We start from the raw sequence: 272,869 nt of genomic DNA on the forward strand, positions 1-272,869 counted from the left end.
ACAAGCAAGCACACCTCATGCATACAACTGCCAACACTAGCATCTTGGGCTGCCCGAGATGCTGGGCAGTCATGTGTGCATGAGGTATGCTCGCTTGTGTGTATGAATGGTGTGTGTTTCTCTTTTGCTGATGAAGGCTGTGGCCGAAAGCTTTATGTAAGTGTCTTAATTGTGGCTGATTGCAACTTAATGTGTCTTCTTTATGATAAGTAGCAATATATCTTTTCTGCATTGTTTGATATTCCTACATGGTGTTTCCATTGTTTGATTCTGTATATAAATTATGCACACACAAAACTCAGTAAATAGGATATATCATTGCATCATGCATTAGCTTCCTTCAGAAGAATAAATATTTTGTATCCTACTTATGTAGCACTTCAAGCATGTTCCAATAACATGTAAATACATGACTATGTTCACCTTTACTAACTTTAAGAGCCTTACATTATAGCATGTCAAAGAGTAGGAGTTTGACTACCTGTTTTCAAAGGAAATTTCATGCCTATTACAAATATATGTAAAATTATGACATAAAATTGACATATTATGAGCCCACAAAACTGTATCACCACCCTTTAAACAATTCAACGTACTTGCAGTTAGTTGATTACAATGAATGTGGCACAAAGATTGTGTTCTGCAGTCTGCGAGTACTAGTCAGGGTATACATATGATACAGATAATGGAAAAAAACTTGAAAATGTGTATTTCATTTTCCAGTGATTAATAGTCATAATCCTTTATTTTTACACCAACCACTGCAAACCTAGAGACAAGACCGGAACTGTTACCAAAGAATTTGTTTCAATTTAAAGTTCTAAAAATGTCACTTAACGTTTTCAAAAATATGTTATTTCACTGATTAACTGATATAACTACATCTGCACTATGCAAAAGGCTAAATAATTGTCACTGAAGAAATGCACTTAGTATTTAATGGAACTGAAAAAATCTTTGCAGTATAATGCCTTTTGTCTAGGTTTGCTGTAGTTCTATCATTGTTACACTTTTCTAAAACTGATGTTGAACGCAACTAAACCTAACTTCAAATACACACATTATGTTCTTCAACATTTAACTATTTTTTCCTTTAGGTTCTATGCAATAAAGGGTCTGTGTGTATTTTCTGATTGCGCGTCTTTGTTACGGCAATATCAATATTTTATTGACAACATGTATATGCAGTATAAAATTACAAATGTTCTAAAAATACAATAACACTTTCCAGCAGGTTTATACTATGGTATCTTCAAAATTACTTCTAAAAAAATACAGGTGCAAGCTTTTGTGTACTTGCAAAAAGGCAAATATGTACAGGAGACCACAGCTTATAAGCTTCACGGTGTAATAATCTGCAGGTCTTCTGCTACCCTGCTTCTTTTTGACAGTGATACCTTTGCAGTTATCAAAGTCATCATTTGTAGGAAAAGTGCAAATTGCAAAGGAAGTTTACTTCTTCTTCAGTGACTCAAGATAAAGCTCGAGTCCCTTTTGCACTTTAGGATCATTTACAAATGTCAAGAACTGATTTAAGTCTGATTCTTTGTTCTTCACTAGCCAATTAATTGTTTCTGCTCTGTACTGAACCTTGGTCACGCTTCGTGCCACAGCTGAAAAATGCAAAAATCAAATTACTAATAGTACATTGAATACTCAGAATACATCTTCATTAAAACAATATTTAATAACTTCGTTAAGTGTGAGAAGCATCAGACTACTATTAATAGCAAAATAAAACTGAAAAATCTTCATAGTTAGTCATGCAACATATTTCTTAAAAAAATAGGATTATAGCTATAAATCATACAGTATAAGGTAATGGAATGATCATAGCCCTCTATTAAATGTGGTTTACACTACATTTCTTTGTAAAAATATTTTTATTTTAATTTTTCAGTTCAACTTTATGTCTACAGGAGAAACTCATCCCCTTACTTGAATTGTGAAGCGAAATGCTGGTAAATTATGTTATTCTATTTTCATGCCTTATGCATGTGTCTCCTCAACATGAATCCCCACTGTCATAAAAAATAATTATGTATTTTCAATTGGAGACTCAAAATTATGATTATTTGCACCCTTATGTGTTTAAATTGCAAACATAATTAAAATGAATACAAGAATGTATTAGTTGAAGCGATCAGTAGAAGAAAGAGCTAACACTCAATTTACCAATGGTTAATCTGATCACTGTATCTGTTGTGTTAACAAATGCATCACATGCTGGTAACAAGCAGTTCTATATATACTGTATAAATTGCTTTGTCTTATGTATTGTTTTCTTATCTTTGAATTTAATGAAACACAAAACAAGCAGTAATGCAAAATACTTCTCATGTGGGTTAGCACTTACTTCTGCTGACAGTTCAATTCAGTCCGGCTATTACTGGAGCAGTATCTGGTATTTTAAGTTTGAAATCATTTAAAAAGTAATGAAATTACAATTTTAAAATTGTTGAATCCATAGCAACTCTTACTTTCTCACCACTTGTTCTCTCTCTTATTTGCACTCCTCCTCTAATACCAGAAATTTGGGTGATAATGGAGAACACTGTGTTCCTGCTCTACCCCTACCGACTCCTTTGGTCAGCTTGCTTGCCTGTTCATGTCCCATGTAATTATAGAAGGAAATTGTTCTGCTATGCTTTACACAGAAAGGAGAACATAATTAAAATATCAAGTCAACATATTTTTAAATTTAGCGTTACAAATAGCCTTCCGGACACAATTAGGGCAAAAAATAACAATGTTCAAAACAATTTCCTTCCTGGGATTTGCCAGAGCAAATAAATGTAACAACTACCCATGATCATCAATTGAGATATGGTAAGGAGTCATCAACCCCCCCCCCCCCCCCCCCCCAAAGAAAGAAAAGGAAGAACAAAAACTGTCCAATAATGCAATAGGACATATTGTTTATTAAACAATGCATATCCTACAAGAATTGTCAGTCAGATATGTCAGGAACATTCATAGAGAGTAATAATCAGTTAAAAATAAATTACCTGTTGTAGAACATTGAGTTACACAACTTATCAATGTTTATATGTTATCTATAACTTACTGCATTCAGTAAGAGCAAGTGGTTGTAATATTTTAAATACAATAGCAGTGACGGTATGTCTTTCAATAAATGGCTTGCTAGATTTACTGGTGAAGTAATGTTGTAAAGAAATGTAATGAACATGAAAGTGGCAAGCATTATAGTTGGCACTAATTGATAGCACCAATGACAAGAGGGAATACAGAAATGGGGTCCGAATATATCTGATGAAGTAGTGGGAAATACACTTACACTACATGATGTGCATGGTTGCAGGAGAACTATCTAGGATAAGCAGTGATGATCTTGGCCTGAGGAAATGAGTGTAGAAGGATCCTTGTCAACATGGGGCAGCATATATACACCAGACATGTTGCACAGTACAAGAATGCTGTGATAAACATCAACATCATACATGGCTACGCCAATCAGAGAAGTCAGCAATTGCAGAACACTGTCTGAATACAGGACTTCGCATGATTTATGAAAAGATGGAAGTTTTATTTCTGTCGTCATCTTTCTGGGATTTCAGCATTAAGGAAGCAATATATATCCATACAGCTGATAATCTCATCAACAGAGATGTGGGATTTCAACTAAGCATAGTCTGCTGAAACCCTGCATTGGTTGCTATCAATCACAACAAGACTTTTCAGTAACAGACCCATCATAATGTTGGTATAGTACGTTTTTTAGTAATGACTGGCCGCACTAATAGTAAAAATAGCATACAGTGTACGTGCAGGGGGGCCACTCTGCGATTTTCAGCAGAGGGTATTTGAGTATGGTGCTGTCTATCTGCAAATCATTTTGCATGCATTATTTCTGTGCCTGCGCATTCTTATGCGAGTGTTGTATGTACAGGGGCGTTGACGTGCGGGTACCGTCAGTTGTATCCTACCACCAGCAAGGTTAAATTACCTGATGATGTCGGACAGTTGCTCCGAGTAAACATTGTGGAATTTGCACATGTCATCTGGCACCAAACCCATGTACATGATGTTATTTCAGAGAATGGAGTCAAATTTACAAAAAATTTGGCCGTATGAGCCTAGTTATCAGATGATGTTGCAGCCCCTTTGGCATGGATGCCTGTCCTAGTTTGGTTGAGAAGGGTGTTATAAAGCTGTCGTACACTCTCCTGAGGCAACCTGGCCCACAACTGTTTTAACTGGTCCTTGATGTCTTAGATACTGGTACTGAGATGGAGCTGACTTCTGAGCTGGTCCTACACATGTTCTATGGGAAGATATCCATTGCCAGCAATATCTGCAGGAGTAAGGCAACATCACACAGACAGTTTACAGATACACATACAATGTGTAGATGAAAATTGTCCTGTTGAAAAATGGCACCATGATACGGTCACATGAGAGGTAACACAAAAGGACATAGGCTGTCCATGATGACTGTCAGAGTTCCCCCAGTCACTGCCAGCCACGATCTGTAGTCATTCCCGATGGCTCCCTACACCAATGAGGCCAGGAGTAACACCGCTATGCCTCTCCAAAACATTGGAAGGATGGGACCTTTTCGCATGTTGCCAACATACTCGCCAATGGTGGTCATCCAGGGTACTGCAGACTGCTGAACACAATGCAGTGCCATTCCTCAGCAGTTGATTTTTCCCAGTTATGGCACCACTCCAAATACAGCTGTCTGTGGTGTTGTGTTAACACCATCCTATGCATGGTTGTGTTCTCTAGTGTGACTGCTGCTAGTTTCCAGCCAATGCTTGGGATGACACAGTATGCTGCAGGGAGTTAATTACTCGTTCTTGGATGGCAACTATAAATGTGAAGGCGTTACGATGTGCTTAGAGCACAACATGGTACAATATGTTGCCAAGGTTGTTTCAAGTATGCTGCAGATGCTAGGATGCCCCTACACATTCTTGATACAGTCCGAATATCTACCCATGCAATTTTCATGCTTTTGGAGCCCTGAAGAAAGACATTTGGGGCCATCGATTTGCTTCAGATGAAGATGTGCATGGTTGGGTACAATCACGTTTTCCATAGGCAACTGCAAACATGAAGGCACTGACCAGCTTGTCTCACAGTGGGATAAATGTATCAGTTATGCCAATTACTTTGGAAATAATAAACAGTGTACTTACTTTTATCCATATGTCTGATTCTCATTTTACTGCCCCTTATACATATACACATCGTATTCTACCACTTATCAGGGCTTCTGCTCATGCCATTTGTGTATGGAGTGCAGGAAGAATGACCGCTTAACCCTCGAGTGGGCATGCCTATGTATAAACTGTACCAACCACAAAAAACATTGCTTTTCCCTGTTCCATTGCTGATTTACAATTGTGGGCCCGTACCTATTCCTTCATTATTGCTTCAGCTAAACAGTGATAAGCTGTGTTGCCCTATGTCCAAGTGAGCAGCAATAACATAAAATAGGCAGTGAACTACACGAGAAAAAAATTATTGTCCTTCAAAGAAAATGCCCCAGATTTCAAGCTAATAGCTCAATCCCACAAGGAGGCACTTGTTTACAAGATAAATAGTAATAGAATAAGCATTTAGCTGGAATCTGTTGGAAACGCATTGTTTAATGTCATCATTATTGTGGGGTAACACTTGTACGCAGCAACAGTATGATGTAATAAAAGTTTATTTTATTATCATTTAATTAAACAGTGATTTAGCTCATATTAGTTTATTTTATCATTGTTTAACTAAACTAAGATCAAACTGTGAATTTGCTCATGCATGTTTACCTTCGTAACAGACACCTATTCTTTACACATGTACAAAGTATGCCGCATGCCTGTTTTATGAAAATCGGAGTGTTGGCTCGAGTGTTAACTGTCTCGTCTTGTCTTTTCTTTACAGTCCCTATTGCACAATACATACGGTGATGTAGTATATTCCTAGATTCCTTACTTTTACACTGTTTCTTGAAATTTTTACAGTAGGCTTTCGTGGGATAGTTGCACCTGCCAATTCAGCTTTTTCAACATCTCTCTGATGCTCTCCAACGGGTCAAACAAACCTGTGACTATATCTCTGCTCTTCTTTGTAGACTTTCAATAGCCCTGCTCCCATATACTTGAGCAATATTCTAGGATGTGTTAAACAAGTGTTTCGAATGTAATCCACAATGCAGATGGACTGAATTTTCCCAGTATCTTGCACATGAATCAAAGTCTGTCCCTTTGCTTTACCTATGACTCAACTTATTTGATCATTCTATTTCATGTCCGACACCTGTGTATTTTTGCAAGTTGACTGATTCCAATTGTGCTCCTTGATACTTTAGTCATAAGACACTATGTCCCCAACCCCCTTCTTCTTCTTCTTCTTCTTCTTCTTCTTCCTCGAAGTGCAAAATTTTACATTTCTAAATATTTAAACTGGATTGCCAAACTATGCACCACTTTGAAATATTACGAAGTTACAACTAAATATTTGGACAGCTTTTTTATCTCTCAGAGCATATCATACATGACTGCATCATCTGTGAAACGTCTGAGGATACTGTTAATATTGTCTAGCAGATTGTTAATATACAACATGAATAGTGAGGGGCCCAACACACTTCTCTGGAACATGCCTCACGCTACTTCTATATCTGTCGATGACACTCTATTCAAGATGACGTGCTGGATCTTCCCTATCACAAAATTCTCAATCCAAACATAAATTTTATTCGATACCTCACATTACTGTAGTTTCATTAATAAATGCCTTTGTGGTACCGAGTTAAATGCTTTTTGGAATTCAACAAATAACTTGGTCTGTGGCTTCCAGGATGAGAAGTGAAAAAAAGTGCAAGCTTCATTTCAAATTGCTAATGTTTTCGGAATTCATGCAGGTTGGCACAGGTCATTCTGTTTGACGTATTTCATTACACATAACAAATATAAAGTAGTAATAGATAGTACGAGGGCTACCCAGAAAGTAACAAATGTTTTTAAATAAAAATAATTAATAATATGGAAAAAAAATTATTATATGCATTTTAAAGGTACACTTTTAATCTATTTTTCCAAATAACTCCCTTTCAAAGTGAGGCAATTAATATATCGTTGCACAAATTTTTCAATACCATCTCTGTAGAAATCTGCCAGCAGTGATTGCAATCACTGGTTTATAATGATACACAGTGCAATGTCAGTATCAAAGCATTGTTGAGTGAGACATGTCTTCAATGCTGAGAAGAGGTGATAGTCACTCAGTGCCAAATCTGGACTGATGGTGGATGATCAAATATCTCCCATCCAATACCCTGTAGGAGCTCTCAGATATGATTGGCTCTGTGTGGAAGTGCATTGTCGTGAAAAAATAAAACTTTTGCACTATGTTTTCCCTGGCATTTGTTTAGCATTGGCCATCTTAACTTTTTCAGTGTTTGACAATACCTCTCCAAGCTAACTGTTGAGTCACGTTCAAGGAAATAAACAAGAATAACTCCTTTTGAGTCCCAAAATACAGCTGCCGCAATATTTCTTCAGACAGCATTTGCAAACACTTTCTTGGTTTCTTGGGAGAATTTGTATGTCCCCATTCCATTGACTGTGTTTTTGTTTCACACTTGACATGCTTTTCCCAAGTCTGACCCCTACTCACGATACTATCGATAACTTTGTTACATTTTTCTTGTAATCTTCAAGGAAGACCAGTGCTGCAGCCAATTTCTGTTTTTTGTAAGTCTTTTCTTTTCTGGATAGTCCTCATATTACACAAGATGAACAAAATGTTGTATTAGAGAAGTACTGGCATCTTGCAACACTCCAAGATATGCTACACAACAAACAATAAATGTAAGACAAGTAAAAAGTGCTAATGAGTCCCAAATGCAAAATTTTTATGTCAGTAAACTTTTTGACGTATCACTATCGCATTTTCAATGAACTACTTACGTGAAATTTTGGCAAATTGTCCTATAAATTTTTCTGCTTTTCCAATGGCATCTTTAGCATCTGAGGCGACTTCATCTATAAGACCAATCTTTAATGCCTCTTCTGTGGTGAACATTTTTCCCAGAGTCAAAGCCATTTCTGCATCACGATGTTTAACAACATTTCTAAATGATAACTGAAACCTTTAAAATTGATGTGCAGTGTGAGCCACTATGTCATAAAAATTGGTAGAAATTATAACAGTGGTCTTAACTATAAGCACATTCTCATTTAGAAGTTAGAAAAACAATTAACCATTGAATTTTCCAATTTAAGATTGAAATTTTCTTTCTTAATTTTTTTAGAAGGGGAAGAAGGGTAAACAGATTGTGCCAGGGGAGGAGGGAGAAGTAAATAAGCAGGAGCAAGGAATGTGAGCAGGAGGGAGAAGTAAACAGGAGCAACACATGTGATGAGCTGGATTTACAACAGCCAACAGCTGAGTTAAAAGTGCTCAAAATTTTTAATTCTCAGCAGTTTTGGTTATAACAGGTGGAAAGGTAGTAGCAATAGCATATTAAATGGCATCCAGTACACACAGCATACACAAATTTGTTTTGTGAATGTGTAGGTAACAAAAGTATTTCAATCTCTTTAATATCTATTACAAGAAATAATGAAAGAATAAAGTATGGGTCAGTTTTGCGTATCTAATTGTTGACAAATAAGTAGATGACCCATCCACTGTGGTTAGTTACTTACATGTTCCATAGATCATTTGAATGATTCTTTTATTGAAATGTGGAAAGAGTCAGTTTACAGTATGTGTGTACATAATTAGTATTAACATTAATGAACAAATTTTTAAGTCTTGCTCATGCAACTACACTTAAAACATTCTTACAGGCCACCAATGTTTAAGCAGAAATTCATCGATGGAATAGTAGTTGGCAAGGAAAAATGATTTTAAGTTACATTTAAAAGTTGTTTTTCTACTTTCAGATATTTATTAGGCAATTGATGGATCACAGTAAAATCAATTTGGGTAAAAGTTTATGGAAGGAAAGACACAAGGAATGTTAAAGTCAAACACTGCATCAACAACAGTCATTAGAGACATGTTATATGTAAAGCGCACTCATATCTTTGGTCAAGGAATCATCCTGGCATGAGCCTGGAATGGATTAAGGAATCCACAACCACCTGGAAAGGATAGATTACTACTCAACTGGCGACTGATGACCTCAGAAGTTAAGTCGCATAGTGCTCAGAGCCATTTGAACTACTCAATACATAGCACTGGAGGACATGAGCTGTAGATAGGCGCAATGAAAAGAATACAGTATATGTCCAGCTTTATAACTATGTCCTCCATCGGAATTAAAAAACACTTACACTTTCATAATTGTTTCACAAATAAAACTGTCTTTTTTTGCTGTGACTGTAATTTATTTTTCCCAGATGCGTTTTGCCTTTTTCTTACTCTAAGGCAGATATAGTTTTGTTATTTTTAGATTATCAAACAGTTCACATCACATGTTTCATGTAAATAATTAATTACTTAAAGTCTGTTGCCACATATTTACATAAAAAATGTGATGTTAACTGTGAGGACGCCTTAGAGTAAGAAAATGGCAAAATGTGCCTGGAAAATATATATTACAGTTGCGGGGGGGGGGGGGGGGGGGGAAGGTGGTTTTATTTACAAAACAAATATTTCTGTGCTTGCTGCGGAGGATGGCCATGCAAACAAACTTATACTTTCACACACAGTCATCTGTGAGTATAAGGCCTTAACTCCTGGAGATGACAGTGGCCATGTGTATGTGTATGTGTATGTGACTTGTGTGAGTGTGTAAGAGTGTTCTCATTATTATGAAGGATGTGGTCTGAAAACTTATCATTTCTAGCATTCTTTTCATTACGCCTGTCTGTGACTTAGTGTGTTCAAGTTAACTGCATTCTTTCCTGGACTTTCCACTGTTTGGGTTTTAAGGAAAACACAATTAAATTTACGTGTAGAACTACCTACTGTATGCACGAGAAGCACAATTGTTAAGTATGTTAGCCGCAGTATGTTTGATAAATTACTTATGATAGACTGTACTTCGTTCTCAGCTATAAAAGTGTGGCAAAAGATTTTGTAAATCTTTTATGTTGCTACATGTCTTTGAGTAATGAATACTACTGAGATGGTGACTGTCTAATGTGAAAAGGAAGCAGTATGTGAACTCTGTTCGTCATAATAGACGCTGATTATTGCCAGTGACTGTACCTAAAGAAAATACCACACGTAACAAACAGTGATCTTAGCTTTCAAAGTATATAATATACTTATTGTAAATTACATTTACAAAAACGCCATGTGACACGTTTAAAACATTTTAGTTGACATTCTGCTTATTCCTGAAAAAGAAGGAAATTTAAACACTACTCTTACCAAATAAGTTCCAGTGTTCCAACCTTTTCACCATCTCAAATGATCAGGTACAATATGAAACAACACAGAAAATAATGGAAATTTTTTTCACTCTTGTCCACATAAGGGAATTACTGTTTTCCTCCTCAAAGCAAAAAGAAAGTAGTTGAAATGTGGCACTCAACCAGTTATGTAAGGTATACCACAAACTGTAATTTCCTCTTCCCCGAGATTCCCATGTGCCACTGAGGAATGCCCTACTTTTATTTAAACAATGGAAAATTCAGGATACAATAATGATAATATTATGAAAAGGATACATTGCTACTCATCATATAGAGGAGAATTGTGAATTGAGCAGGTGGGAGCTCTTCCTGAAATATATATCCTGCATTCCTGTAATCCCCCCTGGCCTCAGCCTTCACTAGTCCCTGTCCTTCACATACCTTTCCCTTTCCCTGCTCCCACTCAAGTGCTACACAGCCTTCTGCTCCACCAATGCACCCACTAGTCTTCTTCCCCTTCTCTACTTCTCTCCTTCCGCCATCCTTCCCTCAAGACTCCCAACTGCAAACATACCCATTATGTCCCCTGCATACTCGCTCAAGCAGCACTACACCTTCCCCCATCCATACCCTGCTATTCCAGTCACTCCCCAATCCCGTCTTCACCTTACACCCCCCCCCCCCCCCCCCATTTCCCACAGATTGCTTCTCCCATTGGGCCCAGATGTTGTATGCAGTCCGGCCCCAGTGGCCAGAGATAGTGGCCATTCATGTGTGTGCGAGTTGTGTGTGTGTGTGTGTGTGTGTTTGTTTTCGTGTGTGTTTTCTACTTTAGGAGAAGGCCTTTTGGCCTAAAGCTCAAGTGTGTAGCAGTCTTTTGTTGTGGCTGCCTGACTCGATGTCTCCTCTATACAGCAAGAAGCAATCTATCCTTTTCTAATATTGTCACTATTTTTATTTAATTAATTCATCAGGTTATGTGTCATCACGTGAGCCAAAGCTAGTTTATCATAGACCAAGTCCCTAAAAAAAAATTCCACACACATTTATCCAACTTCTCTCAGTCTGTGTAACTTGGCAGAAGTCAACAGCAGTGGTAGTAGAGGTAATTGCAATATCAAAACTGTGAGTATGGACTGGCACTCAAACCCAGATCCTTGTCTTCCACAAACAGCCAATAATGCACGAGACGTCCTCTCAATTCCAATTCAGCCAGTATTTTTTCCTACTTTCCAAGCTTCACCAAAGTTCTACTGCATACATTGTAATATTAGCATTACTGGAAATAATAGTTTCATGTGGCATTACAGTGTGATGTAAGTCTATCCACTGGTGTGCCATTTCAGTGACTCATGTGTCACCTTCCTGTAAAACAGGATACAGCAAAGAAATGGCATAGTTACAGCCCAGGTGATTTTTTTTCCCTGATAAATTCATTCCTTCTGCCATCGAATAAACAATTTACTGAAATGTACTTTATGTTAGTCTGGTACAAGAACCCAAAACTTTGCCTTTCAGGGCAGTGCTTTTACTGACAGCTCTTCTTACATATTCATATGGGAATATGGCTATATGCTGAGCATTTAGAAGTGTTTCTTTTTTTTTATTTCTGTTTTTAAAATACAGATGTGAATTAGTAATTCCAACACAATAGGTGGCAGCACTGTGCATCCCTTTTGTGGCAAAGACAATTTTAATGTGGAATAACTAATGTCATTTTTTCTTCTGCTATTGTAATTATCTACAGCATTGTTCTTTTTGAAATACAGTAGATTATTTACAACCAAATTTGTTGGGAAATAAATATACTTTGAGGCATAAGTCAAAAAGCCTACCTAGACAGATGTCTACAAGATGATCACTGGTAAGCACCACATTTATTCTTACAGCTTGTTTTTCAGTAAAGAGCACTTTCTTTAGAACATAATTCAATTAAAATACACAAATATGTCAATTTATTGCTTTCTCTCTACCCAAGATTTGCAATTACTGGAAGTGAAAATGTGGCTGAACCAAGTTGCTTCGGGGGTCCCAAAAAGGCATTTTTGCTAGTTTAAATTCTCATCTATACGGAACCTAAAATTTTTGAAGTTACCACCCTGTTTAATACCCCATCACCACGTGTTACACCTATCATAGGTGTCATACTGTACCCCGGTACTGCAGAGCTGAATATGTTGTATCTTTTTGAAATTTAAAGAAAGAGTATTTGCTGAAAACCACTCAATAATACTTTTAAGAACATGATTTGCCATTTCTTCTGTTGCTATATGTATGTTTTGATCGATTACAATACTAGCATCATCTGTGAAAACAACAAGTTCTGCTTTAGGCAGAAAGCTCTTTATATATATGAGAAATAAACGTGAACCTAAGATTGATCCTTACAGAACCCCATAATCTTTCTAGTCATAAGAATTTTGCCTGCTTACATTAGATGAATATTAAGTCACTGCTATGAATCTCGTAATGTGTGAAAACTAAGATCGGCACATAAAGAGTTGACTGTATAAATGTCATTTTGACCTTAGTTCGGCAACTGAATTCAGTTCAACAATCCATTCTGTTGTGGAACAATAATCTTAGATTAGTAGAATGAGGCTCAGTGTTGATCTAAATTAGCAAAAAACATGCTTGGTAACACTGCTAAAATCAGCTATTGAGAATATTATCACACTTCAACCACAGATATTAACTGTGCCTTGCAGATACACAGCATATATCACTGAAGATTGAGGAAAATAAGCAGAAAAGGGTGTCCCTTTCAAACACCTGCACCATCAAAAAATATTTATTGCTGAAAATCTTAGTGGACCAGTAAAAAAAAACCTGCAGTAAGTTAAGTGTGACAGCAATGCATTATGTGCTTTGAACTGAAAATAACATCTAATTACAGGCAGATGTGTAACATGTGAGCCAGGAACACTATAAAACCTGCAGTATCAGATTTGTGTCCAAGGAAAGAAAATGTTCTTGATGTGAACCATCAGTTTTACAAAAGACTGCAGTGCCTACAGTATGAACGTAAAATAAAAGTACACTACATGCTTGCAGAACATGAAATAAAAATGGTAACATTGAAAGTAAATACAGAAATTAAAGAACTGCAACTAAAAACAGGAAAAGAGCAATCACTCACCTATAATGGACTGATGAGAGGAACACAGGCATCTGTAATGGAAAACGGTACTCACACTAGCTTGTGGGCTTTTACTTTTCCCAGCATAAGTACACACATTGACACACACACACAACCATACAACCCACAGCTACACTCTCACAGCTGCTGGTTTTTGAATGTATGTACTTTAGCAAGAAAAAGAGCATGTGCTTGAAAGCTAGTGTGAATACTTCTTTCTGTTGTCCATCTGTCACAGGTGAGTGGATGCTTTTGCCCATTTTAATATAAAAAGAAAAATAAGATTTCCAAACTGAAACCATGTAAATTTATCCCAATTTTTAACTGTTTTTTTCTGAAAATAAATTGTTATAAATGCCACCTTAATTGCATTGCAACTCCTATTAGTTTCATTTTTTGTAGGTACTGGAATTTCTTTGTAGTCTGTTCCCCTAACAAATACAGTGTCGTCTATTTCAGGATCCTAAATGTAAACAGCGTTGCATTTTGGAGATTAACAAACATTTCCAAATGGGAAAAGTAGTAAGTGCAGGGGAGGGGAGGGGAAAGAGTACCGAAGATCCTCCGACAGTACTCTAGAACGCAAACACTGTGTCACTGAAACAATTGTCGACTGAATGCTGTTTGTTAAATATCACTTTGCTGACTGACTTACATATGCATACAACTATTTCTGTTCATCAATGGGCATGAAGTTGCCATGTCAGTTCAAGCATGTGATCCATAGTTAAAAATTGAATACGAATTATGTAGTTACTGCTAATTGAGCCTACAAAGGATTTTTGTACTAAGTGTTCAACCATTACAGGCAGTTATTAACTTAACTGTTAACTGAAAATATTTTGAATTTCCCTTTTCTACTCTGCTGCTGTCTCTCTGCAAACTGCCTTTAAATTAATCATATTAATTAGAGTCATCTCCAAGAATTGTTATGAGGTCTGTTATTATCTGCACTCATATAGATGATACTTTGCTTAATTTAACATTTGGTGTGGTCTTCAGTCCGAAAATTGTGTGAATGGTATCATCTAACATTACAGATAATTTTTAATTTCAGTTGTGTAGGAGTAGGCTGCGTTAATAACAACTTTTCAACCTGGATCTGTGCAAAAGAAAGACATTGTTTTTTAGCATCATTAGGTTGTGAACTGCTCATTGCAGCTGAACTTAGCCTGATCTGTGAAATTTCATCAATCAAAGATGGCACTAGTTCATAGCTATATAATTTGAGTAACTTGCATATACTGCAGATTTCTGTAGTTCAGCTTGATCCAGTTTCATTTTCTGTACTAATCCAAGCACAACTACTTTCTAAAATCAGTCCTAAGCCTACGTCTTATAAAGTAGTAGAGAACAACACTCACAATTAGAGTTCCAATTCAAAATCCATGTCCAGCAAGTGAGGTAAATGTTGTATTTGAGGATCTGCTTACAGAGGCTTCAACAACAAGATACGAACTGCTGATCCACCCGCCAAGCCAGGTATTTATTTCCTGTAACAGGCCAACAGCCATCCCTATGTGATATGCTTCCCACAGCCCCTAGAGTCACGGCATCTGAATGTAAAACTGCCTGCAACCCAGATAATATCACTGCCACACTCTGAGACAGAGTCCTATTGCTAGAAAATGGGCCTCTTTTCTACTTTACAGACTTTGCAAAAGCAAACCTGCACACCTTACAGGAATAAAAGATAACATGGAGAAATAGCTTAGCCACAACCTAGAGGTACTGTTTCCCATATGAAATGCTGCTGTGAAATTTCCTGGAAGGTTAAACTGTGTGCTGGACTAGGACTCTAGCTATTCATGGCCAATGTTCTTAAACCTGAGCTACCCATATACTATTCATGATCCACCCCCACTGGTACTGGATCGAAGTCCTAATCCAATGCACAGTTTTTATCTGCCAGGAAGTTTAAAAACAGTGCACTCTCACTAAAAGGTTCACTCTGAAATTAATTACTCATACAATAACTTGCTGCTTTGCAACTCCAGAAATACACACTCAACAGTACAAGACATTCTCCTCCACTATCAGGTAAATGCAAGAAAGGTGATGGGACAATGCACTAAGCATGTTCCTGTAAGCAACAATAGGTTTTGCAATAGCTTTCTTGAGTTACAATGTAGAACAGCTTCCAGCAAAAATAAGCCTCATTCCCTTGACATTGCAAAACAAAAACAAAATCCTGGATATACTATGTGACTTTGCCAATTAGATGGACTTTAAGCTTCTTTATAAACCGTGCCTTGTATGCTGTAGTGCTTTAGTGATTGCACACAGCTCTCCATTCCGAACGTAAATCCCAAAGTTACTATCAGAAAAAATAACTGAGCTACTGATAATGTACTCTTGATTTCACCCGTCAGTGTAAATATTTGTAAGGCTTTGATGTCCGTATAAGACTAGGACAACATGCTTATTAAATGTACTGCTGCACTCAAATTCAGAATCAACCTGGGGTTCTGTAGCAGCCTAGGTGGATAATTATTCCAATCTAGTGTTAAAATCTTCACAGCTGTCAAATCAACATTTGCAAGACAATTCTCCGCTAAAATTCCAAAAGGCCTTACTGCCAGCCTAGTTTGAAAAGAAACTGGTAAATGCGACAAGTGCCACAATCCAAAATTAGATCGTCACTTGCATCAATAACCAACTCCTGGAAAGGATTGTTCAGTGTGTTAATGATGCCACAGGTTTCATGGTTCTTTCAGATTATGCTGCTGACACTAATGAAATAGAGCAATTCTCTCTTTGTGTCCATTATATTTCCCTGGATCTTAAGATTCGTGAAGATACCCTACAATTTGTTCCAGTATTTAATGTGACTGGCAAAGGATTAGCTGGATCTATAATTGAAAAGTTGGTAAAACTTTGTGTTTATGTGTTTTTTTTTTTTCATGAGGACAGGCCTATGACGGTGCTGCATCCACGTCGGGAAAAACCCGTGGAGCTCATGCATTTATACAACAGAACTACCCTTTAGCTGCATGTTTCTACTGTGCAGTCCATAATTTCATTTTGGTAGTCACTGACACATGCAACATGCCACTTAACAGGAATTCACTAGGAACACTGGAAATGGTACATAATTTCTTTGGGCCATGGCCTGAGCATTTTCGCAACACACAAGACTTCTACATCTACATCTACGTGATTAATCTGCAATTCACAATTGGCAGAGGGTTCATTGACTCTGATTGCTCTTATTTTATTATTATGATATATGTAGGCTCCAACAGAGTTGGTGATTGACATAAATGAGATGTTCCTTCCTCACTGAAAAATGTCTGTTTTAACGGTCACCACCCAAATTCGTTTATCATATCTGTTCCACACACTACCTTATTTCATGATCAGACAAAGCAAGCCACCCTTTTTGCACTTTTTCTATGTCCTCCATCAATCTTATCTGATGCAGATCCCACACCACACAGCAGCACTCTGGAAGAGAGAGGAAAAGCGTGGTGTAAGCAGTCTCTTTAGTAGACCTGTTGCACTTTCTAAGTTCCTGCTGATAAATTGCGATCTTTGGTTTGTTTTCTCTACAATATTATTTATGTGATTGTTCCAATTCAAGTTACTTGTAATTATAATCCTTAAATTGAATTTACAGCCTTTAGATTTGTGTTTTTTATCGTGTAACCGAAATTGACTTCACTCTCCTCATTATTTAGTCAACTGCCACTTTTTGCACCATACAGATATCTTGTTCAAATTGTTTTGCAATTTGTTTCGATCATCTGATGACTTTATAAGATGGTAAATGACAGCATCATCTGCAAAAAATCTAAGGAAGCTGCTCAGATTGCCTCATAAATTGTTGATGTAGATCAGGAACAGCAGAGGGCCTATAACACTTCTTTGGGGAACTCCACATATTAATTCAGTTTTACGCCATGAGTTTCCGTCAATTACTGTGAAATACAATCTTTCTGACAGGAAATCGTGTGTGTGTGTGTGTGTGTGTGTGTGTGTGTGTGTTTTCTGTAGCCCACTATATAGAAGGATTTATAGGATGAATCAATAAATTCTAAATTCACTCTTAAAAGAGAAACTTGTTTTCCTCCAGCAACATCAGTCTTTGAGCTTAGAACATGTTCTAGGATCCTGAAATAGTTAGAAGTCACCTGTATTGGTCTGTAATTCTGACTTTTTACCCTTGTTGTAAACAGGGCCTACTTGCACTCTTTTCAGTTACATGAACTATTCATTACACAAGATATCTGACAAATAGGACCTAGGAAAGGTACTAATTCCACAACATGTTCAGTGTAAAATCTAACTGGAATTCAGTCAGGGCCTGTCCTTTGCTTGCTTTAAGGGATCTTAACTGATTTTCAATATCTGGGGTACTAATATCTATTACTCTCATTTTTTAGACTTAGCAGCGGTCAGACATTGCTATGGTAGTATCCTCTTTCATGAACACATTTTTAAATAAAATAAAATTGTATGGTTCCAGACACCCTTGCAAGTCTCAAACATCTATGGTGTGTATATGCAGACTGAAGCAACAAATGAAAATCTGTAGTGAGGCTGGGATTTGAACCCAGGTCTCCTACTCACTAGGCAGATGCGCCAACCACTATGCCATGCTGGCACAGTGGCTTGTGCAAAAGCCAGATTTGGACCCAGATCTCCCGCTCACTAGGCACAGGCACTAACTGCTACACCATCCTGACACAGTGGTTTGCGCAAAGCCACTGTGCCAGTGTGGCATAGTGGTCAGCACATCTATTGGGCACTTTGAATCCCTGCCTTTGTACAAATTTTCATTCATTGCTTCAGCCTGCATATACACAACATTTTCAAACGTGAAATTTAAAAGTTTAACAATATTAGGAATAGGATAGACTGCTACTCACCGTAAGGATGACATGTTGAGTTGCACACAGGCACAACAAAAAGACTGTTACACATTTAACTTTCAGCCAAAGCCTACTTCACAAAAGAAAATACACACACATTCACACAAGTTCTGTTCAACATGACAGTTGCATTTTGGTCGATGCTGCCAGATATGGCAGTCACGTGACGAAGCAAGCTGGGATCTTTTTATTTCCTCTCTTGTTTTGCCATCTGCCTCCTTAAATTCATTTTATTTTCATTTTTGCCTAATTACCATTAATATACATGAGTATAATCTGCATTTTCACAAAAGAGAAAGGTTGGCCCTCAGTCATAAAGAATATAGCAACAGATCTAATTTTGGGCTTAGTTTTTGTGTCATCAATTTCCTAATTTATTTTGACTATTCCTGGTTAATACTTTTGTTATAGGGTGAAATCAGTAATTGTTTTGTGACTTAGATTCTATTGTTGACATAACCAAATATAAATTCCATAATAATTATAAACATTTGGAAGAACTACTACCAGGATTCTTAAATTATTTATTTGGCTCTATTCGAAAACATCTTAGCAAAGCCAGCCCTTAATTATTTCTAAAATATTTACCAGGTTTGTTAAAAGTATTGTTTTTATAAATATAACTGTTAATTTCATCATTTAAACAAATAATTCAGCCTAACCCTTGTAGTAGAAGAAACTGTTAAAAAGAAGAAATTTTTCTATTCATCCAGTTAATTGAATGAGTTATGTTTTAATTGTAATTTCTGTAAATTAAACATCAAACAATGTACAGTTTCAGTACCTATTATTGTGAGGATATATAAAGGCCTGAGTTTTGGTCTTGAGTCAGTCAGCCCACAGCCAATTTTCAGATGAGAAACCTGTATTGGTCAGGTCAACAACAATGCATCAGCTTAATCATGAAATAAATGTAACACAAATAGGCCATGTGTTAAAATAATGACAGTGTATGTTCAATAGTGCCACATGTACCATATTATTCTGCAAGAACTGTGTGGTTAGGTTTTTACTGCTCATATATGTTCAAAGCTAAACTATTGTAGCAGTATGCTGATGTTTGCCTGCAAAATACTAATGAGCCTTATCAAAAGTTAATAAATAGTGAACTGGCCATATTAACTGTATAACACTGTGAACAGTGAAAGTTATGAACTGTGAAATGCAACTGTCAGCTACATCATTTACAGTAGACAGTGTTGAAATTCCAACCCCCCCCCCCCCATTTTCCAGCAAGCATAACAACGCAGTACGTCGATATTGAGGACTATCAACGAAGAAATAAAGCAGGCAAATGTCACAATGTGTGCGTGAGATGTGCTTGATTGTGTGAATACAAGTGCATGTGTGTATGTTTTCTTTTCTTTTTTTCCTTTTTTCATTGTGTCTGTCTATTACTAAAAGTGTCATCTTTATGATGAGTAGCTATTTGTCCTTTCCCTAATATTGCTGATATCCTAACCTGGAGTTTCCATTGTTTGAGTTTGAAATTTCTACTTTCTGTCTGCTATCTTCAGTTTCAAAACCACACAGACCCACAAGAAACTGAATAGAAAGTTTAGATCTATTCATTGACTTCGCCCATGTCCAGAACTTCGTAGAATTTTCTGGTAAATCTTTCACCAGGATTGAATGAAAATTATTGTAGTGTTCCACATGACCTTTGTTATGGAAGCTAGAGCTGCTGTTAACTTATCTATCAGTATTCCTGCAGTCTCTCTTGCAGCAAGAATGTATTGACACAATCGGACAGTTCAAAACAAAACTAATTTTTTTTTTATTAAATAAAAGTTATTACGCAGTAATGGACTATCTGAATTAAAACATGTAGTCTAATTAAAGTAGCCTCCATTGTAATACACGAGGAAATCAAAAATTGTATAAGAAAATTACAAATTACACAAGGATATAAAACTAATTTAAGATACCTCAAAAATGTGTGTAAATACAAATTTTATGTGTATAATTGTAGGTATATTGTATTGTATATGATTTTGCTGACGAAATCCACACAATGTAAATTGTTACATGGATTAATAAAGAAATCAATCAATCAAAAAACCTCCTAACCGTACCATAAAACCAGAGTGAGTTCCACTTGAAACATTTTTATCCAGATCACATTTTATAATGTATTTTAGCCATACACACAGCCTTGGAATGCTCTTATCCAGAGCACAATTTGTGACATATTTCAGCTGTAACTGTAACTGTTCTGTCTTTACCAGATTTGAACTAAATATTCTCCTTTCATGTTTACAACATTGCTTACTGCTGATAACATATACACAGTTTACCCAGTCAATATTGGGGAGGTTAAAGTCATCTGTTGCTACTGTAACTATATGCTTGGGGCATTTCCATCTGTGTGGTTTTAGGCTATCTTTTACTGACTCTACAACCTATGTATGTAAATATGGTAGTCAGTAGAAACGTATCTGATTACTAATCAAAGTCCATCAACCCTAGTTACTCTTGTCCATCTTAGTTCATGGTGAGACTCATTTTTGACCTCAATAGACCTAATGCTCTTGCTAATTCTAGTTCTCTTGTGATGCACCCATTCCTTGCATCAAGTCAGTCAATGATACAGTAAATATTTTTCAAGTTTCTGTTGCACAATGACTTTATTAACTTGTTATTTACACACAAGTTTCATTTCGACTATTATGCTATTTTCAAGTGATCATTTTAGATATTATAGTATAGTGTCCTGAAGTGTTTTGCTGAGATTATTTCTCAGTTTCTGTGCTGTTGGGATAAGAGTTACCTATGTAGCACACTTTTGTATTTGCACCTATAGTTGTTTGATAGGAAAACTTACTCTACCAACATATTTGCATTTACATGTAAACATATATGCAGCATAAACTTGGAAAGTGTACACTAGGTTATTCATCACTTCTGTTAGTCTCTATACACTCCTCTTCCTGGAGAGTTCCAATACACATGCCATGTGTCGTTGAAAATTTCCTTCCTCTCTGCCTCGAGGTTCAGTTATATTCTCAGTTCCTCATATGATGTGGAGACGACTGTTTTGTACAAGAGATGAGAGCCCTGGGACTGTACTAGAAACACACTAACAATTGACAACTAATATTTTGAGATTCTCACTCTCCAGATTTGTTATCTGGTTTGCTAAAATAAGTGTTTTGTCTGATGTTGGTTTTTGTACTGGCAGTTTCAGAGGTTCATCTAATTTAAAAGGAATTAAATGCATTGCACACGTTCCACCAAATCTGATCTGCACTGTACACCACAAATTGCCACCAAAGTGGCAATTCGTGGTGTACAGTGCAGATCAGACTTTTCCAGTTTCTAGTGTGCAGTGTAAATTGGAGAATCTACAACCAATCTTGTGACAGAAGTGATAAAGTCTTGGTTTATATTCTCCACTCAACTCCAGACCAGAGGGCCCCAGCCAGTCATCAGAAAGATGCTGCAAATCTGTAGCTGTGCTGGGACTTTATGAGTGAGACTAGCTATCATCACCACTTCTGTCACTGGTGCCCTTGTGTTACGGGTTGGTTTCAGATATATTCGGTACAAGTGAATAATACATTTGAAATCAAATCACTGCTCAAATTACACAATAGCAATTTCTTAAATACATTGTACTCTGCTCCAAGTATACTCATTTTTCTATTTTCAGTGAATGTGCAGCAGATGGTCAATCTATGATTAAAGTTAACATTTACTTGCAGACACTCATCCAAAAGTGCAATAGTGACTACGAAATAAACTTACCATGTGGGTGCAACAATTCCAAGTTGTGTTTCATTTAACCCAATAGTGAATTTTGGTCCAACCATCACACGATATTCACAACTTACTGACAACAAGCAACCACCAGCTGGGCTATGACCCTAGAAAATAAATAATCAGTATACATGAAGAGAAATTTTCTATTTTGTAATTGATGATACTTAAAGGAAAAATTTAGTAATTTGATACACAAAGTACCAGATAGTGAAGTCTCTTTCAAATTTTAGTTTCACTAGACGGTGAATCAATATTTCCAAGGCTTTACTGAAAACTCATTACTGATCCAAGTATTAAATAGGCTGAAATAACCAATTTTGCATTACAGATCAGTAGGAAGGCAATAGGAGTTATTCTTTCTTTACTTCTATTTTCACATAATTCTTTTCTTCACTTACATCTACCAGCAAAATTGTGTTACATGACCAACAGACACAGAACCCACAGAGTGGCAAACATGGACTTGCAATGAAAAAACCTCATAAATAAAATAAATTTAGTGTGACACAAGATCCAAATCACCAAGTGATTATCACAAATGATTTCAGAGTTCTGGGGAAGAGAGAGAGAGAGAGAGAGAGAGAGAGAGAGAGAGAGAGAGAGAGAGAGAGCAGATAGCAGCAGGCCACCACAATGAGATTTAATGGTAATAGGCTGAATATTTGTAGTGCAACATTTCAGTACATTTTGTTGTTGCCAAGTGTGAAGTAAAATGAGCAAATGATTATTACTTCAGTACGGATAACAGAACAGGAAGGCACACAATGCCTGACACTTTATTGTGGACAAAGAAGAGTTTTGACTACAGGGTACCTGCACCAGAGGAAAAAATAAATTTGTTCCAAGAATTGTGGCACAGCATGTTCCCTAAAATTTTAAAACTGATGCTTTGTCTGAGAAACTGCTTTCTATGAGCAAGTTGCTAGTTTTAAATGGGTCCAAAAGTTCTGCTGCATTTAATATGGCCATTAAAGATAAAATTCCATAATATGGGAAAGTATTCACATGATCTGTCAGTCAGTGTAACCAAGACTGCCTGAAGCAGCACAGTCAAAGATGCTGTCAAATGATCAGTAGCCTTCTGTTAAATGACACAGGGGATACACGAGCAAGTATCAACAAGTGCTAATTTTCAATTGGTTAAAATTTTTATAATAGCAGGACACTGAAGGCAGTAAGCAAGTGTTCAGATAGTCTCCTGCAAAGCAACATTCATACAACTAATAAATAATATGATACATGAAAGATGTATAAGCAGTCAGGGGATAATGAACTGTTATAATGAGCTTCAAGAGTACTCTAATCTTGATTTCTAATGTAATGCTGTGTGAATGAATCAGGGCACAGAACACAGCCCTTGTCATGAACAAAAGATTATGTATCAGTGTAATTGCAGCAATTTATGTGGTGCAGTGCAGAGTCGCTATAAGAGTTAGCAAGTATCTTTCCAGAGCAACATTATGAATCTTGTGGATGGCTATGAGGTTAATATAAGATGTACTGAGAAACAGCAAGGTAAGTGTTAATACCATATCACATAATGGGAGATCTGCTCCATTTGTGCCACCAAAATTGTCTCATGAATGGAGAAACTATTATAGATTTCATTGGCCACATTCTTTTTTTCCCTTCAAATCATTACCGCAGGTGATGAGACTTTGTCCTGTTACTTCTATCTGAATTATGGTGAGTAATCATCATAGCTATAGGCACAATCTGTATCAGTTCAGGCAGAGGGGTTACCCTCATAATCTCTGATGTTATTGAATTTAGCATATGTTAAAATTCAAGAGTAAGTGAGAAACACAATTTTTTTTTGTTTCCTCCAAAAAAAGTTCCTGCCCCGAGATTTGGCCTCCAAAGATGACACTGCAAACACCATTTTGAAGATGTGAATTTCGGAATTTTTTTAAAAATGCTGTATCTCCGTAACAGTTCTAGATATTTTGTTAGAGTTTTTTTATTTGAAAGATAACTGCTGTATGATTACAATGGTATCCTCTGTTTGGATATCTGTCAAAGTTCTTTTACTGTCACCTTTTGAATTTTTTCAATAATTTACAGATTTTTTTTTTTTCAGATATGCTTATCCAGAAAAGTTAGATCTTTTTTCTGTTGATTAGTACCATGTAGTACTATATTCTCTGTAAAGGAGAGCTTAGAGCTTCCACTTTTAAGTTGGGCAGGTTTTATTTTTAAAAAATAATTTTTTTTAGCTTTCAAGTGTAATGTATGTTTTCACTGAAGTTTTTTCTTACTAATTTCTTTATTACAATATTTAGTTCTATTTTCTTTGTTGCAGTTATTTCTTATCACTTTCTTTGTTTCATTTGCTTCTTTTCACTTTCATTGTTGCAGATATTTCCAACACTTTGTTGTAGTTTCTTGTTTCTTTGTCATGGTTGTTCATTGCACGTTTTTGTATTTTAGTCATTCAGCGCTAATTTGTTTACTGAAGAGGCTTCTAAGAAATCTGAGACCATCCAATGAGTTCTGTACCTTCGTGAGGAATTTGCCAGTTGGCACAGTTGCGATGTGTTTCGTGAAAAGGACTGCTTGAAACGTCTTCTGAATGGAGCCACAGGAGAGTGATGTGTGCTGACTATTTGCATATCCATAAAAGAGTGATATATGAGGCGGAAAAAAAGACTTTGTTCAGGTTGGGAATAAGTGTTCTAATTTGAATACTCTGTTTCAAAGTGAAGATGTTTCCAGTGACGACTTTTTGTGTTCTAAATGTGCAGTAGCCACCAGAAAGATCGTGGGAGGCGCACATCGGCACGGCGTGTCACGGACGGTAGTTGCCGCAAGCAGTCCCGTCCACCAGAGGGCACGCGAGAATTCGGCTGCGACCTCTGCCGGCGGAACAACAACAACAACAACAACAACAACAACAACTCAGGCAGCACGGGCCGTGCCTAGCCAGTTCACATCGGGCATGCATAGGAGACAGTTCCCGATCTACGCTATGTGAAGTGCGACGGAAAGGTTATTGTGTTATTACACAATGTTTTGACAGAATAACAAGAACGATAGTACCTGAATAAGGTGAAGCCTCCCATGGTGCAGATGATGCAGATTTTGCATCTATAGAGGAAGAATTAAATATCCTGAATCAGTCAACTATAGAGGTAGGTGTTACTCCTGTTAAGAAACTGTGGTCAGTGGAGTCGAGTCATAAGATCTATGCATCAAGAAAGTGCAGAGAAATTACTAAAGCTATGCATGAATACACTAAAGCAAAACTGACCAAACTCTTCAAAGTAGAAATTCCATCTTCAGAAGAAAATGAACAAAAGCCTTCTTGCACCTCTTGCCAGGAATTTTTCACAAATATCAATTCAGCTGTTGAATATTGTGCAATCCTACAGTGAAAAGGTATAAGTTTTAACTATTATTCCAGAGACATTTTCAAAGAAAACAATTTTGAACCACTTTCCATCAGTATCAAAGCGCAAGGTTAAGAAATGTGAGGTCTGTAGAAGGATTCTTTGGAAGTCCAGATCCCTATTAGGGTCATCCTGTAGAAGCAGCTCAAGTTCAAATAGTGCATTCATTTTTCTGGAAGATAAATAGGACTGTTCTCACCAGAGTGCCAACAAAAAAGACACTATAACTGTAACAGTTGAAGGTCAAAAAGTCGTGAAAGTGAAGAGGTACATGACTCGCAGTATTAAAGAAACTTTTGCAATTTATTAGAACAACTATACAACTTCACATATTGGAAGATCAAAATTATATGCACTACGACCTAAGTGGGTAGTTCCACACCCACCTAGAGATGTGTCTTTATGTGTGTGCTGCACAAATTTTGAGCTTTGTGTGGTAGCTTTGAAAAACTTAACTGGAGCACGTGTCATATGACACCTTGGTTGGGCATGTGTAGTCATCAGTAGTCTGTGACATAAAGCGAGAGACTTGTTTGTTTTAAGAATGTGATGACTGCCCTGGAAAGGCAGGACTATCTTTACAGTCAATTGGCCTGGAAGACGTAGCAGATAACTCTGCAGAAATTACATATGCAACATGGGAGGAAAATAAACTAATTAAGAAAACTGTTGCCTTTGACAGTTTCATTGATGAGCTTGGTAAATGTGAAAGCAGTACCATACCAGCACCTGAAGAAATTACACATTGCAGAAGTGAAAGGGTGTGTACAGGTTTAAGAACTATGTTTAGTGCTTCATTGTGATGTTGTTGAGAACTGGTCTGTAATTCTCTAACAAGAAGTACAAGGGTATCATTGGAGTAAGGACCAGGTTTCAATTTTTACAGGAGCAACATAGTTTCAAAGCAAGACCACGACCACACGTGTTGCAGTTATTCTTCAACTGCAAACAGGAGCAGAGTAGTTCATTATTTCTGATGGTGCTCATAGTCATTTTAAAAATTGTTACCAGCTGTTTGAATTGGGTAAGTCACTTGTGCCAACTGACTGAGTAAACAGTGCTACTGGCTTGAAGTACTATGCTACGAAACATAATCTTTCCAGACCAAATACAGCTGCAATTCAGAATGCTGAGGGTTTTATGAGAGTTGTGAAATCTTACACATCCACAGCCCTCATTCTTCTGTCCAAAGAGGAAATTGAAAAATTCTGTGAGCAGAAAAAAGGTCCAAACAAAGTACTCCTATGAAAGGAACATTTTTGGACTCAAAGTGAGGGGCAAACTCATATTGCACGCACTTTAAAGAGCAAGAAAGAAGAAGAAATTTCACTCGTGTGTGTGTGTGTGTGTGTGTGTGTGTGTGTGTGTGTGTGACTGGTGGATTGCAGAGAATATGTGGTGAACTTTATGATACCACATGGACCAGCTGCTGGATATAGGTTTCCAGCTGAAGGACAGCAACAACACCATCAGTGCTCACTTCCTGTTCACAATGTTTTGAAGACTAAGTGCTCCAGTACCTACTAGTTCAACAGGAATACATCACTGTATCAAAGAAAGATACTGAATCAGTGGAACACATTTTTTGTTCACTGACTGGCTAATTTCAGCACAAAACAGAGTGCACAGAAGTTGAATAAATTGAAACCTTTAAGTCTTTGGACCTGTCACATACATACATTTTGGAACTGTTTAAAATGCTTGGAAAGTGAGTCTCTTACTCATCTTTCAAAACTAAAATTATGTTAAATACGGCTAGGTTTTGATTTTTATGAGCCTGTTATGTGCTAATAAAACAGGTTTCACATATGGTAAAAATTTCAACTGTTTATAAAACCTGTTCAACCTAAAAGTGGAAGCTCTCCTTTTCAGGGAATGTAAAGCTATATGGTACTAATCAACAAAAAAAGGATCAAAATTTTATGGATTGGCATTTGGAAAAAAAATCCATAAATTATAAAAATGTTCAGAATGCTATAGTAAAATAACTTTGACAGATAAGTCCAAATGGAGGATTTCTTTGTAATCATAAAGCAATTATCATTCAAATAAAAAAAAACCACCAAAATATCTAGAACTGTTCCATTTTAAAATTTTTTCCAAAATTCACATCTTCAAAATGGTATTTGCAGTGTCATCTTTTGAGGGTTGTATGTCTAAGCAGAAATTTGTTTGAGGAAAACAAAAAAATACGTGTTTCTTACTAAGTCCTTCATTTTAACATATGCTAAAATCAATAACATCCGAGACTATGAAGGTAAGATTTTTTCCTAGCCTGCCTGAATTGATATGGACTATGCCTATATTATATATTTCAAATGACATCAAAAAGCATGTTACATCAATCTGAAGTTTTTAATTTTGTGTTTAAAAATCATTCACTCATGAGGACATATAGATATACCACTGTCTGACTGCTACACAAACTCTCAAGTAGAGAAGATACAAATAGGCACCCCTGCTGTTGAAAAGCAACTGAAAGAGTTGAAGACAAATAAATCCTAATTTGGTTTCGAAACCTAATTTGGTTTTACAGAGAGTAGCTCTTTGGCACTGGTCCCTTACTCAACTTGCATTTGTCACAAAGCTCTCTCGCAGTGCAAAGTCCTTAGTGTCTCAATAAAAGTGCAGGCGACTCCCATATATTCTAAACGTAAAAAAAAAAAAAGAGACACACAAATTACAGACCAACATCCTTAATTTCAGTTTGCTGCAGAGTTCTTGAGCATATCCTAAGTTCAAATATAATGAATTTCCTTGAGAGAGAAAAAGCTAGTTTCCACAAATCAACACAGATTTAGAAGGCGTCTTCACATGAAACTCATCTTGCCCCTTGGTCGCATGATAAACTGCAAACCACAGATGAAGGACAGCCAGATTCCATCTTGAAACTTCCATGCAGATTGAAACTGTGTGCAGGACCGAGACTCGAACTCAGGACCTTTGCCTTTTGCACGCAATTTCTCTATCATACTTGTAGAGCACTTGCCCACGAAAGGCAAAGGTCCCGAGTACAAGTCTCGGTCTGGCACACAGTTTTAATCTGCCAGGAAGTTTCATATCAGCGCACACTCCACTGCAGAGTGAAAGTCTCATTCTGGAGATTCCATCTTGCCAGATGTGGCCTGAGCTCCCAGTTGGTGCACATCGACAGCACAGAAAGATATGTATACAGCTTCTTTTCTGTGTCTACTTCGTAGATTCTTACTTAAATTGTGTGTGAGTTTTGTATAGGAGGTGTAATTTCGAGTTTTAGTTACTGTAATCGTAAATTCAGGCAGATTGTAGCGCAGTCGTTAGGCATTTGTACAGGTTAGTTCATACATTCTTTGCGTGTTTCCCTTGCGTTATCTAGGCACGGACTCGTGTTTCAGTAACTGTTGTTCAACATCGATTAGAATGGACAGGGACTGTGATTGCTGTGTTCGGATGAGGGCTGAGTTGGCATCCCTTCACTCACAGCTGCAGGCGGCACTGACTTCGGTTGCGCAGCTTGAGGCTGTTGCCAATGGGCACCACTGTGGGGAGCCGGACTTGGGTATCACGGGGATGTTAACCTCGTTCCGTCTGTCCCCAGATCGGTCTGCCGCTGTGGTTGCCCCAGTTACTGCCTGCAGTGGGGCTGAGCCCTCGCCTGTGGTTGATTGGGAGGTCGTTCCAAGGCGTGGCAGGCAGCGAAAGACGTCTCCTGAGGCCGACCAGAAAGCCTCCCCGGTGCGTCTGACAAACAAGTTTCAGTTACTGTCTCTGGCTGAGACAGATGCAGCTGCCTGCCCTGTTTCAGAGGATGATTCTCTGCCTTCAAGGTCCGGGCAATCGCAGAGGGTGGGTTTATTGGTAGTTGGGAGCTCCAATGTTAGGTGCGTAATGGGGCCCCTTAGGGATATGGCGGCTAAGGAGAGGAAGAAATCCAGTGTGCACTCTGTGTGCATTCCGGGTGGAGTCATTCCTGATGTGGAAAGGGTCCTTCCGGATGTCATGAAGAGCACAGGGTGCAGCCAGCTGCAGGTGGTGGCACACGTTGGCACTAATGACGTGTGTCGCTTTGGATCTGAGGAAATTCTCTCTGGAGTCCAGCGGCTATCTGATTTGGTGAAGGCTGCCGGTCTTGCTTACGAGATGAAGGCAGAGCTCACCATCTGCAGCATCGTTGACGGAACCGATTGCGGACCTTTGGTGCAGAGCCAGGTGGAGGGTCTGAATCAGAGGCTCAGACGGTTTTGCGGCTGTGTTGGCTGCAGATTCCTTGACTTGCGCCATAGGGTGGTGGGGTTTCGAGTTCTGCTGAATAGGTCAGGAGTTCACTACACTCAGCTGGTGGCTACACAGGTAGCAGAGGCTGTGTGGCGTGGATGGGCGGTTTTTTAGGTTAGACGGTCTCGGGAAAGTACAGGGTGGGCTGCAATCTCAAAGGGCGCATGGCAAATACAGGACGTGCTTGGATCAAGGAACAGTCGGAATTGTAGTTGTAAATTGTTGTAGTTGTGATGGGAAAGTCCCTGAGTTTCAAGCGCTAATAGAAAGCACAGAAGCTGAAATCGTTATAGGTACAGAAAGCTGGCTAAAGTCTGAAATAAGTTCCGCAGAATTTTTTACAAAGTCTCAGACGGTGTTCAGGAAAGATAGATTAGGCAGAATTGGTGGTGGAGTGTTTATCTTGTAGTGAAGTCGAAGTAGATACTCCGTGCGAATTAGTATGGGTGGAGGTTATACTTAACAGCTGAACTAAGTTAATAATTGGCTGCTCCTACCGACCCCCAGACTCCGATGATATAGTTGCTGAACAGTTCAGAGAAAATTTGAGTCTCGTAACAAATAAATACCCCACTCATATGGTTATAGTTGGTGGGGACTTCAACCTCCCTCGATATGTTGGCAAAAATACTTGTTCAAAACCGGTGGTAGGCAGAAAACATTCCAAGATTGTCCTAAATGCTTTCTCTGAAAATTATTTTGAGCAGTTAGTCCACGAACCCACGCAAATTGTAAATGGTTGCGAAAACACACTTGACCTCTTAGCCACAAACAATCTAGAGCTAATAGAGAGCATCACGACTGATACAGGGATTAGTGATCACAAGGTCGTTGTAGCTAGGCTCAATACCGTTTCTTCCAAATCCACCAGAAACAAACGCAAAATAATTTCATTTAAAAAAGCGGATAAAGTGTCACTAGAAGCCTTCCTAAGAGACAATCTCCATTCCTTCCGAACTGACTATGCAAATGTAGACGAGATGTGGCTCAAATACAAAGATACAGTAGCAACAGCAATTGAGAAATTCATACCTCATAAATTGGTAAGAGATGGAACTGATCCCCCATGGTACACAAAACAGGTCCGAACGCTGTTGCAGAGGCAACGGAAAAAGCATGTGAAGTTCAGAAGAACGCGAAATCCTGAAGATTGGCTAAAATTTACAGACGCGTGAAATTTGGCACGGACTTCAATGCGAGATGCCTTTAATAGGTTCCACAACGAAACATTGTCTCGAAATTTGGTAGAAAATCTGAAGAAATTCTGGTCGTATGTAAAGTACACAAGCGGCAAGACGCAGTCAATACCTTCGCTGTGCAGTGCCGATGGTACTGTTACCGGCGACTGTGCCGCTAAAGCGGAGTTATTGAACGCAGTTTTCCGAAATTCCTTCACTAGGGAAGACAAATGGAATATTCCAGAATTTGAAACATGAACAGCTGCTAGCATGAGTTTCTTAGAAGTAGATACCTTAGGGGTTGCAAAGCAACTCAAATCGCTTGATACGGGCAAGTCTTCAGGTCCAGATTGTATACAGATTAGGTTCCTTTCAGATTACGCTGATACAATAGCTCCCTACTTAGCAATCATATACAACCGCTCGCTCACCAATAGATCTGTACCTACAGATTGGAAAATTGTGCAGGTCACACCAGTGTTTAAGAAGGGTAGTAGGAGTAATCCATCGAACTACAGGCCTATATCATTGACGTCGGTTTGCAGTAGGGTTTTGGAGCATATAGTGTATTCAAACATTATGAATCACCTCGAAGGGAATGATCTATTGATACGTAATCAGCATGGTTTCAGAAAACATCGTTCTTCTGCAACACAGCTAGCTCTTTATTCGCACGAAGTAATGGCCGCTATCGACAGGGGATCTCAAGTTGATTCCGTATTTCTAGATTTCTGGAAAGCTTTTGACACTGTTCCTCACAAGTGACTTCTAATCAAGCTGCGGGCCTATGGGGTATCGTCTCAGTTGTGCAACTGGATTCGTGATTTCCTGTCAAGAAGGTAGCAGTTCATAGTAATAGACGGCAAATCATCGAGTAAAACTAAGGTGATATCAGGTGTTCCCCAGGGAAGCGTCCTGGGACCTCTGCTGTTCCTGATCTATATAAATGACCTGGGTGACAATCTGAGCAGTTCTCTTAGTTTGTTCGCAGATGATGCTGTAATTTACTGTCTAGTTAGGTCATCCGAAGACCAGTATCAGTTGCAAAGCGATTTAGAAAAGATTGCTGTATGGTATGGCAGTTGGCAGGTGGCAGTTGACACAAAATAACGAAAAATGTGAGGTGATCCACATGAGTTCCAAAAGAAATCCATTGGAATTAGATTACTCGATAAATAGTACAATTCTCAAGGCTGTCGATTCAACTAAGTACCTGGGTGTTAAAATTACGAACAACTTCAGTTGGAAAGACCACATAGATAATATTGTGGGGAAGGCGTGCCAAAGGTTGCGTTTCATTGGCAGGACACTTAGAAGATGCAACAAGTCCACTAAAGAGACAGCTTACACTACACTCGTTCGTCCTCTGTTAGAATATTTCTGCGCGGTGTGGGATCCTTACCAGGTGGGATTGACGGAGGACATCGAAAGGGTGCAAAAAAAGGGCAGTTCGTTCTGTATTATCACGAAATTTCAGTCGCCAACTTTCTCTTCCGAATGCGAAAATACTTTGTTGAGCGCAACCTACATAGGTAGGAATGATCATCAAAATAAAATAAGAGAAAACAGAGCTCGAACAGAAAGGTTTAGGTGTTCGTTTTTTCCTGCGCACTGTTCGGGAGTGGAATGGTAGAGAGATTGTATGATTGTGGTTCGATGAACCCTCTGCCAAGCACTTAAATGTGAATTGCAGAGTAGTCATGTAGATGTAGATGTAGATCTCTAGAAATCTGTCTGACAGTGCCACACTGCACACTTAAAGCCCACACATACTGAACAGACTTTCAGATATATAACTCATACTTTTTAAGAAGTTGGACTGTGTCTCCCTGAATGACAAGGGTTCATCAGAGACAAAGGTACAATCATAAAAGCCCTAGGGAACTATGATGGAACTGTCTTGTTCTCTTAAGTATAAAAACGATACAACATAAAGAGTGAGCTTCACCCTGTAACTGCCTGTTAACAACACTGTAGTGTACAGCACAGTATCATTGCCAAGTGACTGCTGGAGGGTACAGGATGACTTGGACAGAATTTCTGTACATTGTGATGAATGGAAGTTAGCTCTAAATAAGAGAAAATTTAAGTTAACGCACATGAGTAGGAAAACAAACCTGTAATATGCGCACACAGTATTAATATTGTGCTGCTTAACACGATTAGGTCAATTAAATATATAGGCGTAATGTTGGAAAGCAACATTAAATGGAACAAGTGCATAAGGTTGGTTGTAACGAAGGCAAATGGGTGACTTTAGGTTATTGAGAGAATTGTGGGAAAGTATAGCTCCATTTATAATCTAGAACACATACAGAGCATCTTTAAGTACTGTTAGACTGTTTTGGATCTCCAGCAGGTCAGCTTAAAAGAGGACATTGAAGAAACTCAGAGATGCTGCTAGGTTTGTTGTCAGTGAATTAGATCAATGTGCGAATATTACAGAAATGCTCCATGAACTCAACTAGGAATACCTGGAGGGAATAAGATTTTTTTTCTTTGTGAAACATTATTAACGAAGTTTAGAGAACTGGCATTTGCCACAGACTGCAGAATGATTCTACTGCACTCAATATACATAATGCATAAGGACCATGAAAATAAGATAAATTATGGTCTGAATGGAATCATCTTTTCCTTCTTTCTATTGGAAGTGGAACCGGAAAGGGTAATAGTGGCACAAGGTAATCCCATCATGCAATGTATGGTACCCTGAGGAGTATTCCTGTAGATGTCAATGCTAAACAATATTTCAATTGTGTCCAAAAGAGGTCTTAACTAACAGCTTCTAGAAGCTTTATAGACATTGCCAAAGTGCATAATGAGTGATGGAGATTACACTGAAGATGAATAGAGATATCTTATGCTTTATAATATGACTCAACTTTTGTTCCTCCTTCCACACACCTTTCACTAATACCACATCTCATTATCATTCTTTGTTACTCTTTCTTTATTGTTACCTGTTCATTGCTTTTCAGTTGTCTGGATGAAGACTAGTTGGACAAACAGAGAGAGATTTCATCAAATGTGAAGTAGTACTGGAGCCTGTCCAGTAACATTTTAAGTAGTATGAATTCATATTTCATTGTATGAATTTGTGACTGCAATATACGAGTTGGGATATTGGTAAGCAACTTTCCACAAGACTGGGGAAACCACTTGAAAAGGTACTTTTACAAATTGTTGCAGATAGACATCTCATCTCTTTTAGGTTACTTCTATCAAGCAAATCACACTACCTTCCTGTGTGTATAAGAGAAATAGCAATATGTACATGTAAGCCTGGGTTTTTACATTTAAAAAAACACTGTAATCACAGCTCCAACAAGAAGTAAAAATTTAGAACAGAAAAGGCTGTACTATTATCATGATAATTTTGAACAAAATAAAATTACATAGTTGTTTGTTTTTAAAAGAATGGGAAAAAATGTGTTGGGTTATGAAAAATAATAGTATATCATACTAACATTTATAGCAGCAACAGTTGGGTACGGAGTACTATAAAGTTTCAGCCACATGTCTTGCAGTGCCATCCAGAATGCTCTCACTCTATCTGCTTTTGGCCTGTACATTTCCATAATATCCAAACCAGCACTGAAAACTGTGGGGAAAGCCTAAAAACCAACACAGATTAAAGCCTTAAAATTTTATTTGTACATAACATATATGAGTACTTTATGAACAAAGACAATTAAGTTGCCACAGGTACAAAATTAAAGCTATGATAAGAACTACTCAGAATGCATGAATGTATAAGTAATTCCTGATTTTGCAGAAAATTTTATACAATTCTCAGATACAGTGCAACAGATATCTTCCCATTTGTAAACATTATCTTTTATCACACTCAATGGATGTAAATAATGTAATACATTCCAAAAACATTAATAGCCACCATGGAACTTGTTATCAGCCTGCTATTGCAAACCACAAGTAATACAACAAACTGCTAGTTTTGAATATCCTGTAAGTAGAAAATCTACTTTTCAAGTTGCTTCCTACTCTAAGAAAATGGCAGCTCTGCATCAGTTTGTTTGTAAATGTGATTGTAACATTTTTCACGATCAATGGATATGTCATGACAAATAATGGTCTTCTGCATTTATGATATTTTATTTATTTAATACGTTATATTAGTTACTCCATACATTAATCACTCTAGTACAAAACACTCCATTCATTAACCACTCTAGTACAAAACAATCACTGTAAACAACAGCCTTCTTTACACAATTTATTTCATTTGCAAAATGTAATTTGGACATTTACTTTTAAATTAAAATGTAATGTGTAAAATAATTTCCCCAAATAGAACAAAAGAATTTGTGAAAGTACAAAGGGAGTTCAAAAAGTTTTGCACAGTTGTCTCTAATTTTTTTTATTTTTTGCAGGAGGAGAATGAAATTTTTTCTGAACACACTTGGAACATTTAGCTATAAGTTGGTATATAAAAGTAGATGTCAGGTCATGACAACGGTCGGTGACAGTTCCTCTTCAAGACCGGCGATGACTCTGCCACATCGATTCACAGGAAGTTGCTCCCTGTTTAGAGGAAGGACACTGTGGATCGCAGCAGTATCCAGCGGTGGTTGCAGAGGTTTAAAGAAGAGGATTTCTCTGTACTGGACAATCCACAATGTCGTAGACCATCGACGGCAGTGAGTGATGTGAATAAGGAGACTACTGATCAAATCATCCAAAATGACAGATATGAGACAACATGACAGCTTGCTGAAATGACTTCTTTGTCATTGGGTAGTTTTGGTATCACTGGTACAGAAAAACCTGTGCACATTGGGTGCCTAGATTATTGACAAGAGAAATGAAAACAATGAGGAAGAATGTGTGCGAGAGTCTCGTGAAGACCTTTACTGAAGAATGGAAACAGTGTTTTGACGGCGTCATTACGCTGGATGAAAATATGATTGTTTTTGGCCGAACCTAAGAGCAAAACCCAATCCATGGAGTGGCATCAACCGGGTTCCCCTCAGAAGAAGAAACCAAGACTTTCACGAACAGCAGGCCGAAAGGTGATAGCCTCCTTCTTCTGGGATCAGTGTGGTGTCATTTTCATTGACATTTTGGAACCTGGCTCCACAATTAACTGGGACCATTACTGTTTGTCACTGGACAAGACCCACAGACCACAGCTTCAGCGTCAGCTCATCAGACTACACCATGACAATGCCAAACCCCATACAGCCCTTATGACACAGGAGAAAATCAGGGAAATGGGTTGGAAAATTGTTCTTCATCCTCCCTACAGTCTGGACTTGGTTCAGTCTGATTTTTACCTCTGAAGGCCCACCTGCACGGTAAAACATTTGATAGTGAGAAAGACCTTATTTCCTGTGTCAAGCAATGGTATAAAAGTCAATCCCCAGAATTTTACCAAAGTGCATTTACATCATGAAAAGAATGTTGGGCTAGATGCGTAACAGCTGATGGAGGCTACATTGAGTAGGCTCAATGTTCCAAGCATATTCACAAAAAATTTCATTCTTCTCCTGCAAAAAAGAATAAATAAATAAATAAATAAAAAATAAATATTAGAGACGACTGTGCAAAACTTTCTGAATGCACTTTGTATTACCTCAGAACACAAACTGATATGACTAAATTATAAAGCAACCAGGCAGCTAGCTGGTGTCACAAAGTGAGAAAAGGGGCCCCTATACACAGCAGTTTATCAACAATGTGATTGCGTATCATTCACTGTCATTGAAATGAGTATCTCACATTGGATTAAAAACAATAGAGCATTCATGTCAATTGAAACAACATAAGGTGCAATTTACTAAATAAATACATTATTATTTCATGAGGAAGGATTGCATCAAGATTCAAAGACATCAACAAATGCACTGGTAGAATTGTCAAAGTGCTGTCACTCCAAGCACATGATTTTGTAATCTGGAAAAAGTAAAACGCTTCCAGAATACTCTGAAGAGCGTAGTTGGCTCAATTGTGGTCAAGTTATAGAAAGTGAATTGATATCCCTCTTGAACCCATGTGGAATGCAACAAAGGAATTTCCTTATTTGTAATGTTCTGACCTCCTTCTACAAGCTGATCTTTATATAAAAGTACAGTGATATTGTGGTAATGGGTAGCTATAATTTTGTTAGTGGAGACCTAACTAACTTTCTTTGAGCCTGAATTTTTCTGCAAACTAAAAAGCAGATTTTTATGCAAAATAATGAACAAAACTTGGTTGTGGCCTGGTGCAACATCATCAATTTCAGTGGAAGTTATTCCAATTCTCAAATCAACAAAGGGTAATTATATAAAATATTATTTTTGGAGTTAAACTTCCAAATGCCTCTATGTCAATATGACATTAGAGGAAAACTGAAAGTAGCAGTAATATCAGTGTAATGTTCTACAGACACATGGCACTGTCTATGTTTTGCTGCAGAGCAGCAATGGTCGATCACCGTTTTTATATAAATCCTGGTAATGACTTCAATATGTTTGAGGGACTTGTTATTTGTCATTCCGAATTCTTGAACTACAGCAATTTTCTTGTGCTACCTTCAATAATAAAGCATTATTCACTACAAAGTTCATTGTGTGTTGAAGCGATTGTCACCGGTTTTTAAATTCTGACACTCTTAGCTTCCAATTTTGCCTGAGAGAAATGGAATGGATAGACTTGATTGCAGTCACATCTTAGACACTGTCCTTTAGTTTGAAGATTGCCAACAAGATTATGTGTAGCATCCAATGAGCTTATTGAGGATTTAATTTAGCATCCTTTCATCAAGAGCTCTTGAAACTAAACCCTTTCTGGAAAGAAATTGCTGGAATGAGGATGTTTGGCTGCTTTCCATAGAACAGTAGTGATGAACAAAACTATATACCAGCAGTGAAGGGACCAAAAGTGCTCTTAAAAATACATGTATTATGAGCATTAAAATCTTGAAAAGGAGAGCTGTAAGTAGAACTGTCCATGAAGGAAACTAATAACCTCAATTAGCAGATGGTCCTGATGATATGCATGTACATAAACTGCCATCTATATTACTGAACCATCAAAACTGTCTTCAAATCCAGTTGCAGGCTGCAAGAAATTGATTTTCTGAGTTTCATGTAATCAGTGACTGAATTTAAAAATTTAAAATATTTTCGTAATTTACTCATTAAGAGGTACAATCTTGTGTTAAAGGTTCACCACAATACGTAAAGTATTACACACAAAATAATCATACAAAATAGTTTATCGCTTCCTATATATTCTTTGTTCATGCGGTAAAACTTCAGCAACAGTCACAAAATTTTAATTTATGACCTCTTTATTACTAACTTAATTCACAATACAATTTGCAGACAGTATACAGATGTACCACTGTGTGTACCTTTAAAAGTATATTGTCATATGACATGTAGTTCAGAAGATTTGATATCATAAACAATGAGATGCGTGAAAAACTAGCTTTTCTTAAAAACGGGGGGGCAAACTACCCAAACTCTTTTCAAGAGATTATATCATTAAACTGTAATTTAAGAAACTGCTTTTATAATTTACTTTTGCTACAATCGTGTCTAAAATAAACAGTTGGACACTATGCACTGTTTGCCAAAAAGGACTTACAAGAACATACAAAGAGGTCATTCCATGTCAAATTCTCTAATTTCGGAACTTTTCCCTGCTTGACAGTCATGGATTTTGGTGAAATTTGATTTGAACATTCACGCATCTGCAATGAACACTGGGGAAGTTTAACATTTTTATGAGCAATACTGGCTGAGATATAGTCATCTGTTTAACTCTGTGCATAAATTGTGCATGAGCAAGCGTGATTTTCCTGTGACAGCTTTTAAATCTTGGGCAATAGTTTGTTGAAGGAAATGAAATTTGGCCATATTGTACAACTTTATGCATTGTCTTAAGAATAAAATGAAAAGAATTTTATGAGTGATGTTCGATGAGAAAATTTTAGGCAAAAATCACCCAAAAAATATCAAAGTTTGTCTTCATATATCTCAAAGACTTAAGATATGACGACGGTGAATTTGGAATGTAGTAACTTGACAAAACAAGATTTTCAAATATAAATTTTCACTTTCGTACCACTTTCCAACAGTTAATAAATTAAGTGCAAAGTTGAAGATTTTGCAAAAATGGTCAAAAAGGTGGTATTTTCACATGAGTCTGAAAAAAAAAGTGTTCTATAAAACTCTCCAAACTGGGCTCATTAGGAAGGCCATAGTTTTGAACCACAAAGCAAAGTGTAGTTTATTATCCAACATGGTCCAACAATGCTACATAAATTGAATCGAAGTTTCAAACAAAAATCACAGAACAAAAAAATGTGAACTTAAAATGCTTATATCTTGTAGAGTTAACGAATGTAGAACATGAAACTTAATATGCACTAGCTCATGGCAGAAGGATGCGGAATATAAAATTTCATACACCTGTTATTTTCTAATAATTTACAAATCTGTCAAAAAGATGATGACTTTTTCAAACAGTGAAAATGTGACTCCTCTTTTACAAATACCATTTTCTATTAAAGCTCCAAAACAAGTTTTGTGCAAGACAATGTGTTTGAAGCTCCCCGACCCCCCTCAGGACAGTGGGTTTAATTTCTAACATGTGCTATCAATGCTACATAAATTGCGGCAAAGTAGCTGGAAAAATCATACTGTGAATAAAGTTTTGGCTTTGGCTCTTACAGCTCATTAATTAAAGGCATGTTAAATATGAAACTTTGGACACAACAACCAAGCAACATAAGGTTTTCTAACACAAAACATCGTCATTCACATACTGCTTTCCAAATTCCTACAAAATCAGTTTATTATATCCAACATAATTGATACACGGAATTTAAACTGGAAACATGTTTCTTGATAGAACTGTGTTGAATGTGCCCAGTTTTGAGTCTTTAGTTAAATATTAACAACAACACAAAAAATATTTCTACAAAGTATCTTCCAAAATGAATCAATTAACATTACAGATATTAAATACTTCTTCAGAAAATTTACTGTGGTAACAACAGCTATTCTTGAACACTATACTAGACAACACAGTCTTACAAAATGTCAGTGATTGGAACACAAATAATCAAGTGCTTGCTGGATGAGATTACTGGTACAACAAAAGTTAAAGTTCCGACTATGGAACACATTCATCGTGAACGCCAAGTCCGTGTCTAGCACGAGTAGTGAAAAAGTTAATGTTCCTGGCTACAATCCCGAAATGATGACAAAGCCTAGATGCACCAAGCTAGCAGAGTCCAGTCCCCAGGGGCGTGACGGCGTGGCTGAAGAGCGGCGGTTGACGGTGACAGCGGCGGCTGATCTGGTGAAGATAATTTGTTCTACGCTGGTGATGTCATTGCCCCCCAGGAAAGCTTAAACCCTCGATGTGTAGAGTACTACATCTTTGTGACTGGCTGGGTTGCGGACTTAGATTTTGGTACATCCACCGGTGTTGCCCCCTGATGGACTACTTGCTAACCTCTTGGCCCTGCCCAACTTCGAGTGGAGCTGAGGGTGTTTGAATTTTGTGGCCAACAGAATCTGGCCATTGGCATTCCATAGTAGATGTGCCACAGTACAGTTCAAAAATATTTTCTGTAAGTGGAATTCAATTTGCAGCCAGAAAATTTATTTCCCACAACTGATTTCAAAACTAATCACAGTTGGAAGAACATGTTTTCAAGTGCACAGAAAATCATGTTTGAGTTCGTAATGTGCACTAACAATACTTGAAAATGACTGACAAATTTGAGGGAATGTAACATTGCAACAGGCTACATTGCTGCAACCAGTTGTCCATATTTCATTGCATGTAATTCCTATTTTTAAATTGACTAGTAATATCTCACTATATTATGTTGGTCATGGTGAGATTGTCACTACCCATTCACGAACATGAAGTGGGAACCCCAACACCACTGGGGTCATGCATTATCAGCCATGGGTGGGTTTCTTCATCCCAGTTGCCAAGCCTGTAATTTGGTTCCCCATTTTAGGTTCCAAAGAACTATGAAATTATTAATTTGTTGTTCAAGATGCTGCTCAGGTGTTTCACTGGGAAAATTTGCAAGCTTTCAGAGCTTATTATGATAATGGGGGGTATGTTGTAAACTGTTTGTTGTTGCATTATTTCAGATCACTTGCAACATGTGTTTATTTGAACATTCATTGACTTTTTGTCGACTCAAACAAAGATCACAAAAATCTATTACTACACTGATGCCTCAGCTGCACAATATAAAAATTATAAGAATTTTTTCAATCTGTGTAGCCACAAAAATGACTTCAAAATTGATACGGAATAGAACATTTTTGGCACCAGCCACAGGAAAGCACTTAAGCTCGGAACGCATCAGCACAGTGTATAACAACACTGTACTATGTTGCCAGAGTATCTAGTGCAACCGTGCTCATGTCTGACATTCACAGAGTTGTTACCTGACTGTTACAACATCTGTATGTACGATAATGGATGGTTGATCAGCAACATTGTTATGCACTTCAAGAACAAAATGATACACTGATAAAATCTGTGTGTCCTCAAGGCCTGGCTCATTCATTTTATTGCCCCGAAAGACAGGATACTTGTTGGGTACCATAGCAACACCTCATTTCAAAACTCTTTTCCTTCAATATCATCATCTAGCTAACAGTATGAAGTTTCAGAAAATGAACAGCAGAAAGTGGCTCAAAAATACTGAGAAATGTAAACTGCAGTGTTGAGAAGTTATAAATAAAAACTGACATTACTTTTTGCTTGCCACCTATGGGAGGTACTGCTACATATTTGGATGTCAGAGATAAGGTACTAAACAAATGGCTTTATAAGCAGACAAGTACCACAGCAAGGCTTTGGAATGCAAATTAAGAAACCAAATTACAGATTTGGGAACCTGGCTGAAGAAAACCACTCACGGTTGATCAGCAACATTGTTATGCACTTCAAGAACAAAATGATAAAATCTGTGTGTCCTCAAGGCCTGGCTCATTCATTTTATTGCCCCGAAAGACAGGATACTTGTTGGGTACCATAGCAACACCTCAGTATTGCATAGGGTTGTTGGCTGCTCATCATCTTAAACCATGGACCAACACAATAAAGTGAGATATTGTCTATCAATTTAAAGACAGAAATCACATGCAACGAAAGACAGACCACAGGTTGCTGCAATGTAGCCTGTTGCTGTGGTACATTCCCTCAAATGTGTCCACCAGTTTCACAGGTATTGTTAGTGCACACTGGAGAATCAAATGTGATTTTTTGGATGCTTGAAAACATAGTCTTCCAACTGTGATTAGCTTGAAATCAATCATGGAAAACAGTTGCTCTAAAAACAAGTCGAATGTGATCTATTTCTGTGATTTTTATGGAAATCAATTTTGAACTGCTTTCGTAAGACTTTGGCAAGCAGTATGTGAATGATATTCTCTATTGGGAAACCTTATGTTGCTTGGTTGATGTGTCCACATTTCATGTTTATCACGCCTTTAATCAATAAGGTATAAGAAGCCAAAGTTAAAAATTATTCACAGTGTGATTTTTCTGGATACTTTGCCTCAATTTATGTAGCATTGCTAGCTCATGTTGGAAATTATACCCACTGTTCTGGGTTGGGAGCACTTAAAATGTTTTGAATGACACTGGTTTTCATACTTTAATAGAAAATGCTATTGGTAAAAGACATGTCACATATATTCTATTTTCACTATTTCACAAAAATCATCATCATTTCGACGAATTTATAAGTTATTGGACAATAGTAGATGAATGAAATTTTGTATTGCACATCCTTGTGCTACTTAAGCTATTGTGTCCTAAATTTCATTTTGGCATGCGTTATGTACTCTATGAGATATAAGAATCCAAAGTTCACATTTTTTTCTTGCCATGACTTCTGCACCCAATTTTGATTCAAATTATCTAGCACTGTTAACCCACATTGGATAATCAAATACACTTTGTTTTTCAGTTCAAACCATGGTCTTTCTGATGAGCCCAAATTGGAGAGAATTATAGAACACTTCTTGGCAAAATCATGTAAAAAATACCACATATTTCACCTTTTTACAAAGTCTTCAAATTTGCACTTAATTTATTTAGTATTGGAAAATGGTACATAAATAAAAAATTATATTTCAAAATTTTGTGTTAATGCCTGAGATATAACAGCTCATATTCATCAGAAATTCATATTCACTTTGCACAGTCATGCATGGAGTCCAACAAATGACTACATCTCTGCCAGTATTGCTTTGACAAATGTTAAACTTCACCAATATTCATTGGGGACATGTGCAAATGTTCACATACAATTTGAAAGAAATCTGAGATGGTCAAGCAGGGAGGCCTAGGTGAGTTGACAAGGGATTACCCAAAGGGATCATCACTTTTTTAGTTTACTATTTCTGATTTTCAGATTTTCATAAATCGTTGTGTGAATAATCCAAATCTAATAAAACCAACATAATTACGGTTTTGTGTCTTCAATCATTAAGGTTTTACGTGCTTAACATATGTATTTAACACATTAACTCCGTCGTTTAGTATATGACACTTGAAGTTTGCTTTATAATGGAAGTTCAGTTCTTTAAATAGCAGGGAAGGGGGGAGGTATTACTAATAGTTTTCAGAATTGCTGAGTCACAGTACATAATTATTTAAAACTAGATAATACTCGTGTAATTGAAGCTTCATGGAGAGGATGAAAATGACACAGTGAAAAGCAAACTTTTAACACCTTATAAGAGGCATTTGACCTCAAAATATTAACATTTATAGGCAGTGCACCTGAAGCTAATAAAACATTAGTCATGCTACATAACTACACTCTTCTACTTCACAATGACATTCAAGTTTCAGGAAAGTTTATATTAAGGTAAATATTACTTGCAACATTAAAAATTTCTACATGCATGCAAAATGGCTCATCTGTACTATAAACAAAATATATTTGTGTCCAATCAGCAGAAAACTGTTGAAACTTACTGAAGTGAGAATCATGCCTCTCGATTTATTTTTCTCTAGAGACTCTAAAGTGCTAGTCAGTTCTTGGATCAGTTCTAAATTCAAGCCATTCACCGGAGGCCTCCCCATTGTGACAGTGGCAACACCTGTAACAATTATGTAATAATAATCTACTTCTGCAAACTCTATGTTCTGCAGGTATCTTCTTACATTTCCTTTTCAGATTGCCCCAATCTTCATATAATATAGTATTGAATTTCAACGGAGGGAAAGAACACAAAATATTTTAGTCCTTATAATAAAATGTCATTTCAAGAAACTATGCATTAAAACTGACAAACACATTAAAACCAGAAAATAATAACATTTTGAGGAACTCTACGGTCATACATCATGTGACACTGCTCATCTCATCTCTCTCTGCAATTCCACACAACAGTCCTTCACAACAAATTCAGTTCACTGTACCAATTTGATGAGATAACCAGATCACTTAATAAAAAAAAGGAACAATGCAACACAACAAGCTGTTCTCTACTGTGTGAAAATCTGTAATACTCTACTGTGTGAAAATCTGTAATATAGAGGTAAAAAACGTGTGATGAGCTTTTTGACAATTTTGGAAAATATCATATACCAAAAAATCATGGATTTGCTCCTCAAATCATTTCTGGAGAAGCTAACAGAGAGTCTTAACACTTAAAATTAGTCACCTAGTTCTGTAAAACAATGTTCAGAATTAAATTTCACAGTTTTACGATATGAGATAATATACCAGTACAAGATTATCAGAGTTGCTGATACCTGTAAAGTATTTCAGCAGGTTTTCAGTATACGAGTTATTCACAGATTTTTTTCCATGTATGTTACTAATCAGACATTAATAGCAACAAATTTAACATACGATTACAGAACGAGTTTGTTGACAAAACTATATACGGAAGTTAGACAAAAAGACTCTCCAGAGATATACAATTATCCTTGGCAATATAAGGGTTAGTACACTTGTCTTTGTCGATCCTTGGCAATATAAGGGGTAGTACACTTGTCTTTGTCACCAAAATCATGGTTATACAGTTGTCTTGGTCACCAAAATAAATTTGTTTCTTTATCATTTGATGACACGTTTCAGGAGAACTCCATCATCAGATCTGTTAAAATTCATAAAACGTTTTTTGTCATTTTCTACTCTTTCTACTTTGGGCAGTGAGGGTGTTACCCAATGGAGTAGGAAGTGACTAGATACTTTGTGTCTATAACATTTAGAAAAATTACACTAACTTCACTGTTATCCCCAGAGATGTGTAGCAGGAATGTCCTTGTTTATAAGTAATATGTCAGAAGAGACCTGGGACTGACAGTGATGCTGTTAGCTCAGTTGCAGCTAGTTTGGGCTGAGTTTAATCTCTTACAAAACAGAAAATGCAAGAACCAATCTGACATTTTTGCTACATTTGTGGTAAAGTTACAACATCAGAAATAAAAAAAAAAAAATAGCCCTATTCATTATAACATATCTCCCATACTTGCATGTTATGCTTGCAACACACACACACACACACACACACACACACACACACTGCAAAACAGCACTGAAAGTTTGTAATGCTGGACAAAAAGAAAAAGAAAGTAAATGTAGTTGGATTTTGGTGCACTTACAGTTTGGAGGAAAGATAAGGACTGTATTACTGACTAATCTATTGATGGCAAGCTGAAATGATAAGTTACTTTGAAAAGTAATCATTATCAGTTATGATGCTCCTTTTCTTAACTGAATTAAAATACAAGATCTCTTTTCTGTCTTAAATTTTAAATATTTGTCAGGTACAAACTTAAAAAAAGGGTCCTCACATCACGTATATAGATATGCCACGTGAAATGAAGCCAGTGGTTCATAAACTAGGAATCTTAAATTTTCAAAAAACACATAACTTCAGTAACTGATGATGAGCGAACAAGGCAGTGACTTCAGTGAGATATAAGAAAACACTTCAAAAACAAGTCAGATCAACACCCTAGATTGTTATTTCCAGAAATAACGCTCCAGTGGTAACAAAATTGTGGAGAGTAGCTTCTGACAATATTTCACAAAAGACTGCTAACACTTCCTTGCTTTATTACCACAATGCCACTTCTCTTATTGAAGCTTAGAGTATCACATATAATTCTACAGAATTGTACCTCTTTATTAACTCTTCAAATACAAGGTTAAAGCTATTCTACTGCACAACAATAACATCAGCACCTCTGTTCTAATAGTGGCAATTATTTAAAAACATTCCAGATTTGCTATCTTCTTTCAGATATGAGCAATACAACAGAATTATTGGTGAAGATGTGAAGGTGTGGCTGTTCCACTTCATTATTATAACAGTGTAATTTCTTGCACTCCTTTTAGGAGTAAATGCACTGAGAAATGAGCACAAGAGCTGCAAGAAACTTATGGTGGCATCAGTAAAAAGTGCAGCTATGCATTTCACACAATATTTTTATTGATCACATATGATGCATCAATTCTTTATTAACTTTAACCAATGGAAAATCTGGGACATGTTGCTGCTCACCAAACAGATGAGCTTGGTTAGTGTGGTTAGTGCGGATACAGAAGAGGTGTGGGATGGGGGGGGGGGGGGGGATAACAGGGAAAGAGTGGGCTGTCTGTAGAAGTAAGCAGCAAAGACAGGACAGTGTGCTCCTAGGTGCAGCTTCAGGGGCTTTGATGAGTTGTAGACAAAGGAGAAGAAAGAAGGAGAGAAGAAAAGAGGACAGATCAGGGGAACACAAAATATGTTGCAGAGAGAGTTCTCACCTGTGCAATTCATAGAAGTTGGTATTTGTGGGAAGAGTCCAGATGGCACAGGCTGTGACTCAATTGTTGAAGTAAAGCACATCGTGTTGGGTGGTATGCTCAGCAAAAGGGTGGTTGTACATGTGGACAGATAGCCTGTTAGCGGTCACACCCATGTACGTGGGCCACGGAATGTTTCACCATACTGAGATATTCTTTAACAATAATACAGAAACTGAATATACATGTGTTGGAATATACTTTGTCTACTCTTCCACAGAATCGCTTTGACATTAACACACTTGTTGTACCTTGGAACCAGTTCACGTTTACCCTATTTGACCAGGTCATGACAGCGCCCTTCAGGTTTTCAACAAATGTGAGCGTTTATGAGCAAGATGCTCCTTCAGTTTTGGAAACAGGAAAAGTCTGACCAATCCAGGACCAGACTGTAGGGAGGATGATTTAAGCTGTCCCACCAAAAATCCTCATGTAACAAGGCTTGTGTCTGCCAAACAGTATGTGGAGGTTGACTGCCATGCAACAACAATTCTACACAAGAGCTTGCCTCTTCGGTGGTACTGCATAGCCCAACAAAGACATTTGAGGGTAGCACAGTATGTATTACTACTGATTGTTGTATTGCAGGGCATGGAATCAACAAGTAGGATCCCTTCACTGTCCCAGAAAATAGAAGCCACCAGTTTTTGAGTTGATGCAGTTTGTTTGAATTTGTGTGGCTTCTGTTGCAACTGAGGATGACGCCACTCCACAGACTGTTGCTTCCTTGTATGTGTGTTATGAGAAACCCATGCTTCACCCTATCTAACAGTCTAGTCAATAAAGGTGTGGCCATAATGCTCAAAGAATGCTAATGCAGCACCCATTCTCATAGCTTTCTGGTCACCCATGAGTGTGCATGGGGCCCACCGTGTTCAGATTTTTGTAGTACCTTAAGTGCTGAGTAACAACTTTATGCCAACTGAACCAGACACGTCCTGATGTTCCCACATGTCACTAATCATGAACTGTCAATTCCCTAAAAAGATGTGACCCACCTTTTGTTTCAGTGTACCTGTGATTTTTGAGGCATCCCTGATCTCTCTTCCTCACGAACATCTTTCTCCTATTCTTAAACATAAAGCACCACTTTCAGACACTGGCTACATTCATTATACCTTCACCATAAATGGTGAAGGTAACAAGTCTGCAGTGAATGCCACAGGGTCTAACATTTTCCACCTGCAGTAAACAAACATCATCTTACACCTCACAGTCGGCGAGATTCACAATTGGCTCACCCATGGTCACAGCTGTCTCTGGACTTGCCACAGGACAAGGTGCGACTTATAACTACACACAGCAACTGTCCGCATCACACCAAACACCAGAAACTGATGAGCGCCTGCCACAAGACAGATGCATTGACTGTAAGCATAAACATTCCTTACTTTTTGGATGGGCCTCAGAGAATGCCACACAGCAGTTGTAGCTATGTCATTAGATCACATGGCTGCTTTCACAGACAGTCCAGCCTTTGATGTGTTAGGAGATTCCTGTGACAGGACTAGGTTAAATGGTATGGGAAGATGTGTAGGGTAGATCTTGCATCTACATGTACTGCAGAGGTAGAGTTATGTGATAATCTGTTACTGAACATAGTGAGGAAGGTAATTTTGGTTTGAGAAGGCATCAGTAAAAGATGTGATGGCCATAGGCGACAAGACTGTACTGAAGGTACTTCTTGGTGTGGAACTGGTGTCAGCCGTAGAAGTGGAGTTGTTGTCTGGCTGGTACTCATCCTCAGTCCAGATTATGAAGATCTTATCAATAAATATGAATCATGTGAGGGGTTTTGGATTGTGGGTGGGGAGTAAGGATTCTTTTAGAGGGACCATGAGTAGGTTGGCATAGGATGGTACCACTTGGGTGCAGATGACTGTTCTGTGGAATTTGTTTGTAGGTGATGCCTTCAAAGGAAAAATGATTGTGGGCTAGGTTATAGTTTGTCATGGTGACCAGGAAGAAGGTTATAGGTTTGTTCTAATAGACTTTCCCTGCAATCCATTACAAGATTAATGTTTGACTTTAAATTACTTTATTAGGTTCAAAACTTCAGTCCCAGTTGCTAGGATGAATGTAATGGTATGATTTATTCATGGATTTGTTTCACCAATTCATCTGCTACAGTTACAAAAAATCTACTGAAGGTGTTTGCCATTTCTAGAGAATCCACATCACTTTTATCATCTTGCAGTGGGCAATGCTCGCTCTCGCTTTCTCTCTCCCTCCACTTTGTCACTCTTCCGCTCACTCCATTTATGAAGGGTGATATGTCTATTGAATAATTTTTCCTTTTCTCAGTAGCTGTCTTACTGCAGAAGGCTTTTATTTCTCTGATCAATCAGCAGTAGTCTTTCTTTTGGATTTTGTATAGAGTATTATGTGCTGAAGTTTTTTTCTTTCTTTCAAGTCATAATACAATTTTAATTTATTTTTTGGATGGGTTACCTCTCCAGACATCCAGATTTACTTTTTTTGGTACTTATTTACAGGCTATGTAACAATATGATGATAATTAAATAAAGAGCAAAAAGCTGGTCCCGTTTGGTATTTGTATCACTCTCCACATACGCTGACCAGCCAGAATATTATGATCACCTCCCTAATAGCTGGGATGTCCACCTTTGGCATGAACAATAGTGGAGACGTGGCATGGCGTGTAATCAGTGACACCTTGGAAGGTTGCTGGAGGGAGCTGACACCACATGTGCACACATATCACCCTGTGGGAGGGGGAGGGGGGATGGATGTGTTTGATTGGGTTCAGTTCTGGCGAGTTGGAGGGCCAGCAGATCAACTGGAATTCAACGCTGTTTCCTCGAACCACGCCAACACACTTCTGGCCTTGTGACAAGGCACACTATCTTGCTGAAAATGCAGCTGTTGTCAGGGTACATGATTGTCATGAAGAGGTTTATGTTGTCTGCAACCAGTGTATGATACTCCTAGGCCACAATGGTGCCTTGCACAAATGCTCGAACTCCACTGGACTCGTGGATGCTCATGTGAATGTTCCCCAGAGCATTACGGGGCTGCTGCCAGCTTGTCCTCATCCCACAGTACAAGTGTCAAGGAGCCGTTCCCCTGGAAGATGACAGTCAGCCTCCCATCAGCATGGTGAAGAAGGTACCAGGATTCATCAGACCATGCAATGCTATGCCACTGCATCAACGTCCAGTGTTGATAGACATGTACCCATTTCAGTCATAGTTAACGATGTCGTCATGTTAACAATGGCACATGCATGGGTTGCTGGTTTCAGAGGATCATCGTTAGGAATTTTCGGTGCATTGTGTGTTTAGAAACACTTATATTCTACCCAGTATTAAAGTCTAATGTTATTTCTACCACTGTTTGCCGCCTGTCCTGTTTCACCGGTCTGCCTATGTTTTGTGTGTGTGTGTGTGTGTGTGTGTGTGTGTGTGTGTGTGTGTGTGTCTAAAAGTCATTCCTCACCAGGAGATGTTGCTATCGCTTGGACAGGTTTACATCGATAGGTGGTTGGTGGTCATAAAGTTCTGGCTGATCTGTGTACACTGCTTCCCTCTTCTCCATCACTGATATATTTTTTAATAGAATGAAATTTTGTGATTTACCTTGCCTTTTTTGCTCTCATGTTTTCTGTTCAGTTCCCTCAGTCTTTTTGTTACTATCATGACTGAAAAATGACCTTCTAGTCTGGAGTTTATTATCTGAGTGTCACAGTAGCATAAACATATATTTATTAGTATGAGATCAATAGTAATTTCACTACACTCAGTTACTATGATGCTCATTTATTTTTATCATTAGGATATATGTATGCAGTAAATTCAGTAGTATCTTTATGTTCTTTGTATTTTTTGAAGGCTTTTGTTCTCTAAATCATCAAAATATTGGAGAGACATAGGCAGTCAAGAAACTAAATATGAAAAGAGTCTACTAAGATAGGCAAATAACAGACTCATGAACTGTGTGTGGATTAAATTTTAAGTAATCAAAATAACACAACTTATATCTGGAATTTTTCATCGGTGGATTACCGCATTTACCACATAAGTGACCTAAAATTTTACTCAGATTATCAGTTGAGAGAAAGTGAGTTTGCATGGAACTATTTCCTTTTTATTAACAACAATGTTTTATAACCCCCCCCCCCCCCAAAAAAAAATAAATAAATAAATAAAATCATTCTGTGATTCTTCATCAGTTTATCTGTGACCAGCCCCACAACAATTTACTAATCCACTCCGTGATGACTAGTTACTGCCAAAGAATCTCATGTTGTTTACATTTAACATTAGTATTAACTAATATGGATACCTTACAAAAATAAGATATTTATTATTGCATAAACGGCAAACTCTGTGCCTAGGTATAGCTACTCAAAAAGATTTTGGAGATAATGCTGAGAGATGGTTTGAGGAACAATAGAATAAGAAAGTGTGATCTGGCGCTGAGTCATAGTAACATGTTGTTCTTCACTGTTATGCAAAGTACTATTTTGGCATCAAGATGGCAATTGCAGCTTATATTGCAGCATATATAAACTTGTCACTTATTACTAGAATTGTTCCCTCACCCGTTTTGTCGTTGACAGCAACGGAAACTAAACTTTCTTTCGATGAGTATTCTCTCCTGCCACTTGAAACAGTTTCGGCTGGTGCCAGAAATTTGCCGCAACTTTGGGAACGACAAAAGCTGCGTAGCTGCAATAGACTTCGCGGAGAAACCATTTTCATTGCTAGAATATGAAAAACATACTTTTAGGAATGACCATCCAGACAATGTTTATTTTCATATTGCAACGTATTGCCCATACTATATAAGAAAACACGTGAGAAACTGAAATATATTTGTTTTTGATACCGGTACCTTTGATCACGTATCATAAGCGCCGGTACAACTGTTTAAAATTATGGGTATTTCAACAAGTGCCCCCACAGCTTTCAGTCTTTATCGTAAATATGATAGAACGGCGTCTTATAAGGATAAATAAAAGTCCCAGATATTGCATTCTTATCTTTTAAGTCGGTGATATGCGCAAAGCGTACCTGTTAGCAAGGTTCTGCGTCTCACAAACGATGAGATAGGACAATGAAACGATGTTGTACCCGTATTCCTAATGAGAATCAACTATCAAATCCACTATTTCGTGTCTTCTTGCTATTAACGAGATGCATAAGACAGACGCTATCTGAACTTTTCTATCTTGGTCATAACACTTTGCCCCTCGTTCAAGGTTCATGCTTTAAACTTATCCTTCCAGGTTTTTTCGGGGACAGTAAACCGAAAGACTCGATTATATTAATGAACAAAAAGTATTCAGGAACTTATGTTCTATATATCGAGAGTATTTGTATTCGAAATATAAATATCACAAGTTAGACTGTGGTTAACAAGGTTATAAGTAGCAAAGTGTTTCATAAATTACTGCCATAACGCCATAAGTATGGAAATGAACGCAGAGTAATATATAGAAATGCAGAATTTTTTAGTTTGCATTAATTTGTAGATATAAATTCCCTAAAATGCATTACAGGATATCGGCACTGTTGGAAGAAGGAGCATGTATGTTGGCGACGCCGACTGATGTGACGTAAAAGCGCAGACTTTAGTAAAAGCGGTAATTTCAAACATAAGCCGGAATAATCGTTCGTCGCAGAAGACGGGTGCGTTGTAAGTCTTTTATTTTGTGTATCAGTTTTTCCTCCAACGCAATTTTTGCATTTCTGAGGTATATAAAATTTCGTTCATTATTGGAGCAAGCAATTCATAGTGTTCATAATTCTTTTATGTCGCTGTGTTATCGTACTTTTTCTATACCAAGTTAAACACTCGACTTTTCTTTACCATTCTGATTAGATTTCAGTTTTCAGATAACGTTCGTTATAGATATGATACTTAGTCTATGGGTGATTTTGCAGCTGAAAAAATTGTTGCTTTGATGGAGAGAATATGAGAGTGAGGTTTACAAAGCAGGCGCGCGCGTATACGTTATAGTTCACATTACGTGATGTGTTTCCTACAAATTTTTGAGAACATATTTAATGGGAATATTTCTGCCCCAGTTTCTTATTTTATAAAAACTCTTATCTATCGGCGCAAAATCAATATTTTTTTTGTTCATCATCCATGTGATTGCGGTATTTTTATTTATTGTTAGTGCTCTTTATTTGATTTGTCATGAATAGACGAAATGAAAAAAAAAATAATAATTTCACGTAAAAACAATATATACACCTTTGTATAATATTGAACCATAAACAGTATAAACTGTATGAACTTCGTTAAAATACATGTGCAATAAATGCATTTTTAAAATCATATTTGCTCATGTAAATGCACACTGCATATTTGTAAACCATAAGAATGTGTAATTTATATAAAATATTTTTGCTCATCCAGAAACATACATTTGGGATACAATGAACTACAGCAAAGAACACAAATATCGATCATAACCCAACATATAATTTCTTTCTCATTCTCCATGCTAATTCATGTATTAATCTTAAATCACTACATAAGTATTATCCTGGACAAATAAATTACAATACATCTCCATTCACACTGCATCACATTCTGGTCTTCATTCAATGTTCCATTTGAAAAAAACTGCTCAAATATCCAATCATATCTCAATAAAATTTCAGAATATGCAGAAACTGAATCAGAGCACAATAACATTTCAGCATATGCAGGAACTGAGAACTTGTTTTACATCTCAGAAATGTAAAGTGGTGCACTTAAAAAATCCAGAGAATAAATATTCTTTGACCTCAACATCAATGATTGACTATTGGAGTCACTCAAATTGTACAAATACCTGTCTGCAACCATTTGTAGGGATATGAAATGTGATGATCACATAAGACCAACCATAGCTGATGTAGGTGGCAGATCTTAACTCATTGGCAGGATACTGGGAAAATACAGTCAGTCTGCAAGAGAGACCGACTACAGAATGCTTGTGCATCCCATGTTAGAATATTGTTCAAGTATGTGTGTGACTCATATCAAGTAGGATTACCAATGGATACTGAAGGCAAACAAAGAAGGACAACATGAATGGTCACAGGTTTGTTTGACTCTTGGGGGAGTCTCTTGGAAATGTTGAGAATTCTGAATTGGCAGAAGCTTGAAGATAAATGCCAATTATCCTACAAAAGCTTACTTAAAAACTATTGAGAAACAATATTAAGTAAAGAAACTACAGATATTCTTCATTGTCCTATGCATTACTCCTGCAAGGACCTTGAAGACAAGCTTAGACTAATTATAGCATACAAAGAGGCATTAAATCAGTCATTCCCAGCAATCTGTACACGATTGGAATGGAAAGAAACCCAAATATTGGTACCATGCTACTTACCCTTTGTCATCCACTTCACAGTGATTTGTAGTGTAATTGTAGATGTATGTTTCACTATCCCATTATGTATCACTTATGTTTGTGGATTCTTGTGTTTCCAGCAGTACCAGAAACAAGGTCAACGTTCAGAAAAACAGTTTGGTTCATAAGCAATGTCATATGAGAGGTACAGCAGACAGTGCAGTTCATGGTAGAATTTTGTGTGTTTCTTTCCTTGTAATATTATTAGGTAGTATTCAGCTTTCATATTGGATGTATCATTATTCCAGAATGCTGCATGGACTAGGTACATATGAGAATTATTTTAATGTATTCTCAGTTTCATATTCTTTTCATATACTCCCTACAGAGCCTTCACAGTGCTGGAGCTTTCTGAACAAGACTTAAACATCATCTAGTGAATTTTCTTGTATTATTACTATACAATTTTATTTTCAGTCCCAATTCTGAACTTATACAGCAGATGTTGAAAATTTGTAGCATGCTGTGGACCCTTGAATGTAAACTGCTGATACTTCACCACTATATGACTAATTTAAACAAATTATATTCAATTTACTTTCATTCCCATTGATCTGTAGTGAGGAGGTCCTCTAGAATGTAGAACATGTCAGGAAAACAATGATACTTATCAAATATTTACCACTAAAACAAATAGGCTAATGTTCCTTCCACAGGTCTCAAGTGGAATGATCGTCTTTTTTTTTTCTTAATGTATACTATATGAAAGGATCATTTTACAACACTCATTTACTAAGATCACATTAATGCACTGAATTTAAAATTTTAAAAAAATGTTTTTTTTATTTATTTCAATGAACACATTACTGCACTGAAATGGTGCTCAATGGAGTAGGAGTTGACCACCAATAAACCCTTTAGGCTTCACTTAAACTGAATTTTGGTGACTGTTAAGCTTTTTATGGCTGCTGGCAAGTTCTAGAAAATGTGTGTTCCTGAATAACGCACACCTTTTTGTACAAGAGTAAGTGACTTCAAATTCTTGTGAAGATTATTCGTATTTCTAGTATTGATTCCATGAACTGAGCTATTGGTTTGAAAAAGTGATATATTTTTAAGGGTAAATTTCATTAAAGAATAAATATATAGGGAAGCATTAGTTCCCTAAACAGGCCTCTGCAGGATGTTCTTGAGTTCACACCACATATAACTCTTAGAGCATGTTTTTGTGCCCAAGAAACTTTAGCTTGGCTGGATGGATTACCCCAAAACATAATCCCATATGACATTATGGAGTGAATGTAAGCACAGTATGCCAGCTTTTTCATTTTTACATCCCCTATGTCTGACAGAATTCGCACTGCAATTAGAGATTTGTTTAGACGCTTCAGCAGTTCTATGATGTGCTCCTCCCAGTTGAATTTATTATCAAGATGTAATCCCAAGAATTTAACACTATCCACTTCTAACTGCTTGTCATCATATGTTAGGCATATACTTGTGGGACACCCCTTACAAGTTCTGAGCTGCATGTAGTGTGTTTTTTCGAAGTTTAGTGACAAAGAATTGGCTACGAACCAGTGATTAATGTCCACAAATATTTCATTAGCTGATCTTTCTGAGACTACACTTGATTTGCTATTTATTGCAATGTTTGTATCATTGGAAACAAAACAAGCATGGCATCTGGTTATGTTACTGATGAAAGGTCATTGATAGACACAAGAAAAAGTAAGGGCCCTAAGATGGAACCTTGTGGATTCCCACATGTAATTAGTTCCCAGTTGGATGATGCCTGATAGCTTAATACATGTCTCTTTCCTAATAACACCCTTTGTTTTCTGCCAGAGATATAAGATTTTAACCATTCTGCAGCATTTCCTGTTACACCATAATATTCTAATTTACTTAAAAGGATATTGTGATTTACACAGTCAAATGTCTTTGATTGATGATAAAATGTACCAGTTGCCTGCAACACTTTTTCTAATGAATTAAGTATTTTTCACTGTAAGTGTAGATAGCCTTCTCAATATAAGAACCCTTTAGAAGACCGAACTGCAACTTTGACAGTATGTTATTTGTAATAAGATGGTTACAAAGCTGATTGTACATTACCTCTTCTAAAATTTTTGAGAATGCTGGCAAAAGTGAAATTCGACAGAAATTTGATGCTATTTCTTTATCACCCTTCTTAAACAGTGGCTTAACTTCAGCATATTTCAGCCATTCAGGAAATATTCCACTGATAAATGACGGGTTATACAGATAGCCTATTATGTCACTTAACTCAGAATCACATTCTTTAATTAACTTTTTTGTTGATATTTCATCATACCCACTAGATGTTTTTGATTTTAAAGATTTTGTGATGGACATTACTTCTGCCGGGGTAGTGAGAGTCAACTTCATATTATGGAAATTACTGAAATGTCTCGTCTGAGGTATCCCATGGCAGCAGCTACAGAACCTGACAAGCCCATCTTTTCAGTAACAGTTTTAAAATGTTTGTTAAAAAGTTCTGTGACACTATACATATCTGTCACCAATGTATCATTTACTCTTGATGCTATTTGCCCCTCTTCATGTCTGGTTATACATGTCTCCTCCTTCACTATGTTCCATATTGTTTTTATTTTGTTATCGGATATGACTATTTTTTCCTCGCAATATGTTTGCTTTGATGTCCATATTACAGTCTTTAATATTTTTAGTATTTTTAGTAATGTGCTATAGCATCAGCATCAGAACTGTTTTGGATTGAGAGAGAAATTTTCTTTTTGTTTTACAAGATACCTCTATTCCTTGAGTAATCCATGGCTTCTTTGCAGACTTTGCTCTAACCTTGGTTAGTTTTGGGGGAAAACAGTGTTCAAATAAGGTAAGCACTTTATTAGAAAAAGTGTTATATTTTTCATTCATGCCATGAGCACTGTAAACATCACTCCAGTGAATGTTTCTGAGGAAAGTTCTAAAATAATCAATTTTTGGCTTATTGATTACCCTCTTGAGTTCAGATTTAACAGATTTTATATCCTGTTCACTACTAACACTTAACAGAAGGAACTGCATGTCATGGTCTGAGAGGCCATTGGCTATTGGTTTTGTAATAAAATTTCTTTCATTGGACTTTTCTATAAAGATATTATCAATGGCTGTTTGTGAGCAATCGGCTACCCTAGTTGCGAATTTTACCCAATCAAGGATACAGAAGATTCTACAAATGGTTCACGTCTGCTGTATATGTTTGAAATTGGACCTGACAGCGAAATTTGTATAATAACTGACAATTGTCCTGATCTGCCAGCCTCAAACAAATTATTTTCTGTTTGCTAACAACTTAGATACTTGTTTCTTCTCTTTGTATTTTGATCATGCACATCTGTATTTCTTAATGAATTACATTTTTTTTTACAAGAATTAGTCTTTGATGTTGGTATTTGAGGCTACTGTCAACACATTAAGTTCCTTAAATTGATGCAGTGAGATTATCTTAAGGGCAGTCCACGAATAAGGCTGCACCTGGTACCTCCTTCTTGTAGATTTGGTATTATATTTGTATGGACATTTGTAATGTTGCCAAACACTGATTAGATTGGATAAGATATACTTTTCCTTCCATCAATCCATAGTGAGGAAATCCACAAAGATGTAGAACATATTATAAAAGAAGAATGTATAATACATATAAAAAAAAAAAACAAGAGAGATACGCTGCTCCCATGACCCTAAGTGCAATGATCCCATGGATATGGGGTAAATAAAAAGACTGAAACATATATTCATTTAAGAAGTAATACCAATCTTGTCACAAATGTGTAAATGAATATACACTTAAGTGCATAATTCTTCAGTCATTGTAGTCACACATGACCAAATAGAAAGCAGTTTACAACACATATTTACATTGATCACATTACTGAACTGAAGATGTGCAGAAGTGAGTTTTGCACTCACATTATTCGATATTATTAATATACATTCAAATGACTCTATTAAGAAATTCATTAACAGCGTACAAGGAGTTGGCCACCAACAAATTCATTAGGTTCCTCTGAAGCTGAACTTTAAAAAGTTAAATTTTCTGTGGTTGCTGGCAAGTTTTTGAAGACATGTGTTTCTACATAATGGATATCTTTCTGGACCAAAGCAAGTGATTTTAAATGTTTGTACAGGTTATTCTTATTTCTAGTGCTGATTCCATGAACTGAGCTGTTGGTGTTATCTATGACAAATTTCATTAAGGAGTAAATACAGAGTGTTCCATTTACCTGGTGACCACCTGTGCAGTGCAGTAGATGCCAGGCAGCAAGCGCTCTGTTACCCAGCAATCAGATGCCGTGTCACTCGTCTACTGCTGCGGTCTGATGTGACTACGTTTAAAACATAAGCAAATAAATTTTGTGCTCATACATGTCACACAAGGAGGTGTTTGAACTGCCTGCCATTATTTTCCATGCATTTCTGACATCTACTCAAGAAATTATTAATCACACAACGTAATTCTCTCTGACATAGTGAATTAATTGGTTCACAGATATGATCTTTTAGTTCCTCTATTGTGTGAGGATATGTTGTGTACATTTTGTCCTTCAGCGCACTCCACAAATAAAAACCATGCAGAGTTAAATCAGGACTTCTAGCAGGCAAGATGTTGTTACTAATCACTCTTTCATTGAGCACATTGTGAATTGTGTATAAATAAATATTGGCTGTGTGAACCCTTGCAGAATCCTGGTGAAAAAATGTCAAACTTCATTTTCTTTCACTCATTTCATTAAAAAAAGGTCGCAAAATGTTTTGCAGATATCTTTCACTTGTGACTGTGTCATTAAAAAAATTGGGCCTATTATTTTGTCACACTAATGACACACCACACCCCTATTTTCTGATTGTGAAGGGGTTCCTCATGAAACACAACAGGTCTATCTGCACTCCAGTGTCAACAGTTTTGGGAATTAATATACCCATGTAAATGGAACCAAGCCTCATGTGAAAACGGAATGAAGCAAGTATCCATTTCACCATAGTGCACTTGTTTTAAAACCCATTCGCAAAACTTAGCCCTGTGCACAGGGATCCATTTGACCGGCAGTGCGGCTTCTGTGGCTAGCCTGCCATACTCCGGGCAGGCAGTCATCAGATAAATGGAACACCCTGTATATTAGGAAGCAGCGTTAGTGTGCTCAGTTTCTTGGAGAGGCCCCTGTATGATATTCTTGAGTTTACACCACAAATAAATTATGTCACATTCTTTTGAAGTCAGAAAATTTCTGCTTTGCTTCATGAGTCACTTCAGAAAATGATCCTATTTGACATGTGTCACTTTATGTCTGACATCTTACACATCACAAATAAAGATTTCTTCAGGTGTTTCAGCAGTTTTGTGATATGCTCCACCCAAATGATTACACTTCTCCCAACTGACATTGTTAGGTAAAGCAGTCATCAGTCCAAATTATAATCCCAAGAATTTAACACTGACTACTTCTTCTGTCTGCTAGTTGTCATATTTTAGATATATATATATTGAGAGGATATCTCTTTCACGTTCTGAATTGCATATAGTGTGTCTTTTTAAAGTTTAATGAGGAAAACTTTGCTCTTTCTGTAATTATGTTTAGCTATTTAATGCAATATTTGCATCATCTGCCTACAACACAAGCTTAGCACTTGATAATACTGTATTACTAATGAAAAGCCATTATTACACACAAGAAAAACTAAGGAGCCTAAGACGGAATCTTGTGGGATCTTGAAATTCATTGAATAAATCTAAAGAAATATTTTACAGTGGCAGCCACAGAACAGCACTTTACGAAAATGGGCCTCAGTACGCAGGTATGAAACTAACTAATACACTCCCTAGTGCAGTCATGGCTCTTCCTACAATTAATCTGAAACATCAGCTTAAGAAATTTTTAGTAAAACACCCTTTCTACACATTAGAAGAGTATCATACTTATATGAAGAACAACAAATGCTTTGTGAAATTATGTGAATAGAAATCAGTAAACATCTTATTGTAATTTTGTTGTAAATTAATGACATATTCAGAAGAATAAGTCTTGTGTATTGTACAAATAACTTTAATCATTAGTGTTTCTTTGTACATGTGCAGTGTACCATTTGATGTTGAATAAAGCTATTATTATCATAATTATAAACAGTTTTCTACCAGAAATAATGTAACATTAAAATCATTTGCATTGACTGTTGATTATCTAGACATTGACCAACAGAATGATAGCTTGACCAAACTGTTATTTGCATGCATGTACCTCCCTCCTCCGGTTCTTACCCGCCCCCCCCCCCCCGCCCCCCTCTTCCGCATCCCCTTCCCCTCCCCCCCAAATCACAGAAATACCAAGTTATTGACAATAGTAACTGTTTGTGCTCTGTTACAATCACAAGTGTGTCAACTTTGCCACCTAAAGTAAACTTGCGTATAAAATGCTTAAACGTAAAAGTGTTGTCCTTTCTTTGAGAAATAAATACAAGATTAATAAAATGTTAGAGAAAGGTGAATCTGCAACCAAGTTATATAATAAGTATAAGATTGGTAAGTCAAAAATTATGAATATAAAAAGTACTGCATGAACTAAATGAGATAAGTGCAAGCTACAATCTGACTATGTCTATAAATAAAACTAAAACCATGGCCTGTTATGGTATTCACCCAGTATGAACAAAAATAGTCCTCAATAATAAACTGATAGAACAAGTAGCCCATTTCAAGTACCTACGATGTGACATACCATATGATCAAGACATGAATATACTTATACAAAAAATATAGAAAGAAAAGGCAATTTAATGTAAAGGAAATTTTGGTGGGACATCAAATTTTAAAGCATGTGTGGGCTGATTAAAATGCTGTAAGACAAGATATGGCATTTGTGAGCTTCAAGTACAAGGAGAAAAATTGTCTGCTGATTCTTCAGCAGTCGATTCTTTCAAAATCAAACTAAGGGATATATTGAAGGAAGAGGTTTATGCTCTCAAAAACGTTTACAATGCTGATGAAACTGCAATTAGAAAACTTTACCAATAAATCTCTTGCTTTATGTCATGAATTAGCAGCACTTCATCCTAAAGCAAGTGAGGATCATATGACTGCTTTAGCTTGTGCTAATGTTACCAGTAGCCACTGCCAGCCTATGCTCATCACTGATAAAAGCAAGAAACTATTGTTTCCAACATGTTCATATGCCTGTGATACCTGTTGTTCATGCAGCACAAAAGAGTACCTGAATGGATAACATGAGTTTGATTGAGTGTTTATGGACATTTTTCTACCCTTTGTAAAAGCTCACTAGTTAAAAGAATGCCAAAAGGGAGAAAATGTTACTTCTCCATGACAATGCACCAGCTCATCCATCAAGTGATTTTATATGAAAAGGACGAATCCATAAATGTGATGTTTCTTCCAACTAATGTAACCTCATTTTTACAGCCCATGGATCAAGACATTATTGAGACTTTCAAATGGTATTACAGTAATGAACTATTACATAAATTATTGTTAGAAAGACTAGAGGAGGGACAAGAAAGTCTGTCAAGAAATCACAAACATATTGATTTGAAAATTGTGTCCTACATGTTCAGAGCAGGAAAATTGTGTCCTACATGTTCAGAGCAGCATGGGATAGCGAAAATGAGCAGAGTTTGAAACAAGCTTGGAATAAAATTTTGGGAGTGACAGCAAGTTCACGAAGTCTATTTGAAAAAGACAAACAGAATGATATATCCAAATGATCAGTATGCTAAAAGAACTAAATTACCATGAATGTGATGAAAAAGACATTCAAGAATGGGTGATGTCAGTTGCCCAGAACCCCGTGGTCAGGGGAAACTACTGGACAGAACAAGAAGGGAAGACTGATCATTGGAGACTGGACCAAATCAGATTTTAAAATGTGAGAACCTAAAGGCAGAAGATAGGATATAAGCAAGACAGAGATTGCTGACAAAACATCATGCAAACGTGTTATATGTGGTAGAGGTGGGGGAGAATAAACAGGTCAGAAGATAAAAGATATAGAAAATAAAGAAAGGAATAGTTAATGAGAAGAAATGCTGAGACTGAAGAAATTAATGTAAATTAAATTCAGACCCAAGCACATGTGTAATGCCACTTTCCAACTGCAGAATTCTAAGAAACTGGTGTCTGGGGGAAGAATCCAAATGGCACTAGTGGTGAAACATGCACTGAGGTCATGACTGTCATGTTATAGAACATGCTCTGCAACAGGATATTGTGTTTTACCAGTATACAGTCTTTGTTGATGGCCATTTATCCTAACTGATAACTTGGCAGTAGTCATACCAATGTAAAAGGTTAAATAGTGTTTACATAACAGCTGGTACACAACATGGGTTGTTTCATGAGTGGCTCTCCCTTTCATAGTGTATGAGGTCTGATAAAAAATATGGTGAATAATTTTATTATAATGAAAATTATAAGCTTACATGAAATTTGATTTAATCTCCTTCAGTGTACTGTCCTTGGATAGCAATGCACTTATCCCAATGCTGAAGTCAGCTGCTCTCTTATGGCCCTCTCAAAGTCAAGAATGGTGTCAAAATCTTTTCCTTTAAGCACAGGTTTTATTTCTGGGAATAGTGAGAAATGGCATGGTGTGACAAGGTGTACAAACTTTGCTTCCACTGTTTTTTCCCGAACATTTGAGGCTTTAGTAAAACAAATTGATTACACATGTATCATTTGAAGCATTTTCCATCACTGGCTACTACTTTCTCCCATCTTTCGGGCAGTGTATGAATCCCACACTAAAAAAAAAAATTGTTCATCTTTTGAAGTGATCCACAAATTGATCCAATTTGTGATTTCTTCATGAGATCGGAAGTGTTGGTCAGCCAGGCCATGTGCCATTGATCTAAACAGGTGATAGAGGGAGCAATGTCTGGAGAATATGGCGAGTGGGATAGGACTTCCCATTTTAATATTTCCAAGTACGTTTTGACCTCTTTTGCAACGTGGAGTCAAGCGTTGTTGTGCTGCAAAATCACTTTATCATGCCTCTTGCTGTATTGCGGCCATTTGTCTTTTAATGCTCTGCTCAAACACATTAACTACGTTCAATAATGAGCACCTGTGATTATTTCACCTGGTTTTAACACCTCATAGTACACGACACCGAGCTGGTCCCACCTAATGCAGAGCATGATCTTGGAGCCGTGAATATTTGGTTTGGCCGTCAACATAGAAGCATGGCCAGGATATCCCCATGATTTTTTGCATTTAGGGTTATCGTAATGAACCCATTTTTCATCCTTGGTCACAATGCGATGCAGAAATCCCTTCCATTTTTGCCTCTGAAGCAACTGGTCACAAACACTGCTGAAAATCTCTTGGTTTGAGCTCACACGGGACCCAAGTTCCTTCTTCCTGAATCATGCCCGTAGCCATGGGATGTTTTGAAATGGCTTGCTGTGTCACTCCCACTAATTGTGCCAATTCTTCTTGAGTTTGACGTGAGTCTTCACTCAGCAATGTCTCCAATTCTGCATCTTTGAAAACATTCTCTGACATGTTCTTCCTCTAATAGCATACTTACCATACGTACCTGAGAGCATTTGATGAGACTCAGCCGCTGTTTTCTTCATACTGAAACAAAACAGTAGCACCTCCTGCAAATGATGAGAATTAGGCTCGTAAACTGACATTTTCAATCAAGAACAACTTTACAATGCAGACACAAATTGACTAATATTTTAATGACGTTATGTTGACCGAGGTCCAAGCCAACTGCCTGACTTCTGCGATCTGTTTCTTTCGACCGCTACTTACCATTGTCGCCAGCTATTGGCAAATGGCAGAAGCAAAGTTGTACACCTTGTAATTTGGTGAGTAAGATGGATGTGGACGGACAGGTACACTTTTTCTCGCATTCGGGAGGACGATGGTTCAATCCCGTCTCCAGCCATCCTGATTTAGGTTTTCCGTAATTTCCCTAAATCGTTTCAGGCAAATGCTGGGATGGTTCCTTTGAAAGGGCACGGCCGATTTCCTTCCCAATCCTTCCCTAACCCGAGCTTGTGCTCCGTCTCTAATGACCTCGTTGTCGACGGGACGTTCAACACTAACCACCACCACCACACTTTTTCTCACTAAAAACTCATGAAGCATAAGTGAGGTATGGCACAGTGCATTGTCATGATGAAGAAGGGAGCCAATGGCCCATTTTTCTGGTCTCTTTCTTTGTACATAGTTTGACAAATATTGGAGTACACCTTTGTAAAACTTGAGATTTACAGTTGTTCTGCATGGAATTATCTCTGATCACACTATAACCTCAACACAGGAGGGAAAAAAACCAATGAACATGACTTTGACATTTTATTTTGACTGCCATGCCTTTTTAAAGCAAGGATATTCACTGGTTTTCCATTGGGAACTCAGAATTTTCATCTCAGGGTCATATCCAGTGACTCAAGTTTCATATCCAGTCACAATTTTGCACATGAAATCTGGATCTGAATGAAGATGATCCTTCATCTCTATGTAAACTACACACGATTTTCCTTCTGTTCATTTCTCAAAAGTCTGGGAACAAATTTTGCACTCACTCATCTCACTTGAAAATTATCAATTAAAATTAATTGCATGGACTCATACAAGATGCTAATTCCTTTGGTAAGCCCTTGAATAATTATATGCTTGTTTGAATGAACAATTTTTGCCATTTTTTACATATTTTCTTCTGTTTTCGAAGTTCATAGACATTCTGGGCATACTCATCTTCTACCAATTCATTTCCACTTTTAAATCACTCACAACACTTGTTAACACTCTTCAGAGGTACAGAATTATTTGTCAAATATCAGTTTCAACATTTCATGAGTTTCTCTAATACTTTTTTGCAACTTAAAATGGAACTAAATGTTCACGCATTGTTTGAAATCCATAATGTATGACAGACACAGTAAACACAGCCTCACTCTAATGTCAGAACATGTTCTAATTTACCATTCCCTATTTCAGTGGATCACGCTATTGGACAAATTACATCAAGTGGTTCTAGCATCAGCAGCTAGTGCTAAAAGAATACATTCACTGTAGTTTTTAATCACACCTCGCATGTTTTGCCAGTTACAGGGCTGGTATAGGTGGTGAGAGAGGGTGCGTGAGGCAAGTCTTACAATGGATATGGTCACAGGGCAGGAACAATAGGGTAGGGTAGGGAAATGGGTGCAGAAAGAGCAGAGGATCTGACAAGAATATTGCGGATATTTGTGGTGGCGGTGGGGGGGGCTTACTGAGAAGCTATTCCAGGCGTGGTGAGAAAAATGTCAGACAAAATGGACCTCATTTCAAGGCATGATTTTAGAAAACCACAGCCTTGTCAAAGTAGCTGATTAATACATTCAAGACCATGATAATACTGAGTGACAAGAGGTATACTACTAAGCTGTGTTTTTGGAGGGATCAGCTGTATCAGGATTGGATATGATGGCCTGGGAAATCTGATTTTGAACTAGTGTGGTGGGGTAATTATGTCCAGTGAATGCTGAGGTGAGAATGGTGATGTATTGCTGTCAAGATTCTGCATCTGAACAAATTTGTTTGCTTCAAATGCCAAGGCTGTATGGGAGGGAGCGTTTGACATGGAAACAATGGCAGCTGTCAAAGTGTGAGTACCATTGTTTATTAGTAGCTTTAATCTGAACAGAAGTGTTTAGCCAACCCTCGGTGAGGATGAGGTCATCATGAATAAAAGTGGCATGGGATTTGGATTAGGATCATGTGCAATTTGACTGGGCAAATGTATTTAGAGATTCCAAAAAATTTCGCAGGAGGACATCACCATGAGTCTCTAGGGCAAAGGTGTTATCAATATATCTAAACCAAACCAGGAGCTGAAGGCTTATGGATCCCAGGAAAATCCCCTTCAAGAAATCTACAAAAATATTGGCATAGGAAGGAGCCATCCTGGATCCCATGTCCATGCCCCTGATCTGTTTGTATGTCTGCCCATCAAAGGTAAAGTAGTTGTTGGGAAGTATAAAGTCAGTTAAGGTGAGTGGAAACAGGTGGGCACTGGTTGAGATAATGTTCATCAGCAGATAGACCATTTAATGGGGGATGTTGGTATAGACAGAGGTGGTATCAATGGTGACAATCAAGGTACGTGATGGGAGTGGGACAAGCACAGATTTCAGATGATCTAGGAAATAGTCCCCCATGAACCATGGACCTTGCCGTTGGTGGGGAGGCTTGCGTGCCTCAACGATACAGATAGCCGTACGATAGGCGCAACCACAATGGAGGGGTATCTGTTGAGAGGCCAGACAAACGTGTGGATCCTGAAGAGGGGCAGCAGCCTTTTCAGTAGTTGCAGGGGCAACAGTCTGGATGATTGACTGATCTGGCCTTGCAACACTAACCAAAATGGCCTTGCTGTTCTGGTACTGCGAACGGCTGAAAGCAAGGGGAAACTACAGCCATAATTTTTCCCGAGGGCATGCAGCTTTACTGTATGATTAAATGATGATGGCATCCTCTTGGGTAAAATATTCCGGAGGTAAAATAGTCCCCCATTCGGATCTCCGGGCGGGGACTACTCAACAGGACGTTGTTATCAGGAGAAAGAAAACTGGCGTTCTATGGATCGGAGCGTGGAATGTCAGATCCCTTAATTGAGCAGGTAGGTTAGAAAATTTGAAAAGGGAAATGGATAGGTTAAAGTTAGATATAGTGGGAATTAGTGAAGTTCGGTGGCAGGAGGAACAGGACTTCTGGTCAGGTGATTCCAGGGTTATAAATACAAAATCAAATAGGGGTAATGCAGGAGTAGGTTTAATAATGAATAAGAAAATAGGAGTACGGGTAAGCTACTACAAACAGCAGAGTGAACGCATTATTGTGGCCAAGATAGACACAAAGCCCACGCCTACTATGGTAGTACAAGTTTATATGCCAACTAGCACTGTCAGGTAGTGAAGGGAGACGAAAATTTAATAGTCATGGGTGACTGGAATTCAAGAGTAGAAAAGGGAGAGAAGGAAACATAGTAGGTGAATATGGATTGGGGCTAAGAAATGAAAGAGGAAGCCACCTGGTAGAATTTTGCGCAGAGCATAACTTAATCATAGCTAACACTTGGTTTAAGAATCATGAAAGAAGGTTGTATACATGGAAGAATCCTGGAGATACTAAAAGGTATCAGATAGATTATATAATGGTAAGACAGAGATTTAGGAACCAGGTTTTAAATTGTAAGACATTTCCAGGGGCAGATATGGACTCTGACCACAATCTGTTGGTTATGAACTGTAGATTAAAACTGAAGAAACTGCAAAAAGGTGGGAATTTAAGGACATGGTACTTGGATAAACTGAAAGAACCAGAGGTTGTACAGAGTTTCAGGGAGAGCATAAGAGAACAATTGACAGGAATGAGGGAAAGAAATACAGTAGAAGAAGAATGGATAGCTTTGAGGGATGAAATAGTGAAGGCAGCAGAGGATCAAATAGGTAAAAAGACGAGGGCTAGTAGAAACCCTTGGGTAACAGAAGAAATATTGAAAGTAATTGGTGAAAGAAGAAAATATAAAACTGCAGTAAATGAAGCAGGCAAAAAGGAATACAAACGTCTCAAAAGTGATATCGACAGGAAGTGCAAAATGGCTAAGCAGGGATGGCTAGAGGACAAATGTAAGGATGTAGAGGCTTATCTCACTAGGGGTAAGATAGATACTTCCTACAGGAAAATTAAAGAGACCTTTAGAGAAAGGAGAACCACTTGCATGAATATCAAGAGCTCAGATGGAAACCCAGTTCTAAGCAAAGAAGGGAAAGCAGAAAGGTGGAAGGGGTATATAGAGAGTCTATGTACTTGAGGACAATACTATGGAAATGGAAGAGGATGTAGATGAAGATGAAATGGGAGATATGATACTGCGTGAAGAGTTTGACGGAGCACTGAAAGACCTGAGTCAAAACAAGGCCCCGGGAGTAGACAACATTCCATTAGAACTATTGACAGCCTTGGGAGAGCCAGTCCTGACAAAACTCTACCATCTGATGTATGAGACAGATGAAATACCCTCAGACTTCAAGAAGAATATAATAATTCCAATCCCAAAGAAAGCAGGTGTTGACAGATGTGAAAATTACTGAACTATCAGTTTAATAAGTCACAGCTGCAAAATACTAACGCGAATTCTGTACAGACGAATGGAAAAACTGATAGAAGCCGACCTCGGGGAAGATCAGTTTGGATTCCGTAGAAATGTTGGAACATGTGAGGCAATACTGACCCTACGACTTATCTTAGAAGAAAGATTAAGGAAAGGCAAACCTACGTTTCTAGCATTTGTAGACTTAGAGAAAGCTTTTGACAATGTTGACTGGAATATTCTCTTTCAAATTCTGAAGGTGGCAGGGGTAAAATACAGGGAGCGAAAGGCTAATTACAATTTGTACAGAAAGCAGATGGCAGTTATAAGAGTCGAGGGACATGAAAGGGAAGCAGTGGTTGGAAAGGGAGTGAGACAGGGTTGTAGCCTATCCCCGATGTTATTCAATCTGTATATTGAGCAAGCAATAAAGGAAACAAAAGAAATGTTCGGAGTAGGTATTAAAATCCATAGAGAAGAAATAAAAACTTTGAGGTTTGCCGAGACAGCAAAGGACTTGGAAGAGCAGTTGAACGGAATGGACAGTGTCTTGAAAGGAGGGTATAAGATGAACATCAACAAAAGCAAAATGAGGATAATGGAATGTAGTCGAATTAAGTCGGGTGATGCTGAAGGAATTAGATTAGGAAATGAGACACTTAAAGTAGTAAAGGAGTTTTGCTATTTGGGGAGCAAAATAACTGATGATGGTCGAAGTAGAGAGGATATAAAATGTAGACTGGCAATGGCAAGGAAAGCGTTTCTGAAGAAGAAAAATTTGTTAGCATCGAGTATAGATTTAAATGTCAGGAAGTCGTTTCTGAAAGTATTTGAATGGAGTGTAGCCATGTATGGAAGTGAAACGTGGACGATAAGTAGTTTAGACAAGAAGAGAATAGAAGCTTTCGAAATGTGGTGCTACAGAAGAATGCTGGAGATTAGATGGGTAGATCATATAACTAATGAGGAGGTAGTGAATAGAATTGGGGAGAAGAGGAGCTTGTGGCACAACTTGACTAGAAGAAGGGATCGGTTGGTAGGACATGTTCTGAGACATCGAGGGATCACCAATTTAGTATTGGAGGGCAGCGTGGAGGGTAAAAATCGTAGAGGGAAACCAAGAGCTGAATACACTAAGCAGATTCAGAAGTAAGTAGGCTGCAGTAGGTACTGGGAGATGAAGAAGCTTGCACAGGAGAGCATGGAGAGCTGCATCAAACCAGTCTCAGGACTGAAGACCACAACAGCAACACAGGAAATTGTTTGTGTCTTTAATATAGGAGGGAAGTCTTTCTGCAGAAGGACACAGGTGTTGACCAACTAAGCCAGATATGCATTCAGTGTATGCTTTGAAGCCGGCAACTATGAGATGGCCAGAGTGATTGGGTTTGTCGAATTTGGGAAGAAGTTTGTGATGTAGCAAGCTGGGATCTTTTTACTTCCTCTCTTGTTTTGCCATTGGCGTCCTTAAAATTCGTTTTTTCATTTTTGACTAATTACTGTTAACATACGTGAGTATAATCTGCATTTCCATAAAAGAGAAAAGTTGGCCCTCAGTATTAAAGAATATACCACCAGATCTCATTTCGTACTTAGTTTTATGTATGTCATCAATTTTCTAATTTATTTTGACTATTTCTAGTTAATACTTTTGTTGTAGGGTGAAATCAGTAATTGTTTCATAACTTAAATCCTGTTGTTGACCTATAAACAAATATAAACTCTGTAATAATTATAAACATTTGAAGGAACAACTAATAGCATTCTTTAAGTATTTATTTGGCTCTGTTCGGAAACATGTTGTTAAAGCCAACCATTAATTAATTCTATAGTAATTATGGGGTTTGTCAAAAGTATTGTTTGTATATCTGTTAATTTCATCATTTAAACAAATAATTCGGCTTAACCCTCATGGTAGAAGAAACTGTCAAAAAGAAGAAATTTTTCTATATATTCAGTTAACTGAATGGGTTATGTTTTAATTGTAATTTCTGTAATTTAAACATCAAACAATGTATAGTTTCAGTACCTATTATTGTGAGGATGTATAAAGGCCCGAATTTTGGTCTTGAGTCAGTCAGTCCATAGCTGAGTTTCAGATGAGGAACCAATCTTGGTTAGATCAACAACAATGTAACTGTGAAATAAGTGTAGCACAAATAGGCCATGTGTGAAGACAATGACAGTGTCTGTTCAATACATATCATATTATTCTGCAAGAACTATGTGGTTTGGTTTTTACTGCTCATACATATTCAACAGTAAACTATTGTAGCAATATACTGATGTTTGCCTGCAACCTATTAATGATGCTTATCAAAATCTGCCAATTGTTAACTGGCCATATAACTGTGTATTATTAGGGGTGTGGGGTGGGGGGGTGTGGGGGGGGGGGGGAGGGGGGTTGTGAACAGTGAAAGTAAAGAACTGTGAAATGGAGCTGTGCACCTGTCGGCTATATTATTTACGGTAATCAGTGTTGTACTTCCACCCCCCACCCCCCACCCCCCTCCATTTTTCAGCCAGTACCACAATGCAGTACATCAACACCAAGGACTATCAACAAGATAATAAAGCAGGTGAACTCCACGTTGTCTGAGTGGTGTAAGAAGTTCTGTGAATTGAGGTGTTAGTCCGTTGAGGGGCCTGAGGTTTCAAGGAGTGATTAAGGTCAGTTTGTATCACTTGGCAGATGCCAAACGTAGAGGTGCCAGACAACTGGTGTAGACTCTCACTTACCTGCTCCTGTTGATCAAGTAGCACAGTGGTAGATCCCTTGTCCACTGGGAGGATAATGATGGAGTAAATAGTTATTAGGGAATGTTAAGGGACTGTCTGTAATTTTGTAAGTCCATTATTTTACCCTTCTCACACAGGTGTAGCTGCTCTTTTTCCCGGTCACTTGGGACTAAGCCCTGTGTGTGAGAGTCACAATAACTGCAAGCTAAATAAGGGCCAGTATCAAAGAACACTCTCCGTAAAATTGAACTGGGATTCTGTCCACACCTTGTGACTTATTTGTTTTCAACTCTTTCAGTTGCTTCTCAAGGTTGGTAATAGCTATTTCTATCCTCTCCGTATTGGAATCTGTGTGACAGTGAAGTAATGGTATATCTTTGTGATCTTTTTGCATGAATGACTCTTTTAAATCTGAAATTTAAAACTTCATTTTTCCTTTTGTTTTAACCTACAGCCAAATTAGACTAGTTGAGTGACGGGATAGAAGCATTCGACCCACATACTGATTTTCTGTAGGATTAGAATTTTCTTGGGTTCTTGGCAAAATCTTCTGCTGAGATATGATGGTGGAAGTTGTTGTAAGTTTTGTGCACCAATTTTTTTTATATACACTTGAATTTCTTCTAACATTTGCCTGTTGACATTTCCATGTTCTTTTTTGAACTAAAAGTGCAACAACCTTTGCTTCTGAGCATTTTCTGAATTTTGTTGTTAAACAACAGTGGGTCTTTTCCATCCTTAATCAACTTACTCAGCACATACTTCTCCAGAGGATGATTTACAATCGGTTTAAACTTTGCCCATAATTCCCCAATGTCCATCATATTGGAACAAAATGATACCCATTCATTAAGTAACAACTGCTTATCTCCTCTTCACAACATAAAACTTGTCTAGCCTTTTGGATGGTTTTATTAACTTTCATAACCACTGTCACTATGATGACATCACGATCACTAATCCTTGTCTCTATACTGACAATGTTGATAAGATCAGGCCTGTTTGTAGCTACCAGGTCTAAAATATTTCCATTGCTTGTGAGCTGTCAAACTAGCTGCTCAAGGCAATTTTTGGAAAATGTGTTCAGAGCTACTTTACAAGATTGTCTGTCTGTACCACCTGCAATGAATCCATAGATGTCCCAGACTATACACAGCTAGTTAAAGTTGCCTCCAACTAATACTGCATGATCAGGGTATTTCCACACCAGTGAGCATAAAGTTTCTTTGAATGATTCTATCACTCTTACAGCAGAATTGAGCGGCTGGTAAATACATCTGATTATTAAGTTGAGTCCACCTAGGGCAATTACTCGCTTTCAGGCAACTTTGGTTTTTTTTTCTTTTTTTTGCAACATACACTACGCCTTCTGTGGCATCAATTCTGCCTTTTCAATATACTTTTTATGCCTCACTAAATCAGAGCTTTCTTGTTTGGGTTCATCGAGATCTATGTTCTGAGTAAAATTTGAGTGTAACGGTTTCCCCTCAAAGGAATTAAATGCAAGAACTTCATTACATATACTTTGGAAATTTACTGTTAAAATTTAGACTTTCAAAGTGTCTTTACTTTGCATGCAGTCTGATTTCACTCTTTGTGGACCAACTGATGAGCATTCATCAGAGGACCACAAACTATCACCTAGCCTGAAAAGCTCCATATGCACTACACAAATACTCTGCTATCCAAGTAGCTACTTTCACTGTGTAGTGCACTGCTGATGTATCAAGGACAGTCCTACAGTTCTCCACCCCACAAACAGGTCCATAAATCTGCAGCAAAGAATGTCAAAGAATCAACGGAGCATTTTGTTGAGATCCTCTGCTCGGCTTCAAAACAAAGGACTGTGATCAACTCTGCAAGCAATGCTGCTAGTTGTGAGCTCTGTTTGCATCCCCATGAGTGAGGCCAGCAGCCTTTACCTCTTCTACCAGCTGCCTGTACAAACTGAAGCTGGCCTCAGAACCCGATTTGAGCAACAACTTGCAGACTACTGCACTCTGCACCCTTGATAACCACAGACAGGGCCTCATCCACATTTCAGATGAGGCAGCTTGGCACATGTACCAAACACACCCTGGACTTTTATCCTGCCCTAAGGGGCTCCAGAACTTGCCTACCATTGTAGCTCCTGATAACTAGCAAACAATTTCCCCTGTGCCTGTGCTTGCTCATGCTCTGTTGAAGGAGTGGTCACTTGTCCACTCACAGGTTGTGTGGTTGGGGCCATATGACCAGTCCCTGCATTGACTCTCCAGCTTGAGTGACTGAACTTGTTACAACTTGCCACTCACTCTGCACTGAGTGTGGCTACCCCATGTTGGGTACCTTATATCATGCCTCAGCTGCAGAGCCCTTGGGAAAAACAAGCAACTCCTGAGGTGTCACTTGCAACATACATTTCTCTGCCATTGTTACACTCCAAGAGCACTTAATTGACCTCAACGAAGAGTGTTTTCAGTGATACATGAATTTTGACCAGCATCTTCTTTTTAATTTCTCACTAATTCCATTTCCCTTTAAAAGTCCTTTGCCACAAAACTAGCTTTACATAGAGGTACACTCACCTCTCACTTCACTTGCCTGTATTAAGAACATGAATTTTAAAGTCAATGACAGCACTATTTTTTGTTAGCCAGTCTAACACTAAGATTATTGGGGAGTTCATGTGTTGTGTATTCAATAACATGTGTACAATGTCCTATTCCTTTGATCTAGAAAATGGGGACTCTCTGCTTCTTCTAGTCCTCTACCCCATAATACTCTTGTGAACAATTTTGCTTCCTGAATCCAAAATGAATCCTAAATCCTCCACTTCTACTACCACTTTAATTACTGCCCTTTTACATAGTTCCTCTTCCAACAATGCTCCTCCTGTAATAATTCTCTGAGCTCATTGCCCATGATATTAGTTGACTGTCAGTCACCTTTTGTGGAGCTGCCACTTTTCTGTAATAATGCCAATTTACTGCTCATACTCTTCCTGTTTTTCATTATTGGAAACATCCCATCTACCTCTGTTGTTGGTACAGATCCCATATATGCCTTTGTCTTCCCTCCTTGCCAAATCTTTAAATTGAGATTCATCTACATGACAATAGTGACTATATTTATTTTGTAATTCCCTCCCAGAAATTTTGCTTGTGACAATTTTCCTCCTTCATAAGCTAACAGGAAATTTCTTATTTTGTAATAGATATGTCTGCTGCAAATGATCTAAGAATGCATTAGCTTTTCTCAATTGCCTACCAATGTTCTTTCCCTGTATCAACATTGGTATCATGTTGAAAAATACATGTGACGTGCATGTCATTAATGTTGTTGTTGTGGTCTTCAGTCCTGAGACTGGTTTGATGCAGCTCTCCATGCTACTCTATCCTGTGATGTCATTAATAGCTGAATCTAAACATTTACCTTTCTTTGGGACAGCTTATGATGTCCTCTGCTTTTACTGTATATATTGGACTCAATGATTAATATCTATGTGTCGCTCTCTACTGCAAGTTGTTTTGGCAACATATGTTATGGTTTTATCATGCATGGGCATTCTAGTTTCCTCTGGACTTCATTCAGGCCAAAATTTTCTCTGGAAATCTTTTCAAAAGGTTTTCAGGCTTTGAAATTATCTGTATGGACTATGCTCCTCAACTGATCCGCATCACTTTCCAGAGGTGTAACAGGGAACACTCCTCTTATTCTGCAGCTCAAAAGTCCTTTAATCCTCGAGTGGTTGAGCCCTTTTTGTGACACAAGTGGGCTCGCAGCACACTTTGTACACATGTAAAGAATAGCTGTCTTTATGTTATCAAGATAAACATGTATGAGCAAAATCACAGTTTAATCTTAGTTTGATTCAACAATGTTATAATAAATTTACATTATATGAGATAAATCACTGTTAAATTAAAAAATAGTGAATTAAACATTCATTATATCTCTCTGTTGCTGCATACATGTGTTACACCTCAGTAATGACCTTCTTGAAGCTGTAAAGAGTGCAGCTGTGTCAGATCCCAGTCAACTGCATGTTCAATTACTAATTATCTCATAGACAACTGCCTCATTAAGAGAGTGTGTTGCTAGTTGGTAATCTGTGTCATTTTCTTGCAAGGACTGTAATTTTTTCTCACATAGTGTGTTGTTAATTTTATGTTATGGCTGTTGTGACAACACAGCTTATCTCTGAGTTAACTGAAGGAATAGGTATGGGTTCATCACTGTAAAACAACAGTGGAACGGCACAAGACAATGCTATTTGTGGTTGGTGCAATTTATACACAGGCACACCCACTTGAGGGTGAAAAATACTACACTATGTTTGAATATAATAGAGGGAAACATTCCACGTGGGAAAAATATATCTAAAAACACAGATGATGTGACTTACCGAACGAAAGTGCTGGCAGGTCGATAGACACACAAACAAACACAAACATACACACAAAATTCAAGCTTTCGCAACAAACTGTTGCCTCATCAGGAAAGAGGGAAGGAGAGGGAAAGATGAAAGGATGTGGGTTTTAAGGGAGAGGGTAAGGAGTCATTCCAATCCCAGGAGCGGAAAGACTTACCTTAGGGGGAAAAAAGGAAAAAAGGACAGGTATACACTCGCACACACACACACACATATCCATCCGCACATACACAGGCTTGTGTCTGTGTATGTGCGGATGGATATGTGTGTGTGTGCGAGTGTATACCTGTCCTTTTTTCCTTTTTTCCCCCTAAGGTAAGTCTTTCCGCTCCTGGGATTGGAATGACTCCTTACCCTCTCCCTTAAAACCCACATCCTTTCGTCTTTCCCTCTCCTTCCCTCTTTCCTGATGAGGCAACAGTTTGTTGCGAAAGCTTGAATTTTGTGTGTATGTTTATGTTTGTTTGTGTGTCTATCGACCTGCCAGCACTTTTGTTCAGTAAGTCACATCATCTGTTCTTTTAGATATACTACACTATGTGTCTTATAAATAATTTAGGAGTAAAGGAGATCACTCACCAACTAGCATAAGCATTGAGTCATTGACAGCTGTACACAGAAGAGAAAGGAAATTGGTATCTTTTGGAATAAATCCTTTGTTGAGCTGGAGAACAAATACACACAAACATGCACACACATAGACACACTTCTGCCCCTAATTGTGCTGGGTGGATTGTGTGCCCAACTGGCACCAATGGCTTTCAGAACAAGCTTTACCACTAGCATCTATGCTGAACTATTCCTAAACTGCCCATGCATGATAAAACCATAACGGATGTTGCCAAAACAACTTGCAGTAGAGGGCGACACATAGATATTAAGTTTATTCCAGAGTATTGGAGTAAGTGTCCATCCTGGTTCATAAGGAGACCTAGGATAAATCTGAAAGTATTTGTGTACAAGTTGAATATAGCAGATTATATCTATCAGGATACATAACTCTGTATTTTAAACAAGCACTGAAATGAAACAATGGTTTATGCAGATGACTCCAAGCAAGGGGACTTAGTTGGCAGTTACACTTTTTTCCCAGACAACATCCTTAAGATTCTTCTCCCAGCAGAATTCAGCATGTCCAGTCTTGAGTTATATAATCCTGATGACTTTCATACTGATTAGTTGTGCCTATACAAAGATTTCCCTTACCTGCTGCCTCCCCCAATTTGCCTTGCAGACTATCCAGAGCATGTACCTAGCAGAAGATTCAGTCCAGGACATCCAAGCTACCCCCTTTCCATACAGAAGAAGGACAAGGAGATGTTGTTTTGATGGGTACTGGTGCGCATCTGAATTTGTGGTAATGAGATCAATGATACAGCACACAAGCAGGCTTCTGATGTGACATTACGCAAGGTCAGTCTGCAGTTAATTATGCAAAAGATGAGGACAGTTATTGGTACACGGAAAAGAGAGTGAAAAGAAATGAGAAAATAATACTTGGACAGTGAAAGTAATCATGGCATGCTTTGTAATCCCCCTTCCCTTATCAACAGTTTAGTTTGCGGTGATCAGACATGAGTAAGAAATGGTTAACAGAGATAACATGCTTCATTGCAAAACTGATCATGTTGCCTAAAGTGAAAATGTATCTCTTTACTTTACAAGTGTTAAAGTTCTTCAAATTTAGTTGGAAAATGAAGCTCTTGCAAGCGTAACAGATCATACCATTTTTGCTTTGTTTATTAATTCGTAAGTAACCCACTTCCTAACAATGCCTAGACCCAACTGTGCTCATTTTAACATTTAAATATATCATTGGTAGAGCACTTGGCCACAAAAGACAAAGGTCCCAAATTCGAGTCTTGGTCGGGGACACAGTTTTAATCTTCCAGGAAGTTTCATATCAGTGCACACTCTGCTGCAGAGTGAAAATCTCATTCAGTTAAATTTTAGTTCCACTTTCACAGTGAAGTTTGCCATTGCTGTATTGCTTACTCAAATTAATCTATTGTATTACATATGTCCGCAGTAGCCTTTACAACTGTTCATATAATAATATGTTCTACCAGCAGATGTTACTAAGAATGACGATACTGTTTTGACCACAGATTTCATTTGTAATTACCCACACCCTCTTTGAATAAATTGAATAATTACTCACTGTTGTCCTATAAATTAAAGGAAAACCTCCCATATTTCATTATGTTAGCAAACTGTTCAAATAATATTTTGGTGTGACTTACCTACACATGAAATTTCCATGTGGAACCTGAACAGTATCACCCTCTACACATTTTGGCACTTGACTGGTAGTGGTTGGCCATTACTAAATGTAACAGCAGGACAAGGTGCACTCGGCTCCAAAAGTTCTAGAGAGGTATCCCCTACAACTTTCTTCATCCAGCCTCTGAGATGAGACATCATTATAGCTCACCTTCTTGTAGAACACTGGCCTTCAGTCTAGGCTTCCTCTTTCATCATGATGAGCCTCCAGATAGCAGTGCATGTAGCATCATTATAGAAATGTGTCGTATTTGAATTGAATGCTATTTGTTTGCTGGTAAGAGTACATTAAATGTTTTACCGGAGATATGCCCTCCTAGAGATGTGCCCTCTGTTTTAAGCGATAACTGGACAAGTTTGGTATGAGTTTTAAAATTTTATGAGGAATTAGGACCCAACCTTAAATTTTATATTATAGGACAGGCAGCTATGTGTATCTGGGTAAACATTTTTGTATCTTATATCCAGCAAGTCTTCAATTCAGAAGGTAGTATTTTATGTCATGACTACCAAAATTTTATTAAACTGTGAGGATATGTTCTTGAGCATGTGTGATGACACACATACACACACACACACACACACACACACACACACACACACACACACAACCATATATATTTTTATTCTTTGTTTTAGTATACCTATTTTTAAAATCATAATTTTAAGAACTAAAAGTAGTCTTTTATGCATTATTGTCAATCTGTCCAATATAATTTAAACGTGAAGCAACACTGTTCCAGGAAGTGGGAAGGAGCTGCAGGGATCAGCTCTTCTCACAGGTTTGATCCACGTGGGTGGCCCATCAAGCTCTACAATTGTGTTCAGATTCACACACATTCTGAAAGAAGCTGCTAAGATATTTCTATAGAACATTATCACAGTAACATTTTAAGGAAAGACTTCTTTGATCAGTTCACTTACTGCATACAGTCATATTTTGCAAGAGCTTAAATAACAATGCTCTAAAGCATCCTAAAACCAACATCATCAACACCTGATAATGGTCAGTAAGCTCTGAAATGAATTATCAAGGCAGAAGTTATGTATCTTTGGCAGATTTCCTGAACTTTTATGGAACAATCAATATAACAGCAAAATTTTAAATGGCATAACATTAATTTTATTTGCATGTTGTGAGAATTCCTAGTGAACCTACTCCTCATTCTGAAAAGGTAATTCTGGCGGCAGGGTGTGTTGTTAAACTGGGAAAAACAGGCCTCTGAAGATCTGGGTTAAAACTTCGTGGTTGCTTCCAATGTAAAATATTAATCAATATGGATCAAAGACAAACACCAAAACAGGCCACTGTTATTGTTAATCTCAAAAATCTATATTCTAGAAATTTTTCTCCTATTCTTTGGCTGCCTAGTGATAAATAACACGTTTCCTACTTCTGTGATTAAAATTTCATTTTTTAGTATTCTAAATAAAACTTCTAGTAATCCAGACATATTACAGTGAATATAAGTGTTGCATACATATAACCTTACCACCCTAACACCAGTTTCATGAAGTCATACTATAATGGTAAAAATAATATAACAAACAGCAAGTTTAATTTCATTTTACAATTGTTTAAATTGCTAATGTTCGTTTATCAAAATATTTATTTTATGTCATATCTACAGAAATGGACAAGGGAGATCAAGTAGTAGCATCAGAATACTCTGATGTGGATGAAGAAGAGAGTTTCTTTCAGGATGTTGATGTTCTGCAGGAGCATGGAATTGTAAGTACATGAAAGTGAAATGGACTCTCTCTCTCTCTCTCTCTCTCTCTCTCTCTCTCTCTCTCTCTCTCTCTCTCTCTCTGTGTGTGTGTGTGTGTGTGTGTGTGTGTGTGTGTGTGTGTGTGTGTGTGTTTTATACTGTTCTGTTGATTTAAACCATAGTAGTCCTAGGATTTCCCAGAATTTTCAGCAGCAAGTCACATGATGTAACTCTAATGTTTTTCAGTGTACGTCACATATGATAAACTAGCTTAGAACCCACTGCTTGGCTTGCATACACTGTATGGCAAGCAGAGACTTTTTTGTTTTTATTTAATCAAATTTTTATGTTCTTCATAAATTGCAACACCTTCTAAGACTTTCACATTAATTAAGGCCATAGAAGCATCATCTTTTCAGAGTGCACTTCTGACCAAAAGTGATTCTGATAGCTGGAGTCCAAAGTTTTTATTAATCATGCCTTTTGCATTATTGTAGAGATATTTCCATAGAAATACCAATTTTCATAAATTCAGCTTTAAAATTTTTTAATATAACGAAATAGTTTCTTAAAAATTTTCATCTCCTATTGCACTTCCTTAGCAGTTGAATTTTCAGAAACACTGAGAAACATGTTTTTTTTATTTCTAAGGAAAAATTCGAATACCAGTTGTCACAGATGTAGCCTTAAATATCTTTTAGTAGTTCTTTAGTAATTATTTATTTTAAAAAAAATGTTTTACTCCCTTAGTGGTTGAATTTCCAAAAATGCTGAAAACCTTATCTATTATTTTCGGACTGAGAAACCAAATACCAGTTTCTGTAGCTCTAGCTTCAAAATACCCTTAATGGCAACATACTTTCAAAAAGCCTTTCATCCCCTATTTCACCCTGTTAGGAGTGGAATTTTGGACAATCCATTCTTAAATGATGCCTACAATATAAGTCCCACTTACTATACAAACTACAAGTTTCTGTCCTTACCAGTTTGGTCTGGGTGATGATAAGTCAGTGAATCATACTGACCCAATTTCACCCCCTTAGGGGTTGAATTTCTGAAAACAGTGACATACATATGCTTTATTTCTAACAAAGAAGCAAAATATAAATTTTCATAGATTTAGTTTCAAAAATTATCGCACAATGAAATATTACCATAAAAAGTTTCATCCCCTGTTTTACCCCTATCGGGATTTAATTTCCAAAAATAGTGAAACACATATTTTTTATTTCTAACTGAGAAGCTAAATTTATATTTTCATAGATATAGCTTTAAAACTGCTTTCATAATAAAATATTTTCACAAACAATCTCATTCCTACTTTACCCCCTTAGAGGTTCAATTTCCAAAAACACTAAAACACATATTTTCTTAATCTGTAACCAAGGAGTCAAATACTAAAGTTCATAGATGTAGCTCTAAAAATACATTAATAATTCTTTAATACTGATACATTTTCAAAAAATGGTTTCACCCTCTATTTCACCCCCACAGAATTAAAAAAAAAAAAAAATTCTTCCCCTATTACACCTCCTTAGGGTTGAAATTTCAAAAAATCCCTTCATAAATGACGCCTATAGCATAAGATCCACATCTTCTCAAAATTTCAAGTTTCTGTCCTAAGCAGTTTGGGCTGGGTGATGGTCAGTTAGTCAATCAGGACACTGCCTTTTTTATACAGAGATTATCAGGTTGTGGGAAGTGCAATTCTCAACAACCAAGAAGTCAAACATATTGTGTGTTATACCTTTTGTTTTATTATGTTTTGTATCTTCTTTGTACTACTGTCTAGCTGCAAAAATGTGGCTGTGTTGTGCTCTTTTGATGGGAAGTAATTTGTCGTAAATAAAGAAGTATTCAGTAAAGTGCATACTGCATACACGTGTCGCCTATGGTAGAGACCCCAGTGTGATCCATCGTGGAATTTCTTTTTTATTCTGAGCTATAATTATGCTCCAACATTATGATGATGCCACCTACCACCATCAAGACAGAAGATCAAGAATTGCCAGCAACTGGTTCTTTCCTACAGTCTCCTACGGTTCCTAAATTACATACTGCTTCTTCCAGTGTCACTTCAAGGGATAATATAAATCTACTGCTTGTTGGCCTACAAGCCCGCAATTATAGCTGGCACAAGTGGATACCACTTTTCAACTGCGCAACATTACTTCAGGTGTGGACCAATTTGCCATTGTAATTTCACAGATTGACTCAAATATTATTGAGCAAGTGGAGGATATTCTGCCTCATCATTCTTTTGCAGTGTTAAGAGAAACTATTTTGCAGTGTTTCCTTGTGTCCCCAAAATATTGTTTATAAAAGACTGTGGGCAGTAATTTTGGTGCTTGTGAATCCCCTTCACAGCTACTACACTTGCTTTGTGCTTTGGTGAATCCAGGACTCCTTCCAGAACAGTTGATGGTTATGTTGTCTCCTGCGGGCTGTTCACAGAGTTTTGTCCACATTTAATTAATTAATTAATTTATTTATTTATTTATATTTCTTGTTCCGTAGATCCAGTTAGTGAGTCAGTCACAAGGATATGGAACGTGTCTAATTGTACAGGTTTCAATTTAAAGTTACAATAAATACAAGGGCAATTCAATGCCAAATTGTACATAGTTTAAGTAAGACATACTATAAATACAGTAACAGATACAATGTCAGCTAGATAACATAACAACCATTTAACAGAAATAGGAGTTTCAAATAAAGGTAAAGATAAGAGCACAAGGCCTACAAGAGTAAATACAGGTACAGCCAATTTGTTGTTACAAAAAGTGTGCTAATGCCCAAATGCACAATAAGATCAATTGAACTACTTCTAGACACAATAAGTTTAGTGATGGTATACATTTTCTTTCAGATATTCATCCACAGTAGAATAAGATTTCTCTGTCAGATAATCTTTGAGAACTTGTTTAAATTTTGGCAGTTCTGTATAAACACTTTTGATATGTAGTGGCCGGCCGAAGTGGCCGTGCGGTTAAAGGCGCTGCAGTCTGGAACCGCAAGACCGCTACGGTCGCAGGTTCGAATCCTGCCTCGGGCATGGATGTTTGTGATGTCCTTAGGTTTAACTAGTTCTAAGTTCTAGGGGACTAATGACCTCACCAGTTGAGTCCCATAGTGCTCAGAGCCATTTTTGATATGTAGTGGTAGAGCATTGAACAGCTTAATGCTGGAGTAGTAAACTCCTTTTTGTACCAGAGTGAGACGTTTCATTTCGAAATGTAGATTGTTTTTGTTTCTGGTGTTATAACCATGGAATTTACTGTTGTCTTGGCAGATAGAATAATTGTTGCACACAAAGGTCAGCAAGGAAAAAATATACTGTGAGGCAGTTGTTAGGATACCTATCTTCTGAAACAAGTGCCTGCAAGAGTGTCTTTGATGGACCCCGCGCATTATTCTGATCACTTTTTTTTTTATGGTGAAAACTTTTTTTGCAAGTGGTTGGTTCCCCCAGAATATGATAGCATATGACATTAATGAGTGGAAGTAGCCAAAGTAGGCAACCTTAATGGTGTCAGCTTCAGCCACTGTAGAAATTACCCGTAACACAAATGTTGCCGAGCTAAGTTTTTTACATAGATGAAGAATGTGAACTGACCAATTACATTTACTGTCTATGTGAGCACCCAGGAATTTTGTATCTTCAACTTTCTGTATTGGTTGATCTCTACATTTTATGTTAATTTCATCGGGATTACTTTGTGATGTATGGAACCTCATATAATGAGTTTTATCTGCATTGAGTGAGAGACCATTTGAGGAGAACCAATTTAAGATGTCATTAATAACAGTATTTGTAGTTTGTTCAAGATCATGATCAATCAAATCTTCAATTAGAATTGTGGTATCATCGGCAAACAGGGTAAATTTGCTGTTTGTCTCAGAACAAAGAGGAAGATCATTAATAAAAATGAGGAAAAGCAGTGGGCCCAACACGGAGCCTTGAGACACACCACACGTTATCGTGCCCCATTCAGACGAGGCAGGTTCTCCAGAAGAGCCATTTAGCATTACAGTCTGCTTCCGATCCTGTAGATATGATTGTAGCCACAAGCCAACAGTACTGCCTAAACCATAGTATTCTGCCTTTTTCAAAAGAATTTGGTGGTTTACACAGTCAAAGGCTTTCGTAAGATCACAAAAAATACCCACTGGAGACATTTTTTTGTTAATGGCTTTCAAAACTTGGTTGCTGAAAGAGAATATTGCCTGTTCAGTACAAAGACTGGCACGAAAACCAGACTGATTTTTGCTTAAGATACTGTGGAAGTTGAGATGGTCTACAATCCTCCTGTGCATGAGTTTTTCTAGAATTTTCGAGAAGGTAGTTAATAGGGATATTGGGTGATAGTTTGTAACAATGCTTTTATCACCTTTTTTAAAGAGAGGAATCACTACAGCCAACTTTAGTCTGTCAGGGACAATCCTATCTTGTAGGGATGCATTGTATATGTTGCATAAGACGGGACTAACAAATTTATAACAGTGTTTCAGTATTTTACTAGAAATATTGTCCACACCAGCAGAATTTTTATTTTTTAATGATCTAATTACTCTTATGGCTTCGCTTACAGCAACTGGAGGTAAGGATAACTGTGGGATTCTGTTGCTAATAGCTTTCTGTAGGAGGGACAATGATTCTTCCATAGAACCATTACAGCCTGTCTTCTCTGCTGCTCTCAAAAAGTGGTTATTAAATATTTCTGCAACCAACTCAGGTTTCTTTATGATACTGTCCCCTGTTTTAATCTCTACCTGAGACATGTTCCCTGTTGTCCTGCCAGTTTCCCTCTTTATTACGTTCCATATAGTTTTAATTTTATTTTCTGAGCTTTCAATTTCTGATTTTATGCACATAATTTTAGATTTATTTATAACCTTCTCGAGAATGCTACAGTAAAGTTTGTAGTGTTGTCATTTCTTTGGATCATTACAAGTCCTGAGAGAACTGTATAACATCCTCTTTGTTCTACAAGATGTTATTATCCCTGTAGTGATCCAAGACTTCTTGGCATTGCCTATATGACTATTTCTAACAACTTTTTGGGAAAGATGGACTCAAATACAGACATGAATTCATTTAAAAATGAATTGTACTTTTTGTTTACATCAGTTTCCCTATAAACTGGGCTCCAATCTATCTCTTTTAGGCTGTCATTGAATTTTTTAAGGCCCTGTTCATTTATTATCCTAAAAGACTTCCAAGAATGCTCGGAACTGTTGCACACACTGATGTAATTGAGCCTAAGCAATTGACCACCATGATCAGAAAGGCCAATGATTGGATGTACAGTGATCTCATTGCATTTAGACTTATCTATAAATATATTATCTATCAGACTTTTACTGTTAACAGTAACCCTAGTTGGGAAATCTACTATTGCCATCAGATTATAAGACTCCATTAAATGTACTAAATCAGCTTTACTATTGCCCTCATTTAGGAAATCAACATTAAAGTCACCAGTAATTATCAAGTTCTTGGACTTTGAGTACAGTATGGATAATAAAGAATCTAAGTGCTTAAGAAATACATTCAAATTCCCTGAGGGAGATCTATACAGTGCTAACACTACAGCCGTGAAGTCATTTACAGTAATCTCAACACCACATACTTCAATTTGATGCTCTATACAATGGCTCTTTAAATCTAATGCATTGTAAGATATGTTGTTTTTTACATAAATTACCATTCCACCTTTTTCCATGATGGTTCTAGAGTAATGCGTTGCCTGACAGTAACCACTTAGCTGTAACCTTTCAATATCTTTCACATGATGTTCACTAAAACATAATACATCAGTATCTTTTATTCCTTGTGGTTCCTCTAACAGAACAGTAATGTCATTTACTTTATTACCAAATCCTCCCACATTTTGGTGAAAAATCGTCATTTCTTTGGAATTACAGACAGATGTAAACTTTTGCCTAAAAAATTATCTGTAGCTACAGACACAGTACGTTCATTACTAACAATTTCCTGAAACATTTGAGTTTGAAACCGAGTCTGACTTGATGGCTGAGCCATTTAAGTGCGATTGGTTCCAACTTTGGGGTACATTTGTGGACTTCTTCCAATATTTTTGTTTTTAAGAGGGTACCTAATGCTTTTTTTTCCTGATCTGTTCAGGTGCATACCGTGTCTTGTAAATAATTCTCATCCAAAACTGCTTGTATCTACAACACAAGTATTGTTAAAATGCTTACACAACTTTGCTAACTTAGAGTTCGTTTGTGAGATAGCCTCATTTACACAGGACTGTGAGATTAAGTCATGTCTCTTTGGAATGTTCACAACAAATACTTTAGACGGATGAAGCGCCGATATTTTCTTCCTGAGCGACTGTATGACATCATTCCCTTCATTGCAGGCAACGTTGTTTGAGCCACCTATTAAGATCACACACTCGTTTTTTACTTTTTCAGGATCACAACCCGCTACAACTTCTTGAAGTTTAGCACCTGGCTTCACAATTCCACAAACATCGGCAGCATTAAAACTGCTTTTCACTATATCAGCCATGCCTCTACCATGACTATCAGCGAAAATGTGGAGACGATTTGTTGATGTTTCGCTCACAGCAGACTGGATCACACCGCTGCCACTTTCATTGCTGTTAACTGAACGTTGTGGCTTTGGAAGATCAAACCTAACCTTTTTCCGATAGTTTATCAGTACACTCTTCATACGATTGTTTTCACTTTCTGTGAGACTATTACTAGAACAAAGTACATCAAAATTGTTTACATTCTCGAACCTCGAAACATTTGCTGTAGACGAAGTTTTAGTGCCGATTGTTTGACGCTTGTTGTGTACTACCTTCCATTCTGATGATTTATCAGCGTCATTTTGCGCCAATGTAGCCATGTTCTGGCGAAAGTTTTTGCTCTTCTGTCTGTCTTGAAGCAATGGATCCATGTTTCGCTTCGACTTCAGTTCCGTATTTTCTGACTTCAGGCTGTCGATTTCTATTCTTAGACTGCTGATTACACATTGTAAACTAGCAATACGCTCATTATACTTTACTAATTCACTTTTGCACCTTACACACGAATTTTTAACGGCTTCACTGTAACTTATTTTTGGAGTAAAATCGCGCATATCTACACACACCGCCATCTTGTTCATGTGGTTGAATATGCTTTAAAGGCAGACACTGTGGCACTTGCATGGGATAAATGGTTAATTCATGTGCAGCAATTGATGAGATTATGGACCCTGATCCTGAACTGTGCACATCCAGCATGCCAAGTTATGTTTCACGTGCTGGGCAGTTGGCTGCACAACCACCATAGCCATCTACGGAGCAAACCCTCACTGAACTGGCAAGACTCAATGCCAAGCTGGTAGATGGCAGCCCAAGGAGCATATGGTGCACTGATGAGTGGCTTACATGGCAACATCAGATCTGTTATATGGAATTTATTGGCCAATACCCTGCTGATATCAGCCACATCTGCGGATCTGATAACCCTGTTGTGCATTCCTTATCATACAGCTGTGCTCCTTTGACATATATTGATTGGGCAGCTATTGCAAAACATCAAGATCCTTATGCATTTTTATAACAATGTCAGCTTGATCTTGCATCCATTAGTGAAACCTGGATGTGTTCCAGTACAGGGTTCCCAGTCTCATCCATGGTGTGATACTTCTCGGAATGTTTTGTACCCATTTATTCCATTACAGTGATCGCACACCATCTGTAATGTTCTGCACCTGTTGTCACATCCTAGCATCAATGCTTCTGCTATGTTTGTGGCCTCCAAAGTGGTGTTGCTGGGAATGCAGAAAGATTGCTGGTACTGGGCACCATGTCAGAAAAACAAAATCAGTTGTAACGCTTCCTCTCCCATAGATGCAATCCCCACCCATACAGGTTGTTTTCCCCATATTCACATTGAGGCAGTAGATCATCACACTTGCTTGGAGGGGTTTTGTTATGTTGCACCTCGATTGACAGGTTTACGAGGTGCACAGAGGTGTGCCCAGTGTCTGACGTTTCTGCTTGCGCCATTGACTGAGCTATCATCTCCACATGCTTTGGTCAGTCCAGTATTCTTACAGCAATTACATCTGACAAACACCATCAATTTGATTCCCAATTATTTAATGAATTGCTATGTAAGAAAGGTTGCAAACACCTGCAAACTACAAGCTAGCATCCCTGTAGCAATGAGATGGTAGAGTGTATGGACTGCATTCTGAAGGGTGCCTTGGGATGCCACAGAGGGGCATGGACAGTTGCCTTGCCTACAGTTTTGTTGGGACTTTATACCGTGCTAAAGGAGGATATCAGGCATTCTTCAGTGCAATTGGTCTATGGCGAAGCTTTGAAGATGCCAGGTGAATTTTTTGCTTCATCCCTTTTCAGTATCTGGGGAACGGATCAGTATAGCCAATTTCTGCATTAGCTGCAGGTTGCGGTGCACTTTCAACACCCTCCTCCCCCATTGCATTGTAATTCTTGACCATTCTTTTCCCAAAAGACCTCTTCCCTTGCCCTCAGGTATGGATTAGCGATGACATAGTCAGGTCCCCATTGACTCCTATTTATTTAGGACCATTCACTGTGATTTTATGTGGCATCATGACCTTCATAATTGATAAAAATGGAAAACATGCACAGTCTCAGTTGACGACCCGAAACCAGTGTTAACTGAGTTACCACGTCTCCCCCCAACCCTCATGGCATGTGAACCCCTAGCCAATCCTCCTCAGCCTCTCATGGCAGATATCACTCCCCCTCCAGTGCCTGAGATATGTTCTTGCAGATATATCAGATGCATCTACCCTGAGGTATGGGACACTCCAGGTTCCAATATGACAGTGTCTCATTTGTTTGAGCATAGCTCTTTAAAATTTGGGGGGGGGGGGGGGGGGGGGTCTAGAAAGCCTTCATCTCCTGTTTCACCTCCTTAGGGTTGAAACTTCGAAAACTCCATCCTTAAATTGCACCTACAGTTTAAGATCCAGAACTCCAAATTTCAAGTTTCTGTCCTTAGCAGTTTGGTCTTGGTGATGGTCAGCCAGTCAGTCAGGACATTGCCTTTTATATACAGAGATTATCAGGTTGTGGCAAGTGCAATACCCAACAACCAAGAAGTGGAACATTATATTGTGTGTTATATCTTTTGTATCTTCTTTGTACTACTGTCTAGCTTTGTACCCTTTTATAGGGAAGTAAATTGTGGCAAATAAAGAATGGTTTGTTAAAGTGCATAATGTGTACACTTTTCACCTATAAGGCAAAAAGCCAGATCACGGTGGCTGGCATGGACAGTATTTCGAAATCAGACTGATCGGTCATAAGCAGGAATGCTGATGGACAGTTGATAAAAACTCCAACCGACGTTCAAACTTTATGCATTTCTGTCATTATTTGGTCAGTGAGCTAAGAATCCTTCATGGACTAACATTAGATCTACCATAGAAATATTCACTTTCTCAGAATGAGCCACATAAAACTGTAATACTGTATTTCTCCAACCTGCAAATTCCCCAAGCATGGTATTTACATGTTCTCTCAGCACTTGTATACAGATTAAACACAACATGATCTCTTGGAGTAGAAGAAAATACTGCTGATGCGCATCAACAGGAACTTACTGCAGCAAAAATATTTGTTCACAATTTGGAGACAGTCATAAAATCTCTCACAGTGAAAATATCTAGTGACGGTACCGGTACTGAAAATAAGAACCTGTTGCATTGTGTCGAAAGTGCCTTCACATATGAAACAATACCAGCAAGTGTTTACAATGGCTGTGTTTACCAAAAATAGCTCTGAAGTGATTTCAGATGATAAATGTACCTGTACGATAATTCAAACATTGAGAAAACCGAGTTATTCTTTAGATACTGTGAATATTCCCACGAAAGTGCCGCAAGTACACAGAAATTATACGAAATTGAATAACAAGGATAGTACGTTTCCCTGTGGCAACATGAAGTGCCATGACATAAGTTATAAAGACAGAAAAGTGTTAGTTCTAGCTGATAGCCATGGTTAAAATATTTCTAAGACACTTAGTGGAATGAACATAAATGTAACATCTTTCGCAAAACCAGATGCACCTATGTATGAAGTAACAAAGGACTACAGTAAACTATTGGAGACACTCACAAAAAATGATGTTATTGTCTTAAGAGGACGTTCTAATGATGTGTACCATAATAATGCTAAACAGGCTGTCAGAGAAACAGTGAAAGCCCTAAACAATTTACGAAATGTAAACTTGATCCTCTCAAGCATACCAACAAGACATGACTTAATTCCTACATCATGTGTCAACATAGAAATCGAAAACACCAATAGGAAACTACAGAAAATTGCTAAAGTATTTCCTAATGCATCTTTTCCCGAATGTCATTCCCATGAAAGGGATCATTATACTAGGCATGGCATGCAATTAAACAACAAGGGAAAGCGATTTATGTGTCATCAAATTAGAGAACATAGTAGTAACATCACTAAGGGAAACAAGTCACAGACTGCCCTAGAAATAGGAATACCAGGACATCCAGGTGCTGAAAATGTAAAGGAGAAAAATAACTTGTCAGTTGGTGTACAAATTGAAATGCAAGATCCATCCAAAACACTCTCCTACGCTGACGTTGTGATCTCACCTACAAGATTAACATCATCTGAAGAAGAAAAAGATGTGACATCTACAGGAAAAACAGAAATTCCTCATGCAGTAAATGGGAAGAAATCTTCATCATGCAATCCAAATAAAAGGTTGTTGGACAGAAGAAATGCTGAGTCTCCCTCACATCTCAAAGATTTTTTATGTGTGGGCCCGAAGAAAGAGAAGGGACAACAGTAGGTAGTGTCAAGTGTCTCCTCCCTCCTGTCTCAACACAGACTCCAGTGGATTCTCAGTCAGGCAACAACAGCACTAATAAAATAAAAAAGCAGGAAGAAGGCATCTCTTTCTTCCATCAAAATATAAGATGCTTCTTAAACAAAACAGATCAACTTCTTATTAACATGAATGAAAAGGATTGTATAAATAATGCTCAGATTTTGTGCTTAACTGAGCACCATGTTACTGATAAATGAGCCTTGCCATCTATAGTAAGCTATAGTTTAGTAACATACTACTGTAGGGAAAGTAAATACAAGGGTGGAGTAGCAATTTATGTTAAGGATAGTATAGCATACAAAGCTATAAATATTAAGAAATATTGTATGGAACAACAATTTAAGGCATGTGCAACAGAAATAATAACTAAATTCTACACAATAATAGTGTTGGCCTCCCCCCCCCCCCCCCATGAAACATGGACCTTGCCATTGGTGGGGAGGCTTGCGTGCCTCAGCGATACAGATGGCCGTACCGTAGGTGCAACCACAACGGAGGGGTATCTGTTGAGAGGCCAGACAAACGTATGGTTCCTGAAGAGGGGCAGCAGCCTTTTCAGTAGTTGCAGGGCCAACAGTCTGGATGATTGACTGACCTGGCTTTGTAACAATAACCAAAACGGCCTTGCTGTGCTGGTACTGCGAACGGCTGAAAGCAAGGGGAAACTACAGCCGTAATTATTACCGAGGGCATGCAGCGTTACTGTATGGTTAAATGATGATGGCGTCCTCTTGGGTAAAATATTCCGGAGGTAAAATAGTCCCCCATTCGGATCTCCGGGCGGGGACTACTCAAGAGGACGTTGTTATCAGGAGAAAGAAAACTGGCGTTCTACGGATCGGAGCGTGGAATGTCAGATCCCTTAATCGGGCAGGTAGGTTAGAAAATTTAAAAAGGGAAATGGATAGGTTAAAGTTAGATCTAGTGGGAATTAGTGAAGTTCGGTGGCAGGAGGAACAAGACTTTTGGTCAGGTGATTCCAGGGTTATAAATACAAAATCAAATAGGGGTAATGCAGGAGTAGGTTTAATAATGAATAAAAAAATAGGAGTGCGGGTTAGCTACTACAAACAGCATAGTGAACGCATTATTGTGGCCAGGATAGACACAAAGCCCATGCCTACTACAGTAGTACAAGTTTATATGCCAACTAACTCTGCAGATGATGAAGAAATTGATGAAATGTATGACGAGATAAAAGAAATTATTCAGGTAATGAAGGGAGACGAAAATTTAATAGTCATGGGTGACTGGAATTCGTCAGTAGGAAAAGGGAGAGAAGGAAACACAGTAGGTGAATATGGATTGGGGGGAAGAAATGAAATAGGAAGCCGCCTTGTAGAATTTTGCACAGAGCATAACCTAATCATAGCTAACACTTGGTTCAAGAATCATAAAAGAAGGTTGTATACCTGGAAGAATCCTGGAGATACTAAAAGGTATCAGATAGATTATATAATGGTAAGACAGAGATTTAGGAACCAGATTTTAAATTGTAAGACATTTCCAGGGGCAGATGTGGATTCTGACCACAATCTATTGGTTATGATCTGCAGATTGAAACTGAAGAAACTGCAAAAAGGTGGGAATTTAAGGAGATGGGACCTGGATAAACTGAAAGAACCAGAGGTTGTAGAGAGTTTGAGGGAGAGCATAAGGGAACAATTGACAGGAATGGGGGAAAGAAATACAGTAGAAGAAGAATGGGTAGCTCTGAGGGATGAAGTAGTGAAGGCAGCAGAGGATCAAGTAGGTAAAAAGACGAGGGCTAATAGAAATCCTTGGGTAACAGAAGAAATATTGAATTTAATTGATGAAAGGAGAAAATATAAAAATGCAGTAAATGAAGCAGGCAAAAAGGAATACAAACGTCTCAAAAATGAAATCGACAGGAAGTGCAAAATGGCTAAGCAGGGATGGCTAGAGGACAAATGTAAGGATGTAGAGGCTTGTCTCACTAGGGGTAAGATAGATACTGCCTACAGGAAAATTAAAGAGACCTTTGGAGAGAATAGAACCACTAGTATGAATATCAAGAGCTCAGATGGCAACCCAGTTCTAAGCAAAGAAGGGAAGGCAGAAAGGTGGAAGGAGTATACAGAGGGTTTATACAAGGGCGATGTACTTGAGGACAATATTATGGAAATGGAAGAGGATGTAGATGAAGATGATATGGGAGATACGATACTGCGTGAAGAGTTTGACAGAGCACTGAAAGACCTGAGTCGAAATAAGGCCCCAGGAGTAGACAACATTCCATTAGAACTACTGATGGCCTTGGGAGAGCCAGTCATGACAAAACTCTACCATCTGGTGAGCAAGATGTATGAGACAGGCGAAATACCCTCAGACTGCAAGAAGAATCTAATAATTCCAATCCCAAAGAAAGCAGGTGTTGACAGATGTGAAAATTACCGAACTATCAGTTTAATAAGTCACAGCTGCAAAATACTAACGCGAATTCTTTACAGACGAATGGAAAAACTGGTAGAAGCGGACCTCGGGGAAGATCAGTTTGGATTCCGTAGAAATGTTGGAACACGTGAGGCAATACTAACCTTACAACTTATCTTAGAAGAAAGATTAAGAAAAGGCAAACCTACGTTTCTAGCATTTGTAGACTTAGAGAAAGTTTTTGACAATGTTAACTGGAATACTCTCTTTCAAATTCTGAAGGTGGCAGGGGTAAAATACAGGGAGCGAAAGGCTATTTACAATTTGTACAGAAACCAGATGGCAGTTGTAAGAGTCGAGGGGCATGAAATGGAAGCAGTGATTGGGAAAGGAGTGAGACAGGGTTGTAGCCTCTCCCCGATGTTATTCAATCTGTATATTGAGCAAGCAGTAAAGGAAACAAAAGAAAAATTCGGAGTAGGCATTAAAATTCATGGAGAAGAAGTAAAAACTTTGAGGTTCGCCGATGACATTGTAATTCTGTCAGAGACAGCAAATGACTTGGAAGAGCAGTTGAACGGAATGGACAGAGTTTTGAAAGGAGGATATAAGATGAACATCAACAAAAGCAAAACGAGGATAATGGAATGTAGTCAAATTAATCGGGTGATGCTGAGGGAATTAGATTAGGAAATGAGACACTTAAAGTAGTAAAGGAGTTTTGCTATTTAGGGAGTAAAATAACTGATGATGGTCGAAGTAGAGAGGATATAAAATGTAGACTGGCAATGGCAAGGAAATCGTTTCTGAAGAAGAGAAATTTGTTAACATCGAGTATAGATTTAAGTGTCAGGAAGTCGTTTCTGAAAGTGTTTGTATGGAGTGTAGCCATGTATGGAAGTGAAACATGGACGATAACTAGTGTGGACAAGAAGAGAATAGAAGCTTTCGAAATGTGGTGCTACACAAGAATGCTGAAGATAAGGTGGGTAGATCACGTAACTAATGAGGAGGTATTGAATAGGATTGGGGAGAAGAGAAGTTTGTGGCACAACTTGACTAGAAGAAGGGATCGGTTGGTAGGACATGTTTTGAGGCATCAAGGGATGACAAATTTAGCATTGGAGGGCAGCGTGGAGGGTAAAAATCATAGAGGGAGACCAAGAGATGAATACACTAAGCAGATTCAGAAGGATGTAGGTTGCAGTAGGTACTGCGAGATGAAGAAACTTGCACAGGATAGAGTAGCATGGAGAGCTGCATCAAACCAGTCTCAGGACTGAAGACCACAACAACAACAACAACAATAGTGTTGGCTGTCTACAGCGCACCTTCAGGTGATATAAAAACTTTTCTACATATAATGGAACTCCTGCTATCAGGGTTACTTGCAAAAGCAAAGGATATTGTAGTTTTAGGTGATGTCAATATAAACTTTATGACAGAAAATAAGAATAAAATTGACTTTGAGATTGTGATGAGCTTATGTAATCTGATATCGGTAATAAATTTCCCAACAAGAATTATATCTGAGTCCCAGACTGATAGATAACATTTTTTTAGACGTAAATAAAAACACCAGAATTATACTGTCAGGCAGGTTATAAGTGGGCTTTCAGATCATGATGGACAAATTCTCACTCTTTATTATGTTAATCTGTTCAAAAAATAATTTCCTCAATGGAAATTCATAAGAGTAATGAACAAAGAGGCAAAAGAAACTTTCAACCATAGGTTGCAGCAAATGGATTGGTCTTTAGTATGTAGCCATGATAATGTTGATACTAAATTTAACTCTTTTATAAATGAATTCTGTTCTCTTTTAGAAGAAATAGTTCCAAAGAAATGGGTCAGAAACAGTGCTTCCAATTCTGTAAGTAGGCCTTGGATTGCAAAAGGTATAAAACAGTCATATAAAACCAAAAGGGAAACTTAGGCTGCAATAAGATTATCTAAAGATGTACAAAAATGGGAACACTATAGATTATACTGTAAAGAATGTAATACAGAAATCAAATGCCCTTTATAATGAAAAGAAAATAGATAATTCTAATAATAAAATAAAAACAATTTGGAGCATTGTAGAAAAAGAAACAGGAAGAGATACGACAAGCAAAGAAGATGTAAATAAAATCAGATATGAAGGTACCCTAGTATATACCCCCAAAAGTGTGGCTGAGATTTTTAATAAACACTTCCTATCAGTAACCCAACAGATTGGTTGCAAGCCGAATGTTAATGAAGCTGTAACTCTTTATCAAACTGTATATTCAAACACAATTTCAGAAATGCACCTTAATCCTGTCACTGTAGATGAAATTCAAAAAATCATCATGTCACTAAAAAGTAAGAACTCTGAAGCAGTTGATAATATTTCTAGTAATTTATTGAAATATTCTTGTGTGTGGAGAAGGGACATTCTCTGTCATATTTTCAATGTTTCCCTTCAGAAAGGTGTTGTTCCGAGTAGGCTTAAGTATGTCATTGTGAAGCCCCTGTACAAAAAGGGAGAGAAAACTGAACTAACTATCGACCTATCTCTTTGCTGACAGCTTTCTCTAAAATTCTAAAACAGCTAATACATGTAAGAATTACTGATCATCTCATTAAGAATGGAGTTCTCAGCAAGAACAAATTTGGCTTTCAAAAGGGTCGTTCAACAGAAGATGCAATCTATGCACTTGCAAATGGAGTCCTAGAAACCCTTAATGAAAAAATGCTAGCACTTGGTGTCTTCTGTGATTAGTGTAAAGCATTTTACTGTGTTGATCACCAGATTCTCTTGCAAAAAGCAAAATTAGTAGAAATAAGTGGTGTTGCAGGGAATTGCCTACAGTCGTATCTCCAAGACAGAAAACAAAAAATTGTCTCGAATAGCTCAGGTGGAGTAGGGTGATGTTTCTTCACATTCTGAATGGAGTTCCATTACCTGTGGAGTACCTCAGAGCTCAATTCTTGGGCCATTATTATTCCTGATTTTTGTAAATGATCTACCAACATGTACAAGCCTATCATGTAAATTTACATTATTTGCTGATGATACCACAATTTTTATGAGCAGTAGAACAGATAGTAATCTTGAGGAATCCATTAATCACATACTTTCAGATGTGGTAAATTGATTCAAGGTGAATGGTCTCTCATTAAATTCCAGTAAGACCAGCTTTATTCGGTTCTGTACAAAAACAGAAAAAGAGAGAGAGATAAGCGTGACATGTGGTAATCAGTCAATAGAAAGAATGGAAACAACAAAATTTCTTGGCATGCACATTGACAAGAAAATGATCTGGTCTTCGCATATTATAGATCTCTGTAAGAGGCTTAGCTCTGCTATGTATGCTTTATGGGTTGTCACTACATGTGTTGAACCTAACACTGCAAAAGTGGCATACTATGGCTATTTTCACTCACTTGTTGAATACGGCATTATTTTTTGGGGCAACCAGCCATTAGCAAGGAAAGTGTTCATTGCTCAGAAGCGAGCTTTAAGAGTTATATGTGGATTGCGCCTGAGAGACTCATGTAGAAATAGCTTTAGAAAACTTAAAATATACACAACTACATGCCAATATAGTTTTTCTCTCATGTGTTTTGTCTGTAAAAATATAGAGATATTTCAACCAAATAGTAATTATCATGGGCATAAGACATGGGGGAAGAATGACATACACAGCAAGCATAGAAATTTGAGCTTGGCACAAAAGGGGTCCACTACACTGGTACAAAACTCCCGAAATAAAGACAGAGATTCATAACAAGAGTAAGTTTAAGAAAGCACTAAAAATATTTCTGCTAGAAAAAGCTTTTTACAGTCTAGATGAATTTTTAAATAAATAAACTGTAAAATTTTAATATTATATAATACAAGTTGACATAACACCACTAAGAATGTTATTTAACTTGAGCTCTGTATCTGGGTGTGCTCTGTATCCGTTTTTCTGTAGTGCTTTAATGAGTCTAAGAAAATATGTATCATCATTTTTGTGTATTGCTGCTTAAAGAATTTATTGTATAAATTTTTATATAATTATGTACTCAAATGTCTGTATATGCTATAAGATTATCATATTGTATTTGTAAAAAGCACTCATTCCATGTCCTTGTGAACCCAACACAATTGGACCTATGAAACACCAAATCAAATCAAAGCAAATCAAATCAATTCACACTAGTTTAAGTACCTTTACCATGGTAATTTCAGATGTCACCTCTAGTTCCATAGTGAAATCATAATCATAATAACATTATTTCTATCATTGAGATCTTCACTCTAGAGCCAAAGATGCTTAGCTCAAAAATAGTGATAACAATATGGTGAGGAAAGCCTGTTGCAGTGTACTTCTTCAGTTGCTTCAGATGAAAGTTGTGCAGCTAATTATTCTTCAGTGCCAATTAAATCCATGACTGGTGTAGGTCTTGGATGGGTGCAAAGTTGCGCCATTTCTTCAGGAGTTACACAGCAACATCGTGAAGTTGTATGGTTGTGAGAGTGATGATTGCCATTGTAATCTCCGCCCCCCCCCCCCCCCCCCCCCGTTGCCCCTTTCCTTCCTTCTTTCATCTGTTGTCCACATTAAATAATGTCCAGTCGAAGTAATTAATAAGCAAAGTCTTTTATGAAGATTTGAGAGGAGAAAATATTACAGTAAACTTTCAAGTTTACTTAGCTTGTCATGTTGAGATGGCTCCAGTTCTTCTTGTCTAGGGGCCTGATTCTTGAACCTGAAAATCTAACATCAGGGCCTCACTGTTGGTTTGAACTAAATAACTGGAAGAGTGTTTTTCCAGAAATTTTTACGTAAATATATTTTCCACTGATTTTCTCACATTCTAGTATATCATACAGTATTTTGACAATAACAAAGCCGAAATTACATTGTTTGCACCTATTACACGAAAATACATCTGATCACATCTTGGGCAAGCTTACAGCTCTCACACTCTGTGGAAACAACAATATTCCAAAGGGTTTACAATTTTCTTAATAAATGAATTCCTACTACTTTTCGGTACATTATTTATTTCAATTACTATTTCATAAATGAATCCAGAAATAAACATAGTAAACAGTGGTGGATTGTGTAATTAATAACAGAACTTTTAAATGTGCAAATAATTCACAATTTCAAATGTTTCTAAATAAAATTTTAACTGTACATTCAGAACTAGTACTTATCAATTATCACATCGAAACTACAGTATTTTATAAAGTATTTCCTTTTCATAAATTTAGCTTAAAATATAACACACTGTGTATAAAATTATATGAAAGTTTTCAGAAAAGCAACAGATAATATTGACCTGTCCAAAATTCGAAAAATAATACTGGAGTCGACAACTACTGTTGAGGAATAGTAATGGTAGAGGAGTATGTCCCATTACAACATCCCCTCACATAATATGGAAACAATGTGTTTACAATATTTTGTAATCTAGTATAAGGTTTGCCAGACGTTGCACAAAGTGAGTCCAAAAGATAGAATACATATTGTCAAAGTTAAATTCCAAAATTACCAGAAAATTTTAGGTTGTATGATCATCACTTCCCTATGAACATAAGTATAGGTTAGCCTACAAAAACTGCAAAAGGTATAAAAGAAAATACATAGTATCTGACAAATTTCTGATTACAACAAACAGTTTGCCTATAGTCCGAATAAGTGTGAAACCTGAGTAGTGAAATCACAAAATTAACATAGAGCGACAATTTCCAAAATTATGGAAAATGCTCACATGAAATTGCTCTAACACATCTAGCTTCATACAGAATGGCCTAATTTAGTGTAATCTTTAAGTTTCTTTCAGCATTGCAATGAATGAGGTTTAAGTGTCTGTTAATGTTACATAAAAATGAATAATAAAATATTATAGATAATGTTACCATAATAACCTGGTGTAAATGAACATAATACAAAAGTGAAACATTGTTGCTACAAACATAATAAATGCCACAAGTGTAAGCATTTTAACCATCACAAAGAAGAATTCAGATGTAAAGAAGTATCTGATACATAACATATTAACTACAAGAATATTGATTACACCAGTTTATAGGTCTCATTAACCAGTATACTTAAGACTGAATGACCTCTATGAGTGTGAGTAACAGGCTGTTAATTAAGAATGAAGTTATGCCAGAAACACTGTTTCAAATCAGCAACTTAAGAGACAAGTACAGTTTTAGTGCAATTAAGGTTTAAATTAATGTGTTATAGAACATAATTACAATGATCCCAGTTTTCACATTTGTGTGTTGAACATAACAAATCATCAGTCATAGAACATCAACCTTTCACAGCATTATACCCAAGTCAAACAAGATTTAAGGTTACATAATGTATTGAGAAGTTAATCCCCCTACTTGAAAAAAACTGGCATTTATGTGGAATAACACTGTCCACACACTGACTTCTTTCTGAACAAATAGTTCCTTGAAATTTATTAAAATACAAAAAATTTGCATGTAGGATAATTTATTGGCTAACAATTTACAAATTTCAGTCACAAAACTGATGTAGTTGACAGATGATTGAATACATTACCCAGCACCTATGATCTCTTGAAAGTAAACTAGACCAAGAAGGATCCACCCACATCTTTCTGTTTCCTCCATAGATTTCTCACCACACACTCCAATGGATAGGTAACCTCCTGTATAACTTTTACATCAAATCCTGAAACATTGTTTTATGTACTAAGTATGCTGTTCAGTACCTCCCTCACATCACATGGCATATGTTTTGCCTATCTATATCGAAAAAAAATAAGTATTCAGGGTTTGCATCAGAATGGATTAAAAGTGTTCACACATATGCTACATTAATAAATAGAGCTAAATGCAATTAAGAAGGAACTAGTAAAGTAATATACACATATATGCTAAATATATCTCAAAGTAACATTTGCTTCATAATTATCACATTAAAAGAAATTATGTACACAAGCAAGACAAGTTGGACTAAACTGATGCAGCATCTGACAAATGCCTACAAAATCAGGTATGGACCATATTCCATGACGTATTGACATAAGAATTCTGTGTTTAACATGTGTTTGGTTTGCACATATAAAATTTTTCAAGATAATATTCCTAATATTTACGGTACACATCAATAAAATGAGTGTTCACTCAATTTACCACAACGCCCATGACTTTACCCAAAAGAATTCCTGACAATTAAATTAAACTACTTTCTGCAGAGTACACAAGACTAATAATAATAATATTTAACACTAATAGCATTCTAAAATCAGAAATCTGTCACTAGATATTTAGTGGCATTGTCACATTTCAAAATTGTAAAAGGATCTATCCATTTAGTCACATGGCAAACATGTATCCAAATCTAAAACACAAATCTATTACATAACTGAATTATATAGTTGTATGGACCTACTCAATCAATAGATAAGACAGAAATTTAGAAATAACATCATCTACTACATTCCTGACAAAGGAGAAAGAAAAAATTTAGATACTGCGTAATCCAAGCAACTTCTTATATTTATGATACACATCCAATTAGGATGTGGATTTTTGGGAATTTCAACTAGTTCTATATAAATATCAAAGAATTTCTTTATCTCAGATGTCAACACTTTAGACTTCTTTTTGGCTTTCACCAACACAAGATCTCCTATCTCAAACCTGGGAAATCTGCCTTTACCATCATGTCTCTGCTTTCTCCTATCTCACTGCTTTTTCACCATCTTCCTGACACGCTCTTCTCTCTCTTGCGGTAACAGAATTTTACATGGTGGAAACTCAACGTTATCAGAAATAAAGTTAGCTGGTCTGTGATCAGACATGATTCCAAATGGTGAAAAGCCTGTTGAAGAATGTTGTAAGCTGTTCATAATATCCTCAAAATCACTGACATTGTCTATCCAGTTGGTATGATTCTTACTACAATGTGTTCTAAACAGTCTTCCAATTTCTCTCTTATATCCTCCTGCAGGATTACTTGACGAATAGTACACAGAGATTAGAATATGCCTTATTTTTGTATGGTCAACAAAGTCTTTCCATGCTTGTGATGTCAACCATTGTCAGATAAAATCATTTTAGAAATACCCACCTGATAAAAACATCTGTTTTCAAACTTAGAAATGATTTCCAGAATGAGATTTTCACTCTGCAGCGGAGTGTGCGCGATATGAAACTTCCTGGAAGATTAAAACTGTGTGCCCGACCGAGACTCGAACTCGGGACCTTTGCCTTTCGCGGGCAAGTGCTCTACCATCTGAGCTACCGAAGCACGACTCACACCCGGTACTCACAGCATTACTTCTGCCAGTATCTCGTCTCCTACCTTCCAAACTTTACAGAAGCTCTTCTGCATATTGATAGCTTTCCTAAGAGGAAACAGCCTTGTGAACTTCGAAAATACATCAACCACTACAAAAAATAACAAAATACATTCTTAGACTTATGCAAAGGTCCATAGATGTCCACAGATCTAAGGTCTAGATTACTATAAGGCAGCATGTTTTGGATTTGACCTCTACTTGTTTAGTTACTTGCCTTCCCTCTTTGACATCTTTCATAGCTGGCATTCTTCTTGACTCTCCTTCCTAGGTTATAAAAATAGATGTTTTCCTGGATCTTTTGTGTACATTGGTTGATCCACAATGACCAAAACTCCCATTGTATGAGTAATTAAAGTATCAACACATTGTTCTGGCAACATAGTTTCTAATCATTTGAGTCAGTCTTATGTCTCCTGAGTAAAATACTTTTGTGTGTCTTATAATATTGTTCAGTCTTTTCTCTTCCTTTCTTACCCAACATGCTCTTAACCAATTTCCAGTTTTGATTATGATTTTGATACCTGCAGATGTCTTTGCAAATTTTCCTCTTTCACACCTCTCAGGTACACAATTTTAAACTCTTTTTCTCCTCCTCCAAAGTTGTTGGATGAGTCACTCCCTAAAGGTAGCCTAGACAAAGCATCAGCAACTACATTGCCCATGCCTTTAATGTATCTGATTTCATAACTGAACTGCTGTAAAAACAAGGCCCAATGAGTAATTTTGTTATGGTACAGCTTACACTCCTGGAAGTAACATAATGCTTTGTGATAAGTATAGATGATGATTTTGTGACTTAGTAAATAATCTTTAAACTTGTCAAATGCCCAATGTACAGCCAAAAGTTCTTTCTCAGTTACAGTGCATGTCTTTTCATGCTTCTGTAATACTCTACTAGCAAATGCAAGTGATCTATGTTCAATAACACCTTCGACTTCAACCTCCTCAAATAAATGAGCACTACTGTCTGTCATAATACAAACAGGAAGAGACAAATCCTGTCTGAATAGTATCTGACTTTGACACATCTGTCCTTTGACAATAACATCAAGTTTCTCTTTGTCAGATGCAATTCCTCTCTCAGATATAACATGTCCTAAAAATTTTACTTCTTCCATGCCAAATTTACACTTACCTATTTTCAAAGTCATACCTCCTGATTCCAATTTTGAAAACTCAGGTACCGTGCGCCGCGGAATTTGAATCCCCACCAGACGTCATGGACGTCAAAGAACCCTGGAGGTCTCTGCACCAGCTGTGGCAACGCGCGCCTCCTGAACCGCATATAGTGTGAGGGCGCCACAGTGGAACACATGATTCCAGCGGCCAATAGAGGCACCCCTGATAGAGTATTTAAGCACCTGCCTCTCGCCCAGCCAGTGAGTCTAATCGTTGCGTGAATCTTTGACATATCGCTTTGACAGCAAACAGCATGTTTACCGTTCTTTGTTTTCATTACTAGTGGACGTCTTGGACTGATTTGGTTGTCTCTGTCACTCCGTTGCTTCTTGTGTGTTGTTTTCGTAAGGTCTCTCTCCATCATACATTGTTGTTTCATGTCTGTCCTTTCTGTTCATTTGTTTGTTCACGGGCTGCTCTCCATTTGGTCCCATTGAGCTTTCTCAGCCACCCCGTGACCAGAACAGTCACGATTACAACAGGTTACAAAATCTTTGGTGATGAGGTAAATGGTGGTAGTTGCTAGCATGGAGGCAAAGTTGGCCTGTCTTCTGGAGCAACAGCAGCAGCTCATGTAGCAGCAGCAGCTCCAGTTAGACATCTTACAACAGTTGCTGCATTTGCTAACGGACAAAGTCGATGCCCAGGACATGTTACCACAACAGCTTCTGAGTCCTCACGTGTCCAATGCTTTCCCATGTCTGCTGTCGTTTCCATACTTTAATGACGCTAAAGAGGACTGGGAAACCTCCATTGGCTGAAACAACATTTCATGGCTTTTCAAGTCACAGATGACTCCTTGCAGCACTCATTGTTTTGGTCTTGGTCCTCCCCAGACATGTTCTTTCTTCAGGCACCGTTGTCCAATCCGGTGGCTCTCTCTTTCCAGGAGATATGCCTTTTATTGACAAACTATTATTCCCAATGCTACCATGTGGTTGCCTCTCGGCTGGGGTTCCACCAGTGCCAGCCTGGTCATTCATATCATTCCTGGATCATGGACTTGCAAGGTCTCAGCCGTCGATGCGATTTTATGTGCACCAATCATTTTACGTGCACCAATCAGTAGTGTAAGGCTTCATTTGCGGACTCCCTGATCCGGGATGTGGTGGTTCAGCTGGCTCCTGATCCTGAGGTCCGTACTGCGGCATTGAAACTTGACAACCCCTCCTTGAAAGAGATTCTCCGCATTGCCCACTCCTTTGAAGTTGCTCAAGTGGCTAACAAGCATCTTATGGCGCAACTGCAGGTGGCGGTGATCACAGTGTCACGGCAGGTTCTGCCCTCGCGATGTCGACGTGGCCAAGCCAACGTCTCTATGGCATCAGCAACTTCGGTTGCCCCTCGTCGCCAGTTGCGTGGCCCAATTCCATTTTGCCCACAGTGCTTTACTGCACATTTGTGAGCTGATTGTCCCCACTGCTGGAAAATGTGCATGCTGTGTAACAAGGGGGGCCTTCTGATCAGTTTGTCATAGTCACTCGACTCACTCCAGTCCTGCTCCTCCTGGGCCTCAAGATACAGTCCATGCTCTACAATCGGTCATCCCACACGATGACCTGTCAGTGCAGAAGCTTCTCCTCACGCTCCGCATTTTCACTGAGGATGTCAGTTTTCAGATCGACACTGGGGCCACCGTCTCCCTGATTAATATGGTGACATATACCCGGCTGGACTCTCCTGAGTTTTCACCTCCCTCTCTCTATTTGGTCACCTATGGAGACTGTTCCATTCCCCTTTGTGGGCAGTTTGTCGTCCAGGCGATGTACAAGCATGTTCCCTGGCTCCTTACCCTCTTTGTCGTCGACCATCTGTCGGCTTCTAATATTTTTGGCCTGGACGCATTTAAACTTTTTGGCTTTTCAATATCTAATGAAGTTAAAGTCGTTTCCACAGCTGTTTCTTTCAGTATTTGGACGATCTGTACTCCGCTTTTGCGTCATTGTTTGCAATGGATCTTGGATGTGCTTCGGTTTTCAGGTGCACATCATCCTATGGCCGGATGCACAGCCTCATTTTTTCCAGATCCGTCTCCTTCCAGTGGCCTTATGGCCGGCAGTCAAGCAGGAACTTAATTTGCTCCAGGCCACTGGCATTCTGGAGCCTGTAACTTACAGTGCCTGAGCAATGCCATTGGTGGTCATACAGAAACTCAATGGGTCCCTTCGGCAGTGTGGGGACTTCGGTGCTACAGTCAATGCTCAGTCCCTCATTGACCCTTACCCCACTGCCTGACAGGAAGACCTTCTCACCAAGCTCGCCAGGGGAGAGTATTTTTCAAAGATTGACCTGGCTGAGGCATACCACTAGTTTCCCTTGGATGCCAAATCTTAGAACATCATGGTTATCAACACACCTTTCGGATTGTTTAAGTACAAGTGCCTACCCTTTGGTGTCTCTTCATCGCCGGCCATTTTCCAGCAATTCCTGGAGCAGTTTACACAGCCTATCCCCGTCTGTGTGAATTATTTGGATGACATCTTGGTTACCGGTTGTTCCCGCCAGGAACATTTGCAAAACCTCAGTGCCTTATTTCACACTCAGCAATCTGCTGGTTTATGCTGTCGGTTGGACAAGTGTTGATTTCTTCAACCAGAAGTGGAATACTTAGGCCACTGGCTTAGCAAAGATGGCATTCACCCTTCGTGTCATAATGTCACGGCCATTGAGGCCCTTCGTTGCCCCAAGGACTTATCTGAACTCCAGGTGTTTTTGGGCAAGGTTACTTATTACTTAAAGTTCTTGCCCCAGGCTGCCTCCATTGCTCAACCCCTCAATCACAAGCATCACAAAGGGGTACCTTTTGATTCGACTCCTGCCTGTGTCCAGGATTTTCTCCATTTAAAGGCGATGCTGAAGTCCACCCCTTGCCTTACTCCCTTTTCTCTGGACCACCCCTTGGTTGTGGCAGCTGATGCATCAGCATACGTCATTGGGGCCATCCTCGCGCACTGGGATGCCGATGGCTCCAAGCAGCCCATCACTTATGCCTCTGAGATGTTGACCCCAGCACAATGGAACTACTCCCAGATTGAAAAGGTGGCCCTGGCGATCGTGTTCGCCATCCAAAAATTTCATACCTATTTCTTTGGGACAAAGTTCACCACCCCCTGGTAGACCTTAAACCCTTGGTTACACTTTTTGGGCCCCACTCTCACCTTCCAGAGCAGACAGCTCAATGTCTCCAGCACCGGGCTTTGTTTTTATGTAATTACACTTACACCATCTGGTATAAGCCCACCGCCCACCATGCTAACATGGATGCTTTGTCACATCTCCCAGCTGGCCCCCATCTTGCCTTTGACCAACAGGAGGTCCTCTGCTTTCACATTGTTTCCACCCACTGGGATGCCCTGGATGGTCTGCCTCTTATGGCTGCTCACATTGCTGCGGCTACCCGCCGCAACCCTGTCTTGCGGTAGGTTCTCAACTACATGGTTCATGGGTGGCCATCCTACGTTACTCATTGGATGCAGCCCGATTTGAGCTCCTGGCGCCACCTGTCCCACAGGCTCTCTGTGGTCGATGATGTCTTTCTGTTGGCCACAAGGTCGGATGCCCATCGGGTGGTCATCCCTCTAGAATTGCGGCTTCGGGTGCTTGGTTTGTTACACCGCTGGCACTGGGGTATGTCCCATATAAAAGTTTTGGCTTGCCGGCATGTGTATTGTCCTGGCATCGATGGTAATATTGAGTGCCTGGTCCATGGGTGCACTGTCTGTGTGCGTCACCAGGCTGGTCCCCCTCAGTCAGTTGCACCCTGGCCTGTGCCTCGCCGGCCCTGGGAACGCATCCATATCGATTTTGCGGGCCCGTTTTTGGGGTCCATGTGGTTACTCATCATTGATGCCTACTCCAAATACCCATATGTTGTCTGCATGGCATCCACCACCACGGAGGTTACACTCATGGCCCTGGCCCAGGTTCTCGTCATTGAGGGCCCGCCACACACGTTGGTCTCCGATAATGGTCCCCAATTCATGGCGTTCTCCTTCCATGATTTCTGTCAGGCCAATGGTATCAAACATATCCGTAGCCCCTCTTTCCACACTTCATCCAATGGCACAGCTGAGAGACTTGTCCCGCACTTTTAAATACCAGTTGACAAAGGCGGTCGATACATCTCCAACCACGTCAGCCCTCATGCTGTTTTTGAGACCTATCCCACTACGCCAATTGATGGACCGGCAGAGCTCCTTCATGGGTGACAGCTGCGGACCCTGTCCCATTTGCTGATGCCATCCTCCTCCCGCCCCCACTCCCGGCCCTTGCAGCGGTATGCCCCTGGCGCGGCTGTGTGTGCCCGCGAGTATGGGTGCAAGGTGGTTGTCGTGGCCCATAGGTGGCATGTGACATCGGTGCAGACGTCGAAAGGCTTGTAGTACCGCCATGATAATCAGCTCTGCCCTCGTGCCCCCGCGGGACTCGCACCGCCAACTTTTTCCCTACCTCCTTCAGGTGGATACTTGGTCCTCAAGTCTCTGTCCTTTCCCCCGGTTGCCATCTCCCCGAGGGCCTGCTGCCAGCCGTCTCCAACCCCGGGTGGATCGTTGGCTCCCTCCCCCACCCTGTACTCTGGATTGGCCTATCATGGATACCTCTGTCGTCCCTTCCTCCCCTCCAATAGCGGTTGATGGGCCTGACTCCTCTTCCCACTGCCGCCTACCTCGGCACCATCCAGGGCATTTCCGCCCTTATGTGCAAGTTTCAGGGGGGAAGGATCTGGAACCTGAACCACGGAATTTGAATCCCCACAAGACGTCATGGAGGTCAAAGACCCCTAGAGGTCTCTGCACCATCGCGCCGTAAGCTGTGGCAGCATGCGCCTCCTGGCCCGCATTTACTGTGAGGGCGCTACAGTGGAACATGTGGTTCCAGCGGCCAATAGCGGCATCCTCGATAGAGTATTTAAGCGCCTGACTCTTGCTCAGCCAGCGAGTCTAATTTTTGCTTGAGTCTTGACATATCGCCTCGACAACACACAGCGTGTTTTCCGTTCTTTGTTTTCATTACTAGTGGATGTCTTCAATTCGTTTCATTGTCTCTGTCGCTCCGTTGCTTCTTGTGTGTTGTCGTCATATGGTCTCTCTCCATCGTGCGTCATTGTTTTGTGTCCGTCCTTTCTGTTCGTTTGTTTGTTTGTGGACTGCTCTCCGTTTGGTCCCGCTATGCTTTCTTGGCCACCCCGTGACCGTTTTGGTCACGGTTACAACAGATACACATCTCTTAACAGATCCAAATATTGTTTCCAAGTCTTTTCAGTGACCGAAATGTCATTGACATACGCAATTAATTTTGAACTCTCTTCACTTTCCAAGACAGATTCCAGAGCTCTTATGAATTCAGCTATGGATATATTTAGCCCAAACGGCACCACACAGTACTGAAAACACTTACCTCCATACAAAAACACAGTATACTTTCTAGAATTTATTTGAAGTAGAATCAGGTGAAATCCAGAGGTCAAATCCAAACTACTCATGAATTTTCATTATCAAATTTGTGTAACAGCTCGGCCATGTTCTCAGGATGGTCATTCTCTCAAATAAGAAACTTATTAAGATATCTAGAGTCCAAAACAATTCCCACACCACCATTTCTCTTACTTACCACAACCAAAGGATTATTGTAAGCACTCCTACTTCTCTCAATTACTCCCCATGTTTCCATTTTCTGAATTTCTTTCTCTGCATCTTTCTTTTTTAAAAATGGTATACTATATGGCTTGAGAAAGAAAGGCTGATGATCTCTAAGGTAAAGCATGTACTGACAGCCTTTCACTTTTCCTGGTCTTTCACTGAACACATTTCTGAACTCCAATAACAAATTCCTAATTTGTTGCTTTTGTTGGTCATAATGAGTTTTAGCTTCCCTCACTTTAGAAAAAAATGAAATGAGCATATGGCATCAATGGCTGGGAGGCCCCTATTCAGCGAAGTTCGACCGCCAAGTGCAAGTCTTATTTCATTTGACCCCACATTAGGTGACTTGCGCACCGGTGATTAGGATGAAATGATGATGAGGACAACACAACACCCAGTCCCCAAGTGGAGAAAATCTCCAATCCAGCTGGGAATCGAACTTGGGCCCACTTGCATGGAAAGCAAGCACATTACCATCCAGCTAAGCAGGTGGAACCTCACTTTAGAATTTACTACACTTTCAAAATCCTCATCCTCAGTCACATCAAAATTTATATCATCATAAAACATCTGGTACTCATCTTCTTTCATAATGTTTTGCAGATAGTTGCAACTTTTCCCACAATTTAAAATACAGAAATTAGTTTTCACATAAGCATTACTTTTAGGTTCCTAAATAAACAATTCTTTAGCGCTCCATCCAAACAAGCCGCAACTTTCACTATCCAACTCATACCGAAAATTATATTTTCCTCCAGACTAGGGACCACTAACCATCCATGTTCAAAAGTCTTGTCTTCTATACTGAAAGTTAAAAGTACCTGGGATTTTATCAATTTGCTTTGCTTACCTGTAGTCCTCTTATCTTTAAACCTACAATGGGCATTTCCACAAAATTCTTACTATACTTGAACTTGTCTCTAAATTGTTCAGATATACCACAAATCAGGCTACCTGTATCAGTCGTACAGTTGCCTTTCCACTGATCAGTCTTAATTTTAATCTAAGGACACCCAATATCGTCTTCTCTGTAGTCAGAAATTTCATGCAAAAGATCACTTTCAATTTCATCAAATGCTCCATCCACACTGTCTTCACAAGGTTTTATTAACTTTACAGGTATCATAACATTACTTTGCTTACTCATATTGTCAGGTAAAGATTGAACACAATGAATAGATTCCATAGCACAACCAACATTACGTGTTACAGAAGAAACACAAAACACATTACTGTCAAAGTTACACTTCCTGATTAGATCCTCTTTCACTCCATTCCAACAATTGGGATACAAATTCTGACTGATCACAGCTAACTTATTCCAGAATGCACCTTTATTTAAGTTACCATCAATCTGGTCCCAAACAAACTTCAAAAAATTTTCACCTTTATTCTCCAGGCTCACAGGTACCTCACCTTCACTGCTTGGATCTTAAATAATAAATAAATAAATACCCTGCATGACATTAATGAAAAACTTTTTTCACTGGACTGGTATTCCATGACCCTCACTTAAAACATCACATATATCACTTACCTTACCTTACCTTACCTTACCTGTATTGTCAACATCATTTACAAATGACTGAAATTTCATTATTTTTAAACTCCGCAAATACCTGATACTCATCATGATCATATTCCTCCAAAATTACTTCATGAACATCATCACTGACAATACAAATCTCATCTCTGTCAAAGTCACATATCTCTCCTTCATTCATTTGCAATAAGCCTCCAGTCTCAGACATACCAGCGTCAGTTACTTCACAGCTCTTATTCACATATACATAAAAAATACCATGTAGTTCAGATCCAATACAGTCATCTCCTGATTTACATACATCAACCTCACTGTTTTCCACCCAAGAGAAGAAATCATTAGTACATACTACACCAAAATTCTCACTACTCTCACATTATGGCATGTGATTTGCACTTAATCACCATAATTAAACATAGTTCCCAAGACTTTTGATCAAAACATAAATGAGAAATCTGATATTTTTTATATTCAATTTCAGATACATGTGCCATATCATTAATAGGCTACTATCATTACTGTCTAATTGCAAGTGTAACTTAGGCGTCCTGTGCTTGTTATGCTTCCTCGACCCAAAGCTTGATACCTTCAGTAAGGTGAACTGCCGTTTCCTGAGTAGTTACTTCTGTGATTTTTTCTTCTATTAAAATGCTCATGGTTATTTCCATTATTCCTATTATTATATAACAATATTCCGAAGGGTTTAAAATTTTTCTTAACAAATAAATTTCTACTAGTTTTCATCACATTATCAATTTTGATTATTTTTTCATAAATGAATACAAAAATGAACATAGTAAACAATACATGATTGCATAATTAATAATAGAAATTTTAAGTGTGCAAATAATTCGTAATTTCAAATGTTTCTAAAAAAAATAATTTTAACTGTACATTCAGAACTAGTACTTACCGATTATAACATCTAAACTAAAATATTTTATAAAGTATTTCCTTTTCATAAGCCTTAGCTTGAAATATAATTTACTATGTATAAAATTATATGAAAGTTTTCAGAAAAGCAACTGAGATAATACTGATCTGATCAATATTTGAAAAAAATACTGGCATCAACAACTACTGTTGAGGAAAAGTAATACTAGAGGAGCATGTCCTGTTACACCCTGAAGGGAGAATTTGATGGTAGATACTCAGAGAAATGCTCAAATTTCAAAATTTTTATGCAGTCTTACCTACTTTTTGATTTCCCGTTTTTATTTTATATGATATTTAAACTTTTCCCAGCATAGAAAAGCTCCATGAAATTATGAAAGAACTATCACACACAGTAACTTCCTGCCCAGAGTCTTCTGGACATTTTCAGGTGTGTAATGGCAAAGGTATAATGAGCTCCTGTTTTAGGACCTTATAGGCATAGGTGTGGTGTATTCATAAGTCACAGCATGCAGATTCCTTTAGTGTATGTATCTCTGCTGCAAGTCTGTATGTTGCTCCAAGCACCCTCAGTGGTGGAAATTTGCTTCATTGATCTCACAGCTATTGCCTCTGTTCTATAAAATCCCAGCAGGACAACAGCTGTACAGAGCACAGTTTCCAACCATAGATTCTGATGTGTCGGCAGCTGGGCCAACACCTTGTAAATAGAGGTGGCTTAAAGGCACGCTAAACTAACGCAGACGGGCGTGAAGTACTGGAACAGGATACGTAATTAATGCTATGAAGAAAAGTACGTAGCTGGTATAATACTTATCTTTAATGTCTTCTTGTACATCTCTATGGTGAACACAAGTGAGACTCTAATTACAATCACTGTAAGGCTAATGGCGCCTTGCTAGTTCGTAGCCATTAACTTAGCTGAAGGCTATTCTGTCTCTCGGCTAATGAGAGAGAAAGGCTTCGTACGTCTAGTCGCTAGCTCTGTCGTCCGTGCAACTGGGCTGAGTTCGAGTCAGTCTCTCGAGACCTGCCTTGTGGTGGCGCTAGGTTTGCGATCACACAGTGGCGACACGCGGGTCCGACATGTACTACAGGACCGCGGCCGATTTAAGCTACCACCTAGCACGTGTGGTGTCTGGCTGTGACACCACAGATTCCATGTAAAGTCCAGCTGAAAACTTTTCGCCCTTATTGATTTATGGACCATCAAATGACCAGTAGTAATACATCGATTGACAAAAGGGGATTTGCAGGTTTGGAGGAGATGAGTATACTGGTACTCCACAGTATGCTTCTGAATGATTTGCCCCGTTTAATATTTGCTGCTCTCTCATCCCACAAATACCTATCTTTTGCAGCACATACCACTTTAACTTGAACTTTCCTAAGTACCTATCTCCATCTTCTATCTACTCCATTCCCCCTGCTCAGTAATTATGAAGATAATAAAATAGTAATAATTGAATTTTTGACATTTCTGTTAGCATTTAAAAAAAATAATGTTTTAAGTAGGAAAACAGAATTGTAGACAGCCTGTACCCAAGTTGATTGTAGCAGTAGTTAACAATCAATAAATATACGCACCTCGATTTTTCATTGTTGGCTCAATTTATCATCCAGTAAAATTTGGAGTATGACTCCTTCAGAGGCCCTTGTCTTACCAAGTTTACAAGGAAACATTGACTTGTTATCAGTGCATTATTGTAGTATATTCTTCCACTCGATTCTGCCAATAATATGATTCTTTTAATTTACATTATAAATGACACTGGTTAGAAAGAATTACTTTCACATTAAACACTGCTTATAAGATTGACTGGTTTTATATTCATTCTCATACTTCTTCTTCTTCTTCACGGATGGATCACTTAGGACCACGCGTAATCAACATTTGTTGACCTTCCTTTTCACCCAGTATTCCTTCATAAACAACGAAAGGGCTAGCTTTCATTGCGTAGACCACGTATGTCGGTTAGTTTTCCTCTCTTCTTCCTCAAAATCCCGTGTGTTTGTGATTTTTCTGATTTCATTTCTATCATGTAGATTTGGAGACCCTAATTCTCTCAGGTCTTTTTCTGTCTGTTTGTACCAGTTCGGTCTTGTAGTTTTGTTCTTTAAAAATGTAAGGATTTTGTGCGTTAACCTGTTTCAGTCCATTCTTTCTAAGTGCCCCATGAATTGGAATCCTCTCATGCGCATTGTGTCTGTTATTTTGGAGATATTTTTATATATTTCTGCACTGTGTTTTGGATAATGCACACCATCTTTAGTTCTTGGTCCTAGGATTTTCCTCATTATCTTATGTTCTTTCTCTTCTATTTCCTCTTTTAGTGTTCTGTGTTGAAGGTTTAGTGTCTCAGATGCATAGAGCGCTTCGGGTCTAATTACTGTTGTATAGTGTCGTATTTAGCAGTTCCACGAGAGACTCTTTTTGTTGTAAATGTTTTTTGTTAACTGAAACACTGTCTCCATTTTCTGGACTCTTGATCTGACAGATTTCTTTTCATTACAATTTTCTGCAATCCATTCACCTAAATATTTAAATTCTTTTACTCGAGAGATGTAGTTATTACCAATTTTGAGATCAGAAGGTGCATCTTTGATGTCAGTCATAAATTTTGTTTTTTCAAATTAAATTTGTAATCCTATTTTAGCTGCCTGTTCTTGTAATAATTCTAGCTGTTTCTGTGCATCGGTAATGTCTTGTGCGATCAGTGCCATGTCATCAGCAAATGCTAAACAGTCTAATTCTACGCCCTTACGTCTTGGTCCCAGTCTGTGTGCTGGTGCATCTGCTTTTTTCCATTCTCTAACAACTTTTTCAAGAGCACAATTGAAGAGCACTGGGGACAGTACATCCCCTTGTCGTACTCCTGTGTCTATTTCAAATTCTGTGCTCAATTCTCCCATAAATTTTACTTTGGATTTGGTCTCCGTGAGTGTTTCTTTTATGATGTTTGTTGTCTTTTGATCTAGTCCAAATTCTGCTAATACTTCAAAAAGGGATCCTCGGTCTACACTGTCATATGCTTTTTTAAAGTCGACAAACGTGATGACATAACTTTTGTTTGAAGTACTATGTAAATATTTCATTGAGTTTTTCAAGTTAAGGATTTGTTCTACGCATGATCGACCTTTTCTGAACCCACCTTGGTATTCGCCTAGTTTTGAATCCAGCTGAGGTTCTGCATGGTTTAGTAGGGCTTTAGACAAAATTTTGTATGTTATTGACAATAAAGAGATTCCACGATAGTTGTTGGGGTCTGTTTTACATCCTTCTTTGTACAGAAGATGTATGATTGCAGTCTTCCAATCTGTGGGGATTTTTTCAGTTTTCCAGATTTCATGTATAATTTCTTTGAGTTTTGCAATAAGATTTTCTCCTGCATTTTTTCATAGTTCTGCGATGATTTGGTCTTCCCCTGATGCTTTGTTATTTTTCAGTGACTGAATTATCTCTTTAATCTCTTGTAAACTTGGTGGCTTTGAGTCTGGGTTTCGTTGTGTATGATGGAACTCAAATTTTTCTGCAGGCTTTTCACAATTCAGTAATTTAGAAAATTATTTTGCAAGAATTTCACAGTTTTCGGTGTTGGTATGGGCAATTTCCTCATGTTCATTTTTGAATTGGAGTGATGGAGGAGAGTACTTTGTTAATTTTTGTTTGAATACTCTGTAGAAATTCCGGGAATTGTTTTTCTTGAAATCATTTTCTATGTCTTGCAATTTTTTGTCTTCGTGTTGTTTACGGACTGTTCGTATTGCTTTTGTGACTGTTTTCCTGGTATCTTTGAGATCTTCCAGGGTCTTTTGATTTTTGTTGCACACCAATTTTGCCACGCCTGTTGTCTGAGATTTATCAGTTGGTCACACTCATCTGTCCACCATTGGTATTTACGTGTTCTTGTTTGCGGTGCTACAGTTTCAGCTGCATTTAAAAGTCCTGCTTGCAGTTGTTGCCAATTTTGTGGTTTTAAATTCTGTGTTTCTTTTGTAAATTGTTCATTGTCATTTATCTTTTTTACATCATATTTACGGTGTGGAGATTTCGTAGTGAATTTTCTTTTTTCTGGAATGACATCTAGGGAGAATTTTGTTGGGTAATGGTCAGAATCTAGGTCTAGTCCATTAAGGACTTTAAGTTTCATGATTTCTACTGTTTTATGCAGGAGATCATTACATGATCCAACTGATATTCACCTAGTAATTGATTAGATGAGATCCAAGTTTTCGTTTTTGAGGCTCTTTTCTTGAAAAATGTTGATTTGGAAAATAGGTCATGGTTTTTGCAGATTTCAATGAGTTGCACGCCATTCCGATTGGTCTGTGTATGCCCTGACCATTTACCTACCCAATATCGATATTTATTTTCTTTACCGATTTGTGCATTGAAATCGCCCATAAGGATTTTGACATGGTTATTTGGGATTTTTTGGAGAATATTATCTAATTGGTTCCAGAATTCTTCTACTTCTTTTACTTTGTTTTTGTTAGTGATGTTAGTTGGTGCATGTCCATTGATAAAGGTGTATATCTTATTAGCTGATTTTATTGTCATCGTGGAAAGCCGACCCGAGTAAGATTTGAAAGTCGCGACTGAATCAAGTATTGATGTATCTACTATAAATCCAGTTACAAATTGTGGACAATTTTCCATGGCTCATTTTCCAGGTTTTCCTTTGTATAGCCTGTATCCTTCTGAATCAAAAGGATTTTCATCTGTATATCGTGATTCCTGAAATGCAATAATTTTGATTTTACGTTCTCTGGATTTGTCCAGGATGTTTTTTAGTTTTCCTATTTTTAAGAGAGAATTTACATTAAATGTCATTAGCCAAATTCTAGATTTTGGTTTGATTTTGTTATTACGGGGTTTTGAGGTACTACGATTTGCCTCCATGCACACTTCTGTGGTCTCCCCAGAATCCGAATAGACCACTTGCAGTTTTTCAACCGTGGGATTTGACCCACTGGGGTGATTTGTCTTTGAAGGTGCTGTATCCATGTTGATTTATTTGGACTGGGTTTGTGACTGAAATTGAGATTTCAGTCTGGTTAAGCTCAGAGTTCCACTTCTGAGTTTTATAGATCAGCCGCCACTAACATGTGGAGCAGACGCTGTAGGGTTACCGCCACTAACCTGTGGAACCGTCATGCCCTTTGTCCAAATAACCTTGGACGATAGCTTTTATAGTATCACAAAAAGCAAGGTTGCCTCTTCCGCCAGTTCTGCCGTACCGATGATCTTCGTCTCTGCCTTCACTGCTAATGTATAATAAATATTATATTCTTGATAAAGGTGTATTTGAGTGTAGTCTGCTCACAAGACAAATTTCACATTATCTAACATGGAAACAAATCACAGACTTGGCATCCTATGTCCGTTCTCCTCCAGCACTTCACAGATATTATCTAGCCAAAGTTATATCAGACTAAACAAAGATAGCACATTTCATCACAATGGGGGCAGACAAGCTGGCATGGGTAGTGCAGCAGGATAGTGCAGAAACCTGCCACACATATGACACAGGATGGGCAGACCTACTGGAAGAAGTGTTCACCTACAAGTGGCAGTACCCTAGGTGGGCCAGTGCTTACTCGGAGTTCATCCACCATGGACTGCACTTAACATATTGTAGTCATGTGCTGTGCCAAGTGCTTAGCCATTACCCATCCAAACCAGTTGTTTGCTTAGTTCTTCCTGAGCTTGTCTCTTCATGGTTTTGGACTCTCTGCTTCCTGTAGATTGACTCGCAAAGCAAGCTTGTTTCCCTCTTGCAGGATTCTGTTCCCTAGCCGTTACCAAACCAATGTTGGCCCATGAATCTGTGCTGACAGCATAGTGAAGTGGCATTGTTATGCCTGTGAAGATACTGAAGTGGCAAAGAAGGGCATTCTTACACATGTGATACCCCTATGTTTTATTTCCTCTGTTCCTAGTGTTCACTTGGGATACCATGGATCCAACATTCCTGCTGTGCTGGTAGGAACAGTTGCACGTACAGAATGATCAGCAACAGGAGCAGATGCAGGTGCTCATAACCCAGAATGCAGACTTGCTTTGCACCACTGCCTCGCAGGTTGGGGGCAGGGGAGGAGGAGCAGATGACCATTGTTTCGTTTTCTGCACTGTCTCCACCAACCCCGACACCATTTGCTGGCTTTAATGAATTTATGGAAAGGTGGGAGAATTACCCGTGCCAGTTCTTGATGCGCTGTCACATAAGTTGTATCATCAATCCACTTGATAAGGCTGCCTTGTTGCTGTCCAGTAGTGCAGGTTCATACAAAATTTGAAGCCCTCCACTGAGCCTGAGAAACTTACCTTTGATGGGCTTTGTAAGTTGCTTATGTAGCATTTTGGACATCAAACCCATGGCGAGCTCGGCAGGTCTGCACTGCTCACATCAGTGTAATTTCCACCAGCAGTGCTTTTCCAGCCCTTGGCATCATGCTCCTTCTGCTTGTTGGGTAAGCCTGTGGTCCTGCCCTGATTGTCATTAGTTGCATGTTCATCATGACTACCCACATGTGAAGGCCACACGTCGGATATGCCAGTGGGTATGTCATTTGGCAACTGTCCATGTCAGTTGATGGACCATCAGTTAGTCATGAGATACATACACCCTCTTGGGGCACCCAGAGTTGCAATGGCTGCTCCATCATGTTATGCATTCCATGGTGGGGGTGATTCTGCATTCCGTGCATTATAAGAATGTGCAATGACAACTTACCTGGTTGGTGGTCAATTCACCATTGGTGCAAAATATGTTTGGGCCCAATGCATTATGCATTTTTGGCTTCCATATTGTTGATGGAAGTGCATTTAGTGTCTCAATTTGTTCTTTTTCATGATTTGGGTTTCTTACTGTGGTCCTACAGATTGCTTTTTGAGAATACCTAGGACCGAGCCGAAACCTTCGGGACACATATATTTCTTAAGCCATTGCCAGTACCCAAATTTCGTCACACTCACCCCATTCCCAAGGTAAAGGCTGAGTTGCAGTGGACAGGATCAGGGTGTAATTTCACTTATTTTATTGTACCATCCCTTTGGTGATGATTCAGAAACCTGATTTGTGGCAATTTTAAACAGACTGCAAATGCGGAGTGTGTCATAGATTCATATCCTATTCCATGGCAGACAGTGCTATTGGCAAAGTCTTTGGTAGGGGGGGGGGGCGGGGGGGGGGGGGGCAGTATTTTCCCCATATTGACTTGTGAAATGCTTACTTGCAGTTACCATTAGATGTAGTTTCTAGAATCTTCTTGGTTCTCAACAATGCTTTGGGCTTTATCAGTTTCATCACTTGCCTTTTCCAATCTTATCTGTGCTGTGCAGTTCAGTTTTTTCTCCCTAAAGTCGCATTTTTTGGATCATGTTCTAAGTGAGAATGGTCTTGTCCCCACAGACAACCACATCAAGCACACAGGAACCTGAAGGAACTTCAGTTTTTTTTTTCTGTTAGACTCTGTATTATGCCCAGGCCCTGCACATCCGATAGCTTCTGAAATTACTTTTCCAGAAGGGAAATAAGTTTGTCAGGTCTGTGGCCTGTCAATAGGCTTTTCTGTCTCTCTAGCAGCATTTGTGCGCTGCTCCCTCTATGCCAGGTAAACCATTAACCCTGGCCTGTGACACATCCCAGTATGGCATTGGTGCCCTCCTGTCCCATTGGAACCTGGACACCACCAAACAGCCCACTACTTATGCATTAAAGATGCTTTCGATTGCATAGCATAATTATTCTCAGGTGGAAAACAAGGCACTAACTATTATCTTTGAGGTTAAAAAGCTTATGTCTTCCTCTAAGAGGTGAGGAGCCCACCAAGTTAGCCATGCGGTCTAACGCACTGCTTTCCAGGTGGGAAGGCTTGCCATTCCCCGGCACGAATCGGCCCGGCAGATTAGTGTCGAGGTCCGGTGTGCCAACCAGTCTGTGGATGGTTTTTAAGGTGGTTTTCCATCTGCCTCGGTGAACGCGGGCTAGTTCCCCTTATTCCACCTCAGTTACACTATGTCTGCAATTGCTGTCTCCACGTACGCGTACACCACAATTATTCTTCCATGCAAACATTGGGAGTTACACTCATCTGGTGTGAGACGTTCCTGGGGGGGTCCACTGAGGGCCGAACCACACAATAACCCTGGGTTCGGTGTGGGGTGGCAGTGAGGTGAGTGGACTGCTGTAGTCTGTTGTGGGGTTGTGAACCACTGGGGGCTACGGCGGGGACAAAGCCTTTCTGTCATTTCTAGGTCCCCAGTTTCATGCAATGCAATACAATACAAGGGGTGAGGTTCCTGCTCATCACCAACCAAAGCCATTGGTTTCCTTATTTGGCCTTTGTTTCAAGCTGCTGGATAGGACTGCCTGCCATCTGCAGCAGTTTGCCTTCTATCCCAGTAAGTATAGTTATGACATTCGTTATTGCTCCAGTGCCCAATATGCCAATGCTGATGCGCTATCATAGCTACCAATGGCCCCAATCTGGAGTTCAATTGGCAGGAGGTTCTTGTGTTCACACTGGAGGATACCTTCCACCAAATCCTGTCAGACTTGTTGGAATGTGAAGTTATGACCACCACAACTGCTAATTCGTTTTTCCAGCATGTCATTTCGACAATCCAGTTGGGCTGACTGGAGCATATCTCTCATTTTGGGTCATGAGAGTGTGGATCAGTCATGGCATATGGTTTTCTCCTTGTGTAATTGATCTGACATTGTCCAGGGGGGTTCCCTTGCTTGCCACACCAGAAGCAATACTGTTGTGTGATCATTCCTCTGGTGTTGTGGTCTTGAACACTCCAATTGCTGTATGTGTCACTGGAGTATGAGTCTTATGAAGGCACCGCTGCGACATCACATCTTATGGCCAGCAATGGATTATGGCATCGAACATCTGGTGCCTACTTACGGAGCTTGTGCACAGAACCAGGGTGCACCACTCTGCCAGTTCTCTCCTTGGCTGGCTCAGAGAACCCTTAGGACAGGGTGCATATTGATTTGACGGGCCCCTTTTTGGGTAGCATGTGGTTGCTGGTAGCTGATGCACTTTCCAGTTTCCTATATGTCTCCAAGCTGTCCTCCACATCATTGCATGCCAGGGTTCATGTGGTGTCTGTTATTTTTGCAATTGAGGGACCACTCAGGATGCTGCTATCTGTCAATGGTCAGCAATTTGTGTCACTGGAGTTTGAGGACTTCTGCATTCGCAGTGGTATCCAGCATCTGATTATCACTTTGTTTCACCCAACATCTAACTTGGAAGTGGTGTGCTTGATGCATACATTTAAGACCCAAATGAATACATCTGTGTCTGCCACTTCCTATGATGATGCAATGTCAAACTTGCTAGTTGTGTGCCAGGTGACACCTGTCAATGGGTGTAGTCCTGCAGAATAGTTTCATGGGCACTAGCCATGGATTTGCTGCACCCTGAGTCACATGAACTGCTGCACTTTGCTCCTGGAAATGCTGTTTGGATCTGGTCCTGTGGCTGGTGGCAGTAGTGGCTGCTGGGTGTCATGGTGGGCCTGAAATTGCCCATTCCTCAAAATCCTTCATGTAAAGGTTAGTCACCAGGGAAGACAATGTTGTAACAGCGACCAGAACAATCACGGGGTTGAAGAGACAGAAAACGCGGTGGGACCCGCGGAGCGGCCCGCGAACAACAACACAACGGGAGAGGACGGACACGACCAATGAAGGACCTTACGACAACAACAAGAATGAAACAACGGAGTCAAGAAAACCTAACTAGACAACCACGTCCACTCATAAACAAAACACGAAACTAAATACGCTATCTAAGGCGAGGCAATATGTACTGATATGTACGCAAGGTTAGACTGGCAGGCTGAGTGAGAGGCAGGCACTTAAGTACACTATCGGGAATGCCGCTATTGGCCGCTGCAACCACATGTTCCACTATGGTGCCCTCACTCTAAATGCGTGCCAGGAGGCGCGAGGCGCGCGCAGCCACAGCTTATGGCGCAATGGTGCAGAGACCTCTAGAGGACTTCGATGTCCATGACATCTGGCGGGGATTCAAATTCTGCGGCACGCGGTACCAGATCCCTCCCGCCTGAAACTTCTATGTAGGGGCGGAAACCCCTCAGACGGTGCCGAGGTGGGCGGCAGTGGGGAGAGGAGCTGGGCTCATCAACCGCTATTGGCGTGGAGGAAGGGATGCCCGAGGTCGCCATGACAGCCAATCCAGAGTCCAGGGCAGGGCAGAGAGCCGCCAATCCACCCGGAGGTGGAGAGAGCTGGCCGCAGGCCCTCGAGGAGATGGCAACCAGGGGCCAGGACGGTGACTCGAGGACCACGTCCATACCTGAAGGAGGTAGGGAAAGAGGCAGTGGCGCGAGTCCTGTGGTGGCAAGGGGGTGGAGCTGATTATCATGGCGGTGCTTCAACCCTTTCGACATCTGTACCATTGTCACACGCCGCCCATGGGCCCCGATGACCATGGCGGGTGCCCAACCCGCCTTGTGCCCATACTCGTGGGCCCACACGGCCATACCAGGGGCATACCACTACGAGGGCCAGGAGTGGGGGCGGGAGGAGGATGGCATCAGCAAATGGAGCAGGGTTGGTGGCTGTCGCCCATGAAGGAACTCTGCCAGACTGCGTCCATCAATTGACGTAGTGGGATAGGTCTCAAAAACAGGGTGAGGGCTGACGTGGTTGGAGATGTGCGACCACCTTTGTCAACTGTTGTTTAAATGTGCGGACAAGCATCTCCGCTGCACCATTGGACAAAGGATGGTAAGGGGGGCTACCGATATGTTTGATACCATTGGCCTGACAGAAGTCATGGAAGGAGGACGCCATGAATTGGGGACCATTATCGGAGACCAACGTGTGTGGCGGGCCCTCAATGACGAGAACCTGGGCCAGGGCCATGAGTGTAACCTCCGTGGTGGTGGATGCCATGCAGACAACATATGGGTATTTGGTTTAGGTATCAATGATGAGTAACCACATGGACCCCAAAAACGGGCCCGCAAAATCGATATGGATGCGATCCCAGGGCCGTCGAGGCACAGGCCAGGGTGCAACTGAAGGGGACCCGCCTGATGATGCGCACAGACAGTGCACCCATGGACCAGGCGCTCAATATCGCCATCAATACCAGGACAATACACATGCCGGCAAGCCAAAACTTTCATATGGGACATACCCCAGTGCCAGCAGTGTAACAAACCAAGCACCCGAAGCCGCAATTCTAGAGGGATGACCACCCGATGGGCATCCGATCTTGTGGCCAACAGAAGGACATAATCGACCACGGAGAGCTTGTGGGACAGGTGGCGCCAGGGGCTCAAATCGGACTGCATCCAACGAGTAACGTAGGATGGCCACCCATGAACCATGTAGTTGAGAACCTACTGCAAGAAAGGGTTGCGGTGGGTAGCCGCAGCAATGTGAGCAGCCATAAGAGGCAGAACATCCAGGGCATCCCAGCGGGTGGAAACAATGTGAAAGCAGAGGACCTCCTGTTGGTCAAAGGCAAGATGGGGGCCAGCTGGGAGATGTGACAAAGCATCCATGTTAGCATGGTGGGCGGTGGGCTTATACCAGATGGTGTAAGTGTAATTACGTAAAAACAAAGCCCGGTGCTGGAGACATTGAGCTGTCTGCTCTGGAAGGTGAGAGTGGGGTCCAAAAAGTGTAACCAAGGGTTTAAGGTCTACCAGGGGGTGGTGAACTTTGTCCCAAAGAAATAGGTATGAAATTTTTGGATGGCGAACACGATCGCCAGGGCCACCTTTTCAATCTGGGAGTAGTTCCATTGTGCTGGAGTCAACATCTCAGAGGCATAAGTGATGGGCTGCTTGGAGCCATCGGCATCCCAGTGTACGAGGACGGCCCCAATGACGTATGATGATGCATCAGCTGCCACAACCAAGGAGCGGTCCAGAGAAAAGGGAGTAAGGCAAGGGGCGGACTTCAGCATCGCCTTTAAATGGAGAAAATCCTGGACACAGGCAGGAGTCGAATCAAAAGGTACCCCTTTGTGACGCTTGTGATTGAGGGGCTGAGCAACAGAGGCAGCCTGGGGCAAGAACTTTAAGTAATAAGTAACCTTGCCCAAAAACACCTGGAGTTCAATGGCCATGACATTATGACCCGAAGGGTGAATGCCATCTTTGCTAAGCCAGTGGCCTAAGTATTCCACTTCTGGTTGAAGAAATCAACACTTGTCCAACCGACAGCGTAAACCAGCAGATTGCTGAGCGTGAAATAAGGCACTGAGGTTTAGCAAATGTTCCTGGTGGGAACAACCGGTGACCAAGATGTCATCCAAATAATTCACACAGACAGGGATAGGCTGTGTAAGCTGCTCCAGGAATTGCTGGAAAATGGCCGGTGATGAAGAGACACCAAAGGGTAGGAGCTTGTACTTAAACAATCTGAAAGGTGTGTTGATAACCATGATGTTCTGAGATTTGGCATCCAAGGGAAACTAGTGGTATGCCTCAGCCAGGTCGATGTTTGAAAAATACTCTCCCCCGGCAAGCTTGGTGAGAAGGTCTTCCTGTCGGGGAATGGCGTAAGTGTCAATGAGGGACTGAGCATTGACTGTAGTGCCGAAGTCCCCACTCAGCTGAAGGGACCAACAGGGGTTTCCATATGACCACCAGTGGTGTCGCCCATGCTCTGTAAGTTACAGGCTCCAGCATACCAGCGGCCTGTAGCTAATCAAGGTCCTGCCTGACCGCTGGCCGTAAGGCCACTGGAAGGGGCCGGGCCCGGAAAAAGCAAGGCTCTGCACCCGGCCATAGGGTGATGTGCGCCTGAAAGCCCGAAGCACATCTGAGATCTGGTGCAAACAACGACGCAAAAGTGGAGCACAGGTCGTTGAAGTCCTGAAAGGGAACAGCCATGGAAACGACCTTAACTTCGTGGAAACTGAAAAGCCAAACAGTTGAAACGCATTCAAGCCAAAAATATTCGAAGCCGATGGATGGTCGACGACAAAGAGGGTAAGGAGCCGGGGAACACACTTGTACACTGCCTGGACGACGAACTGCCATCGAAGGGGAATGGAACTGTCTCCATAGGCGACCAAATGGCGAGAGGGAGGCGACAACACAGGAGAGCCCAGCCAGGTATATGTCGCCATATTAATCAGGGAGACGGTGGCCCCAGTGTCGACATGAAAACTGACATCCTCAGTGAAAATGTGGAGTGTGAGGAAAAGCTTCCACACTGATGGGTCATCCTGTCAGATGACCGATTGCAGAGCATGGACTGTATCTTGAGGCCCAGGAGGGGCAGGACTGGAGCGAGTCGAGCGACTACAACAAACCAATGAGATGTGGCCCTCCTTGTTACACAGCGTGCATGTTTTCCAGCGGTGGGGACACTCAGCCTGCGAATGTGCGGTAAAGCACTGTGGGCAAGATGGAAGTGGGCCGCACGACCGGTGATGAGGGGCAACCGACGGCGCCTATGCCATAGAGACGTCAGACAATGAGGGGTCGCAACGGCACTGGCCTCTGTCGGCTGGGCCACGTCGAGATCATGAGGGCGGAACCCTCTATGATGCCGTGATCGCCGCCACCTGTGGGCACGCCATAATATGCTTGTTAGCCGCTTGAGCAATTTCAAAGGAGTGGGCAGTGCGGAGAATCTCCTCCAAGGAGGGGTTGTTGAATTTCAACGACGCAGTACGGACCTTAAACTCAGGAGCCAGCTGAACCACCACATCCTGGATCTGGGAGTCTGCATATGAAGTCTTACACTTCTGATTGGTGCATGTAAAATCGCATCGACAGCTGAGACTCTGCAAGTCCGTGACCCAGGAACAATACGATTGACCAGACTGTTTATGGTACTGGTGGAACTCCAGCCGAGAGGTGACCACATGGTAGCGTTGGGAATAATAGTTTGTCAGCAAAAGGCAGATCTTCTGGAAGGAGAGAGCCACAGGATCAGACAACGGTGCCAACTTGTGGAGAAGAAAGAACGTTTCCGGGGAGGCCCAAGACAAAAACAATGACCACTGCAAGGAGTCGTCCATGACTTGAAAAGCTGTGAAATGTTGTTTCAGCTGATGTAAGTAGGTTTCCCAGTCCTTGTTAGCGTTATTAAAGGGTGGAAATGATGGTGGACGTGGGAAAGCATCGGCCACCCGAGAACTCTGAAGCTGTTGTGGTAACGCGTCCCGGGCATCGACTTTGTCCGTTAGCAACTGCAGTGACTTTTGTAAGATGTCTAACTGGAGCTGCTGCTGCTGCATGAGCTGCTGCTGTTGCTCCAGCAGACAGACCAACTTTGTCTCCATACCAACAACGACCACCGTTTACCTCATCGCCAAAATGTTGTAACGGCGACTGGAAAAGTCGCAGGGTTGAAGAGACGGAAAATGCGGTGGGACCTGCGGAGCAGCCCGCGAACAACAACAAATGGGAGAGGACGGACACGACCAACGAAGGACCTTATGACAACAACAAGAACGAAACAACAGAGTCCAGAAAACCTAACTAGACAATCATGTCCACTCATAAACAAAACACGAAAGTAAATACGCTGTCTAAGGCGAGGCGATATGTCCTGATACGTATGCAAGGTTAGACTGGCAGGCTGAGCAAGAGGCAGGCACTTAAGTACGCTATTGGGGACACTGCTATTGGCCGCTGCAACCACGTGTTCTACTGTGGTGCCCTCACTCTAAATGCGGGCCAGGAGGCGCGCGCCGCCACAGCTTATGGCGCGATGGTGCACAGAACTCTAGGGGTCTTCGACGTCCGTGATGTCTGGCAGGGATTCAAATTCCACAGTGCACGGTACCAGAGACAAGGGAATCCCCATCACAAAACTACCAAATTATCTAAAAGTTCGAATTCTTTCTGAAAAAAAAAATATATTGATGAGAGTGTGTACTCTAACAGTGCTGTTATGTTATCCTCAAACCTGTTGCTGATGAAATGCATCAAGTTCATCAAAAGCACTTTTGTAAAAAAAAAAAATGAGACAATCAAAACTGACTAATTAGTCTGTGCTATTCAAGTGACCTAATTCCACAGATAAAATAAGTAGACTTATCAGTGGCATGGACACTGGCCAACAATGTTGCTGAGTAAAGATGCCAAGTATCTAGCCAAACCATAGGGCAGGGCTGGCCAAACGCTGCACACTGTGCAAAAGCGTGGAAGTATGGCACAGGTACACACATCTGAGCCAGCAGGCAAAGTGGAGCAGCGACATCTGTGATTAGACATGTGTATCAAGTTAGCGGCAACAGTTCCACTTCCTTATTTTTGCTGTAATAGGAGTAGCAAAGCATGCCGTCTTGCTTGCCTCTGGTGACCACTCCTTACATGACACATGCTGATAAATGGCAAGTATTGCAAAAAAAAGCAAGGAACCGGAGATCTGTGTTCTGTCATTTAAACAAGAGTGAGAATGGCAATTATTCTTTACAGCAGTAAGTGGAAACTCACAGTGTTTGCTATAACACCAAATAATAGGTGACTGTGCAGGTTCATGACTGAAAGACACTACAACTCATTTCATAAAGAAGAATGAAGTCTACTGAATAGTGAAGAATGGCAAGCCAAATTAAGTGCACTCAAGAAAATGGATGAGGCACATCAACAATTTTTAATGTAAGTCATAAGAATTGTTACATCTTGAATGCTTCTACTTCTCTTGTTACATCTATATCTGTTTTAGAGTACAATTTACTGTTTTCAGTCTTCCAGAATGAAAATCACAGTACATGTGCACTGTGAGCAAGTTTCAAAATTGCCTTCAGAATAGCAAGATCTGGGCAAGTGTTTTCCAAAGAGGAGAGTGTAAAAGACTGCACATTGATGCTGCAGAACTTTTGTGCCCCATGAACATTAGCAGGCTTCAAGAAATTGGCCTCTCCAAGCAAACAATACCACAAAGTGTTATGGTCAGTGATGTGCACAGACAGTTAATAAGTAAGTCTAAGGACTTTGTTGCTTTCTCTGTTGTGCTGGATGAAGCACCAGATCTTACAGATACAGCTCAGGCAGTGATATACATATGAGGTGTCGATAACAGTCTGTGTGTAACTGCATGTAGCAGATTACATTTTAGACTTGTGCCTTTGAAGGGGACTACAACAGGTGTAGACTTACTCTAAGCTGTGGAGCAAGCATTTGATGGTTTTAATACAGATTGGAATTGGTTAATCTCAGTGACCATGGATGGAGCACTGACAGTGCAAGGCCATCAGAAAGGACTCATAGCTGATGTGCAAAAAGCTGGCACACACAGAAGAGATGTTACATGGAACTCACTGCATTCTACATTAAGAGGTGATTTGTGCAAAATCAGTAATGTTAGAAAATGTCATGTAAATTATTGTGCATACTGAAAACACATGGGCTTATGCATCAACAGTTTCAGCAGTTCTTTGAGGAATTAGGAGAGGAGTATGGGACATACCTTATTGTATTGAAGTGCACTGGCTCAGTTGCGGTAAAATGCTGAAAAGATTTTTTGACCTACATTTAGCCTTAGTATGTTTTTCACATGAGAAGGGCAAGAGTGAACCAAAATTAGGAAATCCTTGCTGGATATCAGACCCAGCATTTCTCATGGACATTATGTCTCACATGAACAACATGAATGTCGCGGTACCAAACCCAGAAAACTTTTATGTCGATCACGAATGTCACTTTGCAAGGTGAAAATAATTTAATTACTGACATGATGGGAAAAGTAAATACTTTTGAAAGGAAGCTTGATCTTTTGGAGAGCCAACTGTTTTCTGAAAACATTGCACATTTCCCTACCATTGGTTTGGTCCACAAAAGTGCTAGATTTCAAGAATACATGTCAATAATTGTAAAAATTAAGAAGCAATTTCAAGCATGATTTGTAGATGTTATGGGGGTGTCTCCTATCATTCATAGCTTTGCACAGCCATTTTCAGTATCAGTTGAAGATGCTCCAAATCATCTACAGATGGAACTGATTAACCTTCGGTGCAGCATATGGCTGAAAGACCAGTTCTTTGTAGTACAAAGTACAAAAGAATTCTATGAAAACTTTCCACGTCAATAATTTCCACACCTGCATTGTGAAGCTGCGAGAGATATGTACATGTTCAGATCTACTTGTGTCTGAGAGAGATGTTTCTCCATAATGAAAATGAATAAATCAAGGTTTTGATCGAGTATTAGTGATGAAAATCTTTGCAACTACTTGTGTTTTATCAATGTGACACGCTTTGGTGCCCAACATTAACTTTATCATTTCTCATCACTAATGATAAACAGGTTTCAAATTTCTTTCTTTTTCTAATTGTTATTTTATTTGATTTGATTTTGACAGGAAGCTAAAACAGCGTAGGTCTAACCTGCCACTGCCTGCAATGAAACCGAGTTTATTGTGCGATATTGCTCCGTTTATATCTAGTAAAGCCAACCAATGCACTTAAATAGTGCAAGGAGTCCATTTACCTATTTTTTGTTAGACACAATTTCTTCAGGTCTAGTTGTCCTGAAGATTCTGTATCTTTTGCTCTCCAATGCCATGCATTCGAAGATTTCTTCACGCGCATCACAGATCCTACATTTAAGGTCTTCCTCCATTATACCATTGTGTGTAGGTGTTTTTTGAAATTCCCATGGCCAGTCATCAGTCCAGTCATGAGTTTGATCTCTTTCCTGTTCAATCGCAGAATTACAGAGCTTCTTTTAAAACATTACCTTACCATGTTTTTGTTTATGGACCTTACCATGTTTTTTTTATGGACCTTGGTCCAATATTCTATGTGCTATTTCTTGAGCCAGTTCCATAGTTCTAGTTTGATCATAGCCTTGGTGATTGTCAGGACAGGTTCCTGTCCAATAAATGGAGTCGTTGCCCCCATCCTGGCTACTCTGTTGGCTTATTCATTTCCACAGATACCTGAGTAGCCAGGGACCCACACTAGGTTTCCCCTATTGCTTCCCCCTAGCTCCACCAGAGCCCTGTGGCGTTCTGCAACAATCTTAGATCTCGTTGCAGGAGCTGCCAGTGATTTCAGGGCTGCCTGGCTATCTGAGTAGATGTAGATGCTACAGTCATTGTAGCACCTACGCATATTCTCCTTCACACATGCCCTGATTGCAGTAATTTCAGCTTGGAATACAGAGGCCAGTTTCCCTAGAGAGATGATGCCCTCCAGTCTTGGCTGAATCCTGTATACCCCTGCCCCAATGCCTTGGTCTGATTTCAACCCATTGGTGAACCAATCAATGTCCCCCATACGGTGTCGAACTGTTTTTTCCCACTGCTCCCTGCTTCCAATTACTAAAATGTAAGGCTTGTTGAAGCAGTTGAGAGTTGTTATATAATTGGCAGGCATTTCCCCAGCCATTCCTATGTTTACCTCACTCACTATGTTAGTGTGTGATTCTGGATTCCCGATGAGATCCAGTTTTTGCCAATTTTAAGTCCGTATCCCCCAGCTGCTGCCTTCATCTTGACTCAAAGGTTTAGTGGAGGCATGTCCAGCATGGCTTCCATCTCAGCAGTTGGTCTGCTGCTAATTCCACCTGTTATGGCCAAGCAGGCCAGTCTCTGAACCTTAGCTAGCACCTTAGCTGCAACCCGCTGTTCTACCTTCTTCCACCCCACTACGGCCCTGTAGGAAATCCTAGGCCTAACCACAGTGCTGTATATCCAGTGCATACCTCAGGGGCTTAGGCCACAGTTTTTACCACAAGCCCTTCTAGTACTCATTAGAGCACTTTTTGCCTCAGAGCAGATACTCTTAATGTAAGGGATCCACATTAGTTTCTCATCTAAGGTTACCCCTAGATATTTCACTATCCCCTTCACAGGTAGAGTTTCATCGAAGAGCTTAAGATTCCAATTTGAGCATTGGAATGCCTCTTTGTAAATGGCACCATGGCAGTCTTCTTATGATTAACCCTCAGATCCTATTTACTGCACCAATTTTGCACAATGTCCAATCCTCCTTGTGCCATATTTCAAACTGTATCAGTAAATTTGCCAAGTATTACTATGATAAGATCATCAGCATATCCTTGGCAGAAGCATTGTCTAGAATTTAGTTCCTCAATGAGTTTGTTCACAAGTAGATTCCACAATAAAGGGGACAGAACTCCTCCTTGTGGGCAGCCTCTAGTGGTGTTAATTACCATCTTTTCATTCATCATGGTAGCCTCTACCTTCCTTCCACTAAGCATAGCCCTGGTCCACCTACGTATAGTGGTCTCTAGGTCATGCTGCCCTTACCATGGAATTGGTCATGTTACTGAAGACACCATCAATATCCAGGAAGATGCAGAGGGCTATTTCTTGGAAGTGAAGTGCTTTCTCCACCCTCCCAACAAGTTGGTGGAGAGCTGATGATTTACTTGGTTGATATGCATGTTGGTCTGAATGTAGAGGGGCCTTAATTAGCCTCCTCTCCCCAAAGTATACATTTACCAGTCTTTCCAATGTTTTCAGAATGAAGGAGGACAGACTGATTGGTCTCATATCCTTGGCCTTGGTATGATCAATTCTCCCTGGCTTTGGAATGAAGACAACCTTCACTGCCCTCCAAGCATTGGGAATGATCCCTACTGCTAGGCTAACCCTGAATAACCTGCATAGGACTTTTATGAGATTCTCTCCTGCCTGTTGCAGGAGAACTGGGAAAATTCCATCTGGGCAGGTGACTTGAATGGTGGGAATGTTCCCACCACCCACTGGATTTTATTAAAATCTACATGCTCCTTAGATTATTCCCAGTCCTCTCTTCGAGTGCCTGAGAACCATTGTCTCTCTGGGATCACATTATGGTCTGTGTTGTCTGGCAGAGCATATTGAGGAAAGTGAGTTTTGAGGAGCAGTTCCAGCATCTCATGTGCTGTCTTTGTATATTCCCCATCCTCCTTCCTCAGCGTACCTCCTGGATTGATTGGTACTCTAGTGAGTATTCCGTGAAGTCTGACTTGAGTAACCATTCTCTCCACTTCCTCACAGAATGCCTTCCATGATGTTTTCTTTGCTTGTCTGATTGCAATGTTTTAGTTAACAAGGGCCTAACGATATTTAGCCCATTGTCCTTTACTTCTCGCAATGTTAAACAGTCTTTGTACCTGTTTTCTTTGAATTTCCAAGTTATTATTCCACCAAGGCACACTCCTATTTGTGCAGTTGTCCTGATATGAGGCCACTATGGCAGAGGTAACAGCCTCTGCTACTTCCTCAGACTCTGCTGGATTCCTTATTGAGGTTTTAATTTCCAATAAGCCTAAGTCAAGATCCCTTCTATATGTCTCCCAGTCTGTTTTCTGGGATTCCTATAGATCATGTTCTGTCTGATTCCTATTTCAACCTTGAATTTAATATACATGTGGTCCGATGAGGTTGGCTCTAACACCACATGCCATTGTCTGACATAGCTGCCCATCATGATGGAACCAAAAGTTATGTCAATTACTTCTTCCCTTCTGCTATTCCTGAATGTACTTTCATTGCCCCTATTCAGGACCTCAAAGTTGTTAGCTAAAAGAAATTCAAGAAGGTACTCACCTCTACTGTTGGTGTCCTTCCTGCCCCACACTAGGTTGTGGGCATTGGTGTTGCATCCCACCAGCAGTTGGTCACCTTTCCAATGGCAAGCCTCTACCAGTACCCTCATCTCCAAAGGAGGAGGAGAGCTGTCTTCATAAGGAAGGTATGCTGAGGCTAAAATAATTTCCCTCATGATACCTTCCTCACATTGCTGCATTTTAATGCTCACTAGATCCCTGGAGCAGAAATCCATCATTGGCATGAAAGAAATTCCATTTCTTACATATATGCATGTTCTGAAGTTTCTTAGATTTCTAGCATAAATCAGCTTACCTCCAGTGCCACCAAGGCCCTATACGCCCCCTTTATATAAGTAGGGTTCTTGTATCAGGGCCACGTCTATTTCCTGCCTCTCCAGGCAGAGGCTCAGGGCAGCAGAGACCCCTTTACTGTGCTGCAGATTAATCTGCAGCACCTCCAGTCTCTGTCTTGCTGCCATCACTGTCTTTGAGAACCCTGACGGTGACCTGCGAGAACCCTAAAAACAATTTCAGGTCCTGCTCTCGCATCACCTTCAGGGACTTCTCTCTGACCTCCACTGCCAGGGTTCGTCCTTCCGGTACAACCTTCAGGTTGATCACTCTCAGTCTTCTGTCAAGACTTTTGGGTTTTGAGCCCCTATTTTCTCAAACAGAGTCTTAGTAGAGACATCCTTAAGGATCTTTGGTACCCATATTGATACCTTTGCGCTCTTAAGGAGTTCCGCTGCTGTCTTGACTAGCAGCTTCACATCTTCTCATGGGGATATCATGGGCACCTTGTCCTTAAACCATTCCACCGTGTGCACCCCCTCACAGACAAAAATGAGGGCACCATGATCTAGATAGACCCTCCTGAAGTTGGGTCCTGGACCAGCGTGCCCCCCCCCCCCCCCCCATCCCCCAATCTTTCTCAAAGAGGGTCATCTGTACAGATTCCTCATGGATAACTTTCCTGGATAACTGCCATCTTAAGAACTGAGACTGCAGTACTATAGGTCTGTTTCCCTATTTCTTGCCTTGGTTTTTTCTGGGCTCGCTTATTCAGGGAGGAGGGAGTGTTAGATTCCTCCCTTATCCTCTTGCTGCCTGTCTTCGACATTGTGGGGGTCTGCGTATCCCCTTCAACCTGAGACAGTTTTTTCTTGGGGGTCTTAGGTTCAAGTCCCTTTAAATCTCTCCACTTGTCTTTAGGAAGCCATTCTTTCCCTTCCTTTTTCCTCTGTTCCCTGAGTAGTTTCCTCCTCTGGGCCCCAGACAAGGCTTTAATCTCGATCTGGTCCAACTCCTCGGTTACAGTTCCCACTTCTGGCTCACACCTAGACCCTGATTCAGTAGTAAGAATGCCTTCCATCGGCCCTGACCCCGATGTTTGGGTGTCTTTGAGGTCTCAGTTTGCCCCTCAGTTTGTTTTTCTTTATTTTCTTTAATCATGTCCATATTGGTCCCACAAGATCTGGGGATCTACATGGTCCATACGATGAATACCCCACATGGTGTAAGGCTACTTACTCAGGGAGGTCGCCCATTATCCTTGAAGCTCCATTTGCGACATCTTCCCATGTGCCATGCACCCCTCGGCACGGATTGCGTCACACCTTGGGTTGGGAAAGGGAATTGGATAGGACTAGGAGTGGATAGGGAAGATGGAACGTTGTGGGACACTCTTAGTCTGATCCATTGGCTGAGGCCTTTCCAGCAGTAGGTCCTCCACTTTCGGCATAGCCCTCAGCTTCATGCAGATACACAAGCCTCTCCACCCGCAAGGACAGTGCTTCATCAAGATGGTGTCACACAGAGAGGAAAATGGTTATTCACTAACTAATTACTCATCCTGCTCCACATAACATCGCAAACATTGTTATCTGAAAAATTTGATATTAAACTGGTTGTTCAAGGTACACTTACATGCTTAAAAATTATCATTTAATCATTGAGAGACATTTTTGATACCCTTGCCATGAAGGGTATTTGGGTACCTAATGGGGGCAGCAAAACCAATCTGGCATATTTATGCAAATTTGTTTTTATGTTATGTTTTAGAACTGCAACATTTGTTGATAGGACGATGGAATAATATGATATCTTCCCATGATTGCATTACACATTTTGAAAAGAGATGAGAGTGCCCCAGGTACTGTGTATCTGACCTACTGGGTAACGCGAAGCAGTGACATCTGTGCTTAGAGCCATATGCTAAATGAACAGTGACAGTACCATTTCCCTATTTACACATCTGGTAAGTGTGAACACTGTGACCAGAAAGTATGCAGATTTCCTGCCAGCCCTGCTATCAGGAGATGCTCTAATATTGCTCACAGTCTGTTGTAAAGGCATGCCTCATTTGTGAATCTCTGAAGCCCATTCAACATTGGTGGAACTGCACTATGTGGTCTCTGTCACGTGGTAATCTCCTGTCAGACAGAGAACTGGTAATCAAAAGTACCAAAAATTTTCTTTGTTACAAGGTTAGTGAGATCCTTGTCAATCCTGTTATACACAGAGTCATATTATAAGATATTAACCTTATTTATGTAGCCCTTCTGTGGCATGAGCAATGTGCCATTACTTTTATATACTTTGAGCACTAGAGTACTCACATCTGCTCATAATTACAGAGGGCTGCACTCTTGAAAGGCAAAACGTTATTTTTCTGTGGTGCAGTTCTTGTACCTTGCTGTGTCTGCTGCGAGAGGGTGAACAACTTTCTTGATGGAATAATTAATAAACAGACACCGCCTGCTTCACAACTTTTTGCTACCGACTACTGGTTTCAGTCTGTTCTGCAGACCCACTTCAGATCTACATTGGAACAAGAAAAAAGGCAACAATAAAAATTAAAAGAGTGTATTACAAACACTATGTATAAGGTTTTACAAATAATAACAGAATATTATGAATCCACATGTACCTACTGCCAACTGCATTTTGTCAGCAGTAACGGTAGTACACAACTGTTGTGTAATGCTAATATGGAATACAAGGATGTCGTGGGAAAAAATTCCATATAGTCACATTATGTGTGCATACATACATCATAATACATTGAAGCACTTTAAAAAAGATTCCCTTATTACAAAGTAAAATGAAAATAATTAATAAATATTAAGGTTTAAATGATATGTTAATGTAATACATTTCAACACGTACGAGTGCATTACAGAAAACAACAAATGAAGTAAATAACCTCACATTACACTCTGCATCATACATTTTTGTTCTTGTTTGTATATTTTAAAAGACAGTGCAAAATTAACAAATATACCTAATTTGCATATCTCAAATCCTCCATCCATGAAAATAAACTTTAGGAATTTGCCTTCATTTTAAAAAATAAAATTAAAAATGCTCTGAGAATTCTTACTGCTAAAAGAAGAAAGGAATATAGTTACAAAAATAACTATAACCTTTAGGAAACAATTACTACAAATTAACAAATATGTTAAGTTATGATAGTTTAAGAAAACAGTGTGACCTCTAAAGTACATCACCTACCATAACTTGTTGCGTGGCAAGAGATGTAGTAGTGTGTTTATGTGAGTCATATGCTGCAACTTTCACCAGCCACCTTCCAACATGGCCAGCTAACATGAGATAAACACTTTAATGTTTGCGGAATGAGGAAGAACATCAGGCATTGCACACCTACTGGAGCACATAATCATAGATATTTAAGTAAGCATTATGGGAGAGACACAAAGGAGTTACAGACATTTGGCTACAAGTGGGCATTGATTGAAATCAATGGCTGCAGGATCAAAATAGTGTCTGTTCTTTCAGACATGTCCTGAAAGAACAGATACCACATAAACATCATCGGAAAATTCATTCTGTTTATTAAGATTCTTGTCAGGTTCTTTTCTTTTGATAGTACCAACTTCTAGTTCTTCAAGCATGTCAAGATAGTCTCATGTTTGTTCTGTGCAAAATCTCCATGTTATTGTCAGTACTAGTGATTTGATGGTTATGTGTTGATTTATATGAACCTAATGCAGTTTTACTTTTCGTAAGTATACGCCCATTAAAGCAAGTTTTAAATATTCTGTTCATCTGTCCAATACAGTTCTTTTGGTAGTCATCACGTCACATGTTATCTTATAAGCATGATACTATAAATAATACCACAGAAGGAAAGTTGCTACTCACCATATAGAGGAGATGCTGAGTCGTGATAGGCACAATAAAAAGATTCACACAATTAAAGCTTTCGGCCATTAAGGCCTTTGTCAGCAGTAGACAAACATACATACATGCACACACATCTGCAATCTCAGAGAGCTGTGAGTGTGGTTGTGGCGGCAGCACCGTCCAACGCACGAAGGGCTGAACTACGGCACTGCCGACACAAGTAGGGGCAGCTGTACCGTTACGCGGAATTTCGGCAACAGTGCATCACACACCGGACCGCACGGGAACAAAGCTGCAACCAGTGTGAGCTAGTCGACAGGACGCAACACACGTCTCCCCAGTTCTTCCGCCGCGGACCACGTGCGTCGAGTCAACGTGACTCCGCCGTAAATGCGTACGCGCGGTCGTAAACACAGTCGCCGTTAAATTGTCTTTCGCTTCTTCGCGGATGTTATGGTGCCTCCGGTCGCGCCAAGAGCAGAACATTCTGTGACGCGGCCTTTTGTCTCGCTCGGTCCGCGCGGTCGCGCTACGGCTCGTCACTGGAGTGTACACCCTCCCTGCAGCTGGACGCCGTCGCTAACTTGGCTGACAGGGTGCACGATGCGCTGACAACGGCGCCTAGCCCCGCGGTTGCGGCAGCTTACGACTCCGTCCCCCCACCTCCGTGGTGGCAAGCGCCTCCCGCACCCGCATCGGATGCCGACCTGCACCAGCTAGTGCAAAACTTGACCGCACAGGTGGCAGCTCTCTCGACGCAAGTCAACCGGTTGGCGCGCTCGCAGCAAGAGGGCAGCACGCGCCGCAGCGGCAGCAGACCGGGCAACAGGCGGCGCGGCTCGCGCAGCCAGCAACGCAGCAACAGCCGCTCCAACGGTACCCCGCCAACGTCACAGCACGCACAAAGCGGCTACTGCTGGTACCACGCCCGCTTCGGCAATGAAGCAACCAGGTGCCGCGCTCCTTGCTCGCACCCAAACGCCAGCTGCGACCGGACCTAGGCGCACCCGGCTGCAATATGATATCGAAGCGTCTGTTTGTTGCGGAACAGGGGGCAGGCGTGAAGTACCTCGTCAACACGGGTTCGGACCTCTCGATATTCCCCCGTTCTATGTTACGAGACCGCAGGCGGGCCGAGGCACTCTGCCTTACAGCGGCAAACAATTCCGCTATTAAAACGTACGGCACACACAGCCAAAATATAGATCTAGGCCTATGGCGCACGTTCTCGTGGACTTTTACCATGGCCGACGTCAATGAGCCGATCCTGGGCGCAGACTTTCTCGGCCACTACGGGCTACTAGCCGACATTGCAAACGGCCAGCTCATCGACGCCACGACTAATTTAAAGATAGCGGGACAGCGCCGGCAGGCTGCATACCAAAGCGTTAAACCCGTGAAGTGCCCCGGACCGTACGCTGACATTCTGGAACAATTCCCCGACCTCACCCGCCCAGCCAGTGCACTGAGAGACATCAAACATTCGATGGTGCACCATATAATAACCAAAACCCGGACCCCCCACATCGTGTCGCCCACGTCAACTCGCGCCGGACAGACTCGCAGCAGCAAAGGCAGAGTTCGAGACCATGCTGCGGCAAGGCATCGTGTGACCATCGAGCAGCCCATGGTCATCGGCGTTGCATTTAGTGCCCAAAAAAGACAATTCGTGGCGCCTGTGTGGGGACTATCGTGCCCTTAATTCGCGAACGGTGCCGGACCGGTACCCAGTCCCACACCTTTAAGACTTCAGCTATGCCTTGGCGGGCTGCGCGGTGTTCAGCAAGATTGACTGCGCAAAGGCGTACACCCAAATTCCGGTGGCGCCCGAAGACATCGAAAAAACAGCCATCGTAACGCCCTTTGGGCTTTTCGAAAGCCTGTTTATGACTTTCGGTCTTCAGAATGCTGCCCAGACTTGGCAGCGGTTCCTGGACGGCGTCTTGCGAGGCTTGCCATTTTGCTTCGCGTACCTCGACGACATCTTGGTGTATTCCAAGTGGCCCGAACTCCACCGCCGCCACTTAACTACCATCTTTCAGCACCTGAGTGAAGCCGACATCGTCATTAACCCCGCTAAATGTGAGTTCGGCGTGACGGAAATTCAGTTCCTCGGCCATTTAATTACGCCCACCGGATTGACACCGCTACCGGAGAAAGTGAAGGCAATACAGAACATGCCATGTCCGCAGACGCACAAAGAATTACGACGTTACCTCGGCATGTTGAACTTTTATCGACGACACCTGCCCAACGCCGCAGCCGTGCAAGAGCCGCTGACTAAGGCGTTACAAGGTCCTACCTCAAGAGGAAAGACCCTCGTGAATTGGACAGACGCAATGGAGCAGAGCTTCACGGACTCAAAAAGGAATCTCGTGGAAGCAACGCTGCTCGCGCACCCTGTACATGACGTGGACTTAGCTGTAGTCGTGGACGCCAGCCAGGCCGCCATCGGCGCGGCGTTACAACAGCGCGTCGGCGGGAGTTGGCAGCCTCTCGGTTTTTTTTCTCTAAAAAGCTTTCCGATTCGCAACGTGCTTGGAGCGCTTATGACCGAGAGTTGCTTGCGGTGTACGCGGCGGTGAAATACTTCCGACCGACAATAGAAGCCCAACAGTTCATCATTTTCACCAATCACAAACCCATTACACACGCGTTCGAGAAGAACCACACTAAGTGTTCACCGCGCCAACTCCAGCAGTTAGAGTATGTGTCGCAATTCACGACTGACATTCGACACATTTCGGGGATAGACAATATCGTCGCCGATTGTTTGTCCCGAGCGTGTGCCGTTATTTCACCCCCTGTGAACTTTGAGGACGTGTCCCAAGTACAGGGGAGTGACGAAGAACTGCACCGCTTCCGTCACGAGACTTCCAGCGGCCTGCAACTGGAGCTGGTGCCTGTCCCCGGCTCCGCACGGAAGATTTGGTGTGACACCTCAACCGGCACGCACCGACCGTTCCTCCCGGAGAAATTCCGGCGCAGTGCCTTCGACCGTGTCCACGGACTGTCACACCCCGGCACCAACACCACTGTGACACTCGTGGCTGCGTGCTTCGTCTGGCCCGGGCTTCGGAAGGACTGTCACGAATGGGCGCGCACTTGCACCGCATGTCAGCGCGCCAAAGTCGGGAGGCACACCCACGCACCCGTGGGCACCTTCCCGGACGCGACACGCCGATTTGCGCACGTCCACGTGGACCTCGTCGGCCCACTTCCTCTCTCACAAGGCAAGCGGTACCTCCTAACGATGGTGGACCGCTTCACTCGCTGGCCGGAAGCAACGCCCGTCGTGGACGTCACAGCCGAGACCGTCGCCACCGCATTCGTCGACACCTGGGTGGCACGCTTCGGATGTCCCAGTCACGTGACAACTGATCGCGGCCGCCAGTTTGACTGCGCGTTGTTCACGCACGTCGCCAGACTGTGTGGCACCCGTGTGCACAGGACAACCAGCTACCATCCGGCGTCGAATGGCATGGTCGAACGGTTCCACAGGACTCTCAAAGCCGCTCTAACCTGCCACGACACCTCATGGCCAGAGGCGCTTCCACTGGTGCTGCTCGGCCTGCGAGTCACGCCGAAGGAGGAGATCGGCGCGTCACCTGCCGACCTCGTTTACGGGCAATCTCTGACAATCCCGGGCGATTTTGTCGAAGATGTAAGACTCCCACGCGACGCTGTGGCACCCACTCTGGCGGAACGTCTGCGCAGTCACATGGCCGGCCTCCGAGCGCACGCACCAACGCGGCACGGCACCGGGAAGATATTCGTCCACGCCGATCTGCAGCGCTGCGCGCACGTCATGTTGCATACCGACGCAGTACGGCCACCTCTCCGACCGCCGTACAGTGGACCGCACCGCGTGATCGCCCGAGGAGACAAAACGCTGGTGATCGAGTGCAACGGGAAGCCGTCGACAGTGTCAGTTGACTGCGTCAAACCAGCCTACGTCTTGTCCCCTCCATCAGCCACGCATTTTTTAGACCCGGCAGAAGATGTGATCACGGACGACACTCCATCTGCCAGCGGTCAGACGGAACCCGCACCCGGAGCCGCCGGTGACGCACAGCTGCAGCCTGCTGTCATTGCGCCGCCACGTGCGCCTCCCACCACCACGCCCAGGCAGCTGGTACGGCCGCCCGGACCGCGCCTACTACAGGCGCACCGGTCGCCCCCACCACAGCCGCCAGCAGACTACGTCACGAGCGCCGGCCGCCGCGTCCGATTCAAACGGCCGTGCTGCGTCGCCAGCGCGCCACGACACCCAAACCGGCAATCACGCACCCGAGCCGCCGAACGCCGTCAGAATTCGGCGCCCACGAGCCGCCGTCCGCTGTAGAGACCCGACCTCCAGCTGCAAGTGCCTTCGGCCGGTAACTCCAGTCGAGCCCCGGACATCGTCTCCTGCGTTCGTCACAGCTCCTGGACCCGCGTTCGCGTCGTTTGCCTCCGCTGCGTCGGGCGTTGAGGCCGGATCGGCATCCGCGCCAGCTTACCGCATTCGCTTCTCCGTCGAGCTCCGGACATCGCACTCCACACCGCCCGGCTTGTCTGTAGTAGCTCCCGGACCCGCGTTCGAGTTCCGACGGCAATGCACTCACGCAAGCGCCTTCGAGACGTCACCACCAATGACCTGCAACGCGCGCCTTCACGCGCATCGCTACGGACAGTCGCAGCCAGTGCCTGCTGCCGCTGTCACTAGCCGCCAGCGCGAGGACACGCCCACCGCACTCTCGCCGGTCCGGTGCGCTGATGTAACGGGCCGCCGCCCTTCCGACACTGACTGACCCCCACCAAAGCTGCCACACTGCCATCACGCAGCGTGCGAACTTTAAACACATGTGCGCCACAGAACGATCGCCACGTTTTCGCAGCTACAGAGCTCCGTTCTCCAAGGGGGGATCTGTGTGGCGGCAGCACCGTCCAACGCACGAAGGGCTGAACTACGGCACTGCCAACACAAGTAGGGGCAGCTGTACCGTTACGTGGAATTTCGGCAACGGTGCGTCGCACACCGGACCGCACGGGAACAAAGCTGCCACCAGTGTGAGCTAGTCGACGGGACGCGACACACGTCTCCCAAGTTCATCCGCCGCGGACCACGTGCATCGAGTCAACGTGACTCCGCCGTAAATGCGTACGCACGGTCGTAAACGCAGTCACCGTTAAATTGTCTTTCACTTCTTCGCGGACGTTACGGCGCCTCCGGTCGCGCCAAGAGCAGAACATTCTGTGACGCGGCCTTTTGTCTCGCTCGGTCCATGCGGTCGCACCACGGCTCGTCACTGGAATGTACACCCTCCGGGATCGGTGACCGAGCCGTGCCGCCAGTGCAACGCGCCTATATAGACGGACATTAGCGAAGTATATTATTTGTCATTTATTGTAACGGCAGGAAAAATAAATGTGTCCTGTCCAGAAACCGCTTTAGTCGTTTATTGCCACAAAGCCTCTCCCATGAGCATAGTGCGTGGGTGCGGTGATAAAGCCGGTTCACTGCACATGAGTGACTGTAAGCGGAGATACAACACGTTCCCGCTTTAAGGCCTTTGTCAGCAGTAGACACACATACATACATGCACACACATCTGCAATCTCAGAGAGCTGTGAGTGTGGTCTCAGCTCTCTGAGACTGCAGATGTGTGTGCAAGTTGCATTTATATGCGTGTGTGTGTGTGTGTGTGTGTGTGTGTGTGTGTGTGTGTCTACTGCTGACAAAGGCCTTAATGGCCGAAAGCTTTAATTGTGTGAATCTTTTTATTGTGCCTATCGCGACTCAGTGTCTCTGCTATATGGCGAGTAGCAACTTTTCTTCTCCAGTATTGTTACATTCCTTCCTGGATTTTCCATTGTTTGATACTATAAATACCTATTCTTTCCCTGTGAAATTTTATGACAAACCCTTTGCTCCAACATATTTCTGATCCTTAATGTTACTTTTATGTTAGACATATGTAGTGACCTTTCACATTTATCAGCATAACATACTGTGGCACAACTTTTGATAGTTTTGAAAAGTCCTTAAGTAAATGTAACTTAAAAGTTGCCTGTAAAATAAGAAACTGGATGGGACCAAGATTCAGCAGAACATCTCAAAGAGAAAGAATAAGTATTTACAGTCCAGTGGTTATCAGATAACTTATGATAACTTCCGATAACTTATGATGACATCCAAAACTATATTGGGCAGATGGGTTGAACATTTGAAACTCACTTCAATGAACATACACTTCCACAAAGTAAAACTGCATTAGGGGCACATTTATGAACAAATCATAAGAACATGGAGATTTTACAAAGAGCAAACAATGGACGGTATCTTGATGTGCTTGAAGAACTGGAAACTTATACTGCCAAAACAAAAGAACCTGATGAGAATCTTAAACAAACAGAATGAATTTTTCCATATACTTACATTAATATTTATGGTGATGTGTTCCAGCAGGTGTGCAATACCTGAGGGTCTTCTTCATTCTGTGAACATGAACATGTTTATTGTGTTAGTTGGCTGTATCGGAAGATGATCAGTGCAGCCTGCAGCCTGTGATATGCATAAACACAGTACTGTACCACATATAATCCAATTTCCTATGGTAGGTGGCATAACTAGTGGCCACTCTATTTTCTAAAACTTCTATCAATAAAGGACTTTAATTTCTTGTACAAGTCTGCATTCATTGTGAATAGAACAATCTAGATAAATATTAAAATTGTCTTTATTTACTACACCATTTGGCTACACCATCATCAGAGATTTTCCATTAAAATTCGAGGAACATAAAGATGCAGCTGAACGAACAAGCTCAGTTTCAATGGCTGCTTCACAACCTAGGCCATCTTGATCCTTCCCTACAGCACCAGCTTCTTTGAACTTTTGAAATGGGAGTTATCCTTGCAACATATCCTCTGCTCCCAAAAGCGTCCTGGCCTTAATCTCTAGTAACCCACTGTCCCCACACCCTCCACCCAACAGTTTGTCCTTTCTCCACCCTGTCACTCCCTCCCATATTCAGGACCAAATGTCCCTTCACATTTGCACTTCTCACTGTCTCCAACAACTGTGCATGACATGCCTAGCCCGTGCACTTATCACCCCTCCCTCTCGCATTCATAGCCAGTAAACCAGCTGCCTTCCACATAGCCATTAGCCAAGCACTTCCAATCGCTCCCCCTGCCTCCCACTTCTCTCTCCCTCTACCCTCACCGCCTGACATAACCCCTATTACAATCTAGAGCACCTGCCAAAATGCAGGATCGTGTATCCAGTCAGCAGCATCTAGATGCAGAGGCACGCATGTGCATGTTGTAATCTGCCCCTCCCTAACATCATTTGTTGATTGTCACTGTCTTTATGGTTAACTCTTTTAATAAGCTTTGAGAGGAGTAAGATTTACAATAAACTTTTTACTTATCTTCTTTTCTCATAGTTGACTCCAATTCTTCACATCTAGGGGCTGATTCTTGAAGCTGAAATTTTGATATTTTAGGATCTCATGGTTCCAATTGACATAAATAATTTTGAAGTAATCCTGTACAGATTATTTATTTTCTTCATGATAATTTATTCTCTCACATTTTTCTGTTTCACATTGTTTTTTGTATTTTCACATTAACAAAGCCGAAAATTACATTGTTCTTCCAAAAAACAAAAACATGTCTGATCACATCAGCGGCATGCCCACTATTACTTCACTCTCCAGTACTAACAATATTCTAATGGGTTTACAAATTCTCTTGACAAATGAATTATTATTTTATAAATGAATCCAGAAATAAGCATAATAAACAGTACTAAATTGCATAATTAATAATAGAAATTTTAAATGTGCCAAATATTTTGTAATTTCAAATGTTTATAAAAGAAAATAATTTCAACTGTACATTCAGAACCAGTACATATCAATTGTAACAAAGAAAATAAACTAATTTCGTTTTACAGATTTTAGCCTGAAGTGTAATAGATCGTGCACAAAATCATATTAAATTCATTTAGGAAAATGGCTGAGATAAAATTTACGTATTCAGATTCAAAGATATTTCTAGTATCAACTACTTCAGTTGATGAAAAGTAATGTCAGAGGAGGGTGTCCCTTTCAATGTGCATGCACATGTGAGCATGTGTGTGTGTGTGTGTGTGTGTGTGTGTGTGTGTGTGTGTGTGTGTGTGTGTGTCTGCATGCGCACACATAGAATAATATATCTGATGAGTCTAACTGTGATTGTCATGGAAGAAATTTCAGAATTCACAGTACATACAGAACAGTGTTGACCACATAAAACATGTACCAGTTATAAACATAGGCACTAGATTAAATGAATGATGTAATAGTAAATAATGAAATGTACTATTGTTGAATCATTGTGAGACTAGAGAAATATGCTCTTAGCAGCAAAGTTACCTTTTTGAGATTTGTGGTAGTTCTCAGTCAGGGTGGTGTCACTGTTCACACTCCAGCCCTTTCTCCATTCTTCAAAATAAATCTGCACATGACCACAACCACCAAAGCTTGATCTGTAAATATATGACAATGCCTACATTAATCCATTACACAACATAAAAATGCTGAAATTGGCAGCAATCTGCAAATATAAGATGACCCTGTATTTTTAGAATTATGAATTTGCATAAAAACTCCATCTCATAATAGGGTAATTTTTCAGCTGTAGACTGCTGAAGGTAGACCACACTCCTCTATTTAAGAGGAGACAGTGTGCATGTGTTATTTGAGCACATATACATCTGCTGCAAGTGTGTACATTTCTCTGAATTCTGTCCACAGTGCAGGCTGATATCAGATCTATCATATTTGTTCTATAGAATTGCAACAGAACATCAGCTATGTGGAACCGGAATATTCCCAGTTTCATAATTTCTTGTGATGTCCTGGAAACTTCTGCCTTATTAATAAGGTCCATAGACAGTCATATTTCAGATTCTGGAATTGATCAAATAGAACTTGGAGCTTGTTATGACAGGTGTTTAAAGAATTCTGTGTAAGTGAAAAATTTTATATAGGGCAAGCCAGACGTGCCATTCAGGAGTGCATTGTGGAACACCAGTGAGATACTCATCTTCTCTAAACCAGCAAACCACTATTGCCAATTTTGGGACTGCATCATTGAAGGATCAGTTGAACTAAGCGTCCTGAGAACCTTACCAATCAGGATGGAGGTTATCATCTGGACAGTGCATGGACTCTATGATTGGAAAACTCTGTGCTCTGTGTTATCAGCATTCTCTTGCGGTTTTACAGAATGAAGACAATCGATCCAATATCAGCTCTCAGAATAATGCACAGACTTGCAGCAGTGGCTCATGGAATCAAGTAATGTTACTGGAATACCATGCATGAGCCTGCAATGTTTTCAATAGAGGAGCTTGGTATTGGCTAGAAGACTCTCCAGTGAAATATCATGACAATGAGTGACTGACAGCAGACACCACACAACTTCACAGAACTATTTTCTTTATGTAGTTATAAATCCCCTCTCTGTAGATGTACATGATTTTTTCATGCTGTTGATGATGAGAGAATAGTTCATGGGTGTAATACTAGATCCTGATGTCCAAAAGACACATTATTTTGACAGAAAACCATGTTGCCATTATCAGGTGTGCTGATGAACCAACTGCTGACGTGTGAGCAGAGGGGTTTCATGTCCACCTTCATTTTATATGTACATGTTAATCATTACCAACATAGGTCTGTGACACATCTGTTATTACTATACCCATATCTCCATGTAGGTTAAGAGGTTAAAAGAGATTTCTGCCAACAACAACAACAACAGACTGGCTTCTGATGCAGGCAGAGCAGAGTACCATCAAGCACATTGTACATTGAATGCATCCCTGGCTGCAAACTTAAAATGGAGCTACAGACAGTTGTGAAGGAGAGGGAGGCAAAGGTGAGGGTGGTGGGAGCTCAAGGATATAGAAGTGCAGCTCTGGCCCTGAGCAGTCAGTTCATAAACACACCTGATGATGACAACATCTCAAATGCTAAAATATTGTGTTCCTTGGACAGCAAGATCCAGAGGTCATCATAAATAACAACAGAAAAACTGAGGCATCAAGATTTAAGATTAATATCACAAAGACTAATATTACGCAGTTTGAAACAAATATCAAAGACCTGATGGTGCCAGAAATAGACAACAATATACTAAAAAGAAAATGTATGTAAAATTCCAAGGTGTTTATACAGATAAAAATCTGTAACTGGGTCAATACACAGATAAAATAATTAAGAAGCTATATTTTACACCTGGCATTATCTACATCTACATAATAGTCTGAAAGACAGTAAACAGAGCAGTGCAAAGGGTACTTTGTACCATTGTGTTAGTTAGAATATCAGAGAGCTGTCACATTTTTCATACTTTCATACCCTATTGTCTTGCAGAATTATCCTCTGAGCTGTGTAACTAAAATAAAGAAAGTATTTGTTCACCAAAAACCAGCAGTAGGAACACTTACTTTGCATCCATAGTGCACACAGGCCTCTTCAAAGAGCATTGAATTTTTACACTAATTTTCCACTGCATTATTATTATACTAATAATAATAAAAACAGTTTCACATAGATAATTGTTGTTCTGTGTTAAATGTCAATGTGGTCACACAGATATTAAGCTAGCAATAGCAGATAATTAGTAACTACAGAGTGTTCCAATTATCTGATGGCTGCTCCCACAGCACAGTAGATGGTGGGCAGTGAGTGCTCCATTGTCTGGTAAATCAGATGCTATGTCGCCCATTTGCTACTGCAGTACTAAATTTTGTACTCACCCAATCATGTAAGGAAATGCTGGAACTGCCTGCCATTGTTTTCTGTGCATTTCTGACATTTACTCAAGAAATTATTCTCCCACAATGTAATTCTCTTTGAGAAATTGAATCAGTTGACTTGTGAATATTATCTTTGAGTTCCTGTAATGTGTACAGATTTGTTGTGCACACTTTATCCTTTATTGTTTCCCACAAATAGAAATCACACATGGTTAAATTGGGAGTTTGAGTGGGCAAGATATTGTTACTAATGATTCTACCATGGAACAAATTGTGAATTGCATGCAAATAAACATTGGCTGTGTGAGCCCATGCCAAATCATGTATAAAACTGTGAAAACTGTTAACTGTGTCATCAAAAAAATTGGGCCTATTACTCTGTCACCACTAACTTCACACCACACTCATATTTTCTGATGATGAAAGGGTTCCTCATGGAACAGAATGATTTTTAAGCACTCCAATGTCAACAGTGTTGGGAATTGACATATCCATGTAAATGGAGTCAGGCCTCATCTGAAAACAGAAGGAGGTAAGGATCTGTTCCACCATCACGCACTTGTCTAAATATCCATTTGCAGAACCTAACTGTTTGTGCAGGATGAGCAGGTTTAAGTTCTTGCACTACAGCTACTTTATAGGGCCTTAGCCCAAGTAGCTCTTTGAACAGATGTGTAAGAAATTTACATTTGCTGTGAAAGACATTTAAGAGACATTTTAGGGGAATTTTTGAGGCATCATGCAGCGTCATCGATGCAAGCTCCTGTGAGCACTATACACTATCAGTTATGCTTTGTGTCATGAACATTTCCTGTTTCACAATATTTATTCACTAATTTATGAATTGCATCACAACTCAAATACCTGTAAACTTCTGTTCAAACAATCTCCAGACACTGTGAGCGGACTTTGTATGCATATACAAATTGTAAATGGACACTCGCTGTAGAATGGAATACTTTGGTCTTGCACTGTTGTGTTTGCAGACTTCACTGCTACACTCATAGTGTTTGTTCCACTGCTCAAATGACACTGGCCAAAAGACAAGTAGTATGGCATTAACAGGGATACGTGGGATCCCATTTGACCAGCCTTTGTGGCACCAGAGGCCAGCAGACATGACCGTGTATGTGCTGTCATCAGATACATGGAACACCTTGTATTTATTATAGTTGAGGAAGCAGTAGCTTCTTTTTCAAGTTATTGTTATTTTTGTTACTTTCATGTTGTTAAATGTAGCTTAAATTCAGCAGAAACAGTTTTTAACAGTTTAACTATAGTGTTTTATAATTACTATTGTTGCTAGCTGATTAATGATTAACTTTTTAAATGTATTCCTTGACTGATTCATGATAGGCTGCATGGCATGAGACAGATGAGTTAATGCCTGAATGAATAAATGAATCAGTGCTACCAAGTGCTGGAATATGTGAATTTAGATCTATACCAAAGCCATGCCTCTATTAAACTATGTGCTGTTCAAGATTTTTGGCTGTTTTGCCTTGATAATCTAGTTTCTTTAGAGCCCTTCAAGATCCTGCAATATTCCCAGATAATTCTCAATTCACCATCATCCCCTCCCAGTGCCAAAGATTAATGGTGCTGCACTCAAGCCAGCATGATTGGTCAGTCGTGCCATCTTGATGTTTTTTGACTGGGATTCCTTGCAGCATACTGCCATCAGTAACTGGTTACAAACAGAGCACAGTTGGTAGTCTCAGCTCTGTTTTTGAGGCCATCATAGGTCCTAATTTTGATGGTTTTCTCTATTACAATGTTCCAAACTCAAATGGTCACGCATAGCACTCCAATCCACTCAAAATCAAACATACAGCTTTTATCCATGCTCTGTTCAGCAATTACTGATTTATCTTTCTGGCCAAGGCAAACATACCTGTGCTGCAAAACAGAGTTGTGTGCACTCAGTGTAAGTCAGCCCACTCACTCACTGAATTCTATAGACACCAGGTGAATTCAAACTCACTGGATCCTTCAGACATACATTATGCACCAGACCTGGTTCGCAAACAGATCTCCCGTGCCATTTCCCCTCACACACCAATCCTCTCACCACCCCAAGAATGAGCCACAAATGAGTGCCCCCTTCATCACTCAAAACCACTGCAGACTGAAACAGCTGTACCACATCCTTTACAAGGGCTTTGATCATCTCTCATAATGCCCTGAAATGAGGGTCATCCTACCCGATATACTTCCCACCCCTCCTGAAGTGATGTTCTCTCACGTAGCCAACCTCCACAACATCCTAGTCCATCCTCATACCACTCCCAATTCTAACCACTTGCCACAAGGATCATATCCCTGTGGAAGACCCAGGTGCAAGTTTTGCCCAATCCATCCACCCAGCATTTCCTATTCTCATCCTGTCACAGACTCATCTTACCCCATCAAAGGCTGGGCCACCTCTGAAAGCAACCAAGTCATATATCGGCTCTGCTGCAATCACTGCACAGCTTTTTATACTGGTATGACTACCAAGCATCTGTCCACCAGGATGAATGGCCACTGCCAAACTGTGGCCAAGAACAAAGTAGACCACCTTGTGGCACAACAGGCAGCTGAACATAGCATGCTTGATTTCAATGGCTACTTCACTACCCAAGCTATATGTATCCTCCCCTCCACTTCCAGCTTCTCTGAACTGTGCAGATAGGTGTTATCCTTACAACATATTCTCCACTCCTGTAATTATTCTGGTTTCAGCCTGGTGTAACATACTGTCCCCAAAGCACCCACCCAATAGTTTCTACCCCTCTGTACTAAATCCGCCTCCCAATTATTATCCACCTTCTAACAATACACCCGGCCATCTTTCCTCACTTCTATCCTTTCTTGCTTCATTTTCCCTACCTCCTTGCCACACAACCTCCAGACACTGTGCCTGTTGGCAGCTAGTCCTTCCACATGCTGGCAGACAGCACTCCTCTCTCTCCCCGCCCATACACTGCTCCACTTTACCCTTCCCCACCATCTTCAGATTGCTTTCCATGTGACAGTTGCATTCTGGTCCGGGCTGCCAGAGTTACCTGTCATGTGTGTGTGAGGTGTGCTTGCTTGTGTGAATGAATGGTATGTTCATCTCTTTCTTCTTCTGATGAAGGCTGTGGCTGAAAGCTTAAGTGTAAGTATCTTTTACTTGTACCTGTCTGCAACTCAATGTGTCATCTTTACCTTAAGTAATGATCTATCTTTTCCTACATTATTGATAAGCTAAATCTCTATTCTTCTGCAGCGGTTGTAAAAGTATTTTGTTTCTTCAGAAGCTTTGCAATGTTTGCTGTTGATGGGGCCACACATGATAGAAACACAAGTAGCTTGGTCTCTTTTTGCATTATTTATGTATCACACATTGTTTGCATTGTCTTCTTGATTTGTGTATGACTGTAACCATTCCTTTGGAAAATCCCTCTGAGGTATAGGTAACTCTTTGTGATCATGTATGGCCCAAGTGTTTTGGAAAGAAGTGTTCAAAACAGTGTTACATTCGGCTGGGTGACTGCATTCAGATGCATGCAAATACAGATCCACAGGTAATAGTTTCCAGTGTACAAAGTTACCTAATGTGCCATCTTGCATCTTCTGTAAACAAAAGTCAAGAAATAGGAGGCAGCCACCTTACTCAACTTCCATAGCGAATTTCATTTTGTCTTGGACAGAACAGAGGACTACAGTAAGTTAGAGGACTCCAATAAATTTATCCTACTAACTAGCACATAGTACATTGTTAGCAATGTTTGTGTGTTTATTGTCCTTGACATTCGTGTCATTAGAAATATACTTGAACTCACTTTGTCACAAATGTTAGTTATGTGCTTCTCCCATGTCAAGTGCCTACCCACTGTCACACCCAGGAATTCATAAGTTTCTGTCTGTTTTAGATCAAAGTCCCCAAGCTTGACAGTAATATTGTTCAAGTGAAATGTTTAGTTTGCATGTACCTGTATGTATGTGATTTTCTTCACATTTATAAAAAGATTATTTCCTCTGAAATGATTGCATCAGTTTGCCATATTTAGAGAAGCTTGCTTTTGTAAGTCCTCTGATGAAACAAATTCTTACAATAAATTGAGTGCCATCTGCAAACATGGCAGCATTTGCCCTACTGTTTTGGGCGTATCATTACATACAAAATAAAAAAAAAGTAGTGGGCCAAGCACTGATCTTTGAGGCACCTCCATATTTAACAAATTCAGAATTTGAGTAGACATTTTTAATAGTATTATCCACATTTTATTTTATTTCTACACAATGTTTTCTTTTCCATGAATTAGTTTATGATATTGGCTGCTTTCCCCTGTTACCATAGCACTTACACTTTTCTAATAATATGTTGTGGCATACATAATGAAAAGCTTTTGAAAGGTCAAGAAACATACCACAAACTTTCTTTTGTTGGTCTGGTGCCTTAGTTACACATGCTACAAATTCAGCTTTTATTCCCTTCCTACACCCATGCCGGGCATCATTTAAAGTACTGCATTTTTCTATAAAATTTATATTATGTCTGTCATTAGACTTCCTACTAAGACACCTGTAACAGTTATTGGTCATTAATTTCCTGGGTCTTTCTTGCTGCCTCCTTTGAAAACAGGGATTACTTTACTCTTTTTTAAACAAGTTGGGAATATTCCTTCTTCCCTAGCTAAGTTTACGAGGAAAGTCAGAGGCTCTACTGTTTAGTCCCTAAGTATTTTTTGTTTAATACAGAAGCAGAAAATAAACTAGAATATTGTTTAAAGAAAACAATAAGTTTAATGAACCAAAAAGGCACAAAATACATAGGCAGCAGAGGAGGAAACAATTCATTAGAGGAGGAAACACTTATTTTGGTTTGTAGGCTTAGACAATTTCTGTTCTCTGCCAAACTTATATGAAATCAGTATGTTCCTTTAAAGGTGGAAAGTTGTAACACTACCTCTTTTCTATGTGCTTTATTTGTCTTACCACAATATCCCTGTATAGCACATCAACATGGTCCACAACATCAAGGAAGTGAAAGAAGACTGCCTTCTTGCCTTCCTTTTTTCTGAAAACCTTTACTGCAATTGGATGTTGCAAAAATTCATCACCAACAGCTTCACCAACATAAAACTGCTCTCTCATGCCTCTCTGTGTGATGAACACCACAATTACAAAATCGTTGTCTCATTCTTCCAATGGTTCATGTGAGACGACCTCATTATGGACAGCACTGTCATTTATTTCAGGCTCTTGCAGCAATTCTGAAGGAATTTTGCTGACTGATAGTAGCTTCTTGCTATTCTTTCTTTAGCCATCCAATAAGTCTGAATTTCCACTCTGCTTTTGGGGGTGATGCTGTTTCCTGGAGACAGCAAAGGTTTCCTGCTTTTGCTTATGGCAGGGCTGCTAGTTCTGCTCAGATGCTCTTTTCATTCTCACACAGACATGTGCTAAGCACTTCATATTGATTGAAGTGATTTCTGATCCAACAAATTCCAGCCCTGTTGCATGAATTTTTTCACCACATGGCCTTGCCTGTTCAAATACTCCTGCACTGAATCACTGACATCATTTGTTTGGAATGGGAATCCCCAATCACCCCATAGTAAAATCTCATCAAAATTCATTTGCTCATCTTCTTCAGTCAATATTATCTGATGACCGAATTTCTGTGTAATGTTTCCTTAAACAGTCTGTGTGCAGAGTCATTTTGATACTTGATATTTTTCAGCAATATACCATACACTTTTGTCTGTTCTTTTAAATTCTGAAACAGCATTAATTATGTACTCTTCATGACATTTTTTGTGGATTTGCATGAAGGTCCATTTCACCCCATGAACTTACAATTTCTGAAAAAATGACTATGTGAGAACAGCTATTGACAATAGACTATTGTAATATTGTAGCAAATCACCTTACAAGTTATAGCACTATATATGCAATAGTACTATTATTTATAATGCTTTTTACTTTTACATGGTGAAGTAGGTTTGAACAGAACTTTACAAAGCACTTAATATTATTGTTGTTTTAACCACTTGATGAACAAAATAGTTGATTATGCTGCATGTGTGTCTGTACATAGCCTCATTTAATAATTTAAGGGGACAGATGAGCATCAAAATAAACTTGAAATCAAATCCATGGAGTGCAACACAAAAAAGGCAGAAAATTCAAGCTGTTACACTTCACCTTTAGTGCCCAGTTCACCCCAGTTGACAACATTTGCCTCATTGTCTTGTATTATGTCTTTGTTTAGGCAGCCCCCTGTCAATGTCTGAAGTGGTATCTAACCACTCCCATGTACCTGTTGAAAGTTCCTTATCAAGGGGCAAGTAATACAAAAACAAGTACAAGATTGCACGTACACTTTTCCAAGTCTGAAGATGATGGGAGCTACACTCATCGTATTATCACATGATTTTTGCCAAGTCACCTGGCCAGAAACCTATGAAGTTTATTTGTTTGGTGCTCATTGTACTGCATGTGGGTACACTCTATCCTGTACTGCATTCCCTTCATAATTTAATGTATCTACCTGACAGAAGTAGCTTTTAACTGTAGCAGCAGACAGCTTTAATTTAGATCACCTCCCTACACCAAGTCAAAACTTGTGTTAATTCTAACTCTCAGTGACAGTCATACAAACTGTGTGGAGCTAATGTAGTAGCACCTAATGATTTGTCAACATTAACTAGAAAACATAAGTCAATGATCTCAAAATTTGAAATGAGTTTTAGTAGTATTTTAACAGCAATTATGTTATGTGTGGATTCAGTTGTGAAACAGTATGTGTATTAGTAATGGAATAATTGTGCAAAGCCAGTCACATTCTACATTACATCAATAAACACTGTTCTTTTCTTCTGTTTTTAGAATGTAGCAGACATAAAGAAGCTTAAATCTTCTGGAATATGCACAATAAAGGGGATTCAGATGTGCACTCGCAAAAAATTATGTGGCATTAAAGGTTTCTCAGAGGCTAAAGTTGACAAAATAAAAGAAGCATGTTGTAAGATTGGCACAGGGATGGGGTTTCTGACAGCACTAGAAGTTAGTGATAGGCGAAAATATGTTTTTCGAGTAAGCACAGGAAGCCAGGAATTAGAGTGAGTAAATATGTAAGATACCAACTGTGCTTAATTCTTAGAGGCCAATCTTAAAGTCACAGAAATTATTTTGTTGAATCATTTTTATTGCTGAGAATAAGAGGCACATATATTTCTAATTTTCAGTAAACTTTTAGGCGGAGGTGTAGAATCCATGGCAATTACAGAAGCATTTGGAGAATTTCGAACTGGTAAAACACAATTATGCCACACATTATGTGTGTCTGCGCAAATGCCAGGAGCAAATGGGTATTGTGGTGGCAAAGTGATTTTCATTGATACAGAGCATACCTTGTATCCTTTTTCGTATATTGATAATCTATAACACAGAAGCTACACATTATTACTTAATAAATTATTTTTATCTTGATTGTTATCATTTTTATTATCATGCTGATTAAATGGAAAATCTACATTTATTTTGTGAAAAATGGAAGTATCACATGCATCAAACATAAGAAAGGACATGAATATGGCCATCTATACTGAATAAAAGTGAAGGTAATTACAGTGTAAATTTCTAACATGGTAATTAATCATAATACATAAATCAAAAATGGGAGTAGAGTAATAGAAAATCATCAGGAATTGACAAATTTTATAAATGACTATTTCTCTGATACTGCAGAGAAGTTGCAATAAAATCTTCTTAAACCATTTGTAGCATTCTCAACAAATTACACAGTGAGTACAATTATGTTATTTCCCCCAAAAGAGCTTGAAGTCAAGAACAAATTAAAGAAACAAAAACAGGATGTCAGGATACACGCCTTTGGTTCCAGCCTATTCCAATGGTGTGCATAGACAGCATACAAACCCCATTCCAGAGAGTACAAGACATGAAGACAAAGTTCTCTTTGCTGATAAAAAGCAAGAACTATTAAAGAAAGCAAATGAAATGGCCAAGGATGTTTACAGTGGAGCAGTATGTAGTAAATTAACACTGAACATAAAGAAAACAAGCAGCTTGCACTTCACATAAGGAGAAGAAAACAACTCTGTCATATTAAGCACATATGATAAGATCATGTAACAAACACAGAGTTTTTAGGAATAAATATTGCTTGTATGTCAATATGGAATGAACATACAAAGATACTGGAAGAAAGGATATCACCAGCATGTTATGATCTTATGGTTCTGTTCTAAGTGTGTCTTAGTTATGGGATACTTTTCTGGGGATCAAAGGCACAAAACAGGCAGACAGTTTTCAAACTGCAGAAAGGGGCTGCATGAATAATAACTAAAAGTAATAATCAAGCCACCATAAAAAAAAACAATTTAAAAAACTGAGTATTCTTATTGCACCATGTGAGTACATGTACCAATCAGTTGTGCATATCAGGGAAAACATTATTAAGAATTTCACTAATAGTTCTACATATAATCATGGAACAAGAGCCAGTTTGGGCTTCAATTTACTAAAGAGAAAGAAAAAGCAATATTTTCTATCAAGGAACAAAATGTTATAATAAATCACCCAAGGAGATGAAAAGATTACTACAATACACTTGTTTAAAACTTTTTATAAGTAGTGCTTGATCCACCATTAATAATTACTTAAAGGACTTGGAGTAATGGTTCATAACAGAAGCATACAGTGAAAAATCCCTGTCACAGTACAAAACATGATTACTGAGCACTGCTTTTACCAGAAAATCATGTCCCAAGCTCCATAGTTCATGATAGTAATGTCTCTTCATCTCTTGAGCTCAAAGTCTCACTCATTATGAAAGAATGCTGATCCAGTTTTTCAGACATACTGAAGAGAGGAGATGAAGACATGTATGGGGCATAATAATATGCTTACAGGTCTGGAATTAGTTTTCTGAACAACCTTTACGGAAAGCAAAATACATGGCAGTACGTCATGGTCTAGGAGTCACCAGCAGGTGTATATAGTGTGTTCAGTGACACAGACCTCAGATTTGGGAGGTCCAAGTTTGCTCTATCTGGCCATTCTGATTTAAGTTTTCCTAAATCATTTCAGGCTTGTTGTTGTTGTTGTTGTGGTCTTCAGTCCTGAGACTGGTTTGATGCAGCTCTCCATGCTACTCTATCCTGTGCAAGCTTCTTCATCTTCCAGTAACTACTGCAACCTACATCCTTCTGAATCTGCTTAGTGTATTCATCTCTTGGTCTCCCTCTACAATTTTTACCCACCACGCTGCCCTCCAATACTAAATTGGTGATCCCTTGATGCCTCAGAACATGTCCTACCAACCGATCCCTTCTTCTAGTCAAGTTGTGCCACAACTTACTCTTCTCCCCAATCCTATTCAATACCTCCTCATTAGTTATGTGATCTACCCATCTAATCTTCAGCATTCTTCTGTAGTACCACATTTCAAAAGCTTCTATTCTCTTCTTGTCCAAACTATTTATCGTCCATGTTTCACTTCCATACATGGCTACACTCCATACAAATACTTTAAGAAATGACTTCCTGACACTTAAATCTATACTCGATGTTAACAAATTTATTTTATTCAGAAACGCTTTCCTTGCCATTGCTAGTCTACATTTTATATCCACTCTGCTCCGACCATCATCAGTTATTTTGCTCCCCAAATAGCAAAACTCCTTTACTACTTTAAGTGTCTCATTTCCTAATCTAATTCCCTCAGCATCACCCAACTTAATTCGACTACATTCCATGATTCTCGTTTTGCTTTTGTTGATGTTCATCTTATATCCTCCTTTCAAGACACTATCCATTCCGTTCAACTGCTCTTCCAAATCCTTTGCTGTCTCTGACAGAATTACAATGTCATCGGCGAACCTTAAAGTTTTTATTTCTTCTCCATGGATTTTAATACCTACTCCGAATTGTTCTTTTGTTTCCTTCACTGCTTGCTCAATATACAGATTGAATAACATCGGGGAGAGGCTACAACCAGTGCTTCCCTTTCATGTCTCTCGACTCTTATAACTGCCATCTGGTTTCTGTACTAATTATAATAGCCTTTCGCTCCCTGTATTTTACCCCTGCCACCTTCAGAATTTGAAAGAGAGTATTCCAGTCAACATTGTCAAAAGCTTTCTCTAAGTCTACAAATGCTAGAAACGTAGGTTTGCCTTTCCTTAATCTAGCTTCTAAGATAAGTTGTAGGGTCAATATTGCCTCACGTGTTCCAATATTTCTACGGAATCCAAACAGATCTTCCCCGAGGTCGGCTTCCACTAGTTTTTCCATTCGTCTGTAAAGAATTCGTGTCAGTATTTTGCAGCCGTGACTTATTAAACTGATAGTTTGGTAATTTTCACATCTGTCAACACCTGATTTCTTTGGGATTGGAATTATTATATTCTTCTTGAAGTCTGAGGGTATTTCGCCTGTCTCATACATCTTGCTCACCAGATGGTAGAGTTTTGTCAGGACTGGCTCTCCCAAGGCTGTCAGTAGTTCTAATGGAATGTTGTCTACTCCCGGGGCCTTGTTTCGACTCAGGTCTTTCAGTGCTCTGTCAAACTCTTCACGCAGCATCATATCTCCCATTTCATCTTCATCTACATCCTCTTCCATTTCCATAATACTGTCCTCAAGTATATCACCCTCATATAGACCCAATATATACTCCTTCCACCTTTCTGCTTTCCCTTCTTTGCTTAGGACTGGGTTTCCATCTGAGCTCTTGATATTCATAGAAGTGGTTCTCTTTTCTCCAAAGGTCTCTTTAATTTTCCTGTAGGCAGTATCTATCTTACCCCTCATGAGATAAGCCTCTACATCCTTACATTTGTCCTCTGGCCATCCCTGCTTAGCCATTTTGCACTTCCTGTCGATCTCATTTTTGAGACGTTTGTATTCTTTTTTGCCTGCTTCATTTACTGCATTTTTGTATTTTCTCCTTTCATCAGTTAAATTCATTATCTCTTCTGTTACCCAAGGATTTCTAGCAGCCCTTGTCTTTTTACCTACTTTATGCCCTGCTGCCTTCACTACTTCATCCCTCAAAGCTACCCATTCTTCTTCCACTGTACTTCTTTCCATCATTCCTGTCAATTGTTCTCTTGTGCTCTCCCTGAAACTCTGTACCTCTGGTTCTTTCAGTTTATCCAGGTCCCATCTCCTTAAATTCTCACCTTTGTAGGCAACCTTAATTGTTTGTATGCTTGTAGATTAATTAAAAAATTTGATGAGCCTGTGTCAATTTAGAATTGCAATGCTACTGTGTTAACATGAAGTTATCATTCACTGAAAAGATCACATTTTTGTTATGTTTCATACATGAAAATTTATTGTTTTATTCACATTCATTCGGAAAATCATTTGAATTTTTATTTTGAATCTCTTTTGTATGTCTGAGTGTCTTATTTCATTGCCTCACTTGTTTAGTGTTATAAACTTTTGATCTGGGCAATTTTCTTGCTTGTCATTAACTCCATAGCATGCACAAGACTTTAATTTAGCATGAAAGAATCTTTTCATGTAATGTTGATTGCATCCTGTGACTTGTGTATATGGCCACACAAGTTGTGTGGTGGCACTGGTTGGCTCATCAGCATAAACACAGTATCATCTGTGTCCTGGAGCATATCAACAGATACTTGGATCAGCTTAAGTGCTCAAACGAATGCCAGACAGTCTTGCAAAGATGTATTAGTTAAGCTAAGACACTTTCTTTAATTTATTGCCTGCAAATGCATATCAGGATATTTTGAATGAGAGAACCTGCATATGATTTCTTATACTTTTCATTTCCACCCACACTGAAATTTACACTCTCTCGTTAAGCCCCACATTTGTGAAAAATTATGCAAAATGTATTTAAGCCTCAGAATATGATTCTAATTTATCTTTAATTTCTGAGTCTGACAGACTCATTGGGTCATCTTCTGGATATAATTTTTTGAACTGATATGAACATATAATGATCAGTATTATTAATAAGGAAAGCTTTGTGCTTATTATCACCTGATACTTGATGTGTGATTAAAGATTGTTCCTGTGAGGAGATATAATTCTGCCAGACTTCATGTTTTCAGTCAAATACTGGGAATGGTGGTGGTGGTATCATAAAATTTTCCTGGCCCTGTTGCTTCTTAGCTCCTATTTTGTCCAAGTGCATCACAGGCAGCTCTTGTGTATTGGAAATTTGCTGCAGCATATGCAGTTGACACATTGGCAGCATATGCAGTTGACACATTGGTTGAGCCATGTCTGAAAAATGTAGCTCAGAATACTACACTATGTTCTCTTAAATCCTGCTTGAAAGGAAACTGGATTAGGAGTCCACATGCAGATTTATGCACTTAGAAATCAATGTATAGGTAACATTCTAAATTAAAGTGTTGCCACAAAAAGGTATCAATTGCTCACTCAGATTTGGTTTGGAAGTTATACTGCACTGGTGGAAGTCCTTTCATAAATCTGCTTGAAAATACATTGCCAGTTATGGCAGCTTGTTTTCGTTGCCAATTTATGTTATTGGATGTACTTTTTCTTGTTGCCAATTTATATAAATTTAGCAAGACATTTCCTTGTCCCGAACTTATGCAATTGTCAGGTTGCGGGACTGCTCCTCATCACCAATTTATGTTTTGTTTGCCAATAACTTAGGTATCCAACGTAAAGGCACAAGGAAGCAACAGCCAGCTACTGAGTTCTGTGCCTGCAGGGAAGGGCCCTCCTTGCATGCTCACCATCACATCACAGGGCTATATATCTAAAATATAATAACTGTGGCAAGACATGAGAAACAAGAACAGTCATTTATTAAAATAAGGTACATCAAAAAATACTCAACTTTAGGTTTGTTGCTAAGGTGTGGCACTGATATAAAAGTTCTTAGCCTGATCTTGCCTTACTCAGAAGATCAAGACTAACTAATCAAACTGAACTCCAGTGTGGACTGCAGTTAGAAAGCTCCTAAGTTCAGTTTCTCAATAGATAATCACTTTCGCTCTCACTTGGGCTGATCTTTGACACTTGGTGTTAACAGTGTGATGACTACAACTGGTCAGCAACTGTAGGTAACTTGCTGGGAACTGCTGTAGGGAACTGTACAATAACTGTGGACAAGTGGAACTGAAGGTAACTGGCTGAGAGGCACTGTGAAAATAAATAAATCTTGTACGCAGAATATTAATGTGCAACTCTGAAATGATTTACAGATGCAAAAAAATAGTTCTAGGTTTCAGCACTTTCTGTGGTGGTAAATATAACTGTTGATGGATGAATGGACTACTTGAATGTCTTCTAGAAAAAGCATAAAGTAGTTCCTAAACACTGAATCTCATGATACAGATTCGTGAAATTTTGTAATTGGGCTGTTGTTGAATAGTTGGCATTTGGCTTCAAATGTCACAATGATAGCTTTCTCTTGTGTGTACCACAGATTTGATTACGTGTGCCAGAATGCAGTAAGCTTTACATTGCTATTCCTGGGTGAACAACTTAGGAAATGCTGATTATTGTTTGTCTCAGGAAAAGACAGAGGAACAGACCTGGTTATAGGCAAAACCAGCTGTGAAGGTGAAAGCTCTGCTTGTTTCACTGTTATGTTTTCACTGGGTGTTCAGTTGATCCTTCCATTGTTTGTACCACAACACACTAGAAAAACGTATGTAGTCTCACAAAAACCAATCAGCCCACAATCACCACTATCACTGTGGGATTGGTTATTACTTTTCTATAATATAATATAGAACATGGTGACTAATATGAAGTACAAATTTATTGAATTCTGGTACACACAATCACTTCTAAAGTATTATCATCATGTGTAACATGCACTGTAGACAACATAACAATATTATGAAAAATAAATTTGCCACTCACCATATATTGGAGATGCTGAGTCGGTTGCATATAGGCACAACAAAAAGACTGTCACAAATAAATAAAGCTTTCAGCCAGTAAGGCCATTGTCAACAATAGACGACAGACACACACATATACACTCATGCAAATATGACATACACACACGACTGCAGTCTCAGGCTAGTGAAACCACACTGCAAGCAGCAGTACCAGTGCATGATGGGAGTGGCGACTGGGTGGGAATAAGGGGGAGGGGTGGCGGACAGTTTAGTGCTGCAGGTTAGACAGAGGGCAGGGGAAAGGTGGGGAGAGGGGAAAGGTGTGGAGAGGGGAAAGGGGGGGGAGTGTGTTGTGGAAAAGGAGAGGAGTAAAAAAACTGGCCTTGAGGGTTGCAACCACTGTGCTGCTTTCTATTTGGGCATGACAACTAACGAGGTGTCTGTTCGCATGAATAGCCACTGACAAACTGTGGCCAAGAAACAAATGGACCACGCTGTTGCTGACCACACTTGCCAAACATGACATCCTTCATTTCAATAACTGCTTCACAGCCTGTACCATTGGATCCTTCCCATCAACACCAGGTTTCCTGAATTACGCAGATGGGAACTTTCCCTGTAATACATCCTACATTTCCATAACCCTCCTGGCCTCAACCTTCATTAGTCACTGTCCTCACCAATCCAGCCCCTTCCATGTTCCCATTCCAGCACTACGCGTCCGTCATTTCACCATCACACCCACTCTTTTTACTTCTCTCCTTTTCCACTCCTCCTCCCCCATCCCTCCCCTACCTGCCACCCCTACCATACTATCCCTCCCCCTCCCTGCCCCAGCCTCCTCCTTACCCCACCCAGTCGCCACTCCCATCATGCATTGATGCTGCTGCTTGCAGTGTGGTTTCAGTTGCCTGAGACTGCAGTCATGTGTGTGTGTGTGTGTGTGTGTGTGTGTGTGTGTGTGTGTGTTTGTTTGTTTGTTTGTTTGTTTGTGTGTGTGTCTGTCATCTATTTTTGACAAAGGCCTTACTGGCCAAAAGCTTTATTTATTTGTGACAGTCTTTTTGTTGTGCCTATCTGCAACTCAGCATCTCCTTTTCATAATATTGTTACATTTCATCCTGAATTTCCCACTGTAGACAACATAGACAGAGATAGCACATGAGTCTGCAATAATTATCACACTTGCACTGGTGGTAACATGATGCCTACCAACGTTACCATAGTGTGGCAAATTGTGTTACTCTTGGGATGTTTTATTTTTTGTGTTGGTGCCACCCAGGAAATAATTTATTATTGTTAAATATTCTGCCTTAGAATGATGTTGCAGAGACCAGTGTGGCGCGAGGAGATCGACGTCAGTATAGATATGAGCATCATCTTTGAACTGAGCAAAACATTATCTTTGTGTAGTTCCACCATCCAGTTCTGTGTAATTCTTTCTTGTGTGAAGATGTGAATAAATGAACTCCACATTATATAAGGTGTTGTTTGGTGTATCTCACCCGAGCATCCACCTCATTGGTGACCCCGAGTTGTAACGTCTTCCGTTTTCGCCGTTTTACTGTGTCCGTGGCCTCCGTGTTGGTTATTTTCGCATGTATTACATCAACACAACCTTCGAACAATGGCTTCAGCCCAACGCCTAACGCCGGATTTTGTGATCAACATGCATCGTGTTGCGGGCGATGTACACCTGCCAGGACTGCAACACGATGCCTCTCACTCGTCGATTATGCCGATTTCGCCGGACGTTTTCGTGCCTGCAACAATAAGTGAGGTTAGGAGAGTGCATGACTCCGGCTATCAAATGCCTTTGTTCCCGTCACATGTAACCTCCCTCGTCGACGGTGCAGTTACCTCTTACAGATCTCCGTGCAGTGTGGGATCAATGCCAGTTTCTGCAAATGCTTCGTTGGATAACCTACCACCGCCAGAAGAACGGTTTGCCATGCCACAATCTGTGCAGTACCACACAGAATCCTGCCACATGGCTGGAACTGCTTTGTTCACAGGTCAACCTCCTCAACATCCGACCACGCCCGCACCTGCCTCGGTTCAGCGTTAGCACATGCCTTCCTGCATCAATACCTCGGCCTGCAACAGGAACAATGGCTCGTTATCTGTGCCTGACCTCCATCTACATCCTACTGCTATGCCTCAGTGTTTTCCTCACTGTGCTTCTGGACAGCCCGCGCCTCCGCAGCCTCCCTGCAACACAGGTGGCTCCAACTCTGATAGCATGTCGAGTTTTCCACCGACTGGCACGCTTTTTCAAACTTTGAACTTTTTCTCACCTGTCGCCCCCGAGCCAGCTCCAGTCGAGCTTCCGCTCCTGTTCTCAGCACATGTCAGTGCCTCATCCGCGTCAGTGTTCTGCAACACGTCAATCAGAACACACCCCCAACGTGACGAACTTCCGCAACCCCAATTATTGACACATTATGGTGTCTCACCTGCGTTGGCCTTCCGCATCGCGCTCAACCACAACGTGTCACCTTCACACTGCCACCTGACCAGCCATCGTCGCCACATACCCTGGAGACACACTCTCCTGGAATACTGCAACAACAACATCTCGTTCCAGGCAGTGGCCCGACATATTCAACTCACCCTGTTCTTCTGAACATTCTACAACGCTTACCGACGCTGCCGCCATTCAACCCCAACAGGGCAACAACCTGGTTCAAAATTGTGGACGAAGTGTTCGACCATTTCAACCAGATTTCTGTCCCTTATCACCCACCTGCATGACTAGGAGGACTTGATTGCTGACCTTGTCGACGGCCCGGACTCAGTTACCCGGTAGACTCTAGCTAAAAAGACAGTTCTACATCGGCTTGCGCACTCAACTGAGACAGCAATATGGCAAGTGCTCCACGTTGAGCAACTAGGCAATGACAAACCTTCACAACTTTGGAGACGGCTACAGGCCCTGGTCAGCAATGATCTACTCTCTGACACAGCTCTCCTCGACATCTGGACAGATAAACTACCTCACCACATCCGCTTTGCTATGGCTCAGAGGTCTCCCGAACCTGTTGAGCAATGAATGACAATTGCTGACAAACTACATGATGCATCACTGCTCTATTTCACCAGCCACTGCCTACCTGGCAAGTCTCAGGTTAAGGCTCCTCGTCCTGTGGCCGGACGCGGCCGGGGCCGCACTGTACCGACTGTTCCGCTTGCTCTGGGATGCAGTATACAAACAGCTGGAACGTCACCGGCTCCACCCTCAGTCACACCCCCTCCTGCAACTGAACCAACTGTGGACATCGAACCTCAGCCACTGCCTCTGGCAATGAACTTTCCACAGGAAATGCAGCCGCACTACCCATACTGCTACTTCCACACACGGTTTGGTGAGGCGGCACAGAACTGCAGACCACCCTCCTGCTTCCCAAATGAAAATCACAGGTAGGTCCGGGTGCCGCCTCCTGCGCACAACATGACAGGCACCTCCCAGTGCTCCGCTCTGTCCGGGAACAATCGAATGATTACGGGCGACTTTATATCAAAGACATTTCGTTGGGATACTTTTTCCTGGAGGACACAGGCGCTGATGTTTCGCTGCTGCCTACGTCCTTAGTGTTGTCGAACATCAGCCCTCATCATACTTCACTGAAAGCTGTGAATTCTATTAAACTACAATGCTCGGGTTCAACCTCCCATGTCGTCTCACTCTCCGCAAACTGCAAACTCGAGTGGACTTTTTTAGTGTGCAATATCGAGGAACCTATACAAGGCATTGACACCACAAACTTTCACCGTACCTAGTGCGAAATACCATGTTTCATCACCCATCCAAAACTTACTTCCCCTGTGCTCCATCGAGTAAACCCCCCCGTGACATGTCGGTCTGGGATCATCTCATCCGTACATGCTCATCTCTGTCGACGACGTTACAAGAAACAACGCACAAGTGCCTTGTTGAGCTTGAAAATGTCACTCGCCTACACAAGGAAAACTTTGAGCTCTCCCTCCGGCTCCACAAAACTCAGCTCCAGCTATCCGACGCAGCAAAGGAATTACAGACACTGCAGCAAGGACAGAGCAAGGTCAGTAAGTGTGCCGAATCTACTTGTAGTCCCAGCAATTGGGTCTCCATGTGCTTACCTCCCGCTACCCCTTGCAACTGTTCTATCAAGTCTAAGATAATGTGTACTGACAGTTCCACAGGACCACAGCCCCCCTAACACAGCAGCATTTGACACTCAGCCAGACACGAGTGCGCATGCGCGACAAGCGTCACGTGTTCCCGTACTGACAGCTCCTACCCCTCCCCTCATGGACAGCACCTCAAATTATGCAACTTCAGATCCTGCGTGTCACCGTGCGACCGCCATTGACAGCACAAACAGTGCACTCGCGCCTAGCACTTCGCCCGCGACCGTGCTGCCACAGGCAACAACCTCGGACAATGGACTCACTAACACTTCACGAGCTCTACCAAGCTCACCCGACCACGGTGCCACTGCTTCGGGCCAGCGGCCATCTTGTCACGTTGACTCCTGGGACACTTCGCCACCTCAGCTCTCGTCGGATCTGCCGAGTGGCTCCGAACACCACGACTTCACCTGCCTGTCCCGCCCACCTCACATTGTAAACAAACTGCCTCCCGTGCCGCTGGCAACATTTCTGTCATCACCAGTGACACGGTTCACAAGCTGCGCCTCATGCCAGGCCCACCAATCTCCAGTAAACCACATCGACTTTGTCCCGAGCGCCTCTCCGACCTTAAAAAAACAGATTTCTGAACTTCTAAGCTCCGGCGTCGTCGAACCCTCTGCCAGCAGCTGGTCTACGCCCATCCATATGACACCCAAGAAAGATGGGTCCTGGTGCATGTGCGGAGACTACCGTCAACTAAATGCACAAACAATTACGGACACCTACCCCATACCCAACATTGCCAACTTTACCAGTTCCCTCACAGGTGCGACCACGTTCTCTGTCATTGATTGCAAACAGGCCTACCACCAGAGCCCCATGGCTCCTGAAGACATCGAGAAGACAGCAATCACCACCCTAATCGGGTTTTCAATTTCGATTCATGCCCTTCGGTCTGAAGAACGCAACCCAGACCTAGAAACGCTTCATCAACGAAGTGCTATTCGGACTGAAATTCTGCTTTGCATATCTTGATGACATTCTTGTGTTCAGCTCCTCCGTTGAGGACAACATTCGACATGTGCAAACTGTTATGGACACCCTCTCGGCAGCAGGCATCGAGACCAACCAAGACAAATTGCAGCTACATCAACCCGCTGTCACTTTTCTTGGTTTTTGGGTCTCTGCTGATGGCATCAAACCGCCCCCTTACAAAGTACAAACAATACTAAACCTACCCAGACCTTCGTCATTCAAAGAGCTCCGGTGCTTTCTGGGGACAGTTAATTATTATTGCCATCATCTACCTCAGGCTGCAGAGATTCAGGTTCCACTGACGGACACCTTGGCAAGCACAAAGACTTCTGGATCTCGGCCCATTCCATGGACCCCTGCTATGACTGACTCTTTCACTGCCCTCAAAAATCTTCTTGCCGAGGCCTGCACCATCGCGCATCCTCATCCCAATGCACAGCTTTTTATCACCACAGACGTGAGCGATACTGCCGTTGACACTGTCCTCAGCCAGACAGTCGACGGCCAAACTTCGCCTCTGTAGTTCTTCTCGCGCAAGTTCACCAATGTGCAATGGAAATATTCCGCGTTTGACAGGGAGTTGCTCGCGGTCTACGAAGCAATCAAGCATTTTAAGACTGACGTTGAGGGATGCCCTTTCTATGTTTTAACAGACCACAAACCCCTGGATGCGGCCATTTCAAATCTGGCAGCTGACCCACCTCCTCGCCGTTTCAGATACATGGACTTCATATCTCAGTTCACCACCAACGTCAGACACATAAAGGGTGCTGACAATATAGTTGCTGGTTTCCTTTCATGAGTCAACGCCGTTGATTCACTGTTAGACCTCTCTGAACCGCCTAACCTCCAACCTGCTGACGAGGACACACAAAACCTGATTTCAGACTCTACCTCTTCACTACATTTCGTCCGCACCACCTTCCCTGGCATTTCTGGTGAGATCTGGTGCGACGACAGTACAGGCACATTATGCCCCCTCATCCCAACCATGCTCCATCGAGCTGTCTTCATTGCACTGCATAATTTAGCCCACCCCGGTGTTTGTGTGTCCGCCCACCTTGTAGCGGAGCGCTCTGTGTGGAGAAATGTCAACAAGGACTGCCAGCAATGGGAACGCTCCTGCGTCGCAGGCCAACGCTGCAAAGTACAGAAGCACACTTCACCCCCCCTCGGCGCCTTTTTGATCCCTCCTGGGCGTTTCCAGCATATTCACATTGATATTGTCGGCCCTCTCCCCCCCTCTAACTGCTTTCTTTATGTTCTCTCGTCTATCGACCGAACAACTCGCTGGGTCAAGGCTGTCCCCCTCCCCAATATCATGGCAGAAACTGTTGCTCGAGCTTTCATCGAGTCATGGGTATCGCGTTTCGGATGTCCAGCTATCATCACGACTGACCAGGGCAGACAATTTTAGTTGGCCCTGTTCAATGAGATTTGTAACATTTGTGGCATCCGGCGCATCCATACCACAGCATATCACCCACGAAGTAACGGGCTAGTTGAGCACTGGCACCGTACTTTCAAGGTGGCTCTTCGATGCCATGACTGTCTTTGGATGGAGGCCCTTCCCCTTGTGCTACTCGGCATTCGTGCGATCTATAAGGAAGACCTCAAAGGCACAATAGCCGAGTTCGTATATGGCCAGAACATTGTTCTCCCTGACAAACTTGTGAGCCCTTCCGCTTCTTTCCCTCAGTCTGACTTACCTTCCTTCATGGACCACGCCAGACGCCACTTCACCAACCTCCACGTCCCTCTGCCCGCCAGCCATCCCCACCCTTAGGTTCACGTCCTGAAATCTCTGAACAGTTGCGAGTACGTCATGCTCCGAGATGACACTGTCCGTGCTCCCCTCCAACCCCCATATACCGGCCCGTACCGAGTCCTCCAGTGCTCAGCCAACACCTATGACACCCAGATAAAATATTCAGCTATTACAGTCTCTCTCAACAGACATAAGCCTGCTCATGTCGAGCCTGCTTCTACCCCCCTTCAGGCCACGACGACACCACTCACTGTCGTGGCTCACGATGCTCCGACCACTCCCTCCACATTGGACTTACTCACTCAGTCGAGTGACTTCCAGCTCCAATTGTCAAGCTCTTCTCCGACCTCGCCCTCTACTCCGGTCTCACACACTCCAGTGAGTGATCACATGCTCCCCACGTCGAGCTTACCTACGATCACGCCCTCGCCGCCGAGTCCTTCTCTGGTCCCTTCGACCTCTCCCCCGTCGCCTGCCTCGCCCTGTTGAGGTTTCTCACCCCCCCCCCCCCCTCCCTCCCGCAATATTGAACGTGCCATCGCTCGAGGTGTTTGTGCCTATCCCCCCGGACATAATCCACGACATCTCTATAATACTACGCGATGATGACACAGTGTTCGTCGTGTTTTTTCCTTCTTCCGGTGCTCATGACACAACCTCCGCCACTCCCTGCCACCTGCGGAAGTGTGTTCCCCTCTCACCTGTCGTCAACCTGGACATGCTCTGTGTGTTCGCCATGCCCACTGGAGACATCATCATCATCGTTCCGTTCCTCCTGCAAACCACGGCCTACCTATCGCCGCACGACCAGCATGCCCAGTACGACGCCCGGCGCACTTCAACGATTTCCAGGTTTGGTGGCTGGACCTTCCTTCACGACATCTACCCACACAGCTCCCTGATGACACTGTTGAGCTGACCGTGGTCCGGCTCCCGTGGACCACCCTTGCCGACGCCATAGTCACAACCCCCCTCCGCCCCCACCCGGCCCCTCAGTACTCCGTACTGCGGGGGGGCAGGAGGGGGGGGGGCTATGTGGTGCCGATGAGATCGACACCAGTATTGATCTGAGCATCATCTTTGAACTGAGTAAAACATTATCTTTGTGTAGTTCTGCCATCCAGTTCTGTGTAATCCTTTCTTGTGTGAAGATGTGAATAAATGAACTCCTGATTATAAGGTGTTGTTTGGTGTATCTCACCCGAGCATCTACCTCACCAGTAATACTACTTTACCATTCTATCACTGTTATTCAACCTTTTATCTTAATTTCTCCACACAACTCCTTTGAAAATAACTTTATATGTTATGTATGTTTTCTTACCTGGCTTAACGAATTAATGTGTTTTGTAGTGTTGATGCACCTTACTCCATAATTTCTCTGTGCTTTTTCTGTATATGTACTGCAGGAGTTTTGCTACTCTAGATCTTTCTTTGGTGGTTAGTAATTTTGCAGCCTCATACTGAGTTTTAAAAGGTATTTTTCCCTTTGTCATCTCCCTTTATTCCTTGAGTCATCCTGCTGTTTGAATTATTAGGTTGGTGCATAAGTTTGTATCGTTTTTTGTTTTGCATATTGGTATTCCGACTGCTATGGGTTTATTTATTGATTGTCATTTTTTATTTATAGTTCATTATTGCTATTTGAGTTTACATATTGTCATTTTATCATTAGGAGATAGTGCATATAGCTGTGTATGACATAAAATGGAGTGCTAAGTGCAGAAATCGGAACATTTCCAATATATTCCTCTGTTTGAGTTTAGGAATGGGATGACAGCAGCAGAGGCAGCCAGGAACATTTGCGCCATGTATGGGGATAATGCCATTGGTCAGAGTATGCCAAAAAATGGTTTTCTCATTTTAAGGAGGATCGTTTTGACATTAGTGTCTCCACATTCAGGAAGACCTTCGTGGTTTTTTGAAGAACATTTAAACACATTAATCCACAATGATCCACTTCAGTGTACTCAAGAACTGACAAATGTGATGAACTGTGATCATTCCACCATTATGCAACATATTCATGCAGTGGGGGAGGTTCAAAAATGGGGTGTGTGTGTGTGGCATGCTCTAGGCCAAAATCACAAAAATCATTGGATGGCCATATATGCATCTCTGCTTGCTCATCAACAGGGGCTCATGAACAACACTGACCATTCATATCCTGTATCAGTACTGATGATGAGAAATTGTGTCCTTATGCTAATGTAAGGAAAAGAAAGGAATTGCTGAGTCCTAACAAAGCAGCAACTTCCCATACAAAGACCTGCACACATCCACAAAAGATGTTATGCATCTGGTGGAACATCAATGGTGTGGTGTACTATGGACTGCTTCCGCAAGGTGTAACCATGACTGCTGACATTTATTGTCAACACCTGTGATGTCTTGCAGGTGCAATCCAGGACAATGACCAGGAAGACTGCACGAAGTGATGCTACTCCACGATAACAACCGCCCACATTCTGCTAGACTGACAAAAAACTCTGTATAGGAGTTGGCTTGGGAAGTCATTCCACCTTATACACATGATATTGCTCCCTCAGATTCTCACCTTGTCTATTCTCTATCAAACAACCATCAAGGAACTTCCTTTTTGGACGAAAATTTACTCTAAACATGGCTTGATGAGTTCTTGGTTTCCAATTTCTACAGTCACGGAATTGAGTAGTTACCCCAGCATTGGCTGACTGTTGTAAATAGTGAGGGAAAATATATTATTGACCACTAAAGTCTCTGTAAGTCTCTGTTATGTGTATCTGTTGTGTTTATTAAACTTAGGGGAAAATGCGTTGAGCGTAAGCAGCAACCCAATAATTATGGACTGTTGCTTCTGTCTTCTGCATACTGCCATTCTGGCATTAAAAATTATAGATTTCTAATTTTAAGGCACTACAAAAATATTATGTTGAATAAAGTTGTACAATCATCTCAAGTATTCTGTGTGGTATTGAAATAATTTTCTAACCATAAGTTCAGCACTTATTATCATTACTTCTATCAGTAGCACTCCCTTGGCATTTTGATATTCATGTTACTGGTCAAGTGCATATGTTTGTCACATTTCTATGTATTTTTTTCCCTATCACTATAAATTGTCTCAGTGACAAGACTTAAGAAAAATTTCATTCCGTTATGATTGTAGGACACTGCAAAGTGTGATTACCGTATTTTACAGACTAAAAGATGCTACGGTCTATAAAATGTACCTTGATTTTAACAATTTTTTACAATAACATTTTTACCATTTTTATTATTAGATTGCAATGCCAGACTTTAAAATATTCTTAGTTTATAAAACTGAACTCACCTTTAAAATCCTTGAAAATCGTCATCTGAACTTTCTTCTTCTTCTTCTTCTTCTTCTTCTTCTTCCTCTTTGTCATCATCATTGTGGTCATCTTGACATACACTCCTGGAAATGGAAAAAAGAACACATTGACACCGGTGTGTCAGACCCACCATACTTGCTCCGGACACTGCGAGAGGGCTGTACAAGCAATGATCACACGCACGGCACAGCGGACACACCAGGAACCGCGGTGTTGGCCGTCGAATGGCGCTAGCTGCGCAGCATTTGTGCACCGCCGCCGTCAGTGTCAGCCAGTTTGCCGTGGCATACGGAGCTCCATCGCAGTCTTTAACACTGGTAGCATGCCGCGACAGCGTGGACGTGAACCGTATGTGCAGTTGACGGACTTTGAGCGAGGGCGTATAGTGGGCATGCGGGAGGCCGGGTGGACGTACCGCCGAATTGCTCAACACGTGGGGCGTGAGGTCTCCACAGTACATCGATGTTGTCGCCAGTGGTCGGCGGAAGGTGCACGTGCCCGTCGACCTGGGACCGGACCGCAGCGACGCACGGATGCACGCCAAGACCGTAGGATCCTACGCAGTGCCGTAGGGGACCGCACCGCCACTTCCCAGCAAATTAGGGACACTGTTGCTCCTGGGGTATCGGCGAGGACCATTCGCAACCGTCTCCATGAAGCTGGGCTACGGTCCCGCACACCGTTAGGCCGTCTTCCGCTCACGCCCCAACATCGTGCAGCCCGCCTCCAGTGGTGTCGCGACAGGCGTGAATGGAGGGACGAATGGAGACGTGTCGTCTTCAGCGATGAGAGTCGCTTCTGCCTTGGTGCCAATGATGGTCGTATGCGTGTTTGGCGCCGTGCAGGTGAGCGCCACAATCAGGACTGCATACGACCGAGGCACACAGGGCCAACACCCGGCATCATGGTGTGGGGAGCGATCTCCTACACTGGCCGTACACCACTGGTGATCGTCGAGGGGACACTGAATAGTGCACGGTACATCCAAACCGTCATCGAACCCATCGTTCTACCATTCCTAGACCGGCAAGGGAACTTGCTGTTCCAACAGGACAATGCACGTCCGCATGTATCCCGTGCCACCCAACGTGCTCTAGAAGGTGTAAGTCAACTACCCTGGCCAGCAAGATCTCCGGATCTGTCCCCCATTGAGCATGTTTGGGACTGGATGAAGCGTCGTCTCACGCGGTCTGCACGTCCAGCACGAGCGCTGGTCCAACTGAGGCGCCAGGTGGAAATGGCATGGCAAGCCGTTCCACAGGACTACATCCAGCATCTCTACGATCGTCTCCATGGGAGAATAGCAGCCTGCATTGCTGCGAAAGGTGGATATACACTGTACTAGTGCCGACATTGTGCATGCTCTGTTGCCTGTGTCTATGTGCCTGTGGTTCTGTCAGTGTGATCATGTGATGTATCTGACCCCAGGAATGTGTCAATAAAGTTTCCCCTTCCTGGGACATTGAATTCACGGTGTTCTTATTTCAATTTCCAGGAGTGTATAATATGGTCTTCACTACCACTGAGAGCATTAGTTATGCCACACTTCTCGAAAATTTATCACTAATCTCTTCTCTCACTCTAGACCACTTTTTATCACTGACACACATGTTTGATTATAGGCCAGTTTAAAGCTCCCTTCAGCAAGAATTCATCTTGGGTTTCATCCATCATCCATTTGTTCCATTCCTGTCTCATATACACTTTAAATAGTTTATTTGTCAAACCTTCAAGAGGTTGCAGTTGCGAAGTAAGTCCTCCCAGAATAACAGCAAGCTCTGTATTTCCTTGATTCAGTTTCTCTTTCACAGAAATTTTCAAATAACTACTAAACTGATCTAGCACAAGAAGAGAGCTCTTCTTCAATAAAGCACCTTTCTGTCTCTTCCACACTCTGTTAATCCATAATTTCATGTCAGCCTCATCCATCCAACCCTTGTCATGTATGTGAATGACAATACCTGTCAGTATTTAATAAGAAGATTTTGCATTTTTTTGCACTTGAAAATGATCATTAGATCAAGTTTAGTACTGTCAGAACAACATGAAAGGATAACAGTGTAGTGAATTTTTTCATGTTCACTTGTCTTTGTAGTTACAGTTTTAGCACCTCTCATGGAATAGTTCTGTTACTTGGCACATCAAATGTCAGAGGAGTTTCATCCATATTCGCTATTTGGCTTAGTTGGACACTGGTTTTCTTTCCATATTGAATAATAAAGTGATGGAAAGATAACATTTTCTCTTCATACTCTTGTGGCATTTTCTGAGATATTTTGGTCTTGTCTCACATGCTAAGTCCATGAGACATCATAAACCTGTAGCACCAACCAACACCACCCTTAAAATCTGTTAAGTTCCAGTGTAGCACTAGGTTATGAGTGTGTATTTGAATCATTTTTTGTATTACTTCCAGTGCCATTTTCACAGTGTCCTTGAATCCATTTCAATACATCATATTCGAGTTTTGGCCATTTTATATTCAGTCTTCCATTTGCAAATTTAGTCTTCTGGATTTTTTTTTTTTTTCAGTTCTTCTTTACTAGTCCACCAATCACAAATGGTTTTTCCTGTTGGTGGAGGGCAGAAATGCCATTCAGCTGCTCTGTTTCTATGTTCTTCTGTGTATGCTATTACTTTAATTTATAACCTGCATCATATGAACATCTTTTATTTTTTCCATTACGAAACTAGATTCCAACAACACTATTGTACTGTTACTGATAACACAAATCACTTTCAATTCAAGTTCACTGGCACCATAGATTGCAATGATGCATCATAGGCTAGACAGTGTTCTGTGTTTGTAATGGTGGGTAGGAAGGTGACAGTGTTAGCAAGCTTGTGAATCCCCACAACCCATGTTCACTGCATCAGTGCATTGCTGTGGCCAGTTGAATCCAGTAATACCAGACAGAGATAGGTTTTCCATGGCACTGAATATATGGTCATTTTTAAGACTGGTGGGAACTTTATATCAAATACTGGATATTTTTATATTAATTTCAAGTATAAGATACACCTGAATTTTGGAGGATATTTTTGAAAAGAAAAGTGCATCTTATAGTCCATAAAATATGATGTTTATTTCATCAGAATCATTCTAGGATTACTTCTGATTTTTTTCCTTGACTTCTTGTTCTCAGTAGACCTGATCGTCTACGACCAATTGCTGATCGGTTTAATTTGGACCAAAATGCAGTCCTTGATAACATTTTATATGCTCGAGCTTATACAAGTGAACATCAGTATGAACTAATGGATTATGTTGCTGCAAAGTTTCATGAAGAACCTGGAGTCTTCAAATTACTTGTATGTAATGTATACTTGTGTTTTTAACTTGTGTCATGTATAGTTGTGTCTTTATTTTTATGACTGGGAGTAACTGCTGTTAACTGCAGCATTTTTATATGGCTAAGTTTGACCTTGCAGGTTTAATGATTTAGTGTTATATTAATCAGCTGTGCTCCATCAAGTGTACACTAAAATGTGAATGAAATATTTTTACGAATGAAAGAATATAACTAACAGATAATTTCAAGGAAAAAGCAAGCAACAGAATTTTCATTCACGAATATAGCATAAAATTCATTTATAGGGATGAAAATGATTTAAGCAGTACAGGTAACAATTGAACAAGTACTAGAGGACTTGAGTCATCAGAAAGCACATGAACAAGATAGAGAACTTTACTAGCTTTTGGATGAATCCTTTCTTAAGCTATAGATCACACACACACACACCTATATGATTACATTGTTGTGGCTGACTACGTTGTGCTGGCACTGCATCTCAACTAAGATGCGGGGCTGCATCATGTGGAAAGGGTGGGGTAGGGAGGAGGAAGAAGACAGGGTCCAGGAAGGAGGGTAGAGTAAGGGTGACTAATAGCTGGGAAGGAGAGGTGGCAGATGTATTGGACAGGGATACAGGGGAGGGAGGCAGCAGATGCTTGTGATAGAACTACGGCATGGGCACTGACACCAGTGAGCTTATTCAGTGTGCAAAGGTGTGGAGGTGTGGATTTGGAGAGGGAGATAGAACAGAGGAGAGGATAATATACACATAATCTGAGATGAGACTGTAGAACAGATTCTTCACATATACTGTCAATATATTTGAAATTGTTATTCCATGTATTCCTTGTGTAGCTTTACGCCCTTTGACCAATATTACACCCTTGTAAATATCAAACTGTCAATAAATGTCAGTAGTGATGGTTACACCTCAGGGAAGCAATTTGTAGTACACCACACCCCCCCCCCCCCCTTTCCCCTACCCCTTTAAGCCAAACAACCAACCACACCATGACTGTTTCACCAGATGCATGACATGTATTTTTATGTTCTCACAATAATCTTGTACAGTACGCCATCTCAAAGCACTGTGTATGGATCATTATGTTGTAAAACCATACAGTTTTACCAATTTCTGAGATTTGTCTTTACTCAGAGACTTGGTCAGTAACAGGGTTTAAACCCCCATCCAGCCATCCAGAATTAAGGTTTTAATGGTTCTTCTATCAGACAAATGCTAGGATGGATCCTCCAAACAGGACTGGAGCAGTTTCTTTCCCTATACCTCTCCTGTTAGAGTTTGTGTTCTGTCTCTTAAGACCCCATCATTAACAGAAAATTAAATTCCAGTTTTTCTTTTTAGACCTTTTTTTAGTGTTCTCTTGGTACTTTCATGATATACCAATAAACATCTTTCATCCCTCCTCTTTATGTCATTATAATTATTCGACAATTACCTTTTAATTTGCTTAATTCCAAGATAGATGTAAATATTAAAATGATAATCTTATTAGTTACATCTATAATGTTTAAAAATCACATGCATACATGACTACCAGAGAATACAGAAAAAATCTTTTTCATTTTCAGTAGTGGCATAATTATTGTAATTATTCCATAACACACGTTATAATCAACAGTGCAGAGGGAACCTTTGACAAGGTCTCCCCTCTATATATTCATGAGATATTAGATATTAGAGGGTATTGCTGAATCCTTAAAAAGTGTTAAACAACTTCATAATGAAACATTTCTAGTTGAAACTGCTGTGTCAAACCAAGTGTCTAAGCTTCTGGGATGTGAGGCTTTAGGTGACTACCTTGTTGTGGCTGAGCTGCATAACATCCTTAACTTCTGTAAAGATGTGGTTACCTGCTGTGATATAATGGAGATGGATATTAAGGATTTGCAGAAACAATGGAAAATAATGGGTGTTATAGAAGTGCAGAACTACGTAAGGAGAACCGATGGAACATTAGAAAAAGCTGCAACATTTATCGTAACATTCAACACTCTGGAATTACCTGAACATATACTTTCAGGCCACATCCATCATAAGTTTTGACCACAGTTTCCCATCCCAATGTGATGCATCAAATATCAAAGATTTATTCACACCACTTTGGTATGTAACAGGAGAGTGATGTGTCGAAATTTTGGAGGATCAGCTCATGAATCAGGTGAATATTATACACTTTGTCCAAATCGTATAAACTGCTCTGGGAATCACCCAGTATGGAGTTATGAAACACATACCCTATGATGAGATAAAAAAGCTTTTGAAGCTGTGCAACCTCCAATATGTGTTACTTTTTTATGCCTCAGCCCTTAGGAATCCAGATGCCTAGTGTGATGCCTCCTCATAAACCCACACCACAGATTCAAGTACAAATGCATGCACTTGTCAATGTACCAGTGGGTGAAAGCTTCACTTGAACATGAAGTCATTCAGAAGCCATCAACCATGGACTTGGAACCTCAGCCACATACCACTATTCACCATCAGGAGGAGCCAATTAAGCCATCCTCTCTGCCCATAGAAGCAACTCCTACATAAGAAAGGAAAAAGTTATACATAAAATAATTCAAAATTGAAAAAAACACTGGCAAAACCATTGAATTGGCTAGCACTCCCCTTTCCAATGGTGAGTTTATGGTTGAGGATACAGATATCCACATGGAAGAACTTAAGAGCAGGGCACCATCTCATGTTCCTCTGACCTCTTGGGTAAACCACCATCACAGAGGAAAAAGGACAAGGACAACCATCGCTAATCAATGGCTCCCACAGGCACTTCTCTATTGCAGTGGAACTTAAGCAGATGATAACTGCATGTAGAAGAATTACGGCTCCTGGCCCAGATAGATCATTCTGCATCCGCTTACAAGAAACCTATTTTAAAGTCATCAACAGACCTGCATTAAGGAGGTAGCACACGTACAGGAGATAAAGCTAAGGATGAAGTGGCTGTTTAAGTCAATGATAGATGCCACTGCTCTCCTGTCCTTCCTACCATGGCCATACAAGCAGTTGCAGTGGAAGTTCTCACACCAGTTAAAATCACAGTGTGTTCTTTATGTCTTTCCCCTCACGATCTGTTGGATGCAGATGAACTGACAGAGCTCTTCCAGGCATTCCCCCACCCTTTCTTTCTTGTAGATGACCTCATTGTACAAAAAGTGCTTTGGAGTTCAGCTGCCACTTGCTCCAGGGATTGAATTATTGAGCGTCTTGTTCATTCAGAGAATATCTGCCTTTTGAACTCTGGTCAGTGTCATGACTTTCTTTTCACACTGTGTGGTTCTTTAATGGATACAGAAGAGGGGAACAGATGCCGTTCATGAATAGAGAATTCAGGTATTAATTTTTCTACATCTAACATCTAATAGGAAAAATAATACATAACTTTGTTGCTGAATTGCAGTTGCTAAAGTAGATTTGAAGACATGCGGAAAAACGGGCTAACCATCAAATGTAAAAGCTTATGGATATGTGTTGCCATCTGCTTTTGGGTACAGGAACAATCAAAACTGACATTGGTCTCACCCCTAAATATGACGTGAAAGTCTGTAAATGTTATTCAACTAGCAAACACACAAAATGTGGTGAGTCCATGAGTGTTTGAACTTAAGTACACCCATTTGCTGGAGCTCCGAAGAGGGGATGCTTGCATCTCAATGGCAGCAGCATAATCATTTGTGGCAGCACCGTCATGCCACGGTGGTGGCTGTAGGAAACATGATAGTATAACTGGTGGTGAACATATTGGAAAGTGCGTCTGGCCAGATGGCAACTGATACTGCCATCAGATGACACACTTTTCTGTGGCTACAGGGTCATCTTCAGCCATTGACCTTTGTTTTTGCTCCCCAGATCTTGCAGTCTCAGTTCAGTGGGACGTGGCAGCACATCTGCATTCCAGTGACCACTTTCCAGTGTGGATTCATCTGCTGACTCAGATTTCGGTTGACAAGAGAAAGCCAAGATGGTTGATTCAGAGGGCAAAGTAGATGTGATCTAGTTGGCAGGCCATCTGTGTTCAACAGTATAGTGGCCCAGGAGATGAATCATATCAACTGTGTGATACAGTGAGTTGCAGCAGATACCATTTGTCAATCTAGCAACCACTGCAGAAGATGACCTGTTCCCTTATGAAATGACGAATGTCACTCGGCAATCAGAGCCAGGTGCACAACTTTGGAGAAACGTCAAACACAATCCAACTACAGAAAACCTCTGTGCCTTCGGGTCTGCAAGAGCATAAGCAAGGCAAATGATAAAACAAATGAAGAGGAACTCCTAGAAGAAATTTGAGGCTTCTGTGAATTGGTCCACTCCACTGCACAAGTTTGGAACTCAATGCAGAGAAATTCAGGCAAGGGCAGTACACCTCCTCTTATGGTCATGTCGAGAAATGCAGTGTTGGTGGATATGCCTAAAGACATGGTTCAGCTTTTAGCTGAACACTTTTTTACCATCACTGCACCATCCATACAAACTCCTGTGCTCCAGGTGCTCCATAGGACTGTGGAGATGAGGAGACTCTGCTTTTTCTCATTTAATGAGGAGATCAGAATTCTCCATTCTCTATGTTGAGACTGGAATGAGCTCTGTCCAAGCCAGAAACACTGCTGTAGGACTGGACCAGATTCATTATGCCATGCTCTGTCATCTGTGCCCTGGAGCAAGGACAAGCTTCCATCTTGTTTCAGTCATATCTGGTTTGATGGATGACTAGGCAGGAAGAAATATTAATTCCATAATAGAAAGCAGGAAAGGACCAAATAAGCCGACAGATACTGGAGTCCAGCCTTTACCAGTTGTTTAGATAAGACTCTCTAGTGCATGGTCAACTGTTACCTTGTCTGGTGCCTCAAATCCTGAGGTCACCTGTGCCACACCCAGTGCAGTTTTAGACTCTATGATTCTGCCCATGATAACTTAATTCTCCTGAAGACAGTGATACAGAATTCCTTATGCCAAAACCATTAGGCTGATGCATTTTTGACCTAAAAGATCAGTATGACACCACATTTTGGAGGTCCAACATCCTTTTCCAATTTCATGACTGGAGACTACTTGGCTGTCTGGCACTTCTTGTCCGGTCCTTCCTCTAGGATCACTGCCTTCAATATCACATTACTTTTGTTATGCCTTGTCTGACTGATGTTTTCAGGAGAATGGGGACCCCAAGGCAGTGCACTCAGTGCCACAGTGTTTACAATCACTCAGCAGCAGCAATGACTCAGCAGTCAGGAGACCTGCTAAATGCTCTTTGTTTGTGGATGACTTCACAATCTTCTACTCTTCCTTCAATCTTACAATGACAGTGAGGAAACTACAGCTGACCATTAGGAGGCTGGTAGCTTGACACAATGAAACTGGCTTTAGGTTCTCACCATAGAAGACTTATCTGTGCAAAATTTAATCATCCCCGTCGAAGTTTTAACCAACCAGAGCTCACATTGGGGGATGATATTTTACATTGGAAGGACAATATGTGTTTTTTGGCCCTACTGTTTGACTCAGAATTAACCTGGCTCCTGCACCTAAAAGACTAGTAAGCATAGGGCTTCAAAAAGTTGAACATTTGGAAATGTCTCAGCAGAAAGATTGGGTAGCTGTCAAGTCCTGCCTCCTGCAGTTTTATAGGGCATTATGGTTTATGGATCAGCTCATATTTCCTATCGCAAGACCTTAGGTGCTGTTTACCATGAGGGCAATTGGATATTAAGTGGAGCCTTTTGGAGCAGCCCAGTTCAGAATCTGTGTGCAGAGGCTGTTGAACCACCACTCTGGATTCAGTGGCACCTCCTTCTGGCTCAACAGGCCCTGGAAATCTCAGCTTTGCATCAGACATTGGCATTTAGTACAGCACTCCATACCAACTTTGAGCAACTATTTAGGAACTGGCCCCATGTGACCAAGTGACTGAGGATATGTGCTACTGGCTGTCTCATGGATCTGGATATATCTCCAAATACACAGCCTAGGATGGAACAAATTGCCATCTTGGTGTCTTCAGGGCCCAAAATGATTTTAAGCTTGATGCAATATAAGAAAACTTGTACTCCAGATTACATTTTAACAACTCTGTTTTCTTCCATTTTGATTATTAAGTACTTTGCATGTGGTGCCATCCTTTATGTCCCTTCCTCCCCTACCCCCTCAAGAATGGCATGCTGACTTTTTCTCAGGACCTGATGACCATGATGTCGCCCACCCTGCATCAAAAATCATCACCAGCAGTATTAAATTTGTATTAAGAAATGTTTTTTGTGATAAAATGTTTAGATGAACAAGGATAATAGAACAACATCACGTATTAGATTACATGCTATCGGGGAGTGTACTGAGATTATGCAAGTTCTGACATTTTGTAGGCATCTGGCTCCAAGAGAAAGAACAACATTACATTTTGTAAGATAATTGTGTAAGATATTTTCATCTAGGATAGGAAGCTACATATTTTCAATAATATGGCCTATTTTCAACAAAATACACATGCATGAAGTATATTGCAGACAGAAGCCAGTGGTTCAACAAAGTTAAACAGAAAAAGGCCTTATGTGTGCTTTGTTGAGACCTTTCACCTACTCGGCCAGTTACCAACAACACAGATGGGTTATGCAGGCATGGACCTCACAGAGAACATCTCTTCAGATGATAGATAAGGTATTGCTGCACTGTACCTTTGGCCTCGCAGATGTTTCTCCACCATGGGCCACATGACTGAAAGTAGTACCTGCAGTATCTTGGTACCTGGGAAGTAATTAGGCTGGTATCCTCGCTATGCTCAGGGGGTTCACACTGACTGAGTTTCCTGGGCCAATCACTGATTGCACAAGCATTCCCACAATCATGATTTCACTCTGGAGCAGCCACTATGATGCCATCAACCACATTGACCTTTGCCTCCAGGAGCTGCCAGCTAAGGGACCTACACCATTTGTGGTCTCTACATCAAAGAGATGTGACCACTGGCAGACTTTGTAATATTTGTCTTTGTTTTGAATCAGCAATATGCCAGACTCAAACATTTGTGTGTCGCTTCAGAACTGAACTTCCTCTCAGGAATTTCAACTTTTGCACGTCCCTTCCGGACTTTGATTGTAGCACACTTGGTGTATGGACATCGGATTTTTGAACTTTTAAGTTACTATGTCATTTTCAGTCTTCAGATATTATTATTGTTCTTTCAGTATTCAAGAAGTGACTTGTTATCGATTATCATGTACCAAACTAACTCCCATCAGAGAAGATTCTTTACGTATGTAGCAATAACCTTCAGATTCATTTTCTACAAGGGTGAGTAAAATGAAAACCTTAAATTTGTAATAACAAATCGAAATTTCACACCGTTATCCTGTAAGTTGGTGAGCATGCTATAAACAGCATACAGAATGGCCTGTAGGTGGCAGCATAGTGCAGATGCACACATACCATCGCAGTATCAGAATAAAGATGGCTGCCTCACTTGCGACTTTCGCCAGGGAAGAACAGCATTCTGTTATTCGGTTTTTGTGTGGTGAAGGCGTGAAACCTCTTGAAATTCTCGATGAAAGAAGGTGCAGTACAGTGATGCATGTTTGTCACAGCATCAAGTCTACGAATGGAGTAGGAAGTTTGCAGATAGTGTGACTTCAGTGGAAGATGCTCCTCATCCAGGTCAGGCACAACGAATTGTGACTCCACAGAACATTGCAGCAGTTGAAGTAATAGTGAAGGAAAATCACTGAGTGACACTGAATGACATTGCAGCCTGTTTACAGATTAGTCATGGGTCAGTACACCACATTGTGTATGATGTGCTCAAGTTTCACAATGTGTCTGCAAGATGGGTGTCACGGCAGCTGACTCCTGAAATGAGAGAACAACGTTTTGATGCTTGTAAAGAACTTCTTCGGCACTTTGAACGAGAAGGTGATGGCTTCCTTGCAAGAATCATTACTGGGGACGAAACCTGGGTTCACTTCCACCAACCAGAAATGAAGACAGCGAGCAAGGAATGGCACCATTCCTCATCACCGAAACCAAAGAAGTTTCAAACAGAACCATCAGCAGGGAAGGTTATGCTGACTCTCTTTTGGGACAAAAAAGGTGTCATTTTGGAGCATTACATACCTAGAGGGACCACTGTCAGCAGTACATCATACACAGATCTCCTAAAAAATCATCTGCAGCCTGCAATCAAATCAAAGCGACATGGATTGCTGTCAGCAGGTGTCCTTTTGCAACATGACAATATAAGGCCCCACACTGCCCATACAACAGTTGCAACAATCACAGACCTGCATTTTGAGTGGCTTCCTCATCCACCATACTCACCAGACTTTGCCCCAAGTGATTTCTGTATGTTTGGACATCTCAAAGACGCAATGGGGGGAAAGAAGTTCCATTCTGATGAAGAGGTACGCCATGTGGTGCATGAGTGGTTGCGCAGACTACCAAAAGAATTTCTTTCTAAAGGAATTTATGAACTTTGTAAGCGCTGGAGGACTTGCATTGAGCATGGGGGAGTTTATGTTGAAAAGTGATACAGCTTTGTACCACTTCTGAACAATAAATAATATTTAAAAAATATTTAAGATTTTCATTTAACTCACCCTCATATATGGGTATATTTCCTGTGCTGTCCTTGGTGGACAAATCGATGTGGATGCACAGTAACACAGTTTTCATTGCTTCGTGGACCAATAGCAATTGTTTGCATCATTCTAAATGATGTTGCAAATTTGTTCTTATAGTAGTGGCATAACATGAAAACATCAATATACTTTGACAAGTCATTCCATTACTGTCATTACTGTCTTCTGTACTTCAGCTATGCAGTCTCCTTTGTGAACTGACTGAATTTTACCAGCTTCCTGTCAAGGAACCAAGGTCTCCCACTTGTCACAACCAAGCCTATGTGATCACCCCATTTTATATCCCTATGTATTGTTACACCCTGGCATTTGTATGATTCTGTGATAGTGTCATTTGCCCATTTCAAATGAAGAACAATCAAGGTCATATTTTCATGTAGTATCATAACTGTGGATGTTATCATTCTCTTTGAACTAAATGTATTATTTAAATCAAATTTCATTGCACTACATATGTTCTGTGTAAATGAAGAAAGAAACAAAGCAGTATTGCAGTAAGCTTTTCATTTTTTACTTTGCAAATTTTTACTGCACAATAGTGAGTAATATTTTTTAATGAACTGGGCATTCAACTAAATCTTCACAGAAATAAAGAAAGCATATAATGTACACAGAAAAATCTACCAGTCCTTTCTCAACAATGCTGCCCTGTAACAGATGATATTGCCAGAGAACATTATACAAGACATGGCATTCACTTAAGTGAAAAGAGAAAATCTCTCATAAATCCAGAAACTGTGCATTTAATAACAGTTATCATGCTGTGTACCCCTGAACAGATCCTGAGACCATTAAGAAGCATCTGTCAGATAATATGCAGTACTATTTAATCTAACTGTGTACTATTGTGTAATAAAAATCTTCCAAATCTAAGATGTGTTAAACCATAATGTTATTCCACGAAACATTAATAAATGAAATTAGGCTGCATCTCTGTACTTGTTAATTTATTTGTGTTAGAGATTCAATGATTCTGTTAAGGATACATTCCACATCTTTATTTGTCATGTCTTTTTAACTTATTGCTCAGCTTTCATTTTCTTGTTAGTGAAGATTGTCTCCTTTAGCAGGTAAAATAAGTTTAGCAATGAAATATGATGAAGCAGCCAACATTTTTACAATATGTAGTCTTCCATTTTTATTTGTTGTGTATATTGTTAATATCAAGTGTTTATGCACAGGTAGTAGACTCTATTATGGCACTGTTCCGAGTAGATTTTAGTGGACGAGGTGAACTAGCTGATCGTCAACAAAAGTTGGCTCAAATGCTTTCTCGTTTACAAAAAATTTCAGAAGAATACAATGTTGCGGTCTTCATTACAAATCAAATGACATCTGATCCAGGAGCTGCACTTACATTCCAGGTTTGTTGTTGGGTAGAAACTATATTACTCATTTTTCATGAAAATATATTTTTAGCTAATATGTGCGGATGGATATGTGTGTGTGTGTGTGTGTGTGTGTGTGTGTGTGTGTGCGAGTGTATACATGTCCTTTTTTCCCCCTAAGGGAAGTATTTCTGCTCCCAGAATTGGAATGACTCCTTACCCTCTCCCTTAAAACCCACATCAATTTGTCTTTCCCTCCCCTTCCCTCTTTCCTGATGAAGCAATCCTGGGTTGCGAAAGCTTGAAATTTGTGTGTGTATTTGTGTGTTTTTTATTGTGTCTATCTACCAGCGCTTTCTCTCGTGTGTGTGTGGGGGGGGGGGGGAGGGGGGGGGGTGCGGGCAGCAAGCAAGACAGCACTCAACATTTATTCCCTCATACAGCACTGAACAAGCAAATGAAATAAATGTTGCGCATTAAACCTCAAAACTGATATTTATCACAGGTTAAAACCTAGGTCTACTCAAGTCCACATTAGAGCCCAGTGGCAACAGATACGAATCATTAAGCAGAAAAGCAAACACAGTCTAGGAAATCACATAGGTCATCATATAAGGCACACAGAGACCACTACAGAAGGCTCACATTGGCATACACTGAAGTGTCTTACAACAGACTACATCTGGCCTTTTATCGAGGCAGGTGGCTGACTGATGTGATACACAGCCCCACACTGTATGTCAAGTGGGTCACTAGTTTTCAGGCAGTTATAGCAGATCAATAATGTACTTTTGATATCAGTGCCCGATTGGGCTACTAAATCCTTTCCCCACTGAAACAGCACAAAGTTTCAAATATGTCCAGGCCGAAGGAGGGGGGCACTTCTAGGTGTGTCATGTTGCAGTGCTGGTGCCTCTCTGTTGATAGAGTGTTGGTAGTGGCTGGCTGTGTGGTGTCCTGCTTATTGGTGATGCTGGCTGATATACTTCCATTGGTGAGGATTTTGCCTTTGAGTGGGATGTCAGGACAGGTGGTTGAGGGTGCAAGCAATGCTAACTCCAGTTTTGGCACAGTTGATCCTGGACTGTCACAACCATTACAAAATGATGGTTGTGGTGAGCCATAATCAATTTCCAAATCCCTACTAGTGTGAACCCAAATACATGTGACCACACGGGAGTGCCAAAATGGAACAATGTGGTATTGTTCTCCTCTTGTCCCAGCAGCAGAAACAGAAAACTGAAGAGGGGGGTCATGTGGGTGGTCTTCGTAGCAACTCAGCCAGAATGTTGGCTTTGATGGGCAATGCTCCATATTTTGCTAGAAAACCATTTAAATCTCTTTCAGAACTCAACAAAATGAATTCTTTAAGCATTTGATTTTAAGTGTATGCATAGATCTCTCCACATTTCCATTGAACATGGAATGAAATGTGTGTGTGTGTGTGTGTGTGTGTGTGTGTGTGTGTGTGTGTGTGTGTGTGTGTGGCTATATGTTTGGTGCTGTTATGGGTGCAGAAAAACTTAGAGACAGCTGCTGTAAGTTTTAGTTATTAGAGGATCCTTAATTTATATTGGAGATGATCCTCAATAAAGCCATAATAGTGGTTGCCTTACTGGTAAACTGTAACTTGACCAGATACAGGATGTGAATCTATTACAAAGAGTCATATACTTTCCAAAAATAAGTCCCACTGCAATCAGTGTGGAGATATTTCCACTGATGTGTGGATTCCGATCCTGAAGAAAAAATAGAGAGAGATGTTGTTTCATGTGTTCTGCTTCCCTGACAATTCTGCATAAAATGTATAATATTTTCATCAATTTTGGGCAGTAAAAACGTTACCCAGCAAGATTTTTCATCACTGTAATTTGTCACTGTGATTAGTGAATTAAATTCAAAGAGTGGTATCATAGTGAGCATGGAAAACTAAATCTGCACCCTTCCTTTTCAAATGTTAAGAGAGACAATACTTTGAAGCAGTTGATGATGTTTTGCAAAATATTGACACACAAAAGGATATTCTGACATTAACAGTATAATTGCCTATCCTTGTTACATATAAAATAAATGCTTCACTGAGAACATCATCTTACCTTGTAGCTGTTTCTACACTTCAAGATATAATGAGGAAGTCTTCTGAAGTTTGGACATTGTATTGGTCTATTCATAAGTGTAAGGTTTCTTGGCTATCGAACTCTGGATTGGATCTCCTAGGCAATCTAGATAAAGCACCTTGATTTGAATGTTGTGATTGGCCCCAATAAATGTTATGTTGAAAATCTGACAAATAAAATGTTCAAGAAAAATGTGTGTGGGAGTAAAAGTAAACTTGCATTCTCAGCATAGTTCAGCAGAGTGCCATGCTTCCCACTATGAACAGGAGCATGCAGGTTGTGTACACTGTTCAGTTTGTCAAGACACTTCGAAAGATCATTTCAAGCTTAAACCATGTGCACATTGGCACTTTATGGCAAGAAGGGTCATCAGTATCGAAAGTTGACACCAGACTGGCACATGCTACAGTGAAGTCATTCAAGCACTATTATGAGGTACACAAAATTGAACACCTACACTTTTGTGTCCACCCTTGGTCAACAATACCAGCTCATTACCTCTAGCTGCAAATTATGGCTTATAGCTAGCCTGAGGAGAATGCAACAAAACAGTTCACAGTCTTTTTTGGAGGCAACTGGGAGGGTTGTGTCAGCCCAGACAATATGCAACAATCTCCACACAATCAATTTTGACTCTAGGTACCCATTATAATAACCACCATCACCAAAGGGTGCAAAAGAGGTGGGCAAGGGAACACTTGGAACAGAACCTGGATCAGTGATGTCAGGATCTCCTCACAGACAAGTGTGGGATTTGTTTGAAGTTTGATGACTGTTACTGAAGAGTGAGGAGGCAACCAGGTGCCAATACATGTCTCATGCAACCTGTCTCATGTACTCAGGAGGGAAGTTAGTCAGTCATACTTATTGACAATTTATGTTCCATGTCATTAAATTCAAAATTTTTCTGGCAAATTAAATGTTTGAATAAATATCAGAATTGCAGCTGGTCATCATAAACTTCATTCCACAACCTGCCAATCACCTTCAGGTGAGTCATCAAAGACTGCACAGATGTTCTCCACTTCGCATTATGTAGCGCACTGATAGTATTGCGGCACATGTGTCGGAATCATGGGGACAGGAGAACCACACTGCCCGGTGGCAGTGTCCTTGCTGGTGGAACTGCAAGGATAGCTGTCTTCAGCATTGCCACTTGCCGCAGCTATCACAGTATTCTGGTGTCTTCGTCTGAAGCAAATCTCGGAGATGATGGGATTCCATGCATTATGCAGATGGTAGCAACTGTTGTCATTCATTGGATTTTCCACGATGCATATTTCTATGGATTCTTTTATAATGGATTCCCAAAAAGATGTTGCTGTGGCCAAAATTAATGTTTTGCCATACTCCGTTGAATGTCCGTTGGAGATACAATGTCCCACAACTGCAAACTTGCTAGGTTGCAAAAGGCGAGTGCAATGTTTATGTTCTGTGCAACATTCTTCCACTATGTGTGTTGTTTGTCCTATATAGGCTATACCACACTGGCAAGGTATTTTGTAAATTCCCACCTTCTGCAATAGCAAACTATCTTTTGCTGGTCCCAGCAGGTCCAAAATCTTGGATGGTGGGCCGAAAATCACTTTCACCTGAAAATTATTAAGGATTCTTGCTATTTTGAAGGAAATACTTCCAATGAAGGGAAGAAAAGCTGGGGACTTTGCTGGCACGTTCTCTTTATCCACTTCCCTGTTCTTGATTTTAGCTGAGAATGCCCTCTTAATTTGCCAGGTGGAGTATCCATTGTCTCTGAACACTTCCCTTGAATGTGCAAACTTTTTAGGTAAACCATCTGCATCTGACACTGTATGGGCCCTGTGTACAAGGGTTTTAGGCATACTGATGTGTTTGGGATGGCTGATGGCAACTTGAGGAGTGCAAGTACAAACCAGTGTGAGTGGGCTTATGGTAAACAGAATGTCTCAAAGAGCTGTCACTCTCCTGTCTAGCCAAAACATCCAGGGATGGGAGACAACCACCTTTCTCCATTTCCATAGTAAATTGAATGTTCTCATGAATGGAGTTAAGATTATGTATAAACTCCATTAACTTATGTTCTCTGTGGGGCCACACTACAAGATACGTGGATGATACTTTCGTAATGTGGCCCCATAGAGAAGATAAGTTAATGGAGTTTCTACATCATCTTAACACCATTCATGAGAACATTCAATTTATGATGGAATTAGAGAAAGATGGTTGTCTCCCTTCCCTGGACGTTTTTGCTAGGTGGAAGAATGATAGCTCTTTCGGACATTTTGTTTACTGTAAGCCCGCTTGTAGTAGCCACCAGAAAGATCGCGGGAGGCGCACATCGGCACGGCGCGTCACGGGCGGTAGTTGCCGCAAGTAGAGTCCCGTCCACCAGAGGGCACGCGAGAATTCGGACGCGACCTCTGCCGGCGTAACAACAAGAACAACAACAACAACTCCAGCAGCACGGGCCGTGCCCAGTCAGTCAACATCGGGCATGCCTAGGACACAGTCCCGGTCTACGCTAAGTGAAGTGCGACGTAAACGTGAACAGTGTTACTACACAATTGGCGACGAGTAGGGTCGTTCTTTCGCGTGTTGCGTCGTTGTTCCGGTTTCGCAGTTTCTCCACGGCATGGAGGAGTTGGTGCGAGTTTTGGTTGCGCAGCAGACGGAACTCATGGCCACCATGAAACAAGTGCTTCCGGCGTTGCTCTCCCCGCCGTCGGCTCCGGCGCAGTTCCCTCCTCCCTTTCCCCCGTATGACGAGACGGCGGAGGATTGGGACGCCTATGAACATCGCCTTCAGCAGCATTTCCAGGCTTTTCATGTTGCCGATGTGGAGGTATGTCGTGCTCTCTTCTTGTCTTGGATATCTCCCTCGCTGTATCAAGTTTTGAGGCAGCTAGCGCCGTTGCAGGAACCCTCGTCCTTGTCTTTTGACGCATTGTGTTTGTTGCTGTCTTCATATTATCGCCGCCGCACGCATGTTGTGGCGGCTAGGGTCGAGTTCTATCAATGCAAGAAACAGCCCCATCAGTCTTACCGGGCGTGGGCCGCTACCCTGCACGGTCTTAGTCGCAAGTGTCATTTTGTCACGGAGCAGTCGCGAGAGTCGTATGCCCACGTTATGGTACGCGACGTCATTGTTCGTTCGGCCCCTGATAGGGAGGTCCGGCAACGGGCCCTGCAGTTAGAAGACCCTTCCCTCGAGGAAGTTCTGTCCATTGCTCAATCGTATGAAGTCTCTCACGTGGCAGGTCAACAGCTGGAAGCGTGGTGCGACGTCGCGGAGGTTCAGGGTGGCACGGCCGCGTCCACTGTGTCCGGGGGGGACGACGTGCGAGCGGTACAATCTGGCCGTTACGGCCGCTCCCGCGCGGCGCGTAAACAGAATTCCGGCCGCCGGCCCCTGTTGCCGTCCTGTGCGTCGTGCTATATACATCACGATCGGTCAGAGTGCCCCCAGCGTTGGGCCGTTTGTCGCAAATGTAATAAAAAAGGTCACATTGCTAAAGTTTGCCGCTCAGCCTCAAAAGCATCGAAGGAAGCCAGTACAGAGGACATGGACGTTGACATTCAGGAAGTTTCATCGGGCCAGGCTCCCGACGCATCGGCCCACAAACCCTTTATCGAGGTGTCGGTTCGGTCGCGCCGGTTACAGCTGCAAGTAGACACGGGCGCGGCAGTTTCGTTGTTGAATGCACAAACTTATTCCGACCTTGGATCGCCCCCGTTGGCGCCAGTTTACCGGCGTCTACGCGGTTATGGTAAACAGTTCATTCCCCTACTGGGTCAATTCACTACCGACGTGACTTACAAATCAGTCACTCGGCCTATTACTTTTATTGTTGTCAGTGATGCGAGCTCCGCTAACCTTTTTGGCCTGGACGCCTTTCAAGCTTTCGGGTTTTCTATTGCTGACACCATACAGTTGGTCTCCGAAGACGTTCCCTATCACTCATTGGAATCTTTGATCTCAGACTTTCCAGATATTTTTGAGGAGGTGCTGGGGCGTGTTTCCGATTTTGAAGCTCACTTAACGTTGAAGGCGTCGGCTCGCCCGCGTTTTCTACGCGCGAGACAGATCCCCTTGGCTCTCCGCCCTCAGGTAAAGGAAGAGCTAGACCGGCTGACAGCCCTAGGGGTCGTTCTTCCCGTTTCTTCCAGTGAGTGGGCTTCGCCCCTCGTTATTGTCAAGAAGCCCTCAGGCAACTTACGTCTTTGTGGCGATTTCAAGGCCACCATTAATTCCCAATTGGTGGTGGACACCTATCCTTTGCCTCGTGCTGATGAATTGTTCTCCGCCGTGGCGGGTGGTCAATATTTTTCGAAAATCGATCTGTCGGAGGCTCATCATCAGATACCTCTTGATGAGGACTCCAAACGGCTGGCGGTCGTCAACACCCCGTTTGGCCTTTACCAATACCAGCGGTTGGCTTTTGGAATATCCAGTGCCCCGGCGATATTCCAGCGTTATCTTGAGCATGTCACGTCGACAATCCCTCATTGTATTAATTACCTGGATGACATAATTGTCACAGGCCGCAGCACGAAGGAACACTTGCACAACCTTCGCACCCTCTTTCTCAAATTCAGGTCTGTGGGCTTGCGTTGCAACCTGCATAAGTCAACCTTCTTCCAACCGTCCATTGAGTATGTGGGCTACACCATATCTCGGCATGGCATCCAGCCACTAGGAAGTTTGGTCCAAGGTATCGTCAACCTTCCTCGGCCCACTTCGCTGAAAGAGTTACAAGCTTTTTTAGGCAAGATAGCATATTACCACCGCTTCATTCCCAGGGCTTCCACTATAGCCCACCCCCTGTACTGCCTTCTGCACAAGGGTGTTCCTTTTGATTGGTCGCCTGCATGCGAGCGAGCGTTCGCCTCGTTGAAGGGCCTCCTCACTTCAGCCCCTTGTTTGGCTACTTTTGATCCCCGTAAGCCGTTGGTCCTGGCTACAGATGCTTCGCAGTATGGGGTGGGGGCGGTCCTGGCCCATCGCAACGCAGACGGTTCCGAGCAACCACTGGCGTTTGCGTCTAAAACGCTTAGTCCCGCGCAGGCCCATTACTCCCAGGTGGAAAAAGAGGCGTTGGCCATTGTCTACGCTGTTACCAAGTTTCACCCTTTCTTGTACAGCACGAAGTTTCAGTTAATCACTGACCATAAGCCGTTAATATCGTTATTTGGCCCCGCCTCTCAGATTCTGGATAGGGCGGCCCACAGACTACAGCGCTGGGCCTTGTTCCTCTCTAAGTACCATTATGACATTCATTTTCGCCCTACAGGACAGCATGCCAACGCCGACGCTCTTTCCCGTCTTCCGGTGGGCCCGGATCCTACGTTCGATCGAGAGGAGATTATGTGTTTTCATTTGGATGTGGCATCCCGCCAAGCAGTTGATGGCTTTCCGATCACTAGTTCTCGAGTCGCCAGGGAAACGGCGGCTGACCCGGTTCTCCAGCGAGTAGTTCGCCTCATTCAGCAGGGGTGGTCCTCCCGCCCTCCGGGCCAGGCCTCGGACCCTCTTCGTAATTATTTTCTTCTACGAGACCGCCTCTCGGTCTTGGAAGGAGTTCTCCTTCTGGCTACCGATGATACAGCTCCTCGCGTGGTTGTTCCTGCAAGTTTACGAAGGGAGGTCCTCACGTTATTACATGCAGGGCACTGGGGTGTTTCCCGTACTAAAACCTTGGCTCGCAGACATGTGTACTGGCCCGGTATTGACAGAGAAATTGAGCACTTGGTGGCCGCCTGTTCCCAGTGTGCGAGCCAACAAGCATCTCCCAGGGCAGCGTTCTCTTCATGGCCGCCGGCAACCCAAGCATGGGAACGTGTTCACATCAATTTTGCGGGCCCGTTTCTCAATGGCTTTTGGCTCATTGTCATTGATGCTTATTCCCGATTCCCATATGTGGTTCGCTGCTCCTCAACCACTTCCGAAGTTGCAATCCAGTCACTAGCAAAAATCTTTTCTGTGGAAGGTCTGCCAATCACCCTGGTCTCAGACAATGGACCGCAGTTTATTTCGCAGACCTTCCAGGATTTTTGTAGGCGCTTCGGTATTCGGCACGTTTGCTCTCCCCCCTTCCATCCACAATCAAATGGGGAAGCCGAGCGCATGGTGCGCACATTTAAGATGCAGATGAAAAAGTATGTGCACGAATTTCCTGCAGAGGAAGCCTTGAACTTTTTCTTGACGGCCTACCGGACCACACCAATGGGCGACCGCAGCCCCGCAGAGCTCCTCCATGGGCGTCAACCTAGGACTCTGCTGCACCTCCTCCGGCCTTGTCCTCGCCAGTCTTCACAAAACGAAGTGCCTGGCTTTCCACTGGGTATGTCGGTCTGGGCCCGTGGGTTTGGTCGCAATCCACGTTGGATACCGGCGGTGGTCCCGCGCCGAAATGGCCGCCGTCTCTATGCCTTGCAGGTGGGGGATCGGGTGGTATGTCGTCACCAAAATCAGCTACGTCCACGTTCGGGCACCCACCCTCCGACCTCTCGGACACCGGCTTCCCCATTGCCGGCACCTGTATTGGTTTCACTGGGGACGTTACCTCCTCTCCCCACTGTGACTCTGCCGCACTGCGATGGTTCTCAGCCTTGGCAGCCTCCAGTAGCCCCGGCACCGGCATCGCCATCATTCGAGATGCCCCAGCGAGAGCCGGCCCCCCTGGCAGGTTCGGTTTCTCAGGGGGCTGGTTCACCTGTGGTTGTCCCTTCCCCTTCGTCCCCACCACTGGGTCTTGCCCCTCCCGAGGTGGAACGGGATCCGGAGTTCGACAGCTTGTCACCCGTTCTGTCCTGAGCTCCGGTTGTGGGACGACGGGGGCCTCTTCGTGTGGGTCACTTCCAGCCGTATTCGAAGGTTCCAGCTCGAGGGTTGGCAGATCCCCTCGACTCCGGCCATCCCATGGATGTGGAGGTCATCGCTCCTGCCCGACGCTCCACCTTCCGACGCAGTGGATCACAGTGGCTTCACCCCCCGAAGGAGGAGGAGTGTAGTAGCCACCAAAAAGATCGCGGGAGGCGCACATCGGCACGGCGCGTCACGGGCGGTAGTTGCTGCAAGTAGAGTCCCGTCCACCAGAGGGCACGCGAGAATTCGGACGCGACCTCTGCCGGCGTAACAACAAGAACAACAACAACAACTCCAGCAGCATGGGCCGTGCCCAGTCAGTCAACATCGGGCATGCCTAGGACACAGTCCCGGTCTACGCTAAGTGAAGTGCGACGTAAACGTGAACAGTGTTACTACACTGCTCACACTGATTTGTACTTGCATTCCTCAAGTTGCCATCAGCCATCCCAAACCATGAGTATGCCTAAACCTCTTGTACAGAGGGCCCATACAGTGTCAGATACAGATGGTTCATGTAAAAAGTTTGCACATTTAAGGGCAGTGTTCAGAGACAATGGATACTTGACCTGGCAAATTAAGAGGGCATTCTCAGCTACAATCAAGAACAGGGAAGTGGATAAAGAGAACATGCCAGCAAAGTCCCAAGCTTTTCTTCCCTTCATTGGAAGTATTTCTTTCAAAATAGCAAGAATCCTTAATAATTTTCAGGTGAAAGTGATTTTCGGCCCACCATCCAAGATTTCGGATCTGCTGGGAGCAACAGAAGACAATTTGTTATTGCAGAAGGCAGGAATTTCAAAATACCTTGCCAGTGTTGTATGGCCTATGTAGGACAAACAACATGCATAGTGGAAGAATGTTGCACAGGACATAAATGTTGCACTTGCCTTTTGCAACCTAGAAGGTCTGTACTTGTGGAACACTGTATCTCCCACAGGCATTCAACAGAGTATGACAAAACATTAATCATGGCCACAGTAACATCTTTTTGGGACTCAGTATTAAAAGAATCCATTGAAATATGCATTGCAAAAATCTAATGAACCATGACAGTGGTTACCAGCTGGATAATGTGTAGAATCCCTTCATCTCCAAGATTTACTCCAGATGAAGATGCCAGAATAGTGCAATAACTGCGGAGAGCGGCAACACCGAAAACAGCTGATCCTTGCAGTTCCACAAGTGAAGGCACTGCCACCGGGTGGTATGGTCCTTCTGTCACCAATATTATGGGCGTGCTACACAAGGCAGAGTGGAGAACGTCTTTGTCAGTCTTCTATGGCTCACCTGAAGGTGACCAGCAGAAGTCCAGTTGAAATATCATGGAATGAAGTTTACAATGACCAACTGGAATTCCAAAATCTCTCCAAACAGTGTGTTCCATGTCGATAGCTGGTGCAGCTACTATATTGATTATTTACCTCTATTGAAAAACTTGTCTGATGCAAAGAAGGGTTTAGGGAGAAAAACTATCTGCAACTTGTTTCTCAACTTTTTTCTGTTGCCTGACAGGTACTCAAAAAGTTTCAGAACTAAGTTATGTTTTAGATAAACATACACTTGATAGGGTAATGGGTTATATTTCAGTTTGGTATGGTACTTGTATGTTTTATTGTCCTCAAATTGAAAGAATATTTTGGTAATGTGGCAGCCATACCACATAATAGTGTGTATGGCAGCACTCCAGTATTCACCCATGAGTGAAGATTTTATCTTTAGGCCAACTTTTGGCAACAGTGTAGTGCTCACGGATGCAGAAGAGACAAAATGAAAGCCATTGTGACTGAACCCCCATGCCATGTGGATGTTGACACTGGTGTCAGATTCTGTCAGCCACAGACCACATGGGTCAATTACAACTTGTGCTCCCCACCGACACTCTGACTAGTTTGAAGAGGTGCTGATCATTCACTCCATCCTGTCACATCCACAAATTATATGGCATCCCATGAGACAAGGTGTAATTTGCACTTTTGTTTGGACACGCATCCTTCACCTCTCCATGACCATGAGATCATACTACACACTCAATCACGGAGGAGTCTGCACCCTTCAGGATCAGTGGCTGAGCTATTTACCACAGTCATGTTACCATGGCATATGAATATTTTAGACTTCACTTTGGAAGTTTGAGACAATACTTCACAATTTTCTTATGTACCCCCCTTTCCCACTAAATGTATTGTTATGTAATCACATGTTTAATCAATTACCGTCGCCTGAGCCTACACCCTGGACTGGGCGCAGCAGTAGATGCCAGCTCATTACTCTACAAACTTGAAAGCGGGGAAAATAATCATTTCCTGATTCATTGGTGACCACGATGTGATCTGTGGGCAAACATGTGGTGACGAACTTCAACAGTGGAATTGACATGGAGCCACAAGTGGACTCCCCAACAAACGTTTCTGTGTTGGCCACAGCAGTATGCACATATGGTTTGAACGTTGAATGTTTATCCTTTTTGTGTGCATGTTTTCTCTGTGTATGTCTTTCCCTGTTCATGAGAACGTAGCTATTGGAGTATGACAGCTATGGAGGAACTCCAAAAGGCAAAGGAAGACCTGTCAGCATGCAATCAGCTCCTGGAAACTGAGCTACAGACACAGCCCACACGCATGGATCTGACCCACCTGGAGACAACTCATGAGAATCTGCACATGCAAAACAGCATCACACCCACCTGACACCACTGGGTCGATGATTAATGTAGGACTCATGTTCCTTAGGCTTCTCCCCTTTTGACCCCATGACCCATTCATGTGAGCTCTACAAATCTGGACATGTAGTGAGCCAGATCGATCAAAAGTATGCAGCCAAAGTGGAGGGACATAAACACCACCTCGCTGACACAGTACTCATGTAAATGGGTGAAGGGGGAATTTATCCAAGAGGTTTCATCATCTGAAGATCAATGGTTGACCAATTGCTGCACCTAGGGGAATGTGGTGACCAGAGACCTTCTCAGTTCCTGCACCACCTATGGGGAACCTCACACAGTTTGACAAGGTCCTAGACTCTCTATTGCACGGTATATGGCTGCGCAACCTCCCTGCACAGGTGCAAGTGGTAATAGCCATGCAGAAAGATATTCAGCGGGATGCAACTGCAAACTTGACCAGTCGGGTACATGATGAACTGGTGCAGTGCCACAGCTGCGGCAATCTGTGATGCAGCAACCCCATCTCCGCAGTTGCACACACTTATTGCATCCACTGCTTTGGACGCCAACCTACACCATATAGTGCAGAACTTGTCCATCCTGGAGGCAGCGCTCACCACACAGATCAATTTGTTGGCATGGCCAGAGGGCAGCAGGCATCACAGCGATAGCAGATGTGACTACAGGAAACTCAGCTCTCACAACTGTCAGTGCAGCAATGGCCATTCTAATGGTAACCCCTCTTGTTGGAACCACCTCTGAGTGGTTACTGTTGGTACCACGCCAGTTTTGGCAATGAAGCAACCAAGTGCTGTTCACCGTCATCACACCCAAACACCAGCTGTGACCACACATGTACATGTTGTATCTGATGTGTCATCAGGGACCATTGGAAACTGTCTGCCTGCATAAGGATTAATATCATCTTTACTCCAGCGAAGTTATCCAAGAGACTACAACACCATAGAACATGGCTACTGTTGTGTTTCGTACTCATCACTGGAATGTGGACCACAGACTGCACTGCACATTCACAAGGAGGTTCCCTGTAGCCAACCTCAATTAGCCAATCCTGGATGTGGATTTCCTCAACCACAACAAACTGAATGGTGACATCACAAATGCCCAATTGATCGACTCAACAATGAGTTTGAAGATAGTGGGGCAGCGACATCAGGCAGTGTTTTTCAACATAAAACCCATGACATGTTCTGGACCATACACAGAAATCCTGGAGTGCTGAGGGAAGTCAAACATATGACACTCCACCACATTTCTAAGTCTTCCCCTCCCACCTCATGCTGCCCACATTGTCTCACACCAGACAGGCCCGTGGTAGCAAAGACTGAGTTTGAGGCCATGCTGTGACAAGGCCTCATGTGACTGTCAAGCAATTCATGGTCTTCTGCTTCAAGTTTAGTGCCAAAAAAGGAAAATTCGTGGTGCTCATGTGGGGATTACTATGCATTGAATTCAAGGACGGTGCCAGACAGATACCCAGTGCCATACCTATTGGATTTCAGCTATGCCTTGCTGGATTGACTATATTCAGCAAGATTGACTGCACTAAGGTGTACATGTAGATCTCCATGGCACCAGAAGACATACAAAAAACAGAAATTTCCCTCCCTTTAAGCTTTTTGAGAGTATGTACATAACATTCGGTCTTTGGAATGCTGCCCAGACTTGGCAGCATTATAAACCCATTGAAATGGGTATTCAGAATAATGGAGATCGAATTTTAGGGCATCTGATCACCACTACCAGACAAAGTGCAGACAATCTTGCACATACCATGCCCGCAGGCATCCACCATACCTCAGTATGATCAACTTTTACCAGCGCCATCTGCATAATGTTGCCACAGTGCTGGAACACCTAACTGTGGTGCTATGTGGCCTCACTGCCAAAGAAAAGTTCTTCATTACTTGGATGAATGCAGTGTAACAAAGCTTTGCTGCAAACATAGCCATGCCGTAGTGACACTGCTTGCAGAACGGAGTTACCTGTAGTCGCAGGTGCCTGCCAGACCGCTATGGGTGCAGTGCACCTACAACACACTGGCAGCAGCTGGCAGCCACTCAGTTTCTTTTCACACAAATTATGTGTCACAATGCTCGTGGAGTGTGTATGACTATGAGTTGCATGCTGTCTATCAGGCAGCGAAATACTTCCATTCATCGGCAAAAGCCTGCCCTTTTATCATTTTAACCAACCACAAGCTGATAACTCACACATTTAAGAGGAACAACATCAACTGTTCACCTCGCCAACTATAACAGCTGGGGTACATGTTGCAGTTCACCACCGACATTCAACACTTTCCCAGGATGGACAACACTGTCATCGACTGCTTGTGCTGTGATCGTGCTGCTATCAGCTCCCCCGTGAACTTTGAGGATGTAACACAAAAACAGAAGAGTGATGTGTGCCCTCAAGTATTATCTGGCCAGGACTCTGGAAAGACTGCCACCAGTGAGCATATGTGCATGCACATGCACACCATGCCAGTGTGCCAAAGTCAGGAGACATACCCATGCACCAGTCAGCACCTTCCCTGATGCAACATACTGCTTTGCACATGTCCACCTAAACATTGTGGGTCCACTTCATCTGTTACAAGGCATGCCTTGGTATCTACTGACAATGGTGGACCATTTCACATGCTGCCCAGAGGCAATGCTAGTAGTAGGTATCATCACCGATACCATTGCCACTGCCTTCGTCGACACAAGTGTGGCACACTTCAGCTATCGCAGTCACATAATGCCAGTTCAACAGTGTGCTGTTTGTGCATGTTTCCTGACTGTGTGGTGTGTGGCTACATCGAACGACCAGCTACCACCCAGCACCTAATGGCATGGCCAAACGGTTCTGTTGGATGCTAAAAGCATCCCAGACAGGTCACAAAGTCGTGTGGGTCAAAGCACTTCCACTCTTACTCCTTGTCCTGTGAGTTTCATTTGCAGACCTCATCTACGGTCAGTTGCTTGCCATCCCTGGCGAATTCATGGAGGTGGTACCACCACCACATGATTCCTTGGCCCCACCACTGCACAGGTCACATGGCCAGCCTCCAACTGCACACACAGACATGGTACAGCACCAACAGCATATTTGTTCATGTCAACTTGCAGCGTTGCACCAATGTTATGTTATGTATAGATGTGGTACAGCCACCACATAAGTTGCCCCACTCGGGACCACACCGCATGGTCAGCCGCAATGAGAAAACGCTACAGATCGAATGTGATGAGAAGCCGACTAAAGTCTCCATTGACCAAGTCAAGCCAGCCTATGTCTTGACCATCCTGGATGTTGTTCATTTCTTTAATCTGGCAGAGGACCTGTCAATTGACAATGCTCCCCATGTAACCATTCAGGCAGACTGTGCTCAATTACTGAGGAGTATACCTCCAGAGACATACAGATGCCACAGCAGTCACTGCACAGCCACATGTGCCTCAGCCCATGCCCACCCCACCCAGGCAGCTTCCCAGGTCACACTCCACACAGGTGTGCCAGCCATCCCTACCACAGCAGCCAGCAGACTATGTCACATGAGCCAGCCACCGTGTGTGCTTCAAATGCCTGTGGTGCATCATAATGATGTCACACTGCACAATGCAGCCAGCATGCACCCTGTCTCTACCTGCTGTTGAGACACTGTCTCTTTAAGGTCACCTTACCAGCTGTGATCTCGTCTCCAGTTGAGCTCTGGATGTCACCTCTCGTCTCACTGGTTGTTTGTCTGTCACAGCTCCTGGACCCACTGTCACATCTGTCTGCTTCCACTGCACTGGACACTGAGGGTGCATGAACTCCTGCACTGGTTTCTGCATTATGTTCCTGTTGAGCCCTGGACACCAATCCCACATCACCTTGTCTGTTGCAGTTCCTGGACCCAGGTTTGAATCCTGAAGACACCATGTTTCTGTAAGCCTAGACTCTCCATAGTCTCTGTGCTCCCGCTTCTGCCTGCATCGAGGCCACATCGACTGCCATGCTATGTTTCTGAGTTGGATATGTGCCAAAACTCAGCTCAGTGCATTATGAACAGGACATTTGCATCATCATTTTGTTTCATATCTTTTTATTTGCATTTAACCAGACTTTGTTTGTGTGTCAGTGTCCTCCAAGGTAAGATCTCTCCTTTGAACATTTCCAGCCATACATCACCACAGACATCTCCTGGACAGTACTGCCTGTCACTGCTGTCGCTAGTGGTCTGTGCGAGGCCACACCCACCAAGCGCCCAGCCTGCCAAGAGTGATGTCATGCTCTGCCGCCCAATCACCGCTGTCCCGCTGCCATTGCATTCACACTGATGTCAGCACAGAGCATGTGAAGCCCAAACATATGCTGGCCACAGATGGTTCACATTTGCATCTCATGGCTACAGAGTTCTGCTCTCCAAGGGGTGGTCTTAGTGGTAGCTGTACCTCAGAACCTCATGGATGGTGGTGCACCAGTATTCACCTGGGAGCATAGTTTCTACCATTAGGCCAACTTTCGGTAATGGTGCAGCACCAATGGTGTTGGACGAGACAAAGCAAAAGCAAGTGTGAGCTGGATCTCTGTGCTGTGTGGACGTTTACATTGAACACAGTTTCTGTCAACCGTGGAACACAGGGAAGCTTTTCCTTAACAATATTATTTATAAATGAATGAGTTATAATTGCACACTCTACCTATTTTTACCAACACATGTTCAGTTCCTTTCCGATGTACCTTCAGTTGTGGCACAAGCAGTTTCAGAGATCAGGCAGGTCTTTTTATAGAAGCCACCTGTGTTGGCCCCCTGGAGGGCTCTGGAGAGCCACCAAAGAAACAGTATTATTTAAGCAATTGCAAATGAGTGTTGTGCCTATTCTATAACCTGTAACACTGTTGTCCATTCAATGTGTTTGGTGTTATGAGCCAACTATACATCATTGTATCTTACGTTCATGTTCCATAAATCATGTTTGTTCTTGCTGAAACAAACTTAGTGATGAGTGAGGTTATGTTTTCTCTGTGTCTTAGTGTCAGTGCTAAGTCACCTGACATCATCTCACTGTGGAAAAGCACTTCAATGTGAGAATATAGCACAGTCCTTTGACATGTCATGAGCTGCCTGCGATCAGATTGCTGCATGGGGAATGGTATCTGAAGTTTCTCAGACAACCTCTGTTTGACACGGTTCAAGTGTTTAGAATGGCAGGGAAGCCATTGCAGCAGTACAACCTTCGACTCCACATCACATGGGGCAGCATCGGTTATGGCCACAACAGCAACAGGCCATGTCACGTCAGTGGCCATGTACCCCCCCTTCCATCTTGCCCATACTGCTTTGTCCAACATGAGCATGCTGCATGTCCTAAGCGTTGGGCTATTTGCAACAACTGTTGAAAGAAAGGTCACATTGCATCAGTGTGTAACTCCTCTTGAAACATAGTGAACACATTAGTACCAATGGGCATAAACTGTATCTCTACAATGACTTGCTGCCTGAACAAATTGTTTATTGACTTGTGTGTGTTTAATAAACTGCTAAAAATGCAAGTGGAAGTGCAGTTGGAGTGATTTTGGTAAACTCACAAATGTAAGAGGACTTGAGCTCCCTTCCCCTCACACAGGTTTCACAGAAGTTGGTTAGTTATAGCACATTCTGATCCTACGTCAGTTGTCCATGCCAATCTTTTACAAATCTGTTGTTCACCCTCTCACCTTCCTTGTTGTGAATCATTCCCATATTGCAGACCTGTTCGAGATAGATGCATTGAATGCTTTTGGTATCTCTTTTGCTGATGAGGTAAATTTAGTTTCAGATCAGGTTCAGTATCAGCAACTGGAGTTTCACCGTGCTGAGTTTTCATTGCTCTTTTCCCTTGGGCTCAGTTGCGCTACTGGTTTTCACACCACATTACCATGGAAGAGTGCACATGCCCTCTTTTTTGGGGGGGGGGGGGGAGGGGGGGGATGGGGGGCATGGCAGGTGCCTGTCATGTTTCGTGACTCTGTCAAGGCTAAATTAGACCGTTTGATGTTGCTCAGTGTTATTCGGCCTGTTTCTTCAGTGAATGGGCTACACCACTTGTCATCGTTAAGAAGCCGATGGATAAGCTTCACCTCTGTGGTGACTTCAGTGCCACAATTAATGCACAGTCCATAATAGATACATACCCTATGCCCCACACTGTTGAGTGGCTCACAAAATTATCAAGTGGCCACTACTTTTTCAATATTGATTTGTTGGAAGCATACCACCACCTCCCCTTGGATGAGGCCACTAGGTGCCTTCTCATTGTCAATACACCTTTTTGGCTATTCCAGTATTGAGGCTTGCCTTTTGGCGTCATTAACCTGCTCACAATTTGTCAGCTTTTTTTAGTACAGCTGACAGCCTCTGTGTCGAGTTTTGCAGTCTGTGAGTCTCAAGTGTAATCTTGCCAAATCTCAATTGAGTACCTAGGTTTTGAGGTTTCTCACACAGGGGTCAAGCCTGTGTCACCATATTGATATGATAGCAGCTTTGCTGCAACCAACCGCCATTAAGGAACTAAAGGTGTTTCTAGGTAAAGTTGCGTACTACCATAAGTTTCTACTGTGTGCATTCACTGTTGCTCAGCCCCTGGACGCACTTTTGCATAAAAATGTGACTTTTTCTGTTCTCCAGCTAGTGACTGAGTTTTTATTTTGCTTAAATCTAACCTTCAATCTGCTCCTTGTCTGGCCACTTTTCAGCTGGGTCAGCATCTTGTGTTGGCTACAATGCCCCTCAGCATGGTCTTTGCATGATGTTGTGAACAAATATGCGGACAGGTCTGAACGACCCATTGCTTATGCTTCTGAGACTTTATCTCCCACTCACAGCAGTATTCTCAGACTAACATGGAGACTTTAGCAACTGTGTTTGCCCTCAAGAAATTTCATGCCTTCTCCATTTACTCGTGGATCACAAGCTGTTGGTTGCCCTCTTTACACCTTTGGCTTCAGTGCCAGACAAAGCAGTGCATTGTTTGCAGTAGTGGTCTCTCTCTCTCTCTCTCTTCCATTATCATCATCAGATCAATTACTGGCCAACTGCACAACTCGCTAACGCCAGTGCCTTAACTCACCTTCCAATCGGGCCAACCTGGCATTCAATCACGATGAGTTCCTTTGCTTCTATTTAGATAATGAGAACCAGAATGCAGCTGATGTTTTTCCCATCACTAGTGCCATGATAGCATTGGATCCTGTGCTCAGTCAGGTCTCTTTTGTGCAGCACAGGTGGCTGGAAAAACCTGCAGGCTGTACCTTGGATCCCTTGCATAATTACTTCTCCCTCCAGCACCACCTTTCTGTGTTTGATGGGGTTCTTTTGTTAGCTACTGAGGAAGCTGCTCCCCAGGTTGTGATCCCCACTTCCTTATGCTGTAATGTACTGTAGCTTCGCCATGTCGGTTACTGGGGGACACCTCACACCAAAGCTTTCGCTCAGCGGCATGCGTATTGGCCAGGCATAGATGGGGACATTACACAGCTTATCACAACTTGTACTCGCTGTGTTCAGCAACAGGTGGCCCCACGGGTGTCTTCCCCCTGGCTTATGCTGCAGCTTCCATGCAAGCGTCCACATGTCAGCTTTGCTGGGCCTGACCTAAATCAGTATTGGCTCATTGTAGTGGATGCCTATTCCAAGTTTCCCTACATGGTGTGCTGTCTGTCCACATTCATGGTGGCCACTATTTTGGCCCTGCTTTTGCAATTTTTTCTGTGTATTGTGGTTACCGATAACAGCCACCGGTTCATTTCTCGAGACTTTGCATCTTTTTGTCAGGTTAGCGGTGTTCATTGTCTCACAGCTCCCCCATTTCTTCCTTAATCTAATGGTGAGGCTGAACACACGGTTTGGACATTTAAAACTCAGGGGTGGAGGCATGTATCCAGCAGGTCTCCTGAAGTTATTTTATACCATTTGCTGTATTCGTAGCTTTTCACTCATCCATCAGCACCTTCACCTTCTGCATTTGAGATCCTCCTCCACTTGCTGGATCCAACACTGCATCCGCTGGTGTCACTAGCTCCGAGATGGTTCTGGCCAGGTGCACCTGTCTGGGCACATGGGTTCAGCCGCTGACTGAACTGGGTTCCTGTCATCTTCGACAGTCATCTGGGCTGGTGCCTGTGTATCTACACTTCTGAAGAGTGGATGTCCTGTCACTTTGACCAACTGTTTCCACACACACACACACACACACACACACACACACACACACACACACACACACACACACGGTGGGGACTTTTCCGGAGGGCCAACTGCCACACCTGCCATTGCCACTGCCAATGCCTGTTCCCGTGTCACAGACAGTCTGGTTTGCACCACAGTGGGGATCACTGTCTGGCAGGTCACTTCCTGGTGTCCCTACCTCTGCCCCACACCTCAACTGCTGTCGCTGGTGCAGCCCCCACTGCACCTGATGCCACAGCTACCACCACCTCCATTGCTGGGTCCTGTGTGGCCATCATCTCCAACACCCCCACTGACAGCTCTGGTGCTGAGTGCTGACCTCATCAAGGATGCCTCTGTGGAGATGCTGCCCCCAGTTCTGCTCTGCAGCCTCTCACGAGAGGGGGGCCAGTGTGCCACACCGTCCCACCATCACTTGTGCACTAGCTCACCGGGGCCTGCGCGCCACATGCTGCAGCATCCACCTTCGTCACTTGATGAAATGGCTGTCAGTGCTGACACTGGCCTTTTCTGTGACTAGTAAGCTCAGTGCCTTGTGAATCCAGTGCTTATTTTCATGGTACCATTGCTTTTTTTTTGGTACCAATGCTTTCTTTCGGTACCAGTGATTTATTTTTCAGTACCTTGCTTTTTTTATGTATCATGTATTTTTCTATGCCTAGTTTTTACGTGTATGTATTTGGTTTTCTCACTCCTTAGAAGGGAGAAGTGATATATCTTCACTGATGACACAAGAGATTTCAGAGATCAAGCATCCGTACAGTTCACACGCCTGCTTATAGAGGCCACATGAGTCAGTCCCAGGGTGTGCTCTCTTGTGAGCTGCCAAGGAAACAGTATTGTTTAAGCAGTTGCAAATGAGCGCTCAGCCTATTCTATAGCCTGTAATACTGTTGTCCAGTCAATGTGTTCAGTGGCATGTGCAACCTGTACTTCATTGTATCTTACATTGGCTCTATGAAGTACTATGTTACATAAGTCGTGTTTGTTCTTGCTGTAACACTTTCATTATCAGTAGATACAAAACGCAAAATTCACTTAAGTCTATGGCCCAGCTAAGAGGGAGGGAGAAATCTGTCACTCTTTACAGAACAAAATCATAAAATTTAACACACACAAATGCAAAAATAGCAAGGTAGAGCTCAATAACCTTATGCTAAACACAATAAACATTATTAGTAGCTAGAGCAGCAGTGGGTTTTATCAACTCTTCCCATCATTAATTCTGATGTAACTTTTTAGTGTATTTAATTTCTTAAACTCTCAAACTTGTGAAGGTATTTTGAAAATATCTGAGGGTAATGCTTGGCATCGTTACATCTCATGTTATCATTGCTTCTTGAGTCTTGTTAGTAAAAAAGATATTGCCTCACATCTGTTTGAACTGTTAGAGAGTTCTGTCATATTCTCCCTTATATCATTTCTTGTCATAGTCAATGTTGCTGAGACAGGGTGCCTCTATTTCGAATGTGAATTCTTGTTTATTTCCACACTTGAATTATTTGTGTTCAACTCACCTGCAACCATGACAATTGGTGCACTGGACTGATGACTCACATAGAGCTGCGTCAACAGTTCTTCAGTGACAAACTTACCCATGTAGATCGGAAATTGCACATCAGTGTGACAAATAAGGGGATCTCAGTAATAATAATGATAATATGTAATGTGTCTTCTTAAAATAACCCTGGACTGGCTTGGTATGAAATATATATGTCATGCCTGCCTTTAAGTGAATAAATAAAAATGGCTTGACTTATGAATATCTAGTTCATGTTCAAGCATAGTGTATATTATAGTCCTAGCAGTATAATAAAAATCAGTTTTTCACTATGGGGTTTACAAACAGTGGTGAAAAGCACAGTTCATCCTCCATGTTCACAGTAGTAACATAGGTCTTCCAATGTCACACTGTATATGCCAAAGCGATTTACATATCTCAGTCTATGTGAGCCTTCCGCATGTAATAAGACAGAATTTAAATGATTGTCTAATGACACGTTTGAGTCTGCTATTGGCCTGCGGTGTCATACGCCATTCCTTCATTCTTAACAGTTTACATACTCGTACAAATAGGGCAGACATGAAGTTGTAACCTTCGTCAGTTAATATAGCATTGAGGTGTCCAAAAAGGAAGAACCAACTGACCGACAAAGCGACTGTTTCAATGGTCTTCTCTGTGAGTGGTACTACAATTAATAACTGAGAAAAGTGATCAAGAATAGACAAGATGTATTTATTAGTTTGGGTGCTATGTGGAAACAGGCCAACAGCACCTAATACGACAGTCTGAAATGGTTTTGTAGCTTCTGGGAGGATCTGTAAAAGGATATTGTTCCTTGGAGGAGGTGCTCTCTGTGCATGAGGTAAACAGTTTTGAATATATTTCCATACATCTTTTTGTCTGCCTTTCCACTAAGAACAAGAAGCTGTCCTAGCATTTGTGGCATGTCTCCCATTATGGCAGGCCTGTAAACTGGCATGACATTGTGCCATAATATGCTGCTGTAATTCTTTAGGTATTACCACTCTGTTACCCAAGGGTGTCTTGCAATATAGTGACAAATTGTGGGTGAGATGCATACTGGTGACATTCTACATCTATCTCCTGTGCTTCCTTTACCTCCTCTATTGAAACATCATCTGTCTGAATATTCTGACTTGCATCTGCATTTTGATGGAGATGGCCCTGCTTGTGATGTACTGTGTAATCATACTCTGCCAGTTTCAATGATCATCGAGTTAACTGGCTACTAAGATCCTTTAAACTTAACATCCAAACAAGTGCAGATTGGTCAGTGACCATAGTGAATTTGCATCCATATAGGTAGCCTTTAAAATAATTAACTCTAAACATAAGGCTGAAAGTTCTTTCTCGGTAGTGCTGTAATTAATCTCAGTTGAATTCATCTGTCTAGAGCTGTAACCTGTAGACCTTCCCACAAAAATGTATTCTTGAAAAAATTGTGTGGCACCATAATCAGATGCATATGCGGAAAGAACAAATGATTTTTCAAAATCTGGGTAGATTAACAACGGTGACCTCATTAAGATGTCCTTAATTTTTCTCATCACATTCCTCTGTCCACTCAATTGAACCCACAAAACAGTGATAATAATTTGCTGTGTCCACAAATGATAGGAACCCTTTTAACATTTGTAGGTATGGAAAAATTGCCTACAGCTTCTGTAAACCCAGGGTCTGGCTTAACTCCACCTGCACTAATAATATGCCCAGGTACGGGACCTGTGACGTAGGAAATGAACACTTCTCTATCTTCTAACTTAAGTGTGCACTTTGCAACCTAGACAACACATTCCTTAATCTCTCTGTGTTCTCCTTAATTGTTCTTGAAAAAATTATTATGTCATTCAGATACATAAGACATGTAGTAGGTTTCATATCTTTCAACAGTAAGTCAGCGAACCTTTGAAAATGGGAGGCAAATTCCTTACACCGAAAGGTATATGGAGAAATATAGAAGGAACCACAAAAGAAGTTTTGGGCTGATCTTATGGTGCAATTAAAAATTGGTGGTACCCAGAGCACATGTCAAGGATGGTAAAATAATTACAATTCCCTAACTGGTCCAATGTTTTGGCCAGAGGGTAAGTGTCAGGGTTGGTGATTCTGTTTACTACTCTCATATCGATACATAGATGATAGGACTTTTCTCCATTTAATGACTTTTTCAGGACCACAACAATAGGTGACAACTATGGTTTGCACAGGGTTGAATTATCCCTGCAGCCAGCTGCTACTAACTAGTATCTTCAACAACCAATTGTAAACGAAATGGTACTTTATATGGTTTCTGAGCAATCAGTCTAGCATCTCCCATGGAAATTTTGTACTGTACGAGGTCAGATGCTGGCAAATATTGCCGTTCCTCAAACAACCATGCATACTCATCCAGAACTTGGTACAAAAGATTCTGAGCTGTCTTAGGCAAAAGTGCCAACTTTTCTCACAACTGATTTCTTAACAAATGCATAATTGCACAAACCTTTCTCACTGGCAAATCATTCCAAGTGGAATCTCAATAACTCATTGGCCAAAATTGTCAACACAATCTTCCTAAAACTTCTGGTTGACTTAAGCTTCTCTTAACATGGATTTGCAACCGGTCAAGGACATCATTCTGGCCTAGTGGATCGACCAGAAAGTCTGATCTCATTGGTATTTAAGTTTTCACGTCAATCCAGAGGACTTTTCCCATACCTCCTCTGATCCTGGCAGGAATGGTAGTTTTTAAATCCCATGCATATGGTTCTGTTAGGGCCTGTTAAAGAGGCCTCATATCACAAGTTTCTCATAACTGTGGATTGTTTCAATAAACTGAACAGTTCACGTCTCGTAATCTATCACCTCCCGAAAATAGTACAGGAAATCATACCTTAAAATGGCATCAAAATCTCATCTGTATCCTCACTATTTCCATGTCAAACCCACACTTTTTTCTGTTGTTTTGCAGATCAACAAAACAAGTTTCAGCTGATATTATTAGCTCCTCACCTAAGACACTTATATTGTACCATGATGGCTTGAGCACATAATTGTCATGTTGTGATGCAAATAAGACACTAAACTGAGTTCTGTTATCTACTAATATATGGTCAGTCTTCCCTCTGAGCTTACCTTCTAGTTCACAGTTCTGGCTGGGGGTGAGGGTGGTGGTAGGGCCTGCCCCTCGCTCATTTCCCCATTGTGTATTGTTACACTGGGAGCTCCCATTTCTGCTATCCTTTTGTGGAGCAACCCCTTGTGGAAAACTTTGTCTTTTGTGCTGTGGACATTTATAGCTTGGTAGCCCAATCATGTGGCATTTTGTGCAGAAAGGAGTACAACAGTGATCTGCAATGTGATTTGACTTATCACACTTCTGCCAGTTGGTATCACTGACAAAACTCAGTGCAGTTCATTACTGAGCACAGGAGTCAAAATGAACCACCCTGCTTCTTTGCCTATTAATGCTAATCAAATTGGATTATGCAAAGAGATGGAGAGGCTACTTTTACCTCACTCCCAATCTACAGGTTAAATCCCTGATGTAATGACACAAATCGACTTGTTGTTGCTGTCTTCAGTCCTGAGACTGGTTTGATGCAGCTATCCATGCTACTCTATCCTGTCCAAGGTTCTTCATCTCCCAGTACTTACTGCAACCTACATCCTTCTGAATCTGCTTAGTGTATTCATCTCTTGGTCTCCCTCTACGACTTTTACCCTCCACGCTGCCCTCCAATGCTAAATTTGTGATCCCTTGATGCCTCAGAACATGTCCTACCAACCGATCCCTTCTTCTTGTCAAGTTGTACCACAAACTCCTCTTCTCCCCAATTCTATTCTATACCTCCTCATTAGTTACGTGATCTACCCATCCAATCTTCAGCATTCTTCTGTAGCACAACATTTCAAAAGCTTCTATTCTCTTCTTGTCCAAACTATTTATCGTCCACGTTTCACTTACATACATGGCTACGTTCCATACAAATACTTCCAGAAACGACTTCCTGACACAAATCTATACTCGATGTTAACAAATTTCTCTTCTTCAGAAACGCGTTCCTTGCCATTGCAAGTCTACATTTTATATCCTCTCTACTTTGACCATCATCAGTTATTTTGCTCCCCAAATAGCAAAACTCCTTTACTACTTTAAGTGTCTCATTTCCTAATCTAATTCCCTCAGCATCACCCAACTTAATTCGGCTTCATTCCATTATCCTCGTTTTGCTTTTGTTGATGTTCATCTTATATCCTCCTTTTAAGACACTGTCCATTCCGTTGAACTGCTCTTCCAAGTCCATTGCTGTCTCTAGCAGAATTACAATGTCATCGGCGAACCTCAAAGTTTTTATTTCTTCTCCATGGATTTTAATACCTACTCCAAATTTTTCTTTTGTTTTCTTTACCGCTTGCTCAATATACAGATTGAATAACATCGGGGATAGGCTACAACCCTGTCTCACGCCCTTCCCAACTGCTGCTTCCCTTTCATGCCCCTCGACTCTTATAACTGCCATCTGGTTTCTGTACAAATTGTAAATAGCCTTTCGCTCCCTGTATTTTACCCCTGCCATCTTTAGAATTTGAAAGAGAGTATTCCAGTCAACATTGTCAAAAGCTTTCTCTAAGTCTACAAATGCTAGAAACGTAGGTTTGCCTTTCCTTAATCTATTTTCTAAGATAAGTCGTAGGGTCAGTATTGCCTCACGTGTTCCAACATTTCTGCGGAATCCAAACTGATCTTCCCCGAGGTCAGCTTCTACCAGTTTTTCCATTCGTCTGTAAAGAATTCGCATTAGTATTTTGCAGCTGTGACTTATTAAACTGATAGTTCGGTAATTTTCACATCTGTCAACACCTGCTTTCTTTGGGATTGGAATTATTATATTTTTCTTGAAGTCTGAGGGTATTTCGCCTGTCTCATACATCTTGCTTACCAAATGGTAGAGTTTTGTCAGGACTGGCTCTCCCAAGGCCATCAGTAGTTACAATGGACTAAAGAGATGAGAAATGTGCCAATTTTGAGAGGGATTGTCTACATCACTTGCACTGACAGTTTTACGGCGCAGACTGTAGTTCAACAAACTCTATGCTACGTGCGCTTGAGAATTAATGCACTTGCAGTGATGAAAGAAAGTGATTGTGAGAATAAGCTCTGTGTAGGCATTGGTACTCTTTGCTGATATTGCATCCTTGACACTGGATTAATAATACTTTTCACTATGCCTTGAGATACTGGAATAGAAAGATGTGTTGTCAGAGTGGATCTAATTGTACTGTTGCACGGCTGCCATTACAGAATTAGAGAATTAAGTTTATTTAAATGATGAAGCATAATGTCCTGTAAATAGAAATATGAAAGTGGTAGTTTTGTTAAAGAGAACTATTGTATAAATAAATATTTATTCAAAGGTGAGCAATTTCATCATTTTAAAACCTCTGGAAATTTGTGCTTCAAGTTGACATATATGCACGATTAGATATTTATCTCTGTGGCTTTATGAGTGTTAGTTCCAGCCTACACACAGTCCAGTTCCATTGCAATTGGCCGTCTTTGCAGTGGAACAGTAATTTACTGATATTTTCTCCCCCCAAAACTGAGATAACTACATTCATATGTCCCAGAGTGTGCTACAAGTGTAGGTGGCCACAAATGTCTAACATAAGAAACAAACTTAAATAAGCTTCTCAAGAGAGCAGAGTGCACCAGCAGTGATGCAGAGTTTGTGGGCTACAGCTCCTTATTGCTAACATTTGATCATTACAACAACTGTACAAACCTACATTGTACAAGAAAACTTATTAAAGACAGGCACATCTGAACAGTTCTGAAAGTTTAGATTCATTTAAATGCACTCTTAATTAAGGGGGGAAACTTCTTTGTGAAGCACATTAACACTTAACATTCAAGTAACATTCATTCCAACTTTAACACTTCAAGTTTAATGTTCATTGAAGTAAATCGCAATTTAAATTTCTCTCCCTTTATTCTTCTGTTGCCATATAAATCACTCTGGCTTTGGTCTCCTCAACCAGCACATCATTACACATTTGATTCTTCCCTAAGGCATAAGTGTAGCAAGATACAATTCTGATGCTATTAGTGAATGCTTCATGCTTCGAAAACCTCTACGTTCTTCTGTCAGAGTGTCGATAATCAATCTTGGTAATAACTGAAACCCTGTTTGCTGGACTAGTGCTCTGTTAACACCTTTGCCTGGACATCAAAAATAACTGCATCACGCAGCACATCAACTGACTCTGCATACATGAGTGCTTTGCCAGACTGTTTTAATTTTTTTACGTTTAAAAGAAAGCTGTCAGACCAAGAACATGTCTGCCCAACATCATGGGCACTTTGGAGGAACATGGTGGCATTTTCACCTGGTTTACAATAAAATGAAGGTAAAAAAGTAACTTCACGGAGACTACTGGCAACATTAGGCACATACACAATGGGCTCCACTGCAGGCACCCTGGAGGAGCTTGCAGCAGTATGTGTTGATGCCTGCCAGGTTTCACAGGAGGGTGGGGTGGGGGGAGAGGGGCTTTTAGTCAAGTGCGATTTGATTGACCTGCATTTGTAAGAGCATGAGATAATCTATCTAATCATTTGAAGCAGTAGTGGCTGTAAAAGCCATTTCTTGCTGCTCTGACAAAGTATGTGGACACATATTAGGTATGGTTACAGTGTTAGGGCCAAGATTTCTGTAGACTGACAACTTTACAAAAGAGGGGTCTTAACAGCAACCTATAGTAGATTAAGCAGTGATGAGTTCCTGCAGTGGAAGCTCACAGCACCGACAATGAAGAGAAGTAAGGATGCATTGCATTGACATATTAACATCTGTGCTGACAGAGGCAATGGCTAAGATGGCAGCATTGATGGACCCAGTGATATGGCAGTGCCAGGCATCAAAATGATGAGGGTAGTGGCAGTGGCATCTGCATGTGGTAACGAAGCAGCATGAACCCTCGGCAGTGTGACGAGAAGGCGCCACTATGAGAAGATGTGGTAGGTCGGCAGTGTGTGCACTCACACTGAAGACTGCAGCAACAGCATGGCATAGCCCATGAGAGCATCCCCACACAATGAAGGGGACATCTATTGCCTAATACATTGGTGGTATGCTCTGCACACCTTGACACGTGGGAAGTGCACAATATGTGCATTCAAGTGCAAACAAAGAATTAAAGTTTCATAACAATAGCCAGGTTACATGATAACAACAAGGCTAACAGGTTCTGCCAACTCGTATCCATCAAATTAAAGCAGCAACAATCCACAAGGGAAAGGTGTGAGCCAGGCATAGACATGAGCTTATCCCACTTCATATGACCAATTTTCACATGCTGCACTTGATCAGAATGGGAAATGAGGGGAAAGTGGTGTGTCTGGTGGGGTCTCGAAAAACCTTTGAAAGAAAAGACTGATTGCAGTCAGAAGTGGAGATTTTATTTCTCCAAAAGCCTATGCCTCGGGGATACACTAAACTTAAACTCACTACAGCAACAGGAGACTGGCACAGTTAAGTTCAACTAGTTCCTGCCAAAGGGAGGATACAGCCAGTCATGGACCAAGGTGGCAGGCAAGAGAGCATTTCAAATACAGACGCATTCTCACCAAACTATCTGGTGCTCACCGTGTGACTCTTGTTCCGGTGAACCATGTTGTGACACTATGGAACGTGTCAATTTTACAAGCTTTTGGCCAGAATTTATGGTAATACATAAAACAAAACAAAAACAGTAAACAGTAACTTAGGTCCCACTACAAAAAATACATTTTAGTGATAGAGATTACAAAACAAAAAACTGTAAACAGTAACTTACGTCCCACTACAAAAAATACATTTTAGAGATAGATAAAGATTACAAAATAATAAGTGTTACAGAGAAATAAATATCGCAAAATATATGTTTACAATAAAAATATTCGGTATTACAAATACAAATTTGGGCATACATTTGCGATTTACAATACAAGAAATGTTAAACACTGTAGTTCAGGAACTCTTCTATTGTATAAAATGATCCCTGCAATAGGAACTGCCTGCTCCACAATCCTTCCATTGGTGGCAGTGGTACTCAAACATAGCATCCCTAGTCAGCAGTACTACCGCGAGATGGTGTTCACTTGGACGAAGCATGGGTGTTAGCAAAACATCTGTTACTATGCCAGCCCAGGTTCAACCACTGTCTTACCAAAGGGGCAGTACCAAACATCTTATGAAAGATGTTAAACTGGAAAACTCGCAAAAATTTCGAAAAAAAAAATAAATAAATAAATAAATTTCTCAACGAAACTGCTTACCACAGAGGATAACCTTTTAATAACAGCTGAGTTTTGCTTCTATAAAGGCTTCTCTACTGAAAAATCAATGTATGATTTTATGAAGTCAGTTCTTGTAAAACAAAAAATCAACCTGTTGGCATTCATGTGAACTTCATTCATCCAGCTCTGTTAGTAAAACTAAAATGGTATGATGTTAACAGCATTCCCCTTGCATGGATGGAGTCACACCCAGAGGGTCGATACAACAGGAATAAAAGTGGAAAAATTTAAAATATGATATCCTGCAAGGATATGTGCTCTTCTTGACCTATATGAATTATTTACTAGTGACACTGGGAAGCTTTTTCAAGAACTATGCTGTCACAAGCATAACCATAAATGACCCAAACGTGCATACCCATGAGGATAATGGAAAAGACTTGCTGGTTCATGGCAAACAGCTTAACTCTTGATCTTACAAAGTCTCATATTATATCACAAAGAGGATACACCTGAGTAAATTAAAATTACAAGAAAATAAAATGGCTGGCATTCAGCAGACAAAATTCCAATAGTGTCAAAGGGCACATTAAATGTAGAAAAACTATTGCTAGGCACAGAACTGAAAAGGGAACCTATTACTTACAGAAATTAGAAAAAGTTTCTTTTGGTTTAATGTGTCTATCAGCAGTACTGGAATCTTACCTCTTGAAGACAAAGAATCATTTTATGTAATTCCAAACAAATAAAATTATCTAAAAGTAATAATCAGTTGGCACACACTAGATGAGGCTCCATGTGTGAAGTTCTTTGGCATCCAGATAGATGATAAATTGAGGTTGCACCAGCACCTGGATGTTGTTGTTGTGGTCTTCAGTCCTGAGACTGGTTTGATGCAGCTCTTCATGCTACTCTATCATGCGCAAGCTTCTTCATCTCCCAGTACTTACTGCAACCTACATCCTTCTGAATCTGTTTAGTGTATTCATCTCTTGGTCTCCCTCTACGATTTTTACCCTCCAAGCTGCCCTTCAATATTAAATTGGTGATCCCTTGATGCCTCAGAACATGTCCTACCAACCGATACCTGGATAAGTTAGCCAAAATGTACAGTTCTGCATGCTATGCATTTAGAAATATCTCGTTCCTTCAACCTGCAGCCAGGATTGCTAGTACAATTTGCATAGTTTCTCTCAATAATGTATGACAGCAGAATCTGTGGCACTGCAGCTAACATAAAAAAGTATTCATTTCACAGAAGCATGTAGGAAGGCTATTCTGTAAATTTGACCTAGGGATTCTTGCACTCGGACACCAATATATATTGGTATTTGTGGTTAATAAAAAGAATGAATTTGGAAGAAAATGTACAATACACAACAATACTAAAAATAAAAATAATTTCCATATAGACTCTCCATTCCTGTCTACAGTTTAGAATGGAGTTTCAAATTCTAGTTCAAAAAGACTATAACAGGATCCTGGTAAACATGAGGTAGGATATTTAAAATCCTTAATATTAAAAAAATAAAGAAAGAGAATATTTTACTAGACACATCCCCAACAATTTATCAGAATATTTGGACTTACAGATACCAATTCCATTACAATGTTTGTGTTAAATAGCTCTTGTCTTTGCCAGTATATAGATAGCTGATAGTGTTCTGTGTAAGGTTACATAAATGCTTTGTTTGAAGTATTAAATAAAAACAGAAGCTGAGTAGTTTAAGAGGTGTAACGATTGTTTTTAAGGTATCTGTTTTTCTCCTGAAATATAAAGTAAACTAAACTAATTTTGTGAGTAGATTTGCACTAGTTAAAAGTTATTGTTAATGTACTTTAAAGAAACTGTCTACATTGACTTCTTCTTCCCATTCATGTACAACTCAACTTTATGTGCATCTCTGAAGGCTTTCCTCTGTGATGGAATCTACAGAAAATGATTTGTGATTGCATGGGAGGAATGAGCTATTCACTTTTATCTGTTCTCATGTTGTTGATATCTGTGCATGTAATATGGTAGATGTGATGGATGGGAATTTTCAGCAGATCTTTTTAATTAGCCATAAACATACATTTCAACAATTCTTTGGTGAAGAGTAGACTGATTTTGCACCATTTGTTAGTTGATCATGACTAGGATGTGACCTGAAATATCTAAATATACTAGTTGTAAAACTGATGACATGCTGTTTCTGCACATTTCCAACAGGCAGATCCAAAGAAACCCATAGGAGGAAACATATTAGCCCATGCTTCAACAACTAGGCTGGCCCTACGGAAAGGCAGGGGTGAAACCAGAATTGCCAAGATTTATGACAGGTATGCTTTATGGTAGATCTAATTTAATTTTATAAATTAAAATTTCTTTAACAATTATAATTTAAAAACTGCCTTTATGTTCTCTGTTCTCCAGAGTTCCATAGTAGTTGTAACTGTTCTGATGGCATAAACGCTCAATTTAAACGAAGTACTGAGTCTGCCTAGTCATGTCCTCATTAATCAGAAATAATAAATAAAATCCAGAAATATATAATAATGATGGAAATTCCTGGATGGATAATATGTAAAATAAAAAAAGCTATCACTCACATATGGATGACTGATGTGTGGTGCATAGAGACAGAGACATGCAACAGAAACACTATTTTACTAACTATCAAGCTCTTGCTCTTTCTGTAGCAGAAGTACACGTATTCTTGCACACATGTGAAAGCAGGCATGTTATACATCACTGAGCTGAAACTACTATACAGCATTCTACGTGGGTGCGACATGTAATCAACTGTCTACTCACATGAATGGCCCCTGCCAAACTGTGGCAAATTCTAGAATTGACCATTCAGTTGACAAACAAGCTGTGCATGACGTAACAAATGACTTCAACTGCTGCTTCACTACATGAGCTATTTGGGTACTTCCTTCCAGCATTATTTTCTCTGAACTATGCAGGTGGGAATTCTCTCTCCAACATGTCCTACACTCTCACAATCCCCCTGGCTTAAGCCTCTGCAAACCTGTTTCCTACTGCCTCAACTTATCTTTTCCCTTCCCTCCTCTGCCCACACTACTCTTTCCCTGATTAGATCATGTACTGCCTTCTCCCATCACTCATCCAACCTCCTACCCCTGCGCCCCCCAAGCATGTGGGCATTCTCTCTCTCTCTCTCTCTCTCTCTCTCTCTCTCTCCCTCTGTCCCCCTCTCTTCCTCACTCTCCCTTCCCCTTTCTCCCTCTCCTTTCCCCCCTCCCCCCTTTCTTTCACTCTACCACTTATATGCTTTAACCTCTGATCTCCTTTATATTGTTGCGCAGCTACTGAATCATTTGTCAAAAGGCCTGTCTCATACCATCCCACAACCCACTCCTCACCTCATGCATCCTTTCCTACTCTCTCCCCATCTCCATTTGCCCAGGCAGCTGTTATCAATAATCAGCAGTCAGTCTCACTATGGCTGTGTGCAAGTGAGTTTGGATGTCTGTGCAGTTGTCTGGGTGAATGTGTGTACTTCTACTAGAGAAAGAGCAAGAGCTCAAAAGCTAGTGAAATACTGTTTCTGTTGCAAATTTCTATGTGCCACACATCAGTCAGCAATAGATGAGTGGTTGTCTTTCCTTTATTTTGCATAATGTCCAGAAATGCCATTCTTGTGAACTCAAAAGTGAAAAACAGTGAATGTAGAAAATATTGAATGTAGAAGCAAAGGAAAATTCAACCAAGAAAATTATGAGGCTGGATTGTTGGCCCACTTTTAACTTCAGTAGGCAATATGTGTAGTACTACCAATAAACACAGACAAAATTAATGTGGCACACTTTCCAGCTTTTGAAGTTGACAGTTCATCTCTCAGGGAGAATAGAGGGATAGGCTGGCTAAGGCCAGACCATTCAGAGACCCGGATGAGAGTAACAAAAGTTTTCAATAGTGAAAATATTCTGTGGCATTGTTGTATGACATGGCATCTCCAAACTAATGTTTCTGGTGCATTTCAAAACTTTGAAATGTAAATGCAAAATATCTCACCACCCCTTCCATTTTCCTTTTCACTTTATTTGCATTTCTGAACACAGTTTTGTTATGGAAGAAAGCTGTGTGAAATTAGGATATGAGTCCTCTTTTTCAGCATCAAGACTTCCTTGGAAATATAACTGGAAGTTTCGCCTGCCAGATTAACATATTTCTTAACTATTATGCAGACTAATTGGGTAGATTTTAAAAGTAATTTTGATTTTTTTCTGGTGGTTGCCCCTTATCAGTTGGCTGTCTTCATGGTATCAGTTTCTCAGAAAGAAGTGCATGATGCAGCTTTAAAGCAAACAATTTATGGACAGTGTAATAATGAATATGGTTGTGTTTTTTTATTGTGAATTAATATGTATTTCTATTTGATGAGTCCTCCTTATTACAAGTGAATTCTCAAATTCAAGAAAGATGTAACTTGCAACTGCCAATATTCTGCCATTCATATATTTGTATAACATATACAAAATTAAGATATTCACAGTCTTACATGTTTTATGAGTAGTAAATGTTTTATAAGATAATGCTTCTCTTTTGCAGTCCTGAACTTCCTGAGAATGAAGCTACTTTTGCAATAACATCAGGTGGAATTATAGATGCAAAAGATTAAGTGAGCATAACTGCATTGTACCTGATTAGAGTTTTGTAAGAATAACTGTGTATTATCATTGATTGTTCAGTACGAAGATAGGATATGTAACTGAGGGCTATTAATGATCATAATAATGTTCTCTACATACTCCTAAATAAATCGAATACATATTAAAATATGTTGTTTAAGAGTTGCCTACTTCTAAATTTGTATATATTTAGTTCCTCAATATTCGCTAGTACTTCAACATAGTTAATTGTATACTGTCATTTACAAATAGTGTGGCACACTTTAATTATGTAGAGCGTCGTATTTACAACAACCGTTTTAAGAAGCTTGTTTCCCAAACTCTCCCTTCTGTAAATATCACGGTAAACTTCAAGTCAAAACTCGTAGGTGCCGCATTTAATTTTTTATTCAAGACAAATCTACCATCCATATTTAGGCACATACTTGAGTCAAATTATGATCAACAGAACATATAAATTATTTATAAACATGAAAGGTTCTCATAGACCTTTTCTTTGATGCAGTTCTCTGTTTTTATTAACTTTATTACTATATTTACTTAAATGACCCAAGCAACAGATCCATTTATGGAAACCAGTGCTTGCAATAATGATTAACAATTCACATCTCATTTGCTTTCAAAGAAATACCATCAGCTTTGTTGTCAATAGTGAGACAGATGACAAGATTATAATTTATGTTCTAGTTTACACATTATTATATACTATACAGTGCCAATATTGCTTCTGGCATAATGTTTTAAAAAACACTCTGTATTAGTTAAAATACAAAATTACAATTTCACAGAATCACAAATACTGACTCAATCACACTATTGAGAGAGAATTTACGGTATGAACAATGGAAAAAAATTATCAAGGACATGCAGTAGATGGTGTAATCTTACCCTCCCACACATCACTATTAAAATTCTCTGTCTCTGCACAAGTTTATGAAAGCTTCATTAGGCACAAAATACACAAAATCAGTTTAACAAGCCATGGCTGCAAAATACTTACACAAATTCTTTACAGACGAATGGAAAAACTGGTAGAAGCTGACCTCGGGGAAGATCAGTTTGGACTCTGTAGAAATGTTGGAACACATGAGGCAATACTGACCTTACGACTTATCTTAGAAAATAGATTAAGGAAAGGCAAACCTACATTTCTAGCATTTGTAGACTTAGAGAAAGCTTTTGACAATGTTGACTGGAATACTCTCTTTCAAATTCTAAAGATGGCAGGGGTAAAATACAGTGAGCGAAAGGCTATTTACAATTTGTACAGAAACCAGATGGCAGTTATAAGAGTCAAGGGGCATGAAAGGGAAGCAGCAGTTGGGAAGGGAGTGAGACAGGGTTGTAGCCTATCCCAAATGTTATTCAATCTGTAAATTGAGCAAGCAGTAAAGGTAACAAAAGAAAAATTCAGAGTTGGAATTAAAATCCATGGAGAAGAAACAAAAACTTTGAGGTTCGCCGATGACACTGTAATTCTTTCAGAGACAGCGAAGGACCTGGAAGAGCAGCTGAATGGAATGGACCGAGTCTTGAAAGGAGGGTTTAAGATGAACATCAACAAAAGCAAAACGAGAATAATGGAATGTAGTCGAATTAAATCGGTTGATGCTGTGGGAATTAGATTAGGAAATGAGACGCTTAAAGTAGTAAATGGGTTTTGCTATTTGGAGAGCAAAATAACTGATGATTGTCGAAGTAGAAAGGATATAAAATGTAGACTGGCAATGGCAAGGAAAGCGTTTCTGAAGAAGAGAAATTTGTTACCATCGAGTATAGATTTAAGTGTCAGGAAGTCATTTCTGAAAGTATTTGTATGGAGTGTAGCCATGTATGGAAGTGAAACATGGACGATAAATAGTTTGGACAAGAAGAGAATAGAAGCTTTTGAAATGTTGTGCTACAGAAGAATGCTGAAGATTAGATGGGTAGATCACATAACTAATGAGGAGGTATTGAATACAATTGGAGAGAAGAGAAATTTGTGGTACAACTTGACTAGAAGAAGGGATCGGTTGGTAGGGCATATTCAGAGGCATCAAGAGATCACCAATGTAGTATTGGAGGGCAGCGTGGATGGTAAAAATCACAGAGGGAGACCAAGAGATGAACATACTAAACAGATTCAGAAGGATGTGGGTTCCAGTAGGTACTGGGAGATGAAGAACCTTGCACAGGATAGAGTAGCATGGATAGCTGCATCAAACCAGTCTCTGGACTGAAGACTACAACAACAAGATACACAAAAGAAAAACTTTTTACTTATCTTGATTTTCTCTTGTTGTCTCCAATTCTTGTGTCTAGGGGTACATTCTTGAGCCTGAAAATTTGGCTTACAGAGGACTAAATAACTGTTGAAGGACTATCCGTTGCTATGATTTTCTTTTCTTTTATTCCATTCTTCTATATCACACAGACTTCACACTCTCCTTTTTCATAAAACTATCAATTGCATTGTTGTAGAAAAAATTTAAAAAAAACTTCGTGCGTTTCCATCAGAGGCATGCCCACAAATCATATGAAATTCATTTAGTTAAACAGCTGAGATAATGTTCACCTATACAAGTTACTTTGTATTTATTATTTCTATAAAAAAGACGTTATGTTAGAAAAGGGTGTCCCATTACAATGTGAAATTTAATTATTCAATAAACATGTTTCTTCAACAATATGAATACTGTTCTACACAGTGTTTCAGGTACAATTTAGTGCAAGCTGACAGAAAGTGTGGCTAATACAAGGGATCACAATATCTTGTACTAGGAAGAGACAGCTTTATTTAATCCAAAGGACTAACTCTAATCACTATAAGCAACACTGTAAGATCGTTCACTGTATTGCCAAAAAAGCAAAAATCTTGCATGATGTACAAAACATACTAAAGTCCAAGAACAAATATGGAATGGGAGTAAAGAATGAAAGAGGAAGCCGCCTGGTAGAATTTTGCACAGAGCATAACTTAATCATAGCTAACACTTGGTTCAAGAATCATTTAAGAAGGTTGTATACATGGAAGAAGCCTGGAGATACTGGAAAGTATCAGATAGATTATATAATGGTAAGACAGAGATTCAGGAACCAGGTTTTAAATTGTAAGACATTTCCAGGGGCAGATGTGGACTCTGACTACAATTTATTGGTTATGAACTGTAGATTAAAAATGAAGAAACTGCAAAAAGGTGGGAAATTGAAGAGATGGGACCTGGATAAACTGAAAGAACCAGAGGTTGTAGAGAGCTTCAGGGACAGCATTAGGGATCAATTGACAAGAATGGGGGTAAGAAATACAGTAGAAGAAGAATGGGTAGCTTTGAGAGACGAAATAGTGAAGGTAGCAGAGGATCAGGTAGGTAAAAAGACAAGGGCTAATAGAAATCCTTGGGTAACAGAAGAGATACTGAATTTAATTGATGAAAGGAGAAAATATAAAAATGCAGTAAATGAATCAGGCAAAAAGGAATACAAACGTCTCAAAAATGAGATTGACAGGAAGTGCAAAATGGCTAAGCAGGGATGGCCAGAGGACAAATGTAAGGACGTAGAGGCTTATCTCACGAGGGGTAAGATAGATACTGCCTACAGGAAAATTAAAGAGACCTTTCGAGAAAAGACAAAGACTTGCAAGAATATCAAGAGCTCAGATGGAAACCCAGTACTAAGCAAAGAAGGGAAAGCAGAAAGGATGAAGGAGTATATAGAGGGTCTATACAAGGGCCATGTACTTAAGGACAATATTCTGGAAATGGAAGAGGATGTAGATGAAGATGAAATGGGAGATATGATACTGCATGAAGAGTTTGACAGAGCACTGAAAGACCTAAGCTGAAACAAGGACCCTGGAGTAGACAACATCCCATTAGAACTAATGACAGCCTTGGGAGAGCCAGGCCTAACAAAACTCTACCATCTAGTGAGCTAGATATATGAGACAGGTGAAATACCCTCAGACTTCAAGAAGAATATAATAATCCCAATCCCAAAGAAAGCAGGTGTTGACAGATGTGAAAATTACCGAACTATCAGTTTAATAAGCCAGGGCTGCAAAATACTAACACAAATTCTTTACAGATGGATGGCAAAACTGGTAGAAGCCAACCTTGGGGAAGATCAGTTTGGATTCCATAGAAATGTTGGAACACATGAGGCAATACTTACCCTAAGACTTATCTTAGAAAATAGATTAAGGAAAGGCAAACCTACGTTTCTATCATTTGTAGACTTAGAGAAAGCTTTTGACAATGTTGACTGGAATACTCTCTTTCAAATTCTGAAGGTGGCAGAGGTAAAATACAAGGAGCGAAAGGCTATTTACAATTTGTACAGAAAACAGATGGCAGTTATAAGAGTCGAGGGGCATGAAAGGGAAGCAGTGGTTGGGAAGGGAGTGAGACAGGGTTGTAGCCTATCCCCGATGATATTCAAGCTGTATATTGAGCAAGCAGTAAGGAAAACAAAAGAAAAATTTGGAGTAGGTATTAAAATCCACGGAGAAGAAATAAAAACATTGAGGTTCGCCGATGACATTGTAACTCTGTCAGAGACAGCAAAGGACCTGGAAGAGCAGTTGAATGGAATGGACAGTGTCTTGAAAGGAGGATATAAGATGAACATCAACAAAAGCAAAACGAGGGTAATGGAATGTAGTCAAATTAAATCAGGTGATGCTGCTGAAATTAGATTAGGAAATGAGACACTTAAAGCAGTAAATGAGTTTTGCTATTTGGGGAGTAAAATAACAGATGATGGTTGAAGTAGAGAGGATATAAAATGTAGACTGGCAATGGCAAGGAAATCATTTCTGAAGAAGAGAAATTTCTTGACATCGAGTTTAAATTTAAGTGTCAGGAAGTCATTTCTGAAAGTATTTGTGTGTAGTGTAGCCACATGTGGAAGTGGAAGGTGGATGATAAATAGTTTAGACAAGAAGAGAATAGAAGCTTTCGAAATGTAGTGCTACAGTTGAATGCTGAAGATTAGATGGGTAGATCACATAACTAATGAGGAGGTACTGAATACAATTGGAGAAAAGAGAAATTTGTAGCACAACTTGGGTAGAAGAAGGGATCGGTTGGTAGGGCATATTCTGAGGCATCAAGGGATCACCAATTTAGTATTGGAGGGCAACGCGTAGGGTAAAAATCGTAGAGGAAGGCCAAGAGGTGAATACACTAAACAGATTCAGAAGGACATAGGTTGCATTAGGTACTGGGAGATGAAGAACCTTGCACAGGATAGAGTAGCATGGAGAGCTGCATCAAACCAGTCTCTGGACTGAAGACCACAACAACAACAAAGGAAATGGTATTGAAATCCCTAGTGACAGTATCTATGAGGCAGGCGATAGTAAAAACAAGGATATAAATACACATATGTGAGGTAAGTCACTCAGACTCCAGGATGATAGGGAAACAAAGATTGAGGGGAAACACAAATGAAGGAGAAGGTGGTACTTCAAACACTCCTACAGGTTAACAACACAGCTCTTAAATTTTATGTATAAGTAATAGAGATGAACAGAAAATAACTGTGTACAGAAGTAATGAAAGCAATGGGTTTTGCCATGTTTTTGTTAACATTTTAAACAGATGTTTTCAGAGTACATGTATGCAGTTGTCATCCTGTTACGACAAAATACACACAAAGGACATTTATGCAAAAAAGAAGATTATGTCAGATTCTGTACATCTACAATTTATGTAATGTATCTCAGAGCTAACATAAGGAATCAAATGCTCCCCCCATGCAATTTCTTAAGCAGATGCTAATGTCAGCTCATGCAAAATGTTACCAGTGTGCTTCAATATTTCAAAAATAAACAGAAAACAAATAAATAAAAATATATTAACAAAGTAACACTAACTCAATGGCAAAAAATGAAGTTCTTATGTCACTTTGTTCTGCTGCAGAATCTGTCTGCAACTTTGGAGTTGAAATGCTCAGTGTTGGTTATTAAATTCCTTTCAATTCTTCTGTCCAACCACACCCTTGTCCAAATCCTTGTGACAAGAAAGAATACTAATGTTATTGCTGATCCCACAATCTGTTACCAATGAAATGAGGGAAACAATTATTACTCACAACAGGATGTGAACCTACCTTCTTTGGTCTGTAACTCATCTCTAACCATTCAGTCATGCTGAACACACAAAACATTTAACAATATTATTATTTATCTTAGGATCTCCTGAAGGCTCGTACCATCAATTAATTGACATTTAATTATAAGAAGTTGTATCAAGGGAGACGTGTTTCTGATATGATAAGTCTTCCTTGTCCCAAAAACAACATTAGTAATATAAATCTGCACAAGGGGGGAACAGAAACTTTTCCATTGGTCTTCTAGGTCCGACTTCCCATTTGTCACTTAGTTACAGCTCAGACAGTGAGGTAGAGATATTGCTAGATCCTGCATTATTTCCATACTTGCCTCTATTGATGATTGATGCTGTGAGAATTGTAGGACTGTTAGCGCAGGTAGATACGATGTTACACAAGAGCATGTGCAGTTGAACGCAGACTGCTGTGTCCCTTCTCTGAATGGATCATAGCATGGCTGAAATCATTTCAGCACTCGACATTGTGGTTTATAGTCATCAAAGAAAGAGTGGTACAAAACATGTTTTCATCCATTTTGTTCGCACACATCTGAAGAGAAATAGCATATTTTTAGTGCAATATTTACATTGTGCTACAGTGCATTGGCATATGATTACTGTCTGGTACCACTTCACCAAATCTCACCCTGAAATTTACATTTAAAATTTTAAAGCTGTATTTTGAACAAGCCACCACTTATTTCTTATGACAACTGACACTAAGTGGAAAATTATAACAGTGACTTAGATGATAAACAAACAATACAAACAAAAATTCCATCAATGCACACTGAATATAAAAGATACTGCTGTGAAGGATATACAACTAGAATTGAACTTGAAATTGTTCTGATAATGCTTTTTTAGAACCTCTACAAGATTTGATAGAACAATCAATTAGTGAGTTCAGCTAGTGAAATCCAAGCTCATGTAGTAGCTGAAAACATGTAAAACATATAGCAATCTGTCCAAAGATTGCTAAGGAATTGTATTCCACAAGATTTAAACAAATTCATATACCAAAAAATTTCAAACCATTGGAAGAAATACGGCAAAAATTATCAACATCATTTGCCTCGTAGCTGAGTGGTACAAATTTAACACATAGAAGACACCTACCAAATATCAGCATCCAGCTAAATAAGAAATATAGGCATATGGTGCAGGGAAGGTTTACTGAATATTAGAGTCCATTCCAATAAAATTCTAGTCGGTTTCTAATTGCATTATATGTGATTAATGTTATTAACTTTTAACTGCTATTGCAAGCAGCCTTCCTCATGCTGACTCTGATGAAAGCTGTCTGCAACAGTTGAAACGTTGATCGCATATGGCATTTTGTTAATAATGCTTACCAAAATTTATAATGAGCACATCTAGCAAGATTAAATTTATCCACAGAGTTTGCAGAAGATGTGACCCAATTCCTGATACCCACCCACCCACCAACTGTCACACACACACACACACACACACACACACACACACACCTCTTCCCTATACTTTGTTCACATGGCAGAGACATTAAAACTTCATAGAAGGGTTACGATAGAGTTGAATGCAAGTATGTAACAGCAACCATGAACACAATGACTTCTGTGGGTATTTTAGACAGATGCTTGTAGGGCACCTACTTGCAGGTGAAGATGAACTGTATCCTCACCCAACGAATTTTCACTGGAAGAATGCTGCAACAAATATTTGTACTACCCACCATCTTACATGTTAGTCACAGAGCTGCTGCAAAGTGAAGTCTACTCCTCGACACCAGGTCTCTCCTTTCGAAAGATTGTGATAGTTGTATACATAAACGGACAATGTGGCTGTCATTATTAATAATGTGCCAGATCTAATAGACATTCAGAACATCATCCAATATTACCCTCAAGATAGCAGGGTGCAGCTCAACATATGCAAATTGGCAGTAGCAGAGTTGGGAAGGAGCTCCTATGTCATTACCACTCAGGGGTAGTCGTCTGCAACTGATCAGCAGTAGATAGGCTAAAAATCTGTCCACAGCTGTAAAACATTTAAGTTATCATATGGAAGAACAGAGCCAGTATAGTTTGACCAGTGATCAGAAAAGCTGGTGACAAAAATGATGACAATGGATAAGATACAAATGGCTTTCTTCATTAATAATTGCAGCACTGTTTTTAGAGGGGGCCTGAGCACATATAATGGAGATGCCCATTGCCAAGTAACTTTTCTTCAACTATCTCAGAATATTCTAATGGTAATAGAGGCCTTGATCATGCAGCTGTTGTCCCTCATGATACAGTCACAGAGCACGTCCCTGCCACTGCCACTTCAAAACATTTACATGGATTCACAGTAGAGCTACATCAGAAATAAAATGCACTGCCTACCATACTTTTTTATACTGGACTAGAGAGATTTTCCCATAGCAAAAAGCAATAGTTACACATAGATTTTCAGATTTTTCTCATAACCTCCATTCTATGCTAACAGAATCGGAACAGTGGAAAGCAACTATCATCTGCTTCAAAAACAATGCATAGGGCAAAAAACATTTCAGAACTTGCTCAAGACTGTACTATCTGCACTACAGTCGTGACTTTTCTACAACCCAAAAGCAAAGTGAATTTTTTACTTTCAATAAGACTTAATTTTCAAGATTAATTTAGATTCAAAGAGTTTTTTAGTTTTGATCTTACATTTCCGAGATGAGTTTAGTTTCCATCAACAATTTTACCTCCTAAAAGCTATCAGTATTCAAGAACAATTTTAGGACTGGAAATGTGTTTTAGTTCAATTTTAACTGTTTTCATATTTGTAGAACCTCATTACTGGCATTATCAGAAGGAAAAAAGGAAAGCAGTTTATGAATAGTGAAGGTGTGCTAAAATGGGAGGAATGATGCCTGTGTAATTTGGCAAATCTGTCAAGGAAACCAAGACATATACCATTCAACAGAGCCATGTGGTCCAACACATAGAACAACTTCCATTCTGTGATGCGACAATGAGTAAGACAAGTTGAGTCTAAACTGGCTAAGGAATCCAACTGGCCATCTGACCACCAAGGAAAATTGAAGAAACATGACCTGCCAAAGATGCTTTCAGTCTCAGAGTGCCAGGTATTTATAATATTCCTTGCAAGTGTGGCACCAGTTATGTAGGGCTATCTATACAGACTGTTGCTAATTGCTGTGTTGAACATTGCCACCTTAAGTACAGAAACATTAAAACAGCAGTTTCCAAGAACAGTCTAATGAATAAACACAGGACTGTCTGTACAGACGAGGATTCAGGCCCACGGCTTCAACAGTTGGGTGTCTGTGATTAGGGAAGCAGCAGAAATTAGACTGCATGGTCACAACTTCAAGAGACACTTGTGTACTTAGCAATTTATTTATTTATTTGCTATTGCTTTTAGTCTCAGCTAGATACAAGAACAGATCAAATGTCACACATACGTGTGAATATACATAAATATGAAACATAGTACTTGAACACAATTCCAAATGCACTTGAGAAAGAAAAATCGCTGAGGAAAACTTTACATGATTTTACATGTACACACATACTATGCAAGCCACCATATGGTGTACGGCAGAGGGTGCCTTGTCCCACGACTAGTCATTTTCTTTCCTCGGAGTTTTCAAACTGACGTGGCTTGAAAACCGATATGATTTTATTCATTTCCTGTACTGTTCTGCTCCCACATAGAGGGAGTAGGGTGACTAGACGGTCCGGATTAATCCGGACATGTCCTCCTTTTTAGCTCTTTGTCCGGGGTCCGGGCGGATTTTTACAGTGTCCGGCTTTTTCGCAAAATTGAGCGTAATACCGTTGAATTTACAGTTCGTCCCGTTCTATTGCTCTTTACTTTAATACTTTAACTATTGGCACAGCCTTCGTGATAAACAGCATGAATGCGGTATTAGTAGGTGGCACCAGGATCGTCGATGTTATCATTGATCGATTGCAAATAGCGATTATTTATGAGTAAAAATCTCTCGGTGTACATGCCGCGTCAAATCAGGATAAAGCTCCAAGCTTTCGACCACTACCTCCATGGTCGTCGTCAGGGCTAAAACTGACTGTCGTGTACTAGCGAGGTTCCCACTTTTATATGCAAAGGACGGCTTCTTATTGGCTGGAATACGTCAGCGATATGGCGCGTAGTGAAGTAGTGCCCTCTACTTCCATAGATGTAGTTGCTATCCCGTGTTGCTTGCAGCGCCATCCCTTGAATCAGGAGGTAAAGTGCGAGAAGTTTTTCTCTGCGATTTTTCTTTATCCAGTGCACTCTTCCAAGTGTTGCTAAGTGCATAGCCGTTGTCTCTATTAAAGTTATTATCGCTAAGTCTAATTTCGACTGCTTCCCGGATCACAGAGTCCCCAGCTTCAATAAGAAGCCGTCCTTTGCATATAAAAGTGGGAACCTCGCTAGTTCACGACAGTCAGTTTTAGCCCTGACGACGACCATGGAGGTAGTGGTCGAAAGCTTGGAGTTTTATCCTGATTTGACGCGGCATGTACACCGAGAGATTTTTACTCAAGAAATATGTCGCGAAAGACTTCGTAGCCATAGTGATTATTTATAATTTTCGTTTCGTATCTTGGCTTTGTATTGGCTTGGCTTCCTGTAGTGAACGTGTGATTTGTGAGTGTAATTTTTAACCACGTGAGTTATATAAAATATGTGGCTATGCCTAAACGAAAGTGTACATTTTCAGATGTCCTTTCCTGCAAATATCCGGCTTTCGACAAAGGGAGATATGAATTTGAAGCGGAATGTAAGATATGTGGAGCTGGAACGTACGTCTCAGTGGCCAGATTAACTGTCATGGTTTTATTTCATTGTTTCATAGTCATTCAATTTATTTGTATTCGGAAGGTTAAAGTGCAGTTTACGTGTCGTCAGCTGCTGCCTGAATTGTAGATGTTGGTAGCGGTGCGTCGAATGAAGGGAGGTGAATGGTCTTACGTTTTTCGCTTTGTAAACAATTCCGTGTTGTTGACATAACAAAACAATTGACGCCAAACTGTTACCACAATCAATGTTTTTAATTTAAAATAAAAAAAAAATATATTGCTCAGGGAATCACCACCTGACCACCAGTAACAATTAACTACTAGTTTTACCGGTAATTCACGGCAGTCACGTGACTTGTTCAAAGCTGACAGGTGGTATCCTCATCTGCAGTTGACCCGTATGATGTGTCCTCTTTTTTCTTCCTTTGTCCCCCTTTTTGAAGTTGTTTGTCCTCCTTTTCAAACAATTGCATCTGGTCACCCTAAGAGGGAGGGAGAATGACTGTCTACACGCCTCTCCATGAGCCCTATCTTATCTTTATGGGCCTTATGTGAAATGTACATTGGTGGCAGCAACATTGTTCTGCAGTCAGCTTCAAATACCAGTTCTCTGAATTTACTCAATAGCTGTCCCTGAAAAGAACATTGCCTTCCATCCAGGGATTCCCATTTGAGTTCACCAAGCATCTCCACAATTCTTGCATGTTGTTCAAACCTACCAGTAACAAATTTAGCAGCTCACCTCTGAATTGTTTGGACATTTTCCTTTAATCCAACCTGATGGGAATCCCAAACACTCTAACAGTACACAAGTATGTGTCACACTAGTGCCCTATGCACAGAGTCTTTTACAGATGACTCACTCTTTTCCAAAACTCTCCCAATAAACCGAAATTGACCATTAGTGCCTTATGTGCTACAGTCCTTACATGCCTGTTCCATTTTATATCGCTTTGCTACATTATGCCTAGATATTTAAACAAGATAACTGTATTGCTGCATTTTGAACATTACAAAACTATTTTCCTACTCATCTGCATTACATACTTTTCTACTATAGTAGAGCTAGCTGCCAGCATTGTACCAACTAGAAATGTCGTCTAAGCCATCTCGTATCCTCCTAAGGTCACTCAATGAAGACACCTCCCCATAGATCTATCTAAAGCTTTCGATACAGTAAATCACCAAATTCTGTTAAACAAGATGGAGGCAATAGTTGTAAGGCAATGGTTTGAATCTTACCTTCAAGGTAGAACTCAAGTGGTAGAAATCATCACAGAACAAAAGTCAGAAAATCAAATGCGTTTCAGATGCAAAGAAATTGGAAATAGGAGTGCCACAGGGCAGTGTTTTTGGTCCCTTATTATTCTTGATTTATTTAAATCCAAATATTTCTACCAAAATAATGTTGTTTGCAGATGATATTAGCATAATTACAAGTGATGATAAAAAATCATTAAACACCACAACTGACAGTCCTGAAATACATACAGCAATGGTTTAATGCTAATGAGTTAACACTTAATCTATGTAAAACAAATTATATACAGTATGGCAAAGCAACCCAAGATATGGACCTCCAATTAAAACTAATTGATAAGGAGATAGTGTGCAATCCACAAAGTTTTTGCGCATGCACATTGATCAAAACTTAAGCTGGAAAGACCATCTCAAGTAGTTATCCCATAGGCTCTATTCGGCATGTTTTGCAATGAGGATATTATCTAGAGTATGCAGCACAGACTGTACTAGACTAGTGTATTTCGCTTACTTTCAGTCCATCATGTCTTACGGCACAGTGTTCTGGGGAAAAATTAAATCAAGCTTAATAGATGTCTTCAAATTTCAGCAAAGAGCTATACGAATCATAACACATAATTTTCCAAGAACTCATTGTAGGCCCCTTTTCAAACAACTTCAAATACTCCCAATACCATCACTGTATCTATTTAAAAGCATTCTGTGTACAAGAGCACATATAAAAAATCGACATACAAATGAGGACTGCCACAATTATAATACAAGAAGCTGTAAGAATTTGTATGTAGAAAGGGTAAGGACAACACAAGCCCAAAAGCATACAAGTTATTTTGGAATAAAACTTTACAATGCTCTGCCAGTGTACCAGCAGGAAATAATAGATGAAGTAAAACTTAAGATTGAGCTAAAAAATTATGCTTGACATAGATGAGTACTTTGATTGTGTGTACATTTATTGCCAAAAATTTTAATTTAGATGTCTAAATTAGTACTTTTAAAAATGCTTTGAAAGTGATATGCCATAAGTATGTTTGTGGTGCTTACATGATAACTTTGTTGTGACACTTCCTACATCATGTAAATGATTTATGAGAAGATAATAAAATGAAATGAATTAAAAGTACCCAGATGCTAACCAGAAAAATTTTTCTGGCGCGCCCAAGCTGCCAGATTCGCGTATGCACAGAGCAATCTGAATTATAGTGGGGGCCCTTCTGCACAAGACGAGTGTGTATGTGTCGTGATATTGCTGTTCTCTCTTCGTGAACAGCCCTACATCAGATGAAAAGAAAAACAGATGTCTGTAGCCAGGAGTCATCAAGTGAACTAATATACATCCTCATAATCTTGGAAGACTAAAACAAGTTAGCACTTTCAATCTTCCGATTTTACATTATTTCCATGTCGTTAACAATCAGCCATTAATCGTCTTAACGAAGTTATTTTTGTCAGTCTGCTAGAGAAATTTGTTCTATTAATCTTTTCCGCCATGGCAGTCAGTTTATTTGAAACGAAATGTTTGATTCCACGCTATTGCTAAAATTCTCTGCACCTTAGGCCACATACGTGTTGCCGTCCAGCATAGCTTGCAGCACCATCACTCGTAACGGATGGTGAGCATCATACATAATAGGTACCCAGATATGTGAGTGGTTCGAAGACTTCTTAAATGGTAGAACCCAGTACATTGTCCACAATGCTGAGTATTCATCAGGAGTGCCCCTGAGAAGTGTGATAGGATGGCTATTATTTTCTGGATACATAAATAATCTGGCAGAGAGGGCGAGCAGCGATCTGTAGCTGTTTGTTGACGATGCTCCTTAAGAGATGTTTCTCCTAGACTACCCGCGTTCGTAGGGTAGCAGTAGTGTTACCGACTGCAACGCAGGGGGCCCGGGTTCGATTCTTGGCTGGGACTGGGTGTTGTGTGTCCATCATGATTTTCATCATCATTGACTCGCAAGTCACCGAAGTGGTGCCAACTAAAAAGGACTTGCAATACGACAACCGAACTCCCCCGAAGGGGGCCACCCGGCCAACAATGCCATACGATCATTCATTTCATTTCTTCTAGACTGAAGTGGTGTTAGAGTCTGATAAAGAAATGAAAGTAAGTGAACAGATATGTTAATGTATGGGGATACAAAAGTACACACTGAGCTGTTACATGAATTTATTAGGACCAGGAAGCTTGCTGTTAGTAATGAGCTGTTGTATGTGTGTATGTAACTTAAAATGGCGTCGGGTGTAGACTGCAGAGTCATCACCCCCATAAAACAATCAGTGCATCATGTAAGAAGTGCCAAAAACGTGTAGTTAAAGGAATTCTGCACGTTAAATGCAACTTTTGGCTCCAAAATATGTTTGAAATTCATTAGAGGCTCTGTACAGTGTCGAGTGCTTAGGACAAGAAAACGCATATTTTCATTGGCAGTGAAGTCGAAAGATGAAATTATAAAAGTGCTGTTAGGTGATATAGACGCTCTGAAAAGTGAAATATGGGTACTGATGAGAGAAAATAAAGACCTGAATTGCCAAGAAAATTGTAGAAAAATGATAAGACCAGTTGCTGTGGAGTATACACAAGAAAATGAGCAGAACATTAATAATGGACAAAGTCGCGAAAATGAGCGGAGCGATACACTTCTGCAATCCTCAAAAGAATTTGTAACATTCTTGGAACAACCTGAATGCTTTAAATCAGCGAATAAATACAAATGAACAGAAGTAACATACAATGAAAGAGTACGCAAGCAGCGCAGTAGTGAAACGAATTCTCGTCATTGCCGACAGTATGCTGAAAAACATCTAAGTACCAAACATAAAAATTGGTGTACCATACATCCAGGAATCAAGTCTCAGCAGATGAATAAACATCGGAATAACTTATTAACTTATTAAGCTTGGAAGAAACTTCAAGAGACGAATCCAGCCAGAACTATAAAGCTGTTTTCCTACATGTGGGGACGAACTTTACACTAGCACAGGAATGGTTCAGTTAATGAAAGGACTAGGCCACAATTCTCAAACATGACTAACTTTATTACAATATAACTCTCTGAGCTAACTTCTGCAATAGTTCAACTCAGGATCATTAAACAAACTTGTGGTTTTAAAATTAAGCCACCACTCACGCAACTACAAATGCATCAACAGATAATGGTTATACTTTGACGTGTGTACTTAAAGCATGATTACACAGCTTTCCTTTCATTGCAGATGACCTGCCGCTCTTGGTACGAGCCCTTTTACTCTCCAACAATCAACAGCCCCAGCTCACCCGTCTCCTCATCTCCTCAGGCAGGTCACTGAACACACGGGAGAGAACAAAAAGGGAAAGACAAGCTCCTAAAACACACAAACAGATGGTGTTAATTCAACAAGCCTCAAAAATACATTCATATGTGCTTCAGGGAATACAGGCCATACAATAACGACAATTTAAACAATGACCTGGAAAATTTCAAGTAGCTCATTTGGTCTAATACATAAAATAAAAAATTTAACCACACCATCATCATCAAAACACAGGCATTTCACTACTAAGGAAATGGTTCAGTACTGGCAGTTGTTAATACCCATAGCACAGATTGAAATAGCTGATGAGAATTTCGAATGAGGCAACAAGAGCCAGCAATACATCCAATCACGTTGTTACCACAGTTCATGGACTCAACTTTTGTTCATTCCCCCCACCCCCCACCCCAAAAAAAAATCACCTATCCATGGTTCCAACGCCATCGTGAGCAGAAACAAGGCTGTCCACGCAGAGTCCCGTCAACAAATGAACGTCAGAATCGCCAACGCCAGTACCAACAGTCTCAGTTCCACGTGTTGCCAGCTTATACTGCCGCCCAGAGTGCATCCAAACTCAGTGCATGCCCGACTCACGCCTACTAGCGGCTCCGTGTTCACTCTCTCTGCTCGTGCCTCGCCTCAGGCGCGCGCTATATAGGCAAACTTAGGTGCCAGACGGGATCGATAACCACTAGGTCGATGTGCACACATCAAGCAGCGAGGAAGAAATCGTCAGTGAGACAAGAAACATCATTCGAACGGCAAGAGACCTCTACAAAACTTCTAGGATTGTAATAAGTGGCATGATATACAGAAGGTCAGTGAGCAAAATGTGCATAGCAAGATTAAATTCTTGTGTCAAATAGCATTGCAACAGGTTAAGAGCTGTATTTATAGATCCTAATAAATTCTTGAGTAATAAATGCCTGGGGAGAGGTGGTTTACATCTTAACAGATTTGGTTCCCAAATATTTAGCAAAATGTTTACTGATACTTGTCAAATCATAAGAAACAAGGGAAATACTAAAATGTAAACTTTCACGGCCGGAAATATCATGTCCATTATAATTATCCGGGCTGTTATGCCGTGGTCAGTTGATGAATTCTGAGGTGATTCCCAACGTTTCGTCTCCGACTGCGGGAGACATCTTCAAGGGGGTCCGTAGTTTGATGGAAGGTGTGTGTTGGACCTTCCATCAAGCTACGGACCCCCTTGAAGATGTCTCCCGCAGTCGGAGACGAAACGTTGGGAATCACTTCAGAATTTATCAACCGACCACGGCATAACAGCCCGGATAATTATAATGGAAACAAGGGAAACTAAAAAGTGCTGATGGGGATGTTAAATAACCTTACGATTTATAACCAATAGTAAACATAAAATTGTAAATAGAACTCAGTGTAGATATGTCATGCACTGTAATGTAAATGCATTAAATGCTGAATACGCTGGTGACAAAAGCTCTAAAATAGACAAGCTTGAAATTTTATTGTCTCAGTTTAAAAATGTTAAAGTAGTTTGTTTAAATTAACACTGGCTTAGTGAAGATACAATAAAAATCTTAAGTAAAATTGAAAACTTTAGGGTAGCTCCCAGCTTTTGTAGTAAAACTTAGTCATGTGGAGGTTCATGCATACTTATTCATTTGGATTTAAATTGCCATATAAGAAATGACTTTAACTGTTTAAATGTAGAGTATATTTTTGAGGGTTGCTCTGTCGAATTAAGGAACCTAAATTTTGTTCTTATCTCGATTTATAGAATCCCAGGGAAAGTCACAACTAATCATTTCCTAAGAAAATTTCACTATTTCCTAGAACACCTTATAAAGAAAAAAATTGTAATTGCTGCTGAGTTCAAAATCAATGTGTTGAATGATACGGTGAAGCATCAGAATTCATTGACTTAATAAAAAATACTGTTCCAGATTAAATTTTTCAGGATCAACAAGGGAAAATGCTCATTCAGCTGCATGTATTGACAATATGTTAATGAATTATGTTTTTGAAGATGTACATAAATTCTGTTTAGTTTTAGGAATTTCTGATCATTCAGCACTATTCATTGAGTTGCCCAGATCAAGTAAGGAAGTTCTGTTTAAAAAGGTCTATGTAAAACGAAACTTTAATCAGAAAAACATGATTCCATTTCATGACAAGCTTAATGAGACACAACAACGTTTTGACAAAAATATTTAAGGCACTGCAAATTTTGAAGCATTCTTAAGTAGTTTTTCAAATGTGTTCAATCTAATGTTTCCACCTAAAACTTGTTTTCATAAAACAACAGAAAAATTGAAATGTATCACTAAAGGTATAAAAATCTACAACGCTAAGAAAAGGCAGCTACATAATGAACTAAGATATAATAAATATACTGACTTTGTTGAATATGTTAGATAATACAAAATTACATTTAAGAAAGTTCTCAAGGCAGCAAAGCAAATGGCAAATAATAGTTTACTTTTAAGACATGACAATAAATCAATGGCAGTGTGGTCAGTTGTGAAACCAAATTAGGTATTAAAGTATCTAATCAAGCTCAAAGATAAGGTTATAGTGAAGCCAGATCAAATTTCAGAATGCTTCAACGAATTCTTCATTAATGTAGCGAAGTCAGATGTCAGTGTTGCAGATTATGACAACAAAGTATATGCCTTCGGACTTGATCAAATGTCAGAATACTTCAGAAAATTTAAAGTGGTGTGTGACAGAAGTACGAGGTGCATTCAAGTTCTAAGGCCTCCGATTTTTTTCTAATTAACTACGCACCCGAAATCGATGAAACTGGCGTTACTTCTCGACGTAATCGCCCTGCAGACGTACACATTTTTCACAACACTGACGCCATGATTCCATGGCAGCGGCGAAGGCTTCTTTAGGAGTCTGTTTTGACCACTGGAAAATCGCTGAGGCAATAGCAGCACGGCTGGTGAATGTGCGGCCACGGAGAATGTCTTTCATTGTTGGAAAAAGCCAAAAGTCACTACGAGCCAGGTCAGGTGAGTAGGGAGCATGAGGAATCACTTCAAAGTTGTTATCACGAAGAAACTGTTGCGTAACGTTAGCTCGATGTGCGGGTGCGTTGTCTTGGTGAAACAGCATACGCGCGGCCCTTCCCGGACGTTTTTGTTGCGGTGCAGGAAGGAATTTGTTCTTCAAAGCATTTTCGTAGGATGCACCTGTTACCGTAGTGCCCTTTGGAACGCAATGGGTAAGGATTACGCCCTCGCTGTCCCAGAACATGGACACCATCATTTTTTCAGCACTGGCGGTTACCCGAAATTTTTTTGGTGGTGGTGAATCTGTGTGCTTCCATTGAGCTGACTGGCGCTTTGTTTCTGGATTGAAAAATGGCATCCACATCTCATCCATTGTCACAATCGACGAAAAGAAAGTCCCATTCGTGCTGTCATTGCGCGTCAACATTTCTTGGCAACATGACACACGGGCAGCCATGTGGTCGTCCGTCAGCATTCGTGGCACCCACCTGGATGACACTTTTCGCATTTTCAGGTCGTCATGCAGGATTGTGTGCACAGAACCCACAGAAATGCAAACTCTGGAGGCGATCTGTTCAACAGTCATTCGGCGAGCCCCCAAAACAATTCTCTCCACTTTCTCAATCATGTCGTCAGACCGGCTCGTGCGAGCCCGAGGTTGTTTCGGTTTGTTGTCACACGATGTTCTCCCTTCATTAAACTGTCGCACCCACGAACGCACTTTCGACACATCCATAACTCCATCACCACATGTCTCCTTCAACTGTTGATGAATTTCAATTGGTTTCACACCACTCAAATTCAGAGAACGAATGATTGCACGCTGTTCAAGTAAGGAAAACGTCGCCATTTGAAGTATTTAAAACAGTTCTCATTCTCGCCGCTGGCGGTAAAATTCCATCTGCTGTACGGTGCTGCCATCTCTGGGACGTATTGACAATGAACGCGGCCTCATTTTAAAACAATGTGCATGTTTCTATCTCTTTCCAGTCGGGAGAAAAAAAATTGGAGGCCTTAGAACTTGAATGCACCTCGTAGAAAACATCATATTAACACTGAAAAACAAAAATTCTTCAGGTTGTGGCGGGATACCCACAAAAATTCTCATATTTGGGTATAAAATAAGAGGACGCCCACTTGGTGTGTGCATTGATGAGAAATTTAATTGGAAGAATCACATCGATGATCTGCTGAAACGGTTAGGTTCAGCTACTTATGCTATTAGGCTTATTGCAAATTTCGGTGATAACCATATCAGTAAATTAGCCTACTATGCCTATTTTCATTCACTGCTTTCATATGGCATCATATTTTGGGACAATTCGTAAGTATTCATTGCACAAAAGCGAGCACACCGAAGATCACCGTTGAGACATTTATTTAAGGAACTCACGACATTCACAATACCTTCACAAAACATATATTCGCTTATGAAATTTGACATTAATACCTCATCCCAATTCAAAGCAAGAATGATATTCGCTATTCTGGATTTAATCTCACTTTGGCACAGAAAGGGCTGAATTATGCTGCCACAAAAATCTTTGATCATTTGCCAAATATAATTCAATGTGTGACAGATAGCCAACGAACATTTAACAGCAAATTAAAAGAATTTCTAAAAGACAACTCCTTCTACTCAATAGATGAATTCTTAGCTATGAAGTAGTAATGGTAAAAATTGTTAATTAATTATTCTATGTAAAGAAAACTTGTGTTAAAGTGACATGTTCCACATCATTACGAAATGTCGTATTCATGATCTATGGAACAAGGATTAATGTATGTAGTATCTTTAATAATAAACCAGTCTTTTGAACATCGATGTTTCCCAGAAGTGCTAAAGTATGCATAACTAAAACTGCTATTCAAAAAAGGGTCAAGAGAGGATATGGGAAATTATTGTCCCATATGTCTTCTCCCAGTCTTGTCAAAAGTATTCGAAAAAGCTCGTGCCATCTAGATTCAAAATTTTATTGAAAAATATGACTTTATTTTGAAAACTCAATTTGGCTTTCAACACGGAAAAAGCGCTACAGATGTAATAAACAAGTTTGTTGATAAGATTAGCACATCATTAGACAATAAGAATAAAGTCGCATGGATCCTTTGTGATCTCACAAAAGCTTTTGACTCAGTAAATTGTGCACTTCTTATCCACAAACTTGACAAGTATGGAATTAGGGGTAGTGCTTTATAGTGGCTTACTTCATGCCTGTGCAATAGGAAACAAAGAGTGGTTGTCTCTACAAATGCACCAAATTACTTTTCCAAATGGAAGACAGTAACACAAGGTGCCTCTCAAGGTTGTTTCCTAGGACCTATTTTGTTTCTATTCTACATTAATGACCTATCAATTAATATAAATGCCCCTTCAGTCCTATTTGCAGATGACATGACTGTATTAATGAAGAACAGGAGCCAGAAACTACTCCTATCAGCATCATCAGTACAATAGATCATTTAGAAACTTGGTTTCATCTCACTCGATTAACGGTAAACATCCCAAAAACGCATCTGATCCAGTTCAGAACAAAACAGTCAACATTCCAGGAAATTACAATAAATCATAAAAATCGAAATCAAGAAGAAGTGGATTGTGTGAAATTTTTAGGATTAAACCTAGACAAGAATTTAAATAGGAATAAAGTTGTTGAATATCTATTAAACAAACTATACAGTTTTATTATTATTATTATGACAAGAACGTTTTTCAACCTCATATGATGCAAGGATCAGTTTGCTGAATTCGTCAGTTCATAACAAATAACTACACATACATACATTTTTTACAACAAAATGTGATGCAATAAGGCACAGGTCTACAAGTAATTTACTTATGGGTGAGGCTTGATTTGAGGGAAGAGAGTATTTCACCTTAGCAGTTAAGATCTGTATCAACAATTTGAGGAAAAGATATATGACTTCTCACTGTAAATAGACATGTTGAGTTACAGACTGGCCAGCCATAACAAAAAGACAATTGAAACCAAAGCGTTTATATAAAATAAGGCAAATACACACACATACTGTGAATGTGTGTGCTTGTTTCTCATTTTCTGAAGAAGGCTTTGGCGGAAAGATAATGTTTAGTGTCTTTTCATTGTGCCTGTATGCAACTCAACATGTCATCTTCATGGTGAGCAGCAATCTATCTATTCCATATTTTGTTGATATTTCAACCTGGAGTTTCCATTGTTTGATTTCAGCTAAGATCTATTTTACATTAGTTAGTTAAGAAATGACTAAAACTAAAATTGATGATAAAGCATTATATTAAATGGTGGTAAACATACATAATGAAGCCTATATGAAATTGCCTTTATTTTGTGCAGAACAGAGATACTCATCTAGTGATTAATGTGTGTTGGTTATCAATATTCTTTTCAGTTTGGCTTTAAATTTTGAAGTGGGGAATAATGTGACTGAGCTCTGTAATGAATTAATTAGCCTCAATCCTGCGTATAATAGGTTTTGATAAAGTGCAGTTTGGTGGCTTATGAGACGAAACTGATCTATGTTTCTGATATTGTGTTTGTTCAAGTTCAGAATTTACAATTAGATTAAGTACTTGAGGCAACATAATTGTTTTAAAAATATTTGCTGATCAGCCAGAACATTATGATCCCTGACCTACTATTGATATAAAACCATCCAGGCTACAGCAGCGTCACGTGGTGAGGAAATACTACCAGTCAGACACACGCATGGTGCATTGTTTTATCAGTGAGTGTGCTGCCCGTGTACAATAGGGAAGGTGCACGATCTGCCTGAGTTTGATCAAGGGCAGCCTGTGATGCCTTGGAGGCTCGACACAAGCATTTCAAAACTCCATGACTTGTTGGTTATCCAAGGAGTGCTGTGGTGAGTGTCTTTAACATGTGGCAAAATCAAGTTCAGATGTTGTGGTGTTGGGCAGCCACCCCTTAATACAGATTTTGGACATCGTAGGCTGGGCAGGCTGGTAATATAGGACAGGTGCCAAACAGTTGTGGAATGAACATCAGACATTAAAGCCTGACATTGTGTGAGTGTGTCTGAACACATAGTGCACTGAACACTCCTAATGATGGGCCTCTGCAGTTGACAACCCATGCATATGCCAATGTTAACACTACTACATTGGCAACTGCAACCGAAATGGGTACGTGACCATCAGCATTGGACATTGGCGCACTAGCAGAGCATTGCATAGTCTGGTGAATCCTGACACCTTCCTCACCATGCTGATGGGAGGGCGCAAATCCGTTGTCCTCCAGGGGAACAGCCTCTTGATGCCTGTACTGTGAGATACAGACGAGCTGGCAGCAGCTCCATTATGCTCTGGGTAACATTCACGTGGGCATCTATGGGTCCAATGGAGCACGCACAAGGCGGCATGACAACCAAGGTGTATCATACACTGGTTGCACACGTACACCTCGTCATGACAATCATGTTTCCCAATGGCAGAGACATTTTTCAACAAGATAATGCGCCATGTCACAACACCAGGAGTGTGATGGAGTGGTTCAAGGAACATTGTGGCAAGTTCCAATTGATGTGTCGCCTCCTAAATAGCCAGATCTTAACTCGCTCGAACACATCTGAGATGAAATTGAATGTGGTGTCAGAGCTCATCGCCCCTTTACCAGGAATTTACGGGAATTAGGTGACTTACGTTTGCATCGTGGTGCCAACTCCTTCCAGTGACCTACTAGTGCTTCTTTGTTTCCATGCCATAATGTCTCACAGCTAATATCTGTGCCAAAAGTGAACATACTGGGTATTAAGTAGGTGGTCATAATGTTCTGGCTGATCAGTGTACATATTTGTAACAGTTAATATCCCAACTCTAGGGAACATAACACAGCATAAGTTTCTTGGTTTTGCACCATAAACCATTCTTACAGCCTTCTTCTGCAACTTTAAAAGCGTGGGAGGATTTGCTTGTGTTGTGGCACCCCATAATTCTGTTCCATAGTTTACAGTAGAATACATTGACATATGATAGGCAGACTGTATTACATGGGCATTGTTTAAGTATTTGCTCTGTATATTTATCACAAATATATTCTGAGCCAGTTTTCTTGCTGAGAGTGAACATGCGTAAGGTTTTTATATAGTTGTCTTTGATGGCAATGACAGTTCCAGTGCACAAATTAATTTCAAAATCTGTCTTGTGAGTCAAAGTCCATTACTGTTGTTATCTTAGTGCTGACAATAAGATGTCTTCCAATTTCACAGTATTTGTAGTTGTTCATGATCTTTAAACTTGTGTGCAATAGATGTAGCATCAGCATACAGAAGTATCAATGCATTTGAGGGACCAGTATTTTCTATCACTTGCATTAATCAACAAGACAAGACATCCCAGTACAGAGCCCTGGGTATTCTTAATAACATATATGTAATGTTAGATCTGTGTGTACCACTCGCCACTCTTAAAGGTAAAACTTGATTTCTGTTAGATAAGATTTTATTAGACTATCAACAATTATCACTATAATTACCCACGCATTTTCCCAGAGTATTTATTATCTCTCTCTACAAGCAGCTGATAGAGATTAGCTAAAAAAATATCTATACTTGCAGATGGAGGTCTGTCTGTACCCACAATTATAAGTTTCCTTTCCTATTATAGTTTATCTCAGTAAGTTCACTTAAGGAACTTACATCTATGGGGCATTAATTTTGATCACTTTTTTGCAAATATTGAACCATCACCATAAGGCTCGATCTCCTTACTGAAGGAGGAGCAGAGATTCGTTGTTAATGAGTGCATGATGACATTCTTCTACAGTATACCAGTGCTCTGTAATAACTGAAATTTCATGTTCATTAACACGTGCTATAATGCTCAAATCATTATGCTTATTTCCCAGGCTTGTAAAGTTCCTGTGAATATTCTTGAAACTGTATTTGTAATCGTGGATCATATCTGCAGATTTAACTCCAACCTGTGTATTAACTAAGTTTGCAGGCTGCATTGTCACCACATTTTTTTTCTTTTCTTTGAATTAAGCCATAAATATCCTCATTAAGCAAAGCAGATGTACTTGTCAAAATGTTAAGATGACACAAAAAGGCTATGCATGTAAAAAAATAATAATAAAAAGAGAGATTCCAAAAGAGTTCCTGATGGCTAAATGTGAAACGTGGTTGTTTTTGGCGATATTAGTTACTTATAAGTTTCATCCAAAAAGTTAAGAAGGCTGTTAGTTTAGCTTCTTCAAGGCATAATGCTGATTCATTTAGCATGGCAACAAACAAGCCTGAGATAGTAGAGTAGTGATACTACATAAGAAGAAATTGATACTCTGGATGAGAAGATATACGCGACCAGCTGGGTTTCCAGAAGATGGCCTCACACTGTTCTATACCATCACGAATATTTTTTGGTAAATACATCAGTGATATATTCATCACTGACAGAAAACTGAAGAGACATTTTTGCTTCAAGTCCCTAAAATGGCAGTTTATCAGACCGTATCTGAAGAGACAGCTATCAACTCACACTTTCCACAGGCGGTAGGACTACCAGTTACCAGAATTCTGAAATGTGGATCTTGTAAACCTAGAGTTGATCTAGCATGTGACATGTGTCCCAGATCACAGATGGAAAGCAAAGGTTGCTGTATTAATTACAGCACACAAATATGCAGTGACTAAGAACTGTGTGCAACAACTGGAATCAAAGCTATGTGCATATGTTTAATTCCTTGTTTAAGTAATTTGCGTTATTTCGTTGCTATGGTTCCTACTCTTATCAGTTAGTATCAGAATGTTGACAACTACTTTGCTACTTTAAAATCTTGCACATGTTCACTGTAGCAGACACTTGTAAGTGTCAACACGAATCACTAACACTGTGCTTTTAAGTGCCTGCCACAGTGATGGGTGAAACAAGAAAATTTTTGCAATTTATTTGAAAGTCTTACTTCAGCTTCCTTTCTCAGGCATGCTGATTTTGAAATATTAAAACTGATAAGAGTTTCATTTCTAGTTCCCTGATTTTGAAATCCAGACAACCTCACCATCCCAGCAGTGCAACAAAACACGCACCATACACGACAACTTCAATGTAATCTCTCCTCTCCCAGAAATTTGCACCTCAGACATGTTGGGATTACAGGAAACTGCACTAAATATGTCAATATAATACTACAATTCATTTTCCATATATCTAAGCGAAACCATTTCCAACCTGCCCAAGTTTATCTCATCAATTTCCTGTGTTTTTCCCTTAACTGTAGTATGCTTTACAATAAAATTTGTATGAAAAGTATATTACCGATTCTACACCTACAGCTAACGCTCGTCTAGCCTAGTGTGCCATTTGGATAGGTTTACTTCTGTGTCCATACAATTATCAGGTTTGATTCTGGAGGGTTTCATGAAATTTTTTCTGTATCAGTTTTTAAGTATCTATTCTCAGTTGCAAAATATATTATGCACTGTCAGTGCCACTCCAATGTAAACCTTTTTAATCATGATGGGGAAGATAACGATAACATGGTTCCAGCGTACCTCAGAAATTTAATTTTAGTTGCTTCAACCAAAGAGAAATAAGGACCAAGTCTTGCACTGCCCACTTTTGTATATTAACCCATTGGCTAGCACAAAGGTGCTGGTTGCCTCAGCAGAGACCTGTGCTACGGCTGGCAGTGGTCTTGTGGTAGTCAGCATGATAAAAACCAGATATCAGCATTTTTACTCTTTAATCTTACTGAGCAAAGATATTCGTTATATACAGGATTCCTTATAATTTCCAGAAGATTTCTGGGTCTGCAGGATTTTTATTTCAATGTCTTACGAAACCAAACAACTAAATGACTAGAAAGTTGTTCATGAATTCAGTTTTAGATACATATTTTACATAGGATACTTAACTGTGTGAAGGGTAAGCCCTCAAACAGTAATTAACATTCTAGCTGTACCTTTTCAGCCAGACTATCATAGACGTATATATTTCATGCTCGCAATTTCTAAGAGCCTGCTCAACACATTGACTGCCATGCTACTGCCACCGGCGATAGCAAAACCACATGCCCGACTTGGTGTGACCACTGTCATCCACAGCACAGCAGCACGCTTAGTGCCATATGCCTGATCTGGAGGTGAAACATCCATCGCTAACCATGTCAGTAAACTTGTTAAATATAGAAAACTAAGCCCAAGAAAGTCAGCAAGATAAACTCTCAGGGAATACTATAATCTAAAAACTTAAAATTACAGCTAAAAAGACAATTTCCAATCATGTCTACCAAGCTAATTATGCTTTGAGTCAGTGACTTCTTTTGCCACAGCTAACTAGTAAACATGCATACTGGAGGACTGGTGAATACTCATAACTTACATGTTAAAAGCAGCAAAGCTATTAGAAACAACGATACACACAGTCCACACAGTCAACTAAGTTTTTCCATTAAATTTGGTCAACTATAGCCAACAGGGTACAGAAATCAAAAGAAACAGACAAACACTGAATTAATTTTTTATTAACAATGCTCGTATTCCCATATCGCCATAGAAGTACCAAGCTTGATGCGTTACTCGCTATTTTACGTGGCGAGTTTCCCCAGTAGACTTATAAACTGTGAAACACACAAAAATCTACTAGCTGTGTTCTCTTCTTTGGACTTCCACTTCAGAAACTCTGAAACATCCATTTCAAAAAACAGATTACACGAGTCACAAATCTGGTTTCTGTCACTGCAATTCATAGCTATTTTACTGGAAAAAATACTGACTATAGTCATTGATGTAATTTTGAACATTCACAAGTTGTCATTTGTGCAGGAACATGTTCCTGAAAGCAAACATTTGAGCTTTACTTAAGTCAGAATACAGTTACTGCACAATTTCTGACCAACAAAAAGTTGCAATGATTGCAGCTTAAGTAACGAAGCCAATTCTTATGAGAATATGCTGTTACCACAAATAATCCAATTAGATGCACTGAAAGAAACTTTGCAGTGTAACATTGCATCAGAATACTGTAGGCACAAAGAACGAAATTCTATAGATTTATCAGACATTTTACTTTTCTTGTGCATCTTAAAACTATTATACAAAGTTACTTACTGTCCATTGTCTGGAATATAAACTTTCCTCTCGAGTTTGCAACCATGTGCATTTGCTACATGTGTTCTCAAGTTAACCAAGACGTTGAATAAAAAACTGCAGTCCTTCTGTGGGCACTACTCTGTACCTTACGTATTTGGCTCTATATCATGCACTTTTCCTGATCAGATATAGTTTTCCATAATTGAAATGTTTTATCGCAAACAAAACACAAAATCCGCCATTGCACATAGTAGTATACATAGTACACTCACAATGCACAAGGCATCAGCAAAGAAGGACTTGGTTCAAAGAACAGCCACAGTTCGGAAACTACTAGCGATACTGGCTGGTGCGAGAGACGACGTCATGATTCATTGGGGCCTGCGAGCTGCATGCTCCATCCATGCTTGAAAATCATTGTAGCATTGCCTCTGTTCTGATTTGTCAGCTGGTTTATTGCCTGGAACATCTGAATCCTGTAAGCATTACACTGCAGATGCTTGTGCAAGACATGCCGCACTGTTGACTGTGACGAATTCACTTGTCTGCTGGTACAACACATGGGTTTTCTGGGACTTCTTACATAGATCTTACAAATGTCTTCCACAACTTCATTCTTGATGGATGACCATACTATGGTTTTCTTCTTACATATCTGTCCTGTCTCCTCGAATTTCTTTGTCCATATAGCACTATTGTGGTGGTACGGTGACACTTTACTAAACGTGGTCCAAAAATCTTTAAACAACAATTATTAAGTTTTTGATGACACAATACGCCTTTCCTATTGCAGATACCCCTATTTGATTCCTAACGCCAGCGACGAACCACAGAACCACACAGGCAACTTTTCATTGTTGCCAACCTAAACTGTGAGAGTTAGTCTTTCAGTGTAAGTGTTTTTTTCTGAACTAGTCATTACTATAGTCATAAGAATGTTTTTGTTGCATTCATTTTGCATCATCCTGTATTTTGATGGTCTGAATGTTCTTTTAGCGCCTTTTGTTGTTTTGTACGTGGTTATATACAAGATTGATTTTAAAGGCAGGTTTACACACGCAGCAAAAGTTCGCCACTGCTAGTGGTACACTGCAGTTGCTTGTTTGTATTCCCAGTTTTTAGTGGCGCAACGTAAGAGACAGAACTTTCGTCATGGCACAAAAACTTCAACTTGGTTGTACACTGTTGCACCACTTTCCTTCCACCACTTCTCCCTGGTGGCAGTATTTCGAAACACAAGCATTCTTTCGCAGTTATTGTGGAACAATTGCTGCTGTAATCCATTCGATTTCAGTATGCTTTCATTTTATTACTGAAAAAATCGAAAACGATGCTCACCAGATACACATTCGTAGTTTCTGGAAATACAAGAACAAAAATATATGTTCGATTTGTGCAGTATTGGGATTTTTCGATGAATAAATTTAATATATGCAACCAAAAAAGCGTGTCGTATAAACTTTGTGATTTGTGAGACAAAGCGTTGCATAGATAATGGATTATATGCAGAAACTAGCTCCCGAGTGTGATGTGGTCCCCAGAGAGTGGCTCTGCACTCCTCCTATAACGTAAATGAAATTAGGCATCACCTACCTGCTGTGTAGTGAAATTGAAAGATATTCCGATTTTCGATCATATGACGAAAAAGTGATACGCCCTATCGATTGTCAGCAAGACCAACAATAGAGTTAAACTATCTATACATCCATAGTACTGTCAGCTATCGCCCACCCTTATTTTAGTCAAAACTAATTGTTTGTCTTTTTATTGTGATCAGTTGTTATTTTGTTAATCACTTCGGTTCTTACTTGCAGTTGAATTTAATGTAAGTGCTATTGTTTTTGTGCTGTGTGCTGTTGTGATAGTTTATAGCTACGGGTAAGTTTGTAGAAAGAAAGAAAGAAGAGGAAAATCTATTTTGATTCATCTGCTAGCATTACAGTATGTTAGAAATTTGTATGACATGCTGTAACAGCCTAATTACCTATCTATAGCAGTTTAATGTTAGCACTGGATAGTTTATGGCTATGGGTAAGTTTGTAGAAAGAAAGAAAGAAGAGGAAAATCTATTTTGATTCATCTGCTAGCATTACAGTATGTTAGAAATTTGTATGACATGCTGTAACAGCCTAATTACCTATCTATAGCAGTTTAATGTTAGCACTGGATTGTTATTTGGAAGTTGGTAGAATTGAAGTTGCAATATTTTAGTGTTTCAAATGGCAGTGAGCGGTAAATATCATGACAAAAACATTACATTAAAATCAGTCTATAAAAATACAGTTCAACTTGTCGGCTTCACCCAAAAATCACGTTGATCAACAAAAATATCGCCTAAACAGTGATGGCTGCATTTCTTTAAAAAAAATTACTCAATATTCTATTATTAGTAGCTTAAATGGCAAAATATCGCCCAATCTGGTCACCTGAGTGGTACTCAGTTGTAAAAATCAATTCCGATATGGAACAATGGGAAGGGGTTTGTGGAGAGTGGAAGGGGTATGAGATGACAGCACGTTCTATAGTTCGTTCGTTTCTAAAAGATTTTTTGTTCGTTTGTTAAAGATTTTTTCAGTGGTCTGCTTAATTCGACTGCACTCTGTATCCCTCCCTCTCCCTCTCATCCAAAATCTATTTACATTCATGTAATACTGTGTTTTGAAGCCAACAATTCCATGCACAATTCAGTCTTAAAACACACATACATTCATGCACTACCAAATGACTAAACATGCACCATTAAAGTAAAAACGTACAATGTCAGAATTCAGGTTTTTGTTGTAGTAAATTTTATTTTAAAACACTATACAACTATCAGTTTTTCCAAATTCTTCCCTGACTTGGATAGCTCTGCTTGTTCGGTCACTGAGCTAGCAGTCCCTGGATTTGGGAGGCGAGGTGGTTTGGAACCATATGCCAGTAATCTTGACATGGTTTTCGGTGGTTTCTCATTTTCAACTTAGGCAAATGCTAGGAATGGTCTCTTACTATAAGCCACAGCCAATTCCTTTTGAATTCCAGAAAGATTCCAGTTCACTTAAACATACAGCACCTCTCCTTAAATGAACAGAGCTGGATTGACAGGTGAGCTGAGAATCTCTTTGGAGAGTCACAGCAGTAAATCCATACGATAAATAAATAGTAATCGAAATTTTCCTCATTTAGGTTCATCCATTTATCTGTCAGAACATTTTTTAGAGCAGAAAATGATGTTTCTTACATTGCAAGATGTGAGAGATACATACTTAAATGAAGAAATTTGGGAATGAGTAAGGTTGAATGTTTCTGAACCCTTTATATTTTCGCCACCAAAAATCGTTGTAGCCTCGTTGTCGAACAGAGATCTCTATATTCCATAAGTCCTGTCAGTAATAATTACGATGTCCTATAAAATTAACCCTCGTCCATTCATGATCACTTCCTCAGCTCATATCCAGACTAAAAGAAGAAGAGTGTCAAACGACCTTGGAAGGTGAACAGAGATGTAGCATGTCAGCTTGTTAGTGGATTGCAGCACTTCTAAGTAATGAAATGATACCTCCACCTGGTGAAAATTCCGAGATCATAGTCGAATAAAATGGTTTATCGTTCTTTATGGAAAATTTCAGAATAAATGAAAAACATGAGTCTTTCTGAGGTACTCTTCCACAAAGCATACCCTCCCTTTTGACATAATATTGGCAATGTCCTTGGATTTGGTAGCTATTGAATTAAAAATTAATTGTTCGAAATGCCTATATCAATGAATACAATAAGATTCTAAAATCTTGGAAGAGTATCATGTTTGCAGATGATAATTACATGCCATATCATGTTAAATCAGGTATTGGGGATATGACTAAATTCAAAAAACAATTGAAACTTTATCTTTTAAATACTTCTTTCTGTTCTTTACAGAAATTTTTGACAGTTTGTAATAATTAGTACAATGTGTTAAATGTTAAGTAATCCTATAAGAACTGACTACGAAGCACTGGCATATCAACTGATGAGATAATGCTTTTTATCTTTTTATATGTATCAGAATGTAAGACATAATTTGTTTGTGTAATCTTTATTACTACTATAATCTGTGTTTTTGTTTAAACACTTGAACCTCATGTATCTTTTTAAAGCTATGTATCTGGTCACAATATTGTTTCTAAAGTCAGCAACCATGTTCATTCTTCACAAACCTGTTCACACTAGCATCAAACATTGTTATAGATGTATTCTGCTAGAAGGTTGAGCCTGGTGGCAAACATTTCGCATTGTTTATCTGGATTGAGAGCCACGTTATGACCAGCAAAGAGGATGATGTAATATGTTTTGCTGCATTAAAGTATTCGACACTATTACGTATACAAAAACAAATGTGTAACGTTATATTTGACGAAAACATACTTTAGAATACATGTAGGGAATGATATGCTGCAGTAGCTGAATTTAGAAGACAGATCAACTTTTCATAACTTCACTAAGAGATTACCATTATTTTTAAAATTCTAACTAATATGATAAAGCTATTTGTTTCAAGGAGTCAGTCTTCAGTTTTGGTAAAGTATGACTTCTTTCAAAGCTCTGCATTTTTATTTCATATTACGAGGCCAACGATATCTCAAATAGTTACTCAAGTTCCAGATGGTTGAAGGATTAAGCAAATGCAATTCAATCATGTATATAACACTGGATATTCCTTATGATTTGTTGTATACTGAAATAATTATAATACATTAACATGTTATATAAAATAATCATCATTGTCAACATCTACCACCTCTTCTACAGAAATGTCACACTTGGTACTAATGAATGTGACAGAGGAATCTGTAGTTGCTGAACCTCGCGCCATACCCACACCTGCTCCAGATTCCTCAGTTCTCTTAAATAAATTCTGTTTCATTTGAAACAGAATCTGATACAATTTGTCTGTACAGTATTAGCACAGATATCAGTTTCTTTCTTCTGTCACTGCAGATGATGTTAAGCACAGCAGCAGTTTTCTGATTGGATTCTGCTTCAACTTGGAATTTTTATAGTTTACACATCACTAATTCCATAGGTACTCCTCTGCCTCATAATGTGTGAGAACCTCAAACATCTGTTGTCTTGAAAAGACAAAAGATATTTTAACTTATCACACTCCCCAGTGAGAGAACACAATTACTATATGCAATTACAGTATGTCATGACACAAATAAATACTAGCGCTCTGCAGTGGCATATCAGTAGCATCAGACAAGAAATAATATTTCCTTGGATTTGTACAACACATTAACTTCAAAGCTGGCTGATCCTCTTCTTACTTCTGAATCTGTAGAAGAGGGTAAAAGTCACAAGGCTTCAGCCAGTAGTCATTTGTTTTTGGCCTCAGCCAACATTAGCTAGCTAACAGTCACTATTGCGTGAGGTAACCATTGTTGTCTGCTGTGCTACTGCTCACTTCATTGCATGTTTCCTTTACTTTTGCTGTGAACATAATTGTTGTATTAAATGTGCCAGTGTACAGCGTGTGATGAGTATAAGTGAAGACATTTTTGTATGTGATACATATTATGTGTACACATGAGTGTGTTGTTTGTTTTTCCTCTGAATTGAACAGTCTTCCAACAAATATGCCACAACTTTATGAACTAATATTTTTTGCATAACTGTTACTGCGCCACTAAGCGGACTATGCCAGTCAGTGTAGACTTACTGTTTTGTGTCCGTGTGTCCACACTTCAACACTTGGCCTACTGCTCTTGCCACATGTACTTGGACATACTAACCAACTAACCAACCTAAAACACACTACTCCTAATAACTATAATTATTATTCTGTGCCAGCTGGAGTGGCCGAGCGGTTCTAAGCGCTACAGTCTGGAACCGCACGGCCTCTACGGTTGCTGGTTTGAATTCTGCCTCGGGCATGGATGTGTGTGACGTCCTTAGGTTAGTTAGGTTTAAGTAGTTCTAAGTTCTAGGGGACTGATGACCTCAGAAGTTAAGTCCCATAGTGCTCAGAGCCATTTGAACCATTTTTTTATTATTCTGTAACTGAAATGAATACAGATGTAATGTAGTTTAGTATAGCGCCCTCAGCCACCAATAGAAATATCTGTACTTATACCTGTTACACACTGTGTAAGACAACTTCAGTTGTGATTATGGGCAAAATTCAAGCGACATTACTTCTTCCAGTATCTTAAACCACGTCTACATTGAGTCTAAAACGTGTTTGCAACATTGTTTGCAGTTACTTCTTGACTACTGATGTCGGACACGTTTACACTTAATTTGGAACGTGGTTTGTAATAATGTTTGCAACATTGTTTGTAGCTGGTGCTGGACTATCAATGTTTGGAACATGTTGCAAACATCGAAAACATTTGGTAGCACTACGAACTCTTTCAGAGTGTTGAATCATTAAACTTCACGTCACTGCATACGAGTTAAATATCTAGGCACATTCGTGGTCAAAATTCACTACTAAATCACTCCAGAGTCGTTTTCAACTAGTGGCAGCCGCACAGGCCTACAACGGCATGAAAGAGAATTTGAGATTATCATAAAGGTTTCTTGGGAAGACAGTACTGACGTTGGCTTTGTTGGGGGGAATTTTGTCGTCTACTAATATCGGTATTAGCCTATTTTTACCACACTCACTCAGCTTATAGTAGTAGATATCATGCTTTTGCATTATAACAGGCTAGAAGTGGAGGACACACTTGACACACTTTCCTGAGTCACTTCTGACCACGTGTCTCAGATGGCTTTAGTATGGGCTAGGATTCTCTGTTGATGAAGGATGTTATACACCTGATGAAGGACTGATGTTGATTACAATGGCTTCTTTATTAAGGCTTTAAAATCATTGGTTCATGGCACAGTGAATAAGACGGTATTTCTGCAGTGCAGCTGTCTCAAGCTACTGCCTTCGCATTCTGCTGATGCTATCATGCTGCTGCCTTATTGTCAGGTTCCAGTGCCTCCCACACATTGTAAGTGGGGCTAGCAGCAGCAACTATGTGGTCGTCGAGCTGTGTTATGCTCCTGGTTCCAGGGTCTTCTGTTGACACCTGGCAAGGGCAGAGATGGCTGGATCCTCACATCATACTCTCGGGACTATGGCCAAGTTTGGAGCTGCCTCTGGTGTCCAGATGCTTAGGCAGCAGACACCGGTTCGTGTCGTGACACTGGTAGAATCGACTGCATCATCAGCACGGTGAGCAGAAGCACAGGCTCGACATCACGTAACTGCCCAGCTGCTCGATTATGACGAATTGGCTCAGCCACATTTAAATACTGCTGTGTGCTAATTTCATAATAATGTCAGCATTAGTAGGTCCAGTGAATCCTCTGGATCAGGGGCGACAACAAGCAGTGTTGTAATTGGGGTGCAATACCTCCGTAAAGGTTTGCCTGACCTTGGCATATGTAGTTTGTCAACATAGTGGCAGTTGTGAAGCTACCGATAGTGCAGACCACTGGACAGTGCACAACTTTGGTGTGACCTGATTCTGCCTTGGCGCTGCACTGCTAGTTCTAAGTCTAATTTATAATTGTACCCCTCTACATTTTGCGGCATGGCTTTTTGTTTCACAGTGAGGTTCATAATTAAAAGTTTTTCAAAGGGTAATATTGGAATGAAATATATCATTTTTACATAAGTTAACTGTCATAACAAAAGGACAAGCCACACTGATGATGGGGAACAGTTTCTTTTCAAAGGCCCTGAACGTTGCAGTACACTGGTAAATTTGTAGATTCGAGTGAATTGTTAGCTGTATTGGTCCATCATCTAATCTTTTATAATGGGAGTGTTGTCAAGCAAATGAGTAGGCTGGTTGGCACCATTGTTAGGTGGCAGGTGACTGATCAAATCCGTACAGTTCTTGCGAAAAAATGTTAAGTAAGATAATGAAAATGATCGGTAAATATATATCAGGGGTTCTAGCTTCTGTTAAAGATGCAGCTAATGAAGGAATACGAATAATGTTTGTTGTTTATTGCAGAACAATTCGCCTCCAACCTCTCTTAGTTGGCCACTATAAGACATCCAAGGAACAATAACATTTATTCTTATTGGAAGGAGATAGGACGTTAAGCACTTTAAATAACTGACAGAGCTAAATGTAATATATAACGTAATTATTAAGCCTGAAATTACAGACAGCTTATGCTTACATGTTGTCAGTAAAGCTCAGACACCAGAAGAGTAAAGAGGCAAGAAGAAGGCAAGTGGAATCAGGTTTGTCATTTGTTTACAGAGAAATGGACTGCCATTCTATGCATTTTTAGAAATTCGTTAAGTGTAAATATTCACTATGATCATAAAAGTGGTCGCTAGTTTCTCGACAACGTGCACCCCAGAAAAACATTTCTTTGTATAAATTCAAAGTTTTTTTCGTTATACAGAATCCTCCCAAACATAATCTAAATAAAAAATAAAAGGTAACACTTTAATTTCCTCCCTTCCATGAAGAAAATTCACCCTCGAATTTTACTGAAATATAGACAGTAGTTTATTTACACATATTAATACACCTCTTCTCCAGCTCCATTTACATTATCATTTCGTTGTTTGCACTATCTACATTATCTGTCTGACTTCACTAGCAATTAGCTCTACACAGAGATCTTCATGGTCCAATTCGTCACTCATCAAATTTCTTCTGGTTGGTGCTGTTTTGACCAGTTTGAACCTGTAGGTTGAAGGTTGTCAGGAATGGGGTTTGGATTCCTATTTGTTTGAATTGGTAGTATACGATTCCTACTGAAATGTTTAATGGTAGTGACACACCAAAATCACAATATTAATCCGTTTTAGTTGCTACACATTTTATTAGAATCAAAAGTATTATAAAATGACAGTTACAATAATACAGTAGACTGCCTTACAAGGCCAGATCACTTGGACAAATAACATATAAATTTCTTTAACCAGAACAAGACCCATAAAACTTGAAATTTGAATATGACTAGGTAAATATATTCAGGTAAAGCTTTACTTAAATAGTACAAATGCCCATACAATTCCCATCAGCACTCTCAGTACTTCCAATCAGCTGAGGAACAGATTAAGGGTTGGCTAGCCAACTTTCCTAAACAAACTATATACAAATGACTAAAGCAATTAAGGAGGTGCTTTAATTTTGACCAAACCAATCTTCATATTTACTTACTCAGTTGATTAATATTGTTAGAATGATGAGGTTGCTTCAATATTGCGTGTGAATTAGCGATAGACCAAGGATTCAAATCAATACAAGAGATCCATGAGACAGAAAATGATATAGAAATGTACTCAACTTTGCACTGCAATTGAACTTCAGATGCTATAATTCTTCACTGGAAAGATGAAATGCTGCACGGGATTAGCCGAGCGGTCTAAGGTGCTGCAGTCATGGACTGTGCGTCTGGTCCCAGCGGAGGTTCGAGTCCTCCCTTGGGCATGGGTGAGTGTGTTTGTCCTTAGGATAATTTAGTTTAAGTAGTGTGTAAGCTTAGGGACTGATGACCTTAGCAGTTAAATCCCATAAGATCTCACACACATTTTTTTGAAAGATATGGGATTTCACACACATTTTTTTTGAAAGATGGAATCATGCAACAGTGACAACATAACGCAAGATGTAAAGGAGATCTGCCCCCATGGTGATCTGCTTCCAGTATGCTCGTGTCGACCGCTGCCAATTATCTGTAACACAACACACAATCTTATCTAGAGAACAGATGATCAATACAATGGAATAGAAACAAATTAGCCTCTGTGAGTTACTTGGCCAGTGCCAGCCCTTAAACTTTGATTAATAAGTTCGCTAAAAATCATGCCCTAAAGTTAAGATGACAACAATTATCTCGGCCCACATTTACATGCCAAACTACCAAATGGACTATAAGGTAGAATAGAGGACATACCTCGGCGTGTCTTGAAACGTCAGAGCTGGACTTACTCACTACTCGTTGCACTTCTAGCTACGTCTTTAACCACACTTCATGTCAGTTCGTTGGGCGTAGTTATACTTTCTCATCTGCTGTTTAGATAGCTAGTCACAACACCAAGGTAAGTGATAAACAACTAAAACAATTCCAAAGGATTTTTAGTACACTGATATATTCAATTAAACCGCATGCAACCCACTGAAACAACTCGGCAACTCCAATCCAATTGGCTGGCGTAGCTTATAACAGACTCGAAGGAGCTTGTACTTCCAACCTCTAGGAAAACCAGTCACCATGGGTGGTGGATCTGCACTCACAACTCAACACGCCGTAGCCACTGGCCCCGCTCCTTCGTTCTCCAGTTCGTCCTCTTGCCGTCCTGGCTACATACACAGTCCCACGTGACTCTCGCTCACCGCCGATCCTGACACCTCCCAGCAGAGCGCACGCGCTGCCGTTCAATCCGCTCCACCAAAGACGAGCAGAAGACAAATAAGGATCGAAGTCGACTCAAAGATCAAAATGACGATCGATGGAAACTGGCGCCAGAAACGCACCAACTCACCTACTACTGTGAAAATTATACTGGCAGCTGAGGTTCAGAATCCTGCAATTAATAGTCGCTGCCGATGTCTACGGTGTTACTTCTTTGGAGGGTGATCTAAAAAATGTCCCATTGACATGCGACCATACTGTGTGGCTAATATTCGATCTAGGGAGGCGAGCAGTGGCGGGTTTAACGTATTCTTTAGGAAGGTTAGGTATTTTGGGTGTAAAATCGCAAGGGTAGATCGAATACATATATCAGTGTCTGGGCTACATTCAGGGTGGTGGTTCCTGTCACTGTTGTGGGAAACTGGAAGATCTGTCTGCATATGTCACATTGGGTGTCATTGATTATCAGTCCCTGATATTCTAGTTCAATGCGCTGTGTGCCATTTTCTCGTGTTGCCCAGACAAGCACAGATAACGAGTGTTTGGTTTACTGCCGAGTGTAACTAGTGTAGACCGACTCTTTGGGAAAAACTGTTTTGTCTGAAATTAAATCTTTCAGACATTCTGTGACAGAATAGTATGCACATGTTTCATAGGGTAGATGATGATTGGCCTTGTTTGACAGTGTAGTGATTGCAGTATGAATAGCAGGGCATACGAGTGTCTGTTTGGTGCCATCAATACTATTTTGTGTAAATTCAATTGCATAAAATTTTTGTAGGATTTTCCACGCCACAGGGTGTGGATGAAGAGTGTAACGCTGAAATCTACAGTTCTTACACTTAGCAGTATTTGGATATGAATTTGGGAGTTGCCCACCCGTTTACTTGAAACGGTGGTCATACGGTGGTATAGTGATAGAAATTCTTGCAGTTCTACTATTAGTAATTCTACTAGTGGTGGTAATTCAGTTTGGGTGTTCTGAAGTCCTTCCAGGAATTGATTCGGCGCTGTAGCAGTACTGGTGTTAAATGCCCATGATCAACGTGTACCAAGGCTTCCTGTAATTCTGCAGTCTCAATTCGTTCACCAGTAGTGATATTGGAAAAGTTTCAGAGTAATTTTATAATCATTAACCGAGATCTACGCTATTCAGACGGTCGTGATTATTCATATTGGCTGCTACTTGAATGTAGGACATTAGAGTTGCGACCAAAGCACGCAGCTGTCTAGTATTATGTGTTGTGTTTTTTGCTGAACTGGCGAGCTGGATAGTGTTCAAGTCTTTGTGTGCTGGTTGCCCCTTACATCCACATGTACTTGTAATACCATATTAAAACTTTGTGCGTCCTCCACTTGGGCTGTTGCGATAACTGTTTTAAAAAATCGCTCACGTCTAGCTAACCTCTTTATCGTTGCACTTTTAGGACTAACTCGTTGTCTGATGTAGCTGTGCCTGTAGCCATGAGGAAGCTGACCACAGAAACTGATTCTCTCCCTGCGTATCGTGGAACCTTGTTTGATTATTTATCATGAGCTGTAATTTCCCAAACATATCTTCCAACCTCCGAATTTCGTTCTTTAGCGCCCAGATATTGCAATTTATCCTTAGGGTCCTCTGATGACTTGACATTATCAAGTCCGTTTGTCGTGTAAACAAGACATCACCTGTTAGTGAATGTACCTTGAGGGCTTCCATTAATGAGTAACAGCATAGTAGACTTATTATGATGGGGCTTCTCGTTTTCCTGAGGAAGAACAACCCACCCTAAAGAAAGAGGAAACCCTGTTGGGAGTTTATTGCTCTTGCTAGTTGCCCAGGTACATAGAGATGTGTAGGGTAACTATAGGACAATATCATTGTTCTCGTCTATCCTCTTCTTTCTATTTTCCAACATTCTCCCCTCCCCTGTTTGGAAGATACTGCTGACAATGGAGACAGCACCTAAATAGTTCCCTTACAATGACGAGTTTGTCTGATGGTGTGGAGTATCGTGGGGATGGTTGGAACTGTAGTTTGATGTTAACAGGTGACGTAATCTCTGCCGCCTGAAAAAGGTACAAATATGTCACAAATTTCCTAGTTTTTTTGTGGGGGGTCCTTATATGTGGGTGATAATAACCCACTGATCTACATGGGACTTGGGTAACACTGCCTTCTTGCTATGGGTTCTGCGTCGCCGTTCGAAGCTTTAGTCTTCATCTTTTTCACATGCCGCCAAATAATTTATAATCTTGTAGAGAAATTTTTCACTGCTGAACTACCACTTCGTAGGGGAGGTTTGCAAAATTCAGAAGGAGATGGTACTTTCTAGCAAGAAACTACCTTGTATGGGGACAGTCCTGTACTCTCATGGATTTTCGAATTATTGCTACCGTTACATATGCAAGTAGACTATTACGCTGCAAGTTAAAACAGTGGCTTAGTATCTTTGCAATTAAACGATTGATCCTCTCTGTTCGACCGTTTGCCTGTAGATGTACAGCACTAATCTGAAGTTTCTTAATGTGCAAGAACTGCCATAACTGCTTCATTAATTCATACATATTTCCTTTGGTCAGTATTACTGTCTCATATATTTCGAACTTAAGTATCCACCATTGGTTGTGCTGCTATTTCAATCTGGCTGTCATAGATACGAAATGTGAAAAATGATCGTTTATTGTCGACACATAACGGTTTCCTACTGGTGTTTACGCAGATGATCCGAGATTATCCGCCCCAATCATTTGAAATGGTTTATCTGCCTCAGGTAAACCTCGTAACGTATTCCTTTGGCGACTCAGCTCAGACTTTTGTGCGCATTGTATACAGTTCTTTGCATAATGGTCAATGTCTTGTCTGTGTGTTACCCAGCAGTAATCTTGGGCTACTCTGTCTTCTGTTGCCCTGCGACCGATGTGTCCTAAATCGGGCGCTATTTTGCATAACCTGCATCTCGTCTTCCTGTACAATAATCCATCATTCGTGCTGAATTATAGTTGTCTGGCGAACTGCCGACAATCTGGGTCATTGGTTTGTGCTTCCTTCCATTCATCATTGTGTATGCCAGCGCGTTCCAAAGTGCATGCTTTGAGACTCAGGCCATTTGCGTTTGTGTATCTCTCTCCTGGAAGACATATTACTTTGAAATGAAACTCATGACGACGCAATGGCCATCTTGTTAACCTACTAGATGGATCTTTATGCGCTAATGACCATCTGAATGTTACGTGATTGGTTATTGCCTTAAAACGACAAATGTATAAATAACATCAGAAATAAATTATTCCAGATATTACTGCTAGCATGTCTTTATTTGTAGCTGAGCAACTCTTTTCTATACTATTTCTGGATACACATGCTATGGGGTGTTCCTGTCCATCTCTTTCCTTACTCAAGAAGCAACCTAAGGCGAAACTGCTGCAGTCACATGACAGTAATAAACTGTTGCTGGTAATCTGCTGCATGTAGACAATCAAAAGCTGTATGCTCCTGGATATCTTTGGAGAAGACAGTCATATGATAAAAACCGGATATGCATTGCTGTGGTTTTAACCCTCGCAATACATCATCTAATAGTCACTGGAAAGTAACATGTATATTTCAGCCCAAAAGGCACGTGATAATATCGATAATGATCGGATGGGGCTGAGAAAGCTGTCTTCAGACAAACTTCAGGTGGTACCTCTAATTGATTATATTCACTTCGTAGGTACATATTTATAAAATATCGACCCTGTCTCAGATTATTTAATGTCTCTGTTATGTTTGGCATCAGACAGGTCTCTGATATGTTGTCTGATTTATGTAGTGGTAAGCAAATTAAAATATACTGATGTGTTAAAATACTGGCAAAATGCCATCTCAGTATTGAGATGTTCTACAGCCTAGACAGTTTTTAGTTACCACATGTGATTCTGACATTGTTTGAATTATCCTTTCATTTAGATCTACTTGTAGCTCCCGTTGGACCTCCCATGCCACTTCTTTTACAGTACTTTTATTTTAGGGATGTCTGGCGCCCTATTATCAATGATAACTGGTTTTATTAATTTCCACTTCCATTGGTGGTTGCATCAGTAGTGCTCTTCACTACAACTTGGAACACCCATTAAGCCACTTATATGGGACATAGACCTTTTAAGTAATTTTATGATAGTGGCTCATATCTTTTGTTATTGATTCATATGTCATGATTATAATTTTTAGTATTAAGAATTCTTAACTTAGTAAGTCAGTAATACAGTTCTTATAAAATTTTATACAAAAATTTCAACATGCAGAAATACATCTGAGGATGTATTCCTGCATGGCACAAAACCAGTTGTACCAGTCTCTGAGCTATTACAATAATACAGTTGACACAGAGAATTCGAAAAACTGGAAATTTGTGGTAAGATCCTATGGGACCAAACTGCTGGGGTCATCGGTTCCTAAGCTTACACACTACTTAATGTAACTTAAACTAACTTATGTTAAGGACAGCACCCACACTCATGCCCGAGGGACGACTCGAACCTCCAATGCGGGGAGCCACGCGGACCATGACAAGGCGCCCTAGACCACGCAGCTACACTGCACGGCCAGAAAATTCGACCCTGTCAATGCTACCAGCATTTTAACATCTCAGCGTATTTTAATTATATTGACTGTTCCTTTCAGTATGTATTACTAGCGGTAGCTACTTCAGAACCGATATGCTTTGCTTTTATCTGGCATTTTTTTGGTTATGATGATGACAAGTACTGACCAGGGACCATCATTTCTTTCTTGGGTCCTATCTTGAAGATATTGAGTTGTTAAGTTATCCTTGATATTCTGTAGATTTTGGGGAACTTTTTGTGGTTTCTTATAAACGATAATACAATGTTGAGCTAATTGCATAGCAGACAATGGGGCCAGGAGGATCAAACAACTCTATGCATACTTCTAAAAGCCTTTATATGAACTCCTTGTCTGCCCCTCTAGCTGTGCTACTTTGTCTCATAGTGCAGTCAACCTGACAAACTGACCCAGTGTTGTGTAATTTGATGTGAGATCACTGCCCAATTTGTCTTCATCTATTATTTATAAATTTTCTACTTACTCAGAACTTAAGTTATCAAATCTGATAGGAACTAGTTCCCTTTCTCAATTTCCCATTCATATGATAAACTAGACTGTGCAAAATATTTCACCTTATCCAGTGCTTCATTTTCAGACGAAGACTCAAGAATACATACAGCATTCACCAGCTGATCAGCTCCCACACCAATCCAGATTATTTTTCCAGTGCCTTTCAGAACGATATCCCATGAGTTGACTTTAAGGGACCTTGTATGTAGTTTAAGTGGTCACCTCCAATCTAGGAGAGAAACTTGCAATAGTGATGGTTTTCCGATCGTAGAATCAAGATAAAATGGCGCTCCATCCAGTTCTGTCATACACCATTCCACGTCAACTTTGGCATGATGAGTAGCTATGAAATCTCACCCGCCCTTGAGAAGAATATCTACATCAACCTGGAAGTTTCCTCCTCTACTCAGAAACTTTTTACCATTGAACGGAACGAATCTATATGACTCCCACCTATGCGACTTAATGCCCTGCATGGCTGATTTAATTTTATTTTACTGTGGTACCATTCAGAGATTGCAGTGCCACACCAAAGTCAGCAACATGAATCAGTACCACAGACATTAGCATGGGCTTGCTGCACTCTACAACAACCAATGGGAGACACTCCAGTAGACATGCCCTCCATCTCAATATAGCAGCACCCTAGCACTGAGATCAAGATATTGTCGAGGATGCAAAATCTCTGCTCAGCTCATAACCTCTGCTGTAGCAGTCATTTTCATGATGTAGGAGCAACGAATTGTTAAAGTTTCAGATGAACTCGTACTGTTGTTAGAGTCGAACAATGTACCTCAAAAGAACAGTTTGTTACTTAGTGCATCAAGGGATGCTTTCACAATCAGTGACAGTACAGTAGTAAATTATCCAGCAATCCTACGGCAAAGAAGTCAAAATTAAGTAAATATTTTATTTATTTATGTAATAATGTCGATAGTGGAATAAAGAGAGAGTTGTGTTAGTCAGAATTTCAAGCAGCAAGGCTGTAGGGTATTTGCCAGTTCAGTTTCTCCACCAAATTTTTGGAAATTGATCTAGCAGGACAATACACATATAAGTAAATGAACACAGTTCCCAAGACAGTACCTTACATTCTTCCTCTCCATAAGCTCAGTACAAACTGAGTCTTTTGCTGCCAGTTCGCAAGTGGGGGAAGGGAGGGGGGAGTGGAGGAGGGGAGGGAAAATTGGGGAGAGGGAAGTGATGTGAACAATGTGACATTGCCACATCTATGCCCCCCCTCCACAGAGAGGAGGTGGTGGAGAGCCGTCATCTTGAATAAATTTCGCTGACTCTTTCTTTATTCCACTGCCGACTTTATTGCATAACTAAATAAATAAAATATTTACTCAGTTTTGATTTCTTTGCCATATGATATTTAGATAATTTAATGCTGTGCTATAACTTCCTATACCAGGAATGGAATGGGGTTATAAGGATGAGCGTAATGGGAATACTTTTCAGCAAAGAATGGTGATGTAGCAGGATGGACTGAGGCATATTAAAACTCATAAAGACTACTACCTGTGTTGGAGTTGTTCATGTTTATTGAAATGGCTGGTCGATTCACAGTGCAGTAGACAACTTTGTCCTACTGCACTACCACAGACTGAATGAACCAGAGGTGCTCATCCTGCCGTATTGGTTTCAACTGAGAAGTCTTGAAACAGGTTTTATTCCCCTTTCCAATCTAGTGAGTGTGTATGTCCATCTTGTTGTGAGTTCTCGTCCACAATACCATTCGGGACTGGTGGGGAACTGTCCTATAGATGCTACAGAAAGAATTGCCTCTTACCGACCTACATGTGTATAGCTACTGAGGAACTTGTATACAGATACATGGTAAGAAGGGGTAGGACAGCAAACTATCCCTGAAGTGTAGTAATAGTAGTCTACTGACGATGTACAAGTGTAGTAGCTGCTGAGGAAATTGTACACACACACATACATACATGACAAGAATGGATACAGCAGCAGACTATCACTGAAGTTTGAAGGCCAGTACACGCTACCACAACTAATGGAAAAAGCTTCACTTCTCAAATTACACATCGAAATTGTGAAAAAAACACTATTCGCAAACAGCGGATCACAATGCAACAAATGTACTCGAAATTGAGAAAAATCATTCTAATACATAGCTATCATAACAACTGACCCCAAAAGAAACTGCCTGGAGAGAGTGGTGGCAATTACACATGTGCACACCTCAATATGTGGATACAGGGTAAGCACCTTAAAACCAGTCTTACCTCCTACCGCCCCTCGTCCGTCCCGCCCTTCCCTATATAAATAGGGATAGTGGTTTTCCAGGCTTCTTTTATCCTATCAATGATGGTACACAAAGAGACCCATCTGCTAGTGATGATATACTGTTTCTGGTCTGCAGAATTCAGTCACAGATGGACAAAATACTAAAGAACAGGACGCTTCCTGCAAATTGCTAAACGTATTTCTCAGAAAGACTGGCACCCCTTGAAAAATTTTGCAGAAAGACTGCCCCCCGCTCCCCGCCCACATAAAATAGCGAACTGAATGGTGAACAGTGATGTGTTTCCAAACGTTCTGGATGTGATAGCACACTCAGAAAGTGGTCCCTGGCTAAGAAAAATCAGTCTCATGAAGAAAAAACATTGAAATAATATGTCCTGCATAAAGGAGATACACACTCTGCGCCGTTCTGCCCCACTCTACCCTAAATAGGTGGAGGGCAGTGCCCCACACTCGCTAGTGCCCACTGCTGCATGCAGTTAAACCCCGTCGTCGCTCGTTTTTATTCTATTTCTTCAGGTAAACTGTCTGAAGCCTGCCTGGTAGAGGTTTCAGATATACCACTGTACAAAATAACAGCTTTGTGCACGTGTGTGTGAGTGTGTGTGTGTGTGTGTGTGTGTGCGTGTGTGTGTGTGTGTGTGTGTTTGTGTGTTCTCGTATACTGTGGAAGGATGGGCTTCCTGCTGTATAGACGGTGTAGGAATAGATGGCGGACGAATTTTACACAGATCACTTGTTCCTTGTGGAGTATTACACATCTTGTCTGTCTAAAGTGTTGCCGTTCTTAGCAGCTCAGCTGGTATAATATCAGATCATTTATATAAAACCAGTGACTGAATAAATAAGAACAGTCATTTTCTCCATGAAATATTACCATCACGTATTCTCCAGGTGTGATTCTTATGCTTGCTACAATGAATATTGTGCCGACAGACTTCACCTCACAGCCGGCCGCGGTGGCCGAGTGGTTCTAGGCGCTACAGTCTGAAACCGCGCGACCGCTACGGTCGCAGGTTCCAATCCTGCCTTGGGCATGGATGTGTGCGATGTCCTTAGGTTAGTTAGGTTTAAGTAGTTCTAAGTTCTAGGGGACTGATGATCTCAGACGTTAAGTCCCATAGTGCTCAGGGCCATTTTAACCATTTTTTTTTCACCTGACTTCGTGTAAATGGTGTTGTCTTAAGCTTTTAAAACGAATTCTATGACCGCAACAGTGCAAATAGTGGGTATAGTACTAAAATCAATGAAATCTCCAGCTACATAAGAGTAAACTTACTCTTGTGGTCTGAACTTACGATTGCTAAAATGAATATTGAACCAATTACATTGAATCTTGCTTCGGATATACTACAAAATAAGCACTTAACACCATCTAACAGTCTGTAAACGTACATTCAGCTAGCAGGTACCACACATTATGAGTACTGAATAAAGACGTATTTTTTATGCGAGTGATACCAGTGTACCTTAGGAGGAGAGAGACATAACGTTCTTATAAGTGTGCAAATATTAAAAAACTCAGTAGCAACGATTGTGTTACACTACAAGCGCATCCCTGCCTTAGTTTCACAGGAACGCAAAACACCCTGATAACATCACACAATTATCAAAAAATAAAGCCTTCCACCAGAACAGTGCATATGCCTTAAACTTGAAATGAGGATACAGAATAAGCAGTTTACAACCAGTTCCCCCCCCCCTCCACCTCTCCACCTCCCCCCTTTTTCCTCTCACTATAGCTAGGAATACTGGTTTTACAGTCCTGTTCTATCCTGTCGCTGATGTTCCACAAAGAGCTCCATCCATTCCAGGTGCTCTGCTTTTGTAGGTGTTGAGTCGACAGTAATATACTGTTTCAGGTATGCAGAAATCAATCGTGAGCCAAACTCTAGAAGGTCTCTCTCTATTTGTCTTGTAACTTTTCCTCTGTCTTTAACCAACCTCTTCCTGATGCCTATATATAAGAGCCTGATATATTTGAGAATGTAGTGGTGATCTAACAAACAGTGAAGAAGAAACATACGGCTTATGCATGATGGAGCTCCCGGTGGAAGGAATTTGAAACATTTTATATATATCACTTGTGTTATCAATTCTGAAGTATTGTTCAAGTGTTTGGAGTCTATACTAACAAGGTATTGGAAAGAGAGAAATGATCATAGCAAATAAACACACACTCCTAAGGCTACAAGCTTCTGCACTGGAACATGCTATAATGTTAAAGGAGTGTGATTAATGATATATTACTTCGTGGAATGCAGTACTGTTCGTACTTCAACGCTGGACACATATTTCCAACTCTTGAAATACATTAAACTGTAAGTTATCTATCCCACTCACTGTTATGACAAACTTTATGATGATAAAACCACTACCTTCTACATAAAAGCAAAATAAATAAATTTTTTGTGGAACATACACTACATAGGTTCCTAGAGGTGTATAGCGCCCACTATTCACATCTGTTTGTGGGAAATCATGCTATACTGACATCAGTCCTATAAAATGAATGTCAGTAAAGGAAAATGCATGAAACAACGACATATTATAGGAAAATAGACAAATTCATTGCGCCACGCGGGATTAGCTGAGTGGGCTAGGGCGCTGCAGTCATGGACTGTTTGACTGGTCCCAGCGGAGGTTCGAGTCCTCCCTTGGACATGGGTGTGTGTGTTTATCCTTAGGATAATTTAGGTTAAGTAGTGTGTAAGCTTAGGGACTGATGACCTTAGCAGTTAAATCCCATAAGATTTCACCCACATTTGAACATTTTTGAACAAATGCATGGCAGCATTGTTTGATGTGTGAAAATACACATCATGCTGCACTTACTCTATTAACAGAACATAGTCTCTTCCACACACAACAACTGTCAAGCAAATGTGTACACAGGATTGCAGTACCTCACAAACCCTTGTCACTGACTTAGAATCACAGCATGAAGACTCGATTTATATCCAAAATTGTGTACTTCATGTGCATTTTTATTTGTCTAGAGAAGGGTGCCAGAACAGGTTTTCCATCGGTTTGGTGGACATGATTCATCACACATGTGTTGGTAGTCCAATGCCAGCTGTGGTATGGGGAGGTTTTTTTTAACAGTTGTAGGTAGATGGCGCTCTATGTGACACCCAGAACACACAATTGTGCATGAGTCAAACGTAGGTTACACCACACAAATGATGCAGCCCAAGGGAACCACAGAAAAACTGGTTCAATGTGCGATAAATCTACCACAATATCTCCCTCTCTCTAGAATGCCTCATCAGTCTACCTTGTTAGAAAACCTCCCAACCACTTTCGCTTACTGTATCGACTTATATCATCCTTTGACGCAGATCTATGTCACTTTGGAGGTAGATGACTCTTTTTTCTAAGGAAGCGTCCAAAACAGCAGTCAGCTTGCTTGTATTCCTATTATCTCAGTATACACATTGCAAAATGTTGTTAAAACCATGCAACAACTGTTTTATAAGGTATTTTTTAGCTGACACCTCGTGATTGTGATTGGTAGAGAGTACAGAGAAGCACTGTAAACACTGTTTGTTAGAATTTAGAACACTTAAACAATCTTGCACGGGATCAATAATGTGAACCATTCTGTAATTGTATATTGCAGCCCTCAAGCTGGTAATACAATGCCCTTTAGCTAAGGACGATGTAAAATTTATTGTAGTCACACGTCCAGAAACTTTATAAAAATCTATTGGGTGGCTGTTGATAGCTTTGGATTTGCACCTGGGCTTGTGATTCAACATATATAAGTTTATTGCTCTACATTTGGTAGTCATCCACTTCAAAAAGTCTACTCCAGCCATCTTATCGTTGTCCAATAACAGTTACTGTTTTCATGGTTCCAAGTTCTTCCATGTCGACTTTATCTTATATTAAACTTGCTGGCGTACACTCGTACCCATTCACAAGAAATTTCCTTCACCAAGTACACATCTAAGTACTCTCTCATTCTACTTGAATTTTTTCCACTTTTTGTCATATTTTCTGTCAATTTATAAATATTTTGTATCAGTTGTCGTAATTGTATGCCTTTTTTCTGCAAATTTCAATATTTATATACCCATATTGCTAAATAGCTAGGTGCATCTCGATTGTATATGGGTAATATTCGTCATTCTAGTAAAAATCCTGATAATTTCCCGCTTTTCTGATGATCTACATGCATGCATGTCAGATAGGGCAAGATGAAAGTAATCGAAGTAGATAAATGAAAGTATTGTAACCCTCGTTTTGTAGCTATATGAGACTCAGCGAGTGCTGCATGTGAAGGATGTAGTGGAAATTAGAAGTCTGGAAACAATTCAAAGTCCTACGTTGATGCATCAGAGAGTGTCTCCAGACTCATGGAGTGGTGCAGTTGACGGAAGCTTGAAGTCTGTAAACAGTTCTTTGTGCTGACTTGATTACCACTCCACCGGCCGCGGTGGTCTCGCGGTACTAGGCGCTCAGTCCGGAACCGCGCGATTGCTATGGTCGCAGGTTCGAATCCTACCTCGGGCATGGATGTGTGTGATGTCCTTAGGTTAGTTAGGTTTAAGTAGTTCTAAGTTCTAGGGAACAGTTGACCACAGATGACCACAGACGTTAAGTCCCTTAGTGCTCAGAGCCATTTGAACCAGTTTGTTTACCACTCCAACGTTTAGGGAGCTACAACAGGGTGTTGACCTGTGTACAGAGTTGATTTGTCTTGCTCGATTTTCCATAAGCATATGCTCTTGCTGCTTACCAGGTATGATACTCTACTTTTTTTTATACCATCCAACTAGGACACATGCCTCCAACCCAGCCAAAATATTTACAGTGGATTGATGTTTGTGGTTAGAGGGATTATGTTAGTGTGCTGTAAAGACAATGCAATTGCGCTATTACATCTGCTTGGTTCCCAGGTGAAGGCCCCATGCACTGGAACCAGGGAAACAGTAATTGATTGTGGACAGCGATAGAAATAGATTTTTTTTATGTAGATCACTACGAATTATAGAGTAATAAATTTATATGTGTGGGATCACAAGCCTAGGTGTGACCTCAGAGTAATTGGCCACCATTTTTTAGATTTTTATTAAGTGACAAGAATATGTGACTACAATAAACTATGCACCCTCCTTAGCTAAAAAAACATTTTATTACCAGCCTGGGAACTGGAATGTGCAACTACAGAATGGATTGCATGTTTGACCCCGTGCAACATTGTTTAAGTGTTTTAAAGATTAAAAAACAGTATTTACATTGTGCTTCTCTGTACTCTCTACCAATCACAACCATGTGGTGTGATTAGATTAGATTAGATTAGATTTACTTTCATTCCAATTGTTTCATAATGAGGAGGTCCTCCAGGATGTAGAACATAACAACAATAATAGAAGACAAATACTTACATTTCAAACAAATAAGCTAAGGTACCATTCCACAGGTCCCAAGTGCAATGAGCGTCATTTTTTTAATGAACACTATATGAAAGAATGATTTTACAAACACTAATGCACTGAATTTAAAATAAAAAGAAGTTTTTTTATTCATAGGGTAATAAACATGTAATAGAACTACTACAATACTTATTTACAATGAACATGTTACTCCACTGAAATGGTGCAGAAGTTAGACTGTACTTACACACACACACACACACACACACAAATATATATATATATATATATATATATATATATATATATATCTGTGTAATCAGTCGTTTATTAGTGGAATATTTCCTGGATGGTTGAAATATGCTGGAGTTAAGCCACTGTTTATGAAGGGAGATAAAGAAATAGCATCAAATTTCTATCCAATTTTACTTTTGCCAGCATTCTCAAAAATTTTAGAAAAAGTAATGTACAATCAGCTTTATAACCATCTTAAATAACATACTGTCAAAGTCGCAGTTCGGATTTCTAAAGGGTTATGATATATTAGTTGGTTCTACTGAGAAATTCATAATGGAGTAGGAGTTGGCAACCAATAAATCCTTTAGGCTTCTCTTAAAATGAATTTCATTGGTTGTTAAGCTTTTTATGGTCACTGGCAAGTTATTGAAAACGTGTGTACCTGAATAATGCACACCTTTTTGTACGAGAGTAATTGACTGTATAGTATGCCAGCTTTTTCATTTTTATATCCCCTATGTCTGAATTTAACACTTTCCACTTCTTCTATCTGCTTCTCATCGTATGTTAGGCATATACTCGTGGGGCACCCCTTACAATTTCTGAATGTAGTGTGTTTTTTCAAAATTTAGTGACAAAGAATTGGCTAGGAACCAATGATTAATGTCCACAAATATTTTATTAGCCAATCTTTCCAAGACTGTACTTGATTTGCTATTTATTGCAATGTTTGTATCATTGGCAAACAAAACGAACTTGGCATCTGGTATGTTACTGATGAAAGGTCATTGATATAAACAAGAAAAAGTAAGGGCCCTAAAATGGAACCTTGTGGGACTCCACATGTAACTAGTTCCCAGTTGGATGATGCCTGATGGCTTAATACATATCTCTTTTCTAATAACACAATTTGTTTCCTGCCAGAGATATAAGATTTGAACCATTTTGCAGCATTTCCTGTTACACCATAATATTCAAATTTACTTAAAAGTATATTGTGATTTACACTGCCAAATACCTTTGACAGCTCACAAAATATACTAGTTACCTGCAATTTTTTGTCTTATGAATTAAGCACATTTTCACTGTAAGTGTAGATAGCATTCTCAATATCATAACCCTTTAGAAATCCGAACTGCGACTTTGACAGTATGTTATTTAAGATGGTTATAAAGCTGATTGTACATTACTTTTTCTAAAATTTTTGAGAATGCTGGCAAAAGTAAAATTGGATAGAAATTTGATGCTATTTCTTTATCTCCCTTCATAAACAGTGGCTTAACTCCAGCATATTTCAGCCATCCAGGAAATATTCCACTGATAAACGACTGATTACACAGATAGTTTAATATGTTACTTAACTTAGAATCATATTATTTTATTAACTTTGTTGATATTTCATCATACGCACTAGATGTTTTTGATTTTAAAGATTTTATGATGGACATTATTTCTGCTGGGGTAGTGAGGGTCAAATTCATATTATGGAAGTTACTTGAAATATCTGGTCTGAGGTATTCCATAGCAGCATCTACAGAATCTGACAAGCCCATCTTTTTGGTAACAGTTATAAAATGTTTGTTAAAAGGTTCTGCAACACTATACACATCTGTCACCAATGTATCATTTACTCTTAATCCTATTTGTCCCTCTTCATGTCTGGTTCTACCGGTCTCCTCCTTCACTGTATCCCATACTGTCTTTATTTCGTTATCTGATATGACTATCTTTTCCTTGTAATATATTTGCTTTGATGTTCATATTACAGTCTTCAATATTATGCAGTATTTCTTGTAATGTGCTATAGCATCAACATCAGAACTGTTTCGGATTGACAGATACAGTTTGCTTTTTGTTTCCTAAGACACCCCTATTCCTTGAGTAATCCATGGCTTCTTTGTAGACTTTGCTCTAACCTTGGTTAGTTTTGGGGGAAAACAGTGTTCAAATAAGGTAAGCACTTTATTAGCTACTAAATATCTTATAGAACAGTTCCTGCATGGATTTTAACAACATTCTGCAGTATGTCTATTGAGGTAATGGGAATATATGCAAGCTAACTGCTGTTTTGGATGCTTTCCTAGATGGAGTTGGATTGGGTTGTTTGCGGGAAGAGACCAAACAGTGAGGTCATCAGTCTCATCGGATTAGGGAAGGATGGGGAAGGAAGTCGGTCATGCCCTTTCAATGGAGCCATCCTGGCATTTGCCTCGAGCGATTTAGGTAAATCATGGAAAACCTAAATCAGGATGGCCGGACGAGGGATTTAACTGCCTTCCTAGAAAAGAGAACCATCTACCTCCAAATTGACATGGATCTGCGTCAAATGATGAGAGAAGTAGATGGAGTAAGTGGTTGAAAGGGGTTGTAACAAGACAGACTAATGATTCTAGAGAGTGGGAGATGTTGAGTTAGATCATTTATCGCATATTTAATTTTTTTCATTGTTCTTTTGGACTGTATCAGTTCTGTGGTGTAACATGCACTTAACTCTTATAAAATTGTGTGTTCTAGGTGTGACTTAGACCGCTACCTACCTGCAATCATTAACAGCGAACCTCCCTATACCAAAGCTGACAGTGGAGTTTCAAAGAATGTGTGATGAATCATATAAGCCAAAGCGATGGAAAACCTATTTTGGCACCCTCCTCTAGATGAATGAAAATGCATATGAAGTACACTACTTCCCCATCATATTTTGGACCTAAATCGAGTCGTCAGTTTCATAACTGCAGTGAATCTAAATCAGTAACAGGGGTTGTGAGTTACTGCAATCCTGTGTACACATCTGCGTGACAGTTGTTGTATGTGGAAGAGACTGTGTTCTGTTAGCAGAGTTAGTGCAGCATTGAGTGTAATTATCCTAGTCAAATAATGCTGCTATGCATTTATCTATACCCTCATAAGACGTTGTTGTTTCATGCATTTTCCGTTGCTGACGATCATTTTATAGCAACCAGTTTCAACGCTTCATAATGGCAGCTGTAGGTGTTTTATTTTGTCACAATAGTATACGACCGTCGTCCCAAAGACCTCCTGCCAAAAGGATGGGCATACAAAAATCATTTGCTAGAGCTGATCTGGGCATAGCATAATTTCTGAATCATAATCAGATGTGACCAGTGGGTGCTATACAGCTCTAGTAACTTATATAGTATATGTATCACAAAGAATCTATTTGTTTTCTTTGATGTAGTGGATAATAGTTTTATCATCTTAAAGTTTGGCACGATAGTGAGTGGGATAGTAAACTTGTAGGTGCTAGGAACATATTTCCAGCTTTGAAGTATTAACAGGGTTGCCTTCCACGACGAGTATATCAAAAGCTACACTGCTCTAACATTATAGCATGTTTAATCACAGAAGCATGTAGCCTTAGGAGTGTGTGTTTACTTTCTCTGATCATTTCGCTCTTTTTCGTACCTCCATAGTATGGACTCCAAACACTTGAACAATACTTTGGAATTGATAGCACAAGTGATTTATGTAAAATGTTTCAAATTCTCTCCATCTGGAGCTCCATCATGCACAAACCATCTGTTTCTTCTTCTTCTTGACTGTCTGTTATATCACCACAACATTGTCAAATGCATCAGGTTCATATGTACAGTCTTTGCAGAATGGCCGTTATGGTAATGGAATGAGAATACGTCACTAGTGTCAGTTGGTCAAGCAAGTTTGGAACACATGTTATGCGTTTTGCAAAGGCAAAATATTGAGGTGTACTGATTATGTGGAACTCAGCTCGCTCTCTTCCTTCACGAGACGGCGAATGTAATGGATGTAGTGCACTCCCACTTCTGGTCAGTTCCAAATTAAATTGGTGAGAGTGTAGCAGGGAGGGTTGGTTAAAGACGGAGGAAGAGTTACAAGATCTGTGAGGGAGACCATCTAGAGGTTTGTTCAGTTTCAATGAAGGAGCAGCTCGTTTCGAGACAGAGGACGTAGTGCTGCTATGGACATGAGTCGTTTGTTGGGGTGGCAATTGTCAAAGGTGTTGGTAAGATCTGTCAATCCCTGACTTTATCCTACAAATGCGAGGAAACTTTGTGACGCCCATTCACATAGGAAAAGGTGGCCAGTCGTAATGAAATCTTACTAAATTTATAAATTGTTTCAGCTAAGGAACATAGATTTTGCCCCTCCCCTCTGCTGTGGGCTATTACTCACACTACAAAACAGTATTTGTGTGATGTGATGTAGGCAGTGTAGCAGAGTTCACAATATCTCCACATGTATATAGCACTCGCAACATAATGGAGGGGATGGTTTAACAATGATATAGAAACTGAGAACACAACTGTAATGTCACTAGCAGACAGCATCAGAGACCGATGTTATGAGACGTTCTGTTGACATGAGAAGCCCTGGAGAGCAGTGGTTTGGAAGACGAGTAATTGGATAAAATGGGTTGAAGTTATGGAAAAACTTCTGGTAAAATTGCGAAAATTGATGCAAAATACCTGAAATTGAGGGAAAAAAACACCTTAGCAATTTTCTCATCTGTTATCAACAACAGTATTATAGACCGTGTTCATAGTTTCACTCAGTTGGATGTTACAAAATAACAAGGAGGAAGTGATGGAAACTGCAGTCTGCCGTCAGGTGTAAGAACGACCACGTTTTTTTTCCCAACATGTGAATAGATGGTGTGAAAGCCGCTGCTCTACATTGATATTTGTGCATCTGAAATATATGTGATACCCACATGCATGACCATTTATTTACTAG

General features: G+C 40.4%; 2 protein-coding genes across 3 annotated transcripts; one reads left to right on the top strand and one right to left on the bottom strand.

Annotated features, from left to right (window-relative positions):
* Positions 1-710: 710 nt before the first annotated feature.
* Positions 711-52,082, bottom strand: LOC126252040 (enoyl-CoA delta isomerase 1, mitochondrial-like). 2 transcript variants are annotated; one of them, XM_049952832.1, is made up of 7 exons: positions 51,775-52,082; positions 51,303-51,464; positions 43,912-44,036; positions 34,401-34,547; positions 22,095-22,213; positions 7,932-8,113; positions 711-1,613 (listed from the first exon to the last, which is right to left on the bottom strand). In XM_049952832.1, the coding sequence occupies exons 2-7, from the start codon at positions 51,460-51,462 to the stop codon at positions 1,453-1,455; spliced, it is 894 nt and encodes a 297-aa protein (XP_049808789.1). In that variant the 5' UTR covers positions 51,463-51,464; positions 51,775-52,082; the 3' UTR covers positions 711-1,452. The 2 variants fall into 2 exon arrangements, with proteins under 2 accessions (XP_049808789.1, XP_049808790.1); XM_049952833.1 differs by lacking the exon at positions 51,775-52,082 and adding an exon at positions 51,596-51,734.
* A 289-nt stretch (positions 52,083-52,371) lies between these two features.
* LOC126252041 (meiotic recombination protein DMC1/LIM15 homolog) lies at positions 52,372-217,361 on the top strand. Its single transcript, XM_049952834.1, has 8 exons — positions 52,372-52,399; positions 79,268-79,368; positions 152,533-152,765; positions 152,892-153,059; positions 172,928-173,093; positions 182,908-183,090; positions 214,896-215,005; positions 217,245-217,361. Exons 2-8 carry the CDS (start codon positions 79,270-79,272, stop codon positions 217,312-217,314), a joined length of 1,029 nt encoding a protein of 342 aa, XP_049808791.1. The 5' UTR covers positions 52,372-52,399; positions 79,268-79,269; the 3' UTR covers positions 217,315-217,361.
* The last annotated feature ends 55,508 nt before the right edge of the window (positions 217,362-272,869 follow it).

The sequence above is a fragment of the Schistocerca nitens genome, chromosome 4, assembly GCF_023898315.1.
Source record: "Schistocerca nitens isolate TAMUIC-IGC-003100 chromosome 4, iqSchNite1.1, whole genome shotgun sequence".
In the NCBI taxonomy this organism is placed as follows: Eukaryota; Metazoa; Arthropoda; class Insecta; order Orthoptera; family Acrididae; genus Schistocerca; species Schistocerca nitens.

Bases quoted from the DNA above. Each gene is read 5' to 3' on its own strand.
- LOC126252040 (XM_049952832.1), bottom strand. From the start codon at position 51,462: ATGAAAATGGTTTCTCCGCGAAGTCTATTGCAGCTACGCAGCTTTTGT. The intron at 34,548-43,911 runs GTAAGTTTCAAC...GTTGGTTTTTAG, and splicing joins GAGGCATGATTCTCACTTCA to GCTTTCCCCACAGTTTTCAG. The intron at 1,614-7,931 runs GTAAGTAGTTCA...TGCATTTTTCAG, and splicing joins ACAATTTGCCAAAATTTCAC to CTGTGGCACGAAGCGTGACC.
- LOC126252041 (XM_049952834.1), top strand. From the start codon at position 79,270: ATGGACAAGGGAGATCAAGTAGTAGCATCAGAATACTCTGATGTGGAT. The intron at 152,766-152,891 runs GTGAGTAAATAT...TCTAATTTTCAG, and splicing joins ACAGGAAGCCAGGAATTAGA to TAAACTTTTAGGCGGAGGTG. The intron at 173,094-182,907 runs GTATGTAATGTA...GTTTATGCACAG, and splicing joins CTGGAGTCTTCAAATTACTT to GTAGTAGACTCTATTATGGC.